General features: G+C 41.3%; 11 protein-coding genes and 1 non-coding gene across 26 annotated transcripts; 5 read left to right on the top strand and 7 right to left on the bottom strand.

Annotated features, from left to right (window-relative positions):
- Window positions 1-3,690: 3,690 nt before the first annotated feature.
- dapk3 (death-associated protein kinase 3) lies at window positions 3,691-14,903 on the bottom strand. 2 transcript variants are annotated; one of them, XM_018745761.2, is made up of 9 exons: window positions 14,725-14,903; window positions 14,024-14,117; window positions 10,287-10,647; window positions 9,867-9,996; window positions 9,446-9,494; window positions 6,309-6,335; window positions 5,724-5,876; window positions 5,564-5,609; window positions 3,691-5,445 (listed from the first exon to the last, which is right to left on the bottom strand). In XM_018745761.2, exons 2-9 carry the CDS (start codon window positions 14,083-14,085, stop codon window positions 4,915-4,917), a joined length of 1,359 nt encoding a protein of 452 aa, XP_018601277.1. In that variant the 5' UTR covers window positions 14,086-14,117; window positions 14,725-14,903; the 3' UTR covers window positions 3,691-4,914. The 2 variants fall into 2 exon arrangements, with proteins under 2 accessions (XP_018601277.1, XP_018601278.1); XM_018745762.2 differs by having other exon boundaries at window positions 14,024-14,114.
- Window positions 14,904-17,741: 2,838 nt separating this feature from the next.
- On the top strand, window positions 17,742-17,815 carry trnan-guu (transfer RNA asparagine (anticodon GUU)). The gene has a single exon. It is a non-coding gene; the product is annotated as a tRNA-Asn (tRNA).
- Window positions 17,816-43,598: 25,783 nt separating this feature from the next.
- arrdc2 (arrestin domain containing 2) lies at window positions 43,599-47,757 on the bottom strand. Its single transcript, XM_018745764.1, has 8 exons — window positions 47,365-47,757; window positions 46,859-46,928; window positions 46,571-46,718; window positions 46,378-46,480; window positions 46,029-46,285; window positions 45,737-45,899; window positions 45,480-45,634; window positions 43,599-45,014 (listed from the first exon to the last, which is right to left on the bottom strand). Exons 1-8 carry the CDS (start codon window positions 47,636-47,638, stop codon window positions 44,964-44,966), a joined length of 1,221 nt encoding a protein of 406 aa, XP_018601280.1. The 5' UTR covers window positions 47,639-47,757; the 3' UTR covers window positions 43,599-44,963.
- A 13,752-nt stretch (window positions 47,758-61,509) lies between these two features.
- uba52 (ubiquitin A-52 residue ribosomal protein fusion product 1) lies at window positions 61,510-63,266 on the top strand. The gene is made up of 5 exons (XM_018745947.1): window positions 61,510-61,581; window positions 62,048-62,159; window positions 62,275-62,361; window positions 62,474-62,576; window positions 63,105-63,266. The coding sequence occupies exons 2-5, from the start codon at window positions 62,057-62,059 to the stop codon at window positions 63,196-63,198; spliced, it is 387 nt and encodes a 128-aa protein (XP_018601463.1). The 5' UTR covers window positions 61,510-61,581; window positions 62,048-62,056; the 3' UTR covers window positions 63,199-63,266.
- Window positions 63,267-67,530: 4,264 nt separating this feature from the next.
- LOC108930503 (homer protein homolog 3-like) lies at window positions 67,531-91,984 on the bottom strand. 2 transcript variants are annotated; one of them, XM_029255194.1, is made up of 11 exons: window positions 91,685-91,984; window positions 88,019-88,068; window positions 82,018-82,174; window positions 80,733-80,864; window positions 80,536-80,643; window positions 76,899-76,907; window positions 74,384-74,520; window positions 72,259-72,415; window positions 70,108-70,218; window positions 69,288-69,368; window positions 67,531-68,061 (listed from the first exon to the last, which is right to left on the bottom strand). In XM_029255194.1, exons 2-11 carry the CDS (start codon window positions 88,039-88,041, stop codon window positions 67,876-67,878), a joined length of 1,101 nt encoding a protein of 366 aa, XP_029111027.1. In that variant the 5' UTR covers window positions 88,042-88,068; window positions 91,685-91,984; the 3' UTR covers window positions 67,531-67,875. The 2 variants fall into 2 exon arrangements, with proteins under 2 accessions (XP_029111027.1, XP_018601297.2); XM_018745781.2 differs by lacking the exon at window positions 76,899-76,907.
- Window positions 91,985-92,929: 945 nt separating this feature from the next.
- On the top strand, window positions 92,930-98,772 carry ddx49 (DEAD (Asp-Glu-Ala-Asp) box polypeptide 49). The gene is made up of 13 exons (XM_018745907.2): window positions 92,930-93,197; window positions 93,993-94,116; window positions 94,224-94,309; window positions 94,429-94,550; window positions 94,764-94,951; window positions 95,553-95,693; window positions 96,109-96,184; window positions 96,398-96,474; window positions 96,612-96,709; window positions 96,803-96,877; window positions 97,239-97,327; window positions 97,460-97,531; window positions 97,643-98,772. The coding sequence occupies exons 1-13, from the start codon at window positions 93,083-93,085 to the stop codon at window positions 97,808-97,810; spliced, it is 1,431 nt and encodes a 476-aa protein (XP_018601423.1). The 5' UTR covers window positions 92,930-93,082; the 3' UTR covers window positions 97,811-98,772.
- upf1 (UPF1 RNA helicase and ATPase) lies at window positions 97,932-114,719 on the bottom strand. 3 transcript variants are annotated; one of them, XM_018745903.2, is made up of 24 exons: window positions 114,346-114,719; window positions 112,809-112,951; window positions 112,451-112,540; window positions 112,169-112,336; window positions 111,242-111,422; window positions 109,723-109,884; window positions 109,520-109,607; window positions 109,238-109,336; window positions 108,991-109,099; window positions 108,736-108,895; window positions 108,526-108,644; window positions 108,267-108,431; window positions 107,485-107,599; window positions 107,259-107,402; window positions 106,099-106,312; window positions 105,897-106,014; window positions 105,610-105,766; window positions 105,163-105,305; window positions 103,053-103,227; window positions 102,696-102,777; window positions 102,384-102,545; window positions 101,935-102,155; window positions 101,055-101,177; window positions 97,932-100,931 (listed from the first exon to the last, which is right to left on the bottom strand). In XM_018745903.2, exons 1-23 carry the CDS (start codon window positions 114,514-114,516, stop codon window positions 101,058-101,060), a joined length of 3,306 nt encoding a protein of 1,101 aa, XP_018601419.1. In that variant the 5' UTR covers window positions 114,517-114,719; the 3' UTR covers window positions 97,932-100,931; window positions 101,055-101,057. The 3 variants fall into 3 exon arrangements, with proteins under 3 accessions (XP_018601419.1, XP_018601420.1, XP_018601422.1); XM_018745904.2 differs by having other exon boundaries at window positions 109,523-109,607; XM_018745906.2 differs by lacking the exon at window positions 114,346-114,719 and adding an exon at window positions 113,882-113,944.
- Window positions 114,720-118,740: 4,021 nt separating this feature from the next.
- Window positions 118,741-126,692, bottom strand: pgpep1 (pyroglutamyl-peptidase I). Of its 5 annotated transcripts, none has more exons than XM_018745939.2 (7): window positions 126,404-126,692; window positions 125,082-125,853; window positions 124,255-124,307; window positions 123,455-123,618; window positions 121,340-121,456; window positions 120,932-121,164; window positions 118,741-120,657 (listed from the first exon to the last, which is right to left on the bottom strand). In XM_018745939.2, the coding sequence occupies exons 4-7, from the start codon at window positions 123,476-123,478 to the stop codon at window positions 120,465-120,467; spliced, it is 567 nt and encodes a 188-aa protein (XP_018601455.1). In that variant the 5' UTR covers window positions 123,479-123,618; window positions 124,255-124,307; window positions 125,082-125,853; window positions 126,404-126,692; the 3' UTR covers window positions 118,741-120,464. The 5 variants fall into 5 exon arrangements, with proteins under 5 accessions (XP_018601455.1, XP_018601457.1, XP_018601453.1 ...); XM_018745941.2 differs by having other exon boundaries at window positions 123,574-123,618; window positions 126,404-126,687; XM_018745937.2 differs by lacking the exons at window positions 123,455-123,618; window positions 125,082-125,853.
- A 3,983-nt stretch (window positions 126,693-130,675) lies between these two features.
- lsm4 (LSM4 homolog, U6 small nuclear RNA and mRNA degradation associated) lies at window positions 130,676-133,429 on the top strand. The gene is made up of 5 exons (XM_018745843.2): window positions 130,676-130,823; window positions 131,337-131,378; window positions 131,894-131,992; window positions 132,249-132,432; window positions 132,806-133,429. The coding sequence occupies exons 1-5, from the start codon at window positions 130,821-130,823 to the stop codon at window positions 132,901-132,903; spliced, it is 426 nt and encodes a 141-aa protein (XP_018601359.1). The 5' UTR covers window positions 130,676-130,820; the 3' UTR covers window positions 132,904-133,429.
- A 14,551-nt stretch (window positions 133,430-147,980) lies between these two features.
- jund (JunD proto-oncogene, AP-1 transcription factor subunit) lies at window positions 147,981-149,676 on the top strand. Its single transcript, XM_029255126.1, has one exon. The coding sequence runs from the start codon at window positions 148,415-148,417 to the stop codon at window positions 149,330-149,332; it is 918 nt and encodes a 305-aa protein (XP_029110959.1). The 5' UTR covers window positions 147,981-148,414; the 3' UTR covers window positions 149,333-149,676.
- A 6,878-nt stretch (window positions 149,677-156,554) lies between these two features.
- On the bottom strand, window positions 156,555-171,037 carry rab3ab (RAB3A, member RAS oncogene family, b). Of its 2 annotated transcripts, XM_018745945.2 has the most exons (6): window positions 170,954-171,037; window positions 167,277-167,368; window positions 162,119-162,346; window positions 160,329-160,447; window positions 159,502-159,626; window positions 156,555-159,247 (listed from the first exon to the last, which is right to left on the bottom strand). In XM_018745945.2, exons 3-6 carry the CDS (start codon window positions 162,344-162,346, stop codon window positions 159,057-159,059), a joined length of 663 nt encoding a protein of 220 aa, XP_018601461.1. In that variant the 5' UTR covers window positions 167,277-167,368; window positions 170,954-171,037; the 3' UTR covers window positions 156,555-159,056. The 2 variants fall into 2 exon arrangements, with proteins under 2 accessions (XP_018601461.1, XP_018601460.1); XM_018745944.2 differs by lacking the exon at window positions 167,277-167,368.
- Window positions 171,038-173,753: 2,716 nt separating this feature from the next.
- pde4cb (phosphodiesterase 4C, cAMP-specific b) lies at window positions 173,754-262,390 on the bottom strand. Of its 6 annotated transcripts, none has more exons than XM_018745901.2 (16): window positions 215,469-216,436; window positions 190,543-190,734; window positions 189,383-189,424; window positions 188,673-188,709; window positions 187,790-187,863; window positions 187,016-187,065; window positions 186,054-186,166; window positions 181,262-181,355; window positions 180,218-180,390; window positions 179,637-179,735; window positions 179,273-179,437; window positions 179,062-179,161; window positions 178,278-178,432; window positions 177,775-177,897; window positions 177,250-177,432; window positions 173,755-176,915 (listed from the first exon to the last, which is right to left on the bottom strand). In XM_018745901.2, exons 1-16 carry the CDS (start codon window positions 215,594-215,596, stop codon window positions 176,412-176,414), a joined length of 2,232 nt encoding a protein of 743 aa, XP_018601417.1. In that variant the 5' UTR covers window positions 215,597-216,436; the 3' UTR covers window positions 173,755-176,411. The 6 variants fall into 6 exon arrangements, with proteins under 6 accessions (XP_018601413.1, XP_018601412.1, XP_018601417.1 ...); XM_018745900.1 differs by lacking the exons at window positions 189,383-189,424; window positions 215,469-216,436 and adding exons at window positions 226,171-226,831; window positions 227,089-227,255 and having other exon boundaries at window positions 173,756-176,915; XM_018745898.1 differs by lacking the exon at window positions 189,383-189,424 and having other exon boundaries at window positions 173,756-176,915; window positions 215,469-215,743; window positions 216,311-216,436.
- Between the last annotated feature and the right edge of the window lie 18,154 nt (window positions 262,391-280,544).

Below are 280,544 nucleotides of genomic sequence, written 5' to 3'. Positions count from 1 at the left end.
GTTTGTTTTGGGTTTTGACTTCTTTTGCTTTTGGGTTTGAGTTAGTGGTTTTTCTACAAGGGTTAAGTTAGATGGGTTTTCTTTGTTTTTTTTTAATACCCTTCTCATTCTTTTCATGTTTGTAAGGTTTGCTTGTTAGCTCTTAGTTTTGTGCACTTACATTTACATTTATTCATTTAGCAGATGCTTTTCTCCAAAGTGACATACATCTCAGCGAAAATACCATTTGTATATTACATTAGGGGAAAGAGACATGCCTGCAGATGTGTGATTCTTAAGTAAACCTAGTTTACTTTCCACTTTATGCACTGATGTTCATCGCTCGAGTAGGTGTGCAAAACTCAGGATAGACTAATCCTGATCACCTTCTTACAATTTTTTTTAAAAGGTACACAAACATTTACATACAATGCTGAAGAAGTGGCTGTCTAAAGGCTTATCTGAGGATGATCATGAAGTTACGGTGCATGAACATTTACACCATATATGAGCTTGGGAGATCATGGGCAAAGGGAATCTGGAAGAGGTGAGTTTTCAGACCCTTCTTACATGTGGACAGAGTTTCAGCAGTTCTGAGTGAGCGGAGGAGGTCATTCCACCACAACAGAGCCAGAACTGAGAATCTCCGTGCTTTACCTTTCATACATGGGACCACCAAGCAAGCAGAAGTAGACAAGCGTCTGCTTCTACTACGAGTGACTTGTATTATTTGTTCTTTCACAACATTAAATACACTCCTGTTTGTGCAAACTATTTGTCTTGCCAATTCATATCCCATAATTGTCGCAACAGTAATGTCACACACAAATTCATTTCATTTGGCTCAACTTGCCCAGTACCCCTTAGCTGTGTTGCATTGTGCCAAAATATCTAATTATTTGATCAGCATAAAATATGCTAGACTCCAATGATCCCGCTTTATACACAGTTAGTAAGATTCTGGCATTTGTGAAAACTAAGCATTTCATGTTATGTGCTTTACAGACTTGCAGGGTTCAACTTATTCTCTGAGTTTGGAGCTAAAGGTTCCAAATCTACCTCTTCAAGAAGATTTCAGAATTTTCTGGAGAAAAGCATCTGCTGAATGAATAAACGTAACAATGGTCTACAGCTGGAGTGGTCTTTCGTACACCGATGTCCAGGGTGTGTGCTGCAAATGCACTACTAGTAATGGCACTAATAATAATGCTAGTAATTGTGGTAACAATTCTGGAGTGATACTGCAGAACACTGCAGAGCTTTTTGGATTAGTTGTTTTTCAAGACAGAAAACCACCTACTTCAATCCACCCAGTGAAATAAATTGCACCATCAATTTTTTTTTTTTTTTTCCTCAAATGGCATTTCCAGTGAGAATTTCATGTGAAAAATCAAGAAATTATTCCATGTAATGTCCCTCCAAGAGAGCCAGTGGCATTCACACTAGCCACCAGACTGGGATCACCTTTGTATGGTGACACAGGGGCCTTCATCAACTGTGCAGTTGAACACTTTCAGAGTAAATATTTATGAGGCTGGTATAAAATCCACAGGTGTTTCCATTCCCATATTGTGCATGTGCTGCAGCTAACCACTTTCATGTTTTCTCATCTCATAATTTTTTATTTTTCCATTTTGCAGATATGTTGTTAAATAGTATATTAAAAAGTAAATAGTATATTTTCTTAAGGAGTATTTTAAAAAGCAAGGGTATTAAAGCATCCAAAAATAACCACATCCAAAGTCCATCTTTCATAAACGCTGTACATCTGGTTCAGTTATAAAAAAAAAAATGCTAAGTGTTCTTTCCTGTTTTTTTCTTTCTTCTGTTAACTGAATAACTGTCATAACTGCTTCATTTCACCATGGGATCAAAATGCATTGCGGAAAACCACTTCAGTTCTACTTGGATGACTTTCCTTAACATTTCCTTTCTTAAGAAGAAGTCATAAATCTCTCCAGTATTTTGTTTATTACTTTTTAAGTGTCTGAATGGCACAAAAGTTAGAAAAAGAGCTATTAGAGAAATCCATTCTAATATGTAATTGTACATTGTAATTGTGAGGAGTGTCTATAAAATATATACTATAAAATATCAAGACACCAGAAAAGACACGTTTAATTCATATATATTCATTCATTGTAATCTAACACATTTTCTTCAAATATAATTTTGATATGTTGTTTTTTAACGGCTATGCACAGTGCTTGAAGTGTAGATCATTTCACTTTTATTAACAGCAATGCATTATACTATTATAACCATATATGACAATGACTTTGACACTATTAAATTTCAAAGAACTAGCAGGGAGAAGTCAGACCAGTAAACACTGAAAATGGCACCAGGCATATTCTAGAGCATCACATATTAAGGCATACAGCCCAAATGGTGTTTTATCAAACTGGTGTAATGTATTATACTAATGCTCCTCCCCATTGGTTAACTTCAGAGATTTGAGAGCTGCTCTGTATTACACATGACAGCTGTATTTAAATATTTATGCCCAAGACGTCCTGGTGTTCTGCAGATCTGCTTAACACCAATTTATCTTGTAAGCACCAACTGTAAAGTCATTCCAAAAAAATGAGGGCATGCTGTTTGTGGACAAGTTTACTACTGATGGGGTAAGTTTAAATATCAGCTGATACATGATTATTACATTCTATTGTCTCTTAGTGGCAATAATTTTTTTTTAAACTCTTTACAGCTGTGTAAGTGGATTTGAAGAAGATGTAAAAACTATGGTTTTCAGTGAAGGGATTCACCTTGTAGTTGAGGGTAAGAGCACTCTGAACCCATGACACTAACAAAATTTTCATTAAAAATGTTTCTGATACATTTTTGAGCATTTACTAAACACAGCACTGTTTTTTTTTTCTTCTAACTACAATCATTACAATGTGCTATTACTGAAAGTGAGAACTGCTCTCCGGAATGTGTTTTGTACAGCTTTCAGATATTCTAGGCTTCTCTTTCGGGGTACGGAGCACAATATGAAGTAGCTTCTCAAATAGATAGTTCATAGGTTGCAGTTAATGTATTACATGAATGTGTCTCACTGTCTTCCAGCGGACTCCTTTAGCTCAGTTCCTACAGTGCTGGTGTTGCACCCATTGCAATTCGACAAGAGATCCTCGGGAAAGGTCACCCTGGTGTGTCTGGTGCGGGGCTTGCTTGGCGCTCCCACACACATCATTTGGAAGGTGAATGGCCAAACGCTCCCTGAGGAAGACACCTTCAGTGAAATAACTAAAGAAACTGATGGTACAAATGCTGCTATTGGACTTCTCTACCTTGCAGTCTCAGACTGGAATCCAAAGAACACTTATACCTGTACAGTTATTCAAGGCAGTAAGTTGTATGAAGGAAGTATGCAAGCCTCTGCGTGCCAAAATTTACACTAATTTTTAAAAAAGAAATAAATGCTGCCGATTATAATGTTGCTCTTTTAACGATACCCATACACTAGGACCTCTTTGAGAACTTCAAAGAAAAAAATTACATTTCCAAAACAAAAAGGGAAGTTTATGGATGTACCTTCATGCTCCCTTTATTTACATTCAGTGATTTAAGCTCACTAAATGCTCTCTATTTTCTTGAATATTACTTGCAACTAAAGCTTACAAGAAATACTAATGCATATTTCTAAGAAATACTAAATAAAAAAAAATTAAAAAAAAAACTTCCTTGTAAAATTAGTTTCTCCAGTTTATTGTATATGGAATAAATGTACATAGAGTAAGTTGCTTAAAGTTAATTAATATGCAAACTAACATATATATATATACACACACAACATTACATATATATATATATATCAACTGCATGTGGTACATTTCAGTTATACACTAATAAGGCAATGGTACTGACAGTATATCATTGATGGAATGCTTTAAGTCCCATCATAAAAGTCTACAAATTAAAACATTTAAATGACAACATGTAAACTATTTGGCACATATGATGCAAATATCACTGAATGAGAAGGAACTGTCGCATTATTGCTATAGGCAAATGCAAAATTCTTGAAAAGATTTCTGCCATGCATAGCTACATCTTGCACTCATTTCACTCTGTCCTTTGGATTTGTTAAGATGAAACTGAAGGCAGACGTGCTGTACTAACAGCTGCAGTACAATATACGAGTTCTGCCCTAATCTAACGTTAATATACAGATTAATACATAAGTGCCTATTTTTTGTAATGCTCATACTTTGGCAAGCTGATTTTTGTTTTACAAGCAATGGTCAAACAGTACATGTATGATGACAATATGGACAACAATCATATGTAAATTATATGGAGGAAAAAGATCAGTGTTTTGTAAAAATGGAAAAGTTATTTTACCCGTACTGTATACTGCTAAGAATTTGCTGTGTTGAAGTCACTGATGCCAAATAAATAAAACTATTCTTATAATTAAACACTGTACTTACACTGGGGGAAAGACACCGGACAATAAAACACTGGAATTTCTATAGATGTTTCAGGAAAGTTTGTGACAATCTGACAACACATTTAGTGTAATAAAATAAATACATTAAGCAGCAGGTGAGAAAAGCACATTCATGCAGCCAAAAAAAGTATCAAACTCAGAAGTATTATACTGTGGATACAACTGAGAGCATGGAAATGCCTCTGATGGAAAAACAGTTTATCAATAGTTTCAGCAACAATTCCATATGAGCAAATTATACAAGCTACATAGGAATAGCCTGTCAGTAACATATTAATCCACATGATGCAAATATACACAGTCTGTTTAGAGTACACTTTGAGTCATTTCCTTTATATAAAAAATTGCTGTAAGCTACTGTGATCTCATTACGGCAGTCAAATATGAGCCATACATGGGCATGGACTATGATGTCATTATGAGTAAAAGAAACAAAGATCCTCAGTATGAACTGATCTCAAAGAATAAAAGTAAATTCAGCGCATGCTAGAGCCAGATAACCCCTCTGGGGCAAATGACTGGACCAGCTCCTCAACCCAGCGCACCTCCGAGTTCACCTGCTCAGCCAGTGACTCATAGCGCTTCTCCAGACGCCCAAACTTTCGCCTGAGGGCATTGGCTGACAGCAGGGTTGCCCGAACTTCCTCTTGGCTTTGTCGACGCTGTGCCTGTGCTCGCTGTAGCTCTTGCCGGATGCGGAGAAGGTCATCCCTGATGCTCTCGTTCTCCTCCTTGTACCAGCTTTCCTTCTCCTCGTAGATGGAGAGAAGGGCAGCCACATCCTCCCGGCAGGACTTTTGATTGTGCTCAAGCTGTTGGAGGCCCTCTTCTGCAGCTGCGATCCCCTCCAACACCTGAGAGAAGCGCTCAAAGTTGATGTATGTGTTGTTTGGTGGCATGCTTGAGTGGGACTTGATGGTATACTCCTTCAGTCGGGTGGTCTTCAGCCGCCGACGGTCCGTTTTACGCTCACTCTCTTCTTGTCTCACATTTCGTCTCTTGATCACCTGTGAGTGAGTTGGAGGACATGGAAAATGTTTTCAAATTTATCTTTGCATGATACCATTCAATGCAAATGCATAACTGGTTCTAGATTTGCTGCTCTGACTATGAGATAATCCGCACCTTGATCCAAGAGTGCTCCAGACTCTCTTCAATTGTCATTCTTTTCCTGAAAAGAAACAAAAAGTACCAGGTGGAAACTGATTTACTCCATCATTTTGTCATCACACTTAATGATTTTCAGTCACTCTGAAACGCTGCAAGTGAATTAAATTATACTCACTTGGGATCCCTGACTAAGAGCCTGCGGATAAAGTCCTTGGCCAGTTCACTGGTGTTGCCAAAGAATTCCTCATCAAAGTCATAATCAACAGCTGAAATATTGGTGAGCGTCTCTTGTTTGGTTTCGCCAAGGAAAGGAGAGGCTCCACTTAGCCTAAAGAAAAGTAATAGATTAAAATACCTTCTTACTTTTACTATTCAAGGTTACTCTGAAAGCCTTGAAAAGATCAAATGTGAATCAAATTTACTTAAACAGAAAAGCATAAGAATTCTTGTAAGGAAATAAAAGTGTTATGTATTTGAATATCCTGAGCGTGCAAAATTTCTAACAACTATCATACATACATGGAGCTTCCAAACGACAGAAAGCTAAGGAAAGGCACTAAGTAACGGCATTAAGTAACCCATGTCTGGAGAGAGGTACCAGGTTCAATGCCTTTCCTTGATCTTTAAGTCTATTGCAGTAAATGTGTATATAAATATGTATATACTGTATGTCTGGAAAAACCTGTTGTAAGTGGTATGAATGAGAATATTTATTAAGGATCAGCATCAAAGTTTGCAATGGGTACAAACAGATACTTACAAGATATATGTGATGACTCCAATGCTCCTGAGGAAGAAAGGAGGACACATAACATGAATTCTGAGAGATGAAACCAAACATAATATCAATTTTATTGTGACTACCATTGAACCCAATTTAAAAACAAAATTATAATGGATAGTCTTTTAGGCCTTGGTTATACAGTATAAGTGTTTCAGATTTTAAATAAACTTTAAAATTTGACCTTTTCCAGCATTTACAACTCTAATTACTCAGTATTTTTATATATGATTACCAAGGAAAAAAAAAGTGCACACTATTGTTAACCACTTGTTAAAGTCAGGGTTGCAGTGGTCCGAACCCTATCCCAGAAGCACAGGCTAATAAAATAGTCAGGGTACACTCAAGACAGGATGCCAGTCCATCACAGGGTATTCTTTCTCTCTCACACACACTCACACTCTGAGGACAATTTAGACCCACCAATTCACCTGAAACATCTTTTGGCTATAGGAGAAAATTGGTGCACACAGAGGAAACCCACACAAACACAGGGAAAAACATTTCAATTGTGCACAGACTGGGTCAAATTCTAAAATATGCCCAAACAACCACGTCTGCTGCACCACCACAAAACACTAAGAAACATGATCAGGTCTATTACAGAACTTTTATTACACTACAAAGACCTAAGGACTGATATAAATGCACATTTTCAAATATTGATATGTTCAAAATTTAATGTCTGTGCACGCACTAGCCTATGCAGGTAGAGTAGTGGGCAGTGGAAAGTGTAGTGGTTAGAGGTGACACCTTTGGACTCGAAGGACCCAATTTCCATTCTCACCCCCTGCTGTGGAACTTTGAGCAAGGTACTTGCTCTTACTGGTACAAATGTATACGTTTACAGCACATTGTATAAATAGGGATATAATTCTTAGTAACGTAACCCTGTAAGATGCTATGGAGAAATGCATCAGCTAAATGAATAAAAGTAAAAAAATGTAACGAACACAGAATTCATGCTTGCCATGAAGAAATAAAATCTTTGTGCTGATATCATATGATTACAGATGTACGAGCTGTGGATCCTGATAGTACCTGCAAAAAACTTAACAGGACGCGTGCACATTATTACTGAATATTTACACATTTATACGTAGGGGCAGCAGGTAGTGCAGTGGTCAGAACTGCCGTCACAGTCAAAGAGTACTTACTCTGAATTGATACAGAAAGAATATCCTGTTAGTGGGTAAACCATTGAGTAACAACACTAAGTTTCTATGGAGAAAAGCTGCAGCCAAAAAAATGATGTAAATATTAATAGTGTCAACAATGACGCAAAAAATCTGAACAAATGGTAACTCCTTAAAATAGGTCTACAGTACTTTGCTGTAGGGGGGGGGGCGCGGTGGCACAGAGGATTTGACTGGATCCTGCTCTCCGGTGGGTCTGGGGTTCGAGCCCTGCTTGGGGTGCCTTGCGACAGACTGGCGTCCTGTCCTGGATGTGTCCCCTCCCATTCCAGCCTTATGCCCTGTATTGCCGGGTTAGGCTCCGACTCCCCGGTTTTAGATGACGTGTGTACTTTGCTGTAACGTCCTTTCAACTGCATCACTACAATGAGAGAATCTTATAAGCATTTTCTTTCATTATTAACTTATGCACCTGGAGTTAACAACAGTCATGACTTTAGCCATCTGTCACCCCCCCATGTCTGGTGTCATCTTTTCATGACTAAACGCTTCCTCACAAACTGATGTTTTTGTTTGATGTTATTTTTAATGGCTAGTTTAATACAGAACACAAAACTAAAGTACCTTCAGCATGTTGCTACAGCATCTGGAGGTTATTTCTGAGATGTCTTTGTTGTTAATAACCGCTGTGGTTTTCAAAGCCTCTGCCCTAATATACATTCAGCGGTGACTTTATTACATACATTTAAAAAAAAAACCAGCTCCTTCACACAGCAAATCATCTGGCTGCAACGTAGCAAACAATATATATATATATATATTGAAGTAGTAAGGGGGTGCGGTGGGTTGGACTGCAGTCCTCCTCTCCGGTGGGTCTGGAGTTCGAATCCCGCTTGGGGTGCCTTGCGACGGACTGGCATCCCGTCCTCGGTGTGTCCCCTCCCCCTCCGGCCTTATGCCCTGTGTTACCGGGTAGGCTCCGGTTCCCCGTGACCCCGTATGGGACAAGCGGTTCTGAAAATGTCTGTGTGTGTGTGTGTGTGTGTGTATATTGAAGTATGAAGGCATGGTCAAAAGGTGCCGTTTGTGGTTGATTTAGCATTAGAATGGCCAAGGCATGCGGTCTATGTGATTTTTAACATGGTATGATTGTCAGTGCGAGATGTGGTGGTGGTCCCAGTGTCTTCGAAACACTACACTCCTGGAATTTCTGTATCTTATAGTGTCTAAAGTTTACGGAGAATGTTAGGTGAAGATGAGGTTACAGTGTACATGTAATCACCTTAACTGGAAAAGTAGTCTGTCAAATTTCTGTTTCTGTAGTGACAGTGAAAGTAGAGTCAGAATGTCGCATAAACTGCATCCATCCTGCCTCATGTTAAAGATGTAGGCTAGTGGTGGTGGCAGTGTTAAGTTGTCAGGAATGTTTTCCTGGCATTTATTTGGTCTCTTAATGCCAACTGAGCATCATTTGAAAGCCACCGCTTACGTAAGCAAAGCTGCTAACCAGATGCATCTCTTCATGGCTGTAGTCAATGCCATGTCACAAAGCACGCATCATCTCAAGGTGGTTCCAGGAACATGAAAGTGGGTGTAGTCTACTTCAGTGGCTTACACAGAATCCAGATTTCAACCCAGTCGAGCATCTTTGGAGCGAGGAGCAATGGAAGGTTCAAGCACAGGTTACAGCACAAATGTGTGGCAAAAAAATCTACAAGAACTTCGTGATGCTATCAAGTCAGCACCTTGTCGAATCCATGGCTCAAAGAATTCAGGCTATTCTGAAAGCAAAAAGGATACCAGTACTGGTAGGTATACCTAATGAAGTGGCAACTCTGTACAAGTGGGGCACAGCAATGGAAAGTGGATTCTTCCGTAATCTTCATTAATATATTCAGCTGAAAATGTACTGTTGCATTCCATCTTAGTACACAAATGTCCATCTACTACACAGGCATCCATGGATCACATTTCACTTACCACATGTCTGCTTCTAGGCCAAGTGGCTCGTAGTTGACAATTTCTGGTGCTATAAAAAAGTGAAGATCAACTTCAGAATCAAAACCATTTTAAAAACCACTTTTGAAATTGTTATATATCAGTTTTCTGATCTTGCTAGTTTTTATATTATGCAGAAAGATGCTGTGCACTAACATTCTTCAAGTTGAAGATCGCTGAAAGGATTTCAGCAGTTTTCTGATTCCATCCCAGTATAAAAAAATAAAACATGTCATCACAAACAGATAACTCCTTGTACATAACTGCGAGGTCTGTAAACCATTTTTGCTTTCAGAGCAAATTAATTTGTTTTGGTTTAAATAGCTGCATAAGCCTGTTCTTAAAAACTTCCATTGCAGAGTTTGAGTTAAAACATAAATATTTAATAGTTAAATTGTCTCACCGACAAACTCAGGAGTTCCAAAGATATTCTTAAACTCATTCCCTGTTTCGATTTTATGTGCAATTCCAAAATCAATAAGCTTTATCCGGGGGTTGGAGACATTCTTATCCAGCAGCATAATGTTTTCAGGCTAGAACACAATATAAAAAGAACAGTCAACAGTTGGATAACCATGTAAAACAATACCCAACATATAAGACACTGAGTAGCAGAGAGCTGATTTTACAAAACACCAGGACTTCCTTTATACATGAAGTGAGAGCAAGAAGCAGCAGTCAGCTTTTCAAACTTGCTTAATTTCTTTCTCTACCATGGCCAACTGTGCTGTAATTCTCATAGCTTCCTACGTAAAGTCCCCTATCTTAAACAGTGCGCCTGATGAAGAGACCTTACATTGTCAAAGTCAGCTAAAAATCTCACCTTGAGGTCGAAATGGGCAATATTTTTTGAATGCAGGTAGTGGACACCATCCAGGATCTGCTTCAGAAACTGAGTAGCCTCCTCCTCAGTCAGTGACTCCTTCTCAGCAAGAAAGTCAAAGAGCTCCCCACCTGAGACCAGCTCCAGGATAAGAATGACGTCCGTCTTGTTCTCAAAGATGTCATGTAGTGTGATGATGTTCGTGTGCTGGATCTCACGCAGGATGTTAACCTCCCGCTCAATCTCCTCACAGCTCACCCCCCGTCTACTCGATGACAGTCGCCGTTTCTTGATGAACTTAGCAGCATATTCGCAGCCTGTGCTTTTCTCCACACACTTCCGGACAATGGCAAACTGCCCACTGAGTAGAAAGGACAGGTGGCAGTGGGCAAAACATATAATGGACAGACAAACATACGGGGAAAAGAAGAAACAAATGTGTCTATTAATATCATATTAACAACAGGGTAACAAATATTTAGTCCACCTGAAACTGGAAATTTCTATGTGCTCTCAGTTAAAAGTGCATGTTTTAAAATTCTGCAATACATCAAAAGTGAATATGTTGTCAGCAAAAGCATTTAAATTGAGCCTCTTATGTCTCAACATAGGATAATAATGAGTGGTATGAGTAGGCAACAGGAGCATATTAGTTAAGGACAGGCATGTATTAAAAAAAGCTGTTTAAGACTGGTGTGTCCAAAAGGCTTACCTTTAAATAAGGCTGGGAAAAAGATGAAAGCCATGAATCAGATTATAAAATCTAAATTATGTTCAAAAAAATACACAGCCAATTCTGCCCAAAAAAATGAGGAGGAATTGCATGGCCTAAACTCAGTTACTGGGGTGGAAAGGAAAATAAGAATATACTCTCCATTCCTCCAATGCACTGGTCAAACACATAAACCAGGTCCATAGAGGAGACACACAAATGTCTAATGTCAATATGAGGCTGTCTGTATGTCACAAATTAACTAAGTATAATTTGTTCAGACATCTGACAAAGAGGTACATCTCAGGAACTTAGACAGTGACTACTGTTACTTGGGAAACACGAGACAATGACTAACATTACTCATTTACATTTATCTACTCAATCATTTAGCTGACGCTCTTCTCCAAAGCGACTTATGATGTCACGTCAATGTTACTCATTAACAAATGCGTTATTCCACAGCTACGTTACGTTTCAGCTCCTGAAAAACCAAGAGCACCTTAAAAACTACCAGCTGCTTCATTCTGGTACATAGCCGCCATCTCGCTCTCTTAGCTTATTGGATTGTGAATTATCTCACACCATCTTTAAGAGATAAGTTGGACTCTATACGACTTGCTAACATAGTGCAGGAGGGAACTGAAGGCTGCCATGCATATTGATACACTCAACAGCTGAACATGAAGAGTCATACTTTTTTTGGTCATTTTAATGATTTTTAGCTCAATACTTAATAAAAGCTCACAGACTTAGGGAGGGGGAAAAAAAAAAAAAAAGTTTGGACAAAATTACATTTTTATAAAGGTTACAAAAGCCCTGTAGAGAACTTTGTGTGGCAGTCTCATTGGTCAAAGGTAAATGTAACCTCTGCAGACCTGTGATTATAGGGGTGTAACCTATTGCTAGATAGCAGAAGCAAATCCATTTAAATTTTTTACTACTTCATCATCATCATACTCTGGACATGTGATGTAAAGAATGGATATTATTCTCTTGAAAAGACAATGATGCTTGGAAAAGACATGAAAAAGAAGACCAAGGCAGCCAACAACCATATGGATGGACTCAACAACAGCAACATGGACACACACCTTTGAACTCCGAGGACAAAAGTACAAAAATCACTCCATGTGGTTGCCAACACTCAACACTGACTAAAGAGCACTTAGCAACTACAACCTCAATCAACTATAGGAAGGCACTGTTTACACTTGTTGATCTTCAGAAGATCTTCATTTCTGATTCTGTGGAAAGGGCAAATAATGAATTTATATAATTTACATAAAATCACTTAACTCTATCCTTGTAATCGCTTACTAAAGTTGCCAGTTTAAAGAGAAGCATGTGTTTAAAAAATAAACATGTCCATTTCAGTGCCTTAAACACAAATCCATTTTTCACTCTGCATTAACTTGACTTATGTAGAATACATAGCCAAGAAAATACAAAAAAAGACTAACTTTAAACATATTTGTCTACATTAAGAACCTCTTTCCACCATAGTAACAAAAGGCTAAATGCATTGTCAAGCAATGATGTCATGATTACTACCAAATGAGCAAGCTTCCATATAAAGAATGTAAATCTAGTTTTGACTTCATGCAAGTCCATGACTCACCCCTTATGCCAACACTACCCGTTAAAATGCAATTATTCTGCTTGATAGAGATTGCAGAATAAACCGTAATCTACAAAACATCACTAAGAACATTCAGATACCCAGTGTATTATTAATTCAACATTATTTTAATTAAGTTCACCATGAAAAATGTGAGGTAAAATGAGAACAACTGAAAAAACTGCTAAACAGCATGATTGTGTTGGAAACAGAAGAGGAATTCTCCATCAAAACAGAGAGAGCCTAGGGGCTGCAAGAAATTGTGCCTAAAAATGACTCGATCCAGGCCTCCCTGGGCTACTTAAACCCGGCAGAAAAACACTTAACATTTCTTTTCATAATATCCATATAGTGGAACACGAGATATGACAGCAGATGGGTTAATGGTTGAAGAACTGCATCTTTTCTTCAGGCATAATGCTGAACACCATTTTGCCTGTAAATATGAGTATTAAATCACCGTGAAGTGTTTTTAGGGCTACAGAAACAAGACACGGCAGCACATAAACTTTTCCATTCACATCTACAGATAAACTTGTCTGCAGTTTATCAGACCCAGCACACACGGTAACTAGCGTCATGTATGGCGGACATAAGTTTTCAAATAGACATTTCCTGGTTTATTTTTAATGACAATTTGCACAGATACCTGTAGTACGAAATTTGTTACATGAACAAACACAACCCATGTTTACCCATTCAGCTGATAGAGAGCAACAAAACGCACTACAACCGAATAGGGGCATGAGACTCCCTTGATTCAACTCACTTCCACGGTGTTTACAGCTCTGTCCGGTGTTCCTCAGTGTTAGTTACTAATAACTTTAATAACAGATTAACTTTGCAAACACGGGATGAATCAGCCCATAATCAGCAATCAACAGGACTTTATGCAGACATCATATTATTTTCATTTTAATGCTGCTTCGGGGGGGCGGGGGGGGGGGGGTGTAGTACCGCAGCAGGTTTGGCCAGGGCCTGCTCTGTGCTGGGTCTTGTGATGGACTGGCGTCCCATCCTGGGTGTATCCCCTCCCCCTCAGCCTTGCACCCCGCGTTGCCAAATTAGGCTCCGGCTCGCCGAGACGAGCAGTTGTAGACATTGTGTGCGCGTCGCTTCAAGTTAAACATAAGGAAAGGTATTGATGTAGTTTTAATTATGGCTGTATTTTTCTTTTGTTACAGCTATAGCTGAACTCTAAAGCCAGAACCCAACCTGCAAATAAATCAAGAGGAACCCGCTGCTTTCGTAGGTTGTGACTTACGGATACAACTGTTTCCGAAGTCACGAATAGACTTTGGTCGCTATTGTGTAGGGGTGAAGGTGTCATTTATGTGGTGTTGACTGTGTCGGTACCAATGTGCTCAATTCTCCAGGAGTAAGTGCAAGGAGGCACTTACTTACCTGCCCAGCTCTTCTCCCATGTCATAGTAGAGCTCCACATCCTCCTGCCTGAATCCCGCCATGTCGACAGAGCTCTGCGTTGGTCACTCAGCTGCTGATGGAACAAGAATGTGGTCAGTGGCCTCAGCAACACGGATCCTTCTTCAGTACAACTACTTACTTTCCAAGGAATGAGTACTTTGAGAAGGCTCAACAATATATACTTGACCCGAGTTACCCATCACACGCATACATACAAAATAAGTTTAAAATCCCGACAAGCGTCACGTACTGGGACCTAACTTGACACAGAGCGTAGTGCGGATTGATCTACCCTGCAGTGGAGCGGAGCCGCGGAGGATTCGCAGCCACGCGGTAAGAGCATCGGAAGCTCAGGAATTTGCCCACAATTTCAGACGTCGGCGGCATTCCTTCCATTCCAGTGCGCTGTACTGCATGACCGAGAGCACCGGACATATTTAGCAGGCTACCAGCACCAATCCTAGTCCCAGTCCCAGTCCAAGTACCACAACCAGTACCAGTCCACCGGGCTCGCGGTTTCTCTCTCTCTGTTAGTCACTAAGTCAGTGTTGTCCGACACAGTCTGTCCCGCTGGCAGCCGACTCACAACGGAGTGATTCTCCCCATTAGCACGCATGGCTCGTTTGCGACGCTTTCAACAACACACTTCAGATGTTTTGACTTTATAATATATAACTTACATTGCCTTCAGTCCACTCGCTACCGTTTCCCTATGAAACAAGAATCTACAAACACTTTTGTTCTGGATGAAAAACTAGGTGACGTCATTCCAGTGCGGGACCGCCCAGTCTGGAGAGGGAATGCACCACCGGCACCAGCCTCTCAGCAGCCGGCAGGAGCGTAGCAGTCCTGAGTTGGAGACGCGGAGGAACCCGGAAGTCCGGGTGAATCAGACCGCACTGCGCAGACTCCGTGAGAGGCGTACTGCCGGCATTTCGGCCATTTTAGCGCTTAAGAACTGAGAGCGGTACATCCCATCGAAACACTGGACGCCTTACTTACGCTGAATTGATGTTGTGCGACTAAGCGCGGAATGCTAGACTTCATAAATATAACACTGACGTTCGAAAGGAAAAGTGTCTTGCTAATAAGAAGTATAGCACTAGCTTGACAATGTTTAATACAAGCCTCCTTTATTTTTTCCGTCAAAAATGTGCGTTCCAGGTTCTGCTTTGGTCCTGAGGAGGACCAAACTTGCTCACTGCGTTTTATTGGTCCAAAGGACTTGAATAATAGGCAGCATTCCAAGTGTGAAATCATTTTTTTCAGTTGTACAAATTACGTTTAAAGTAGTACAGTGTTGTGTGTTTTGCGTAAAATAAAAAATAAATTTTGTAGACAGTACCACCATGACGGCTGTATTACAGCTTACTAGACTAGGAGACAGTTTTCCTTGTAAAAGCAGAGTGGTAAAGCCTCCCACCACCATGTCTTACATTCCACTCTTCCCCCAGCTGAAATCACAAGCACTGTACTTGCACTGAATCAAAAGGACTGAAGCAACATGCAAGTTTATATATATTATATATATAAAAATTAAAAAGTTAATCAAGGACTGAGCATATATTAGCCATCCAACCATTTCCATTTCTTGCCTGTCCAATTGTCACAACGGCCCAAAGCCATCACAAAAACAAAGGACGTGAGGCCAAGTACATACTAGATAGGGAGCGATTCAGCTGCAGAGTAATCACACATTCATTCTCTTCTATATACACACTAAAGGCAATTTACACTAGCTAATCCACTTCACTAGGGGGTGCAGTGACATGGTGGGCTTGGCCTGTGCCCGCTGTGTGGCGGGTCTGGGGTTTGAGTCCTGCTTGGGGTGCCTTGTGACGGACTGGTGTCCCGTCCTGGGTGTGCCCGCTGCCTCCTAGCCTTGCGCCCCATGTTACCAGGTTAGGCTCCAGTTCGCCACGACCCCGCTCGGGGCAAATAGTCTCAGACTCTGTGTGTGTGTGTGTGTGTGTGTGTGTGTGTGTGTGTGTGTGTGTGTGTGTGTGTGTGTGTGATCTACCTGAAACACATATCTTGGGACTATGTGAGGAAAAATGAGAGAACATGCAGCCTCCACACAACTGGTGCCAGGAGGTGGTAGTGCTAACTACTGTTTCATTGTGCTGCCTTTATATATTACTTATATTTAAATTAATTTAAAATAATTTCTTCCCCTCAGAAGTATATTAGAAGCGAAACAGCAACAAAAAAACAAACATAATAACCAGAAATAACCTCAGTTCTTGATGATGAACATTAAGTATAGCTTTGAGTACTTAGGGATTTAATTTGCGTTTAGCATTACATGATTTTTCATTTTTATTTACCAGGAGTACTTGTCACCAATTTATTCTAAACTTTTAGAAGGAATCATTGCACTTTGCTTAATAGTACATCAAATTTAACTAAAAGAATAGAAAGTCAATATTATTTTCATCAGGAAGCATTCAGGTAATAATGTTGAAACCTGAGCTGGCAATATTGAAAAGAGTAACAGGGATGGCTGAGTGGCTGGGATACCTCGCCTTTTTATCTATACTGCCTTTGGCTTGGATTTCAGGCACAAATGTTCCAAATGGATGGATGGATATAAAACAGGCACAGATTAAGGATTTGCACATTTTTATGCCAACTGATGGATGTGCTGAGATAATGGGCCAGAAGGAGCACTTTATCAGCGTGTTTTACACTCTCAGGTCAGCTACATGCTCCCTGTCATCATCTTGAGGAACCTGGCCCTGGGTTCACTGTTCTAAAGCATTTATCCACTGTGTTGTGTTTCGGAGTTCTTTACTTTCTTTTTATACAAACAACATGTCCTTCTCTGTGAGTCTTGACAGCACCGCATCACCACTGCTCTTCAGGAACTGTTAGTGATGCCTTAAATTGCTAGAACCATGGCATTCTCTCTCACACACACACACACACACACACATTATCAGGACCGCTTGTCCCATACAGGGTCACGGGGAACCAGAGCCAACCCGGTAACACAGGGCGTAAGGCCGGAGGGGGAGGGGACACACCCAGGTCGGGACGCCAGTCCGTCGCAAGGCACCCCAAGCAGGACTCAAACCCCAGACCCACCGGAGAGCAGGACTGTGGCCCAACCCACTGCGCTCCATGGCATTCACATAGCTGAAATTAACTTTAGAAAGATTTTATTCAGTTCCACTTGTGCAGTTGTGTTAAGCGGTTCTTAACACGGATACATTTAAAATGTTGCATGTAGTAGAAGGCAGAGTCAACAAAGTTTACAGGAAAAACAGCCCCTGGCTGCCACGCCCGTTGCTTTTTTGTCACGAGGAGAGCATCGAAAGAGCCGCCACCTGCTGGAATGTTCCGGAAGTGCAAGTTCACCCCAGAGATCGCGGACCGTTCGTCGACAACTAATAGAAAATCTGTTTTAAAGAAAGAGAAACTAATGTTGATTACTGGGAAAACTGTAACGACATACATGCTCCAATAATAAGACTAAGGACTAATATCATTTCTTTCTTAAGAATATCGTGACCATCATGAATGGGAGTAATATTCAGTCTGTAAAATTGTATAGATTTCTTCATCAGCTCTCTACCTCCATAAAAACCGCTATTCTAGTAAAAGAGACAAAATATTTCCAACGCTCTTAACAAACATTCGTTACAGAAGGGCCTCGCAGTTAAAAGAGTTGTGTGTTATCCAACAAGGCACAGGAGTCTCTGTGGCGCAATCGGTTAGCGCGTTCGGCTGTTAACCGAAAGGTTGGTGGTTCGAGCCCACCCAGGGACGACTTCCTGATTTTGTTCAGGTTGTTGCCCCCCTGCTAGTTAAGACATTTTTTTTATCCAATTTCAGCACCTGTCTTAAGAACTATACCCGGTATTTCAATGAATGAATGAATGAATGATTGAATTAATGAATGAAAATTTGGTAACCCCATAGGGATGGCTTAATTGCGGTTATCTAGACTGACGTTTCAATACTCTTTTATTATTGCTACTCGTTTAAATAATACAGCTTGTCTAAAACAACACGACTAACAGCGTCCACTGCGGAAAGACACCAAAAGACTAAACTGATTTTACCGACAAGTGAAGTAGCAGACCGAAACACTTAATTTTCCATTGACGTTAACTATGGGGAAATTTCACATCTTGGCGATTTGCAAATTCAGATTACAAGTTCGAAACAGTGATTTGCTGCTTTCTTCATCAACTCTGCATGAACCGCACAGTTTGATGGAGGCCAAATAATGTGGACTTGATTGGTGGGTTCGATAAGATCAGTCTACAGGAGGCGTGGCTGAGCCGATTATTTCTTTCCCGAGATTAATACTGCATACGTGACAGAGCACAGTGTCTGTCACATTGACCTATTGCTGTACTGTCACGTGCGAAACGACAGGCGGCGGTAAAAGGCGGCAAATCGCTCGGAAGTGCGATCCGTGCTGCCCGTCCGTGTCACTGCCCGATTGCACCACGCGGGGGCGCCGCTGTACGTGAGATGTGGAGTGTGGCAGCAGAGTTCACGTACGGGGCCGTTCCTCTCACACCCAGGAGCGCTGGGCTGAGTGCGAAAACAGAGTAGGAAAACAGAGTAGAAAAACAGAGTAGAACAGCGTGTACGTTTCTCCCTGTAACCCCGCGTCAGTCTGACCCTGACTCCGCTTCTCCTTCTGTTGTAAATTGGGCTATAGCCTCCTCTGTTACGATGACTGCTCAGACACCACTCTTTATAAATGCTTCATTATTCCTCCGTACACAGTACGTTGTTTGTCGTACGTAATTTTTCTAACTTCTAAGAGGCATATTTCATAAAACTTCATCCGTTGTAAAAAATTCCCTCAGTCTTAATTTTGCTGACGTGCAATAGCTGCTTTTGCACAAGAAAGTAGGTGTTTTGTACCTGAAGCAAAACACTCAGTTTTGTGAAGGTCTGTGCACAAAGAAAGTAGGATGCAGAAGATTGGAGCAAATAAAAACACCACACCGAGAGAGGAGTAGCCAAATATGTGTGTTTCACTCTCAAATATATGCTGAAATGGGCTCTGTCAAATATCTTCAGCTCCTTTTCACCGTGTCTGTTCAATAAATACGTAAATGTGTATACAGTGGTGTGTAAAGAGTGTAATTTTGGTGTAAGTCTCAAGGAGGGTACCTCTCTCAACACACACGTCACAAAAACATATTTGAACCGAGGCAGTTACAAAGCAGATTAAAACTGCTTCTTGTTCTAATAATTTTAAACAGTTAATATGAAATTTTGACTGTTAGTTGTCCTTTTCGTCCTGATTGCAAATGACAGATGCGACCCCTTGTCAAAAGTACTGTGTGTGACATGTTTTTCTGTGTGTGTGTGTGTGTGTGTGTGTGCGTGCGTGCATGTCAGTTGTAGGGGAGTCTGGACGCTCAGGTGGTTGTTTGGTGTGTGTGGTGTCAGTGGCATAAATCCAAGCAGAAATATAAGGCCGAAAAGGAAAATACCGGGACCATGTGCGCTCTCACATGAGATGGCCGATCAGGGACTGAGGAGCGGAACTGCTTCTCTCTCTTTCGAGGAGCAATCGACATGTGTCCTTTCATACGGTCTGCAGAGATTGTCCTCTCAGGTCCCTGACAGTCCCTGCTAAGAACCTCACTGTCCTCACAAGTATAACTGCTGTATTTCTTTAGTACATTCCACACCGACCCATAGGTCACACTAACCCTCTTTCCAAACAATTATTGCACAAAAAACTCACTTTTTTTGCACTGCCACTTTTAAATCTGTTTACGTTTCTATTTATGGTACCGACCACACCACTGCACTTTATTCCATAGTGTTTTTAGTTCAGTAGTTAGTTACAGTAAATTGTACTGCAGTAGTAATAGTGTATGTTGTATATGTTGTCCTCTATGTCACACCGTGGTGCAGGAGAACCGCTGTTTCATTCCATTCTAAATATAATGTGGAAGTAAAAATAAAATTGACTTTGAGTTTGAAGGGCCAGTGTGATTTTTAGGATTCCCTCCATATTGTCAGGAATAATGTAGAAAGTCCACGTTTCAGATATTATTACCTCGAGCAGATTTGCAAATGATGCATTTCCCTCAGCCAGACTCCTGTGACAAACAAAGTTCGTTAGCATGAAAATGCTCCAGCGAAGCAAAGAAATACAATATCAGGGAGTAAACAGCTCACACATCTCTTCTATATCTGCTCCGATTTAGGGAAGAGGTCATAATTGCTGGGGTCTGTCTCTGACTCAGCAGACCCCTTTTTGTCCTGGCTCCACCTAAGCACAAGGATAAATAGAAAGCTAAGGGGGTCTGGGAATTACATGTGGCAGTGGGGGAGGGGAACTGGCTAAACAGGGAGCTATGTTGACTATTTGCCTTGTGACACTGCAGTCTTTACAGCCACCCTCCCCCGAACCCCAGGCCTCGACCCCGCGCACCCCAGTGAACCGTCGGCCCCAGAATCAGACCTGTACTCTAAGTGGCAGAGCTGGCCTTTCCACAAATAAATCTGTTTTCCGCAGTAGCCATATTAAAGTTCAGAGCCATAATTGCCAAGCCTTTGAAAACCAACAAGAGGGGGCACCTGAGGACACAACAGGTACAGGGAAAATGGAGCAAAGTCTTGTGTGATGTTTTCATAGTCTGGGTCCAGAGGTGTTTTGCCATAGGTGCTTGTATACAGAATAGACACAACAGAAACATCGGGACATGTCGCAAAACATATTCATGCGGTTCCCTGATGGAAAACACATGCAGATTTTTGGCTGAATTGGATTTGATTTAGTTATGATTTCTTCCTACCTATGTGGTGTTTTTTCTGCTGTTATTTTATCAGCGAGACATATCTGATCTGCAGAGACCTCGTCAGACCTCCTCAGTCTTGTACTTTTTTAAATTATGCACACCCCATTAATTGCTTATGTTTTCGAGAACAGCTCCAGCAAGAAGGACCAGTGATCCCAGAGCGCTGCCGAAGCCCCGACAGCTGAGCGCTAATCGTGATTGAGGCATGTGCGCTGCTAGAGAGGGCGCAGTGTGCAGAAGAATGTAGTAAACAGATACCAATCATATCTCAATGTTAAACTCCACATAAATGGAGCCACTCAGAGAGCGAGACAAGGAGAGTGGGGTGGGGAAAAGAGTCCCTCATCCCATGTTGAAGCTGTTTTGATCGCATTTTTTTCCTTTTATCTCCAGAGTCCCTCGACTGGCATTACTCCACACCCTGTGCGTGTTCTGCCTCCCCGCGAACACTTGCGTGTCTCTTTTTAAAAGGCAAACTGCTGGAAATGTTCACTGCTGACTGATGGAATTACAGAAAGCATTCAGACTGTATGAATTAATCAGATGTAGCGTAGAAAGAAAACCCCCTCTTTCTATTGCACCATTCAGGAACTTTGGAAATCACCCCCCACTTTGGCTCCCGCACCCTCCTCTATGAGCACAGGCATGTTATTTCCCTGTTCTGACTCAGTCACACTAGCAAGCCCAAACTTGTCCTCCATATGGGCAGATTTATGCTTCAAGCGCAAAATCTGAGTCAAGCGGAAACACAGTTTAAGGTTTAATACTTGCTAAAGAGGGTCTGACCAGGTCCTGCTCTCTGGTAGGTCTGGGGTTCGAGTCCCGCTTGGGGTGCCTTGTGACAGATTGGCGTCCCATCCTGGGTGTGTCCCCTCCCCCTCGAACCTTGCGCCCTGTGTTGCCAGGTTAGGCTCCGGTTTGCCGCAACCCTGCCTGGGACACGTGGTCTCAGATGATGATGATGTGTGTGTGTGTGTGTGTGTGTGTGTGTGTGTGTGTGTGTGTGTGTGTGTGTGTAAGTGTAAATGTAATGGCTAAAGAAATGTAATCAATATACTGCGCATAAAAATACCAGCTTTACTGAACACAGGCATTTACACAAAGCTCTGTTTAAAAATCAGGAAAAAACTCCCAAAGAAGATTTAAGTAACTGACACACAGGCTTCACCAACATGAAATGCTAAGATCAACATATGGTTATATACTTGGGTCAGGGTTACATGTGTAATCAGGACATCAGTCGGTAAATATACAGTACATAAGGCATGCCAGTTTTGGGAATATGCAGGACGTAAATACACCTCTTAAGTTACTTAGTACAGTATATTACTGGATATCTTAACTGTATTGCGCACATGAAATGGTTTACTCAAGGGCATCAAGGAAGGGTTTTTGCTTATAAACATTTTACCTTGTTATTTGTATTTGTTTGTTTATTGTTTGTTTAGCTGATGCCTTTGTGCAAGGCAATATTTGTTTTGTGTCTGTTTTTCCCATTTGCACGGTGCAAGGTCACACCATTGGGTATACTGTGGATGGGATGCCAGTCTATCAGAGGGCAATCACACATATTGGCAATTTAGAGTCACAGCTTCAACTAAAACCCATGTCTTTGGACCGTGAGAGGAAACCAGAGCACCTGAAAGAAACCCATGCAAACTTGGAGAGAGCATGTAAACTCCACACAAACTGAGCCAGACTCAAACCCACTTCCAAACACACACCTCAGGTGGTGAGAGGAGTCAGGGGCGTCCTGCTACGCCACTGTGTTGCCCTGTTGTGTCATTATATGCCAATGTCTTGGCAAAACTTGTGTTAGAAATGTGAATGTGAAAGTAAAAAGTAGTCTGCAGAAAAAAACATCTGTTTTTCACCTTATCTACTGATAACATCTCTGACAAGATTCTTTGTTGCATAGGGATAACAAGGAGGTCATTCTTCTCAGTGCTCAAGGAAGACAGGGGTATGTGTAGCTCTGCGGAATTTTATTGCTAATATTCTTTGGTTCTTCAGTACCTGACAAATTATTACCCTGCTGAGTGTGAAGTGTAACTGTGAGTGCTGCAGATAAAACACAGTTATAGCTCAGTTGGGGGGCGTAGTGTATTTTAGTGCTATGTTGGGAATCCAGGTTCAAGCCCTGCCTCCTGCTGTAATGCCCTTGAGCAATGTGTGGATCCTGAATTACTTCTGTAAAAACGACCCTGGTATATAAAGGGGTAAATCATTATAAGCTGTTTTGGAGGAAAATTAACAGCTGTAGAGGCAGTCATGTAGCATTTCAATGCATTCAGAAAGCAGTTCTTAGCAGCTCTAAAAAAAGGCAGTGGAGCAAAGCTCTGGCTCTCTTCACTGAGCATTACAGGTTAAACTATTTGTGCTGATTTCGCAAAATAAAAAGTTCTGTACTGTTTATTTACCCTGATTAAACTCAGCCTTAAGTCATGCCTTGAGGTTCTTTATTGAGGCTACTGAGCCACACCCTCAGCATCCCACCTAGGACATGCTGCTTCAGCTATAATTCTCGCCTGTTTGCGTCTTCCCTCCTTTGCTCTGAGCGCCGTGGACACAAGGGCCCTGAGCCCACAGCCCTTTCGGAAGCTCCGCTGCACGGGCCCAGCGAAGCTGTTAGTCTACGTGGGCGTGGCCTTGGCCCTCCCTCCCTCTCAAGACAGAAGGTTGACTAATCCTGGCTGGAGTCCACCCGCGTATTTACATGTCTGCGAAGGGGAGCTGGGAACTGGTCTGAACCGGCGCGCACCGATTCTGCAGGCACTTCCAAGTTCCCTCTCTTACTGAGTCACCCAGCAAATGGACTGGCTGAACTTTGCGCCAAGCACACCGTCAAATCTCGTCTTCCAGAAGGGTCTGGGGTTGGAATTCCGGGAACACGAAGCCAGGGACAGACAGGTGATTCTTAAGCTTACATAAGAGATCATGGGAGATGACATGTCATGTGTTCAAACACAAAGAACATATGTTCTCCCAGAGTTTTGCGGTACAGAGTGTTAAATCCACTCAGAGGATTACAGAGTATATTTTCATATTCTTTGCCATTCAAGTCAGAAGAAGAAGACTTCCATTTGGCTGAAATCCTCACTAGAACACATTCATGACCCTTAACCTACTAAGTCAGTGATTCACACCATAACCATGAATTTACTTCATTTTCCTGTGTTGGTTTGCATAAACACAAAACTTAAACATGGTCCGTTTAGCTCTTTCATCCACAAGAGATGAGAATTATACTGTTATCTCTTTTATCGGTTATAAGGGGACTTTCATTTTCCCCTTGGGAGGCATATGTCGGCCAGTTTGGTTGCATTTGAAAACAAGAACGCTGTCAGGACATGACTGAATATAGTCTTATCTTACATCACAGTGCAGGAGTTCAGTTTCACTTCATCACACTGCCAGCTGATGTAGCTACACACTCCTTTTTGTTTGTGAAACTGTGTTTGTGGGAAAAGTTCTCTGAATTGAGGGAGGAGGTGGGATGGACTTAGGGTAAGATGCACAGCGACAGTGCTGAATTCCACACAGAGAGTACCTTTATATGGTATAGATCAGCATTACCCCAGGATCCTTTTCTTATAAACTTACTTTCTTCTGTCCGTATAGCTGACTCTTTTCTCCAAAGTGATATTTACCCAATTAATAAGGTGGGCAATTTTACTGGAGCATTTCAGGGCAAGTACCTTGCTCAAGGGTACTACAGCTGGAGGTGGGATTTGAACTTACAACCTCTAGTCTCAAAAGTAGTAGCTCCAACTATTATACTACAAGCTGCCCCATCTTCTAGAAGGGTCCAGCTTTTCTCTTAAACTTCCTGGCACTGAATTGATTCATCATCCATTTTCAAATACAGATCGGACCTTTGCTGTGATGGAGTCCTCTTCTCTTATATTAGTTTGTTGTAACATAAAACTACATGGTGTTGAGATAAATAAATAAATCAAACGGTAAGTCAGTTGCTTTTTTGCAACCCCCAGACTGGAAATTGTGTCTGCTTTTCATGTACCATATACTTATTACAGCTAGTCAAAAACACCTGGGGAGCCAGCCACAGTTGGGAAATATCCACCTCTCAAATGAACACTTAGATTTTCCATTGCCTGATCCAGCCTGACATTTATTTTTGGAAAGCCTTCCTAGTCAATTTCTCACACATAGTTCATAATGAATATGTTGATATCTAATATGTATAGCTGTTTTCTACACTGATATGTAAGCTTGTTTCTGCTTTTTACATTGATAGCAACAGATGAAGCAGTACATTTAGCATTAAAGAATATTCTTAGAACTTAATAAAGTGTTGATCATGATTTACTATATATGAGTATAGTATTTGGGGGTGCAGTGGCGCAGTGGGTTGGACCTGGTCCTGCTCTTCAGTGGGTCTAGGGTTCGAGTCCCGCTTGGGGTGCTTTGCGACGGACTGGCGTCCCGTCCTGGGTGTGTATCCCTTCCCCCTCTGGCCTTACGCCCTGTGTTACCGGGTAGGCTCCGGTTCCCCGTGACCCCGTATGGGACAAGCGGTTCTGAAAATGTGTGTGTGTGTGTGAGTATAGTATTTCACTATGTGTATTTAACATGAAAAATACAATAATATTGGGAAAGTGTAAACAAAGCCTAAATTAATTTAAATCCTACATTCATCAAAATACTTTTTAATTCAAACAGCACTGAAACTGCCTTTGGTTTCCCTTTGACAACTGCAGTATTATATTCTGTTAAAGCTGTTTACTGTACAAAACAGCAAAAATACTAAAGGGGGCAGAAATAACCAAGTTGCCATTTGTTTATTCCCTTTTTCACATCTGGCTTTTCAAAGAGAAACACCACTCCCAAACCCAAAGGCAGCTCCCCCAGCCCCTTCACTCTTTTTCCAAGAAATATTTGTGCTGAACAGCTGTATAAAGCTCCCTCTTGGGATCCTCTTTCCTCATCCCTGCAAACAAAGTTCAGACAAACAGAACAGCTTCGAGCTGAAGAAACATCCAAAGGATCTGGACCTGGTGTTTCTCTGCACAGCGCAGAAGGGCTCTTGTTCAGTGGCCTTGGCTGCTGGTTGTGTCCTTGTCTGCATGGCCTCCACCGCAGAGTATCTCTCCGGGGCGATCGAAAAGCTGCCATTGCTGCATGGAGCAGCACTGAGGGTCAAGGGAGTGAACCCTGCTGGGAGCATCTGCTGTGAAGTTCCACAAAATCTCAACATTGTGGATCCCTGTGGCAGGCTTCTGATGGATTCAGGACATCTTCCAGCCCAAGGAGCCAACAATGTGATTCTAAACAATGTAAAACCTATGCCACTCCATACACTGAGTAACACACAGAGGCCCTGTGTACCATTAAAGCTGTGCTAACCATGTGGGTGTAGAAGCTGTAGAACAGAGGTTGAACTTATGTTGGGAGAGAACTGAGCCACAATGAAATGACTTAGGTGGTAGGAAATGTGTGTATGGGGCAATCCTGCTGCTCCCACAGAACAGGGCCCCAAACATCCCAAAGCCTGGCTGCCGATGATGGCTGGCAGCTGGTCTGGCCTGGGGTATGGCATGGGGTCAGCCCACCTGTAAGGGGCAAAAGTGACGCTAGCTAACCCTGTGGTGGCACAGTGCCAGAAGAAAGCAGTCCAAACCGGTCTGAGCCTGCAGAGCACAAATGACTAACCTCCTCCTTTGCCACCCTCCCCTCCGAATGAGCACACGCTCTCACTTCCTACTTCACTCTGCACCCTTCGCTTCTAGCTGACTTTGTCCTTGTGTTTTCAGTTCTTCAGGCTGTGGTTTTAATTACGTATTTTGTTGAGAACTGGGCTTTTTATACCCTGCATGCCCATAGATTGACTACATTATTCAGAAATTGTTCATAAAAATAAACTCAAACACCTTCCTTGTTTATGTTTGGTAAAAGTGGAACTTGGAGGAGGTAGTTTTCATAGCCACTTTCCTGGTTTTTAGCAATTTTTACTTTCAATGTTCTCTTTAATTCCCTCGACTGCTGTGTTAATCCATTATGCAGAAATTAGCCTTTTTTGCTCCCTAATTCCACCAACTTTATTCTGACCATTTCAGTAGCCAAACAAGCTACTGTTACCCTAATCTTGGTGTTAGCTAAAATAAAAAATGTAAGGGCATTGTGGCTTGAGGGCTCTATTGTTACTAACATTATTGTAAGTTACTGTTATCTTTGTTGTCGTTGTACCGTGGTACTGTGCTGAGGCTTGAAGGAGCACTTGTTTTCAATCAGATGCCTGGCTGGATTGACAGCAACCCTCAGCTCCACATTGCCCTCCAGCAAAACCCACAAGAACTAAAGCAAGGGCTCAAGAGCCTTAGGGCTTCATGCAGCATGTCCACAAACAGGAGCCTGTGACTCCTATTTGTAACAAGGCCTCCAGCAGGGCCCGGCAACCTTATTATTCATTTATTTTGCAAAACTTCATGTTATTGTAATTTAAGATGATATGTAAACGTTTCTCTTTGTTTAGTGAAAATGAAAGAAAATGATACAACATGTTTGCCTAAGGGAACTTATACTGATTCATAACCAGTTAAAAGTCTGTACTTTACATTTACCATTAATTTAGCATGTTTTTCTGGGCATATATTCTGGTGGACACTGAGCACTCTACAAAATAAATAAGACACACTTTATTCATGCCGACAAGGTTCAAACGTAGTAGAGTCAGCTATATGTATATTGCTGTACATAATCCCATGTAAATTTATGATCAAAATGTAAATGAGTAATCTTTTTAAAACTACATAATGCTCATCAGAATTTGTCACAACAAAAGGCACTCCAGAGCTGTTAAATACCCCTGCCTTCCACCACAGCGACTCTCTAAAACACCTACCCTCTCACCTTTCAGTTATACCACAGCGGTTTGCTTTAAAGGGCTGCACAGCTGTGTGTTGTGCACCTACATGCTGTGCAACATGTGCATCACGTGTGAAGCCGTGCAGAGTGTTCTGTGGGCTGGCGATTCAGATGCAGCCATTCCAAGCACAGGACATCTGCTGGCCTGCTGAATGTGAGACAATTCTGGTAATGGTGCCACAGTGTTGGGAAAAACAGGACATTGTCAGGCAGTGCATGAGAAGTTCCTTTTGTAGCTGTCAGCCTCCAGAGCTGGAAGGGTAAACGTTGTTTAGGTGTTTGAGTTAAAGCTCCGCTTTCTGTCTTAGCAACAGAGGTAGAAGCTTTGACCAATAGTTCTCAGGCAGGAAGGCTGACTGACAAGCTGAACTTCCCTTCATACTCTGCACTGCACAGGGAGGACCGCTTCCTGTGTACTTGTGCTGTGCATTCATGTGACAAATAAACCACAGAGTAACAAGAGCACGTTCTTTTAGCGCTCTGCTCATGTGCCTTTGAAAATAAGAAACACAAAGCTGACAAAAGGTTCATTCTGTTTGGAATTAGGTTCATGAGACAGTAGGTATAAAGCTGTTAACCCACTTTGCCAAGTTGCCATATAAAGTCATCGGGGAGGTGTTACTGTACAGATCCTCACTCTTTGTTCCCACACGAGACTGTGGTAAGAAAGCAAAGTCATTATAAAGACAAACACAAAGTCATAAAGACAAGCACAGTCATCCTGCATGAAAGCTCTGTGTTCATAGTAAAGGGTCTGTTTAAATTCCTATTAATATATCAAATGATCTGTTTAAAATAACTTACATTCCTCCCCGAATGTATGAACACGTATCTAACATTTGTACCCTCAACATACACTTTCCAAACTTTTCTATACTTTACACAAAACAGAGCACAGTTATGTTACATTGTTTTGTGGATGACACCAGAAAAATAATTTGTGCCCACTGTAGTGCCAAGGAAATGTTCCTACACCGGGTGCTAGATCCTCTGGAAACATTGAATAAAGTGTACTCAAGATAGCATTCATCAACTGTGAGCACAGTCCTAAGTACACTTTATTCGCTGTGGATGACACACAACGTCACACCAAGTCATAAGGCTGTGGAGATACTAAGTGTTGATTGTTTTTTCAAAGTTGGCGCACAGAAATACAAGCACCTGAGATAGTCAGGGTTTCTGATATATCTGCTTGTATTGTGCAATAAGAACATTCGCAAACATTCTCTTGACATCTGCAAAGCTTAAGTTACGAAGGAGTTAAGTAAAGACAGGAACCATAGAGTTGGCAAAGAAGATGCAGAATATAGGGATCAGCTGAAAGTTCATAATTTTGTTTAGGAACATATATTGCGTTGTTTTTCTATGCAAAGAACCGTGTACGTGGATACAGAGAGAACATAACGTCCTGCAAAATATTCAAATATCAGTATGAGACAGAGGTCCTTACACCCATGATATATATTTAGCTGATCTGCAGCCATGCTCTATTTGCCTTTTAAATTATTGTGGTTTCTAGTTTAAAAGCCAGATGACATCATGACATGCTTAACAGCTACAGCACAGGTTTTGAGGAAGCAAAGAAAGTTCTTAGCGGCTTCTCATTGGCTGCTGACGGGCCTTGTTTTGCCGCATGCCGAGCCTGACAACAGAAGAGCCAATGAGGAGCAAGGGGGGCGGAGCCAATGCTACGTGCTGAAACTGCGTCTGTCCTCTGAGAAACCACAGAGCGTGGCCTGCTATCTTTAGTCACACTCAGCATGTTTTTGTGCTGTGGTTCCTGTGTCTCTTGCCAGCCCAGTGTTTTGACATAACTTACCTAGCCTTTTTGTTTAATGACAGTAATGACAGCAGAGTGTGGGAATACATACAGACAAGTAACTCTGGTAATTCCAGTGCAGCATTTCGCTTAAGCATAACTTTTCCCTTAGCTGTTACTTTCTGCTCCTTGATCATTAATTAATACTGATTTGTCAGTTTATTGTGACGCTATAAGTTGCCTGTTGCACTGCATGCTTGAAAAAGATAAACTTTTGCGCCCATACAAAAAGACAGCTGTGAGTGTGAAAAGTGCAGCCGCAAGTCTGGACCCCACCCTGCCTTCGCAAAGGTCAGCATTATCACTCCGGATCTGTCTCGGGCAAAATGCTGACCACCACACTGCAAGCTTCTGCCAGCAAGAGCACAGATATGTGCACAAACAGTGCAATCATCTGGGCAATTTAGAGAGGTAGCCTATGTCATCCTCTATGACTCAGACATGGGTCACAGAAACGACCAGCAGTCAGTCCCTTACACTCAACATGCAATTGCACGCTTACCTATGAGTGCCTTTAATATGTTTCCCACCTGGCCTCCTTCCAGAAGTGAATGCTGTTTGGCTATTACATACAATAGGAAGTGCCTAGAGTCTAGAGGTGGTTTTACAAAACCAGATGTCCTTGGAATGGCGCTGGAGTGCCTTGCTGTCTGTCAGTGCTCACAGAGAGATAGGGGCCCGACGTGGTCCTACAGAGCTGATGGCACGGAGGGAACAATGGACTCCCTTGTTGGAGAGGCATTCCTGTGCCTTCTGTACCCTTTACTGTGTCCTTCCTCCATTCAGGACCAGTCCAAGCCCTTACCCTGCATGGTCCCTTTCACTTATTGGCTAAACGGGATATCTGATCCTAGTCCATGTTGCCCTCTTCCTCTGCTCAGACCCAAGATCAAACTACTGATTAAGAATAAGGCAAACAAAACCCCTCTCTTTGTCCAGGCCTTCACATAAAAGCCATTTTTTTCCTGTCTGTGTTTCAGTGTTATGCTGAAAGTCACACTGATTTATTTCTGGATATTATCTCAGTCAAATCATGAAGGGTTACATAAATTTGCTAGGACAGTTGTTGTTCTAATGCTGTTGGACGGTCTTCTGCACTGTCTTTGTTCAGTATTGGAAAATGTTTATCACTTAGTGATTAAAGTACATCCAAAGTTACTCATGTTTTTTCACTTCTTCCAGTTGCTCATGTTGTTAAATACCATAGATATTCCAACATTGACACCTCACTCGAAATGACAACTGACAAAGTCACGGAAGAGTTGCAGTGCAGATTAACCTCAATCGCAAGCCTTCATGAAAGGACAATTGAGGGCTGTGCCCGAAAGCGGCCCAAACAATGTCGGAACAGTGTGTCATCCTGCACTGACACAGGGCCAAGGAGCCAGTAACACTCCCACACATCTCCTGATTGTTCTCCCTTCATCTCATTTGTTGCGTTCATTGCAGTGTCACTGAGGTCATCCCACCTGACTCCTCAGCCGCACCACAAAACCCCTGTGCGCTTTTGGGTATTACTCACTATACCACTAAGCTTTTGAAAACCGAGTTGCCTAGAGGCAGTGAAAATTGCAATGATGTTGCAGTGTTGAGATATTTTTCCATTCGTTTCTGAAAAAAAAAGTGCTCCAACTGTCTCATTCCCACCATTTGCTGTTATTATTTCACAGTGGCTGAAGTACTACTCAGACCAATATCATCAGTCCCAAGGTTCTCAGATCAATTTCCATTCCAGAATAAAGCTAAATAAAGCATAATAATAAATTATAGGAATGAGGTAGTGAAGCAGTCACATTTCTCAGGAATAAAATGAACAAATGCAAAGGCTGGACAGGACTCTGAATGTTTGTGGTGTGGACAGATATTTTGTACCCTAACTATCCACTTCTACACACCCACACATCTGCATCCTCCACACTTTTCCAGGTCAAGTGAGGTTGTATTCTCAGTCTTCCTCCCCCAGGCAACTGTGCTTACATGCGTGCCACCCAAATAAGGACAGACTACTGAGGACATGCGATTAACTCAACTGACAGAGGACCACACAGGCAGGATATGTTTCTGCTTGACAATGGACTGGGCTCTATTCGTGCACTGCCCTCATATACCTTCTTTCTGTACCTTGTGTCTTACAAACTCTGTGATCTGTGTGATATGTGAGGTCTTGTCATGTGGCTGACAAGGTAGAAGGAGGACCGAACTGCGGGGATCAGTCCGATGGTAAAGTCACAAGACAGGGCGTTTTGAGTACACTGCCAGTAAATGTTCATCCATCCGGGTCTGGGGTTTGAGTCCTGCTTGCGGTGTCTTGCGACGGACTGGAGTCCCGTCCTGGGTGTATCCCCTTCCCCTCCAGCCTTATGCCCTGTGTTGCCGGATTTGGCTCTGGCTCCCTGCAACCCCATATGGGCCAAGCAGTTTCAGATGATGATGTGTGTGTGTGTGTGTGTGTGTGTTCATCCATCCTGTTGAAATGTAGTATAATAATGTAATCAGCATTTGAGCAAGTTGCTGACTGGTGGCCAAATGAGGAAGTCCTCCATATCCTCACCGTGAGGCCTGAATGGCTCAGCTGAGATGGAGAAGTCACGTGCCAAGAGTTCAATGCTGTTGGCTGTCATGTGCATATCACAGAATTTCCATTTCCCTTCTAACACAAGTTGTGTCTCATGCTGGACAAACTTTTTCAGCAAGTTTTTAAAGCAGCAGGTGGGGCATATTAGAAAAAAGCACTTGTCTACCTATTCTCCTTCTCTAGTCAGATTGACACAAGAATAGCTTTGTGTACGTGGGACCGTTCACACTTGGACTCAGGAGCATTGATTTGGATGTGGTCTCCGATACAAATCACTAGATATTGACTCTAATATTTTACTGGCTTGCATTAAAAACTTTGCTCAGAACACATTACAAATTCACAAATCACAGCAGACCAGCAAAAGCATTTGCCACTTTAGACTGCTGCCAGAGCTCTCTGTGCTCCTTCATACCTCAGACAGCAGAACAATTCTCCATGTTTAAAAGTTATGCAAGGATAATTATCTGAATACAACACAGTCTCATAAATCTGCACAAAAAATATCATGGTGAAACTTTTGGGAAAATTATCTATTATTGTTACTACAGGGGGGCGTGGCCAGATGGCGCAGCGGGTTTGGCCGGGTCCTGCTCTCAGGCAGGTCTGGGGTTCGAGACCTGCTTGGGATGCCTTGCGATGGAATGGAGTCCTGTCCTGGGTGTGTCCCCTTCCCCTCCAGCCTTGTGCCCTGTGTTGGCGGGTTAGGCTCCGGTTTGCCGCGACCCCGCTTGGGACGAGCGGTTTCAACCGATGTGTTACTACAAAATTGATTTCCTTATAAAGTTTGTGGTCCACTTCTTTTAAATCCTGTTCCATCTACTGAACATTGCTTAACATATAGCCGCGTGCAGAACTGAGTGAGATTTCTGTGTGGTGCAGTGACGCATACTTGACGGCACCATAACTGGGAACTTTCAACATCATACAAGTAGCCCAGACTGTGAAAAATGTACACGGTTAAACAGAGGTCCCAGCTCAGGGAGAGTAGACAGGACAGCCTTTATAATTTACAAAGTGCTCACTCGTTCCCACAATAAAGCACCAGGCTTCCATGACCAGCAACAGCGGAGGAGCTCCCTAATCAACAAAACCTCATGTGTTTTTCTCAGCACTGACTGTGCCTCAGACTGGCCGATCCCCAGGGGTCTCATGGAAACAAAATCCTGCAGCGATGGGCCAGTTTTTTCCCCAGTGCCCCTGTTATAATCGCTGCAGCGGTATCACTTCTGCAGCTCTTGCCATCAAAATATTTAGAGCATACTGTTTTTGTTTGGGTCTGTTATAACGTTCCGGTTAATGTCAAAGGTCAGAGTAGTTACACTTTTTTCCCATGGTGCAAAGCCTGCCCATATCAATTTTCATGCATGTGAAAAGCACATAAAAAGATTAGAACTTGTCATCTGAGCTGTTTTCCTTATTGTTGAAGTATGTTGTAAGTTAGATGATGTCACAAAAACTGACATCACACACACACACACACACACACACACATTGGCTGAAGCCGCTTGTTCTGAGCGGGGTCGTGGTGAACCGGAGCCTAACCCGGCAACAGAGGGCGCAAAGCTGGAGGGGAGGGGACACAACAAGAATGGGACACCAGTCCATCACAGGGCACCCCGAGCAGGACTTGCATCCCAGACCCACGAGAGAGCAGGACCGGGTAAAACGCACTGCGCCACCACACCCCCCCAAAAAAGTGACATGATATCAATAAATATTTTAAATATTAATTTCTTCTGTGTCTTTCGGTCCACACAGACCGAAATGCAAAGCAGTTTCATTGCACTTCCTGGAGTTCTGTTCTAGTGTTCAAGGTTAAAATGCAGCAGTGTTCCAAAAAACCAGGCATTGAAGCATATGTGCTCCCTTTCTCAGAATCATTTTGTTGTAGTTATTACTTTTTTTGTTTATGTTCTTGTTTCCTCGGTTAGTGAACAGTTTTAATGTTCTGTGGTTTAACTACATCAGCATCTCTTCTAAGAAGAGGTGATACTGAGAGGAAAGTTTTATCACATTTGTCTCAATAGTTTCGTAGTTCTTTTGTGCAATAGTCACATCCCCGCCTGTGAGTAAAGCAGTGTTTTCCATTTCTACATCAGCTGAAAACAACACATTGCATTCAGCAGAATAGGAGCATGAACTTATTTTAAGCACTGCTGTTTCAGAGGAAAAGATACAAACACAATGCACATTCTTCTCTAGACGACTAAAGTCTAGAGAAACTATGACACTCGTACAGACTGTAACGTACAAAACAATTACTTAGAACACTAAATGAGCACAAGACATACTCACATCTTTACTGTAAATACTAACCCAAACGTTTTCCTAGACGTCAGCAGTACTGGCCGCAGAATGCAGTATCTCAGCACATTCGCACAGACAGAACCTGTAGCCCAGACAAGGTTTTCCAGTTTTAATTGCTTCCATGGTTAGTTGTCATCTACAGTAAACCTCGCTTTGACCATCCAGTGCAGAGGATGCTTGAGAGCCCAGGGTGAAACCAGCCAGGGGCAGCACTCTGGGCCAAGCAGCACAGCAGTCAATGACCTCAGCTGCGCAACTGCACTGGGGTAACATTTTTGAATTTACACTAGAGTGCTAAACCAAAATTGAACACAGGATTACTGTACATATAGATCACACAAACACATTGACTAAAGTCGCTTCTCCTGAGCGGGGCCACAGCAAACCGGAACCTAACTTGGTAACACAGGGTGCAAGGCTGGAGGGGGAGGGGATACACCCAGGACGGGATGCCAGTCCATCACAAGGCACCCCAAGCAAGACTCGAACCCCAGACCCACCAGAGAGGAGGAACAGGTCAAGTCCGCTGCGCCACCATGCCCCCCCGTACATATAGATTTTAAGCCTAAATCAAAATGCATTCTGGGCACTTGAACAAACAGCTAAGAGCCTGTCACCTGTACACTGGGACGAAGGAGGGGGCGATACTAATTTTAAACCAATTTTGTTTCGAATGCCCTATGACCACCGAGATGACTGCCAGTGTGTCCTTTAAACAAGTTGTAAAACATCATCTACTGTTATGGGAGCAGAGCTGACATCAAGCCGGCAATCCTACAAACAAAAGGTTTTATATTACGCATGGGAAACTTAGCCGTTTTCTACAGTAAGTCCTTAAAGGAGATTTTCTCTTTTCAGAATTTCAATATTGCACAAATTGCAGTTATTTGAAAAAAAATAGCTTTCATAGAAAGACTAACCTCATGTAACCTTCGTCTCCTCACAGTTTCTGCCTGGAGCCAAGCACCAAGAGCTTTGGGCCTCAGCCTGGGTAGAATATCTCAACTCAGCATTTACAGACTGGCTGCATTACCCCTTGTACATGACACTTACCGTACATAGATTATCTTAAATTTTCCTTTCTCAGGAAGCAAAAAAGGAGACTTGCAAAGGGCACAAAAGTGATCAGAGGAAATGTAATCCAGATTCCTGCTGTGCTGTGACACATCTGTCAACTGAGGGTTGGAAGGTCAGAACAGCATGTGCCCAGGAATAACATACTGACCAAGATCCTTCTCCCTTCCTCAGACTTAAGAGTCCATGTCTGCTGTCATGTCTGTACCCAACCTCCTGATGTTTTCTACTTTGCTTGTAACTTGTGCTGTTTCTGAGTTCATAGCACCTAAAACACATTAGCGCGAAATAATTATGCCAGTCACTTGAAGCATAGTGGGGCTTGCCATACTTCTAAGCTGTCATTAAATCAGATTTTTACCTTTCTAAATCTATTCAGCTGAACCTTAGCCTACATGTTTGGTTTTTAATGCTTTTTTCAAAGTAAACCAGTCCTGTTAGATTTTTGAAAGCTCAGCCACCATCACTATGACAGCGTCATTAGAAGTTAAGGTGAACAAAGGCATACAAGGCAGCGAAAAGCTGGTAAACACTTGTGTGGCATGACGTGATACCGTGCTATTGTCTAAAAGAACAGGAGCAAAGGTCACTTCACGATGTTTATGTCCCATTATCCATGTATTGCCGCCAATGTTCGTCCGACACGAAACACCTTTTGTTTGGCTCTTGTCAGGTTTGGCATCTGTTGAGCTGCAGACAAGCACACAGGCGCTTTGTTATGACCCGGAGATGAAGCTCTTCTCATTCTGCTGCAACACCCCAGCACCAGCCGGATGGGCTTCTTCTAGTGCCCAAGCTCCATCTTCCTCTGCTTTCCTCACCCAGAGGAAGAGGCCTGGCTCAGCGCTCCCACCCCTCACCCCATTTCATGTCAAGGCCTCTAAATTACATTGACAGTAACAACATGTCTGTTTACAGCAACCTCTTTCCTCTGTTTCTCAGTGTTTACTTACCCATACTGACTGACGTCAAAGACAACAAAAACCCCCTCTCATGGGACAGCAACCAAAGAGACAAAATATTAAAGCTAAAAAAAGAAAATGTGAATAGGACTGTTTGAATTGCAATCTTAAGGCAGCTAAGACTATGGCAACAGAGTTTCACAGCAGTGTCTCTCTTACACTCAACATGACATTTGCTCTTTCAGAAGTTGCTGTTCTCCAGAAGCAGTGTACCTCTCCGAGAACCACATGTAAAGTGCATTACATCAACAGGAGGAGAGGTCTGGATATAGTCACGTGATGGTTGAGAACAACAACTCTTCAATTTGTTTGTGTAATAAACATAACTGCGAGACTCTACCAGTGCTGTACAAGGCAGAATGTTTGACTCTCATGAATAGGTAACTATCACTTGTGGTTTTTTCTTTCTCGTTTCTTTCCTCCTGCTTGAAAATGAAATTGTCTTTTATGATACAGACCCAAGAACACTCTGTTCCTAAAGGATGTTTTTGATCTCCTCATGCAAATGAATGTGCTATAAGCACTCTAAATGTTCTTGCACAGAGAACTGGGTTAACTCATGGATTACAACTAACTCCCTGCATGATGTGGATTATTATATTATAATGTAATAATATCAATTTGGTTGACACTTGTGCAAAACAACTTAAAGTGTTAAATAATGAGCTCTGCAATGATTCACCTGTTTGGACAACATATTCTTTCTGAAGTATTCCAGAGTAAGCACCATGTTCATGGGTACTGATGCAGAAATGGGATTCAAACTAGTAGAAGCTTTCAGATTATAAGGTAACAGCTCCAGCTGCCACAGTTGGTGGTAGTGGGGGTGGGGGTGATACATCCAACAGCGAGTGCACATAACCTTTAAAAATTAAACACAGTAAACTAGGCATCAGTTATTCTGATAGCTGGATGTAATCTGAAACAGACAATGCACATATACAGTGCTGTACTGGAACAAGGAAAACAAGGAAAACACTTTATCCTCCAGAATCCCGGGGGAGGAAGTGCGCCCTCCATTGGCCAGAGCTGGAATGGCAACCGGTGTTGAGGGCAAAAGGTGCGGATTATATCACTGACGTCATGTTTTTGTTTTGACTCAGAATAAAACCAGTCGATCGCTCGGCGAATGCACGAAAAGAGCTTAAGTTAGGTTTCGCAAACAAAAAAAGCAACCACTTTGTTTCCACCGGGTTAAGAATGCTATATATAAGGGAGAATGTCACTGCAGCTATGCATGATGTGAACTAAGTTTTACTTTAAGTGTTTGCCCAAAACTTGCATTATGTGGCTTTTACACGTCTTTAAAGTAGATCAGATGGAGCATGTGTTTTGTTACATCTTACATTTTGCAGGAACAATTAGTGTTAACTGTGTGTGTGTACAGTGTGCTAATGGTGTGTTAATGTGTGGTGTGTTTATATATAAATTTGTATACATAGGAACCATATATATACTTTATTATATCTAATATACATTGTGTGTGTGTGTGTGTGTGTGAAAATGAAAAATTAATTTATCCTTAATGTGCGAAGCAAGGACAGGGCGTGCCTTGAAAACATGTCATCTGAAACCAGATTTCAAAGAATTTGTAAATACTGTCTTCAGGGTACAGTTTGTCCTTTGCATGCCACTTGTGAGATACATTAAAGCTATAGCTGTCTCCTCCGTTTACTGTTTTTTAGGAGTAGTCTGGGAAAAATAAGTTTTCCTCCACGTGACTGTGGGGTGGCCAACAGCCAACAGGACACCACTGCTGCATGTACATACTCTCTCTCTCTCTCTCTCTCTCTCTCTCTCTCTCTCTCTCTCTCTCTCTCTCTCTCTCTCTCTCTCTCTCTCTCTCACACACACACACACACACACACACACACACACACACACACACACACACACACATATATATGAGCCACAGATATCTGACCCCACATTCCCAGTCATACCATTAAAACAGCCATAGAGGTCTTTGCAGGTGAGACTTCACACAATCGCAGTAAACAACAACATACTTGCTTTTGTGCTTTTTCATAAAAACCCGTGACAACAGAGGTTTAGGTATTGATAACCCGGCCTGATCATTTACGTGATGGTGTTAGCAAACTACCTGCAGGCCCTTGTAACAAAGAGCAGTAAAATGTCGACCTCGGGAAACACAAAGATGTACAAAACAAGTTCTGCGCTGATCAAATGCAGAGTCTACGTTTGTGCTAATGTGCTAAAAATATGTGGAGAACTCCTTACTTAATGTAAGTCGGACAGTGACATCAGATATTGGTATGGGGGTGGCGGGGGGGGGGGGCACTGCTTGGGCATTCTGATGCCTCAGAAAGGGAGTCCGGCTTGTTGTTTTCCTGCACCCCAGAAATATTTTTAGTCGTGGCTTTGCAGAAGGCCAAGCCTTGCTGTTGGGCTTGTTGCTGCTGCTAAAAGAGGCTTCTTGTCTGGCTTCTTCTCTGAAGCCATACCGATTTCCCTGAACCCGTCTTGGGGCCAGAGCTGTGGCAAACTGATCCCCCTCCGGGCGAAGTCAACAAGGCGCTCTCGCGCACTCCCCTGCGCAGCCGAGATGTCATGTCCCTCCGAGTGAAACCCGAGTGGCAGGGAAGTGACAAAGTGTACTATAGCAGCGAGCTGTTAATATGGTGCAGTACTTTTCACTGGGGGGGGGTGTTGGAAGACGGGATATTTAGAAATTTACTTCCCTCTGAGAAACGTACTTTGTTTTTCTCCTTGAAACAGCGCTGCAAAAGTAATGAATGACAGGAGTAATAACCCAAGCCTGGTGACCTTGCAGTAGTGGGTCTCCTCTCAATATTAAAAGAACTATGTTGCATAAGTGGAATTAAGAAAACAGAGGATCTGTATGTGTTTTGCATAAAATAAGAGTTACCGCTCTATAAAAGAATGGTCTTGACATCAGAGCACTTAAAAACTGTGTTTTAAAAATTCTTCCGTTATTTTGGAGTCCTAAGCGTCAATTTACATTTGTTGTTGTACTTTTAAGAGTATCTCAAATTTAAATTCAGAAATACCTGAAAATATTTTACATTGTACAATACTTCTTTTCTACTACTAAGGTTGCATTTCTTTTGTAAAAAATATACAGTAAAAGGAAAATCTGATATGATTAATCTGATAAAATCATATAAAACTGTAAAGGTTATAAAAGAGATATGTGTGCATGGAAATATTTATGTCAATATAATATATGTGACATTTATGTAACATCAATATTTATACAAATAAGAGATATAGGACAAGAAATGCATGATTCTGTGTTGGAAGTAATATTTTATCCTTTATGCTCATAGAATTCCAAATACTAGTAATAATTATAGATAATAAAAAGAACATTTGACACTTCCTGTAATCTTTTCAAACTGTTCAGCAGTAGTTCTGGTCTCCATTCTGATTCTGAAAGACTTGGAAGTGCTTTCCTTGCTGAAAGAGAAATCATCACTAGTGGGACAAACATCCTTGACGTTTGCTGATATATGTCAGAACGTGCTAAAGCTGGATACACAGTCTGATACGGTTCTTGCATGCCACCTTGACCTTTTGCATGCCACCATGAATTAGCCTTGTCTTCACATGGGTCACCATCTGGGCAGACATATGCATGTAGATGGAGATCTGCTCCATGGGCTCAGACATCTCTTGTGCATTCTTGTGTGATGAACCTTTGTGCGAACTGAGGAACATTGTGCACCTTGCAAATGTGCAATGTGCAAATGCACGTAAAATTGTTCAGTACCCTGTTTAGCTGGTCATCTTAATCCTGTACGATCACCTCCAGACATCTGCTTGCTCCCTGGGACCTGTGAAGGATGGATTGTTCAATCCACACCAAACACTCTCTCTCTGATTTATATGAAGCCAGAAAAACTCCATTCAGAGTACAAGCAACAACAGTATGTTTTCTTTCTCCTCTTATCTCTTACATCCACAATAAATGAGATTGAAAATTTTCTTCCCACATTCTTATATATCAGTTTAGTAGTGGGGACAGCTGAGAAGATCATCGTGGTTTCTCTACCCCCATCACAGACATTTACATCACGTTGCATCCAGAAAGCCACCAGCTCTGCGGATGACACCACGCACCCCTCACACAAACTCTTCGCCCTCCTGCCGTCTGGCAAAAGGTACCAAACCATTCAGGCCCTCATGATCAGACTATGTAACAGTTTCTTCAGCCAAGCCACCAGACTCCTCAATACCCAGGGACTGGACTGACACCAACCCACACACACACACCCATACTCCACCAAATTTGTTGCTAATTAGTATGTTTATAGCTTTAGTATTTATTATATTGTAATATCTTCTGTTTGTTTATGTTGTTTATTGTTTTTTGTTTTGTGTAAGTAGTTTTGTGTTGTTTTTGATGTAGCACCACGGTCCTGGAGGAACATTGTTTCGTTTCACTGTATACTGTACCAGCTGTATATGGTTGAAATGACATTTCTCTTTTAACTATGTGCTTCCTTAAAAAGAAAATTATATTTCTGATCTTAAATTCATTTGAGGACTTTCACTTGTCATTTCTAGGCCAGCACTGTGCCAAAAAAACATTGCACAAGCGGGAATGTCCTGCTTAATAAGGTGGATGATGTTTCATTCGTGTTTGTACTGTTTGTACTGTGTACTATAACATTAATCCCTGGTATGTGTGTGAGACCTTCACCGTTTCTCTTTGACGGCACCAAAACTTTGTGTCAACAAGAGAACAGACAGACCTGAGAGGCTGCAAGATACAGGTTATACTTAGCAAGTGGAAGTTTCTCCTGTGTTCTTTTCTGGCTCTGCCTTTGTGGGTCACCACTTCTCAAATAAGATTTATTTAGACTCTTATTCAGGAGATTTACACTAACATCAAATTGGGAAATTACAATAGAACCCTATCGATAGAAATCAAAGGCTGTTTTATATCTTAAAACAGGGAATGGACTTTGATGGGATGTAATACTGGAATATCAGTGTTCTTTAATTTGTAAGTTACAAACTATTATATTCTAATATCTATAAACGTACATATAGATTTTAAAGGTAAATGTAACGGTTTTACGTGTTTTTTATGTTCTAGAACCAACATGAATGAATGAATCACAAGTTGCAGAGAGTCTAATGTTCTAATAGATGGACTGCTATAACAATTGCCCCAAAGACCGTAGAAATTAAAATTACGCACCCTTCCTCTGTATAATGGTAATTTTCAGAACTTGTTTGTGAAACAGTTTTAAATAAGCACTCGGATATTTTATTTTGTGTCCTTTGAAATACGCTGCTATCGTTCACCTTCATTCAGGCTCCATTTCCCAAAGTAATAAAAAAGCAGCATAATAAAGTTGTGCCAGCAACAATAGCTCTATATATAGCTCCTCACCACTAAAGACAGACACCTCCCATACTCCAGTTTTGCTCTGAGACAAGTGCAGGTGTCATTGTGGGAGTATTACTATAGGTACAGACAGGCTAGGCAAGCCTCATTGTGCTCATGTTCGCTCCGTGCAGAACTTGCCCAGCAGCAAATAACACACAGCCGGAGAGCACCTTTCCCAGAAACAGCAAACGAAAGTGGTGGAAGTCCCCTCGGAGAGCCGAGAATAAATGGAAACCCGACGAAAGAACAAGATACCAGTTTATATCTGGCCCTGTGTCAATGATTTGTGTCTGTATCCATGTACTGCGCATGTAACTGTGATATGGAAGCAGACAGTCAATGACTTTTGTGGTATCTAAGTTTCTGTCTGCCTCTGTGCTTGTGTCTATAGTAGAGAGGTCCCGATCTCAGTCTGCTGCAGTATCAATGGACTCTTCCTGTAACTGGAGCAGGGCTTTGTAAGCTTTTCATGGTCCCAGGCCCCCTTTAGAATACAGTGAAAGTTAAGGACCCCTCCTTGGAAAGTGTCCATAAATTGAGAAAATACATATTGCACTCAGTCCATTGCATTGAAACTTGATTACTTTGACTGGTAATTTGTCCTAGATGGTAATAACACAGTAATATTTAAAAGTTTTATTTGGTTAGGGTTATTTTCAAAACAAGTTTGCCATTCACAGACCCCCTGGCATCTACAGACCTGCAGGAGCCCAGGTCCATGGTTAAGAACTCATGATCTAGCCTCTCTTCTGAATGTCTGTCTCTCTGCACTGCATCTACATCTGGATTAGCATTCACCACACAGCACTTTCCAGGAAGTGTTTGGTCTTTCTTCCTTAACCTGAGGAAGATTCCCATCTATGGCCTTTTTTGTCACTTGACTAGTTGGCAAAAGTACAGTCTATTATTCTTCAGCCTTTAGAATTCACTGTTTACAGACTCAAAATCATACTAAACTATGATGTAAGAAACTCAAAATTGTGTTACCTAAGAGCAAAATGCAATGGGTTTCAAAATGCTGTGACTATATTGAATTTTTTTTACAAAAGAGCTTGAAAGGATGGACTACTAAACATACAAACCCAGCCTCAACAAATATAAGTAGCTACAAGTACTTGGCATGTTGCTTATTTCAAAGGCTTTATCACTATAGTTAAAATTACACTGCCCATCTGGAGTATTATTTAAAGCCTTTTTTAAAAAACTTTAATGTAATCACTAAAAGCCTGAACATTAATCACCAATTTCATGATAACCATAACTGTATGCATCTTTGTAAAGATGCACGCACACACACACGAAGCAAGTGTTTAAACAGCCTTCATTGCAGTGGCAGTTGGCAAATCTCTTAAGGTAAGTTTGTCACGTTGGCAGTTTTGCTTTGTGTTGCAATTCAAATCGAAACAACGCCATGGCACATTGCTGTAATCCTCTGAAAACACTGCTGCCGTTGGGTCTGAAGACATTGCCACTCAAACCACACCGAAACTGCACTTAACTATTAAGGAAGCGCACATAGTAACAACCAACCAGAGGACCACCCTGCAGCACACTGGATTTTTCATGGTGAGCTTTCCTCAGCTGCAACAACTTGCTTCAGCAGCAGTAGCCACCACCATGATATTCACAGTTTAAGTACACTACCCAACTGGTGATATTCCTGCATGAAACTTAAGTTCATTTAAGGAATACTTTAATTTTTCCAACCTATCCTGTGATAAATAAAAATGATCTTCAGCAAATAAAGCCAAATGCCAGAAATATTTTGTAATGTTTTATTAAAAAGAATTACAAAAAACTTCAGCTTTTAACAATCATATATAAAATGCATTTTTGACAACCACCATGCACATCATAATAAATGTGAATGTTTATGACTAGAAGTCTCATCTGGGTGGGAAAAGAAACTTCTTGTTTTTGGAATGTTCTTTGCCAGCACTGTTCAAAGTAGTACCTTCACATTAAAGCTTTGTGTACCATTGAGCAACACTTCTGTATTGTTTACCAATTCCCTTAAATATCAAAACATCTGGATTGAATCAAATGTACTAACCACATGGCTTAGATATTCTTGCTTTGTTTAAATAAAATTCACTTGCTTGAAACAAAACTATCCGCCTTACTCTCTAGAGATGCAATAAAAAGAGTAAACAAATTAGCATCTTTGGTACAAGCTGATTTTATCCACTGTTCTTTGCTGACAGTTGTGTTACATTTTCTGCATACATACTGCATTAGAGCTTTTAAACACACACCTACATTTGTAGTCCACCTTTTGAACCATTACCTTGTTTTTACAATATTCAGATCAGACATCATATTAACTGATTTTGCAATCACCATCTGCCAATGACATTCTTTCTCTTCCAGCACCTCCAGTCAGTGCTTTGAAACCATTTACACTAGAACAATATCTCCCACTTCACTTGTGCATTACCACTAATTAATGCAACCATATCACCAGCTTTCAACTCCCTTTCACAAACTCTAGTCATAGAACCAACATATGCTGCTAGTCTTAACATTTCTTTTCCCATTAACCTGTAATGTCCATACCAAGGAAGGAAGTATTCATACACTTATTTCATGTAAAAGGGTAGGTTGAAATTTCAGAGGTTGTACACCAAGACTGAAGAGGCTTTACAGATTGTGCATTTTGTCATTCTGGACAAGCCGCAACTCCCATTTTATGGCTGGCAAAGCACACCGACAGCTCTATCTGTAGGCAACATTGACCCCGTAAAACCAGCTCTAACTTGTCATCTGCCCTGCCCCCCAGCACATAGAGTGGTCTTCCTCATCATCCCTCAAACAAGTCAGACTCAAAACTTGTCTGCAGTTTCCAGGTTAGAACAAATACCAGCTTGGTGGACTATAATCAGAGCTGTGTCCTGGGGACAACAAAGCCAGTGGAACGTCACAAGTGTCACGCTCTTTTCTGGCCCTTAAGAGGACCTCCCTGGCATAGGCCTTGCTCTCCCCCTCTCTCTGTAGAGCTCCGGTCCTATCCATACCAGAGGACTTTCTCGGGCATTGGCTCCAGTCTTGGAAACACATCCACGAGAAAACATGTCTCTGCTCAATTTCTGACAGATAATCACATGCCGCTCAGGTGGGCCATCTTGTTCAACAAGTCATGCAGCGAGGTCTCATAGATGGCTGAGGATTCGGATCCACCTGGGAACATGAAAGACTATTTTAGAGGTGCAAGAGAAGCTGTAATATAATTTCTAAGTTAAGGCCACAAATTAAATCTTTGCTTCAGCAGTTCAGAAAGTGAAGATACAACATCTTCAAGCAGCATGTCTGGTCTTTTAAAGACACTTAGATCACACTGGCACAAAGAGCTGATTATATTATTCATTGCCCATTTGTGACTACAGCAGAGTATCTGTAAGTGTTCACGCTATATAAACTTTTTTTAAAAACTGATGCATGTACTCAATATGGAAACATAATACTTTTTGTTCAAGGGTGTATCTTGCTACAGGACACAAACACTGAGGTTTATCCTAGGACTGGATGTTTTGTTTAGAAGTTCATGTCCTTAACCACAGGGTCACCTTCTGCTTTACATCATGAAGAAAAAGTCAGTTTTTCTAGCTAAATCAGAATGTGTGACAAGCTCTGAGAGCAGCTCACCTCACTGTAAACCGGAGGTGGTCGCAAGCGAAACTCCTGAATGTAGGCAGAAAAGGGGCGGCCCAGCATCCCAGCGAAGTCCTCCTCAGCTGGAAGAGGCCTCGCGTCCTGCTCCACCACATCACCGGAAACAACGGTACTGTAATCCGGAGGAGCTGCAAATGGCAGAGAACTTTGTTTACAGACTGCCTCACCTGTCACAATACACATCGCTGCAGAATCAGAATCACATAACATGAAGCAGGTGTGACACTCACGCTCAGGCTGCTCGGGGATGGTCATGCGGAGCCACTCTAAGTTCATGCCGTACTGGCTGCTGACACTGGAGGTGCGACTGCCAAAGGGGTGGAGGGGAATGGTACCCATGACAAGGGGCAACTCCAGGCAGAGCTTGGAGGTACCAGGAACATTCACACACACCTGGAAGGAGGAGACAAAGGAATGTAGTTTAGATACTATGAAAAGGAGATCAGAACTCAAATATTTTTTCTGAAACCTGCTTGAACAGCAACACAATTTAAATTCCGAAGGAGAGCAGGAAAGACTTACCCTCAGAGCATAATCCACTTTAATGATGCGGCACTGGATGATTGAAGGTCCAACAGGAGGGATTTTGATGGCACGGCCATGCCAGGTCTCTCTGCAACGAGCTCCAACCACGTCGCCACTTAGCGTGGCCACCACCGAGCGCTTCTGCTTCATTGTTCCCCTGGCTATGAAGGTCTGGGTCTGTGTGACGTAGGCCTTGGGTACAACGGAGCGGGAGGTGGCGTTGTCAAACTCCGCAAAGACTGGGATCACCTCGCCTGCCAGCAGACAAAGGAACTGGGTCAGACAACCCTTTGGAACAAAGAGGTTGCCGAAAAAAGTGTGGCTAAAAGAAGAGAATCTTCCTTACCTGGAGTATAGCCTTTGCGGTCAATTTTGGCTGTCACCGACACTTGACCGGAGTTGCGGTACCACACACGTGCCATCTTGTCTTTGGTTCCAGCCTGGGAAGCCTAAGACAGAAAGAAGGCACAGGGATGACTTCTTCATACTTCAACGAAAGCACAAGGTTTGTAAACAAAACACCCGTCCTGCATTCTCACCAGCAAGGCTGGCGTGTTGATGTCAATGGGCTCAATGACTGTAAACTCCTTCTTGATCTTCTTCACCGGGGCCCAAGGTCGGTGGAGCTTCACCTTCACCCAGTAACGAATGCTACCATATTTGCCTTCAAAGGAGGTCACCAGTGTCCTGTTTATTGCAAAGTTAGGACAAGGCAATGTAAGAGCATGAGAACAAATGAAATAAAATAGCAAATACAAATATGATATGAACATGACCATGGCTAATTGATACTCTGAGGATCATAAAGAGAGAGAAAAATAACTCACTCTTCAGGCAGCTGGAAACTGAAAGGGTATTCATGTTTGCCTGCTTGGAGCACCGTTATGCCCCCATTATCTGAATAAAGAAAAGAGGACATTTTAACTTACATTTTGCAGATGTAATTAAACAGTGCTTGTTACTTAAGCTACGCATTGATTGTTAACGTCTACACTCTGAGGGAACAAGTTTAAGCGCTTGTAACGCAGTAGCAGAACTTGGAGAGACAGGAGGCGGACAGGCACACAGTAAGTGCTGCGGTGCCATCGCGCCCACTTTCTCTTTCAGTTCGAGCAGCTCATCGTATCGCTGCCCTCCGGACGCCAAGACACACGATTTCTCAAGTACTAGAACTAACTGCCCTGTTCTCAGACAAGGGGAATATCAATATGCGTCTCTTCCACCGCTGCGGCGCTTTTAAAAACGAAGCGAAGAGTAGTCGCTGCACGTGCGCAAAGATGCGCGCGCTCAGCAGCGGCGACGACGCGTGGAGCGAGCGCGTGCGCGTACCCACCTGCCTGCAGCAGCGCTTCTCTGTGGTTCAGGTATTCCACCTCGTCGCTGTAGTTCTGCGTGTACGCCGTACTCGAGCCCGCGCTGCGCGACTCCGTCCAGTGCACCTTGGCGAAGCCCTCGGCGTGCAGCTTCAGCGACTGCAGCCGGCACTCGGCGGACAGCTCGAGCAGCACCTTCCCGGACACCACGTCCCCGCTGCTGAACACGGGCGCCGAGTCCGCTTCGGGCGAGTCGAACACAACGTCCAGCTTCCTCACTTTGTCGAAAATCATCTTCCTCACGTACACTCACTTAGCCCTGTCTCAGTCGAGCGCGTGCTTGGACGACCCAGTTCACGTGCGAGGCTGCGCGCGCGCCACCAGTTGCGAACACAGAGTGTGTGCTGTGGCTTCCCCCACGGGGACCTTTAACAACATGCGCTGCCGAGGGGCGGGGCTCTCGCCTTCATTATGTAAAGGCCGCGGGGCACGGAGCGCTCGGCTAACAAGCCCGCCCGTGGGTGTGGAGCTGCCGCGCGGCCGGCCCACCAGCCCCAATGTGGGGGTGATGCGAGCAGGTTCGCAGGGGTCCCAAGTGCTGTTCCTTCATTTGCTCTCCTTTTCCCTTCGGCGAGCGCGTCCAGTCAGTCAACAAAACATCACTATCCTATCCCACACAGATTAAGTTGTGCGTTTCCCGCTCAAGGAGTTTCGCCTCACCGACAACCCCAACAATAAAAAGAAAACAACAAAACGCAGCTACCATTTTCGCCAAATTATATTAAGAGAACTCGTCATAAGATAAGGATGCTTTTTTTCATTTCAGGGGATATGTGAACTCTAAAATACTTGCTTTTAATTCACTAACGTCACATTCACAAGCTCGCCCTTTCGGGATTCGCGTATCTTTGTTATTTATTAAACGGTACGTTCATTTCCTTTGTGTTGCCGAAACTGAGATAAACACCGCACGGGTACAAAAAAAAAAAAGTTGTTTACTTTCTTTATTGCCTGCGATGTCGGAAACATGTTGTACCGCCTCCCTGTGGTGGAAACGTGAACTGCAGTGTAACTGGACGCACAGTTAGTGCCTGTCCGTCCTGTCCAGCGTGTACTTCCAATAGCTCAGGTGAAACAGCGCACTAACAGAACGCGCTTCTGAACAATAACGTGTTGCAGTTTAAGTTTGATTTCTTTCTCTTTGGTAACATTTTGTTTTACTATATTGGAATGTTTACATTCACGATTTTAGCAGACGCCACGTACAACTCAGTGGTTTGTGCATAATTATGTACAGTTGAGAATATTCACACTTTGCCACATTAATCATGTATATAAATTAAGCACGGTATATTACTGTGCAATATAAAAATTCTTGAAGAAATATTATTATTATTATTAAAAACTATATCGACAATAAACATGTAGCAACTGTTTTTTTAAGTTTTTATACAATGAATGAATGCTAATTGGTGAAAAGATGCAGGTAGGATAGTGGTTAGAGTTATGGCCATTAGATCAAAATGTTGCTGGCCTGAGCCTTCCCTCCAGCTATCATCCCCTTGAGCAAGGTACTTACTCTAAATTACTCCAGTAAAATGACCCAGCTGTATAAATAGGTAAATAATTGTAACCTCAACGTAAGTCACTTTGGAGAAAAGCATCAGCTAAATGAATAAATGTAGATGGCTTAAACCTAGGGGGGTGCGGTGGTGCAGTGGGTTGGACCACAGTCCTGCTTTCTGGTGGGTCTGGGGTTCAAGTCCTGCTTGGGGTTCCTTGTGATGGACTGGTGTCCTGTCCTGGGTGTGTCCCCTCCCCCTCTGGCCTTATGCCGTGTGTTACCGGGTAGGCTCTGGTTCCCCATGACCCCATATGGGACAAGCGGTTCTGAAAATGTGGGTGTGGCTTAAACCTGACAATGAAGACACACACACATTTTCTGAACCGCTTGCCCTATATGGGGTTGCAGGGAACCAGAGCCAACCTGGCAACACAGGGCATAAGGCCAGAGGGGGAGGGGATACACCCAGGACGCCAGTCTATTACAAGGCACTCTAAGCAGGACTCAAACCCTAGACCCACTAGAGAGCAGGACCTGGTCCAACCCACTGTGCCACCACACCCCATATAGACAATGAAGACACACACACACACACACACACACACACACACACACACACACACACACACACACACACACACACACACATTTTCAGAACCGCTTGCCCCTTACAGGGTCACGGGGAACCGGAGCCTACCCGGCAACACAGGGCGTAAGGCCGGAGGGGGAAGGGGACACACCCAGGACAGGACGCCAGTCCATCACAAGGCACCCCAAGCGGGACTCGAACCCCAGACCCACCGGAGAGCAGGACTGCGGTCCAACCCACTGCGCCACCGCACCCCCTACAATGAAGACATTGAAGTTAAATACATTATCCATCCATCTTCCTCCGCTTTTATCCGGGGCCGGGTCGCGGGGGCAGCAGTCCGAGCAGAGTACTCCAGACTTCCCTCTCCCCGCACACCTCCTCCAGTTCCTCTGGGGGAACCCCAAGGCGTTCCCAGGCCAGCCAGGAGACGTAGTCTCTCCAACGTGTCCTGGGTCTGCCCCGAGGCCTCCTCCCAGTGGGACAAGCCCGGAGCACCTCCCCAGGGAGGCGTCCAGGAGGCATCCGGAACAGATGCCCGAGCCACCTCAACTGGCTCCTCTCGATGCGGAGGAGCAGCGGCTCTACTCCGAGCTCCTCCCGGGTGACTGAGCTCCTCACCCTATCCCTAAGGGTGCGCCCAGCCACTCTGCGGAGGAAACTCATTTCTGCCGTTTGTATCCGCGATCTCATTCTTTCGGTCATGATCCAGAGTTCATGACCATAGGTGAGGGTAGGAACGTAGATTGACCGGTAAATTGAGAGCTTCGCCTTACGACTCAGCTCCCTCTTCACCACAACAGACCGGTACAATGACCGCATTACTGCGGACGCCGCACCGATCCGTCTGTCGACCTGCCGCTCCATTTTTCCCTCACTCGTGAACAAGACCCCAAGATACTTAAACTCCTCCACTTGAGGGAGCAACTCCCCCCTAACCCGGAGGGAGCAATCCACCTTTTTCCGACTGAGAACCATGGCCTCGGATTTGGAGGTGCTGATTCTCATCCCCGCCGCTTCGCACTCGGCTGCAAACCTCCCCAGTGCACGCTGCAAGTCTTGACTTGATGAAGCCAACAGGACCACATCGTCCGCAAAAAGCAGAGACGAGATCTCGCGGCCACCAAAACAGACACCCTCCGTTCCCTGACTGCGCCTAGAAATTCTGTCCATAAAAATAATGAACAGAATCGGTGACAAAGGGCAGCCCTGGCGGAGTCCAACATGCACCGGGAACAGGTCTGACTTACTGCCGGCAATGCGAACCAAGCTCCTACTCCGGTCATACAGGGAACGAACAGCCCGTAGCAACGAGCCCCGAAGTACCCCCCACAGGATGCCACGAGGGACACGGTCGAATGCCTTCTCCAGGTCCACAAAACACAGATGGACTGGTTGGGCAAACTCCCACGAACCCTCCAGCACCCTAGTGAGGGTATAGAGCTGGTCCAGTGTTCCACGGCCAGGGCGAAAACCGCATTGCTCCTCCTGAATCCGAGGTTCGACTATCGGTCGGATTCTCCTTTCCAGTACCCTGGCATAGACTTTCCCAGGGAGGCTAAGGAGTGTGATCCCCCTGTAGTTGGAACACAATCTCCGGTCCCCCTTCTTAAAAAGAGGGACCACCACCCCGGTCTGCCAGTCCAGAGGCACCGTTCCCGAACTCCACGCGATGCTGCAGAGGCGTGTCAGCCAAGACAGCCCCACAACATCCAGAGACTTGAGAAACTCGGGGCGGATCTCATCCACCCCCGGAGCCTTGCCACCGAGGAGTTTTTTGACTACCTCAGCAACTTCAGCCAGGGTAATGGACGAGTCCCCCTCCGAGTCCCCAGCCTCAGCTTCCTCTACGGAAGGCGTGTCGGAGGGATTGAGGAGATCCTCAAAGTACTCCTTCCACCGCCCGAGAACATCCTCAGCTGAGGTCAGCAGCGCACCACTTCCACTGTAAACAGTGTTCGTGGAACACCGCTTCCCCCCTCTGAGTCGCCGGACGGTTTGCCAGAATCTCTTTGAGGCCGACCGAAAGTCTTCCTCCATGGCCTCACCGAACTCCTCCCAAGCCCGAGTTTTTGCCGCGGCGACTGCCAGAGCCGCGCTCCGTTTGGCCCGTCGGTACCTGTCAGCTGCTTCAGGAGTCCCATGAGCCAGCCAGGCCCAATAGAACTCCTTCTTCAGCTTGACGGCATCCCTTACTTCCGGTGTCCACCACCGTGTTCGGGGATTGCCGCCGTGACAGGCACCGGAGACCTTATGGCCGCAGCTCCGAACCGCCGCACCGACAATGGCGGAGCGGAACATAGTCCATTCGGACTCAATGTCCCCCACCTCCCTCGGGACCTGGTTGAAGCTTTGTCGGAGGTGGGAGTTGAAGACCTCTCTGACAGGGGCCTCCGCCAAACGTTCCCAACAGACCCTCACTATGCGTTTGGGCCTGCCAGGTCTGTCCAGCTTTTTCCCCCGCCATCGAATCCAACTCACCACCAGGTGGTGATCAGTTGACAGCTCAGCCCCTCTCTTCACCCGAGTGTCCAAGACATATGGCCGAAGGTCAGAAGAAACGACTACAAAGTCGATCATCGACCTCCGACCTAGGGTGTCCTGGTGCCAAGTGCACTGGTGGACACCCTTATGCATGAACATGGTGTTCGTTATGGATAAACCGCGACTAGCACAGAAATCCAATAACAACTCACCGTTCGGGTTCAGATCAGGGAGGCCGTTCCTCCCAATCACGCCCCTCCAGGTATCACTGTCGCTGCCCACGTGGGCGTTAAAGTCCCCCAGTAGAACGACAGAGTCCCCAGTGGGAGCGCTTTCCAGCACGCCCCCCAGGGACTCTAAAAAGGCCGGGTACTCTACACTGCCGCTAGGCGCATAAGCACAAACGACAGTGAGAGACCGTTCCCTGACCCGAAGGCGTAGGGAGATGACCCTCTCATTCACCGGGGTAGACTCCAACACATGGCGGCTGAACTGGGGGGCTATTAATAAGCCCACACCAGCCCGCCGCCTCTCACCTTGGGCAACGCCAGAATAGTGGAGAGTCCACCCTCGATCGAGTAGAGTGGTTCCAGAACCCAAGCTGTGGGTGGAAGTGAGCCCGACTATATCTAGACGGTATCTCTCAACTTCCCGCACCAGCTCAGGCTCCTTCCCCGCCAGTGAGGTGACATTCCAAGTCCCAAAAACCAGAGTTGGCGCCCGAGGTTTGGGTCGGCCGGGCACTCGGCCCCGACCACCGCCCAAATCACAATGCACCGGTTAAATTGCTTTATTAATGTATTTAACCCCTTTTCAAACTCTTCATACTTATAACTTACTTTCCTTTGCAGTTTTCAAAGAAATCCAGTGTGAGTGTGTGCAACGCTAGGTTCAGGTGTTTCTGTGTTATATTTGACTCTGGTGAGATGGTACAGAGCTCACCTGTCCACAGGAACCACAACGCATTTTAACCACTTTTCGATCCTGTTGGCAACCTTACATAGACTATATAAGAACATATTATTGCTTAAGTTGTAAATTACTAACAATTTCTTCTTGTTCAGCATTGCTTCCTTGCAAAAAGACTTGAGGAGGCCAGCCTGCCATTACGTAAGCACCCCATGCTGACTGAAGCTGATGATAAACCGCCATGATGGATGAGACATACCTTTCTGAACTGGGAAATCAAGTGAATATACAGCAACAGTGTTATTATTAGTTTTAAACTGACTTAAAGGTCTTGTTTAATCTAGAATTCCTAGGAGGGGTAGGCAGCCACTGTCACTTGGACCCCCAGAGCTTTTTTTCTCCCTTGACTTTCATTTGAGAGTTTTTTTTGTCCCTTTCCTCCGTGGCCAGTAGGCATACTTATAGCTTTAATAATGTGTTACGTTAGTCTGTAATCAACAGTTATTTTTGTTTCTTCAGCCAGATGTATTTGTTTCTTTGCCCGTTCGCCTTTGTTCAGCGCTCTGTATCACAGTGTGAGAATAGCGCTCTATAAAAATAAATTGAATTGAATACTATTGACATTAAGTAAGCATTTCTCTCTGCTTTTCTTTTAAAGCTTCTTACTGAACGACAGTGATTCCTCATGTAAACCAAGTTATTTTTTAATCCCTTGCAGGCAAACAATTAGCATGTGACTTTATTTGCAAATCAAAGCTTTTTTGACACCCCGGTTATGGGTATGTTGAGTGAAGCAAACTGCAGGACCTGAAGTGCTAGAATCCAGTAGAGGTAAAGAATATATGGTAATTACCACCCAATTTACACTGTAAACAAACAAACAGTTATTGCCAGGAGATTTGCCATGAGGTTAAAATACTGTGTATTCACTAATAGTGAGACTGGGGCATGTGGTTCACGTTTTGCCTTGGATTTCAGCTCAGCAGCCCAAGGGAAGCGGGGGGCTCAAGAGTGTCTGTGGCTTGTGATAAAGTGATGTTGCTTGTCAGGTACAGCAGTGTGGCTCAGTATGTGTAAAAGAGAGGAATTAATGAACACAGTCAGGACTACCCTGACAAGGAAAAGTGATTTCTAAAAATAAGTGAGTGAGTGAGCCAGGACACACCTGAGAGGTAAGAACTTGAGCCAGTCACAGCCCACAGGTGTTTGTCTGCAGAAATTGGTCAAATGTACTTGTTACTCTGCGATTCCTATTCCTATTCATAACCGAAGGTGTACGTTTAGGAAGAACATATATGAAATAAAAATGTATTCTGAGGATAAAAAAATAAATCCTGTTTGTATTAATGACTTTTGTCCTTATTTAATTATGACACAAACTGTTTTTGAAAACTGTGACAAAAATCAATGATTTTACAACTGTCTTAACACTAACAAGTTTATATGTCCTACCTTACTTACAGATTCCTGGTTTTACAATTATATCCAGCCAGGAATCTAAGGTTCAGGGGTAAGAAAACTGACACGTATTACCCTCTACTGGTGAGGATATAAAACTACTAGTGATTACATTTAAATACTGGCGAGGAGTCAATACTGTGTTATCAATAGTTTTAAAACCATTTAATATTCTTTAATGGGGATATGGGTATGGATGGTTATCAGAATGGGCTTTTTTAAGTTTCGTTCATTTGATAACAATTGAGCGCTTCCAGAATGATGTCTCTTCCACTTGTGCCCTTTAGGGTTGAAAGTGTTGTGCCCATTACTGTTGTTATTGAGTCCATTCATAGTTGCTGGCTGTCCGCTTCACTTTCCTTCAGTTTTTCCATCTTATCAACAGCTTCAAATTTCTGGGGGTCACCCTCACTGCAAAACTCACATGGACTGAGCACACAGCATCAACCATCAAAAAGGCCCATCAACGCCTACACTTCCTCAGACGTTTGAGGAAAGCCAGGATGTCCACTACAGTCCTCACCACTTTCTACAGGTGTGCTGTGGAGTCCGTCCTCACAGGGTGTATTACGTCCTGGGGTGGCAGCTGCTCCATACAGGACAAGAAAGCCCTACAGAGGGTGGTCAAAACAGCTCAGGGAATCATCGGCACACAGCTACCAGCAGTCGAGGACACCTATACCACACGCTGCCTCAGAAAGATGATGCGCATCATGAAAGATCATAGTCACCCCGCACGGGCACTTTTCTCTTCTCTGGCATCTGCAAAGCGGCTCAGGTCTATTCAAACCCGCACTGCTAGGTACAGGAACAGCTTTTACCCAACTGCTCTAAGAGTATACAACACTCATCAATGTGCCACCCTTTGCAACTAGAATTGCATTGATCCCTCCAAGCACACTGGCACATCACTTGCATTATCACTTTAAGTATTCTCACTTTTAAGTATTATGGCTGTCTATTGTTATTTATTATTATTGTTATTGGCATTATTTATTGTTTTGTTTTTGTGCAGTACTATCGATTGCTTTTTTGTTCATAGTCTGTGGAGAAGCACTCAAGAATTTCATGGTACATGTACATGGTACTTGTACTTATGACAATAAACCTTGAACCTTGACTATCCAATTCTCATATAACATGTCCAAAGTGTATCAACCACAGTGTGATTATTGGTGCTTCTAATGAGACTTCTGAAATTAGATTAGATTTGAGGATAGGCACTAAAGACTAATGCCTTTATGACATTAGTGGTGCGATGGGTTCGGCCAGTGCCCGCTGTGTGGCGGGTCTGGGGTTCAAGTCCTACTTGCGGAGTCCTGCGATGGACTGGCATCCCGTCCTGGGCGTGTCCCCTCCAGCCTTGTGCCATGTGTTGCCTGGTTAGGGTCCAGCTCATTGCATCCTGCTCAGGGCAAGCGATTGTTGACGATGGATGGATGGATTTGGGGGTTTCAGCTAAAAATCCACTCACAACCCAGTGTTTGGGAAACAGTGGCTTGACAAATATGTCTTCTTTAATGTTTTGTTTTATTTTAGCTTAATGCTACATGACATTTATTGATTTAACATAGACTTTCCACCAAAGTAATGCCCAAGGATCAGTTTGTAGTATTTACCTGACACCTTTATCCAAGGCAGCATACAATGCTAGAGACACAACGCTACCCTCCTACAAACATTCACTCATCTATACAGCAGAACACTGTAACACACTAAGGGCAATTTACAGTCACCAGTTCACACGACATACACCTTTCAACTGTGTGAAAAACCCACACGGACATGGGGAAAACATGCAAACTCTGTAAACTCTACACAGGCTGAGCTTGATTCAAACACATCACAGTCCAGGGTTAAAGTCAGCTAAATGTCAAGAATGTAGCATATGTAAATACGTAAGGCTACAAGGTTAATTACAATATTAAAAGGCCAAGAGGTATAAATTGTCATTACTTCTGTTAATTCCACATAAAATATTTGCAGCAGTATTTAACACATTGACTGTTAAACACCATGAAGGTAAGTGGACAACTGCACTACAGCCCTTGAGTTAGTTGGGTGTAGAGACGCAGAGAAAGACTGTGTTCTCCAGCATTGTCGGAGTGTGTAAAGTCATGGAGATCCTCTCTGGAAGAGCAGAGGATGACCTCTGTCTGGAAAGTGTTAGTAAAATGCTCTTCTTGCAATTCCCAGAGTTGAAATAACCAAAGAAACATGTGAGACCTAAAAGAAATTTTTTGCAGTCATGGGAGTCTGAACTGAAGCATCTGTATGTGCAAGTGACCTTTCTCAAACTTTTTCTGCCTTGCTAATTGAGAGATGTATTTTCTGTATTTTTTCTGTATGCCTTCCACTGAACTGGATCACTTTCATCCTCAGACAGCTCATGTGAGGATCCCCAGTCTATGTCAGATGCAGTAGTCGAGGTCCCAGTGGTCTGATATATAATCTGGATCCTCATTTCTGATTCTGTGTCCATCAAAACCTAGAACGGCCTCCTCTTCAGCGGTTGCCAGGTCTTTGGATGTGTATTTTGCAGTCATTGCAACAATCTATATGCAAATAAAAGGAAGGTAATTGTGTGAATGATACACTAATACACACACACACATTTTCTGAACCGCTTGTCCCATACGGGGTCGCAGGGAGCCGGAGCCTAACCCGGCAACACAGGGCGTAAGGCTGGAGGGGGAGGGGACACACCCAGGACGGGACGCCAGTCCGTCGCAAGGCACCCCAAGCGGGACTTGAACCCCCGACCCACTGGAAAGCAGGACCCGGTCCAACCCACTGCGCCATCGCGCCCCCTTACGCTAATACACTAATACATATTAACAGTACCTACATGGACATATACCACATACGGTGCACATGGAAAGCCCCCACCATCACATCTGACACCACCCACCTGTCCCACAGCCTCTTTGTGATCCTGTCGTCTGGAAGGAATCAGAATCAGAATCAGAACGAGCTTTATTGCCAAGTATGTTCGCACATACAAGGAATTTGTCTTGGTGACAGGAACTACCACAGCACAGACAGAATGACAGTGACAAGACACAGATGAGAAGATAGAGTATGTGAGCAAGGGATAAAAAATATTTAAAAATATAAAGTACCCAATATACAAAAATAGTACAAAAATAGTCGCTAGATACAAATGCAAGGGAGTGTAAGAGAAATGTGATAAATAGTTATAAATATAAATAGCATTATGTATTGCACGGTTTACTCTCTAGGGGAGAGATTTAGGTGTTCATGAGGTAGATGGCCTGAGGAAAGAAACTTTTCTTATGCCTGGCTGTCCTGGTGCACAGTGCTCTGTAGCGCCGGCCAGATGGCAAGGGTTCGAAGAGGAAGTGGCCTGGATGTGAGGGGTCTAGAATGATTTTGCTCGCCCTTTTACTGACTCTGGACGAGTGCAGTTCTTGGAGACCTGGGGGGGATGTGCCGATGATTCTTCCAGCAGTCCGAACTATCCGCTGCAGTCTTCTGATGTCTGACTTCGTAGCTGAGTCGAACCAGACAGTTATAGAGGTGCAGAGGACGGACTCAATGACTGAAGAGTAGAACTGCAGCAGTAGCTCCTGTGGCAGGTTGAACTTCCTCAGCTGACGAAGGAAGTACAACCTCTGCTGGGCCTTCTTTACAATGGAGTCTATGTGGGGTTCCCACTTCAGGTCCTGTGAGATGGTGGTGCCCAGGAACCTGAATGACTCCACTGTTGCCACAGTGCTGTTCATGATGGTGAGTGGGGATAATGCTGAGGTGTTTCTCCTGAAGTCTACGATCATCTCCACTGTTTTGAGCGTGTTCAGCTCCAGGTTGTTATGACTGCACCAGACAGCCAGCTCTTGGACCTCCTGTCTATAGGCAGACTCGTCGCCATTCCGGATGAGGCCGATGAGTGTGGTGTCGTCTGCAAACTAGATACCAAAGTATCCAGACCTCCTCCTCCAGACTGTGCAACAGCTTCTTCCCTTAGGCTGTGAGCATCCTCAACAGCACAAACCCCCGGACCGTCCGCACACCAATCTCCTGACATAACTATGGATGGATCCCCCCCCCCCCCCCCAACACACATATAAAAGAAGTCTGCACTAGGTGCCCGAAGAAAGCACATGTCACATTGTACACGGCACGTGTCACTTTAAGCAAATAGCATACTCAAAACAGTTAACTTATTACTGCTCCTGTAGCTAATTAGCAGTCTGGTGTCTCTAGGCTCCAGTGTCTAATGTTTAATTGTTCTTGTTTACACTTAAATTACATGTCCCATATAGCCTTTTTGTATTACACATAAGTCATTTTATAGCATTGTGTACATTATACAGTATATTATGTATGTTGTGCCAGCATCTGGCCTGTGTATTGCATTTACATTACATTTATTTATTTAGCAGACAAGTTTCTCCAAAGCAACTTCTAATGAACTCTGTGTAGTGTTACGAGCCCACACACCTTATTCACCAAGGTGACTTACACTGCAAGATACACTTCTTACAATGGGTCACTCATCCATACATCAGTGAAACACACACTCTCTGACACTCACACACTATGGGTGAACCTTGACCGGACTGTGGGAGGAAACCAGAACACCCTGAGGAAACCCACGCAGACACGGGGTAGAACATGCAAACTCGACACAGACTGAGCAGGGATCGAACCCACATCCTCTCGCACCACCCAGGCGCTGTGAGACAGCAGCACTACTCATCTTGTCTTGTTTCTTGCACTTGCCTGTTGTATTTATCTTTTTATATGGAATGGAGGTCCAAAGAGAAACAGAATTTCCTTCTCCTGTATGCATAACTAACCAATAGGAATGACAATAAAATTGACTTTGATGCAAACTATGCATAATATGTAATCCACAGGTTTCAAATGATAAACAGTCGAATGCAGAAAATATTTGTTTAATGTCAACGAAACATTTTCAAAACAAAATATTTTCCGTACATTTTCTGAAACAAACTTGTAGTTACATGTATCATGTGCTGAAGACTGTGAATGGAAGAGTACCAGAACACCTGGGTCCAAGTCTGTGTGGTGGTACAGAATGAGATAAAGGAACTGTCTAATTAGAATATCAAAGCAAATATGGGTTATTTCCACACGCATCCACGCAGGTGGGTGGTGCTACAAAGACAGTATTTTGAAAGCAGTAAAAAGACTATGGACCATTCAGAATCAGAAGAAGCTTTATTGCCAAGTATGTTCACATATACAAAGAATTTGTCTTGGTGACAGAAACTTACACAGCACAGACAGAATGACAGCGACGACACAAATGAGAAGATAGAATATGTGAATAAAGGATAAAAAATATCTAAAAATATAAAGTACACAATATACAAAAAATAGTCACTAGACATTATATGTATGTACAAGTATGTTCTATACAAATGCAAGGGAATGTGAGTAAGACATATGATGTGATAAATAGATATAATTATAAATATAAATAGCGTTGTGTATTGCACTGGTTTACTCTCTAGGGGGGATTTAGCTGTTCATGAGGTAGATGGCCTGAGGAAAGAGACTTTTCTTGTGCCTGGCTGTCCTGTTGCTCAGTGCTCTGTAGCGCCGGCCAGATGGCAAAGGTTCGAAGAGGAAGTAGCCTGGATGTGAGGGGTCTAGAATGATTTTGCTAGTTTACTGACTGTGGATTCATGTTCTTTGAAAACATTTGCCATGTTAAGAAAACCATAAACATTGAAGGCATAAGTACATTCCAAGGATTAATTCTTCTAACGTAGAATTGTCTATGTATTTCTGCATTGCAAAACATGACATTTTGTATTTTTAATACTTTACATCATACAGGCATGTCAGCTTGACCCCACGTATGCAATCTACTGGTATAATTTCTTTTTTTTTAAATCATACTTTTGTATAAAGTGAATATGAGAAAAATGAGATTTGAAAGTTTGGAACATGGCACAAAACAAACATTTGTGGGGTCAAAACATGAGGCAACAAGAAAGTACAGCAAGCTAGGATAAAGAGAAATATTCCCAGTTCATTCGAAAAAAACCACGTTTTCCCTGTATCTATTAAAAAACATATATGTTTATCACGTTACTCTAAAATAGCAACTTAGATCAGTCCATTCAATTTAAGGTTCACATATTTCACACTACATTTAATAAATATACAGCATATTACTTAAGTGCAAAGTAACAGACCTTTAGCTGAAATCATTATGCATAAAAACTGTACCTGTCATGAACTGAATGTTCCATTGTGATTACAGTAAATTTAAAACTAATACTGTATCGTAAGAGAAAAATTAACTCTAAAATCTAAAACAGTAGCCCGCTCCTACCTCTAGGGGCAGTGCTGAGTAACGGAAGCTGTGCTGTATTCATAATTAATAACTCTTTCAGTTTGGACATTTCATCATCTGTTTTAGCACATGAGACGTAAGGGTATTTTTAGAAATAATCATTCCTCTTGATACTGAACACAAATAATTCACCTTTCTAGATCTGATTAAAATTTTGTTTTTTTTTTAAACTTTATAATCAAAATGATGGCTTGCTGGCAAGTTTCATTCTTGCTGTTGATTGCACATAACAGATTTTGGCTGAAACAATCAAGTGCCGCATTTTTGTAAAATAAATAATACACACACACACACACACACACATTTTCAGAACCGCTTGTCCCTTACGGGGTCACGGGGAACCGGAGCCTACCCGGCAACACAGGGCGTAAGGCCGGAGGGGGAAGGGGACACACCCAGGACGGGACGCCAGTCCGCCGCAAGGCACCCCAAGCGGGACTTGAACCCCAGACCCACCGGAGAGCAGGACTGCGGTCCAACCCACTGCGCCACCGCACCCCCAAAATAAATAATACTAATACAAAAAGAAAAATTACAATCAAGCAGGAGTAACAATAGTAAACAGTAAGAGTCTGTTTTTGACACTCCGAAGTGCCAAACTAGAGCAAAAAAGGGTCAGAATAACAGCAGTGTTAGGGTTAAAAGCCTAAAATGCAAATTATGAATGACAATCTATTAAAAGACAAGACGACGAAAGAACAAAAACTGACAGAGGAAAATAAATAAATAAATAAATAAATAAATAAATAAATAAATAAATAAATAAATAAAATTGGAGCAGTGGAAAAGCTCGCGCTGTCCGTGAAGCGGATATGACGTAAAATGACGCAGTTCCGACTTCGACGCTCTCTCTTCGCTACAGCTCAGCTGCTGGCAGGGTGTGTATGCCGTTGTGTCCGCGAGGTTTTGCGAAATAGACTATATAAAATGTGGATGGGGTTGAAGTGATTTTTAAAAGTTCACTGCAGTTGTGTTTTTAGTCTGTACAGGGCCTCGAGCGAGTTCCCTAGTGTAAAGATAAGATGTAAATTAACAGCTGTTCCATGCGCGTCTCAGAGGCCTGTTGTTCCGCCATTTGAGCGGGGTCTGTGTGCCATGTGGCCTGGGGACGCTCACGGGCTTATTGACTGACCAGTACATGTCACGGAAAACGAGTTAAAACAAACAGCTGGTGCTGCTCTGTTATCTGTCCCCAGGTTTTTACGCGATCACTGTGCAGAGCTGTGTACATATAAAACGTGATATTCATGTTAAGTTAAACTTAAGGCTCATTCATTGTGATTCTTTATTTGTGGTATGTTTCTGTGGGAGTGTCCGTTCAGCACATCTTATCCATTCACACAGCCTGCAAAGATGCAGATTTTTGTGAAAACTTTAACGGGGAAGACCATCACCCTTGAGGTGGAACCCAGTGACACGATTGAAAATGTGAAGGCCAAGATTCAGGATAAGGAAGGTGGGTTGTTAAGGGGCCCTCTTTAGGATAGTACTTTACAGTTTAGTTTTGTAACATTGTTCTGGTGTGCAGTCTCCCTCCACATCCCAGTGACATGAGTTTTGGTTTTTGCTAGGTATCCCTCCTGATCAGCAGCGTCTGATCTTTGCTGGGAAACAACTTGAAGATGGGCGCACCCTGTCAGACTACAATATTCAAAAAGGTAGTTTTACACTTTTGACATTCAGAGTTCATTTAAATGTTCTACATATATCTAGATGTTCAATTGAATTGTTGCCAGGTCATGCAATCAACCCTTTCTCTAACCTTTGCAGAGTCTACTCTCCACCTGGTGCTGCGTCTGCGTGGAGGCATCATTGAGCCTTCTCTGAGACAACTGGCACAGAAATACAACTGCGACAAAATGATCTGTCGCAAGTAAGAGTTTAAGCTACATTTTTCTATTTTGTGTGCATCCTTGTCAACTTGCGGGGTGTCATTTACACCTAAAATCTTTGCTTTACTGAAATGTGACCGGTGTAGGGAGTGCAGTAGATATCACAAACTTGTGCATATGGTCAGTTCAACACATTGTTACCACTCTAGTATCTTTGCGCAAAGTACTGAGCTAAGTGCGTCTTTGAAAAGTCTTTGTATTTACAGGTCAAATACTGTAAGTGGCTTTGGATAACTGCATTAGCCAAGCAAACCACCAATTTGCAATTGTGTCCATTAAATTGAGGAATGAGTTATTTCCTGAATAGAATCTGAATAGTTTGGGAATCTTGCTGTTGGTTAAAGATGAGATGTAGTGACTACTTGAAGGTTGTAGAAATTCCTGACTGTAGCAGTTTAAAGAAAATCAAATAGCTTGAATTTGCTGCAGTGAAAACACCTGCTATATGAGAACAGTATCAGTCTTAAGCAGCAGATTGCTATTGAAACTGATTGTGAGCTCTGTTGTAGATGCTACGCCCGCCTTCATCCTCGTGCTGTCAACTGCCGCAAGAAGAAGTGTGGGCACACCAATAACCTGCGTCCCAAGAAGAAGCTGAAGTAAACTTTGTTAGTTTCTGGTCCATTGGTGAATTTTTTTCAATTCATAGATTAAAAAAATTGAATTGTCTAGTCTGCTGTTTTTGTTTGAGAGCATAAATTAGTAAGTGGAGAAACTGGAAATGCAGTCAGGCTCCTTTGAACAATTTGAGTGAAGGGGGTGAGGCTTCATACCCAGCAGGTGGCAGTAGAGCTTTAGGTGAAAAATAGAAGACTCACTGACCAAGTAACAAGGGATCATATTGAACTACTACTCAGCCTGGGATGGCCTTGCATGTCTGTAATTGTTGTAATTAGATGATCTAAAATGGGTGGCAGTAGCTGGCTGAGTATCAAGTTTTGCAAACTGAGACTTGATTGGAAAAAAATGTGCATTTAAAGAACTCTTCAGTTTAAATGTTTGTAAATCTGACCAGAACTGCACAGCGGTACTGCAAGTAGCGCTGCTGTCTTGCAGCTCCTGGGTGGCGTGAGAGGATGTGGGTTTGATCCCTGCTCAGTCTGTGTGGAGTTTGCATGTTTTCCCTGTGGGTGTGGGTTTCCTCCCACAGTCCAAAGGCATGCTGCTCTGGTGTGTGTGTGAGTGTGTGTGAGTGTGTGTGAGTGTGTGTGAGTGTGTGTGAGTGTGTGTGTGTGTGAGAGAGCCACTTTGGGGGGAAAGCGTCTAAATGTGAGTTTTAAGACACTCGCAAATGAAGCATTTCATAGTGGATAAGTATAACAACAATTGATAGGACAACCTAGCTTTAAAATTATAGGGAGAATAGGCTCCAACTGACTGACCTTATATTAGGACAATTTGGGGCAAAAAAGTGAGGGAATACAATAGCTCTGCAGGTGTATTTCTACCCATTTCTGAAAAAGTATAACCTGGAAATGTTAAACATCCACTACAAAAATACTTAATGCATTTTATTTGGGGAAAGACCTGCTTGGCACAAGACATTTATATACAACTAACATTACTTTTTAGTCTACAGCTCTTTAAAAATGAAAGCAAAAATTTAATGTGGGTATTTAATGCAGACTTTGACAATTTCAAATGAATAAAAATGTTTAATGGTTTCATCTAGTTTAGCATACATTTATTTCCAAGTAAGCTGGAAAATTGTGTGCTTTGACAGTTTTAAAAATATTGTTGCACTATTTACCAAAGGTCATTCACTTCAAGGTTAAACTGTTTGAAAGCACTATTACAAATATCTTGCTATTTATATACTGACAATGGTATCAAAATACATTTCAACAAAATTCTATAGAAAAAAGAAAACATAGCTCTATTAAATGATCACCCAGCAAAATAACTCAACATCCCAGGAGAAAAGCCTTAATTTATCATTGCCATTAAAATACAATGTCAACTTGTGAATATGTAGTTATATAATGACCATGCTGTAAGTGAAAGGTATTGTAAAAACTGCATAGAGAGGGTACTTTAGCGCGCACACACCAGTCTTCGCTGACTTTGACAGTACTTAATGAAAGTTGCATAATTGACACTGACAGACCAAATTTGATTTTATGGCATTTGTCCTTAACAAAACATCAGTATATTAGACAAATATTGACAATACTGCACCATCTACACACAGGAATTCATTCCCATAGTCTCCCTTCTATTGACTTCTACTCTGCTCCCTGTGCAGAGAAGACCAACAGATGACCCTAAACTGCAACACACAGTCACAACCATCACGCTAAAGGCTTCCAAGTAGGTTAGATTAGACAAGATCATGTGAGACTGCAGAGGTTAACTTTAAATGCTCTTCTAGTAGTAGTTTGTAATATGCTGTCCTATCTTGTAAAAAGGTTGCACAACACAGACAGTTTTATTATTGGAAGTCAGAAACTTCAGTACTATGAGGATTTTTCTAACGGTTACTTAAATGCTCAAAGGAGAATGAGAATCAAAATGTTGCTTTGTAATACTTCCCGCATGGACTCTGGACAGTCCATCCTGATACACCCTTGTCTCTGAAGAACACCGGTGACAGTTCTGATGCTGAAAGCATCTGATTTACCTCCACTGGGACATGTTTGCAGACTCCACCCACACCTCTGTCCTTTTAAGATGAATACAGACAAGAGATGTGCATATTTACTGTACTCTAAGTGCTATTAAGAAACCAGATACCAGAGACGTGCTATTTCGACAGCATTCCACACTGACTTGCTGCAGATGCTTTCGATAACTATGCTGTAGGGTACGGATCACTACAGGAGAAAATGTCAAGAAAGGCATTCAGTAAAGTCGGTAAGTACTGTAAGTAGGCTAAGTCAGCTTCGCAGGTAAGTTTAATACATACAACACGTAGCATTACATTACTTTGTTTTGACCAGCAATTCCGTAATGTATTTAACAACCTAAATATCTAAATTATCTATGAATGAGAAAATTGTACAACATTTCTGTAAGGAATATGTGAGATGACAACGTATGTCCGTCGCTTTTCAGGAACCATTAAAGAAAAACTAAACTTCATCTTTGGTATGTTTCGCACACTTACCTAATTTTCTACCTCTGCTTTCAACAAATTTCATATTTAATTCCAGTTGAGCCATTTACTCATATTTTACCTAAAAGTTGAGACTTTAGAATTTCAAGTTGAGAAAGTGTGCGCCAATTTCCCTCTCACATTTGAACCCTTTTGTATTACTACATTATTGCTAATGCTACCTGTGTTAGATCATAGAAAATGTTTGGAAATTATCTCATAGCAGTGACAGGTAATTGGAGATAAATCATCAAAACCTATACCTATTCGGTATTATCAGTTCGCATGTTTAAACCTGGTGACCAGAAGTCTCCACGATGAGCACAACATACAGTGGATTTGGACTGAATGTGCACTATTGAAAAACAGTCCTTTAACAAGTGTTTTGACACATCGTACCTTTGCTTTGTATCACAGTAAACAAGGCATTCATGTCAAGGCTTGTAGCGCTCACATGTAGATCGTGACACGGTAACAAAGCCGTAAAGTGAAATTCTACCAGGAACAAACCTTTTCAATGTTTCACAGACTAAGTGTCCAGCTTTCCAGATTAAATACTGGAAAAAAAAAAAAGAGGATTCCATCCTGTTAAAGATAGAATATAATAATACTGAAGAGCAAACAATCCCAAACCTACCATATAAACAATACTATCTTTTGGTTCCTTGTAATAATGATTTATAAAGGTAAACCTTTTACAGATTCATCCTCTACAATTATGAATGTTTCTAAAAGGGAGTGTCTATCATCCACAGCTAACATGAGGTTTTACATTGCACATCTTATTGTTTATTGTAAACAAGCATGATTACCAATCTGAAACCACTAGAAATTTTAGTACCCTAAAAGCGCTTACATTACATGGGTTATCTTTAAAAACACGCTTCCAAAGCTGCAGTAAAATATTCACATTTCTTGGCATGTTTATAGTATGTACAATAATGTTTTTGAAGTCGTTTTCCCCATTTCCTCATTCTGATGAAACTCTGCTCTGATTAAAGGGGATATTAAGAGCATCTTTAAGGCTGATGTCAGGAGTATTAACCAGTATTCTAATAAGCACCACAGACTTTGGCACCCACCTTTTTCCAGTTATTAAGGATCCCCTCCCAAAAGAAAAAAGGAAAAAAAAAAAAAGAAAAGATCTTATCTGTGTGCACTAGGCCAAGTTCCTGAGCTTCCAAAACTCATTTTATTCTGTAACAATATATTTGCTTCTCATATCAGTATTTGTACTGATTAGTATTATTACTGACAAACTTAAGTAAAAGTGAAAGACTCAGGTGGCAGGGTGGAGCAATGAATAGTGGTGCCGTCTCACAGCACCTAGGTGGTGCAGGAGAACACGGGTTTGACCCCTGCTCAGTCAGTGCGGAGTTTAAATGTTCTCCGTGTTCGCGTGGGTTTCCTCCCGCAGTCTAAAGATGTATTTGAAGTGAACTGATAACTCTATAATTGCCAGTTTTTTTGTGAGTGTTGCTCTGGCATATAGAAGAGTGATTAGTATGTAGTGTACTGCAATAGGGTGTCTAGCACTGTAAGTGACTGTAGGTGAAAAGGTGTCTGCTGAACACTACAGTGTTTGCTGGAAGTCGCTGTGGAGTGTCTGCTAAAGAACAATGTTTGAAAGGTATCCGACTTTATCCCCTCCAGACAATATAGACAAATTTTATTGGTATTGTAGAGAGCATTAAGTGTACAGCTGGTAGTGTAGTGGTTAGAGTTGCTGCCTTTGGACCCAAAGGTCACAGGTTCAAATCTCCAGCTGTAATACCTTTGAGGAAGGTACTTACCCTAAATTGCTCTAGTAAAAATTACCCAGCTGTAAAAATGGGTAAATAATTTTAAGTACATTAACATTGTAAGTCAGCTAAATGAATAAATGTGTACTGTTAATCACTTAAAACACAATCCTGCAAAGCCAGAGTAATAAAAGGGAGGAAAAAAAAAAAAAACCCCTTCTGATATTTAGCAAAATGTGAAAAATATTGTTGAGTTAGGTACTGCAGCTGTTTCCATATTCAGAGAAGTTGTAAGCCAACAGATTTTTGCTCCAGGTAGCTATGTCTGAGCGAGAGGTGACTGATTTCTCCTCTTCCTTTTGCTGATGCGGTTTGTATGTTGTGCTTTTGGAAAGCTGCACTGGACCAGCCCTTTGCTTTTGCTGCTCCCTCAAGTTATGCCAGCTATTTTTCAACAAGCTTGGCCAAACTCTGACGCAGGTCATTCAGGTCAAAGATCTTGACGTCCAGGACGTCGATGACCCTCTGCACCTCGCTCTCAGTCCGGCTGCGCTCCTCCAGGGAGGCGGCGAGCGTCTGCTCTGCCTTCTCCACCTGTCGCTCCAGCTCCATGTTCCGCATCTCCACATGCTAGATGACCGGGAACAACAACAGGGAAGGACTCTCAGATTCCATTTCCACATTTGTGGCAGTCTGTAGGGACACATTTTGCAGTGGCTTTGCAGCCACACGACCCATAGCAGCATTTGTGCTCCATCATTCAGGCTTGAACAGCTTTTCAAAACCTAGACTACAGTAGCATGGCTTCACCAGTATAGAACTTTGTTCAAACACCGAGAAAAAACTAAATGTAATACTTCTGTACATGCAACTATAGACCACTGATCAGAACAGGGGAGAAAAGAAAATGCTGCTACATACAGGCTACAGAATGTAAGATTTGTTGGGACAACACTGTCCTACCCTGAAACCAAGGTGGCCACAGAGAAAACACTGCAGAACCATAACCTTTCACTAAACTTTACATTTACTGTCAAAGAAGTCTTTAATATGTTATTAATATTAGTGTGCCAGTTACACAGTGTGTGTGTTCCACTGATGTATGGATGAGTGACCCATTGTAAGTAGTGTATCTAGCAGTGTAAGTCACCTTGGTGAATGAGGTGTATGGGCTCGTAACACTATATAGAGTTCACTGGAAGTCACTTTTCTCCAAAGTGTCTGCTGAATAAATAAATGTAATATGTACAACAGTGAAAAAGAAAATGTGTATAGAACCAAACAGCAAACTATCTAAACGTGTGACTTCAGACCTTTTACCCTGGAGTGCAGACAGTTACAGGAACGGCTTTTTCTTACAGCTGTCTCTCTTGCTAACTCCGCCGAGGGATTCCGTCGGGGTCTCCTGCCGGTCCGAAGCCCGGATAAAGGAGGAGGATTGGGCATGGGGCTAGCGACTCCATCCCGTAAAAAACCCACACCGCTACAGAAACGCCAACAAGTACTCAAGACATCTCAGAGAGATGCCTGAAAAGCCCTTGTTGACGGCCTATGCCCCAAGAGGGGTAGTAGGCATAAGTAATTAAGTAAGTGTCTCTTGCTAAAAAATAAATGTGAGTAGAACAAATGGCAAAGGCCCAAAGAAAAAGCAAGATTTCATTTACCAGACCAAAAAAAAAAAAAAAAAACTGCAGAGAGGGCTCAATAACTGGTTCTTAGCAAAACCTCTGATACAGCATGAAGTTTTTCTCTTAAGAGAAAACAGCCGTTCGAAAGCTGTTTCATTACTGTATCGACTGCTCTGTTGGACTTGGGTCAGTCTGTGCTCCGGAGGCCTGAATCCACATGGATCTCACCTGTAGTCTGCGGATGGCCTCCTCCCGCTCCTTCTCCAGCTTCTGCACTCCGGATTTCTTGCTCTGCAAAATGCAGATTTCCTGGAAGACAAGCACAGTGGCTGCTTCATTGATTCATCATCATTTGCTGTTAATTTATATGTACAGTTATTCATTAAGCTGATGTTTTTTTCCAAAGTGACTTACAACATTAATCTACCTACAATTGTCCACCCATTTATACAGCTGGGTAATTTTTACCAGAGCAATTTTAGGGTAAATACCTTGCTCAGAGGTTCTACAGTAGAAGGTGTGAGATTTGAACCTACAACCTCTAGGTCCAAGGCAGTAGCTCTAACCACTACACTGCCAGCCATCCCCTGGGATTTTTTTCCAAGTGCATGACAGTTCTCTTTCCTCCCAGGAAAAGTTTAGGGGGTCTAGGAAAGCTGGACCTGGAGCCCTGTATCTACCATCACTGTGTGGGAATTTAAAAAATAAATCAGTTCCTGAACTGCACTTTACTTTTTGCCTTCATTCCTACCCAAGTGAAGCAAATGACAGAATAGTTGATACCATTTTGAATAAATCATTTTGTTCCTGTGGCACAGATGAAAACACTACACGGGCTTTTTATATTTGGTAAGGTTTGAACTCTCAGTCACTAGGTAGCTTTCTCTAGAAAAGAAGCAGGCCTACAGAAAAAAGCCCCTTGTTGTTAAAGGAGTCAGATTTTCTCAACATCACCTGTGCCGAAGATCAATCCAGTAACTTTCAAGTAACTGTCTTATTAACTGAATATTTTCTAGCATGTCCACTGGGTTTTTCGCTGTGTCCTCACCTCATCTTTCTCTCTGAGCAGGGCCTCCAGCTCTTGCAGAGACTGGGTCAGTTCTTCTTTTGTACTATCACTCGAACCCTGTTGACCTCCCTGTGCCTCCAGCTCAGCCACCTAAAGAAAAAGAAATACAGATCGCTGCGCAAAAAACAGACCAGCCCCATGTGATACGGGCGTATCAGCAAACGGCTCTAAACCGGTATAATTAAGGCCAGAGAGCAGGCTTGACAGCACACATTGATTTTAAATACACGACAAGTTCCCAGCTAAGTTTGGTGTTGCGAAAGCATTTGTTTTTCTACCTGCTAATGTAGTCACTGCCGATCGTTTAGACTCAACCACCCCAGCTCCACTGTTGCCATGAGGTCCCTGTATGTGTGCTCCTCCGACACACTTCCCCTGCCAAATCGATTGCTCTCTACAAGCCGCACTGCTGGGAACGCCTGGCAGAGACAGGAGGAGCGGAGCTCAGCTCACTGCCGGCAACAGCAACCTGTAGGTGCTCAGCAGGTCACTAAGAGGAACTGATGTAGCTGTAAGTCAAAGAGCCACGGGCAGCTGGAACCCCTCTCCTGAGCCTGGTAGAACCACATCAAGTTGTTCTTGGCAACAGAAGTCCCACATCAGCTGGCTAGTGGCTCAGGCTAGGGTCAGGGCTACAAGATCCACAGTTACATTGATCACCTCTGGATGATCCATTTTCATAAAGGCAAGCTTCCTCGTTCGTAAAACTCAGCGAGGATCATCTCACGGAAAATACACAGGAAGGAAGCAAAAAAGCAAAAGAAGAGAGCCGCTAATCTGTTGCCTCTGTGCCTGGAATACTTGTGTGAGCCTTAGACCATCTGTCCCACAGCAGACAGGAGTCTCTCCAGAGTGGACACGTCACAATATAGGACTCCATGTCACCAGATCACCGTGACACTGTGGAAACCACGAGAACTGCTGCTAGTAGGCAGGATATCCAAAAGAACACAAACCACAAGACACAGACACCTCTCCAGAGCCTGAGGGATAGGAGGACAACCTCGGGAACACTTTGTAAGACGCTGAAGACCACTGTGACGTTCAGATACAATGCTCTTCTAAAACACACATTGAGGACATAGCGCCGAAGAACACAGATGAAGCACAAAGAAGCTTACCTCATCACTCATCACATTAGGGACCATGGTTTAAAATGTTCTAAGCGCACATACTCCAGACCGTCTCTCTAAAAAAAAAAAAAAACCCTGTTCCGGGATAAGAATGCATGTGCTCCCGAAGTCGCCGTCTTCCGCAGCGCAGATCAACACACAAGACACCATGGTGATCAGGCACTTCATCGCAATGTCACTTCACCCCAATAATGCAAATAAAAAAAGAGCCAATCTAAAAAGGGTCTGAGAGTCTTCAGAGAAACTGGCTTATTTTAAACTGGGGGGGAGGGGAAAGAAAAATTTTTTTAAAAAAAAGAAAAACTAAACTATTTGTTGCCAGCTCCCTGTGGTAATTTTTCATGTCTGCTAACTAGGGCACAGGAAGTAGGATATCACTGTCCCAAAAACCCTCCATCTTTCACTCCCAGGAGACGTGAACTACTTCCAACCACCTGGTCAACACCGTCGCAAAGCGCAAGCAGATAGGAAGGAATGTCCTCAGGTCTGTTAGAAGAACACAAATCTGTGGATTCTACTTTAGGTGAGAGAGAAAGTTATTCCAATTCAAGTTGTCACCAACTCAACTAATTACTGGTGAAACACGGTTACAGAAAATTAACTATTCATACATCATTCAGACTGCGAGTCAAACAAAGTCATTTCTTATAAACCAGAGCAAAGGATAGGGTGCGGGTGGATAATTATTTTGCTGTGTAATCATAACGTGACAAATGGAGAACATACACTGACCTAAATCAGGCATGGAGGAGCTCAGCGCTGCTACGCCTCAAACGAAGGGTTGCCATGGACAAGTAATTACCATCACAGTAATTGCCTTCAGCAAAACTACATGTCAACTCCTGCATCGTCAAGAGATTGACAGGAGAGTCTCCTGGTACAAGACACTCTCCCCTCATCGTGTCAGAAAGTACTCTGTGGTATCCTCGGCAGCTGGACCCCGCAGTTTGAGACGTGGTGGAAGAACCCAATGGAGGGAGCCAGAGGTGGCTCTCACCTGATCACGTAGCCTCTCCGTCTCCACTTGATAGGCGGCCAGTTGCTTCTTCCACTGCTCCACATTGGCGCTGGCCTCCTGCAGCGCCGCCACCAGCTTGGCGTTACTGTCCTGCAGGGTGAACAGCTCCGCCTCCAAGTTCATCTCACAGATGGACCTGCAGATCAACAATGGGAGCTTGACAGGAAGTCCTGCCACCAAAGGACAATGGCTCCATATTACATGGGAAGTTCTACAACACATTTGTCCCTTGACTAATGTAGCCCTCCAGATTCTCAGAAACTGCTGGCCTGAATAATGTGATGACAATAATATGACATGGTTAAATTATCCTTTGTTAATACACCAAGTTTAAAACTTTGAGAGAGACTTTCATAGAAATTCAGCAATCAAGCAAAATTCCACTAGCACTGGTGAAGGAAAACACACTATAACATTTAATCAAGTGCTAATTCTTTGTTTTAGCCCACATATGCACAGTGACAAACTGAACTGGATGCCACCCGTGCTGAACGAAGCCACTCGACTGGCACCGAGGGTCCAGGTAACAGTTACCATTGGAACTGTGTAACCACGAGGGCGCATCACACACCCGGGTTTGGCTTCAGTTTCCACAAGTCCCCTGTCTCTCTGACTATGTTGTGACGGTCACCAAAAATCACACGTATCAATTACAGCAGTAAGTAGTGTAGAGAATAGTGTGGGGGAAGTTGTCCAGCCTTCTAGCCATTTACTGATGCATCATAGCAACCGAATTACAAAATCATCATTAGATGCAATACCACACAGCTTTTGTGGACTAGACAAAATGAGAGGTGTAACCTTTCACGTGAGGCGGCATAGAGAGAGCCCGCTCTATTGCGGTGGGCGTGGAGCAAGGGCAGGGTGACAGGCCAGTCAGCACCAATCTATAATGTGCATGTGAATCGGCGCATTGCAGAGACTGCTTGTCCGGTATGAGCCCAGGTTCGTTGGCTCACACACAGCATCACAGGGGTTCGAGGAATAACAGGTCCACATAAAACAGGTCAGAATGAAGTGCTTGACGGGGGACTAAAGACTTAACTGAAGTGCTGGAAAAAGTGGAAAGTACTGCAGTTTGTGTGATGGTATTAATAATTGAGGCAAACAGACAAAACCTGTAATAAATAATGAAGAAAAAAGGAATAAAAGTTCTATGTCTAAGGGGTAGAACTCATTTTGAGATTTTAAGGGGGAGCTCTCAGATTAGCATGAAGAAGGAAGATGGGACAAAAAAAATAGATCCTCTGCTCTGCTTCTCAGGCTGCGTTGATACAATTCCAAATGTCAATATCATACATTATTAGGGCAGCAGATAGTGCAGTGGTTAAGGACACATCCTTGCCCTTAAGGAAAGTAGTTGATCTTGAATTGAAAAAACACTGGACTGTAAAAACAGGTGATTCCCACCTCCAGCTATAGAACCCTTGAGCGAGATACTTACCCTAAATTGCTCCAGTAAAATTACCCAGCTGTATAAATGGGTAATTGTAAGTAGCTTAACACTAAGTCGCTTTGGAGAAGTGTCCGCTAAATGAATAAATGTAAAATTGGCACTTTGCTTTGTACCAATCCTTTGCTAAATAATATACTAAAGCTATACTAGAATTACACCATGTCAAGACAGAAGAACAGTAGAAATGCTGTATATCCTTTTTCTCAGTGCCTTCCATTCAATACCTTTTATTTTTACAACTTAACATAGCATAGAATGAACTTGTTTCATTACTACATACATGATCTAATTTCATATTTCACATTTCAGCTACGTGCACATCTCATTCTACGGCACTCTTGTGACAGCCAGATGAGGTCTGTATGCAGTCAGACGAGGAAAAAAGGGCTATAGTTTGCATTCGTAACGTAATTTAACATGTTACTCACAGTCCCATGCATCTAAGCCCTATTAGCAGCACTGTTGTCCAAGAAAAACAATGAAAATTGTTGGAAGTTGTCGGACAAAGCAGGCAGACCGCAGCCAAGACTGCTACAGCAGAATAACACCGCTGCATTTTAAAAGTTAAGCAACGTACAAATGTGATCAAACGGTAACAATAAACAGAAACTTGTAGTGCTGTTAAAAGCACAACGCAGGGTGCCTTACCCCTCCGAGAGCATCTTTCTCACACGCTCCTTCTCGGAGGAAAGCTCTGTGTCTGCGCTCTTGCTGCGGAACAGCTTGTCCTCCCCAGGCCCGTTGACGGAGAGCATCGGGGGCGTCTGCCGCTCTTCCGATAGGTCCTGGAGGGCACAAAGAGGGACAATGCAGAATCCAAGCCCTGAGAGCAATGCCCAGCCTTTCATGTTTCACAGGGGACAAACAGTTGCTCCCAAAGCTCTCTTATAAAGAGTACTTAAACACAAACATTGTAAAAAAATCATTTAAAGCTATATATTTTAAAAAGTATTTCCTTATAGACAAGGATGTTGAACTCGCAGCCCAAGGCTGCATGTGGCCTGTAGGAAAATTAGTAAAATGATGAATATGTACTATACCTACTATAAAATACTATACATTTATAAATTAAATGATAATTCAGTTACAGCTACACACACACACACACACACACACACACACACACACACACGAACACACACTGCACCTAAATAAATTAAAAATTGTTTTTATTTCTTAGACATTTAAGATTCAATAGGTCACTCACTATGACTTTTATGTACGTGACCGTTGAACAAGTTCACAGTAGTGATCGTAGTGCTTGGCCAAAAAGGTTATATACCCCTTATTTAAGATGATAACAAGCCAAAGTTATATGGCACCTGCCAAGCAATGCTGACCGGAGAGGAGCGCGGTTAAAACTCCTTAATGCTCGACAGACCTTACGGCCCCTGGGTGGGCTGCAGCACTCCATACTGTCTTCTGGTCACAGTTTGCCTCACATCCTTTACCTTAGCACTACTATACTAGTGTAACAGAATCACAACGGTTCCAACTGGAACTCACATTGTGAACATTCTCTTTGAACCTTGCTTTTTACACCTGAGCAGTTGAGAGAATTTCTAATGGAACAGAAAGCAGATCTTTTTTAAAAAAAAAGAAAAAAAAAAAGGGGGCATGGGGGGGAGAGAACTGTGACGGGGTACAAAGGTTGTGTAAAAGGATACCAAAATAACTTGGGCTTCTACTGATTTTTTTAAAAAGAATTTCTGGTTCACACAGAGACGTGTGTATCATTCCAGCCAGGCAAAGTTGGTTCATCCCCAGTGTGAACTGACTGCCTGAGATGCTCACATGGCAGACTGTTACATCTGAAAGCTGGGGGCAACACAGCTCCTCATCTGCCAGCTGGGTTTAGGTTTTTAGAGTGGTACAGACCTCTCTGCTCTCACAGTCCCTTTTCCATCTACCTCTGCGGACAATCAGGGGAACTGCAGACCCCACAGACTACGACCTGGCAAACACACCACTGTGGACACTGCACAGTCTCCAGCCCTTCGCTTCTGATAGAGTTAACACTATTTTTAGACTTACATGTGCAATGAACCCTTTTCATATGCATCTGCACACCACCCCGCTCAGATTGCATGCTACACCAAGCAAGAGAGCAATGAGGAGTGTGTGACCAGCAGTAAGTCATCATTAGCAATGCTCAAACAGTGATGATACACACACACATACATCTCAGACATAAATGTGTGTGTGTGTGTGTATATATATATACACACACACACACACGCACACACACGCACACACGCACACACGCACACACAAGCGGGGAATATGCTGGACAGTGAAAATGCTGCAGTAGAACAAATCAAAAATCACTGCAAAGAAAAACTGAAAGAACTCACTTCTGCCTTAATTCATTCCGGAATGCATTTAATATATTTAACAGCATTAAATAGCTGCTGTACTATAAAAAAAGATTTCATACTGTTCTTAAACCACATAAACACACAACCATTTGTGTGTGTATATATGGGAAAATGAATAAAGGTTTTCGAGGGCTATCTGTATCCTACCTCAAATACCCCACCAGTTCTGACACAGCTCTCTTTCTGCTGTGGTACGGTACTACGCAGGGGTTGTACAAGCAAAGCATTCATTTTTAAAGCGTTACATACACTCAGAAAAGCCTGTATTATTTATCTAGCTCAAACTGTGTTGTCTCTCCGCAGGGGTTTCTTACTACAGAGTTAGAAGCCAAGAACCCTACCAGCCTTCCCATCTCTAAGGATTAAGAGCTGAAAAAGCAAAAAGTGACTTTGAACTTGCAATGTACAAAATCAAAATTCAAAATAAGGTATCCTTTAAAATAAAATGGCCAGAGGAAGAAGCTAAGGAGAAAGAGATAAGTCCACCACATTCAGTGGCTTCTGAGCAGTAAACAATAAATTATAAATATTACGGATCATGCATAACTAATGAGATATTTTGTATTTCATACCTTCCCCTAACATTTTATTAAGCAGTTTTCATCTTAAAGATGACTACAGCTATAACACAACAGCAAATGCAGCACAGTGGGAATAAACCATGACTGTTTTGTCACTACTAGCAATGATTAATACTAAACAATCAATAACATGTAAAAAATTATATGGCTTTCTATATAAAAACCTAGTTATGAAAGAAAAAAAAATGCTCGAAGCTTGCTCACCTGAGAGAGCTATAGGGGAAGAAATCCCAAGTGTTGGCAGTATGGCAAAACACAGCAGCAAACAAAGGAAAAAAAAACATGCTGTCAGTGTTAAATATCATTATTCTGTTGAAAATTCTTGTATTATAAACTGCATCAGATGTGCATATTGTGGAATTAAAGTAAGAGAGAGTGCAACTATCATACTCAAGATGATGAGTTCTTAACTTATATTCATGTCAAGTTAAAGGCAAACAATGACAAAAAGTATCAATATCGATTCCAAATTAAATTAAGACCTTCACCTGAAAGCTTTCAATGATTCAAGCACTAAAGTATTAAAAACAGAACCACTCATGTATATACAGGGTATTTAATAATTTCTCAATCTACCTTAAGTCTGTTTTAATATTTTTGTAATAGCAGTTTTCAGCTGCTAACCAAAGTCACCAAGGGTTTAAGATCCAGTCAAGTTTAATATAAATAACTGTCCTAAACAAGCCGACCCATATGGACCTTCCATATGGGCGCCAAGCTGATTCAGAGAAAGAGTCAGTCACGTTTTTTTTGTAACATGATAGTAATGCTCTAATGCTCAGGAAAGGCCAAGCTGCCCCGGAGAGCAGTTCCAGAATAAGACCCATAACTATGGTGCAGCTTATTCCTCCGGGTGGCTGAGTACACAGTTAGCGACACAACGTGAGGGAGGCTTATGAAGCGGTTGCTTATAACGGTCCCTGGTGGTGGACAGTCATCCATGCAAGTGCCATACACTGCGCTCCTGCAAAAATGGAGTCACGTGGGCCTTCCCGCCATAGGTATAAGATGCAGAGATGACCCCATTTTTCATAGGGTCGACCAGCTACGTTGAACTGTTCTTCCTTCCCCAAGTATGATGAATCTGCTTCATGCATTTACAAAGCTTACACACCTGGGCATAACTCATAAGCCAAATTAACGTAAATGCAGCCTCAAAAACCTTTTGTACTAGCCCAAAATACGGGAGTACCTGCACTACTGCAATATATAGAAAATTCTAAATATGTATCTAAATGCTGACCCTTTGACTGACCAGGATCCACTCACAGCATGGAAAGTACATAAACATTGCCTTGTGTTCTTGCAGTTTTGTTAAACATCCATTGCAGAAATACTGAAACTGCATGGGACAAACGATACATTTATTTTCTAAAATGGATTAAGGCAGGTATTATATTATACAAAGTAATGAAAGAACAACATTGCATCAGTGGATATTCAACTCCTTGTTCTGTGACAAGGAGACAAAACAGAAGCTACTGAACCATGGAAAAGAAATTTGTTAACAGTTTGCTTGAATCATTTTTTGCATGGTTTCTGAAATTCAGGTGATTTAACAGTTCTATTCATGAGCTCATTTTGGTTGCAGCTAGAATTGTACTGTGGACCAAATTAAAAAATTAAAAGCAACATGTCAGATAGAAAAGGTTATTTGTTACAACTAGCAGGTTTTTTTAATTTGCCTTTACCCCTTTTTGTGAATGACTCACCAATGACACTTCATATGGCCATGTGTCAAAACAACAAGATAATACATTTACATGTATTCATTTGGCAGACGCTTTTCTCCAAAGCAACGTACATCTCAGCAAAAATACAATTTGTGCATTACAAGAAGAGAAACAGACATAGCTGCAGACATGTGATTAAGTAAAGTTTGTTTTTTCCCCCCACTATATGAACCAATGCTCACACGAGTAGCTGCACAGAACTCAGAATATCGATGAATCCTGATCACCTTCCTACAATTTTTTTTTTTTGAGATACAAACACTGACGTACTGTACATTACAGCAGTAGCTGTGTAAAAGGCTTATCTGGGGATGATCTTAAAGTTATAGTGCATGAACATTTACACTATACACAAACTACATAACGAGTACAGATGCTCCTTGACTTACGATGGTTTGACTTAACAATGGTTAGCTGGTGACAGACATTCAGTAGAAACCGTACTTTGAATTCTGAAGTTAGATTTCATTCCCGGGCGAGCGATACGCTGAGCGATACTCTCTTGTGATGCTGGGCAGCGGCAGAGATGTCACGGAGAGGTGTGTATTAGGTGTAGTAAATGCATTTTCGACTTACGATGGGTTTCACAGAACGTAACCCCATCGTAAGTTGGAGATCACGTGCATCTACATAATACATGTGCATCATTTATACCAGGGACATCAAGAACACACACACACCATAGATTTTTTTTTTTTTTTAAATTTAGGACTTCAGTAAACTGTCGAGTACCCAAATCAACATATTGTCACCCAGAATTTTAAAAATAACATACCTGAAAACATTTGACTCCTAATATCCCATATTCAGAAATCATCAGATCTTGGGGGACTCTGCACCACTTGGTACTCTCATATTTTCATAAAATATATTTTAGCTTTGAAGAAAGCAGGAATCATGCATGTGATCTAACAATGTGCAGCTGTCAACTTACAGTCGATGTAGCCGTTTCATTATTACAGTGGACGGCTGAAGAGGAAAGAAATTAAACCTCTTTTAGCCATTAATTTGCTGAATGATATGGGAAACTCAAGCAAGACAGGAAAGCAGAATTTCTTCCAAAAGCAGGTGGGCATTTCTCAGAACACCAACTGCATGCCCCTTCCATGTGATTTGTTTTATACATAAACAAGGATCTGCCTCGCTGTTGGCTCCTTTACCAGAGCTCCCTTGGCGACTATCTGAACACTCCCCTGCTGTCGCTTTCACTACATACTACTGCAGCAATTAAAAAAAAAAAAAAAAAAAACTGATAAAAGCTTGAGCACATACTAGTTTACAACTTCAATGTTTTGTGTTATAAAAGTGCAATTCAAAATAAGATTTTAATCACAAAAAAATGTCAACCTTTGAAATTCATGAATGTTAAATTTTGTACCTTTCTCTTTAATTCATCTCTAAAATACATAGGGTAATTTCAGAAGTCAAATTTGTAATTATTTTGCCAGTACTGAGAATATAACTTGTTTCATGGATGACTAAATGTTCCTACCACCACTTAAGTTTGGAAAAGTACTGCTGTGAAATTAAAAAATGGCTTTACAAAACCTGAATGGACAGGCCATTATAAGACAGAAACAGTCTAATTTCTTAGAGGATTCTGGTATCTCTGGCATGTAAATCTAAAAACTGAGGTGAAGCAGCAGTTACAACTTGCAGTAAGGAGCCATTTACACCTCGAGCAAGGACAGAGGGCACAGTGTGATCACTTGAGCAATGTCCTACATTTTGCCCTAGAACTTTTGAGATGAATGAACCACCAGCTGATCCCTGCTCTCAGCCCACCTCCCCTCCACTGCCTCATTCCCCAAGGTTTTCCTGGCTTTAAACAGTTATTTTTGCTCACACACACACACACACACACACACACACACACACACACACACCTCTCTATGTCCTGCTTCCAATTCAATAGCGTATTGAGAACTTGGGTAGGGCATGTCATAGGATCAGGGCCATAAAACATTACTCATAAGACAGGAAAACAAAAGTTGCTGTCAGAACTGAAATCATACTGCATGTCTACTAAACATGGAGAGTGAACTCTAAAAAGGCCTGCAAGGTTTCAACGTAAGTGCTGTGAGCCGATGGTTTCAGCTCGAGCTCACCTGTGGGGCTGCGATGCTAAGGCCAGGATTGCTCAGTTCAAATTTCTCCTGTGACTTCTCCCTCGCAAGACGTGCAGCCTCCTTGACCTCCTTGAAGCGTTCTGAGAACTAGATTGGACGAAATGGGAGCCCTCTGCATCGTGAGCACAAGCATAACAACTGATTTCTGGAGCGTAATGTTATGCAGCAGGTGGTACCTGGTGTAGCTGCTGCTCCGTGGCAAAGCCGAGCCCGTACACCGTATTGGCCCTGCTGTCTGCCCACTGGCCAAACTTTTGGGAGGTCTTGGTGAAGGTCATATTGGGTGTGACTGTGCTGTTGATAATGGCCTGCAGAATGGTTGTACAAAGGACCAGGGACAGAAGGGAAAAAAAAAAAAAAAAAAAAAAATAGTTTAAAAACACACAAGACGACGACACCTCTTTCCAACACCTTACTTCCAGCTTCTCCAGTGTGTCCTTAGGTAAATTAGCATAAACCCATTACGACAGTATATTTACAAAACACTGTAAGAAGCATTTAAACTACAGAAGACACAAAAGAGGTGTGTATTCTCATCTATTCCTTTGTAAAAACAGCAGCTCTGCGTCAGGCAATTACGTACACCTTTTCTTCAGTCCATCTCACTCATACAGCGAAGCTGATAAAAAGACAATGGGAGACCATTATATTACTCCAGCTGAAACTTAAAAGCTCTCCAAGAAGAGATCATGTACAAAGACACATGTTGCACCATTATGTAAGATGGTACAAAGAGAGTATGCCACACCAATTTTGTAAAAACAGGGTTGACGGAATTGAGGTAGCAGGAAATAACAAAATGTTCTCTGCAAGGCTGAGCCACTTTCTTTCTTACTGCATTTCCCAAAAGGTTACTAACCATTTCTGATTTGCCAGATCTTATACAACAATGCTTCTTCTTACAAGAGGTAGCAAACCTCATAAAAGTATAATCCCAATCCTTACAGAGAAATATACTTGTTCCAACATACATACTTTCTTCTAGGCCTAAACAAATCAGTATAAACAGTACAGGAAAACAAGATGACACAAGAAACCCAACAGGGATTTTGTTTTATAAATAACCAGGGCATATTAGGGCTTAAAACAACATCATTGCTATTAATCTAAACGAATTCCAATGCCCGGGTTTAAAGAACAGGCAGCGTTTCTCAAAACAAGGTCTGCGAAGGATCACAGCCGTTAAATATTTGCATCAGGGTCGTCACTGCTGACACTGACTGGTGAAAAGCGCAGGACAGGTGGTCATTATTATAGCACCCACTGGCTCCAGCATAATGAGCTCAGAAGCAAGGAAGCTGACTTGAGATCCTGCTCCAAAAAAAGAAGTTACAAAATGTGTTCGCTGTCCAACACAAGTCACCAAAGAGCCAGGGGACCCAGCTCTTGTCTCTACAGCAGTAACGGTAACAGTGACAACTGAAAACAGATGGATGCACATGGAGAGACCCTTTGCTACACCTTGGTGCCTCCCACACTGATGATGCGGTAGACATTCCTGCTGGCGTCGTAGAAGAAGGACACTGTGACAGCATGCTTGCTGGCAGGGATCCAGTTGCGCTTGGTTGCCGGGTCAATCTGGAAGACGTGAGCCCTGGCACTGAAAATGGGCTGCTCCCTGGGGAGAGACACAGGACAACATTTAATGCACGACGGCTGCATCTGCTGAGGCCAAAAAGCAACCTCTGAGAGACTCGAGCTCAGCTTTAATGAATAATGCGGCTTGCTGCGTGGACCGAATGGGCCCCTCAGTGTGGGATTCTTTATTCCTGTTATTGGATCATTGAGAGACTTGCAAGAGGCTTCTCTCAATCCCCAAGTGGAAGCAATCCTTGAGTATTAAATCTATTTGTATTGCTTTCCGGATATTACACTTTAATGGAGTTGTACGATAAACTAAGGGAATACACAGTACAGACAAAAGCTGCATTAAAGCAGTGAAATCAAGATATTCGACAGAAGTTAAACTTACCCTTACAAAAAATATTTGTGTGTCCTATTCTAGATTTTTCAAAGAAAAAGAAGAAATCCCATAAAACGTCTATTTATTACACATATGTTCATTTAAATCACACAGGATTTCTAGATACTAGATACCCTTTTGAGAAAACAAATCTCATACAAATCTTTAACCCAGCATGGCATCTCCCCGTGGCATCAACCCAGTTATTGAAGAGAAACTGGATCTCATTAAACCCTGGAAATACTTCACTCATTTGTCGTAGCTTTTCAAACGGCCGGAGTACATCTCAGCGTGGAGAGGAAGCCAACGCTCTCAAGAGAGTGCAGTTGAAAAATTTAAGCGCCTCAAATGGCTTTCCCCATTCAGAATAGGGTAGGAAGGAAAAGCAAGGACAGAGTATGCAGTGCATCTACAAAAACCTCATGGGGGTTTCCCATGAACTGCAAGCCTGTTTGAGGAACTAACAACCACTTTCAGATACCTGGTTGATTGCAGCAGTACCAGGACCTGCTGGTGCAAATGGAATTGAAACAACAGCAATATCGCAAAAATTTCATTTCAACCCAGTCTGACACTTATTACTTCCTGCCAGTTATATTGTTTGTGTAAGTGAAACAAAGAACTTTCCTGTTAATCCTGCTTTTTCATGTGGTTTTACAGCCCCTTTTGCTACAGCTCACTGACTTCTAGTCCAGTGAAGACAGCTGGCTCTCACTGAGATTGAACAGATTCATCTCATCACATCTCATACAGTCATTAACTCATTTAGTGCCATAATTAATCGGAAGTCTTAATTGTAACTGACAATATTTTGGTACACTTTGTTTATCGATAAAATGTCTAAGGAAAGACTGCAAGCTAACTAATCACAATGGCACTGAAATGATTGGGGTGATGTAACTAAGAACATATTCATTAGCTACTTCCCAGAGGGACAGCAACTTGTCAAAAATGTCTGCATTGATATCTGAAGTCATCTGGATTAATTACTTTGCAATTTTTATTTTAATTATATCTTATTTAATTTAAAATACCACACTGAGATAATGACCTACTCAATGAGCACTAACAGCATGCAAGATGATAAAAAAGGAAACGCGTTTCATGAACACAACGTCCTTCCCATGTCTGCTTTGATGAGAGATATGAGCCATTTGAACCCGGTCTGTCACTGACTGGAGACAACCCAAAGGAAGTTCCCTGCCAGGACAGGGAGAGATGGGGGGGGGTACAAATGTCCAGCTGGCACATTCTGCGCAGCCCTGGAGTATCAAGGCCTCTTGGGAAAGTCAGAATGTCACACATAATTAACCCCTGGTGGAGATCGCACCTTCATTCGCCTCCTCCAGCTGACAGCGTCTCCTAGTAACTCTGCAAATGTTTTTATAACATTTTAAAAGCAAATGTCAGTGCACTTCATGTACTGTAGCTCTTGCCCAAAATTTTCCTGAAAAACTGGCATCCTGTGAAAATGCTTTTATTTGTGAGGAAGGTCTTAATCAAACCAGTCAAGACTGCAGTAAGGTACATGAGGAGGAAAAAAAATGAGAATTTAAAAATACAGGAACACTGGCAAAGGTAAGGCAATATCTGGCAAGGTACTTTACCTTCTGTAAGCAACACATTTTCACAGCACCGATGTTAGAAATGGCATGCCAGGGAACTGTTAAAGCACAAAGCCTGGAATACAGACGCTTCCCTCATGTAATTAACAGCCTTTCACAAGAATGTGGATTTGCCCTGCCAATATAATTTGTACCCTAACATTTGTATAACAAGTGTCAACTCACACTTACAAAGAAAATCTCAAGAACAGAAACTTCAACTCAAAATACAACCCTCTGAGACACTGAGCACATCTCAAGGGGAGCAGCCTCCCCTCCAAGTGTGGCATGGCTTCTCCCACACATCTCAGCTGCCCGGTTGATGTGTGCCTGCTCATAAGCAAGTCAGAAATCTCGTGAATTCTTCTTTGTAATAATAATGGTCCTGCAGCAAAAAGTGCAAAAATATTTTGTAAAGCTAAAAAAGCAAAGAGAAGCCATTCTGCTTCCTTAAATTTCAGGTAATAAAATTAACTGCCTTGAAAGGTAAGATCACTATGAATGACTATCTGATTTCATTTACTGTTATCACAAGTAATACTTTACAAATAGTTCAGCAGAGGGATGTCACCTGCCTTACGAGTGATTACGGTAATTTTGAGAATGGCCTCATTGGTAGTGCTAAAACAATCCTTTTGCATAGCTCATTTAAAGCAGCTTATCATAAGGTTGAAAATACAAGATACAGATCTTTACAATAAAGCAAATAAATGTACAAATGATAAAGAACAAAATTTAACAAAATTACAGCACTGCAAAAATTACAAAAAACTAATTGCCTAAATCCATCCATAATTAATTACTACTTGAGCACTGCAACCCTGCATTGAACTGGAGCTTATCCCAGAAGGACAGGCTGTTACACACACTCAATCACTGACACATATACACAAAGAGCAATTTAGAGTCACCCCTTCACATGAAACATACACCTTTAGAGTGAGGGAGGTAACAAGAAATTAAGAGGCAAAGGTGATAGAAGCACACAAATATTTCATATGTATGTATATAAGCTATTTTGAATATGAGGCTCTTGAATTTAAAGGTGTCCAAAGTAGTTCTCTAAGATTCTGGGCTTGGTTTCGAATTCGAGTTCCTTAGTGTCTGTACAAAGAACATCTCAGATGCTTCTGCTACCAACCCAGCATCTTCCCTTGTCCACAATGCATTACATTACACTTCCATTTTCTGTTTGTGAGCTAATAATTTAAGTTCATTACACAGTTATGAATTCTTAATTGATTCTTTGACACTACCTGAGGGGAGAAAAAAATATATTTGGAAAGTCAAAGCATTATGGACATTCTGGAAGTGCTGTCCTCGGCTAACAGTCCTCAATATCCCTCTAACAATGCTGAAATACAAAATGGGCAAGGTTCATGTCACACTAAAAGAAAAAAAACTGTAAACAATACTGTACAGTCCACATTCCATGTCCACAGTCAGGGTGGAGAGCCAAATGAAACAAGGACGAGAGCTGCCTTTGTTCTTGTTTGCAATTTGCTTCGCCTGAATATCATGGGGCACATGAGGTTTTGAGGGTGTTTTGCTCAGGCCATTGTAACTACTACACTGTGACTTGCAGATGATGTGGTTCTGTTGGCCCATCACACCATAATCTCTGGGGTGCACCAGAGCAGTCTGCAGCCAAGGTCTGCACCTCTAAATCTGGGGACATGACTTTCTCCTGGAAAACAGTTCTTTCCTCATTTAGGAAAAAGCTGCCTCAGGTGAAGGAGCAGGTCATGGATTTTAGGTAGTGATCAAAGAAAAAGACCAAGATGAACATGGTAGAAATCAAGCTCTTGGCCTCGCACTCATGGACAAGATTTAGTAGAAGTAGTGCTGCTTCTCCAACCAAACAGGAGACATCTGAAGTACTTTGGGTATGCACTGAGAATACCCCCATGCACCTAGCATGGGAGATGTTCCAGATATGCCACCCCATAAGGAGATTCTGGGGCAAACCCTCAACATGCTGAGAGACTTTATGTCTCCACCAGCCTAGAAATAAACAAATGCCTCTGGGGGGAGTCAGAGCTTTTCTATAAAACGAATGACCTGTCCTACTCATCATGTTGCCACTGTTACCCTCACCAGGACAAGTGGTTTTAGAAAATGTAAATATGAGTAAATACTATACTGACAAGCAAACACACATACTATTTGACATGACAAATTTGTCAACTTAAAATAAACAATTGTCAGAAATGCAAATGTATCATCAGCATGAGCAAAATTATTCTGTTTAATAGTCCAAACAACACTGTAATTAAGATAAGAACCCAAACAAGTCCTCAATTAAATCTCTATCATGCAATACAGTTGATAACTATTTGTTATCTTCAACTCTTTAATTGCCCCTGTACGTGCATCACATTCTTGACCCACTTATGATTCACCTTACCGAGTAACTGACCCACTGAGACACAGGGATAATGGCAGGACCCCCATAAGGACAACTTTGAACTCACAGAGCCAAAAGACAAAGGCCTGTTACATGGCAACCCATTACTAGAGTACCAGGAAGGTGCCATGGACCAGAGCACCCAGAATGACTAGAAAACGTGAAACTGGATTTGGTGAAGTACTAACACACATCTGTGTGTTGTTGCTCTTCACTGAGGCTCACAACTGTGGGGTTTTCACCTCTGTGCTCACAGTCTTCTGGTGGCTTTATTTACTTACTGGAAAAGAAATCTAATCAGCTCATATGTGTGTGTAAAAAAAAAAAAAGGAATATAATGTAGCAGAACAGGAGCGCAGTGATTTAAGCACTGCAATCATCTACCGTTAAGAACTACATTAAAGCCCTGCAGCAAGGATTATTTGTCGCAGTTTGAGAAGTGACGGTGAGTGCTGTCCTGAGGCCACAGGGCCCCAGACCAGACTAGCAGTGTGTTAGTTAAGGTCCTGATTCCTGTGCTCCACAGAGTCAGACGACCTCTGTACGCATGCTTCCAACCAGTACCAAACTGATCAACGTAACACTGCACAACAAAATGCTGCAAACAGCATCTGGGAGGATGGATACCAAGGGAACCTAATTTGCAGGAGAAAGAGTGCTTACAACTATCATGTGGCAGATGAGAAGTGCTCAGCATATTAACGGGTCCCATGTTATATACCTTGGAAAAGAATTCTGAAAGTATGTCTGTCTGACTTTGGATTAAACATTGATGCTAAACAGTTCAAAGAAGAGTGGATATATACAGAAGGCCCAGATCATACAGCAAGGAGGAAAAAAGAAAAGTTTTGTTAAATAAAGCATGATGATTTCCTCCCATGTCTATATCTCTAAAAGCCATATCAAGCACAGCTCTGTAAGCAAAGACTGAGGCTTCAACAGAGACACCGACCACCACACAGAAGGGGGTCTCACAGAAAATCCTAAAACACACTGCCTTTCAGAAATCAACCTTAGAATGCTTTGGTCAAATTAGCCTGAAGCTGGGAAGGGTACAAAAAACAGCTGGCAATAGTAAATTCCTATATTTATACTTTAACAACCCATGATGAATATTTCAGTCTTTCCATATAAAAGGGATTAATCATTAATGAGTAACACATCTGAAGGCCAGCCCTGTTCCACTGTTTGAAAACTGTGCTTTTTGAAATTAATAAAAGCTGTGGTTTGGGTCTGAGAATTTAGGTATAATAAAGCAGTGTCAAGCTTTTCCCAAAAATAAATAAATAAATGTACACCCCAGTACAGCTACTGTTTTCAAATGACAACACATTTCCTGACTTTACTCTTCCTTTCCCTAAGGACCAACTATGAAAAATGTAACATCTTAATATTTAATATAAGTTCTACAAACAGAAGTCACAAACCACAGTTTTCAGAAAGACATACATACATACACCTATACAGATACACAGGTTCTGTCAGTACCTTTCTCTGTGTTGCGGATACATAATTACAGGACAGGTAAGGTTCCTTTTCTGTAAAAGAAGGAAAAAAAAGAAGAAAATGGTAGGTAACACATTAAACGCTGCCATGATGAGACTGTTAATAAGCACAAACATGAAGTAGACATACAGATTTAGTTTTTTGAAGAATGCAAATTAGCTGAAAATGCAATATCTTGTTGGGTTACTGCATACTGTTCATACTAATGACAAATACAAGGTTATCCAACATATTTATAGAGGATAACAATGACTGCTGGGTCTAGATATGGCAGGGGATGGCATGGGGTGCTGTGGACTCTGGACGGCTAACATAATGCCGACTACTGGCGGACAGTCTAGGGGCTCCAGGTGATCTACGCACAGCAAACCAAATGAGGAAAAAAAGGTGACATTTTAGTAAACAGCAGCACTGTGATAACACTTCTGTGGTTGGAGACACTAGATCAGTACAGTACACAGCAAGTATTAGCGTGACATGGGTGCACTTCTTGTGCTGGTGAGAACCATAGCACTTGCTATTGGTACGCACTGTTCAGCAAAGTGTTAAAGCAGCCAAAGGACAGGGATTTTATCATAAGCTAGCCATACAGCCATAACAAAATGGTTATGATGAAGGTTCTCTGCATCATCAGAGAATAGCCAAGTTATTCTGAGCACATTATTAGATGGGCAAAATTTCTGGCATGGCTGTGTTTTTGATATGCTGAGCGTTGAAGGACAGGCAATGAATCACATGGCCACGATCAGGTCAAGCGTTACTGCTTGTCTGTCCAAGTTATAACTCATATTTTGTACTCTGTTTTAAACAAACAACTGGGCAATGCTCTGATGTCTGTTTAGGAGAGGAAAAAACCGGAAGATATCCTTATGTCTTTATGGTAGTGTTCCATACTCAGAATATCTTCCTATGGATTCCCTGAGACACTGAACTAACAGTAGTAAGACTTTCATCACCAAAGGGGTGAAGGCATGATTTCGCATACTTCTAACTCACCTTCCCTCACTTTGTTCAGACCGCATTGCACAGATGAGCAGCTCTGACATCTCTTTCCTTTATTATTTCAAAGACAGGTCACCTTTAGCCAACAAAACCAACGTCATTCATTGGCCAATATCTAATATGGCCCATATCAGAAGTACTGAAAGAAAGGAATGACCTTGTGATTTTTGATTTTAACAAAATAACACCAGCGAATGAATAAAGAATAGCAAGGTGAACTGGAAAGGGTACTGTAATATGTCTGAAAAGCACACTTTTCAGTCTAAAATGATTTCTTCGGAAACCTGCTGAATTCAGAAAAGTAGCTGGAGTAGCTTTTGTGTCTAAGAAAGCGACACGGTAATATTCTGATAATATTCTGCTGCATTTGTAAAAGAAGATCTGCAGAAGACATTGTCAGTGTGACAAGAACACAATGTGTGCGCTGTACAGCAGTGCCTATATGAGGGAGGTGATAGATCGAAATGAGCAGATCGGAACAAATGCCTGATACGAAATGTCAGTCTCTTACCAGCAGCCATGCATGTGGAGTACAAGAAAAATGCATGCAGCACACTGGTTATAAATGGAATTTGGAACTCAAGATGTCAACCAAAAAGCATAGTAAGGAACTGTATCATGAATATGCATTCTTCATTTCTCTACATAAAGTACAAAATGTTTGTTGCCTTACATTACTTCCCCACCTGAGCAAGTGAGCAACTATTAATTTCAGTTTTAATGCTATTCATTTTTCATTATATTCTATTGCACACCTCTCATTACTTACAATGTCACATTGTCCCCCCAAATAAGTAATCCTCCTGAGTATCATTTACCCTGGCAGCAGTATCATTGTATTAAAATCATTTCCACATTCAAAGCCATCAGACAAAAACAATGAATCATTTTTTTTTTTTTTTTAAATTTTCCCAGGCTGGATATTTATGGAAAGTTAAGAATTGTAAATCAACCACATTGTTTTTTTTAATCTAATTCATGCTGAAGTAATAAGTGTGATAGGCAGCAGAATACACAGAAAATTAAAGTTTGAGCCGTCTCACATGTCTGCCAGTAAAAACCCACCTAGTGAAACAGCCTCAGGATTTTAAACCTTGAAGGTGTATCATTTTCGACAGTCAGTGTAAATAAAGCGCACTACTTCTATATATTACTGTATTATTTCTATATACACACACACACACACATTTTCAGAACCGCTTGTCCCATACGGGGTCACGGGGAACCGGAGCCTAACCCGGCAACTCAGGGCGTAAGGCTGAAGGGGGAGGGGGACGCACCCAGGACGGGACGCCAGTCCGTCGCAAGGCACCCCAAGCAGGACTCGAACCCCAGACCCACCGGAGAGCAGGACTGTGGTCCAACCCACTGCGCCACCGCATCCCCCTTTTCTCTATATATATACACACACATATAGAAATCCAGTGTTCCTGAAAACAAAGGCATATTTTCACTATAATCTATTAAAACAGTTTATCGTAAAGAGATTGCTTACAGTATACTCTGACAGTACTATAGTACTTACTGCTATTTACAGTGCTGCTTGAAAGTATGTGAAGGCTTTGTGTTCCTTAATTTTACCACAAAATGGTTATTTAATAAGAAGCAATGTTTCTCATCTGACATAACAGATATATAATGACAAATTGTCTACATGTTCCTTTACTAAAGGAATTCGTGATGTGTCGAAAAAACAAGTAGAGCAGCAGGTCAGGTGCAAAAGTAAGCGAACCCCAAGTTGCACTGGACTGGTTAAACCAAGTAGGTAAGTAGTACCATGAGTGTAAATTATAGTCATTTACTCATTTTATACGTTTTTTTTTTTTTTTTTTTACATTTAACCTTTATTAATATTTTATGTAGAAATAACGACCATTTATATATTATAGGGGTTCACATACTTTCAAGCACCAGCACTGTACTGTACTGTACATGACAGTTCCCTTGGCACTGACTATACACTTCCAAGTGACATAACGCTCTTTGCTCAACTTTGCGGAACTTAAGGGTGTCGGTTGTCCTCAAGTCCTCTGCAAGTTTTTACTAAACTGTGCGTTTTGTATGAATCAGTTCACAACCACTTTCGCTCAAAAACGGCCTGCCGCCAGTCCTAGTAGCCTAGTCCACACGGCACGGCTCCGCTGCTCCGTTTACTTCTAATTTAAATTCTAATCTAAGACGTCCGTAAACATTCGCGCTGTTTTTTTTTTTAAATTCGCTTTTTTCCCCACACTAACACCACTGCGCATTCAAAGGCAACGAGGCTTATGAGCTACACTTTGGAAAAGTTCAATGAAAACCGCTCGTTCTTTACACGCCCGACTCGAGAAGGTTCTGCGCGCTGCTCACACGTAGCCGACATCACAACGCGATGCAATCTGACTCAGCAAAGCCTTTCGAACGGCACATCAATAGGCTACCGCTCGCTTCCAGCGCTGGTATCTGTGAGTCCCCCCCCCACCTGGGGAATTCAATTGTGAAGAAGAACAAAGTGTCACTCAGATGCGGGATGCCGGAGTGTTGCTCGCTTATCCCCCCAGGAGCTCGAGCCCAACTTGCCCAGGCAGTGCTGAAGCGACGAGACACAGAGGCCCCGCTGCTCTGGACCCGCTCGCCCCCACTGGGGCTGTGGGGGCGCCAACTCACCCCATTCCGGCCGCAGTCCCGCTCCCTTCGTTCGCCACTGCGATCCGAGCACAGTTGTTTCCAGGGACAATAGATTATTACAAACTAGTACTTTACTTCTTTCCCGTTTTTCCTGGAGCTGGGCCACTGCAAAGAGGAGATTAAAAAAACCGTCGGAAATTCCGCCGTGAAGCGCTCTTCAATCAATGCCTGGGCTTGATGAGAAGGACAGAAACTGATTTTCTGTAACGAATCCTGAGCTGCGGCCCTTCACACGCGTTCTTAGTGCCCGGTTTGCGGTTTTTTCCTACAGGACACTGAGCCTGGAGCGCCGTCTTTGTCCGCAAACAGTCACAGTGCCTCCCGCGCGCCTCGTCCCTGCGGCTCGGCTCCGCTCCGCTGACCGCCCCCTTTAACCCGCTGAGTCACACGAGCGCTGCGTCCACACGGAGGACACACTCGCGGACACGAGCAGCGCGTCCACTGCGCCTTGTCGTCTCCGCAGCAAGCGCTCCGCACTTTGAGCAAAGTGCTGTTTTCCAACCCCGACAACAGCTGAGCCAAGAGCACCTTCTGTCATTCACACGTTCGGCCTATTAACGCTCTCTCACGCCACCTGCTGCTCGCAGCGTGTACTAACACACCGCCACATGTTTGCGTAAAATACCGTCTAACAGAGTACAGTACTGTACTTCACAACTTCAGGTGAAGAAGGATGGTGACGGGGAACATTCATGATGTCTCCATAAACTGGAAAAACAAAGTTGTGCCGCTGTATTGGGGTATACTGGATACTGGATTTTAAAACAAAGGCATGGATTTGTGTCAGTTTCCATTCTTCTGGTATTATATTGTTTAAAATGTGAAATTTGGAATCATGAAAATCAAACATAGATATTTATATTTGACATTTTCACCATTTCGATTACTCTCCCATCAGTTAATTGGCAATTTTGAATTTAGCCAGAAAATGTCAGTCTCAGTGAGTTAAACAACAATTCTCATTAGAAAACATATTGGACCAGAAACATTAAAATAGTAAAAAAAAAAAAACAACATATTTTGTGATGAAAGCAGCCAGTGATAAAAACAATTGAAAATGTTTGTTTGTTTGTTTGTTGTTTCACAGTCATTTTGTGACAATGCACTGCCCACTGCACCTCATCCAACACTTCCGTCCACGACAGTAAGTGCACGTGCGAGAGGGGCGGCGGGGGGAAATGACGTCACCATGACGCAAAATATAGTCGACCGCTACAGGGTAACACGAGTTTTGGAAACGTGCTGCTCTTGAGGAAGTTGATGTGCCTTTCGGAGACAGAGTCGAAATTTATATGCGTTTCCATAATCCGCTGTTGCTAATTGAATTATTTCAAAGACTTGAAAGTGTAAGGTTTGTGTTTCTGTGGGTTTTCGAAGATGTCTGATTTCTCCTCTCTGGGTTTGTCGGACTGGTTGATCGATCAGTGTAAACAAATGGGTATCAGCAAACCCACAGCCGTCCAGGAGAACTGCGTGCCGCCCATCCTACAAGGTAACTGAGAAATAATTATAGAATACGTATGTCAGCGCGGGAGCGGTTCACAGTTTATGATGATCAGCTTTAGTCATTTACCTATTTGTCCAGCAATCCAGGTAATTCTGCCAATCTGTATTGGGCTAAGTGCCTTGATCAAGCAAGTAGGAGTGGGATTCGATAGAACAAATACTTATTAGTGTAGTGTTGAGAATTGTAATCAGTCATTTAAAACGACAGTGTTGTCATTCGTTATTAAAGACAGTATGATCATGGTTGTAAAACAGCACGAAGGATGAACCTGGATTGCAGCAGTACATATCGCTGTGAAAGAATGAACTATATAAATCACTTGGGAAATGCAGCATTTTCAGGACAATCTTTTAAACATGCATATTTTAAAAATGAAAACAACATTTAGAGAAACTCGGGTAATATATTTTTTTAAGTCTGTTTCATTACAAGCCCACTGGGACATTTTATTTAACTATAAAAATACATGCTGTTAAAAATGGTTGTATACTTTAAAACGTTAATTTCTGAACCTACTTTTTTTGTAGTATATGCTAGTTGTTAAACTTTTCTAGACATTATTTTAACAGATGACACTTTCTGTTCTCACTGAATTTATCTATGCCTTGTCCAAGCATGTTTTATATTGCCTGCTGACCCTTGCAGTATGATTTATTGAAATAGTCATGATTTAGAACTGTGCAATCTATTTCTGATTTGTTATTGCGGTTGTGCTTGTCATTGTAACACTTTTTTTCACCAATATTACTAAAATGATTTTTATTGTGGTTTAATTTTCAGGCCGGGATTGTATGGGTTGTGCTAAGACAGGTAGTGGGAAGACTGCTGCTTTTGTCCTGCCAGTGTTGCAGAAATTGTCAGAAGACCCTTTTGGCATCTTCTGTTTGGTGCTCACTCCAACGAGGTTTGTTATTACCTGTCAAACTTGTACAAAATTTCTGAAATTCGGGCAAAAACTGAACATAGAATTACTAGCAACACTGGCTGCATCATTTGTTGTCTTTTTTGCAGAGAGCTGGCCTATCAGATTGCGGAACAGTTCAGGGTTCTTGGGAAACCTCTTGGCTTACGGGATTGTATAATAGTTGGAGGAATGGGTAATCTACTTGTGAAAAATAACTGAATGTGTTGCTCTAAAACAGAACAAGATAGACATTGAGTTTACATTGAAAATGAAGTAACTTAATTTTTCTGTGCATTGTACTTGTGCAAACAGACATGGTAACTCAGGCCCTTGAGTTGGCAAAGCAACCCCATGTTGTGGTGGCAACTCCCGGCAGACTGGCAGATCACATTCGTAGTTCCAATACCTTCAGCATCAAGAAAATACACTTTTTGGTAAGTTGCAACAATGATTTAAAAATATAAATACTGAGTCTTTTTTTCCACCTAGCATGATCTTGCTGTTTTCACAAACTGTGACTTTATGAACGAAGCAACATGTACTCTAGTTTGTAAGCTACTTATAAGCAACAGAAGTGTTTGCAGAAGTAATGAGTCCTTAATGATTTATTAATTGATTCATTTGTTTGTTGTTGTTGTTCTTTAAAGATCTTAGATGAAGCTGATCGCCTGCTTGAACAGGGGTGCACAGATTTTACAAAAGACCTGGAAGTGATCCTCAGTGCTGTTCCTGCCAAGCGACAAACACTGCTGTTCAGCGCCACACTTACTGACACACTGCAGGAGTTGAAAAGCATTGCCATGAACAAACCTTTCTTCTGGGAAAGCAAGTCTGAGTAAGAACCTTGGTTTGTTACACTTGCAACTGTTCAATTATCGATCTGCAAATATGACTCTTTAGAACAATGCAACTCAAATACAAGGAGAACAGAAATCATGTTCATGAAGGACATGAACATGTAACCTGACTTGAGCAAGATACTTTCCCTTTGAATTGTACCAGTAAAAGTGCCCAGATCTACAAATTACAAGTAGATAGTAAGTCACTTACTGGACAAAAGCATCAACTAATCAGTGTGGTTATAATAATAATATGTGTTGTTAATTATAAAGAAATTTTGGTCTCATTTGTCAAAACATATTAAAATTGAGCAAACTACTGAATTTTCAATTAAGGTTGCTATAAATACAATCAGTATAAGTTATTTTAATACCCTCCCTGAAAAAGATAATATTCAGCTGCATGTCTCTAATAAAGGTGATGTTGCCATGTACATGGTTGAAATAATTCAGCAAGTTCAGAACTTGCTGATTTTTATGTATATAACATTAGGATTTACTAATGTGACAGTGGTTTCAATGTCATACATCCTATTGCTCTCAAGAAAATGACAAATGCATGGGCTAGGATCAAATGTACGTCTTTTTCTCTGATAGGGTACGCACTGTAGAGGAACTGGACCAGCGATACATCCTCACTCCAGAAAAAGTAAAAGATGCATATTTGGTTCACCTTATTCAGAAGTTCCAAGATGAACATGAAGACTGGTCAATCATAATCTTCACCAATACTTGCAAGTATGGAACAGTTATTTAATTGTTTAGGAAAAATGAAGTGTTTAATGTCATTGTTGCTTGTGGTTTTGGCTCCATTGTGGAATGAACATCCCATCTCCTTCAGAACTGCTGAATCCCATTTAATATTCAGGAAGGGTCTCAAAACACATCTCTTTGGACCCACTTCTTTCCTTATCTCTTCAGAGCTCCATAAAGTTGCACAGCATTATCTGTCAAAATTATATTTCCTTTCAGTTCTAAATGCAGCTACTTGTGTAATGTGCTTCAGCAATAACAATGGTACTAGACAAACTACTTTGAGAATTGCATTTATAACTTTTCATCGGTCGGTGAATTGCAATTTTATTTTCTTTCAGTTGTATGTTGCTTTTGAAGAAAAGGGTTTACTAAATGAGTAAATGTGATTTTATTGTAGGAACTGCCAGATCCTCACAATGATGCTTCGTGAATTCAACTTCCCCACCATTTCCCTACATTCAATGATGAAACAGGTAACAGGGCAGTAAGAAAACTGTTTTGTGAGCTAGGACTCACAGTAGCCCCCATTCCTGTTGCAATTTGTTGCTTCTTGGCCTTTTGGCTTGTGTCAAAATGTAGCAGTAATGGAAGCATGTCCTGAATGACTGAGGAGAGTTCTGGTGTGTTTAGGAAGAAATAATCATTTGCTTAAAGAACTGTCAAACATGTACGTTTATGGGTTTCAGAAACAACGGTTTGCCAATCTTGCAAAATTCAAGTCAAGCGTCTTTAAGATTCTGATTGCAACAGATGTAGCTGCCAGGTAAGAAGCCTTGTGCAAGTACTTGATCCTCTGTTGGAGCTCACCAGTAAAGTTTACTCTGATAATAAGATGTATTGATTTTATTACCTTAGATAGTGAATGCATCATTGTAACACCACTCCCAATATTGTTTTCAGGGGTCTTGATATTCCAACAGTCCAGGTTGTTATAAATCACAATACACCAGGCTTGCCCAAGATATACATTCACAGAGTTGGCCGCACTGCCAGGGCAGGTACTGTATTTCCAAAAAAGATACATATATGGCTATTTTGTTGCCCAAATTTTGAGTACTATAAAACACCCTGCTGTTTTTTTTTGCTTATAGGAAGGCATGGTGTTTCGATTACCCTGGTGACACAGTATGATATTCACCTGGTGCATTCCATCGAGGAGCAGATCCGTTAGTGTCATAAGTATTGATCATATAAATGTATCTGTATAGCTATAAGTGAATAAACTTTTGCTTAGACTGGAAGTGAGTATCAAGACAACAGCATTAATTGTACATATACAAAAAACTGGCTTTAGTATTTTCACATCAGCGTAGCGCTTTGGTTGTATGAATTCATTTTAAGAAGAATTTGTCAATCCATTGTAACTTTTTTTTTTTTTTTTTAATATATATATATATATATATATATATATTAGTTCATGTTAGATAACGGTGCAAAATGTTTCCTCCACTGTCTTTAAACTCGAGCTGTTTGTTTTATGTAAAGTTTACATATCTTATTAAACGATGTACATACCCCTTTCTTTAGAAACAAAACTAAAGGAGTATCCAGCAGAAGAGAGTGAAGTTCTGAAGATTCTCACTCAAGTCAACGTGACCCGGCGCGAGTGTGAAATTGTACGATCTAAAGTAGTCATTTTGCTGTTAAGGATGTAATGTGTAGCAAAAGCACTACATTTGGTTTAAATTGCACTGGCAGTATAAATTATAGTAAACTTTGAATATTGAGTTTTTTTTTTTTCTTCTCAGAAACTGGAGTCCACAGACTTTGATGAGAAGAAGGAAATTAATAAAAGAAAACAGATGATTTTGGAAGGGAAAGTAAGTGTCATGTTGGTATTTTCTTTATTTGCTGGAGAGCATGAATGCTTTTAGATAGTGGTATGAATGAGTCAGATCCTTCTTAAGCTGTTTTTTTTTGGCTGCACTTAGGATCCTGATTTGGAACAAAAGAGGAAAGAGGAATTGGAAAAGATCAGGAATCAGAAGAAGAAGTTCAAGAACAAAATCCATGAGGCCATCCAGAGGAAGCAGAACTTTATCCTTAAAAAGAAATTGCTCAAGAAAAAACTCGAGGAGAAAAAAGACAAAATTGTCTGAAACCAAGCAATAAACAAAAACTTACATTCTATGGACTTTGTTACTGAATAACACTCCATTGCAAAATAATTCTGTACAGAAATATGAAGATAACAGAACTGACACTGGTGGTTTTTCAGAAGAAAAAAATTTTAATTTCTAAAGCTCAAACTGAAAAGACAGAAGCAACCTTTATTTTGGAAGTTCAAATTATTTTTAGACATGTGATTTGTTACAAGATTTATTGATCATTACAATGAAAGGCAGTTTCCACATCACAAAGGAAAACAGTCCCAGGTTTGTGGTTTATTTTGTAATCCCTAAAATAATCTGAACATATTCCTGATGAGGGGAGAAGGGAATCAGTAACCCTATTTATCCCTGTCTTAAAAAGCAAGGTTGCTTTTCTTGTCCTGCTCAACAGCAGAGGACCTAGAGCCCTACACATAGATGTGAAACTGTAAGCAGGGTCACTCTAGCACAGGTGTCACCAACTCCATCTACAAACATGGCCAGAACAGGGCATAATATCCCTTTCATTCCCATGTCAAGCCATGTCTCTGAACTTTACTACTGTAATTGTGGGAAAATTAAGGTGCAAAAATGAAGACAGTGAAAAGTGCTGCCATTCACCAACAAGACAAACATTAAAAAGGCATCTTCACTGGCCTAGATGAGAATTCACATAGTAATTGTGCATTATATATGAAAAAAAAAAAAAAAGACAGCTGCATGGTATTTAAACAAAATCGTGATGTGTAATTGGGAAATTGTCTTTACGATGGAAATCTCATGGCCATACCTGCGTCAGTTTTAAATGATGTAACACTGGCATGATTTAACTTTCATTATAAAGAGCCAGTGAGTGAATCAGTTTTGACAGTGATGATTCTTGGGGTGTGGGGGCTCTTGTTTCATGAGTATGTAAAAAAAAAAGGCTGATGTCTACATTCTCATAGTGCTAATTTTTTTTTTTTTTTTTTTTTTTAAAAGAAAACACAGAACCTCAACATGTAAAGAGTGGAGGGAAAATGGATAGTTATTCTGTTCTGCCAAAACTGAGTTTATTAAAGATAGCAATGAAATTGCCAAAAAGAAAGACTGCCCTGTTGTCATCTGCCTAGCAAAGCGAATTGTGATATAAAAATTGCTTGCTACTAGTGAGGACAAAATAAAATGGCACAAACAAGAAGCAAGTTGTTCCAATCAGAAGAGCATTGTAGGGCTGTTACAATACATCACACGTCACAAATGGGAAGGTGGGAAGCCACATAAATCTACAGACATCTACATCAGGAAAACCTTTGCCTAGAAACTGCAGAAAAGCCAAAATAAAACCCCAACACAAAACTAAAAGTTACTAAAGGAAAGCCCTTCGGCCAGTCATTGCTCCAGGCATCTCTTCTGCTAGAAAGAAGGCGGCCTTCATCCGACAGTAAAGAAAGCTTGAGAAAACTAAACTGGAAACTTCCTCTTGAATCCTGTGCTGTTCATCATTGTGTAACAAGATGAAATAGCTGAAAGTACAGCTGGAACTTCACTGCTGCTGGCACTCAGTTTCACCTACATTCAGAAAGATGTTAATGGCATTTTCCCCACTTCACACCTTCAAAATGCACTAGTCTTACTGCTGTAGACAGATTCTGACAGACCTTCTGTTCAGTGGTCTTGAGGTTTTAAATCCAGTATGAAATCAGGAGGTATGGGCAATTCTAAAAGTGGCAGGGGACATTTAAAAAATGTGACGTGCGTGAAATGCTAAACTCAAATTATGCACTTTACAAGCTCTCATTTTTCATAAATAAAAGGTGCACGGTTGCTAGCCTTGCACAGTAAGATATTCATAGATTTAGAGTCTCTAATTTATTCATAAGAAAGCTTCACTGGAATTTTCTTTCAGCCACTTTGTTTTCAGATTAATAGCTCCCAGCAATATGCGTTATCAACCCGTCTACTGTTACTCAAACAGCGACCTACTGTCGGAGGAGTTGGTTTTTCCACAGCCAAAGGCAGATTAATTTTCCTCCAAGTAAAAACCCCTTTCCCCCAAAACAGTAGCCAGTCTAAGCATACATAGCACTTAAAACATTGAAAATCCTTCTGTAACACAAAAGAACTTCACCACTCCTGCTATTTCATTAAAGAAATACACATATGGCTGCAATTACAAATTACACCAAGTTGGTATTCTTCAATGCTCATCTTTTCATAATGTATTTTCTTTTGTGTTCTACAATAAAGTTTATTTTAAAAAAAAAAAAAATTACTGTTACAGATCTTTCAGATCCACAGTTCAGGTCTCAACTTTTTTACTTTTAAAAATCCAGTACCAATCCACCAATGACCTTTATTCACACCACTTCAAGTAAGACCTGATGGATACACCAGTGAACATCTAACCTAGTCAAAGGCATTTTAATTCCAGATTTCTTCAGTTTAGACTTAACACAGAAACTTTGCAACTCAAAGTGGAATCAAGATTACATTGTACTCCACAGCCACAGCTCTCATCTGATGAAGTTTGGGCTTAAGAGTAGGTGCTTCATTATTACTCTTATGCCACAAAAATTTAAATCAAATGGGTTAAAATGGAAAATTTGACAACAGACCAACTTTGAGGTAAAGATTTTCCATACTGCCTGCTTGAAGCGGTTCACCACTCCATCTCCGTTTCTGGAGAAAACGGAATGCACTTGCAAGTTGCTTGAGAACTTGTCTTTTCTCCCTCTCTGCTTGAAGAGCAAGGTCCTCAAGCCAACTGGTCATTCCTTGAGCAGGAAATGGTGGAAGGATTTGTGGAGGGGATGGGCTTCTTTCTTTGGGAGCTGCCTCGTTTTTGATTCGATGCCAGACCAAGGTCCTTGTCTGCCCCGACAGCGCTACCACATGCTGCATTTCTCCTTTTCACGTCTGTCTCAGTGTGCTAGCAGTGGTCTCTCACTCTCTCCTGCTCTTCCTGACGTCTGTCCCTCTTTCTTTCCCTCTTGTGTTTGGTTGGTTTCCCTCTCCTGTTGCTTTCACACAGTGGTGCTTCAGTTGTAGCAGTGGAAAACAGGTATCCGTTTTTTGTTTTTTTATTATTACCCAGATTAAAATGCTGATGAACTAAGCTCAGCTCAAGCCTAGCTCCTTTTCCCACAACCTGGAAGAGAGAAGGGGGGGAAAAAAAAAAAAAAAGAAAAGAAAGCTAAACACATGAACTGTGATAATTATGAATTTACCAAATGTCCACATAAGGCAAGGAACACACATTGCAATTTCTTACATTCTAGTACTGTGACAGTCCAGTCACCCCACCATGTTGGTATGCACGTTCACCCTGGTAAGTAGAGTCCTGGGACAAAGCCACATCAATCTGGGACTTGAACTCATCTCCAAGATAACTGTCCTGATTTTGGGAAAAGGGGGGGGAGGGGGAAAAAAAAAAAAAAAAAAAGAAAATGCATTCTTACTAAGCATGTTAAATTTAACTTGAACTTTTGACAGGTTTTTTTAAATTAAAGCAGGCAAAATATGGGTTCTTCAGAAAAGGGTTCCTTCAGAGGCTAAAGACAGATTTCAAAATTAATATAATGACATCTCCTGTCATTATGGGTGTACAGTATTGATGCCCTTTCCAGGGCTTTAAGGTCTGTGACTTCAGTGTTACTTAGTTGATTGAAGTAATTGTTCGGAAACAAAATACCATAAAGATTTCTGCAGGTGTGAGTTATTTACCGATTGTGCCCATTTCCAATTATCTCTCTCTCTCTCTCTCACACACACACACACACAGTCTGAAACTGTTTGTCCTAAGCAGGGTCGTGGCAAGCCGGAGCCTAACCCAGCAGCACAGGGCGCAAGGTGGAGGGGCCACAGCCAGGACGGGACGCCAGTCTGTCGCAAGGGACCCCAAGTGGGACTCGAACCCCACACCCACCAGAGAGCAGGACCCGGCCAAGCCCGCCACACCACCGCACCCCCTCTTTTCCAATTAGCTGCCAATTTTTAACTTCAAAATACAGAATTTAAATTACCGCAAAAAAAAAAAAAAACCCACAAACTACAGTATTCCACAATTACTCATCTTTCATAAAGTTGTCAATTTCTCCCCATACATTTTTATAAACAACAAAAACAGAACAGTAATCTTTCAGTTTTCTTACCTGTGACAGTTCAGGCTGAGACAGGCCTGGCTGGCTCATCTGGGACGGCTGGCTCATGGAGACATATCCTTGAGTGAGGGGCCCCTGAGAGAAGGGTTGGGACACTACATCCTGGCTAGCCTGGCTGTTGGGCAAGTTTGCTTGCCCACTACCATGGTTGCCAATTCCACGATTTCGCTGGCGCCCACCACGCCCTGCCTTCCCTTTCAGAGCTCCACGGCCTGAGGTAATTGGGGAAGAATATAAATGTGTTCCTTAAATTGAGGCATCTCAATCATTAAAACAACTCTTTTTATTTAAAATACCCAGGTCCAAAAAAGGAAAGGGGGGGGAAAATCCTACACAATAGAGCACTTAAGCAACTTGCAAAAACCTGTTTTAGGATAAAAACACCAGTGGCCATGAAAGACCCTTAAAACAGAGTAAAATGCATGTACATAGCTTCTCACCTGTTGCCGGACCATTGCCTTGGCCCATGTACCCTGGAGGGGGCATTGGAGGCATGACCAGGTTAAAGGGAATAGGTATGTTCATGGCAGCCACATGGCTAGGGCCTGCACCAATCATGCCAATCTGATCATGTGTCTGAAAGTACATGTTTGACGGACGCCCTGCAAAACAAACAGATGCATGAAATGAGCATACGGTGCTGAATATTGAACGTATCGAGTTCCTGTTGCAATGAAACAATTGTACAGAGCCTCTTTAGACTTCTGCTTAAGAAACTTGGTACTAAAGCCAAGTGTCAGTACAGTCCTCACCTGTACTGCTGCGGTCATACACAGAACCAGGAATAAGGGCCTCACGAGCATCATACATGGCAGTACTCATGAAACGGGCTCCCTGGACATAAAAGCAGGAAGGATTAAAAATTCTCCAAAGCTTTCACTCTTTGGAAAATAGGACAAGACAATCAAGATTAATATACCCTTAATATACATGGAACAACATTGTGAAAGCATAAGACCATCTGGTTTGTTCAAATAATTACCCATATGCATAACTTCTCTGATCACCCAGGTGCTAAATCCCATATAGAAGCTACCAGAACTTGAAATGACTACACTCCCAAAATCCTAATGCATCAATGTATAAAAACTACTTGCTTGCGTACTCACAGGGTTGATGGTGTTGACCAGTTTCCGGGGCTTGCTGAACTGCATGAGACTTTCCCGCAGGTTGTTCAGCGGCCCCTCCACCAGCACCTTCTGTTCTTTGTAGTAATTGAGCAGGTGGTTCCACAGCGGCTGCTTGGAAAGGGCTTTTGGATTCCCCACAATGATCACTCCATACCTGAGCATACATCATTCAAATGATTAAAACTCATTTTTCTATTTGTGTGCTTTAATAGAAAATGTAATAAAAGAACCAATCACAATGTAACTTTGTATTTAATAGGTATACCCTTGTAATCATTATCTGCACAGAACACTTTTGAGAAATGAATGAAGAAAAAAAAAAAAAAAAAAAAAAAAAAAAACATGCATTAAACTTGCAAGTTATGCCTGTATACTAATGCAGAATTTTTCCAACATTCCAGAACATAAATCATACATTACTAGAAATTGTTACAGTTCAGACAATGATACTGGGCATATGAGAGAGCACAGAGAAGAATGACCTGCTTCTGCTGAAGTGCCGATCTTTTTAGGAATGGAAGTAAGTGTGCCACTGTTTTCCAGGCACACACACACACACACACACACACACACACACACACACACACACACACACACACACACACACACACACAAACGTCTACAACTGCTTGTCCCGGGACCGGGGGGGGGTAAATTGACACCCTGGATGGGACGCCAGTCCACCACAAGGTACCATAAACAGGACTCAAACCCCAGACCAGCCAAACCTGCTGCACCACCATGCCCCTCCTCCAGGTACATAGCTCATGTAAATTAAACCTGCCACTCTAAAGCTCACTGCAGTTACTACCTATTTAGCCCAGTTCCTCAAGACAAATTTGATTAACTGATGAACACGTCACACAATGCATCATCCAAGAAAACACTTCATTAGATACAAGTTGCAGAGTTTCACCAGCACAACTTCAGGTTTATACCTATTAAATATGTTTTTAGTACCTTTCCAATATAAGAGCATTTTCAGAAATAAAGAAAATTGAACAATTACAATCGAGGTTGTTATATTACACCACTTTATTGCTCTGGTGCAACAACAAACATTGTCAAGTTTTTTTTTTTTTTTTTTTTTTAAATGGTAGGGGTTCTATTAGATTTTTGCTTGACAGGTTTGGAAGTGCATTGTATTGGCTTTGGAAAAAAATTTAATATTACATTTTACATCTTCAGTTCTGGGAGTTTGTCAGTAGATACAAACAGGAGACAGCTGGTAGCATAGTGGTTAGAACTACTGCCTTTAGACACAAAGGTTGCAGGTTCAATTCCCACCTCTGGCTGTAGTAACCTTGAACAAAGTACCTACCCTGAATTGCTGCAGTAAAGTTAACCAGCTGTATAAATGGGTAAATAATTGTAAATACCTTAACACTGGAAGCCACTACAGAGAAAAGCATCAGCTAAATTAGTAAATGTCCAGATAGATGGATATTTGTGAAGTTCTGAGACAGCCACCATTCTTGTTGGAAAACATTCTTTGATACAAACATTGTATGTGGTGTCCCTGTGTTATTTATGCCCCTTTGCAGAATTAGTCCTGCGGCAAACCCTTACTTAAATGTAACACTGTAATCCTTACTGGTATTCTTACTTTAGAGAGAAAGTGACCAAAAGAGTTATCACAAAAAAAGTAGTTCTGCTATAACAAATTAAATCCGGGCCTCCCCTTTTTTGGTTTCTGACATCAGAAATATATACACATGAGTGTTTCATACCAGTAGAAGTCAAAGGAAATCACAAAATTTAAATGCTAAAATTTTAATCTGTACACCTCTCATAAGGGCAGCACAAGTACAACTTTACCAGTAGATTAAGACAAAAATGCTCATTTGTTCTTCATTAGATAAAGTATTTTATTTCAAATGTCTTAAGACTAAGCTCTGCAAATACCCTTAATCATTTATCATTACCTTGGGTAATGCCAATATCAATGTTAAAGATCTCTCTAGCCTTAAGTTGGTTCTAAAATTTGCAGGACCCCACCTTTAAGATCAGGAGTTAAATGGAAAAGAGTAAAATATTTTGATTCAGAAATAACTCAGGGAGGAAGGGAAAAAAAAGGGGAGGCGAGTACCTTGCCCTTGTAAGAGCCACATTGAGACGCCGTGGGTCATTCAGGAAACCGATTCCCTGGTGTTCATTGGCTCTGACACATGACAGAATAATAAAGTCCTTTTCTCTGCCTTGGAAGGCATCAACACTAGCAATTTCCACTTCCTGTAGTGAAAAAAGTAAAGATTTTACAACTAACAGAAGGCAACAATCACTACTGGAAACTTTTTAAAAAAAAGTTATGCAATATATTCCTACAAATACATTTTAACATTAAATTACAAGCTGAGGCAAGCGCTTGCTCATTTAATAAATCTGAATTTAATAGGATAACGGAATAATTGAAGAGCATGTTCCACCACCAAAACAAGAAAAAAAAAATTCATGAATAATCTTCACTTGTAATAAACTTTATCTAAATGTCTTGTGAATTGCAGTTCTAAATTATACAGCACAAGTTACTCTGTACCTGATAAAGCTTGGTGTGAAGGGAGCCACTGAACTGCATGTACTGCACCAGATAGGATCGTTGACCCTCATAGGGGGTGATGATGCCTATCTGATCTGGCTTTGCTCCAGCTTTCAGCAGTTTTGTGGTAATCTTCTCCACATTGGCAGCTTCAGTTCTATGCAAGAATAATATGTTCTCTCAATGTACGTACAAATAAACAAAAACTTGTTAAATTGTTAAAACTAAGTTCAACACCAATTTTATATTAAACTAAAAATCATTTCAAATTCCTCTAGGCAACATACCTATTCAGATATGAAGTCCCTGAGCTTGCAATTTCTTCCTGTCCTTGGGTAACATAGAAGAACATAGGCTTGTCTGGCTGTGGCCACTGGAAGTCAAAGCCTTTCTTGATGCGATCAGCTGTACAAAGTGCGAGAAAAATATTATACTTGCAGGCTAGCCATTGTAACTTTTCTATGCCATTTGAAGAATTCTATAACATACCAGCAGTGACACCATTTTGCAGGGAACCTTCATAGAAGATGTTGGAGGGGAAGGCGCTGAGGGCTGGGTGCATGCGGTACTGCACTTGCAGGCGAATGGGACGTATTCCCAGAACAACTAGTCGTTCAAATAGGGACTGAGAAAGGCCAGCTTTTGCTGCCTTCTTACACATCACTACTGGACCCAGCTGGCAGTGGTCTCCCACAAGGATGAGCTGAAGTAGAAGATGGAGAAAAACTGCTAGCAAATGTAAAAGTACAGAATCCAAAAACCAACAGCTAGTAGTTATTACTGAAATCAGAATGTAACATATAGCTTCCATTCACATCAGTAGATATATAGCAATGTCTAACCAAAGATGCGTATATATACACAGACATCCCTCAACTTACACGAATAAACTGTTCTTCAATCCCTTACGTAAATCAAAAGGTACGTATGTCAGATTCCACCTCCTCCTCCACCATTCAACCTAGGCTAGCTTACCCTAGGCATTTGTTGTAAAACACAGGTATAAAAAAAAGTAAATATAATCGCCTAGTAAATGTCAGACATTTTAAATATTGTACGCTTCCAGGATGGTTCTCGTTTTCCTTTAAGTGCACATTTACTACCAGGCATTATGAATAATGAAACCGGTAAAAATCACGCGAAAAAGCCCTACACCAACAAGATGAGATGTGCTCATGGCTCAAAATGCACAGAAACTGGGAAGATGCAGCTTCCTGCCTTGTCTGGCTAGGCCACCTTCTTCTTAACGTATTTCAGATGTTTTATATAAGCGCTTTCTGAAAATAGTGTATGCCAGGAATTTTTTTTTAGGGTAAATTTGGATTTATGCAAGTAGAGAGATGTCTGTATATGCAAAAAAAAATAAATAAATAAATTTGCTATTGCTCCCTTTACAAGGCATTCTGCTATTTATCTGTCCAGGAGTGCTAAAATGGAATAAATTACAAAAATGCTAAGTAAAAGAATTAAAACATTTAGGTCTAATCAAATATCTTTGGTAGAAGAGGGGGGGGGGGGGGGGGGGGGGGGGGGGGAATTCAACTAAAGCTAGTGGCCTATTACACTAACTTATCAATGAGTGATCTTCCGTATTTCAATTCCCTAAGCCTGCTGTCCTCATTAAATACAATGCCATAAGAAAAAATTACCTGCTTAGCTCCCAGCACAACAGGCACCATGCACTCAGGCTCTGTAGCTTGAGTGCTTTCGTCAATCAAGATGGACCGGAATTGCATCTTCGCCAGACGGGGATCTCCAGCTCCCACACAGGTACAGCAGATCACATCAGCATTCTGAGATTAATGGAGAACAAGTTAAGAACAGGCACTCTGGGTCATGTGAAAAATTCAAACAACTTAGGTGAACCTCTCTTACCATAAGGAGCTCTCGCTCAGCAGTGCGCTTCAATGCACGGTAGCGCTTCTCATCTGCAGACGAAAGCTCTCCTGTCTCATCTTTGAGCTGCTGCAATTTCTGAAGCTCTGGCATGCTAAATGGATTAACAATTCACATTATACAACAACAAACTAAATGCTACCCAAAAAGCAATATTTTCATTTAGCAGATTTTCCTACAAAGTAATTTACAATGGATACTAACTAGCATTTACCCTGCATCTTTCTGTCCAAGGTGACACTGCCATATACACTACATACAGTCAATCACTTATCTATACACCAGCAACGTAAGTCTCTCACACATATGTCCGATCTAGAGCCAAGTCATTTGAAACATGTCTGAACAGAGGAAACTCATGCAAACTACACAGACTGAGCAAGGATAAAACCAAAATCTTCATTACCGAGGCACTAGGAGACAACAGTGGTACTTGCTGCGCCACTGTGTTAGATCATCTTCTAGAAATACATGCATCCATTAATATACAACCTTTCTTTATTTGAAATTATCACTCGACACCCAATTTTTGATTTCCAGAACAGGAGACAAAGAAACTGGTATAACAATTTATTCAAAGTGTCCAAAAACATATCTAGAAATTGTGCTTTGTGCCACAAGCTTTTTCCTGCTGGTTTCCTGTCTCATGTATGTTCAGTCACAGTGCACGTATGACTGTCAAGCCACCTCTCTCCTCTACAGTTCATAAATCAGCTGTTCTTTTAATTCATTGACTACAGTAACAGTTCATTGGCACCCACCTGTCCATATTGCGGATCTGATTGTGCAGGGCTAGGAATGACACAGGGGAATCAATAGCTTCTCGGCTCTTGGCACAGAGCCTCACCACTTTCAGACCAGTTTGGTGGATTTTCTCAGTCAGCTGGTCCACAGCAATATTACTTGGAGCACACACCAGTACAGGCCTGACAATTTAAGCACAACTTTCATATGAATGGACGCTCTTGCACGTAGACATATTTCAGATTTATACTGCCAAGCCCTGCTGCTTGATCTTACCCATTGCCCTGTCTTGCAAGGTGGTAGACAATGGTGGCAGAAGTTACAGTTTTCCCAGTACCAGGGGGGCCTTGGATAAGGCTGAGGGGTCGTTGGAGCACAGTCTTCACAGCATACACCTGGTAAAAATTTTGACATTTGTAAAGAAATTTCAAAAATAAGTTACAACTTTAATATTCAATAAGAATGTTGTAAAATTTTGGGACTGACCTGGGAATGGTTAAGGTCAGGCAGTCCCTGGGCAGTGAAACGCTTGGGAAGCTGACACTTAATGATGACATCCTCTACTTCATGGCCCAGGAGCTTGTGATAGATATACCCTGACACAGATGTTTCATCCACAGCAAAGGTCTTCAAAGCACTTTGCATTCTGCATAAAAGCAAACATAGATGAAAGACAGCCACATTCTCATGTATCATTAAGCAAATCACAACTTTGTGACTCAAAGTGAGCAAATTTCTAACCTGTCAAAAGATGTTGACTTCCACACAAAATCAACTTGGAAATTATGCGGCACTTCCACAGGAGCTCCAACACTACTTCTCAATTCGATGGCTATCTCATCACCGTAGTCTTTAGAGTGATTAAGGAATATTCCCATCACAATATTATTTTGTACATTACCTTAAAGCTCTGAGAAAGCAAAAACACATTCAATCACAGGACAATTTAAAAATACACCAATCTGAACTGGGTATAAAATATGGATACTGTCTGGGACTTTGATGACGTGCCCAATCCCCTTCCAAAGAGGGGCAAGATCTCCTTTGTACCGTAGACAGATTTCATCTCCCTGCATCAGACGCATATCTGCATAGAACAAAAAGTATTAAGAGGGAAGTTCTAATCTGAAAAAAAGTTATGGGTTTTACAAGAATGAAGGAACTTAACACACAGTCACACACAGGGATGCAGACATGGATTGCATGGCTCTGTATGTAAATGGAATGGATCGCTTATACACGGAAGCACTTTTAAAAAATAAAGAATTACCACCTGAATCCGTCTTGGGTAGTGTGAAATAAGCAATCCGCTTTTTATTCAGCCCAAGGTCCCACCTGACCGTAATGTTATCCTGGGTCTGAAATGTTCAAGAATATGCAAGTTACGTTAGAAAAAGTTATGAAAACAAAGCTATACCTTCTATGAGGCTGGTAAGATGTTTTTTTCCCCTTTGAGGTGTAAAACCTACCTACCTGGGACTCTTTTAGCTTTTTGTCATAGTCAGCCTCCAGCTTGACAAGAGGTCCAAAAATGTTTTGGTACTGGTAGGCATCCTCATAGCGCAGCAGTACATGCTGGGGTTCCTCATCTACCCCAGGCTTCTCCAGGTCCTCTAAGGTTGCAGTGGGATTTTCCTGGGAGAAGAACACAAAGAAGAACTTCAAAAATAAAACAGGAACACAGCTGCCCCATACTTGGCATGCTAAGGTCACAGATTTTTTTTTTAAACTGAGTATCAAAACACTACACTGTATTGAGAAATATTTTCTAAATAAATAAAAAGAGCCTGGGATTTTATATGAAAAGTTACTATAGTAAAGGATATAATCAATAAGTAAAAACTTTTGATTAGTAAAGGGTCAGTAATCATTTATTGACCAAACAACTTTTGATTCCAAAATGTTCTCCTTAAAATTCCTCCTGTTTGAAACTATTGAAAACATCTAAGTTGTATTCAATGTCTTTATAGTACAATAAGGTCTTTCTACACAATTTAAAATTTACTTAGAACAAAACCAACAATACAGGCGAAGGATAAATAGTAGGAAAATCTAACCCACAGTTTCAATATAAAGTGAGCCATACATTTATTCATTTAGCTGACACTTTCCTCCAAAACAACTTACAATGTTAAGGTACTTAGTTATTTACCCATTTATACAGCTGGACAAAGTTACTGGAGCAATTTAGGGTAAGTACCTTGCTCAAAGATACTACAGCTGGAGGTGGGATTTGAACCTACAGCCTCTGGGACCAAAGGCAGCAGCTCTGACCACTAAGCTACCAGCATACAGCTTACCTACAATGTCAGGTGATAATGTTGATAAATTAGCTAAAACAAAGATACTTAATACATACTCAAAACATGACCACACACCCTAATGTTGTTGGTTCAATGTCACCTATCCCAACAATAGTTACAAAAATGCTATCTCTGCAATTTGTATACTATTGGAACGTGTGTTCCCTAGTATGGCCCAACCATTTGAAATGTCATGACAAACAAACAAACAAACAAACAAACAAACAAACAAACAAACAAACAAACAAACAAACAAACAAACAAAAACAAACAAAAACAAACAAAAACAAACAAACAAAAACAAACAAAAACAAACAAAAACAAACAAAAACAAACAAAAACAAACAAAAACAAACAAAAACAAACAAACAAACCGCTTGTTCCATATGGAAATTCAATCATTTAATAAATTTGTTTATAGCCAGGGAGCGCAGTGGCGCAGCGGGTTTGGCCAGGTCCGGCTCTCCAGCAGATCTGGGGTTCGAATCCCACTTGGGGTGCCTTGTGATGAACTGGCGTCCCATCCTGGGTGTGTCCCCTCCCCCTCCAGCTTTACACTCTGTGTTGCCGGATTAGGCTCCGGCTCGCTGCGACAAGCGGCTTCAGCAAATGTGCGTGTTTATAACCACATTATCTATAAACAAAAATATCAAAGTTGCAGCACCAAAAATTTGCTGGGCTGGCTGTACCTTCCAGAGTTCCTCCAGCTTGTTGATCTGCTGGGCAGTGATCTGTCGGGCCCTGAGCTGCTCCTGCTCAGACGGGATCTTTACCAGCCACGACAGGAAGCAGCGGTCCTGAATCAGGGGCTGCCACTGGGAGCTGTCCCAGTTGATGTCCTTCAGGCTGCTCTGACTGGCACAAGGCTGCCTATGAAGCCAAAAAGTAATATGCAGCTGATACAAGTTTCTCATTTAAACAAGTATATGTCCTTATACAAAACTATCAGATTCCTTGAGCTGCAGAAGAATAAATTCCCACTATCTCTGCAAATCAATGTAGGTGTCTTAAGAATATTTTGAAAAGAATATATTTTGGTAACAGCTAACATCAGCGGATATAAGCTGAATAATGAAAGAAATAGCATGTGCTGTAGCTAACAAATTTACTATATCTTCATAGATATTTAAGCAATACAATAATTTCATAAAATACATTTGTTTTCAGGCGCTCCATGACAACCCTGAATCACTGGGAAGAGAAAAATCATTAAAGAAAAAAAAATACTACCCACAAGACTCCACGGGTAAACCGGCCACACATAAGGGCAGTATTTAATATATATATATATTTTTTTTTTTTAAATACAAGGAAACTAGCAGCTGGTCATTTAGAAAAATACTACATGCATGTATTGCAACATGCACTTAATTTTGCACTATGCATGAACTGTAAACTTCCAGCCATAAGGAGACAGACAATCACTGTAGTACACTGTAAACGAAACTGAGCATTTTAACCCTAGTTCGGGCCTCACTTAAAGCATGGTCTTTAGAGTATTGTTCCCCAATTTAAAATTGCTTAGAATACAGAATTGCGCATGGGAAAGGTAACCCATGGAATACACATGGAAAGAATTAATTCTTCATAGGGAATTTGACTTAAGACAAAATTACCTGCAGAGGAGCACAACTACAGAGTCAGCCTTGGCTGGGATGAAACCCAGAAGGAAGACATTACGACAGCCACAATTGTAGCACTCCAGCACCGTCTCCCCCAGGGGGCCGTCTTTGTGGAGAGTCACTTCCTTGCATTTAGCACGGACCAAGTGGTTCACAATGTGGCTGCAGGCATGCAAGCATCAACAGAAGTGACAAAAGTAAACATTCAGGCATTTGATACTGTGCCAATGCTGGTGAAAGAAAAACCAAACAAGAACCATGGGCCACTGTACAGACCTCCCAGAGGTGTTGCCACGTCCATTGCAGAACCACTTTTTGCTGGTGTTACAGTAGACCACGCATGCGGGATCATGGATACCACAGTAGCTTCAAAGACAAATAAATGCAAATTCTTCAAAAATCTTAATTACATTTCCTGCAGTTTTCCAACCTGAACTAGAAGAACAAGGAGGGATCCACAAAATTGTAAACATTAATTACTTTGATAAAACTATAAAGCAAGTTTAACAAAATACATGCAACAGATTAGGTGTACAGAGGGGAGCACTAAAATCATTTAGAAACTAAATTTTCGCAATATATCAAAACAGTATACAAAGCCAAGAAATGACAAGGATGCTCGCAGACAACCAACCTGCAAGCATGGACAGGGAGGTCTTTGGTGTAATACGTGTCTTCTTCATCCTCCTCAAAGTTGAGTTCGGCCAGAAGCTGGCTCGTCTTCGCCACAGCATCATCAACGCCTCCATTCTGCAGAATGCCGTCAGGACCGTTCACCTGCACACAAAAGGAACACTTCACACTGAACACGTTCAACACCGTACATGTTACCTCAGCCCTAAAAATCATATTTAATACCAGAGCACCATTTTACCAATAAGTACCATTACCAATGGTCGCAAAAGTACCATTTCATGGTACAAGTAGTTTTAATTTATAACAGTACTTGGTATTCCTGCAAAGTGAAAAGGTCTTTAATGGCTGTTCTACAAAAACAGTACCGCTTTACAGTTTCATATTTCATCTTGAGTGTACACTAAGGGGAAAAACCAACATGTAAAGTTGAACTAGTGCGCATGGAAATGTAGATGTCAAGCTTAAACGTAATATAACTGCACAAAGCCAAAGGCGCATGGCTTCCTTTTTTTGTCGTTATTCAAACAACTGTGAAAAGTTTGAACTTGGAAATGCATGATAAGGGCAACAAGTAACGTCCCGGCTGGTACTGTTCCCCCCTGCAATTTGACGGGCTCGAATGTCAGTCACTGAACACTAAAGAAAATCATTGAGTTGAATATCTAACACAGTAAGTCGCCAAGCCGGGTTACCGGCGGGCTATTTCATTTAAAAGTCATCACAAAAGAGTACACCACTGGCTGAAGTGAAACTGCTTATTCGCCACTACAAGTAGTAGTAGTAGTAACGGCGCCAGCTCGGGGCCGCACGCGCTCGCAGGTGCGCGCGACAGCCGGGAGCCTTCGGCTTCGACAAGTCTTTCTTAGACTCCACTGTGGAGAGTTCTGCGTCCAGCAACAAATTCTCACAGTCCTCCTACCGGCACAGCAAATTAACGCAAAACCGGCGATTTTGTTATAACACCACACACATTTGGCACTGTGAGGAGACTGAACTGAAGTCATTCAGTGTGAGAGATAGCCGTTACGTTAAGAAACAAATTCGTATAGGATAACGTTCATTACTTCCCACCATCATCGCGGTCTCCTCGACCCGACGGCAGCCACCAACGCTGAAAACGTCGATCGACCACGAGTTAAGTGTCGCCGTTTGCGATTTGTTACCGCGGGAACGGAGCGCCGCGCGAGCAGCGGGAGCGCGCCTAGGCTGGCCGCGGGGGCCTGGCTGCTGCTCGTGCACGCGGCACGGTCCCTCAAACGCGGGCGGCGGGAATACAGAACACGTTAGCCACCGTGTTAAAATTAAAACAGACATGATTCTCAAACGAGAAAGTGGGATACCGCGTTTTGGTGTCGCTGAAACAGCCCCTTCCTTCGCCATCCAGCGCAACTGCTGGGCTCAGTGCGCTCCAGCTCGTGGCTAGTACAGTAGTAGTAAGTGTGCCTCAGTAGGTGTAACGCGCAGCTGCCTAGTAGTAGCTAGTAGCTACCTTGAGGCAACGTTTCCGCACTTGTGTGCCGACACCGTGCACAAACCTGGTTGTCCAGTTGACTCTGTGTCTGGCCTTGTGTCTGCGTCTGGCTCGGCAACGTGAAATCGGTGAACTCAAACTCCGATCCCTGGGTATCGGCTCCCAGTAACTCCGCTTCCTCGGTGTCCAGGAAGGTTAGAGTCTGTGAGCTCGGCCCGTACGCCTCCACGCTCATTTCTTCAGGTATCGCCGATCGAAAGACTACCTAATTGGATTTAAAAAGCGTCTTAGATCTCCAAAACTCTGATTTCCCGCTGCAAATGCTAGTTGTCCTTGTTTCTTTGCAGATTTGGACCCAAATTGTATTCGAAACGAAGCAGAAATTAAACTGGGGAAAACGCTCGACAGCTTCAACTCCCACACCAAACAGTGACGACACTCCTGTCTCCCCACAACGTGCATACGTAAAGCACAAAACGTCATGACGTCACCGCGTCCACATCCTGCTCTGTCTATATGAAAATAGACGACGACCACACTGCAGTAGCCATGTCGTGATAGGCTAAGGTTCGCGTGCTTCTGCGTTAACTTCTGCGTAAAGACGGTGATAGAGACTGCAAATTGGATTATTGAAATTACAAAGGCAGTGCACCCAATTGGTCTTACTGGGAGGCTCAGAATCAGGCGAACCAAATATAAGGGTAACTCAGTTTATATGACCCCAGTTTTTTACCATCTTCTTGTTTTATGAATAAATTCTCCCGAACCGGCCTCCTAGCGAGTGAGAGAATGACAATTAGTTGTCATTTATTATGTGTAAACTGGCCTTCATCTCGCCAAAGTTTCAGTTCTAGCCCCTCAGTGGTGACTTCCAAGAAACACATGTGTGGCCAATCCAGTATTAGAATTAGTAGTAGTATTTTGGAATTTGCTGCCACTGAAAACCCTTGGAGAAACCATCTGAACCAATGCAGCCCATAGAAGTTGCTTTGAGAACATGAGACAGTGAGCTTGTGCGTAGTTGTGGCTCTCTGTCAAATGCATTAGAGTAAGCAAACCTGCAATTATCTGTCTAGTACTCAGAAAAATATGAAAAATGCTGTAAGTAGTTGTCTCCATGTCAGCATAAGTGAAATCTCAAACACTTGGCTTTAGATGATGCAGCTTGTAACTTGGCATTGCTGGACTAATGCTGAACTTCAGACTCAACAAAAAGCTGAGGTTTTAATTCCTACAAGGGGAACTGCTGTAACATCCTGCAAGCGGCTTACTTTGTGTTGCAAAAGTATCCAGCTTAATAAACCGTACGTTTTCACTAGTTTTATAGGTGAATAAGCAAACAACAGGTCTTTATCCATCCATCCATCCATCTTCCTCCGCTTTTATCCGGGGCCGGGTCGCGGGGGCAGCAGTCCGAGCAGAGTACTCCAGACCTCCCTCTCCCCGCACACCTCCTCCAGTTCCTCTGGGGGAACCCCAAGGCGTTCCCAGGCCAGCCGGGAGACATAGTCTCTCCAACGTGTCCTGGGTCTGCCCCGAGGCCTCCTCCCAGTGGGACAAGCCCGGAACACCTCCCCAGGGAGGCGTCCAGGAGGCATCCGGAACAGATGCCCGAGCCACCTCAACTGGCTCCTCTCGATGCGGAGGAGCAGCGGCTCTACTCCGAGCTCCTCCCGGGTGACTGAGCTCCTCACCCTAAACAGGTCTTTATATTAGTTTATATTAACAAACACATTAATAAAGCAAGTCATTATGCTATGCCTTACGGTAATCTCTAACTACAACTGTCCATTATCAATAACCGTTTGTCCATTGCAGGGTCCTGGTGATCCAAAGCCTACCCTGGACACAGTGTGTGAAGTAGTGTAGATCCTGAAAGAGATGACTGTCAATCACAGGGCATTTATCAAAACTAAATTTACTATATTTATAATACTTTTAAACACAATCAGACCCAATGGTGTTCTTAACTCAAAAGTCACAATCAGTATAGGCTATATAATACACATGAGCCTCAATTTATTCATTCATCATTTTGCTAATTAGATCCTGTTCTGTAAAAACAGATAAAACTATAATTTTCTGGTCACATTATCTAAAGGATCAATAAAAGCCTAGTAATACAAAATCCTATGATTTATTTACAGGTTAAGTTTTTCAGGAGTCTTGGACAGCTATAAAATTAAGATATACTTTGTGAGAATTTTAACTATCTTAGAACTACATTAAACGTAAAAAGTACATGAGAATATGGTATCGCCACAAAGTCCTATTCAGTTGTAATTGTTGACAAAATCATCCCATAAATCCATGCAACAGTCCTCATCTTTTTATTGATCAGCAATCCTCAGAATCATTAGACACAACACGTAACTACTTTTTAAGCAAGCCAAATCATGGCAGTCCCTCACTCTGTTGTCTTTGGGTTGTTTTTACTAATTTTACTACATTTCTGGGTGGATGCAGAAATGCAGGCTTATTTCGCTCAGCAAATATCAATTTTAGAAAACAGAATTTAAAAAAATACAAATAAAAATAATGTAGAACTTGTGTCTTCATAACTTGATCTTTTGTAACATGAGACAGTATATAGGCATCCTTGTTTTATAACTGAAAAATGTAAACATCAAGGTAATAAAGTAATACATTCAAAGTCAGTTATCACATTTTTAAATAAATCTGGAGAACTAATTGCAGATGAGCCCTTTAAAATAATTCCGGAGTTACAAAAACATGGTTCCACTTAGCCCAATACGAAACATGAATGGGAAAAATTGTCTTGAGTAGAAAGTGATACTGCAAAATATAATATAGTGGAAAAAATTTAAGAATGACTTCACGTTTGAGGTAGGTGTATGTATCTTTTCATTTAAAAACTGAAAAGATAAATTCTTAAATGAGGCAGCTTCACTGAAGTACTTATTGTTAAACATTTATTCATCATAAACTAAACAGCCCTTTCTAATTTTCTAAGAAATCTTTGTTTTCAAAAGGCACTGCTCACAAAATTGAACATAACAGCCAGGTTTTCAAAGGCAGTCCATCCATAATCAAATTGTGTCGAGATAATTAAAATTTATAAACCCAGCAAATATTTCCATTTCCAATCTTCAGATTAAAAAAATATTGAAGGATAAAATCCAATTTTAGTAAAGAGGAGGAAATAAATGAGAGCCTGTAATAATTCGACTGACACAAATGAGGGACGGTCTCGCCACATTTTTTTTCTATATACCAAATTATCCTCGAGAACTTTTGAGTGAGTGCAGAGGTTGGAAGACCCTTGTCCTGGCACCTGCAGAGCTTTATTCCAGTCTCCTGTAACAAGTTCTTCACATGAAAGTAAGAAACTTATCGTTTTTTCCTCAAAACACAAAAATGTAAATGGCAACTGCCTCAGATCCACTATGACAGGCAAAACCATCCTTTTATGCATGATCATGAATTTACTTCAAATTGCTTTACCCTGAAAGTGGTACAAATGCTCAATTAATATCCATAATGAAACGTAGCGTACCCTGTGGGAGGCCAGAACAATGGTTGAAAGCCTTTCAAACAATACCATATTCTGTGTTCTAAATGCACTTTTCACAAAAAAATTAAGTATTTTCTAACCAAACCATAATTCAAACCTGAAAATCTTGAGAGTTTACATAGCACAATTTAACGAAACAAGTTTTTTTTCTTAACAGCAGAATCAACTGTCACCTCATTTTACCTGTATGATGCTATGACTTGACAGTAGCACTAGAGGGCGAAATATTAATATTATTTGACAGAAATATTTGTAATCTGCTCTGATTTTAATAAAGGAAATACACAAGTTAATATTCCTGTTGTCGTGTTAACAGCAGAAATAGAACAAGAGGTAATGTCACATTTCTTGAAGGAACTGGTGATGAACCGGATCACAATAATACTTATTTGCTGGGAGTTAACATTTTTCCAGTTTACACAGTGTGAACTGCATCACATGCCATTAACACAGAAAAGAAGTCTTTGCAACGTAATTGGACATTTCTCTTTGAGAGTTCCATTAAAACAGACAGACAACTGAAAACGGCTAAGATTATGTTGTTTAAATTTAAAGGAGGCAATTCAAGTTAAATTACACGTAAAATGAATCTAACAAAAGGGTCCGTTTCAGAATTTTTGTAAGATTTAATTATTTTTGCATGAGAGCATGTAAGTTGTAAACTTGAGTGTTCACAGTATCAGAATGGGGACCTTATACTCAATAAAATGCTGAGTTTTTGATTCTAAGAACGTGTTTTCAACCAGACAGATATTTTAAGGTAAAACAAAGAATTCAAAATATAAAGAGATTTAGAAGATCTGGAGGCCTCCCACACAGCTTGTAAATGTGTCAAAGATACAGAAATTCACAAACTATGATAAAGTATAAGCAAAGACAGGCATGTAATCATACAAGTTGTTACTGGTGTACTTAACACATGTATTTTTTTTTTTTTTTAAAAATCACCCTGATTCAAATAACCTCAATAGTAAAAGGTACAGTACAGCTTCTTATGAAGAATAACCAGCAGAGCAGTTCCTCAGATTAAACACAAGGTGGTAACTTTTCCAAAGCCTAACCATTTGAAATACACAAAAAATAGGTCTTGAAGACTAAATCTTGAAGAGGCAAGTGAACTAGATTTAAAAAGTAAGTGTTAAGGCCTGTTCCATTTTATGTGCCGTCTGTAATCTCAGAATAATACCAACTCCTGGTAAGTGATGTAAAGGAAACTTTTGTTCCTGTTTAGGACAATAAAAATTAATTCTGAGAGTCTACCTACAAAAGAGAAAAGGAAAATATGTACTACTGAGAAATGTTCAAATATTGAAACAAATCTAATACATAAATCACTCTAGAATAATTTGAGATTAATCCATATCTTCTCGTAAATTTCCAATCACATTCTTGATGTGATTTTACTATTCTACTATGATGATTAAGGGAGGCACAGCAGGTAATGCAGCTGGCTGTTTTGTAGCAGCCTTGATTTTGGCTCAGTCTGCACGGTGTTTGCATGATTTTTCTCCAAATGCTCTGGTTTCCTCCCACCATCCACAAACATGATTCAGGTATATTGATTACTCTACATTGTCTTTTGTGTGCATATGTGTCCCTCCTAGGGTATATTCTAACTGGCCTTGTGCCCTTCGCTCCCAGGATAGGCTCTGGACCACTGGGGCCTGGACAAGCAATAACTGATGAGTGATGTATGTAATACTTGTGAAATAAATCAGAAGAATATGTATCTAGGGCTTCATTCAAATCACCCTTGCACTGGGCATGCACGCATCAACACAAACCATTTATATTTCTGTGAGAAAGGTAATCTCTGTATAACCCTAACCATGCATATAAACACCACCCAAAAAACAAAATTGAGAAATCTGCTCGTGTTTGGCAAGTGCAAAAGGTTAAAAATGGACATGATACATTTTGAAAAATGAATTCACGCATCAATTGTGACATTTCCCCACTGGGGAGGAATAAAAAAAATACATTCCATGATTTGACAAACCAGTCTCAGTCATAAATTACTGATGATCACCAATATTATCATTAATTTATGGGTGAACAAATAGCTGGCAGTCAAAAATTAGTTTGATAAGTCACATTTTTCTTGTGTGTAAATTTCTAAGTTCTGCTCATAGTTACCAAACTAAAAGCACTACACACATTTGACAAATGAGGCAGTAGAGGATACACTGACACTTGAACAGGGCAATTCTAGCAATATTCCTCTGGGGATACAGTGTTGCTATGGCACATTAAGACACCATCTACCCAAGACCACAATGACAGCATACTGTAGTGCTAAGTTCCTTGTTGGACTCCATTCCGGCCCAGTTGTATAGTATCCTTATGGACATTCTCTGATCTATACAATATAAACTGTCCTGTTGTCATGGTGATAAGCACACCTGTGCCAAATCTGAGATGGAAAAGAAATCTGCAAACCCTCATCTCTTGCATCTTCCTGTCCTTCCTGATGCTCACTTGGCCTTATAATCATATGGCAAGAGAAAGGATGTTGAAAGAACAGAAGCTTGTATAGGAATAAACCAAAAAAAAGGGGGGGCTGGTTGTGTTTAAGTAAAATTCCTTGTGACAGGCCATGTGCTGGACTTGCTGGAGGCTGGACTTTGCTGTTCGTGACTAAGAATCACTTAATGTCCATGCTGACAGTGAATCTTATCCTCGGACTGGGCCAGCAGGTCCAGCATTGCCTGCACAATGGCCTGCAGGGCACGGCCCAGGTCCTCCCCACTGTAGGGCTTTCCGAGAGGGGGCACGTGCACGAAGGCTGATCGTCCCTGACTCAGGTACAGCGATGTATAGTAGGTGTAGTCACACAAGTACCTGTCAGGGGACAGCAGATAGCAATGGAGGAAGTTAAGTCCCAACTTACTAAAAACTTGCTTTCAAACTGATCACCTTAATGATTAGTCAATATTTGATATACTAATTTAAAAGTAGTGGCCAGTTATTTTTCATAATCAGTTGTATTAAAACAGTACTGCAAAACTGCCACTACCAAATATTTCACGAATGAAAACTTAGCTGCAGACCCACCCCGTAAAGGAATAGTCCAACTATTTCTTCAAAATTCCTTGCAAGGCTAAGAGGCACTCACCTGCCCGCATCTTTCGACACGGATACAGCCACTCCGAGCCCCGAGGCACTGACCCTTTTGCAGACAGAGTCCATGTCGATGACAGAATCAATGCAGTCAGGCCCCCCTTCGATGCAGCACTGAGAGTCGGGGCAGAAGCTGCAGTTGTCGAGGCCCTTGTAGCCGTAGTTGTGCCCACATTTCTCAAGGGTCACAGTGGTAGCCATTCCTGAGAGTCCCACATGGACCACAAGCTATTTCCCCATAGTGATGGAAGACAAGTTCACACTTTTAGTATTTTTCTAAAAAAGAAACCTCAACAGATATCACATTTTGTTTTTGCAAAACATTTGTGCCTTAAATTTCAGACTACCTTCATTGTTTGTAAGTAAGATTTTTTTTTTTTTTGAAAATTTTCTATTTCCTTACTTGTGGGTGGTACTGATTCCATAGCGATGGCACCAGACTCTGGACAGTCTGGTACTCGACAGGAACCTCATAGACATACAGGTCCACATCATGGCCCAGGCCCAGTTTCTTCAGTTCCTAGAAAAATAGGAGCGACAAACAGAAAATGTCAGCTTTAAATTCATTTTATCTTACAAGTTAAAAAAAAAAAAAAAAAAGGATTCGGAATATGTCTGTACTTAAATTGTTCTGTAAAGAAAAATACAGAGGCTAAGGCAGCTCATTTTAACCACAGCTAACAGAACAAAAATTATGAATGCTTGTTGCTAAAATCTTAAAAAAAGGACTTCTGCTTAGTATCTTAGACACAGAAGTAAACACACAGAAAAATGTTTTCATAACATCCATAGGGATGTTCCTCCAAGAAAGTGGATGAAGGGAGGAGCCTATATCCAAAAGCAAACCAGAGACACCCCTTAAAAACCCAACTCCAACAGACCAGCGTAGGACCATGGGTCTTGGACATGAGACCCCATAAATATTTAAATGAGGCCTGTTTGACCAAGTGCCTAGCCCTTTCACAAAGCAGCCCTTTGTTTGTGTGTAATATCCTTATCAGGTCTGTCTAGACACCCTGACAGCCGTTGCCCCCCGCCCCCCCCCCCCCACTTTCTCAGTAAGATTCCAAACCCTCCCCCATCCAACTGCACACCACATCCAACCCATCTTCACATGATTCACAAACTGTCATGTTGACTCAGATTGAATATCACAAATGAACAAGTCTTTAGTACAAAGTCACTTTTTGCTTCATTCTTAAAGTATATCATTAAACCCAAGTTGTCACTTTCTTCTGTCCTACATACCATGCTATCATTAGTCAAAGGTTTTTTTTAAAAAAAAAAAACCCCTACCAAGTGATTAAAAAATGTTTGTGAGAATAACTTACACCATTATCATTATTTATACCTTCATACACTATCCATCCTAGGTTTGATTGGATCTAACATAGCATATTTCAGTTTTTTTTTTTTTTTTTAAACCTGATTATAGACTACTCAGATAAAATGTACCCACAAACCTATGCTGATCAATTTAATTCACTAATTTCAATCAAGAACACTAATACAATGTGTTACTCTAACATCATTAATTTACTTACATTGACCAGGTCATGCCTTTTAACAGCAGTTACATTCCCTTAGACTTCCCCATGCTACAGAATAATAAACACTAGTTTGGAAAAGGCACACCAACTGGAAAAACAAAAACAGCAGCAATAGATTTTAAAAAGGTTCTGCGACAATGGAGAAAGAAGAAAAAAAAAACGTAGAGCCTTAACACTAAGTTGAAAAATTATATACCTATATATACAGGAGTGCCATCTATGCATTTCCTTGTAAGCTATGCATCTTCCCATTGCTTGTCTTCATGTCCTATATACAACTTTGGTGAAAGTGCTTCATCAGGACTCCTCTCAAACAGGTCATTTACAGTCTAGACATTCACCACTGAAGTTTACTAAAATGTAATTTTTCAACCCTCATACCAGCACCTGACACTCTGCATTGCAGCTATACAGAGCAGTTTTTATCCCCAAAACCAGTGCACACACACAGTTACAGGATCTGGCATGGCATCCAAAAGCACTCATCTGTGGGTGTTTCAAACAAACCCCAGCAACTTCAGTCCATTACACATTCCAGCTTAGTTCTGGCACATATTAGGACCAAGAGGACCTCCTGGAAAGCACATAGTTCACTGAGTTTTTGGGATAAGCATTTGAGTCATTAGCACCCGTTTCATTACTGGCAGTGATAGTGGAGGTTTCAGTGCAACCAGAGTTATGCTGTCACTGTCTTGACCTATCCATTTTTAAATCAGTATTCAAACCCTGCAAACAAGAGGAAGCTCTTCCAAGGCCTGAGGAAATCATGGATATACCCCAAAGGACACAGTAGCATGCTGCTGACCACAAGAGGGAACCATCAGTACTGTACAAAACCAGAGTGCTCATCAGCTGTTGCTTTTTAAAATTTGTTTGGAGAGACTGTGCAGTGCTGAATTTAAAGAGGTGGCTTTTTTTTTTAGGGGGGGGGGGGGGGGGGGGGAGAAAAAAAAAAAAAAGAAACTTACCCAGACATTCGAAAGACACATCATGCAATGACTACAAGTGACTCATCTGCATGTATTCCTTGATTCTCAAGTCTGAATTCAAAATCTTAATCTACAGTTTATCTTTATTATCCCTTCACCTTCCGATTGCCTTTTTGTCTGGCCAATGCTGTACCTCTTCAAACCTGATGAAGGACACATGAGTGACAGAACAAAAGGAGTTCACAAAAAGGCTCCAGTTTTGAACAATGGGACAGTGGTATAAGTGCTTTAGGACATAATACTCTACAAAACCATAAAGCAGATAAATGCAAAAGAAAAATTTGCATACCATCCTTAAAACCACCATCATGCTTGCCCTTTTCTGTGTTCAGTTTTACAATATGAACTAGTAAGCTTAACAGTAATCTTTCCAAAACTTGAAATATTCAAAAGGATAGTTCTCAAATTTCAAGAATCACATTCTTTCAACATTTCTCCCAAGTAGTGAGATGAATAATGGGTATGAAAGTGGGCAAAAAAAAAAAAGTATATGGAGCTCAGAACTCTGGCAATAAGCAGTCCATACAACCCTGACAGAGAGAGGATTGGATTTAGAGCCTAACTTCAGGCAGTGCTCCTCTCTTTATCCAGGGTGGCAAGCAAAAAGTGAAGTTCTTGTCCATGATGGCAGAAGTTTGTTTAGAGTCCTTCTCTGTACAACTTCTCCCACTACTCAAGAATCTATGTACATCATGTGTGACAATGAAGAAATGTGTTAATGTACTGAAGCAGAAAAGTGTTTTTCCCGTGTGTTCAAAAGTTGCTGTAGATGTACATACCTGCACTGCCACCCAGCTGGCATTGATAGTGTGTTCTCCAAAGGGACCAAAACCTGAAAGCAAAGAAGACTGCACATTATGTTCAACTTCATGCATCACTGCATACAAAAAGGTGACACAGGCTGCGGCCACGTCTGACCAACAGCAGATATTATGGAAAACAATGCAGTTTTGTGTGGGGTGATGGGTGAAGAAAGAAGAGTACATCACTTTCCACTCTCATATTCCTTGTGAACCAGACACGCTCTGGCACATCACATTCTTCTACATCAATGATCAACGGTGACGGAACTGAACAAGGCAATGCTGTTATATCATTCTTGAAATATAACACAATGACCTAACCATACAGCAGAAAAACTTATGCTTGATGTCCTTCCCCCAGTTCAACAGATAAGTTTAAGGTAAAGCGACCCTACCACTGTTACACTATAGTCCTCATCTTCTCCATACAGACTAGATTAACAATAAGACCAACAACCGCAATGTGAAAACCTTTCAAAACCCAATAGAATCATTAATAAAACTGAATACATTCACAGCCTGAAGTCACAGCTCAGTTTTTCATTTTTAATTCAAGTCTCCAAACCATAATCTAACTTGAATCATAAAAGTGTGAAGTCACTAATGAACGAGATTTGGATCTCAAATGTATATACACAAGGCACATTTAAGACAGTCACAGTAAGGTCTCTACCAATGAGATTTGTTGATAAATTACCATTTAGATTCAGGTATGATAAACTGACAAAATACAAGAAATCTCAGAATATCTAATGGAAAATCAGCATTGTTAAACCAGCCAACTATATCACAAGTACACTCACTTATCTCTGCTGAAATAAGACTTCGTGTGCTTCTGTTAATGTTTAAACATCTGTTTCTTTGGGGTTAACGCCTTAATATCAGAACTTCAGGTGGGGTGTAATATAAAATTAGAGAATGTGGTCCTTTGTCCCATATCCAATGGCTTGAAAGCAAGAAATACTGTAGAAGTACAGAAACTGAACTTAAGACTGCAATGATTATAATGAAGACCAACACACTAAACAATCATAACTTAAGAAAAAACACCACAAAATCTGCTGTAAAGTCATTACAAAACAGTGCAACACAAAAGCAGGAGAGTACAAACTGCAGGAAATTCTAGAATTGAGTCACTAAGTAACTTATAAGCGAGACATAAAACGTTGGGTAAAGTGCAGGTATACCACAATGTGGGGCACGCTTTCCTTTGTGCACAATCACATGAAATACCCTGTGGAGGGTGTGTGAGAAGAGCAGAATGTCTGTATAGAATGACTTGTCACTATGCCCCTAAAATTGATGGTCTATTCTTTTCTGTCTGAGGCTCAGGGGAAGGCTGCAGGGGAGAGGGCAGTCTGCAGCTGCCTGTCACACATCCTTTGTGCTGCTCCTCAGCGTTCCCAGGAAATGAGCATCTTTTATGTGTCGGCGCAGCTCAGACCAGACCAAACCAGGCCAGGCCAGGCCAGGCCCACCCGCCGGCCGTCCGGCCGTCCGGCATCCACGGGGCTTTTTGTGTCTGGAGCAGCCCGCTGCCTTCCTTCCTTGTCTCTAACACTGCCTGCCTAAGACCTGCAGAAATAGACACACACACCTCATAATGAAGACACCTAGACCTTCTCAAGGAGTAAAAACAAACAGGAGGAGGAAAGAAGCCTGGGACACGGATGTCTTCTTTGTCACTTGTCACTCACAATGGCAATGCTGCAGCGCCAACTACTTTGCTCGGTAAGAAGAACAAGAAGGCGGTGACAGAGGCAGCACCCCGCTCCCCCGTGCCTTCCGCCACCGTGTGTCTCTGTAACGGTCACGGGTCAGTGTGTGTTACAGCTAGCACGCGGTGTTCCCTGCCGGAGCGAGGAGTCCGAGCTCGAGGCAGACCAGACGCGCTTAAAGTTAAATAAATATATTCCCGTGCTTTACAACGTGTATATATTCATCATATATTAAACACAGGAGAGAAGCTGGAAGTTAACGCCCAACACCCAACTTTCTGAACAACTGCTCGCCGTGTGAGGTGCTGGCGACACGCGCCGTCCCGCGCGCCAGCTCAACTGCACTCTCTCACACTGACTGACTGACTGACTGAACAAACAGGGCCAAGACTTGTCCGCTCGCTCACCTGTCACCACCACGGTCCGCTTAGTGTTGTTGTCCATGCTCCGCTGACGGCGCCACACATATACCACCAGCGTGTGTACGTGTATATGTAGAAAATTTTGTACGAATACCGACAGGATTCTGCGTAACTTGCCGCAAATTTGCCCTGCACCCCTCTTTCCGCGAACGTCTGTCGGCGTTTCTCCGCTTTCCTGGACTTTGTTCGCCTCTGGATTTAGTTTCAATTCCCTGCCCTCTTTGCGTCTTCCTCGCGTGATCCCCCATAGGTTGCGTCTGACGTCATCGCGCAAGGCCACTGCATCAGCACTTCAGAACACGTGGGCGTGTTTCAGACGCGGGGTCGACGAACGCTGTTTTAGGACCACATTTTTATTTTAAAGGAACCTGTAGAAACAGAAGCATCGGGATTATGATTAAATAGTTAAATTGTCCTATAAAACTATAATAGGTACAGTTTATGAATTTTACTTTAAATTTTCTAGCATTTGTAACCGAGATTATTTCTGAAATTAATTCTTCTCTTTTCATTCATTCATTCATTCATTATAGTAACAGCCTGTGCGTGCAGGGTTGTGGAGATCCACACTCTATCCAGGTGCCAGGGGCCCTGTTCACCCTGGGTGGAGACATGCTGTGATAGTTTGATGTAGAAATGTTTATAACATAATGAAATTAAGTTTGCAAGGGGGCAGCAGGGCAATGTTTAGTGATTCACATTGGTTGGTTGGAGTTCGGTGTAGGTTCTCATCCAGCTCAGTTTGTGTAGAGTTTGCATATTCTCCCTGTGTCTGTGCGGCTTTCCGGCAGACATGCAGTTCCGCTGAATTACTGACTAGTAAATTGCCCGCAGTGTGGGTGAAAAGGTGAGTGAGTGTGTCGGTGTGTGTCCACCCTGTGATGGACTGGCGTTCCATCCACTGTGTACCCCTCCCAGCCTAGTGAGCAGTACGTCCAGGATAGGCTCCGGACCACCACGACCCTTACAAGAACAAACGGTTGCGAATGAAGTTGACAAGATCACCCTCAATTTGCTCTGCAAACCATTCCAGCACTGCATTCTCTTAGGCTCTGTGCAGTGTTACTTGTACCTCAACATATAAACACAATTCTCCATTCATAGTGAAATTGTTAGTAAGTCCAATCACTACACCACAATTAATAAATATTTAATATTAACACAATTATTCAATTTTGAGGTAAAAAAAAACATGACTTACTCTGTTTTAGTAAGTATAAAAATGTCATACTGTGAATGGCAAAACTCTGCTGCACTGATACAGGCAATAAATGAATTTTTTGTTTCCGTTTTTACATCTGATAATAACACTAGCAGTTTCATACACAACCAAGTATTCTGCATAACATACAGTTTAATTGATTCAAATGTGACAATTCAGACATTTCTGGGACCACATCAAGACCTGTTTCAAAAGCATTTCACAACAGTCCCGTGGCTGAGTCGCTGGACCGCAGCTAAAGAAAAATACAGTGCTCTACAGTACAGTACAGCGAATTTACTTCCTTGGCGTCTCTTCAGAATTGTGTCTTCCGTAATGCTCTACAGCCGCAACGCGTCTACCGTAGAGGTGCTTGAAATATTATGAGGGGATTTATTGTTAATATTTTACGATAGCAAGCAGTGTGTTTGTTTAAGGAACCTGTGATGAAATAATACTGGTAGCCTACTTTCAGATGGGCTGGATCTGTAATAAAATATTGTCGTCTAACCTATTCAGCAATAATATGGGGGGTGCGGTGGTGCAGCGGGTTTGGCCAGCCAGGTCCTGTCTCTGGTGGGTCTGGGGTTCGAGTCCTGCTTGCGGTGCCTTGCGATGGACTGGCGTCCCGTTCTGGGTGTGTTCCCTCCCACTTGGCCCTGTGCGCTGTGTTGCTGGGATAGGCTCTGGTTTGCTGTGACCTCACCTGGGACAAGCGGTTTCAGACAGTGTGTGTGTGTTCAGCAATATGTCCTGTACCCTCACCAGTTAAAGGTGGAAGAGTCCTGTTTGAAAAAAAGTGACTCCTGAGGACTGTGCTGGAAGAGTCAACAGGAGGTGGGCACTGAATCATAACTATAACCATTGCTAGGGCAGAACCTCAGGGGAATATTCAGCTTCCACTGGAGTTGTCTGGCTCATGTGTCCCCTCAGTGTTTATGCACAGCTCCTCTGAGTACCAGTAAAATTATTTCTGTTCCCCTCCTAGAACCTATCAAGATTGACATTTACATTAACATTTATTCATTCAGCAGATGCTTTTCTCCAAAAAGATGTACATCTCAGAGAACAATGAGTGCATTACATCAACACAAGGAGAGACTTGGATGCAGAAAAAGGAGTTTAACTGATGTAAACTGATGTTAAGCCATCGAAAATATCCGTGATGGAATTAAATTCCACCCTTACAACATGATGTTGAGCAGAAGTACCAGGTAATTCGAAGGCTGAAGAGAAAACATCTGGCATGTTGTCTGAAGTGATCATGTTCATGGCAGTGAAGTGCTGGACAGATTGGTATGAAGTCAGCTATCTTGGCAGCTGAAAGTTGGATGTTGGATGTTGATATTGATGTGTGCTGAGGGGCTCTTGCATCAACTATTGGTTTAAATTACTGTTATAGTGTGTTCATATTTGTCCCATGAGCTCATATTTTTAAAGTATGAGGCAACTTATCATGATTCAGTTTTGGAGTTAATTATTTTCAGGCTGAATTTTGAAAAGTTTTTTTAAAGGTTTTTTTTTTTAAACCTTTTTAAGAGTGTGTTTGGAAAAGAAATTATATCTATTGGAAAAGAACAGAGAATTACTGAACTTGGATTGGTTTAGATACTTTCTGAAATTTTAAGCACTGGTTTGCAGTTTCACAAAATATGGTATTTACAGTAGTTAAGGCATAAAAATGGAAAGGAGGATTCATTCTCTTAGATAATGTGTATGATGATGGGTATGCCATTGAATCAATCTCAACCACTCATGACCACTAAGAATGGTTTGCAGGGCAAGGGAAAAACAGAAGTGGTTTTGTTAGTGTCATTTTCCATGCATGTCTGGGAGGTGCAAACATGGGCAGAAACAGGCAAGCTCAACACACCTTGAAAAGGACTCGAACCCCACAGCTACCAAGCAACTCAGAAGCTGGGATTTGAACTGGCTTATCTGCTGTGCCACTGTGTTCCTGACATGATATATATGCAGTACTAAACTCTTCATGAAAACAATAGACTTTGTATAAAAGCATTACCATTTGTTAAATTCTACAGTGGAATACACACAACATAGGATTATCTCATATTTATCACAATTTTTGTACTAAATGCCCACATTTTACCTAGCATTATTAACTGATTCATTTGAAGGCCCTGTTTGATGTTATAGAAATACATTATCTTCTTGCTAATTTTTACTACTTAAATTGATATGAATGCTGATCAATATGTTCAATTTCTGAATTAGCACTATTTTGTAATTTATGTAAGTTGCAATGTTCCCATTAGGAATGATGTCAGAGCTTTCAATCATGACTAAACTAAAAGAGAAAGGTTAAATCTTAGCCCTTTGTTGGTAATCCCAGATAAAACTGATTTCTAAAATAAATCAAATGGATACAAAGATAAAATGATGGCTTTGCTAGAGTTCAGAATATGATATTATATAATTACAATTATGTTGTAAAAATCAAGTATCCATAAATCATTTGCAATATTACCTGTAATTGTTTAAAAAAATATATAAATACATCATTCTCAGCCATCATTTCACTCACCTTTTTATCTGTATCAATAAATATGCTGAAAACCTTAGATTTTAAATTTCGAAAACGTAAGTGGTGTTCCAGTGGTCTAAGGGTTATCAGGCTGATCCACATATTCTGTACTAAAAATAAGATAGGCTTCAGTACTATTGTGATACAACACAAAATGCACGTTTATTTTGTCTGTATACACTGAAATACGTTGCTCATGGCTTTTGATTTTTAGGAGAAAAAAACAAATAACTCCTGAAAAATGACTGCAGCATGGCAACTAGGAATTTGTTCTGTAAAATATCATTGTTATATCAGCAGTTTCTTCTTTACAGGCTCATTTCAGCTCTTTAACATCCATAATATGCAGCAACTAAATTCTAAGAAGTCTGTATTAATCTGTAATTTGTGTTGTTCAGTCAAAAAAAACTGTTCAATTCTTCAGATTTTCTTCCACAATACAACCGAAAAGAATCTTCGACAAAGTCGATCTGTCGTCATTTCCGATTTTGACAACCCGGAAACAGAACAGATTACAAAAAAGGATTGTGGGTAGTAAGTGTGCGATGAGGAAACGTACTCTTCAGCCACACTTAAAAGTACGGTTGAACGGGAGCAGTCAATAACAGCATTTTCCAAATTACGCGTACAGTGCCGGATTTAAATTTGTGAATAAAATGGTAAGGCGTGCAGTACATAACGTGCCGGAAGCGGCCCGCGTGTCAGCAGCTCACAAAGCCCTGCGCTGCATTGAAGTCACGGAACCGGGAAATAAACCAAACTTAGAGGCCTAAACGTATCACACCACAGCGTCCTATTTCGGTGCCGAGGTGTAGTGGACAGTTAAACTCCTCTTTTGTCTACAGAACTCATATCATTTTCCTCTGCATTGAAAATAAGCGAGTTTGTGAACTGAGACGCGGAGAGCTGTGTAACTGCGGCATATTAACTGGTCCCTCATGATAAAAGTCACATCAGAGGCCATGATATGCCTCAGTTATAATAAGTTTGTAAATACGCGAATCGAATGTTGTTTTATTTAGCTATAGCATTTCAGTATTCGTGGTTGTGTCCAGCAGTTGTGTAGCAGGCAGTGACAGGGGTCTATAAAGGGTCTGACCATGCCGTGGGCGAGTGTATCATATGTCCATCCAATGGTACTAATTAATTTTATCTCTGTGCTCATTTCACAGCTGCCGCTATCGTTGTTGAAGACAGCCCAGAACCATCCAATGGTAAGAACAGAAATGATCTTTGTGCGCAGTCCCAGGTTTATGATTACCTAGGTGCTACCAACATCTGCTGGAGTCATTCATTTATTCTGATGACTGATCCCATAGAGTTATATGAGAGGATTGCATTTTATCCTCAGACAAGCGCTTCCAGAATTAACGTTTTCACCAGTTGGTACTGTCGGATCTGTACGAAAGCAAGGCAAGTGCCTTCTTCATCAGTGCAGTGTACTTGCAACAGTTTGAAAATGTAGCTGTCTTTTTATGTTTAAATGTGTCTAGTTATTAGTGTTCATTGCAAAACATACAATTTACATTTTAATTTCAACATACTGAAACAAATGAATCTTCTAGTGGACTTCCTCTTGAAGATACTAATGTGAATGAACTTGATGAAAGAGCCTTCACATGTACTTTCCAGGAAACGTTAGAACCACCTTAAATGATATAGTTTTTAAGAATGCCATTACGATAATTTCTTAAATGGTCAGTTCAACGTACATGTTTTCTCTCCTAAGCTGGTGGAGTTGAAGAATGGGGAGACATACAACGGTCACCTAGTCAGTTGTGACAACTGGATGAATATTAACCTGCGAGAAGTCATCTGCACTTCCAGGGTAGAGTTTTCAGTATTTTTTCAACTGTAGAATCATAGTGATGGCCGTTTACTAAAAAGTATTTTTAGAAGGCTGATTATTAATATGTAATCAGCAGAAATCAAACATTTATTTCCACAAGGTGGCGTTGTTGTACCAGTTTATGCATTTGAAATCTTTGTAACTTGTCGGTAGGAAGACCCAAAACTGTGCAACTCGAAGGAAATTAGCTGTTTTAATTTTAATTGCCTTCTCTCGGGTCCTCTCCATTACACAGGATGGAGATAAGTTCTGGAGGATGCCAGAATGCTACATCCGAGGAAGCACCATCAAGTATTTGCGTATTCCAGATGAAATTATCGACATGGTAAAGGAGGAGGTGGTCTCTAAGGGCCGTGGCCGAGGAGGCATGCAGCAGAACAAGATGCAACAAAAAGGAAGAGGAGGGGGTACAGGCAGAGGTAATACTAAGGTTACACTACTCATTTAGAGTACCCTTTCACCAAGTGCTATAGCCATTGCAACATTACAGTCCATGCAAGTATGAAAGTTATTGAATTTATAGTGGATTCTGACACACAACACAAAAAGATCGATGGATTCCGAATAGCCATGTACTTACCCTTGTAAAATTCATTAAATATAAATAAAGTTGTGGTTGGTAAACAATTCTATTAGAGAATGTGCAATCTATTTAGATTAAACCCAAGTTAAAAGTTATATTGAGCAAAAGAGAGGGGGGAAAACAGGGCATGTGTTTGCCATTATGTAAGTCATTTAAGGTTTTCTGCCATTATGCTTCAATAAGGATCCTTTCCATTGTTTTGCTGACAGGTGTGTTTGGAGGACGTGGGAGAGGTATGTCTGGAGCAGGGCGTGGACAGCAGGACAAGAAGCCTGGCAAACCTCAAGGAGGCAAGAACCAGCACTAGAAACAAAGAGAGAAATGGATCTTCATTTGTTTTGAAGATGAAGTGTCCCTTATTTCTGAGATAAGCTGTGGGCCAACAGCAGTCCAGCTATGCTGGAGAAGAGGATGCAGAGTTAAGTGTTTTTGTTAACTGTTGTTATTGCTGAAACTAAGGGTGATATGTGGCACCTGACGTGCTTCCGAGAGTCATTCGTTCAGTTTTATAAGTAGTAACCGAACAGCTACACAGTGAGAGTCAGAAATAGTTTTCTTTTTTAAAACATAGACATGACTAATATGTCCAGCATGACTTCCCCTTGATTTCAAAAAGGTTTCCTTTGGTTTTTCAGTTGATAACTTACTTTCTTATTGCCTGATTCAGTGTAATATTTTTGGTTTGTTTAGCGTGCCTATATCTATGTGGATATCAGCCACCTTCCTTAAACCTAATTTCACCTGTATGACCAGAAGTTAAAAAGTGTGAAGTGAATCGTCAAATTAAATTTCCGAATATTTGTTAAGGTAATTTTCATTGTGGCAAAGTGGATTGCTTTCTATAAATGTGTTTTTTGGGAAAAAAAAAAAAAGGCTTTAATGTGTTTGTTTATAGATAAAACTGTTATTAAATCCTATTTTAGCAATCACGTTATTTATTATTAGAAAATACTAATTTCGGTGTTGTGTTCTGTAGAGCAAGTGTATGTAGAATACATTTTTGGTGATAATCAGGGCAAGAAACAGTGATACAAAATATCACATTTTTCTCAGGTCTAAAATTGCCTACCTGAAACGTGAGATCAAAAGGCATACGGGAAACATGACATACTCTTTATCAGCATTTGACTGAAGGTTAAGATCTTGTTTGTCAGGTTGGAAAATTGCTGCTAATGCAAAGTTTTTGAACAGTCAGCTGCTAAGCTGTGTGACAGCCCCTTAAATGCTTTTTCAGCAGATCGCGATGGTTCCATATATTTGAAAAGATTACATTTCCTTCACATCTACTTGTTTCTTTTTTTGCGGTAAATTGAGACATTTTATCCATGATATAGTAGTTACCAAACCTTGCAGTAGCACAGATAGAATGGAAAAATGTCAGTTCTCATATTTTACTTGGCCATTAAATTATATTGTCACTTAAGTAAGAATATAATTTTCTTGTGAGGGCTGGAGTTTTAAAGGCTGCTATTTTACTTGGGCTTGAAATTATGAAAAATTCTTTGGATTAATTTATACAGAGGAACATCAGGTTTAGTTTTACATGTATTTGTAGACCTGAACTAAAATGCAAAAAAAAAAAAAAAAAAAAAAAAATGATTTCAGTGCATTTGAAGATAGTGTCTGACTACACATTAAATTTTTTTTTTTTGTGTGTGTTTGCATCCAGGGTCACATCTTTGAATTTTTTTATTCTGAAGTGCTCCTTTTGGCTGAGGCATGAAATGAAAGGCTAAGTAGTCATTTGTTGTCTTAGATTTTATTTGCTACATTTTTACATAACAAAATTATATACAATATTCTGCCCCTGTGAAAAATTGTCCAATTCTGAATATGAACATGTGAATAATCAGAAATTACAGAAACTATTACACAGACCATTAACATAGTATGTGCTAATGGATAGTAATTACATATTTCAGAAAATGTTTTGTAACATATGTTTTAGAGGTGGCACAGGGCGCAGTGGGTGATGCTCCTGTTTTGGAGTGCCTGCACTGTTTAAATGTATGATAGAATCTGCCACAGTCTGGAGCTTGTGTGGGTTTCCTCCCACAATTCAAAACATGTTTCAGGTGAACTGGAGAATTTAAATTGCCCATGTGTGTCTGTGTGTATCTGCCTTGCAATGGACTGGCATCGTGTTGAAGGCATGCTCTAATTAGCCTTGTGCTCTGGCTTGGACAAGCAGTTAAAGTGAGTGATATTTGTTAATATTTACATTTAATTTAGCAGACTCTTTTCTCCAAAGTGATGTACATTTCATAGAAAATACAATTTGTGAATTACATTAGGAGAAAGATATAGCTGCAAATGTGACTCTTAAGTACATTTACATTTATTCATTTAGCAGATGCTTTTGTCCAAAGCGATGTACATCTCAGCAAAAGTACAGTTAGTTTCCTTCCCCATATGCACTGACATTCATCACACAAGTAGCTGCATAAAACTTTACCAGAATATTGCTGACTCCTAATCACCTTCCTGGTAGTTTTTTTTTTTTTTTTTTTTTTTTTTTTGGAGCTACCTATCAACATTTGTTACATTGCAGGAGTGGCTCTGTAAAGGATTGATCCAAACCCGATCATGAACATTTACACTTTACATGAACTTAGATCATGGACGAAGTGGGTCCAGAAGAGATGAGATTTAAGACCCTTTTTAAATGTGGACAGAGATTCAGCAGTTCTGAGTGAGAGGGGGAGATGGTTCTGGCTCGATTGTGGTGGAACAAAGAACCTTCATACATTACCTTTTATGCGTGGTACCACCAAGAGAGCAGATGTGGATGAGTGTAGCAGCTGGGGTGTACCGAATGATCAAGTCTTGTAGATAGCTGGGAGCAGTTCTACTGATGTATTTGTAGGCCAAAACCAGGGTCTTAAATTTGATCCGGGCAGCTTGCTTATAGGAAGGAAGACAAGCCAGCTGGGACATGAAGTATCTCTGTTTTGGAGAGGTTGAGTTCTAGGTGGTATTTATGTATGAATCTACAAAATTCTGAAAACCATATTGCAATATTAAGTGAAAAGAACCATACCTGTGACAGATAAAGTGACCTTTCCTATCACAGTAAAGGAGTGCTGCTTATTTTTCCTGTGAGTACTTTAGACCCTGTTATGAAACATCACCAAATATTTAAAGGTGGTGTTTATCATAGTTCAAGTGTAATACTATGTTTTTGTTTCTTTTACTCTGTAGGATAGCTTACTTCTAATTTTGATTTACAGAGCTGAATCCTGAAAAACATTAACTTCAAAACAAGTACCGAGTTGTGAGAATTTCTTGGAAAAACCTCCATGGGGTTGACTCAGTTGTTCAGCACCACATCCAACCATACACATACAGTACAATACTGTTTAAAAAACTTGTGTTGGCATGGTTCAGATGTCCACTTCTATTTTTTGTGGCACATCAGTGCTGTTTTTAACTGTATTTGAAGGGTTTAAACATTTCCAAAGGTGGCTTTTTAAACTGAGGTTCACTTGTTTGTCTCTAACTTTAAGAACGTGTATTTGAGTTGTGTGTGCTCATGTAATGCAGAAACTACAATACATGTTAGCAGGTAGCACTGTGGTTAAAGCTGCTGCTCTTGGACTTGAAGGACCTACATTTAAATTCCACCTCTGTCTGTAGTACCTTCACTGAAGTATTTACCCTAAATTGCTCCAGGAAAAATCACCCTGTTGTATAATATAAAGTTGCTTCAGAGAAAAGTGTCAGACAGATTAGCAAATGTAAATATTAAATCCCATCCCACATCACACTAAATCATATCCCATCCTTCCAAATCACAAGGACACTGGACCTGCTGATGAACTCAAGATTGGACCAAATGAACATGTGATTTTGAGCAGACACACACATAAATTGAGAGAGCATAATCCTGTATACACTGGTAAGCTGTAGTGCTTTATTGCAAAAACATTAACTTTATAACAAATACTGAGGTTTCTACTATTTTTGTATTATCTTTCCCTTCTAACTCGGTTTCTGTCATGCAGGAACTATCTGCAGCGTACATACACAAAGATTAATGGAGTGCAGAAAGGAAACTACTACATCTTGTTTTGTCTAGCGCTAGCGTGTCACAGTTGAAATTATTGCAGATACTGCGTTTTAAAAAAAGAAGTCTTTTGTCCAGAGTCTTTTCTGGCTTCAGTAGAGTGCTATCTCCCAAGCCTTGTCTCTGTACCTCATCCTCCCACGCTACATCCCTTTACAGCATCATTATAGCCCTTTCTCTTCCCCCAAATACTCCTGCGTCACACTCCATGTCAGTGTTACCATGGTGATCGATGATGCCCCTTCTATTCTGTGCTGCTGATGCAGGCACTCTGAACGTCATTACTTCCCGCGAGATAGCTGTTTGTGCTGCAGGGCACATATTTAGTATGTTTATTTTGCAATTATAGAAACACAAATAAGTGCATTACTTTAGCTTGATTTTGTTTGCTTTTATGTAGATGATTTGTGCAGCATTTCACAGTGCAAAGCACAACAGCACTATCTTGTGTCCTGCTCCGTTGAATGTATGCTTCTTCCTCCTTCATTCACAAACACAGCTTAAAGAGACAAAGAGCCTCAACGCTTCTGTGTTCAATACCATTGCACTGAAAAAAGCTGCTTTATATACAGGGTATGAACAAAATAAACACCACATGAAAAAGGAGTTTAACTGATGTAATTAAGTCACAAATGCAACTGCAAAGCTGAATTATACGTTGATTTGCCAATTAGCAGTATATGCCAGCTATAAGAGAGGTATGACAATTAGCACTTGGTGAGTTTTCAAAGGAGCGCAAGACAGCCAAGTCCCAGAGGGACCACATAGTCGGTGTCTAAACTGCAGGTTCATCGGTCACAAAAACCGTAAATGTAATCTACATTCATTCATTTAGCAGACACTTTTCTCCCAAGCGACATACATCTCACATAAAGCACAATTTGTGCATTACATTAGGAGAAAGAACATAGCTGCAGATGTGACTTAAGTACAGTTAGTTTCCTTTCTTCACCGTATGCACCGACGTTCATCACACAAGTAGCTGCATAAAACTTACCAGAATATCGCCAATTCGTAATCACTTTCCTAATAGTTTTTTTGAGATACATATAAATATTTACGTTACATTGCATGAGAGGCTTTGCAAAGGACTGATGCGAGCCTGATCATGAACAATTTTACTTTACGTGAACTTAAGAGATCATGGGCGAAGTTAGTTCAGAAGAGATGAGTTTTAAGACCCTTTTTAAATGTGGACAGAGATTCAGCAGTTCTGAGTGAGATGGGAAGGTCGTTACACCACAACGGACCTTTCATGTGTGGGACCTCCAAGTGGGCAGATGTGGAAGAGCGTAGCAGTCTGGTTGGGGTGTAGCGAATGATCAAGTCTTGTAAATAGCTGGGAGCAGTTCTACTGATGCATTTGTAGGCTATAACCAGCATCTTAAATCTGATCTGGGCAGCTATAGGAAGCCAGTGCAGAGAAACAAGTAGAGGAGATACATGGGAATACTTGACAGCAAGTCAAACAACTCGGGGAGCAGCATTGTACACTATATCAGCTGTAGAGGTTTGATGACAGTAGCAGGAAGACCAGACAGGAGAGAGTTGCAGTATTCCAGACAGGATGTCACCATGGCCTGGACAAGTAGTTGGGCAGAGTCTGTTGTGAGGTAAGGACGGATCCTGCAGATTTTATGCGGGATGTACTGCAGGTTCAAGTTGTGGCTTCGATGTGCTGAGAGAAAGATTGACTTGAGTCAATCACCACTCCCAGATTCTTAGCCGAGGAGGCAGGCAAGATGAGAGAGTTGTCCAGTTTGATTGCGAGATTGTGACAGGAAGACAGGCCAACTGGGAGATGTAGGATCTCTGTTTTGGAAAGATTGTTGTAGGTGGTGACCAGATATCCAAGCAGAAATGTCCGAGAGGCAGGCAGCAATGTGTGGGGAAATGCCTGATGCTCCAGGTGGAAAGGAGAGGAAGAGCTGGGCATCATCAGCGTAGCAATGGTATTTGAATCCATGGAAGGCGATGACAGGGCCAAGGGAGGAGGTGTAGATCGAGAAGAGCAGAGGACCCAGTACAGAGTCCTGCAGGACACCAGTTGAGAAAGGCAGAAGAGAAGAACGGGAACCTTGCCAGACCACTTGATAGGATCTGTCAGATAGGTAGGACTCAAACCATCTTAGTGCTGTTCCTTTGATCCCAAGCTGACTAAGAGAGAAAAGTAGAATCTGGTGATTGACAGTGTTGAACGCTGCAGACAAGTTGAGGGGGATGAGGACCGAGGAGAGGGAGGCCGCTCAGGCTGAGTGGAGAGCATCAGACACTGCCAGAAGTGCCGTCTCCATGGAGCAACCAACTTTGAATCCAGACTGATATCCATCAAGGAGATGGTTCCGGGTGAGGAATTCAGAAAGTTGATCACAGGCCACTCGTTCTAGAGTTTTAGACAGAAAGGAGAGGAGGGAGACTGGCTTATAGTTTTGGACCAAGTTAGGAAATTAAATTAATTAAAATTACTTCATGTTTCAAGAGGAACAGTCTCAAAAACGGTGAAGGCAAATGTCCAACATGGACAAACTGCATCAATAAAGGGAAACAGTAGCTACAAGTTGAAGCTCACCAACAGGGATACATACACATCTCACAGGAGAGCTGCTATATGTCACAAAAGTACTGCCTCAAAGGATACCACAGAATTGAATCAGCACCTCCATGACCCAGTCTCAAGAAAAATATGTCGTAAGCTTCACAAAGCTGGAATTTATAGCAGAGCTGCCTTTCAGAAACAGCCTGTATCCAAGGCCAGTGCACAAATATGCATAACCTGGTGTAAGGAGCACAAAAACTGGACCCCTGAACAATGAAAAAGTAATGTACTCTGAGGAATCATCTTTCACTCCATTTCCTCCATGTAGATGGGTTTATTTATGGAGAGAGCTGAAGGATGCCTTCAAGCCACAATATCCACTGTCAACTCTGAAACATTTAGGGGTCATGGCGAACCAGGGTGCAAGGCCGGAAGGGGAGGGGACACACCCAGGACAGGACCACCAGTCCATCACAAGGCAACCCAAGCAGGACTCGAACGCCTGACCCGCCAGAGAGCGGGACCCAGCCAAACCTACTGCACCACTGCTTCCCCCATGCTTCCTATAGTGCAAACACTGCTCCCATAAACACTGCTAAACAAATGATAGAGGTTTCATGAACACCAGGATGAAGTTGAATTCTTTCTGTGCCCTCCCCAGTTATCAGATCACCACTGAACTAAACATCACTGAACTTTCACGGTAAGTTCTACAGCACAGAGTGAAAAGCAGATTTCCTCCAACTTCATCCCACAAAAAACTGGAGGTTTATCCTGTTGAACTTAAGTGCTCGATAATACAGTTTTGGATATTTATGTTATTTTGTCCATACACTGTATATAAAAGACAATTGGTAGGAACAGATAAGAGAAACATAGAGAGTTTTATAATCTTAATGAGTAACAGTGAATTAAACCCAGATAGTTTGCAACATTTTTAATGTTTTTGTATTGACACTGTGACACAAAGTGAAACAAGATATGGAGTGTTTTAGTGTTTATGGACCATTCCAGGAAGGTAACTTTTCCTTTTCTAATTTTAAAAATGTTGGCAAACTGAACATGAACTAAACAACTGACAAGTCATGTTCTTGAAATCCTGTCCTGGGTGTGTCCCCTCCCTCTCTCTCCAGCCTTGTGTCCTGGGTTAGGCTCCGGTTTGTCGCGATCCTGCTTGGGACAAGTGGTTTTGGTCTGTGTCTGTGTCTGTGTGTGTGTGTCCTTGAAATACTCTCTGCAGCAAGGTCATTCATTAATTTGCACCCTGGAGACCTAAGTTTTCACATTTACATTAGACTGAAGAGAGATTTCAGGGGCAGAAAACAACGCATGGGAGTTGACTTTTGGCAGAGAAACTGATTAAGGGCCTATGATTGTGGTAATTAAATTATGTATAGTTTTTCTAATATTTTGCTGTTCTGAAGAGCAGTTGATTCAAACTGCCTGAGCATAAATTTTTATTATCCCTCAGGTGTACGAGAAGAAAAAAAAAACAACAACAAAAAAAAACTTCACAGTGTACATGGAGTAGAAGCCATGTTTGGAAAGGAACCGGGGTAACACTCAGCTGCTAGACTTTTGATGCACCTTTGCAACATCATGACAGAGGGCTATTTGTAATACTCCATTCAGGGAAGAACATCCAGAGTCTCAAAAATTTTAATGTGCCTTCTTATTAGTAAAATTCTAAGCACAAATACAATGCTCACCCCTACATTCACACAATGCAATGCCTATGACAGGAAAAGGAGTGGTTGAATGAGGTTTGTGGTTTTAAAGATGTACAAGTAGTACAGAAAAAGGTTATCTCTGGCCGCACAGGTGAAACCCTCCTCTTCACCAGCATGAGGGATTTCCCTTTTGACTCGGCCTGGAAACTCACCTACTTCTTGAAACTGCGTCATGGGTTCACAGCAGTACCTCCAAAAGAGAGGTGGTGATTAGTAACGACCGTTTGTTAAAAATTTTTTTTTTTTTTTAAAAGAAAAATGAGTTTCAGTGGAAATTAAAAACTGGCTGAAAAACAGCGGTCATATTTCAGGTAACAGACGTGATCTACCTGTTGTCACACAGTAAACAGCAGCCAAATATAAAATCTAAAATATCAGATTTATACAAATTATCTGCAGTTAAGTGTTCTGCACTGTCTTTTTTAATCAGTAAATAGGCCACACTATGTAGCAATGTAAGTCATAGTATCTAAATCTATCCATCCATCGACAATAAGTGCTTGTGCAATGCAGGGTCACAGAGGTCCATAGCATATCCTGAAAGCATAAGGCAAGGCAGGGTTACCCTGGACAGGACACCAGTCCTTTTCAGGGAAATCATACACACAGTAAGAGCAATGCAAAGGGATTATTTCATCATTTCATCAGACATGCCTTTGGACTGTGGGAGGAAACTGGAGCACTTGGAAAGGACCCAGATGAACACAAGGAGAACGTGCAAAACTCTACACAGACATGTTCAAACACATGTCTGAACCAAAAGATCAGGAGCTGTGAAACACCAACACTACTCACTGTGTCACTGTGCTTCCCACAGCATAAAAATCCACTACTAAATATGTTAACTGTTCAAGTTCAGTATTCAGTTATTGCAGCAATTCACAGTCTATTTCAGACACTTAGTATATATGACAAGGGGGATAGTACATCTTGGGGCAGCCACAAATGCATGTTCATACTAGTGGTATTTTACAGTAATTCTTTGCACAGCACATTTCAAGATTGTGTGATAAATCAGAATAGTTGAGAAGAAAAAAAATGCAAACACAAAGGACGTATAGGCACATACATATACACAAAGGTAGGGACAGATTCAAATCCACAGGAGTGGACTGACAAGGCAATAACACTCTCCACTGACAGGCTATACTGCCCTTATGAAAACTTACTCAGTATAAGGCTTTCAGTAAAGCTTATATTACATAGAGATAACAAAAGGAAGGCAAGTAGATAACTTTTACAACATTGCTTTTCATATGCTTGCTATAACAGCACACAGTAATTGTATATCCTCATTCGCAACACACTGAATTTATACACTGGAAGCACTTGGTGTGGAATGCAGTTATTCATCAACCATATTTCCCACATTTTCTTTTCACAAGAGTGTCAACATTACTGTACTTAGAATCACCAATGAATGCACTTTATCCAACTGCTGTGTTGAATGAGCTGTACTGGACTGACATGACTGCTGAAGGGCAGGAGATTGCAGAAGGACAAAGAGAATTTCACTAAGTTGTTAAGGTGGGAAGATTTATAGGGCAAGGGGGCGCAGTGGGCTTGGCCGGGTCCTGCTCTCTGGCACATCTAGGGTTCAAGTCCCGCTCGGGGTGCCGTGTGACGGACTGGCATCCCGTCCTGGGTGCTGGGCGCTGGGCGTGTCCCATCCTCCTCCAGCCTTACGCCCTGCGTTGTCGGGTTAGGCTCTGGATCGCCGCGACCCCGCTTGGGATAAGCAGCTTCAGCAAGTGTGTGTGTGTGTGTGTGTGTGTGTGTGTGTGTGTGTGTGTGTAATTTATAGGGCATCACAGAGCTTTGCTGGGCTTGCTTGGGTGTTGATATGGTAACAGAATTTTGAATCATTCAATCTACCAATTGACAGGTTACTAAGATATACTCTATTTTGCTTGTATTGTTAATATCTATGTTGTAATGCAGTTTTTTTTTTTTTTTTTTTAGCCTTTTGTTGCCTCCAAACTCATTATCTTCCTCTTATGTAAATATTGTCAGCAGGCATATTTATGACTATCACCACTGCTAAAACGGTATTAGCACGAATAATTTTAAACTACATGAAACTTGGAAACAATGAATAAATTGGCTTCTTAACGTTAAAGGAGAAAATCTAAATCCAGTGGTGAGAGACACATAATAAAGTAGAAAAAAAAATTCAAAGCAAGACGAAAGCAGTCCAATGCTGAGGTAAAATGAAGCAACATGTTACAGCAGAACGAGGGGAGCTCTGCATTCATTATTCTGGTTGAATCTGGCTTTTCCCGTACAGTACAGCACGCTGGTGCAGTTTAGAGAGATGAGTTTCGCGTGTCTCTCTACAATCGCCTCGCGACCAAGTGCTGCCACAGCCAGCATTTACCGCCTTCTCTGTTTTACACGCTGCTTCGCTCCCAGTTTCTGCATAGATGTACGACGGTTACTCAGAATGTATGGGTGGGCTGGCATATATGATAAGAACATGTAAAACCTTTGCTTTCCCACGAAGAACAATTTTCGAGAGTAATGAATAAACAGAAGCCGCGGCGTACATTTTGTAGACGGATAAACTGGTTCGTGTTTAAGAGTTATTCTGAAGCATACGAAGCTCTTTCGAGTGTTAACTTTCCTTTTTTTTTTTTTCCCCACTGCTCAGCATTTTAATTTTGTAAACTGCCTGGTGTCTGACGAACAGAAAAGTTATAAATTTTTATTAACAGAAGATCAAGCATTTTCACTTAATTTCAAATTATTTTACCAAATACATATATTAAAAATATTTTATATTGCCTCAAGAAAAAGTATTTTAATTATGAAAAAACGTTTAATCTTTATATGGTCATACTCCAGACCTTTCATACGTGCGAAGTATTATACGTATAAAACGCCACTTGTGTGTTTTTTTCCACATAGACATGGTCTGATCCATCTTCCCGCCCCCAGCTCTCCCTCCGCCTCTCAAAGCCGCACGGCCCTTCCCGCCGCTCTGACGTCACCGCAGACGCCATCTTTGTGGGATCAGCCCACTCGTGACGCACACTCCCACGCGCGGCCCCTGCCAAGTTCGCGTGCCAAATTCGGCAGGGGAGCGTGCTGTTACCAGGGCTGGGAAGGGAGGTTTTCAACCGCAGGTACTCCAGCAACCAACACACGTTTACATCCGTTCTTCGGAGGATCCATGAAGTATTCTGTTAAAACCGTAGTGCTTACAATCTGACAAATCTAAATGCGTCGAGAAAAATAAGTGTTTTTATACATTTTCTGGAAATTTTGCAGAAATCAGTGTTGAAAAGTGTTTTCCCATGGCCATGGTCATACTCTAATATGCAGTATAAACAACAGAAAACAAAGCAATGCAAAAGTTCAGACCAGAATTGGAGAGTTTAATTTGGTACCCGTGGCGTGACAGAATTAAAAAGAACCTATTTTAATAAAGAACTATTAGTTCCCACTTCAGGTAGCAGTGATCTAGCTGGGGGACACTTGTATTTTCTCAGATGTACGTTGCTTTGGAGACAAGCGTCTGCTAAATGAATACATGTAAATGTAGGACACAAGTATGACCCCTTGTGACCATATTCCCAGTCATTGATTTCAGGAGTTAAAGTTCAAGCATCAAATAATTTCTAAGTCAATACACACACACATTGACTGAAACTGCTTGTCCTGAGCGAGGTTGTGGCAAACTGGAGCCTAGCCTGGCAACACAGGGCACAGGCTTGGGGAGGGAGTGGACACACCCAGGACGGGATGCCAGTTGATTGCAAGGCACCCTAAGCAGCACTCGAACCCCAGACCCACCAGAGTCCAGGCACAGCCCCCCCCCCCTTAAGTCAATTACTCTTTGGATATTCTTTTTCATTCCAATAAATTGGCAGCAGACAAACTATTTACTGCAGTAGATTTGCATTTTTAAATAAATTTGAAGATAAGTCAGTAATACATATGTGGTATTTGATTAATAAATCTAATTTGGGAAAGCTCTCAATGTAACACTCCCATATATTTATTTAGCTGATGCTTTTCTCCAAAGCAACTTAAAAAAGTTAAGCTACTTACAATTATTTACCCTTTTATACATCTGGGTAATTTTACTGGAGCCATTTAGGTAAGTACCTTGCTCAAGTGTCCTACAGTTGAAGATGGGATTAAAACCTGCGACCTTCGGGTCCAGAGGCAGCAGCTCTAATCACTATGTTTGCAGATGAAGCCTTACATGAAGAAGTCAGCTGCCTTTAAAATAGTTATGTAATCACATTTTAACATACTCCTGATACAGTATACTTCTACGTGTTTCAGGTAACATCGCCTTTCTTTGTTACAGAAAAGGCTACTGATTTCAGTAGTTATGTTTGAGAACATTTTGCTTTTCTTTTGACATTGTTCCTTACACTAGAGAATACACACACACACACACACACACACACACACACACATTTTCAGAACCGCTTGTCCCATACGGGGTCACGGGGAACCGGAGCCTAACCCGGCAACTCAGAGCGTAAGGCTGGAGGGGGAGGGGACACACCCAGGACGGGACGCCAGTCCGTCGCAAGGCACCCCAAGCGGGACTTGAACCCCAGACCCACCGAAGAGTAGGACTGTGGTCCGCACTAGAGAATAAATTCTGGTAAATAATTCATTGTACTGCATTGTATGTGGATTGCAGCACTGTGTCCTGAAAGATACCCATCTGTTGTTGACCTGCATCGCGACACCCAGGTGACTGCTCAGATCAGCGGTGTACTGGGCAGACACCACTTTTTGCAGAACCCATCACAGAACCCAAGATGTCTTCCTGGAGCCCCAGCTACAAGAGCTGTCAAAGTCCATAGTATACCGCCGCAACAGATCCACTGAAGATGCAATATCACACGCACTTCACACCATTCTGTCTCACCTGGATAATAAAAACTGCTATGCAAGGCTATTATTTGTGGACTATAGCTCAGCATTTAACACTCATCTCAACCAAGCTGATCCAGAAACTACTAAGGCTGGGACTGAGTGCCACATTGTGCAATTGGATCCTGGATTTCCTCACCAACAAACCCCAGCGTGTGCGGATTGGTAGTAATACCTCCTCCCAACTGACCCTCAACACTGGCACTCCACAGGGAGGTGTCCTGAGCCCAGTGCTATATTCCTTGTTCACACATGACTGTGTGGCCAGTCACAGCTCCAACAACATCATAAAGTTTGCTGACGATACCACGATTGTAGGTCTGATCACCAACAACGATGAGACGGCCTACAAAGAGGAGATGAGGCTCCTGGGAGAGTGGTGCCAGGACAACAACCTGTCACTCAATGTCAGTAAAACTAAGGGGCTGGTAATTGACTTCAGGAAACAGGATACGGCTCATGCACCCATCTACATAGGAGGGGGCGTTGTAGAGAGGGTCAACAGCTTCAGATTCCTAGGCGTTACCCTCAATGCCAAACTCATATGGACTGAGCACACAGCATCAACCATCAAAAAGGCCCATCAACGTCTCCACTTCCTCAGGCGTCTGAAGAAAACCCGGATGTCTGCTACAGTCCTCACCACTTTCTACAGGTGTGCTGTGGAGTCTGTCCTCACAGGGTGTATTACGTCCTGGGGTGGCAGCTGCTCCATACAGGACAAGAAAGCCCTACAGAGGGTGGTCAAAACAGCTCAGGGAATCATCGGCACACAGCTACCAGCAGTCCAGGACACCTACGCCACACGCTGCCTCAGAATGATGATGCGCATCATGAAAGATCATAGTCACCCCACACTGGCACTTTTCTCTTCTCTGCCATCTGCAAAGCTGCTCAGGTTTATTCGAACCTGCACTGCTAGGTACAAGAACAGCTTTTACCCCACTGCTGTAAAAGTATACAACACTAACCAATGTGCCACCTTTAGCAACTAGAGTTGGACTGCTCCTCCCAAGCACATTACTTAAAGTGGCAGTGTAATTTACCATTCTCATTTCTCTCGTTCTGAGTTCTCTGTCATGTCAGTTGATTTTATTGTTATTACTGTTACCATTATTTATTGCTATTGCTGTTGCACTACTCACTGTTATTGTTTTGTTTGTGCAGTATTTCTGTTGTCTCTGTCTTTGTCCATAGTCTGTGGAGAAGCATTCAGTAAGAATTTCATACTTGTATGTGGTACTTGTACTTATGACAATAAACTTGAACTAAAGTAACTTATGTAGCTGTTTCATATATTCTCATGTAATCCAGTGGATAAAATGGTCAGTGAAAGGACACAGCAAAAATGATCCAGGCATCAGCCTTGACAGGTTTTCGGTAAATCTATGACTATATTGCCAACAAGTGTAAACAAGGGGAGGTGTTGTTAGGACATGCGAGTTGTCCACACCACTGGCCTCAGCTTAGGAGATCCCACTCGCTCGGTATGGGAGGTTTCGTTTTTATTCTGACTTTAAATCAGTAGCATCCACAGTGAAGCTGTCCCTTCTTACAGTGACAAACTAAGGGGACAAGTGAGTAAAGCAACTCTTAAACCGAATCATGCTGCTCATCAAGGGTGTAACACCTTGTCGGCTACCGAGGCAGCACAAATATTATGGACAGGGCTCGGTGGATTTCACACAAATGGGGCCACATCAGCCTTGACTGAACACTGGCAGGACGCGTCCCCCAGCCGAACTCCTGCTACCCATTATTACTGAGTTCATGCAGTGAAAGGGTAGTGAAAACAGCTCTCTGTTTGTTTTCCCCACTTCTCAAGATGGCTGCTGTTAGAGCTGCGTCAACGCGGGGAAAATGAGTGTAACTTGGAGTCCTGTCCCTTTCGCGTGCCTAAAAATATGGTGCGCGTCTACATAAGAGCGTGTTATACAAACATCACGTGACCCCGCGTCCCTTTCTGCTTTTCTTACATTTCTCTGTTAGCAGGCGGTCCTCCCTCTTTCCTCCCTCCCCCCCGTGACCCGGGTTTGCTATGACATCAAACCACAATGCACCGCAGTATTTGCAGTTTACCAACCTTCTCCATGGCAACAGGGGCCAGCACGGCCCCTTATTCAAATAAAACGGGAAGAAAACGTCATTTCTGTCCAATCTGGGTGCTCTGAAATGACATAATGGAATTCAGGAGGATAGAAAAGGAACAGAGCTCGTGAGCGCGCTCGTACTGGTGACTATTTTTTACTCGGTGTGTCGGTCTTTCATGGCATAGTGTACGCCTCGAGTTTGTTTGAAAAGTGTGAAGAGCGCCAGTTTTGTAAGTAAAGTGAAAAAACGGTAGGCGAAACGTTAAAAACACACACGCTAGGAGCGGGACGCGGATTTGGGGAGTCCCCTTTAATTCGAAAGAACTGAAAGCAGAAGAAATCGCGGCTAACAAGACACTTCCACGTAGACGGGGAGACCGAGCGTTTTCGAAGCACTGAAAGCGACGTGGCGCGTGCGGCGCGTGCCCGATGTGTGTGTGTTGACGGCGAGTGGGAGCCGCGAGCTCGAGCTGCCCTCACAGATGTGAGGGCTTAGAATGGAAACGCCCTTCTACCACGATGATGTGATTCGCGCGAGAGGGGACATCGCGAGCGACTACTCCGACGACACCATGATGAAGAAGGACATGAGTGTGAACCTGAGCGAGCCGAGCTCGGCCCTGAAGCCGCCCGTCCGGGGGTCGGACGCCTTGTTGAGCTCCACGGACGCGGGGCTCCTGAAACTCGCCTCTCCGGAGCTGGAGCGGCTCATCATCCAGTCGAACGGCATGGTGACCACCACGCCCACCTCGCAGTTCCTCTACCAGAAGGCTGTGAGCGACGAGCAGGAGTTCGCTGAGGGCTTCGTAAAGGCGCTGGAGGACCTGCACAAGCAGAACCAGCTCGGCGGCGGCGGCGGCGGGCACACAGGCAGCTTGGAACTGGGCAGCAACACGCCCGCGGTCACCGCGCACCCGGATCTGCCCGTCTACACCAACCTCAGCAGCTACGGCAGCGGCCCCCTGGGCACCACGGTCAACTACTCCACGGACACTGTCCCCTTCCCGCCGCCGCCGCCACCACCGTCCTCGTCGACGACTCACCACCTCGGCGGCGCGCAGCACGCGGCTCACGCGCGCCTTCAGTCGCTCAAGGACGAGCCGCAGACGGTGCCGGATGTGCAGAGCTTCGGCGAGAGCCCGCCGCTGTCGCCCATCAACATGGACACGCAGGAGCGCATCAAGGCCGAGAGGAAGAAGCTCCGCAACCGCATCGCAGCCTCCAAGTGCCGCAAGAGGAAGCTGGAGCGCATTTCGAGGCTCGAGGACAAAGTAAAGACGCTGAAGACGCAGAACACAGACTTAGCCTCCACGGCCAGCTTATTGCGGGAGCAGGTGGCGCAGCTGAAGCAGAAGGTCATGAACCACGTGAACAGCGGCTGTCAGCTGCTGCCGCACCAGGTGCAGGCCTATTAGGGCCCCTCGAGCGCCCCTTGTGGCTCCTCAAGGCCCCACAGCAGACACTATACGTTATGTACGCGACTAAATGTAAAATATGTTTACATGTATGTAACGCGGTTCCACGTCACAATTGGTTGTTCGGTCATTTTGTGTATTTGACATAAACTGAATTCGGCGATGAACCGAAAAGCAAAGTACATGTATCTGACAAGCTCGATGACTGCTGCTTCAACGGCGGTGTCTTGGGTGCGTGTAAATGTACATTATGCCTTAAATGTTTACAAGCACTTATGAACAGATGACATTTTACATATTGACCTGCAGTGTCTTATTATTTTTTTTTTACTTCAAATGTGAAGCTTAAATTCTTTTCATGAGCTTTTTTCATTTTTTATGTTGCACTGATTTTTTTTTTTTTTTCCCCCTCCCCCCAACCCCCCCCCCTCACATTCCATATTATCTACATCTTTCTATTTAGGTATTGTGTCCTTAAAGTGTTATCAAATAAATGAGAAATAACACTTTGAAAACACTCGTTTGTGTCATTGATGTCTAGGCTGTGTTTTCAGGCACATTCAACTATTTACTAATTAAACCATAACGTGTAGCTACTAAGCTTTTTTTTTTTTTTTTTTTTTTTTTTCCTTTCTGGAAAAAATTGCTCAAGTTAAGTTTTTGTCGCAATTAACAAGGGGATACATTGTACAGTTTTGGGGTCTCAAAAGTTTTAGACTACGTTTCTTATTGTGCAACCTTTACAAATTCATAAAACGCAGTTAAGGAGGGAGCTAATTCATTTGTGCCACTTCTAGCAGGGAATTTGAAAGACTTTAGTGACTAACTACAATAATAATTATTAATAGAATGTACTGAACGTAAGCATTTCAGCAGCTGCCGGCAGTACGACTTTTTTAGTGGCTTTTTACATAATCAAAAGACATGGAAATCAAAAACATGTTGAAAATGACAAGGCGCTGCATTTACATTTAGTTCTGGGAGTTTTTGTCCCTTCGGTTCGGGGTCATTACGTCTAAAACATGTCGAATCAATTGAGATCTTGGATTCAAAGAGATTCCAGAAAGTGACAAACACGATTCGCAGGTTCATGTGTTGAACTGCGACACCTAGTGGCCATATTTCATAAAGCGACTTGTATCATTTCCAACACCGTTATGTACTTTTTAATTTCCTGACATTTATGTCATTTGTTACGAAACCTAAAGGACGTTAGAAATTGCCTAACAAAAACGTCTTTCTTCATTACTTGAATAAATTTAAGCAAAATGTAATAAGCTATAAATCATTCCGTCACCTAAATGCCTCAGATAATGTATGAGCTTATGAAAAAAGTGGTGTGTTCATGAAATTTCAATAGTTTTTCCCAAAATACGGTTTATTTCTGGGTGCAAAACTTTCATTTATATAAATTAAGAATAAACATTCAGATATTGCTATTGCCAGAACATTTGTATTTTGGAAGCACTTATGTTTTTATACATTTATACTTATTACAACTTACTACATAAGTTTAATGACTCAAAAATTAATAGTGTGGGTCATTATTTATTGTATCAGCAAGCAAATATTGCTTTTCTTTAAATGCTGCATAATTTCTATGTTCATCTTCCATGATGGAAACTTGCAGTCTAAACCCAGTGGGCTTATTCATTTAGCTGATACTTTTCTCCCAAGCCACTTTAAGGTGCTTATAGTTATTACCCATCTATACAGCTGGGTAATCTTACTGGAGCCATTTAGGGTAAATACTTTGCTCAAGGGCTTTACAGCCAGAAGGGAGGCTTGAACCTGTGCCCTTTGGGTTCAAAGGCAATAACTCAAACCACCAGCTGTTTTTTTAACTAAGAAAGTCATTGGTAGCCAGTATAGATTGTTTAGTCATTTAGCTCCTGCAGTAGTTTTCTAAAATGTTACATCTGTATACTGTATTGTCCATCCATCCATCCATAACCCCTTGTCCCGAGCGGAGTCGTGGCGAACTGGAGCCGAACCCGGCAGCACAGGGTGCAAGGCCAAAGAGGGAGGGGGGACACCCAGGACGGGACGCCAGTGCGTAACAAGGCACCCCATGCAGGACTTGAACCCCAGACCCACATATACTGTATTGTGTTAGAAACATATTTACCCATTTATATAGCTGACTAATTTTTGCTGAAGTAATTCAAGGTACAAGACTTCTGGTACTTGTCTGCTATAGGATTTGTAGCCAGTGTACAATTTAGGTTGGAAAAAACAGCACAAGCAGAATTCATTCCAGTGAGAGGTTCTTCTGTGCCATAATAAGGAAGTACAGGAGAAAGGTGGAAAAAACTATCCAGTTTTAAAATTTAAAAAACATGACCACAGTGTTCAGAAGTTAAATTCCACATTAAATTACAACAGCTAACAAGGAAGTTCACAGAAGTGTTACTGTAAAGTTTTACTCAGATATTTCGTATTTGTTATCTGTTATTATATAACATTAGGGTCATTGCTAGGAATTCTGGGGTGCTTGAAGGAATATTGCTCCGCTCCCCCCTTACACAAAATAAATAAATTACTACTAGAATTTTTATTACCACAATTCACCCAGTAGTGATGGCCCTAGCTTCTCCAGGGTCTACTACACCGAAACTGCTTTACTTTTGGTAAGGAATGATCTAGTCTTGGTTTTAGTTTCTTTCCTTTCATCTGTTTTTATTCTTCTTGACTTCTCCTCAGCATTTGATAGAGGTAGCCATGTACTCAATGTAACAAGCACCACGTTAGACTGACCAAAACCCTACCCACCCTCTACAGTTCTGCCTCAGATTGTTACTTGGACCTCTTATATTCCCTCTTTGCATTCTTTCCTGTAGGTACAATCATAGTCATAGTTTCTCCAAACATCTCTAGTCACAGAATTACCAGATCTTCAACTTGCTTTCCTTCATGTTGTGCCTTTTGGATCAGATATCCGAATGTCCTACAACCATCATCTCATGACCAATCACTTAATTAAGCCCAAGCACTGGTGACCTCTCCTCCTTCGCCCACCACAGATCTTCCTATGAAAAAGCTCTTGAGAACTTTCCCTTTTCACCTTCACCTACTGTGAAGAACTGCAGTTATGCAATGTATTTACTGACCCAGTCCTGCCTACTCTCAGCTCTTCTCTCCGGATGCTCTAGGGATTGTTCACCCTCCCAATACATGAAATGACTTTCCTTTTAACATTATGTCTCCTCCTAGTCTCTTGACCATCAAATACACAATTCCCTCATATAATTGTGTTTGTACAATGAAAAACCACTTATGAAAATACAAACCATTTTTCATACAGGGGGCTTGAAATTTAATGCAACATCACTTTTCCCCTGCTAATGCTTTAATTTTATTTCCTCAATAAGAGTTTTATTCACTGCTTGTGTTTCATTTGTCAAAGCATCCACACACTATGCTTCTTTGATGCCACTAGCAACTGAAATGTTTCATTTTGGTGTAAACCAAATTTAATGTCTATAAATGCAAATTCTCTAATAAGAAACTCAACTTTATAGCATTCTCAAATGAAATCAAACAGTTTTTCTATCCTAGACCCTACTAATAAAAAAGCAATTAAAACTATTACACTCAATCATTTCATGCATTCATCTGAATTGTAACTTGTTTTTCTTTAGCTTTTTTGTATTGTTCTTTCTGTTTTTTCATTTGTACTGTTGCTTTGTGTGTTAGTTTAAAAAAAAAAAAAACTCTAAATACTTACTGCCTGCTGTCACATTGACAGTCACAACTAGTCACAGCATCGATTATGGTAACCCTAACTCACACCTAAAACAGCAGGTGCAGACTTTCAGAAATAAAGAGTATAAATCTTAAAATATTGACGCAATGATGAATACGATATAAACAGCTTTGAGAACACCAGTACCCTTACACTATCGAATTAAGTGTGTGTGTTGTGGTTCACCAACTGGAAACAGAAAGTAACACTGACAATCCAAGAATTAGTCACTTGCACAATAGATGTACCACTTTCAATATCTGGATTATAAGTGATATAATTCAATAATTTTTGTTACAAATATTGTAAAATGGATATATGGATGAGTGACCCAGTGTCAGTAGTGTATCTAGCAGTGTAAGTCACCATGGTGAATAAGGTGTATGGGCTGATAACACTACATACGAGTTCATTGGAAGTCACTTTGGAGAAAAGTGTCTGCTAAATAAAATGTAAAACAAGCCATGAAAACTTGATTTCACTTCTCTTGAGGGCTCAAGGGCCTCTTTTCAGTTTGTCTGCAGTATAAGTTTGCATCAGTTATCATAAGAGGCAGCTGATAGTGTAGTGTTTAGAGTCATTGCCTTTGGATTTGAAGGTTGCCAGTTCAGCTCTCACTTACTGTAGAGCCCTTAAGCGAAGTCCTTACCCTCATTTGCTCAAGTAAAACTATGCTGCTGTAATAAATGGGTAAATAATTGTCATTTTGAAGAAAAATGTCAGCTAAATCTGGAGTATTTAATGGCACGATGGTTATTTAGGTTAACAGTATCTAAATGTAACCAAAACTTTTGTTCTTCGATAAATTACATATTTTCTCCATTTTAAACTCCATCTTAAGACAATTTGTGTGACCTCTAGTGGAAATGCTTTCTGAATAACTGATCAACTGAGATTATGATAAAGCACAAGTGCAATTTTGAGTCTAGAGGACACACTTTTGCTGGATTAAAAGGCCACAAGTACAATCGTGTGGCTGCACCAACAGAGCAATTTCCCAAACGATTTGTGAGGTATACATTCACCTAACCTTTTCCTCCTGAATACTGCTAACATTCTGCTAATATTTGTTTGTAAATCCTACTTTTTAAAATCATATTCTATAGACCTGCTTCAGATTTTTGGTCATGCCCCATCATTGCGATCCTGTCTCTTGACAAGCAGGTACAAGCTACAGGTAATTCTTTTGGATTACAGAACTTCACTAGAATATAATGTTGGTGCAAACAACTTATTTTGATTTTAAAGGACTGCATGTTAGTTAAACATTATAGACTTTAGTTATAGGCAGCTGTGGCTACTGGACAAATGGGTTTGAGCTGCTGGTTGAGCGGACAATAAGCCAAATGAGAGTGAACCTACCGCAGGATATGCTGTCTAACAGATGGCCCCTGATTTGCTTGTGATCCCAGTATCAGAAGCCTGGGCTAAAAATAAAGGTGTTGTGTGACAAGGAGGATGGGGGTGTTAAATGATCCCTGTTGTTCACCTGTTTAAACAGGCTTAGCTATCAAAGCTGTGTGGGTTAGAGATGTTGGAGTCATGTGATGCCACTGCTATCTTTATATCCCAGCAGTTATCTGCTTGTGTGTTTGTGTGAGAAAGAGAGTGAGTGAGTGTGTGCGTGTGTGACAGACAGACAGACACTGGGACCATCTAGGGTCATCTAGTTTGTGTGCCACATGGGTATCCTTGTATGACATTTTCTGTTCATGGCTCTACTGCTATGCCAATCCTACAAAAGAATCTAATGGTGATGCACTACACTGAATGTCTGAAACCTACCTGAGTTGTATTACCTAGTTCATAGCTATAAAAGGCACTTCTTAGAGTATACTTCCAAAGACAGAATCTTTATATATATTTAAAAAAAAAAAAAAAAAAAAAATCAAAATCTTCAATGCCAGTGATTCATTTTTTTCAGTAATATCAGGTTAATAGTTAAGCAGACATTTTAACAGCATAAATTTTATTTTTGTCATTTAGGTCTTTCACAACTTTTACAGTAGATTTGGGAAATTTTTAGTCTAACATTTTTTCTAAGTTTTTTTTTTTTTTTAAATACACCATTTCCCCCTATATTTACTGTGCATAACAAACTATTTATGGTTTTTGTTCTTACATAGTATTTTCACAAAACAGTGTTAATGTAAACCAGATAAAGGTGTAGTATTTTGTTCAGATGACACATCACTGAAAACAAAATGTAAAATGATGTAAGGAAATATGTCCAAATCAAGTGAACACTTTAGATAATCTGGGGATTTTTTTTTTCTTTTTCACTAGAAAATATTCTTCACAGGAAAACATCAGTTACAGGGGATTGTCTAACACAACTCTGAAAAACAAACAAGCAAAAGAAACACTACAACAGTATGTCATAATACCATGCATTTAAGTACCTCCTTCCTTTTTTTAAGTCTCTTTTTTGGTCCAGCCTATAGAACATTGTCCGTAACACCACTTTGAAACCAACTAAGAGAACCACATCCAGGTGATGACGCAAGCTTGAGTAACAGGTAGCCTTGTACATCCATTCAGGAATAAAGATAGAAAAAAAACCTGCTTCAAAATGGCTGAGATTGCAGACTTGCAAAAATCACATAATAGTATTATCCTACCAGTAAATTTTTAATTTTGTTTATGGTATATGGTTACTAGTACATTATGATACATTGCACAAGGTGTTCTAAGTTTTGTAGAAGTGTTACATCCAGTTATATTACACAATGGACTTTAACAATTAATTCCAAATTTGAAATATTAGATGTTCACATTGTTAAGTTTTATAAAGCAGATCTTGTATACAAACTCTGCTGATTAAGCATATATATTTAACCCCTTTAACAGGCAAACATTCCCAACATCCATTACCATTTACTGAAATTATTTTGACTGAAAAACCATTCATTTTTCCATTTTTCACTTACAGCAATGAAAAGCACCAGGTAACACAGAAGGATATGTTGGTTCTAGTGTTCTAGATTTACAATGTTGTTTAAGAGCTACTGCCAACAATCTATTACTTTTAAATGGTTAGATTTGACTTTATATTGCTTCTCATGAAGGGACACAATGTATCACAAGCAGGCCTAAAACAAAGTCTTTTTTTTTTTTTTAAACCCACATTGTTAGTATTTTTTCCAAGCTTGGAGTCACAGCACAATTCACACAATAACAAACGACTAAAACCTATTTACACATCTTATATACAGAAAGGAAGACAGCATAGTGGGATGAAACAGAAAACAGACACTGGCGGCGGCATTTTGCTTAAAGGAGCAGGAATTAACTGGGAGTACAGTCACGTGTTGTCATACATCTTGGGGTGTGATCGGGAGACAGGTCTTCACAAATGCAGAAAAAATAGTCAAAGCCGCTAATATAACTACACCATTACTCAATCATACCACAGATACAAGGCTATTTCATCTGCCATGTTAATTCTCTTAAACTTTTCATCTCCTGTTGCAGAACACATTTGCTGAAGACATGGGTACAATCTTACTTTGCCCCTGAACTGAACAGCTCTAGCTGAACAAATCCTACAGAAAGACCATTGAGACGGCAACCATAGAGGACACATGTAACAAAAATAATTCTTGAACTCTCAATTCTGCTCATAAAGGTGAGCCCCAACTGCAGCTCAGAGAAGCTTCTTTAGACCACGGTCATGTTAATACAGTTCCATTACGGTATCGGTGACCTCAGCTCCAGCAGTGTGATGCATCACAAGCGTGTCATCAAAGATTCTTACAAAAACAATTTTAACAGGCAACCTAGGGAGAGGGACAGGGTTTGTTGGCAGTTAGCATTCATGACATGCACTAATACAGCCGTACAGTAACCAAGTTTTTTGAGATTACGGAAAGCCATTTGTAAACCAGCAGATTTTGGTCTAGTTCCTGTTGAAATTACGCACGGTAGTTCATGTTAAAACTATGCACGTCAGCAGCAGGGAACAACCCAGATTGGCACGTGGTCACATCACAGGCCTTTTGCCATGTCTCAGCCGATGTTCCACCTAGATTAACGTCAAGACATGCACAAATATAGAACGAATAAATAAAACAAAAGACAACAAATGGCTACAAACCAACTATTATTTAGGTCTACCAACACAACTTCTTCCCTGGGGAGTCTAAGTGTGTAGAAGCCTGGGGTGTAGAAAGAAAGAGCTAACAGTCATTGTTTATTGCTTGGATACTAATTATTAATTTGCCCAACAATCTGGTCACAGTCTTAGAATTTGGAATTGCCTAGATTGCAAGCACTGTAATGCAAAGTACCAAATGTGATACGACTTACTGAAAAACAGTGTCAGAACAGTAGATTCTCAATGCTTTAATACCATAAAAGATATTGAAGGGACTTACGTTTTTCAGTCACTGACAACACCTAGAGGCAGGATGCTCTTGTGCCAAAGCAATCTAACCAAAGCCAAAGAAGCTCACTGTCTGAGAATCCCTTGTCTTCACAAACATGCAGAACAAAGTTTCTGCAATCAAATGCTAAAATCAGAAAAAAAACTGTAGCAGTTTGTTCCTTTATTACAGGAAATAAAGGAATGCAACCAAAGAGAGCCACAGAACCTTCTACCTTTACTGACAGAATGAGCACTTGGGTCTTGAAAGTATTGACAACACTGGACTGTTAGTCAGAGGCCAATAATATGAGAGCTCTCTAGTCACAGAACACAACATAAAATACTTTAAATAAATGTATATTTATGAATGTATAACTATGTGTGCTTGCCTGAGTTCTACAAAGGTTACCTAACAGTCTTCTCGTGATTCTCAGAATAGTCCCTGTCATTCCTTTCAGTGTTGCCCAGTTCAAAGCACTCTGTTATATTTGGGAGATTAATTTTAACTAGGGTCATTTTGAGTTGCTCTATGCTTATAACAACATACAGTAATTTTCTTATGGGAAGAAAGCTAAAATGGAACAAAATAAATTGACCTCAGTAAGAAAAACAGTACTGGTAATCAAGGCAGACCTTAAATTCTGCATGTGCTCTAATAACCTGACATCTTCCCATGCCAAACTGTACTTTAATGTGTTAATGCCTCCCCTGTTCATGTCTGAAACTTTTGTAATACTCATGATTAATGTATATAAATGATGGTTTCATAATTTTTCACTGTCCTGTACAGTGTTGTTTAAACAGGCAACTGAATATCATATTCTAACTGCACAACAAACTTTAGTCAGCCACAGAATCCAGGTTTAAACGATGAGAGCATATTCACTATGTAATGGAATCTACAACATATGCTTTCCATATAGTATATTTCTTTTTAACTAATCTTAATATTTCCTGATTAATTTTCAAAAATGTATATCTATAGATATATAATGCTCTTTCTTTATATACACAATAAAACCACAAAAAGGAAATCTTTATACTACTGTTTACAGAACATAGCAGAAGCAGTTTCAAATAAGTTATAAAGGAAAAAAACGCAAAAATATATATTAAATATTGGGAGCTGAAGACAAGTCAAAATAATGGTACACTAGAATAATATATACAGAGTGTAGTACTTTAGACTAAGGGGAATTAAAGTCACACATATTCAGGTGTACAGTGTCCTCTGGGTTTTGTCTAAAACTTAAAAAACCAATGATCTCTTTCCAAATAGCTTGCCTGTTGTGTTTTTTCTAGAGAGACTTGATATGGCAATTCCAGCACCTAACAAATGCTGATACAAAGACATGGTAAACTGGATAAAAGCTAAACTACAAAAAAGGGTTTCAGGATTTTGAGCAGGCCTTGGAAAAAGAAGTTTCCTGGAGCTTTAAGACTAGCTTTCCTCCCTTCTGTTATGTGAAAGAGGGCAAAGCCAGAAGACACTGTAGGACTTTGATCATGGAAGGGAGCCTGTGTGACCCATCCTCGAGTTTCTGGTGGTGTAAGCAGTGGGGTCAGACAGTGAGGGTAGTGGGGTGCCTGAGGGTGGGGTGCACAAGAGACCTCTAGCACGCGCAGTCTTGGTGAGAGGCTGCAGGTTGCTCAGTGAGCTGTGGCCCTTGTTTGGCCCCAGTGACGGCCGGATCAGCTGCGTCCAAGCTCTCAGACATCTTCTCACATATTATATCCACCAGACGCTCAAAGGTCTGCTTCACGTTGATGTTGTCTTTGGCACTGGCCTCAAAGAACTCAAAGCCTGGCATTGACAAGATTTAAAGAATAAGGAATAAGATTATTAAAAAAATACAGCACATGTATACTGTTTCTAGTGTGGCACAAATATGAAAATGAAAATTAACATATTGAGAATGCATCAATGATTCACTTATTTCTTTAAAAAGAAACCTTATTGTAGTTCTGTGATTCAGTTAAAACTCCATAAGTATATCACAGCACCTTCTGACAGATGCTGCGACCCAATTATACAAGAAGCATTTTGATCTCACTCACCCAGGTGTTCTGACAGCTGTCTGCCCCTTTCTGATGCCACCACCCTCTCGTCCTCCATATCGCATTTATTGCCCACCAGCAGCACCTGTGCATTGTCCCAGGAGTAGGTCTTAATCTGTGTGGACCTGCAGCAGACACAATTATCCAGCAGTCAGGGAGGTTAGTGCACCTCCCCTCCCCATGTCAGCCCAACCCAATCTTATGTCCACCTGTCACTTTCATATTAGCACCTTTCATGGAGAGCAACCCTGGGATAAAAACTGTTCAAACTGCCATGTTTTGAACCAAACTCATGATTATTGCAGAATGCCCTCGTTGAGCTGGCTATTAGGACATTAAAGGCTATGTTGTACAGCACTGGATCACTACATGAAAACAAGCTCTTTGACATTCCGAGTTTTGTACTTTATAACCACATTTTTGTTGTAAAACAAAAAATTCTACTTAAAAAAAAATCCACTGCTGTGCTACTCTTCACAGATTGGCATCTTTCAGTAGAAGACTGAACAAAAATTAAAACTGAACCAGTAACTTCGTACTTAATCAAAATCACAAGATACCATGGATCTGTTTCCATAACTTATTAAATCTATGTACCTAAACATGAAAAAGTAAACTTTGAGGTTTAAAGGATCCAGAAAAATTTATAAAGTCCCTGTGGACCTGTCCTTGTTTGACTTGGCCCAGGGCTAGACAGTGCTGGTGCGAAATTATCTTTGGAAAGGTCAGTGCACCTACCAGCATTCCCAGACCAGACAGGCATCTAATTCTAGGATGAATCATCGCATATTGCACAGTGCATGCTGTTTTTCTCACTGAGCACCCACCAATCCTGCACAGCGTTGAAGGACTCCTCATTGGTGATGTCATACATGAGGATGAAGCCCATGGCTCCTCTGTAGTAGGCAGTGGTGATTGTCCTGTATCGCTCCTGACCAGCAGTATCCTGACATGAAATGGAGGGGTGGAACATAAAATCAACCCAGTTCATGCAAATTAAAGATTTCACCATCTTTGTCCACTACATCCACATACTACTAAGGTAACCATACTGAAAATGCACTTGACAAGACATCTTTCTGATGAATTACTGTGCTTCCACTGCGTATGTAGTGATTCCACTATGATTCGGCACATGAGAGTTCAGATGCTGGCATAACAGCATTTTGCTGGCTGACAGATACTGGCTAAGCTCTAATGAATGCCCAGAGATTTAGAGATCACCTCACTGACACTAAGAACAACAATCACTGAAAGCAGCCGTGCAATAACATGTATCTAGATATATCTATGGACCAGATTCTTGTTCATTGAAATACAGCACACATAGAGAAAACCAGCGATACACGTATGTTAACCTATGTACGAAGGCAGTAAAAATCAATAAAGACATGGTTACATGTAAGCTTCCAGGCCCCAGTCTTAAGGACTGTCCTAGGCTGACAGCGGGACGTGTGCTCTGCTGTGAAATGGGGGATGGGAAGGAGGTGGGACTCGATGGGGTCTGTGTACTGAGAGGCAAAGTGCAGTATGGGGGGTGGGGCAGCGTCCAATCATCCGGCTCGCTGCAGCAATTGGCTGCCTGACAGACCTACAGCTTCCTAACAAGGGCTGTGGCCTGGAAAAGTCTAGCAAGAGAGTGTGATGTCATTCCTCCTGCAAACACATGCATCTTGCCAGTCATCAGCCTCCCTGCCAGCACCACACCACCCCACTCCACTCAAGCCTGGAGGTGCTTATTTTTCTTCTTTGTAAAAATGTATATATTCTTAGTTGCATACACAAAATAACTGTGGTGAAAAACTTTGTTGGGGGGGGGGGGGGGGGGGGGGGTGTAAAAAACTGTGTGAGATTCCCTGGAAATTATTTGTAACTGTGGGACTTGTATTATGATTTTGTGAATTCAGAAAACTTGAAATGTGTGTCATCACAGCAAACCAATTCACTGCATTTGAAAATTTTCCTAAGAAGCAACCTTTAAGGAGACAGAGTGCGTGCTGTATACAGTATACTTTAAATAAAGTGCTGGACCAGCATTCCGGACCACATATTAGGATTAATTCAACATGCCCTGACAGCACAGACAGGACAGTATATTTCATAGAGCTGTTTTCCATATTGTTTTAACTACTTACTGGATGCGGAACATAATGGACTGAGTGAGAACAAAATCTTTGCACAAGCAAACAGTGAGTTTAATAATTGGATGCTAACAAAACTCTCAACAAATGGCAGCCATTGCAAAAACTTCAATACTCTAGAGACCAGGTTTTTCACTGCACAGCATACATAAGAGTATGGCAGTTATCATTTATAGAGAAAGAAAAGCCTGCAACAAATGCAAATATGCAAGATCACATAACAGGAGACACATTAAATCAGGACAGCAGAAAACTATAAAACCTGTGAAGAGTAAAAACCTGTTGTTGAGTTCTGTCGTACACACATATAAAATGCAGTCTTCTATTTCAAAGATTAAAAAAACAACCTGCTTATTGCAATATACTAATAAAACATTGCTTTCAGATGGCCCCTGGAACTCATGGTAAGCTGATTTACAAATGAACTTCAACAGTCGACATTCCAAAAACCAAGAGTCTGAAAAAATTAAACGCACCCAAATCTGTAGCTTGATCCTTTTGTCATTCCTGTAGATGGTCTTCACCTTGAAGTCGATTCCTACAGTGCTGACAAAAGCTGGTGTAAAGGAGTCATCAGCGTAGCGGAACAGAAAGCTGGTCTTGCCCACGCTGCTGTTGCCAATTATGAGGATCTTGAACATGTAGTCAAAGTTCTGGTCAGACGATTCTTTCTGTCCATAGCGGGCATCTGTAGCTGAAGCCATCTAGGGGCAGGCCAAGAAAGACACGATACTCATCGGTTTAATGTCAGTCATCATTTCAGAACACTTTTTCCAGAAAGTCCCTAGTGTCGTAATACTAAAGGCCTGAAATACCCTTCTGTGCGTCTGCATCTCTGATTTTTACACTCATGCCCTGGTATTCTCTTTATACTCTTTTACTGCACAGTAACTTACTCGTCCAACTGAAAAACCTTCGAAAGCAATCTTCCATTCTAGGTTTTGTCCCAAAGCCGCACAGACAACAAAGGATTTGCACATTTTCCATTGAATGTGTAGCAGATAACACAGAATTTTTTTTTTTTTTTTTTTAAATTTTACAAAACCTCCGGTCGAAAGTATATGAAGGGAACATTTGTAGATGTACCATGACTGAAAATCAAACATTATGTAAGAACACAAATACCTTTTTGTTCAGTCATGCAGACATCAACTTTGTTCAATATCAGTAACAGCCCATTACATGTGTCACCTCAATATCAAATGTTGATTAAAGAGAAACTCTGTACATTTCAGAAAAACTTCCTGGAAAAGTGATTTTTCATTCTCATTCAAATGTAAGCTTATAGGGTTTACTTTAAACTAATTCAAAACTGGTGTAGAATATCTAAGTAAAACTGTATGATACTATTGTCATAAATGGTTGATAGTCCTAATCACACAGTGGCATTCTAAAAACTACCCAATAAGATGATTATTTGTATAATATATTTGTACTTCCATATACAGGTGGAAAAATCTAAATTCAAAATTTGAAGTACGGTTTCCACTGGATATCTATCGCCAGCTTACCATCGTAAAGTTGAAAAAAAATCACAAGTCAAACCATCGCGAATCAGGGACCACCTGTATTAAACGTTCAAAATGAGTACAAGGAAATATAAGTTTTAACTAAGATCAATATCTGTCCAAAAAGACAATCATGTAACGTTTAAAGTAAGGGCGAGAAACCCAGAGCCCTTAAGAAACAAAACGCTAACTGTGGGATTCATGTGCTAGGGGAAACAAATGACAGTAGAAGTATATTGACAGATGAGATTTAACTCCAGCGGAGGTCTGCTGGGTATTAAAAAAAGAACAGAGCTATTGATCCAAAGTACAATTCATCAGTCAATGTTGAGGCTGGGCAACATTAATTGATGAGATGGTGCTATTTTACATCAATGACTCACGAACACATGAAGGCAGTCACTCAACATTTTATTTTCAACATTTTCCTTGTATGGTTGTTTTCTCAAAATTACACAAACATATTGAGTGTGCCCAGTGATTTATACTGCAGTTATTCAACAAAATAAATTTTTGGACCTTTGGGCTTCCTGAAAAGAGTGCTCACTACAGGACCATATCATTTACCTCTAATCAGAAAATGAACTTAAGTGCCATAGTTCTGCTCTACTCATAAAATGATTGCCGTTTATAAAGTGATGTCAATGCAAACAAAAAAACTCAGACATTTCTGATAACACGAATCACTTGTTGGGGTCTAACATTTCTTCTTCTGGTTCAAGCCATGGCGATACCTCGCCTGGATTACTGCAACTCTCCCCAGTTTGATCATCTGGCCTCTGCCAACAAACCTGTCCAGTTGACACAGGAAGCTGCTGCACGGATTGTGTTTGACCTCCCGAAGTGTCCCCATGTATCCCCTCTCCATTGACTTACTGTAGCTACTCTCATTAATTTCTGGTTATGCCCTATAAAACCAACAACAAGACTGCTACATTACTCCACCACTGCACATTTGGTGGTCCCAAACACAAGAGGTCCAAAATCAAAAGCACAAAGGATTTCAGTTCCAGATCTAGTGTAGTGGAATGACCACCATCTTTCACTCAGACTCAACCACTGAATCTCTTGCTTCATTCAAGAAAGGTCTCAGAGCACATCTTTAGGATTCACTTCTCTCGATTTCTTATGTGCTCTACAAATGTGGACTATGACATCTGTTTTAAAACTACACACAACTATTTGTATAATATTTGCTTATTTATTTGATGTTATAAGATAAACTGACTACTTTAAAAATTGTACATCTACATCAAAATCTATCCATCTGTTGGAGCATTGTACTTTATTGTTTTTTAGATGTACATCACTTTGGAGAGAAGCATCTGCTAAATGAATAAATGCAAATGTTGGACTATTTGAACAGTAAGCCACTTCATTCAGAGTTCCAGGTACAAATGAGGCCCTACCTGAAAGGTAGTGAGCTGCTCCTGACCTTCGTGGCGTGTACACGCTCATCATTTGCCTACAGTGTCAATGCAGCAAAGCTGTATTTGTGCCTAGACCTGTTTATGGTTTTCCAGAATCTCAATTTCTCAGTTGTAGCCATACACAACAAAGATTTGCTTCAAAGACAAGGGTCTGCAGGCCTGAATGTGCATCTAAATTTAGAGACAAGTGACCATTGCTGGAAACAACAGAATCCCCAACAGCCAGAATGAGCAAGGCTTCAGAAATGTAAAAACAGAATAAACAATCTTGCAGAATTAAATAATTAAATGTCAATATTCTTACAGTTATTGTAAAGGAAATAAACAATATTACTTGCATTCTGTTTTGAGCGTTAATAAAAGCTTTGTGTTTGGAATCATAAAGACTGATCTGGGCTATTGGATCTTCAGGGGCTAATCGAGGAAAGGTTCCTCAACATTCACCAGCCTTGTCATATCACGAATCTGTATCAGTAACAGTGTTAGAGACACTGAGTCCAGCTAATTCTAAACACAGCAGAACAAAGTGGAACTGGTGTAACAGTACACTTTTGTAACCTTGAAGAAAATGTCCTGAAAATGAAAATAGCCCTGCTATATCCATTGGGCTGGTTCACATTTCCAGAATTTAAAAGAACACTTTGAACATCCCGCCCTTCATATTCTAACAGTTTCTCTCCACTCTATGTCATGAACCTTGCAACTGTCATCTTAAGGATGCCTTTGACAGCAAAGTCAGTCAGTGAAATTGCGACAGGGTTCAACGTGTAATGTCTGTGTGTGAACAGCATGCAAACAGTGCTTGCAAAACAGGAACCGTGGTATCTAACCAACTCATTTGGGTGGTTTAGTGAGTCCTGACAAGAATTATGAGAATAAATCACATGCTGTCACCCAGCCTTTAAACACATCTACCAACCAACACTATGACTTTATAGTTTTATGCAGCATTAAAAAGAACGCAGTTATTTCCACTTGATTGGTCTGAAGATATTGTGAGATCTCAGTTTTTTGGCAGTTCTTGAATAAAAATATGCTTGACTCAAAGAACACTGTGTTCCCCCTGAGGAGAACCACCTCCTAGGAAAGATGTGTAACTTGATTCAGATAAGTATCAAAAGATGATTTCTTCAGCACTCAAAAATGCTTGTCAGAGACTTGAAGAAAAGCACACACTTGGAGGAGAATTGAAAGGCTTGGTTTTCTGATTTTGGAAATGGTGGTAAACTTTTAATGAACATTACTGTTGTCATTTTCACCCTTTTTACATTTCTGATTATGATCCTGCTTCAAATGTGCCATATATAGGTGGCCACAGTGTTATACCCAAGTTCTGTTCCAACTACCCCATCCTGAGATGAACATCCCCCATATCATATGAACTATAAGGATATATAGAAAGTGAATATGCACAAATACTATGTTTTATGTGCTGTTATATTTTTCCCCCCACTAATTCCATATAGGTCCATCTTAAAATATTAAAATAGTATAATAAACACAGTAGTATTACCATTATATTTTTATGCTGTACTATTATTTTCACTTTAATTTCTGCATTTATTGATTTCTGCATTTTCTTCTCAGCACCATCAGAAGAGTCACTTTTTACTGACAATGGCTAGCAAGTGAAAATGTAACCTGAAGGGAATCACAGATTAAAAGCTTTGTGAACAAAATGCAATTCTCGCTAGACATCCAAACACGGAGGCCCAAACAATAACAAATATGGGTGCCTTGCTGCATTGTGGCCAGCAGATGATGTTGTACAGCAGATGGACAGGTTGTCGTTAGATGCTATGACTTAACATTGGTACTGAAAACTAACATAAGGTTAATGGAAAAGCTGCTGTAACAGTCCAGGTAGCCTTAAATTGAATGTGTTGTAACTCCAGGATTACCTGTACCAATTTTCTCTGTGTTCTTTGGCTTAATAAGCACCTATGTTGTATGCACCTTATTGCTTTGAATCATCTCCAAATCACAAATAACTATAAATGTAAACAATTTCACTCAAAATGTCATTACTTTCAATACTATTTTCAAAAAAAAAAAAAAACAACATATACACTCATCCTTAAGTTGGTAGGGTTTATGCAATCCATGAACTCATTCTTTTAGGCAAATTCCTTTTGTAAGGGGATGAAATTACCATTATTTCTTATTGGAAAAAACAGTTGGTTCCTAGACAAAAGCTGTATCTTGTAAAATTCATTAAAATAGCAAAACAAGGGTATCTTTTATGCATGACAATGGTAAAACCAACATAACAAAATGAATTAATTGTAATTATTGTAATTCTCCCTTAGCATAAAGAAAGCTGCTATAAAAGTAAACTGAACATAATATTTTATATGTTCTATATATCTGCAGGGTAGGGGTGATCCTGAGTCTACCCTAAAAGCATAGGACCTGAAGCATGGTATGGACTGAGCCATTTACATAATTTGCTTCACACATGCTATGATGTAAAGAAACAAAGACGACAAGATCACTGCTATGTCTTTCACTCAGCAAAGCAGACAGACACTATGCAGTCAGAAATATTACACAGCATTATTGAGAAATGTTTCATGTTAGATCTTAACTTGACAACAGTAAGGCTTCATTTACACTATTACAGTATGCTAGTGTAAGGATTTTTTTTTTTTTTTTTTTTTACACACAAAGCTTTGGAATATTTTGTTAATACTTACATGTTTATTTCTGAAGTCAGTATTAGTATAAGGTGCAGCAGGTAACAATGGACAGTCTTCCACTGAAAAGATGTAGGCTCCCACTTCCTGATCTAGATACATGCGGCAAGGCAGTGGAACAGAAGTCAAAAGACAAAATAAGGGGCAAAGTTGTTGCTGCTGTTCTATATACTGAGCTTTTTCCTACTTTTGTAGGAAAAAAGGGTACTTTATTTTCAAAAGCCATCATGGCAGTTTTCCGCAAGCAATAAATACGAGAAAAAGTACATGTCACACATTGTCCTCACTAGCCCAAACATGGCAGAAGACAGAGTGAAACAAATGAAAAGGAAACTTTCTCCCAACTAAGTACAGAACTAACAGGACTCACATACAATACTGGTAAGAATGCAAGACAGTTGCTGTAATGCAGAGAGGTTGGTGTGAAATGTTCTGATACCATTAAACTCCAAAAACCTTTAAGAGTTGCAGCTTTGTTGTGCTGATATAAAGATCTTTACTCAGCTGTATGAGGGGATGTTAACTGGCCATAGTGACAAAAAGGACACATTTTCTTAAGGCAATGTACTTTCTCATGCTTCAGGTGACCTGATTTCCTAAATGAGAGAAGAGGCAGTGTTCTCTTACTTCATTAGAAATGTAATAAAGAACGCCCTCCTTCCTCGTGTTATGTGACAGTAGCTTGGAGTCGATGAACCTTCCGATTTAGTCCTCAACAGGTATGCATCAGGACTCGAAGGGACACCTGAGTATTTGTTTTTATGTTCTAGCACAAATAACCAGTCCTATCTTACACAGACCTTGTTTGTACCCTGTTAACAAAGGTATTCAGAATTATGAGACTACAGAATTACTCTAATGGGTAACATATAGGGTATCACAGACATCAACCCTTAAAAGCGCTGAGCTGCAGCATAGTGTACAGGTATCTATGTGGTTACACAAACAGACTAGACCACTATTTCGACTGGAGATACAATTTTTCCAAGACAGCTGACGGCAAACATGCTTTGCCTGACTGTGATGTATTATTACATAAGTTAATACTTAAATTGGGTTTTCAGAAGACGATATGCCATATTTCAAGCTCTCTCTAGGAATGATAAACTGATGACAGAAAACTGGAGACTGTACAGCGGAATTCGATCATCAGTGACCCATCTGTATGCTATCCCGTGAACCCAAGTCTACACCATACCACAACACTCACAGAAAAGCAAAGAAGCAGAGCTGATTAGACAGTTGAGGTTCTTTCCCCTTCACTATTCACAAATACTTATAGTTGGCAGGGAACTGTAAGGACTGAGTGGAATTGGCAGAACAACACTCCTCTCTGAGCATGTTCTAGAGCTCAATGAAGCCTCTAGACTGTAAAATGACAAATTTTATGTCCACAGTATGCATATTACAGTAGATGTAGGGCTGTGCTCACTACTTTTCAATTGGCATAGAGGTTACACTTGAAAGGGAGCTGTAAAAACAAGCAGTTATAAAGAAACTATGGGGAAAAAGCAAAAATGAAAAATGAAGGCCCTTTTATTGCCATTTTAATCCCCACCGCCACAATATTTTACAATATTTTTTAAAATTCTTTGGACCAGAACAAAATGGTTTGTGAATATTACTGTAATTCTCCCTTAAGCATAAAGGAAACTGCTACACAAGCATTATCAAAATGGCTTCTTGTAAAACACAAAAAATTCAAAATAAAACCATTTACAACTTCTACAGTCTTAACTTCTTGAAATAACTCAAATTTAAGTGTAGTTTATGATCTAAATGGATGTAATAAAACCCACTACAAATGGATAAATTCTGAGGCTAACACTGTACCTGTAAGAGTTAAGGATAATCTTACACAACTCTACCTAAATAATACATCTGATGCATTAATATTTAGGTTAATGTAATTAATACTATACATCAACAGTATTGTTTCTGTGTAACTGTATGTCAAACAAGTTAACCTTACCATGAGTGTACTGTAAATTGCATAAAATGACCCTTCATTCTTTAGAGTTCAGTGCATGTGTCACAGCAGATACACGGTTATTCAAAATTTAAAGCATAAAGCCTGGGACTCATTCATGTCACTTAAAAAGTAATCCAAGTTTGCAAGCAACTGAATTCATTTGCATCGTTACTTGTGAACAAAACAACACATTCAGTTACCCATGATGGCTGTTTTACCGTTTCCTGTGACCATCATGCCCCCCCCATGTCCTTTCAAGGGATACAGGAGAGAACATGTACGAAGGCTCGACAGATGTTCAGTCATTTTTCAAAGAAAGGATTAATCTGGAGGCTTCGTCACCATCTTCATGTGGCACATGAAGGAGGGCTTTGTTTTGGGAGATGTGCTGCAGCAGGGCTGTCTTACGGTTAGACACCGGTAGGCCATGGGGCCCTGAAGAAGGAAGGCCACAAAGCCTCTGACTGTCCTTCTAAAAGTCAGGTCTTGCTGCTCCCTACTTCCACCTCCACCCACTGCTGTGTTGCAAGTATCATTTTGCAGTGGCTTTTCTATTCATATTAATTTAATCATGGACATAAATATATGAAGATAGCTGAAAGAATTAAAAACCGAACAAGGATTAGATACTAGTGCACAAGCAATACATTCGTTTTTCCACTTTTCAGCCTCACACTGATGATTCTGCCGTTATGATCGATTTCATTCAGATCTGTCTATGAAGGCTAAGGATGTGTGCGAGTTTCAAATATTAAAAACCTCGGGGGGGATATACAGTCATCAACTGATTTCACGATAAACAGATCGCACCGAGTAAAAGGGCTAAGCAGAAACAGTTTTTTAATGACCAACACTGCAAATTCGATTTTAAGGATAGAAGAAATGACCTAATTTCTTTTAACGGCACAACGCACTTGTGCATGATCGATGCGTCCGCCGTTGCGTATGTGACGGTAAAACCATAGCGAGATCACAGGGGCTGCACAGAGAGAGAGGAGACGTGTTATTTCTCTGGGGGGATGAGACAGACGACAGTCCACTTTCCGTGTAAAATATGCGGCGTGCGACTCACTGCGTTAGAACACACACACACCTGACGTTTGTCGTTTTCAAGCACAATTTGCGGAAAATTCGCATTTGCCATTTCTGCCTACCGCACAGTACGTACTACAGGACATCTACTAGACGCCCCACATTGAACCCCGTAGGCGTAGCATGTTCACGCTTGCGGGTGCTGTTCTCACGCTGGCGGTGATGCGACCCGCCGCCGCTCTCGCGCTCTCTCCTTGCGCTCGGCCTCCGCACGCGCTTCTCTCGAGTCCTTTTTACACGCGCATCTGAGAACCATTTTGTAACCCCGAGGCTCTGGGCGAGATATGCAGGAATACACACAGAAATGAAGATGGCTTTCAGCTCGCCATCCCGGTGTGAGCTTGACAACGTCGTCGTCGTGCACCAAATTTTCATAACAAACAAAGCTGCTCAGATACGGTCCCAAGAGAAATACGTCGGCTTTTTGCAATGCCAAAAAGCATGTGTATCATGTATGTGTCAAATGAAGGTTATTCTTCTTCCCTATTATTAACTGGTTCAAATGAATCCTACGACAACGCAGCACAGAGATTCGCAGCAACCAATCCGCACATATTTCGTAATAACTGGGGGATGTAATAAAATTTTTAAAAAAAAACACAATTTTCCTTACCGTTAAAACCAATTTTGGTTGGAGCCTCTATTGCACTAATGCAGCAGTTCGTCTTGCACCTGCAGAAAAGCTCACGTCATTTGATTGACAGCGGCTAACTGAGGAAGGCGGACCCGCTGAGGAAACGCATTTTGATTGACACTTGTGAGCACGAATGAAGAGAAAGCTCTCACCGGAATATTCTGAAATATTCATGAGGCGTTAAACCCAGTGCTATGAATTATGCATTCTACATTCTACCAGCTGAGTTTCTGTATAATTTATGAGAAAACAGTTTTAAAAATTCTCACAGACGACCATTTAAATATACATATAAATGAATCTGTGTGTTAGTTTATATTACATATACACACACGTAAGGTATTTAGATGAGTGGGTGTAGTGACAGTGAATGATCAGTTATTTCGACAAAATGGAACATTCTAATGTGACTATAGTATTTTTAAAAAATGTAGATCTGCTCGAAACGGCTCTTATTTCAAAACCTAAACAAACAATGACTGTCTATAGAAGGGGGAACAAATAACCCACAGATCTACAAGATCCTCTAAGTTCCTGCACCTCAGCTGTGCTAGGCTACAATTTCTTCACATGCTGGTCGTATTGCTCTGGCCCTACAAAAATATTTAGTCAAAGTGACACTAAGTCTCCTACAAATTTGGGATAGAAACTTTGCTCATATGAGAAGTTCTTGCTAGTAGAGGGTTGCTTCCAGAGGACAGCCAGTGGCTCAGAGAGATTCTAAACCTTCACTCAAGGGTATGGCTGTGGTTCCACTTCTAGTATTCAAAAATACTATTATTTGGTCTCAGGTCAGTTATTATCTAGTTTCCTAATGAAAAAAACCTGAAGGTGTGAATACCAGTGTGAGGCAGGCATACAGAAAAAGAGACTGGTTCAGTTAGTTGGTTGTATTGTGGCACGCAGTGCCGTGGGTTTGGATGGGGCGAAGAAGGACGCGGAGGCAACATTCATAACGAACGGTTTATTTGAACACCAGCACAAAGGGAATAATGCTCTCGGTCCGAGGACCCCTTTTCCTCCAGGGCCTGCGCTTACAGCCAGCCTGCCTTAGCACTCCTAAGCTCTCCCAACACAATGGCAGACACATGCAAGCCACCATTTCCCCCCGAAGTGGCCCCAGCGGTTACACACCATTTAACATTATTTCCCATAATGCAACTATCTACATTTAAACAGTAACGCGGGTCGTTACAATATGTTGAATATATCTCAGTTGTTCAGAGTATGAACTTCTAGGAGCCTGAGAGTAATTTCAAATCTTCAGACGGTGGCACTGAAAAAGAGACATATAGCAACCGTGAGATAACATCAGCACCCGCATGATAGCTGTCCCATTTTCGGAACCAACAGAGGCCAACGGACCATGTCTCAGAGCGGTGAATGCATAACTGCCCTCATGTGGCACCACCGACTGATAGCACTGAGCACTGAGCACTGAGCACTGAGCACTGAGCACTGAGCACTGAGCACTGAGCACTGAGCACTGAGCACTGAGACACACTTCTGCAAGGTTTGAAAAACAACACGAAATAGTCTTCTCTGCTACCAGCCAAAATATTATGGGTTTATTCTGTTGTCCCTCTGAAGTTGCTCCCCAAATGAGTCCCTCCTTAAGTTCTAGAGGCTTCTGTGAAGCATGTGTTCACATGCAATTCTTATTCACTTTTACCATAAGTTTTTTGACTAATATTTGGATATGTACAGTATATAGTACTTTGATTCAGAAATACTTTAATTTTGTGGAGTAAAAATACACAACACACTATAGGCCTTAGACCATGTGAAAAGAAATTCTGTAATATGTGAACAAAAGACATCAAGAAGCATTTGTTTCAGGTAGCTTGACCATTATTGTTTACTGTATACAATACCTAACAAGTCAGGATCAGTTACTTGCTTTAACAGTTGTTGATGCATCACAATACAGGGCTACCGTTGGTGATGAGGAAGGCTGGTTGACTTGCAGTGCTCAGCGTTAGAAAAACAGACAAAGGGCCCATGGCGAGTGAAAATACAATCCATTACAGTACTCAGGGTATTTTAATAATCCAATAAGGGTTACAGTACAGGTTTTTTGGCCTCACAGATTGGGGTTCTATGAACTAAATAACAAAATAAATACTATAACACTAAGACATCTGTTTAACCATTATGTAATGCTTAATTTGTTTAAACATTACAATTGTAGTTGGTTCCAGACAAACAGCATACCTTCTGTGCTTTGCTCATTACTGTATACAGTATATATAGGCAATAAACAATTATGGCCTTTGAGTACTCTGATATCTTATTACTGGACTTTCCTTTTTAAAAAAACATATTAAAGTAATTATTTTTCCTCTAATAAAATTAGTCAGTGCTTAATGCAGTGCTGAGGCATCTGGATACATTTTGAGGATGAGAAATGACTTGCAGTCCAATTTCTCAGAATATCAGAATTTTAATTTATAGTTTAAAAAGTGTCAGGTAGTTTACAGCTGAACATTTTATACAAGTTAAATGCGAAAACATTCAGAGAAACTGTTGCACCTACTTTCTTGACTTTTGGTTTTACAGCTTTCTGTGACTCTTCTTGGATACATTTAGAAAGCATTTTAGACATTAAAGTGGATGATTTCATGCTCATATCTTTTATACCTCAGTCAGAAAAATGACATGTTGAAGCATGCTGAACTTGTAACCCTTCTTTCCTTTTATTGACAAAGAGGACAGATGTACAATCATTAGATAAAACAATGACATATCAGTAGTAAACATTGATGTTGGATTGTCAAGACAGCAGTCATACTGACCACAAAAAAACACAACAATGGAACAAAAAGAAAACATGGACAGTTTTTTTTTATTGATGAATTTATGTTTTTTCTCAAGAACCTGAATTATGGAAACTTTTGGCTTTGTAAAGGTAAGAAAAATGGAAAGAAACACTAATAACACGGAGCTGTTGCAGTGGATATATGTTCCTTTTTTCTGGAAGGTACACTTCAGTTCTTAGGCTCCAAGACATAAAGACAGGACATAAGGTCTTTTTACAGTACTTCAGACCAACAAGTGTAAAGAATAAATAGCATATGCTGCAAAACGAAAAGAAAGGAAAAGCATAAATACATGAAACAATGGTTTCCAACTGTATGGCACTGCTCCAGAGCTGAGTCAGAGACAAACAAACTGCTTGGCTAGTTTCCTGATTGTCAGAACTTATAGGCGGTATGGCACTCGGAAATGTGTGGTCTGTATCCTCCGTGGAGTCAAATTTCTCTTTGAAATTTAAGGCTCTGAAATTTAAGATGTTTGAGTGTTCATTACAGGACAGCTGATGGGATAGAATACCGCAATGCAAGTTCAATCTCAAAATACCTTCATTGCCAGCATATTCTCTTGATTGTACAAGTATATATTGTTTGTGCCAACAGATAAATCGTCTAAAATATTAAAATGAAATGAAGGCAAAAACCCTCATTCGGTATTTTTAGATACAATCAAAAAGTGTTTAAATATTTAATTTATCATACATTATTTTTGTTTTTACAAACATTATTAACCACAATTGTTTACTTTCTGTTTACAATAAACATGGTTTACCCCTTCCACCTAGATCTGACATAAACCAAAGGTGTCACTTCATTATGTTCAGTTAAATATATTCTCAAAAAGTATCCAGTATAACAGGTGTATGTGTTTGGCTTTGGTATGGGAGGGGAGGGGAAGCTCATTTTAAAAATCTGTGCTGTGAAATAAATTGTCAATAGTGTAACGATCAATGGAAATTGCCCTATGGCCACCAGAGATTACAGTGTTGTACTGTTCTCGTCTGGCACTTACAATGTCATCAGATTGGCATCTGTGGGAAGAAGAACATGAAGCCAAATAATAACAAAAAGCAAAACGAAAAGAACAACTTGGCAGAAAAGCTATCCCGTATCATAATGTACATGTCAGCTGTGTGTACATTGACTTCTGCAAAAAATACATTTTTACATTGTCTAAATCTTCACACGTTTAACTGCAAAACATTCAGCTAAGCATTCAGAAGTTTGTTATCAGAAGAACCTGGAGATTCAGTTGAAAATGCAAACCTGTACAACTTTGGTTTCATGTTCACTAAAAGCTCAGCCCCTCTCCCCACCTTTGTCTGTTTCCCAGGAAAACCGCAAGCTCTTCTCATTGCCTATGGGTAGCCAGCTGCCTTCTTTGTGGACATACAGTAGTTTGGCTCAAGCCCTTGCAAGCTCAGTTGAGTGTGTTCGCAGTTCAGGTTGTGCTGAAATGGAAGCAGCCTAAATAACACACCGACAGACACACAAAGGACAAGAACATGCATCCAAGTATAACATCTTCAGAACACAGTTAAATCATCTGGAATCAAACCAAAATCAGACAAAAAAAACGACAGTGTCACATGAAAAACAATTGTACAAAAGTGATTTTTTTTCCTAAACAAATTTCTTCAATGGAGTACCCGGAAACTAACCAAATCCAGGAAAAATATGCATCTGGAGAAATACTATGAATATCATAATATTTTAACGATAAAGTCTCCTAATGTGTGTATACAAATGCCATGTGAACACACACTTGGAGATTTTACTGCTGAAATATTGCTTTAGGGTTTTTTACAGTAAGTGATGTTCAAAGAATATACAATGGAGGGCGCCAGACACATAGAATCACTCTGTTTTCCTTTTGTTCAGTGTTCAAGAAACTTCTGTAATGCACAGTCTTATAAAAACTTGTCAGGCACACTAAAATTTAAGAGACACTATCTGGTTAAAGGGCTACCAAGAAGTCCTTGCTACATTAAAATGTTATTCTTTTCTTCATACCCTGAGGTTATCGACATGCTTTTTTCTTCTATCAGGTATATATTTGGTAAAACTGTCGTTGCATTTTACGGATCGTTCTTCAAATTATTTTTTAGATGCTAAACAAAGAACCAAAAATGTGGCAATTTAAATGAAAGTCATACACAGTTCTTTCGTGAAATCATTCCCTGTCACAATTATTTTTTCCTCTTCTTTTTCTTCTTCTACCAACGTCATGCGGTCTTTTAAAGGAAGACGTTTTTTTCAGTAGAATTCCTTGCTCTGTCAGTAGACCATAGTGTGACTGGTTTGCTGAATCTTCAGGGAGTAAACTAACAGCCAAATACAGCAGTCTAAGTCCAAAACTCTCACCATTCCCCCACGAAAAAAACTATATGGAAAAAGGGTATAAAAAGAACTGTCTGGCAAAAAAATACTATTTTTGTTCAGGAAGATTAAAAAAAAGAAAGAGGGCTTTCTTCAGAGGCATCTCCAGTGTAAGGCGACCGTTGTCTGAGGACTGGCTGGAAGCACATCCCTATTTTCTAACCTCCCCCCATTGCCACACTCCCCAGCACAACTGCCAGGCCCACACAGCACATGCCAGGAGAGGGGAACCGTTTGAGACGTTGCTACGTGTCACGTGCTAAACTGGACACTGTGTCTCCTTCCTGGTCCAGTTCTCCATCATCCGCTTCCACTGCCACTTCTGGGGACAACGTCCTGAGGCCAGGTCTTTGGCCGGTTCTGGAAGCGAGTCGTGGGCTGTGTTGCAGGGGGGGGGACGTGGGCTTGGGTTGGCTGCGGGCAAAAGTCCTGGAGGGTCCCCCCGTGTCAGCTGTGAGCTGCTGGTCCTCAGGGGGGCTGTCCACATCTGATTCTCCTTCTTCTTCCAAGGTCAGTTCAAACTGGAACTTGTCCCCTGCAGAAGCACTGCTACTAGCACTGCCTTCGATGCCCCCAGCGCTTTCCTCCTTCTCTTGGTCTTCAGGGCTGGGAGATGGGCTGTGAGGGATCATGCTCTGGTACCACTCGCGGTTGTCCTCCAGCATGTCCAGGATCTCCTGTGCATCTGGATGCACTAGGTCTGCCCATGTCTCCCACAGTGGGTGCACAATGTAGTCAATAAATCCTACCTGGTAGGTTAGAATAGACATATCTTAAAGGTCTATGCTCACGTGCTTTACTTTAGATATTTTCACAGTGTACCACTTCCTGGGGGTCTATAATGTTCTAAACTATGTATAACATTGTAACAGTGGATATAGTGTGCAAATTTCTATTATTATTATTATTATTATTAAGCTTTGACATCCTCTTTAATTAACTGGATAGGAATATCGGAGCATAAAACTCTCATCCTAGGACTTAAAACAGCTATCTGAAAAATACGCCATGCCCTTAATGGAGCTAGTCATCCTTCTGCCCATACACTGCTGTATACTGAACACTACTCTCAAATTTTCTGACCTGGGACTTCTCAATGGATGCATTGTGTTTGTCACACATGGGACTGATCTCCATTCCCTTGTCCCTTTCCCGGTCTCCCTGGGTGAAGAACTCCACCATGATGCGGTCAGTCCACTGCCGGTACAGCTCCAGTGGCTTGGTGGGATTGCTGAGGTCAGCACAGTGCACCATGTTCTGCAGAACCTGGCAAAGCACATAGTTATATCAGTGTGGACATCCTTCCACTCGCTCTCTTCAGCTGCCTGTCTGGCTGGGACTCCAGTAACCCAGTACCTGTCCCCGTGGACATGGAAACATTGCAAAGTTAAAGGTGGGGACTTACTGAAACCTGCAACCCTAGAGCTTTGAAGGAACAACTATGGCTGTTACAGCGATAGGAATATGAAATGGATGTCGCTTGGTCAACCTGCTTTGGCTCATCAGAGACCTATTAGCATGATGCATAAAATCAGACCAAAATGCCTCTTAATCCCATTTCAGTTCCATCCCAGTGTCAGTGGGTGTCCACCCAGGATGTGCCCTTACCTGAATGCGATCGGAGTAGTTGTCCAACAGCAGCACTCCCAGACTCGTCACTTTCTTTGTCTCAACCATAGTTTTCAGATCAGCCAGCAAGTTCATATGTTTGGACATGTCAGTGGCCAAGACCTGTGAACGATAACTCAGATCAGTTACCCTGTTCAACAAATGAAACTAAAGAGCAAGTCCATTTTACATATCCAGTGTCGTGTGCAGTAACACAAAAAAAAACAACCGATTCTTTCTTAACTTTAATATAATGTGGTACTTCAAAGAAAAACTTCTTTACTGAGGACTCTCTGAGGTTTTCAAAATAAAAAAAAATCCTGTTTTTTAAAAGAAATCTTCAGTATACATAAAAACCCCAAAACATACAAACATAAACAGGAACAGTGCTCCATTCTAATATATATTTATTAGTTAATGATCATGTGGAACAGAAAGACAAAAACTTGATCATTCAGCAAAGGAAAATGCACAAGAACACTCTGGAAATAATAAACTCTCACCATGTCAATGACCATCTTGCGCAGTGATTGCCTCTGCTTTTTGCTGAGGTTCTGGAAGATGTCACAGTTCTCTTCTTGCAGCAGCTTAAAGCCCACTGCCAGGTGGTGGTTCTCCAGGACAGAGGCGTCATTGTACATCAGTGCCAGCTCAGAGTCTAACAGCCCAGAAAAGGGATGCCACGATTAAAGGACACCCTCCTTTGGTGAAATATGTTTAAATTTGAACATTTTCAAATGCACGTTATCACAACATCAGGAATATAAATTTAGGACTAACATTTATGTGAAAACTTTATATATATTTGTCACATCTGACAGCAAATATATAAAAAGTGGTTTTAATTTAACAATAAAATAAACATTTAAAAATTTTAATCAACATGATTTAACTGAAGAACTCTTTATTTACTTTATGGCAATATGAAAGTTTCCTATTATGTTTATGGCTACCATCAACTACAGTGTAAAAATAGACCTAAGAAATACAGCAGCAAAAACAATTAATGCCTTAGTACAGAATTTATTAATTGATTCAGGTTCATAGTGTTAATTATCACCGGTGTGCTGGAGCACCTCTCTACACAGAATTTTGATTTGTTTATCTTGCTCATCTCTTTCATTGCAAGCCACTAAACGTCTGTTTTCCCTGAAGACAGAGATGAATAAGAGACCTTCTCATTATGTTTTTCTGTTTTTCATTTTCCTCCAATTGGATGGGGAAATGAAAGTGAACAGTGCAAGTATTCTGTCCTGCAGATGAGACAGTGTGCGAAAGGAAGCTCACTTGTGTTGATGAGGAATTGGTTGGAGACGCCTGGGTGATCCACGTCATGTATGGCACTGGCAAACAGGGCAGCCAGGATTTCAAGGTCGGTGAAGACTGCCTATGAAAAAAAAAAACACATAGAGAAACCCATGAGAGGAGACAAACAAGAAAGAATAGAAATGTAACCCAACTGTGGCTCTGGCACAAACAACAGCTGCCCCAGGCTCACCTCAAGGGCAGGGGTAGAGAGAAGGACGTGGGTGGACTGGACCACATCAGCAGCATGGATGTTGTTGTGGTAAGCCACGTCAGAATGGTAATGGTCCTCCAGTGTCATCATAAATGTGATGAATGTGTCTGTCGGGATCTTGAAAGACTTAAGCAGCTCTCTTTCCTAGGAAGGAATTGATAAACATGTAGTGTCTGCCTGTATTGGCATCATATCATCATCCTTATCATCCCTATTACCAGCCCATCACAAAACAGCGGCACCCTGTCAGTGTTATTGCAATCTTATAAATACAGCTGATAAGTGGTAATGCAGTTATTTTAATTATAGCACTAATTTGCACAATACAAGCAATAGAACATACCTGAAAAATGGCGTACATTATAACCGTCAGTGGGCGGTTCCCAGAATATTCTGATATCTTGAAGATATCTAGTCCCCATCTGTTTATATCTTCAAATTCCTGGGTAATGAAGAAACATAAGGAGAATGATAACAGCAAAGCATTTACTACTCCTAGCAGGGCTGCAAGTCTGGAGAGAGAAGAACTCACACAGCTAGTACAGGTACAAACCTGAACCCATCTCAATGGAAAAAGAAAATGACATCCATTTCTATTACAACTTAATACTGGAAATGCTCACTATGCATTTCAGTTGTACATAAATTGTTTTTCATTTCTGTGTTTTTTTTTGGATAGGTCTCAGTTACTACACACCATAATTCTAAATAAACCCAATTTGCTAATAAAGGCACAAAGTATATTGAATGTATAACTAAACATTCTTATATTACAGTCTGAAAATTAATAAATTTGGACTGAAAAGCTGGGGAATAGTTCCAGTTGTTAGCAGTTTGCGCTCAGACTAAAATGTTTTGTTACGCTGATGATAAAGTGATTTTATCTCAGGATCTTGGGGAAGATGCAGAATCAGGAGGGCTCACCTTGGCCAGCAGGGCCTCCTGGTCTGTGCTGACACCAAAGCGGGGGATGCTGGAGGGGGCCAGACTAGGGCTGTGGACCAGCTTCTTCACTCCACTGATCTGGGACATGGGACGCTTCTTCTTATCCTTGTCTTTAGGGGTAGGTGACATGATCTCCACATCATGCTGCTTTTCTGCAACAGGGACAAAAAGACCACAAGCGGCTACAGAGTCTGACAGATATAGATATAGATACTTTGCATATATCATGTATGTTTCACCAGAAGAAAAAGCAATAACTTGGCTTAGATAGTAACAAATGCCTATTGAGCAAAAGCAAACAGCAAGAATTCTCACCCAGCTTAGATATTGTCCTCTTTCTGTCCCAACAGCAAGAAATGAATTGAAAATCCAAAAAAAATCCAAAAAATGAGACTGCAAAACCATCAATGCATGTCCTCTCCCTAACAAATGTTAGCAAAGTTCATACACTCTCCATTTAAACCAGTTTTCATGATTCTCAATTCTCATATAATATTAGTTAAACACTGAGTGTTGACGCAAGAACTGTCTAATAATACTACTGTCCCCATGGCAACCACAGACAATGTGTCAAGGAATGCTGCCTCTCCTTTTAAAAGCATGGTCTGTTCCCCGCATTTCAGAAACTACCGCTTGCTCTCAGCACTCGATAACCTGCAGGACACACATGTACACACAAGTTCACAGCTTGGAGCACATATCTTGCAAACTTACAATGCATCAGATATGAAACAAAAGTTATTTTGACACTCTTAGTTTTTGTCCCATGTAATGCCAGCATCACCATTTGCTTGAACAAAGGCTAAAGCTGCCAGTCAGTCAAAAGTGTCATTGGGAAAAGCTGTCAATGAAACAATTGCTAATGACAACACTATTGATGCAGTTATTATTATAATGCCTCTATTAGCTAGTCATATAATTTCAGTATCAAGTTCAGTTAAAGGGCAAAAATGAAGACCCGCATCCACACTGCAAAAGCAGACCTACTGCTAACACTGAATTAACACTGTGTTACAAACCCACCTAAAAATGTTCTGGAGATGAACTCTGACACCTGGTTTCCAGACCGGCTGGTTTCTGACAGCTGGGTGAGCTCTCGGTTAAGCATCCTTTTAAACTGGAAGAAAAAACACAAATCACAAGCAATATATTCAGTCTCCATAATCTCATGAAATATACAAAAGTACATTTAAAGTGTTTACATAAGTAGAAAACATGCACTGCACAGCTGTAGCCCAAGAACAACAAAGGCAATGTAAGCGAAATGCCAGATTACACGGGCTCCATGTGTTACAAACACTCGAGTTATGGATATTAAAAAAGATTTATGTTTTTCCAGCTGATTTACGTTAAATTGCATTTTCTAAATTTTCAGTTGAGCAGTCAAGGTGACTTGTATTTTCAGAGGCAGCACTCAAACAGAATCGGTATGAAACTGTCTCGATTCAAGTCACTTCCTACAGTGTTTAGAGCTTGTGACAAACACTAGTAAGTGATTAATAGCATACAAGATAAGGAAAGTTGTATGTTTATGGAATTAACTGGTCAACAATCAGAATTGAATTGGAGTTTGTGAAGGGAATGTATTTTTATTTTCAGTTATTTTAGATTAGTTTTACTATTAGTTTTACTATAGCTCAAAATTAATGCAATTTTAGTATAAGTCTTGAAAGTTATGTTTTAAACAAAACTATATGGAATTTTTTTTACAGGATGTAACCAATAAATAAATCAAGGTAGGTGGGCATTACTAAACTTTTCACAGTACAGATAATAAAGAAAGGTTGCAGTGACCAGAAGCTGATGGATTCTAGACATTCTTATGGGATCGATGGGTCAGGAATCAAGACTGAATAGGAGCTTGGGAAGATGATGGATCTTTTGTTTTCAGAAATTTTGCTTTCAGTTTCACTGCTGTATGAAGCGAATGAAAGTAATAAAATAAAAGTCTTATTTATTTGTTGTAGCTTTAGCTGAGATTTTTACAGAACATAACAAGTGAATAAACTGAGGGATTGAGGATTTTATTACTTTTGACTTACTGGTAAAAGTGACCCTGGATTGAGTCACAAACAGAATTCTGGTCCCAGTTGTGCTCAAAATTGAGGAGCCAGTGTATTCAATTTCTGTAGTTTTATACGATTTTTTTTTGTTTTAAAAGACAAAGAATTTAAAAATACTACCCATAGAAGGTAGTGTTAAATAAATCTAACATTCACCTACATTAAACAGCCTAAAAAAATTATAAATTAAAAATAAACTTGTCAGATTAATAGAATACAGTTTCTCACCGAAAGGCGAGAATGTTGCAAAATGATAAACAGTGAACTTCCTTAAGTTAGTGTAACAAAATACTAGTACAAATTCAACATAACAAACTGAAGTGTTTTACACACACACACACAGTCTGAAACTGCTTGTCCCATGCAGGGTCCCAGGGAGCTGGAGCCAAACCCAGCAACACAGGGCAGAAGGCTGGAGGCGGAGGGGACACACCCAGGACGGGACGTCAATCCGTCGCAAGGCACCCCAAGCAGGACTCGAACCCCAGACCCACTGGAGAGCAGGACCCAGTCAAACCCATTTTACCACTGCACCCCCTGAAGTGTTTTAAGTAACACCTATTAAGATATCTAGATTCCATAAATTCAGATTTAAAAGGTCCACCTTCAGTCTAGGTGAATTTAATACGTATGTTTAGTACCACTGTCCCCCAGTAAAAATGGAGGCAGAACGTTATATTTGTGCGTGTCAGGCACAAGTCAGGACAACACGCAACTGCGATCAAAACCGTGTCTACGATCAGTACATTCCAGATTTTCCCATCATGCGAAAGTGTATATGTCATATTAATTTTGCAAAAATAACACTATACCAGCTGCAGCAATTACATGGCCACTGTATGTTGTATTACACAACACATTTATGCAAATGGGGATGTACATGAAAATATACACAAACGATTCTTTAAAATGGACGTATCTGTCTATTCATTACCTAACCCTTTGACCTACAAAAAAATCCATCCGCCTGTTCACCTTCGGTCTATACCTATGTGCACTCTCTGCCTCCGAGCTCATGTTCATTTAATTCCAAGGTACAACAGGAGAGTGAGGCAGAGCAGCATACAGATGAACCGAGAAGCAGAGAAGCTCCTGGTTGCTATGGAGCACTGTGTTACTCCAGGCAGCCGCACCGAGTAGCGTATGCGCTCAGATGGGAACTGTCTTGGTCTTTCATCCATGGTCAAACTTGTGGCTTCAGCATGGCAACTGTCTATGTGGAACCACTACACACACATACACACATACACACACACACACACACGTCACAAAAACACGCAAGCGTGCATGCACAAAAACATGTGAACACACACTGACGTATACTTCGACCAACATGAACCTCAGCACAAACAACATTCAACCAAACACCACTTAGGTCTGCTCAACACAAGAGCTATCTAAATGACTGTCTCGAACACTGACAACAAAGGTCATTTCAAAAGTTTTACAGAAAGTTACAAAAAGAAGCAAAGAAAACCCTGATAAAATGCCAACAAGCCAATTTGCTCAACTGTACTGCTCATGAAAACCTAGTCGAGACCATGAGCACAGCAACAGGTTCTGGTGGACAGACGCCAACCCCCAACAGGAAGCTGAGCTCGCCATGAGCCGCAGCTGGGGCGCCATCGCCAGGTTCCCTTTACCTGAAAAACCATCCATGACACTGGGAACAAATACCGCACTCCTGGCATTTCAGCATGGGGAGACCCACATGGGAGGAGCGGCGATCCCTGCGGCGGGGTCCGCGCCCCAGCGGCCTTCCTCATGCATCTCTCCAGAGCGCTCCGCAATCCACATACAGATGTGCGTGGGGCATGGGAACACTGGATGTCCTGACAGCTGCTGGCTGAAGAGGGGAGAGTGCAGGCGGAGGAACGGTGTGGCAGAGCAGACGACGGGAGGACGCATGGTTGGCCCGAGACGTCCAGTCTCCCCTTCCCAGTGTCCTTATTCATGTGTGTGCTGAGTGATTGAGAAAACGGGATTTCCAGTTCTCCACCTCCCCCCCCTTCTCTCTCCCTCCCTGTAGGTATCCCTCTTCAGCTGCTCACACGCACAAGACTCCATCCAATCAGGGGCTCTCGGCAACAGAGGCCGGATCGTTGAAGAAAGGTGATTGGCTGGCACTGACACGAGGAGGCGTGGCTATGTAAAAACTGGGTTCGAGGAGAAATTGGAGGGGTGGGAGCATGGTGAACATACATTGTGTGCACTGAACATGAACTATGATAATGAAATGGGCAATAGACTGCTTTTCTTGTTCGTTGAAGTTTTTTGAGGTTATTCACCAGGATCCCCCAAATCATAGACATGCGTGTCCATATTATTGTGTAGAAAAACATGAATTTTACATTTTAAAACGAGACATGCGTACCCCCTAGAATTTTAAAGTGGTGAGGAAAAAACTGTCTCAGCTAAAGGACAACATTGGAGTGCTGCTATATTATATTAGCATCTACAGCTAGAGTATATCACACGTATTACAATAAATACGTTGCTATGAGATCTCAATATAATCATAGTATTTTTGGTAATTTTTCTTTTTCAACATATTTTGAATCTATTTCAATGCATGTCCATTTGAAACACAATGTTGGCAAATTTTCAGTACGGTGGCTATTTTCACCTTATTTATGAGTGTTATATTTTGAATGTCAACATATCTCTGTTAACCCACCTGAATCCAGCCAGTTTATGTTAAAGAATTACTGAATATATGAAAAAAAAAGATTTTTTCCATTAAACAGAGCAAGATAAAAGACACCTGTAAGCAACTGAAGCATAACAGATGTAAGAGCAAAACTAGATTATGGGCCAAGTATCAGATGCCACTGCCTAACTCGAGTGATGTGAGCCGTTCTACAGAAAAAATAAATCTATAATCATGATATGCTACATACTGGCTGTTGTGGAGGTGCAACAGAATGCATGGCTTAAAAGACTGAATGATTCAAAAATACAATGGTTTGAGGTCTGTGTACTGGTCTTAACAGAAGGTACAGATGCTTGCCTACTTGTTTACTGACATTCCAGAATGGTGTGAACAAGATACGTGATCAAAACTGTGCACAGAGCACATGGTGCTTACATGCATGGCTTGGATTTATCCATGGAGTCACAGAAGCAGCACATGATGGCCTGCATGGGGGTTTAGGGGCTTGCTGTTCTCAAAAATGATGTCATATCTGGCTCTGGGGTCATTCATATTTCCCAGCACATGACAAGGATGGAGGGGGGTGAGAATGCAGCAAGGCATGGACTTAAACTGCTTCAATCAGAAATCAAAGTGAAAAGGAAAGACCTGGAGGCTCTGCATGGTCTCTTAATGGTAAAATGTGTAAAAAAAGAACAATGTGACAAGAGTCCAACTAATGGACAATGTGACATATCAAACTGATGAACCAAGTGGTGGACAGAATGGAAGACCACTTCCAGGAAATGCACAAACTGGGACAGTGCTAGCTCACAATGGGCTAGTGCTAGCTCAAAGCTAGGCAGAACTATAGCACCAGCTGGATCGCTCACATCCAAGGGAGAACTACTTTCCATTACATTCCATCCTCTCTTTACATAAATCTGAAAATGGTAGCAAATCAAACAACAGATATGTTAAAAATAATATGACAATCACAAATGTTTGCAACTTTAGGCCATACTTGAATCTGTAAACCTGCAGAGAATGTGTATGGTTAATTAAACAAAGCAAATCTACAGCCCAGATGGCTGTAGAAAGGAAGGAGGTGTTGAATTACCTTATTGGAGGCCATCTCGCTGACTGAGTGCCGGGTCTGTAGCGTTTCCAGCTGGTCCAGACACCAGTCCAGCTCCTCCAGAGTCTCGATGGCCAACTTCTGGTAGGCCTCCTCTGTGAGACATCGGCATGCACAAGGCTTCAGAACTATGAGACCACGACCAGAGCCTATCATCTGCACACACTGCCCCAAACATGGTACTGTGATCATCAACCGGGGTCTTGCCAGAACCACACCGCACCCCTAGCTCCACCTTTTTGCCTGCCCTCTAGCACTGTAGTGGAACATCAGCAGCACCACAGATCTACTCATCAGTCCTATTAGGTTCTTCAGTCCCCATGATTATATGAGATGTGGAATCTCTGTCAACTCCCTGACTGTAGCTTTCATATGAGAGAGAATTTCTCCCTCACATAGTGACTGAGAACCATTCAGTTCCTCTGTCTCCACTGCAGCAGGTGAGCAAAAGCTTGTTGTCTTGCACCTAACAGAGGTAGCCAGTGCTGTCAGTCCTTATCCTCTTGTTGACTTACATCGCAAGGCAAATTACTAATTTAGCTGGCTGTCCTTTCTCACTTTCATTCAGACATAGTAAGCTCAGAAGTATGACAACTGTCCATAGGTGATATTTGTGATAGAGCTGAGCCATTTTTGTTGCCATAGAAACTATTACTACAACTAGTGTCCAGCCTTTACATTCAAGCAACTGCTAAAAAAAATAAAACTTTTAACACAGAGACAGCTGAAGGAATAACATGAAGAAAACAATATGTTCTACTATTACTTGAGCTGTCAATTAATTTATTTTGAATTAACAAGAGAACACATTTCATTCCCCTTGATTAATTTACTGTTAGATCTCACTGCCAAAAATAGCACCTATACTGTATGTCACAGTTATTACAACCCTAAGTCATATGTTTCAATGTCAAATCCTTCTTCTCTTGTAATGTGTCACTGACCAGGAAGGTTTGATTTGCACATGGATGGTGGGTTGCTGCTCGAGGATCTCCTGAAGGAATGAAGACACATTAGAGAGACAAGTGAAACAATTTTTTACATAATCATGTACAGGTGCCATGTGGGTGGGTAAGCAATACATAAAAGTCCATACTGTTGTTATTGACACAAAAAGACAGACAATGAGGACACATATTCTTGAGATGCAGTCTATCCTTTCTATTTTGGATTGTTTGGGTGGGAAGGGAGTCTTTGGAGGTTGTTAGACATCGTTCTCTCTCTGTATTATAACCTCCTCTCCTCATACTCCTGCTGTGCTCATGTTAAATATATATTAGGAACAGGAACAGGAATTTTACCTTTTAGTTGACCGATAATTAGGGAGATTCTTATCTAATTTTTTGGTGGGCATGTTTTCTCCTGCGCTGCTATGGGTGCTGTGCTGTAAATGTACTCTATTGAGAATATTTTTGTGCCAACCCAAATTACCTGATATTCATTACAGGTACAAAATAGTGAGGATAGACTGTATGTGCCCCAGTATGAATCAAGGATATGAACCTTATATTTTTTATCAGAAAAACCCAATTAACTAAGGACATGAACAGAGAGTTGCTTTTTAATTTCCTTTTAAAGGTCTTCAATGTAAGTCTCAAAGATGGCTAAAATATGACACATGTATTATTGTTATAAAGCTATTTGAACACTTGAAATTATGTTACGAGGAAATGGGCTGTGTAGGATGGGGTTTAGGGAAGTTGCTGGAAACAACTTACTTGCTTGCTACACGATCCTGCAGGTGAGTTAACACTGCAAAATTGCTTCTTACTGTTCGCAAACTGGCGAGGACCTGTAAATCAGGAATGTTGTTTATGCTGTATTATGCAATCAGTTATCTTTTTACTGCTGACTAAAGAAAACTGTAAAGATTTTTCAAATGGCAACCCAAATAATTGTGCAGGAACTTGTATAAATCATAAAAATGTAACCCTGTACAAACATAGCTGAGCAGGTCTGTTTATGGAAGATTACCACTCACAACAACCATGCAGATTTTTAAAAACAACTTTATCTGCTGTCAGCACACTAAAAATCGTCCTGATTCCAAAACAGGACATTTTTTATGTCAGTGCGCACATCAATGCAACTAGTTCTGCAAGTTTATTTCTCAATCTCTTACAGTATAAATCAGAAGGATATGAAAGTACTTTAAAGTGTTACTTTTCAAGCACTATGTCAACGGTAGACTAGGTAGACTAGTCTAGACTAGTCTAGATCTGAATTGATTCTCTGGACATGTAATAACATTGGAGCTCATTACACAAAACATACATGCAAGCAACGAGGAACCAGAGTTTAAATTCCGTTCCTTTGTCCATGAGTGGTACAGTTACATTTACATTTACTTTTATTTACTTAGCAGACACTTTTCTCCAAAGCAACTTCCAATGAACTCTATGTAGTGTTATGAGCCCACACACCTTATTGACCAAGGTGACTCACACTGCTAGATACACTACTTACAATGGGTCACTCATCCATACATCAGTGGAACACACTCTTTGTGTCACTCACACACAGTTTTAAGACTAAGTGCCACTTTCCTGCACATACTTCATTAAGACGGACAGTATGTCCCAACATAGAGTGTTCACCAACCTGTGCAAATGGTGTTACAATCATGTCTTCTCCATGCCTGAATAATAAGAAAAAAAAATTAAAAAAATTACCTGACTGTATGTTACGATCATTTATAACAGATGATTTGTTCCAGACAACACCTGACCCCTAACAAGCAAAGTGTCCACATAATACATTTCCTACATAAGGAAAAGCAGAGAGTTTGGCTACAGTTCAACACTAAATAAACAATAGTATAATGTACTCTGGTGAGAACATAAGAACAATTGTCAATAATATAATGTACTGTACTGACTTCATTATCCTCTAATTAACTGTGTTCCAATCTGATGAGTATACATGACACTGACGTCTGCAAAGAGATCAACTGTATTTACACTAGAAACAAATTATTTCTCTGCTTCAGTATATACTCATTAAAAGTTGGATCAAAAATTCTTGAAAGCTTAAACAAACAGGAAAAGTATGATAAAGAAAAGGAATGAAGGAATGCATGCACACTTTGGCAGGCATGCATGTAAGCTGCAAGGTCGTGGGAGAAGAAGACCAGTCCTTGTGGCATGCACCAATGTGGAGTTCTTCTGGGGAGGAGATGGGGCTATACAGTAAGTAACGCAGTCACTGGTAAAGGGAGGAAAACCTCAGAAACCTGCACAAGGTGCTAGTGGGGACAGGAGGCTGCAGGTCCTTTTGGGACAAGGACAATACGTTTCACACACTTCTCTCACCGAGCCAGCCAGCTCACTTCCCAGTACTTCAAGCCCTCTTCCCTTTAAAAACACAAGTAAGAGTTGGTGACCTGAGACCAATTCAAAAATCTCCAACTGAGCCTTCCAGTCTGGAGAAACTGGTTTTGACGCAGACTGGACTTTTGAAAAAAAAAAAAAAAAGACATATTTTAAACAGTTTATTTAATCTACAGAAAAAGAGTTTGGCATAAAAATGTGGCTGGGATGGAAAGAGCATCTGGATGAGATAATAGTGGCTTTAAAAGTGAAGTATGACAGATTTTCCAAAGCCACGGAGTAATATGGTTTTATAAGATATGCTAATTTATCTGTAAAATTTAGAAGGCTCAGCTTTCTTGGTGAGTTGGCTAAAATGGAGCAAGCATTAAGTATTTCATCTTCAATAAAATTACATCTTTTTGAGAAAGTTCGGTGTGTGGAGTCAGTGGAAATTAAAAATGCATACATCCACATAATTTTTAATGGGCGTGATAGAATAGTTGCTCTGTAGTATGCATTAGTATCATTGCATACAACAGTCAAGAAAATAAAAAATAAAGACTACAAACTGAAATTTAAAATGAATACCTGCACATAATATTAAAACATATATAATGGGTGTGAAGGGATAGGAATAGTTAGACCGCTGGCCTGTAATATGCATGTTAGTATCACTGTGTAGAACATAAAAAATAAAGAATACAAACTGCAGAACCATGGTCTGTTGTTTTAGAGCTGTTTCCATTAAAGCAAATGTTTGTAAAAAAATGGATTTCATACTGGAGTGACTTGATCAAAATAAAAACTAACGTTAACTGGTTAATCTCAGCACGCATTTACTGTTGCCTTTTAAAAAGCTTGTTTTGACAAAATAAATCAGAATGATTTATGCTTTGTGTATGAAATGCATGTTTGTTCAAAATTCAACTTCCTGCCATAATACTAAGCCCAAGTATCTCAGATTTTTTTGCTGATGTCAATACTCCAAAGTGTTTTTGGACAACCCAACAACCAAGGACACCGGCCAACATAATTCTGAGTCCAGCTGTAAACTCCCAAATCGTAACGTACTGCACATTTGCACTTGCGTTATAAGTAACTGAAACTTCTGGAAGCAGTGCATTTAGGAGCTGGAGGGCACGTAGGGGGCTTGCACTCACAATTCACTTGCAGTGGAGGAGTTCCGGGACATGGCCTTGGGTGAGAGGTCGAAGTCGGAGTCAGAGCGGTACAGGAAGGACTCCCGCCGCTGGCTGTGTGGAAAGTTGGCCTGTAGGACAAGCCCTGAGCCTGGACTGGCCTGAGGGTCCAGGGGGCTGCGGCCTGCTGATAGCCCATTCTCAACATCAAAACTGGGAAGGAAACAGGAAAACACACCTTTAGTTTGCTCATTCCAGCCTCCAGTAAGGATGTTCGACAGTTCCTCCACCGTATGAACATGTGTAAAACACAGAATTTGACGTAAACTCAATTACAGTGTTTTTGCTCAACAAACACAGGTTTAATCACACACACACACACACACACACTGTCTGAAGCTGCTCATCTCAAGCAGGGTCGCGGCAAACCGGAGCCTAGCCCGGCAGCGCAGGGCGCATGGCTGGGGGAGAAGGGATACACACACACACACACACACACACACACACACACACACACACCCCGGGCGGGATGCCAGTCTGTCACAAGGCACCCCAAGCAGGACTTGAGCCCCAGACCCACCAGGGAGCAGGACCCGGCCAAGCCCGCTGCGCCACCGAGCCCCCCTGAGCCCCCCCAGGTTTAATCATACAGTAATAATGAATTCCCCAGAAGAGTCAACGCTTATTTGGTTTTAAGTGGAAAATGCTAGACTGTGGTGAGGGAGAATAGCAATGTTGTGGACAGAACAAGAGACTAAACAACATTTATATATTTAGCAGATGCTTTTCTCCAAAGTGACTTCCAACGAACTCTATGTAGTGTTATCAGTCCACACACCTTATTCACCAAGGTAACTTACACTGCTAGATACACTACTTACAATGGGTCACTCATCCATACATCAGTGGAACACAGTCTCTCTGTGACATTCACACCCTAGGTGGGAACCTTAACAGCATACTATCTTTGGACTGTGGGAGGAAACCCACACAGAGACCGGGAGAACATGCAAACGCCACACGGACTGAGTGGGGAATCAAACCCATGTCCTCTCGCACCACCCAGGTGCTATGAGACAGCAGCGGTACTTGCTGTACCACCAACTAAACTAAACATTCCTGCTTATGGTCTATTTGCAAATAATGTACATGTTACTTCCAAAATTGCTGACTGTTTTTTGACCTTGGCTGGGGTGCTGCTGAAGGGTCTATTATATTTACATGAAGACACCTTCCATTACCTTCATCAGACCAGTGTCACAGTGCCACCGACTTCAGTGAACTACACCATATCTATTAAATCCCAGCCTTTTTGCTTTAAGTCACAAATCAGAACTTAATTTATTTTTTAAAAACACAAGTAAGAGTTGGCGACCTGAGACGAATGAAAAAATTTCCAACTGAGCCATCCAATCTGGAGAAACTGGTTTTGACATAGACTGGACTTTTGAAAAAAATTACATATTTTAAACAGTTCAAACATGCTTGCTTGTCTTGCTTTGTCTAACCTTACTTTTATTTCTGATCAATATTATTGATTATAGCTGTTTATCGTGAGAAGACACCTGAATGTACGTCACCATCTTATTAACCTACATAACCCCCAGCAAATTCATCCACAGTAATCTCTTTTGTTTTTGGTAGAAAAACAAACACATTCACTACGAAAAAATCTTTGTGCTGGAAGAAAAAAAAAGGGTATAGCTTTAGATGTGTCTTGCCCCCCTGCAGCTGGATTCAAAACTATCTGAAGATGGTTTGGGAACAGTGCGCTGCTTGTGATATGAACACCAGCCATGAGGTCAATATGTTGTTTTAAGCAATACTGTCTAAAAATAGATCTGTCCCACTGATGCTGCAGCATGTGAGTACTCTATAAATAGCCTACTCAGGTACAGTGAAATATGTCCTTATGCACTGCTCCAGTGGCTCCACATCCTGATGCTGATTCTTACAATTGGTCTTTAGTTCCCTGATAAGATCTTAATTAATTTGTCCTCATCGGTTTATTGAATAAATCAGAATTCACACTGATTTGACTGCATCATTCAACTGATTAATATTAGAAGAATAAAGTTAGTATTCTACACATGCTGATCACTAGGTAAAACACAATTCCTTTATATTTTTTTGCATTCTACATAGCTATAATAACATTTTTACTTATCCTGAGACAGTTAGTGGTAATCTCTGACACAGCCAATTTTTTTTTTTTTTACTAATTCATGTATGAAAAGAGATCAAAGTGGTCAGTATGATCAGGTTATATAAAGACTTATTAACCATCTTGTTATGCAGACTTTGGTATTTCCTTGAATTTGCCAAATGAAATTAATTTTGAATACTGAAACAATTGTATGAGAAACCTTGTGTTTTCCCATTTAAGATAGTTTACCACAAAATTTGCTCAAAATTTCATTTCAACAACAAAATTACCCCTTGGTGAAAGGACGAAATACCGCATGGAAAATATGTGCCAAAAACAGCTCTGCAGAAAGGAAACAAAAAGGAGTAATTTGCTTAATTTATGATTCAATGTTGCTGCTTTGTTGTGTTTTAATTTAAAACCAGACATTTTGTGAAAATACATACTTGATCACTAACATTGATACAGTATTAACTGTGAGAAGTTGTGTGTGGATTCCTTGGAAATGGCTCTGTAGATTAGGGCAAGCAGATATTGGTGTAAGTGCTACACCTCCAAAGGTTGATCTGAGTGGCTTACATGGAGAAAGGTGTAACTGAGAGCCTAGCTGACCAGCCACATACTGTAACAAAGGATGGCAACTGGTTAAGATGAGGCCTTACACTGAGGTGGGTCATCATGGCTGTGCATAGCCAGATGGCTGGAGTGATTACGGTGGAAAAGAAGCTGGGTCATATGATTAAAATCGGGGAAAGTTTTGTACAGGAAACCACATGCAGTTCATGATTACGTGAGCTAGTGAAAAAGTCTATGATAATATGAAATGTGTGAGACATAGCTTTACCAGAAAATATCATATTTTCACAGCATTTCTCAGTATTTTTTCATCACACACACTGTCTTTGATACTGCCAGGTGTCAGATGTTTTGACTACACAGCAAAAAACCTATTTAGTGATGGATGGCACTGTTAATAACATTAGGACAATCCGATGAAAAGCTTTTCAGCTGCCTTCTAGAGAGACTGATGAAATACAGCTATGAAGAAAGTTGGTTTCTGTCCAGAGAAAGCATATGAAAACTCAAAATCCCCAGAAAATACAACTGTTTCCCTATGAAAAAATGAATCCAAAGGAATCCTACTGTGACCAGATGGGGAGTTAGCAAGGCTTTTGCTGTTCAAGACACACTATATAACTGGCTGGTGTATATATATGTGTGCTACACACCTTACTGGACTGAACAGAAGGGTGTGGTGTGGTTGGAGCAGCTGCTTTTGACTCTATAAGTTGCAGGTTCAATCCCCCCCTCTGGCTGTAGTGCCCTTGAATGTGGTACTTGCCCTATGAATTTCTGTAGTAACTTGGCCCAGTTATGCGCATAGTTGTTGCCTTGTGATGGACTGGTGTCCTGTCCTGGATATGCCACCCCCTTCAGCTTTCTACCCAATGTTTTTAGAATAGGCTCTGGCTTGCCATGACCCTGCTCTGGACAAGCGGTTCTTGAAATTGGATGGCCGGACTGACTAGATGGTGTGGTGTCACTTTAGCCCATTGAAAGTAATGCTTGTGTTCTAACTTATTTCAAAACTGTGTTATTTATACTATATAATACTGTTACAGTGTTTGAACTGCAGACTGGAAAATGCATACGAGTATAATTCACTTATTTAACTTCACATATTTAACTTGAATATTTTTACATTTCCCCAACAGACTGTGCACTGACAACTTTTTTTACTTATTTAATTTAAAAATGGCAGCTCAAAAGGTTCATAAAGAAGAGGTATTAAATGCAGAAGGAACATGTCTCTGACTTTCATAAATCTGCTGAAGCAACATCTGCTACAGTCTGCTGATCTCAACTCTCGGCCAAAATGAGACAGTGATGTTCGAAGCTGTAGTCAATTAACAAAAACGTCATTGACGATAACACTGAAAAATAGCGCGGCAGTATTACGGAGAATTACAGTAAAATACTGTTGTGTTAGAAGATTCTGCAATGGAGCATCTCTATTTTTAGGGGGTGCGGTGGCGCTTTGGGTTTGGCCAGGTCCTGCTCTCTGGCGGGTCTGGGGTTCGAGTCCTACTGGGGGTGCCTTGTGATGGACTGGCGTCTTGTCCTAGGTGTGCCCCCTCCCCCTCCAGCCTTGCGCCCTGTGTTGCCAGGTTAGGCTCTGGTTCATTGCAATCCCGCTTGGGACAAGCAGTTTCAGAAAATGTGTGTGCGTGGGTCTCCATTTTTAGCTTCAGTGGAACTATTTTGGTTCTTCGGCATGCACTGAACCTGACTGTTCTGTAATCTGTAGAGTACAATCCAGTTATCTGACAAAATATGCACTATGGGAGAGCATGGGGTGGAGAAAAGCATAAGGGGGGAAAGGTTGGGAGGGAGGGGGAGACAGAGAGGGATGGTTATGGGTATTCATATGACAAAAGTACTAATTATCTGACCTTATCTGCACACAAAGCAGATAGATAGAGAGGACGAGCACATGATGAGGTAGAGACAGATAAGTAGGAGCTTGAGTGTTAAAAAAAGGCACACTCAGGGTTTCCACCGTCACGTTCTCTTTTTTTGCTTTCTTTCATTTAATTTGAATGGTGTCGTTCCCTTGGCAGTTTCTTCACGTTATGTATGCAGGGCTCTCTCTGCCACGTGGCTGTGCAGTCATCTGCTAAATATAGTTTCTCTTGGCGAAGGAGCCGAGGCACAGTGGCTATTAATAGCCTTTCAGGTAGAGTGAATATTCTGCACTGCGAGCTTGACGGCTTTTCTCCATTCATAAATACTGAGCCGCAGAGCTACCTGAAGCCATTGCATTGTTACTTTTGTTCTTTTGAGGGACAATACTTCTCTAGAATTTCCTTTATTTAAGTTTCATGGGTTTTCTATAGTTTCTTCATTTCTTTGAGTATTAATTTCTATTTCTTTTTTTTTTCCAGAAAAAACTCCTATAAATCTTGGTTTCTATTCTGGATCCATGTCTTTTACAGAAATAACATTTTCAAACCTATATTGAATGGTATAAAAAACTGTTATATCTTAGTCTGTACACTGTGTATGTATGTCATGGCAGCTTCGATTAAAAAATACTTTTAGGCTAAAAACTGATGAATACATATTTTAGTTGCATTCACAGAGAGCGGAATAAATATGCAGTAAATAAACATGCCCTTTCATCTCAAAGTGGTATTTTAAGGTCTAAACACATTGCCCCCAGGCATTCATGGAACTGGGGATACTTGGCTTGATGCTACAGTAACATCGTCACAGCTTGACTAAAATAGATATAGAAGAATGCTCATTTCACACAGAAAATCCTTTGGCTGACAAAGAAAACTGACTGCTATCCTGACATTAGTGACCTTAACATGATGGGTGTTATTAGGGCGTTAGGCTGTGGTGGATGATAAGGGAATAAATGTAATAAGGCTGGGTACCATGCACATGGACTCCTCATTATTCAAGCAAGCCAGTGTAGAACTCCTGTGAGTACCATGGCTAATAGACCCATTCCTCACATCAGGGGATAAATTTGTTCTATAAAATCAGCTCGTTAGGCAAAGTTCCATTGTGAGGTGGTCGAATTACAATTATTTCGACCCCGCTCAGCACAAGTGGTGTTGACAGTGGAATAGAACGGAAAAAGCAATCCATTCTTAACGAGAAAATATCACTTAAAATCAATTACCAATGGAGGAAGGTAGTGTCTTCTAATTCTAATGTCTCTTTTTATTATTATTTTTTTAAAATCTTATTTATATCTTATTGCATTTTAAATGGTCCCTGGACAGCTTGTGTTTAAACAGTGTGGTTCTAACTTAAAAAGATGCCCCACCAGTTGAGTGTTCTCTTCCTCGTTTTGAATTAAGACAAATTCCTATGAAAAGGCTTATTTTCTGCAGCTGGTGTGGAGTATAGCATGTCTTATATGGTTTTCAAATACTCTCTTTTACTAATTTTAAACTGAGTTGTTGGTCTCAAGGACGCATTACAGCAACCATCCGAGGTGATTATGGTGTTTGCAAACTAAAGAACGGTATTGCAAATACACTCATCAAACTTTTATATTAGTATGCAAGCTTATCTGAAAACCAGCAACTGTCTTACATTGGGACTGTATTGTTCTTTTTTCCACTGGCTAAAATAGCACAGGAGTAAACACAACTGGTATTCTTTTTCCACCCACTGGGGAAGACAAATGACCATCTAACTGGCAAAATACCATTATATGGAATTAGCAACCTATTGGTTTTGAAAAGGTATATATATTCATAAACTGCTGTAATGGTTTTCTGTTGTATAAGACCCTGTTATAAGAGAGCTGAGGGTATTTTGGGTTTCCCAGACACCTGACAAGTTGTTACATCCCAGGGAAAGGGAAGATTGAGGATAAAGAGGAGGCTGAAGTTTGCAAAGTTGTGGCGGAACCTCTTACTGCATTGGCCAGCACTTTCTCAGCACGGAGCCACGATCCTCTGTCATTAAGTAGATATTCACTACCACTAGTAAAGACAACCTGCAGCATTTGTAATCAATTGGTCAAATAAACTGCTCATATAAGGTACGGAATGACGGGTTAGGGTTGTACTTTATTCCCACTCCTCTTAATTTTAGGAGAGTTTCCCTCTACTGGTCTGACACAGAACAGCAACCACAAAGGACACCATCAAAGCCACTTGAAGATCTTAAAAGGATGTTCATAAAAGCTAAAAATCATATAATGACAAGTGATATGTGGTGCCAGCTGTAAAGTGTTCTGTGGTCTGTATAATTTCCTTATGTTTCCACATTTGCCAAAAAATAAAAAACAAAAAAAAAACACTAAAATTTCATATGTCCCTTTAAAATGGAAATTACATTACAACACTACAACCATTTCCATGGGTATTGGTTTGGATTAAGGATGTGTTAAGAGCAACATGTTATTTGTTAAATGCAAATGAAACTTTGTTCAATTTTAATACTAGAGGTGATATATGTCTAGACGATTATGTGTTAAGCAAGTGTGTATGACTTCTGTCATTAAAGTGTTTCTTGTTAAAGATCCTGCATTACAAACATTGTTAAATTACATTTATCTTAGAGCATATAAAATGCTCAATTTGTAAAACTGCTCATGGAAAAGCTCTATATACTTTTCTTCAAAAGACCAGTCTGGATCAATGTCTTGAATAGTCAATGGATCTCTGGCTTCTTAAAATATGATCAACAAGAGATGTATAAACTGAAGTTTCTCTGAATATTCCAAAAAAGACACAAATACAATTACTACATCCTCATAAAGCTCTGTAAATAAATGTAATACAGATGTTTTCAAAATATGTTCCTAAGACTGTAACTGGCCAACAGCAGTACTGTTGTGTTATAAAGGTTCAGCGTTTAATTTAGTATTTTGAGCACATTCTTTTACAAAAGCGATTCTCAACACAAGGCAACGTGGAAAAATGGACAGTGAAGGTACAAAAAAGCTGATTTGAGTGAATTCACAGTTTAATGGAGGTCAGGGTTACTGTTTTAATCTGCCCTCTTTTACCTTGACTTACATTATTAGAACTGAAAGGCAGTTTGTAACTTAAAATTATTCATGAGTCCATCCATTATGTCACACAATTTGGGTTTTCCCTGCTCCTGTACAAACTAACAACGTTCACTTGAAGTACATTGGTTTCTTATATTCATTCCTCATTGTTCCCAGGGTAGTTGCTGCTGTGTAGAACAAGTCCAAAAGAGACAGAAAACTGGGATTCTTGTGAAAGACACTCTTAATTACCATTAACTTAAATGGGAAAAAGACAGACTGTGTTTCACCAAACATGCAAAAACATTTTTATGCAAACATGCAAAATTCTTGCTTTAGCTTTTCAACTTGGATAAAATTGAAAACTAAGTCCACAATATCAGAACTAGTCTACACACCTTGAAATCCAGATGTAAGACCTATATTTGTAAAATAACATATATTTATATTTTGTCACTGTTATTTTCTATTTTTATATTTCTATATTTCTATTATTCATGTGGGGGGTGCGGTGGTGCAGTGGGTTGGACCAGGTCCTGCTCTCTGGTGGGTCTGGGATTCAAGTCCTGCTTGGGGTGCCTTGCGACAGACTGGTGTCCTGTCCTGGGTGTGTCCCCTCCCCTCCAGCCTTACGCCCTGTGTTGCCAGGTTAGGCTCTGGCTCTCTGCGACCCTGAATGGGACAAGTGGTTCAGCAAGTGTGTGTGTGTGTGTGTGTGTGTGTGTGTGTGTGTGTGTGTGTATTATTCATGTTATCTTCTATTTTTTGTCATTTTATTCTGTTGTTCTTGGGTAGTACTGTGGTGGAGCAGGTGCCTTGCAGCTCCTGGGCTGTGAGTTTAGATGTGCATTTGAATCCAGCAGTGTCTGAAGTTTCCATGTCTTCCTTGTGTACATGGGGGTTTCCTTCAAGTACTCTGGTTCCCCCCTGACAGTCCAAAGATATCTTTTAGGCGATCCGGTGATTCTAAATTGCTCAATGTGTATGTGTGAGTGAATGAGTGTAGGTGATTGTACTGCGAAGGGCTGCAGTCCCACCCAAGATATACTCTGCCTCATGCCCTATGCTCCTTGGATAGGCGCTATATTGCCACGACCCTGCATTAAACAAGAGTTTGAAATGACAAAAGTAGGGACTCTGCTTATCTCTTTTTAAATGCTGTTTTTTGTTTTATTGAGTTGTTCCTTCACCATTCCTTCAGAATGAAGTACTGTCACAAAAAAAAACAAGTAAAACATATAAAATAAAATATTCAAGTAAAAGTACTCATCCAAAAACTACCAAAAAAGGGTTCTTAATGTTTTGAACAACTAGCAATGTTCTAAACAGCTTCAAAATACAATTTCAATCACTGAAAACATATTTATACATTGTTTCAGCAAAGTAAATTTACTGTAGCAATAAAGATGAAGCCAATTAGACTAAACAAATAAATACAAAAGAAGTAAAAGAACAAATGTTAGATATTAAGTATTTGCCTACTAAGTATTATTCTCAACCATTATTTAGCTGATGCTGAGTATACTGTAAGCTACTTAGTTATTACCCATTTAAAGAAATGGCTCATTTTTACTGTTGTAAATCAGGAGAAGTAAATTGATCAAGGCTACTACAGGGGGAGTGGGGACTGAAACTTGTGTATTTGCATTTCAAGGCAATGGCTCCAACCACCTCACTACTAACTGCCAAAAATGAGCAGTTATATCATTCATTTGCCATTTAGCTGACACTTTCATCCAAAGTGATTTACAACTGTTTAATCATTTATACTGCAGGGTTTATTCTGCAGCTATCCAAGCAAAGACACTGCATAAAGTGAACAGAACAGTGGCAGGAACAGGATTCAAGCCACTTATACTTTCAGGTCATACATATCATAATGCTTACCATTACATGTACTACCTGTCCCATAACAGGAAAACCCAGGGCAGAGCAACAAGCTGCCGTTACCCTTTAGGAGCCTAGTGGAGGAGATTACAGTAATGTGGGCAAGGGAACTGCTGCAATGCAGAGACTGGAGCGACCCAAGCATTGCTGGAGCAGGCAACAAGGTAAGAACTGGAAGGAAGTGGTCTGCACTGGCAGCAGCGGGACAGGCAGAGTCCCGGCTGCAGCACATGCCGGTCGTGGGCACTATGGCTCCTGGAAGAGCAAGTCTGGGAAGAGTTCCAACACAGCAACATGACAAGGAGCAGGGGAAGGAGAGGCACAAGCTCATACAGAAGGAAATGCAGTGGAGGAAGAACTGATTAGATAGTGGCAAACACTGGCTTGGATACAAGCTATATAGGAAATTGAGTGCAGCAAACAGTGTTGTCTAAGTTAGCTATATAAGTGACGTTCCATTGACTGCAAACAGAGTTCGTCACCTTGTCAATGAATAGTTAGCAACCTAGCTAAACAACAGGAGAAGAGCAAGAACTTACTGTATCATGGTTTTTCGAGTGGATGTGGAGTTCTGTGCACTGACATTGACATCCTTTGGCAGACAAAAATGTCAAAGTACATGTGAATTATCGGTGGATGTGCTGCATACCTTTCAGAATTTGTTTAGCTATGTAGCCAGTACAGGGGGTCCCGTACTTATGAACTTTCAAGTAACAAACTCTTCAGCTGTTCTGGACTTTTTTGAGAAGTATTTCTAATTATTTTGTATAAACAGAGCTAGTATGCAATGAAAATTGCACTTCAAAGCTGCCCCTGACTTGCAAACTGATAGAAATTGCAAAAAGGGTGCGCAGCCATAAGTCTGCCAGTAACCTGGTCTTTATTGTGCTTTCTTATTTGCAATGGGACACAAATAACAAACAGGGGATTCAGAATGCACAGGTATGTGCATAAGGCCGCTTGCCAGCCTGATGTCCCCGAGCTGCTCAGTAGGAGAGAGACAGAGTCTGCTGCTCTCTTCCTATCCAAAATGTGGAGCTGTCATGCTTGCTGACATTTACTCTATATTTACTTGTTTAGCAGACACTTTTCTCCAAAGCAATGTAAAACTCGAGTAAACAAAAGTGCATTTCACCAACAGAGTCCCATCATGGGTCCCCTGGCCTGCTTCATGTCACATTTGACTAAAACTTCTTGAGTAATGAACTGACTCTTGGTCTTTGTTAAGTTCATGAGCACCGGACCCACTGTATGTTTTTAGGTGAAGGTGGGTGCACATGACATGGTAGTGCAGTGGGTTTAGCCAGTTCCTGTTGTGTGGCAGATCTGGGGGTTCAAGCTGTGCTTGCGGTACTTTCTGATGGACTGGTGTCCCAGTCTTAGATGTATTTCCTTCCCTTCTGGCCTTGTGCCCTGTGTTGCTGGGTAAGGCTCTGGCTCATTGGGAGAAGTGGTTGGTTGGATGTCTATAAACAAAATTCTAGATACAAGGGTCTGTAGTGACGGGTTGCAAAGAGAATCAGGAGAGAAGCAGAAAAAACTACCCAGCTCTACTATGAAATAAGGAACATGTATTCAGAAGTTACATAAAATATTGGATTATAAAACATTCACAGAGTTACATCAACTTTATGCTTTTCTCCAAAGCAACTGACAATATTAAAATTATTTACCCATTCATACAGCTGGGTAATTTTACTGGGGCAATTTAGGGCAAATATCTTGCTCAAGAACACTAGATCCAGAAGTGGGAATTGAACCTGCAACCTTTGGGTCCAAAAGACCACTACACTATCATACCCCACCGAAAGTGACCCCTACGCTGTCAGAATTAGAACTACAACAATTATTATCACACATAATCACATCATCTATCAGGGGTGCAGTCTTTTTTATAAAGGAAAATAGAAAATTCATCAGAATGAAATAAACCTATTAAAATGACAACTTCTGTGTACTATTGTTCCTGACCATCACCGTCTTGTTTACACAGCATGTGCATTTAAAACATTAAGTGGAATATAATTACTATGTTGGTACCTGTGAAGTAGTGCAGTGGGTTTAGTCAGATCCTGTGCTCTGTTGGGTCTGGGGTTCTTTGCAATGGAGTGCCATCCTGTCTTGGGTCTGTCCTCTCCCTCACCAGCCCTGTCCCCTGCAGTGCCCAGTTAGGCTATGGCTCACTGCAACCCCATGTGGGACAAACGGTTCCACACAGTGTGTGTATTAAAAAAAAAAAATTACAAACTTTATGTAACTCAGTTCTAAAACGATATGTTTAATCATAATTCTCCAGTAGCAGTAATAAGCAAATCAAAATACACACACACACACATTTTCAGAACCGCTTGTCCCTTACGGGGTCACGGGGAACCGGAGCCTACCCGGCAACACAGGGCGCAAGGCCAGAGGGGGAAGGGGACACACCCAGGACGGGACGCCAGTCCGCCGCAAGGCACCCCAAGCGGGACTTGAACCCCAGACCCACTGGAGAGCAGGACTGCGGTCCAACCCACTGCGCCACCGCACCCCCCAAATCAAAATACTTCAGACAAATATATTAACAGTATTTAAAAAATAAAAATTCAGGACTTTCACGGTTCTTTTTACAACCCTTTGGATCCAAAGCCAGTAACTCTAAGTACTATACAACAGCTGTTCAACGCCCCACAAATGAAACTCTTCTAAAATTCAACCATCACATAATGGACAAAACTTACTAAACTTATTTAAACACAGATGTTATTTAGTTAGGGGGGTGCGGTGGTGCAGTGGGTTGGACTGGGTCCTACTCTCTGGTAGGTCTGGGGTTTGAGTCCTGCTTGGGGTGCCTTGTGGCGGACTGGCGTCCCGTCCTGGGTGTGTCCCCTCCCTCTCCAGCCTTACGCCCTGAGTTGCCGGGTAGGCTCCGGTTCCCCGTGACCCCGTCTGGGACAAGTGGTTCAGAAAGTGTGTGTGTGTGTTATTTAGTTATAATGTTACTTCTCCTGAACGTTGAACTAGATTGTCAGTTAAGGTGGGAAAAAACTCAGCAATAACCTCTGGTCAAGAATAAACAATGTCAAAACATTAATCACTACTGACCAAAACAGCTCAAACTACAACGGTGTTACTATAAGACAGCTGAGATGCAGACCACATGTACTTGATGTCATGAAGGCTCATATTTTGAACTGAAATTCTCATGAGGGATTTTTACAAGTGCTAATTTTAAGGTAAAAATTACAGGTGCTCATAATTGTAAAGTCTCATAACAGAAGCATTCGTTATGTGAAGGAAGACAGCATCCACTTCACCTGAAATTTAAAAAAGAAAACAAAGGAAAAATACATGCACACAATCTGAAGCTGCTTGTCCCAAGCAGGGTCACAGTGAGCTGGAGCCCAACCCAGCAACACAGGGTACAGGGCTGGAGAGGGAGGGGACACACCCAGGACAGGATACCAGTCCATCATAAGGCACCTCAAGCAGGACTCAAACCCCAGACCCACCAGAGAGCAGACACAGGCCAAACCCACTGCACCACCATGTCCTCCCAAAGGAAAAATAATAATGATTAGTATTATTTTGTCTGAAAAATGTTAAATATATGAAACCTCCTGCATTAGGACTACTTCCAGTCTGGCAGTCACAAAACCTTGAAACAGGGCAATGTTACAAAATAATTGTAAATGAGGGCAGAGATGCATCCTGCACAGTAACCTGCATGGACACTGTAGCAGCACAGTGTCACAGTGAGTAGCGCTGCTGTCTCACAGCACCTGGATGGTGCAAGAGGACATGGGTTTAGTCCCCACTCAGTCTGTATGGAGTTTACATGTTCTCCCCGTGTCTGTGTGGGTTTCCTCCCACAGTTCAAAGATGTGCTGTTCAGGTGGATTGGTGACTCTAGATTACCCATACTGTGTATGTGAGTGACAGACAGAAAGTGCGTTTCACTGGTGTATAGCTGAGTAACTCATTGTAAGTAGTATATCTTGAAGTGTAAGTCAACTTGGGTAAGTGACTTGTGGGCTGGTAACACTACACAGAGGTACTGGAAGTTGCTCTGTAGAAAAGCATCTCCTAAATGAATAGATATAACCCATATGATTCATGTGGAGCTTGTCTGAAAGCTCAAAATTCTCTCTTTTAGCAGCTTGTGAAAGAACTCAATCGCAAAAAAACACTGTTTTGATGCAACTTCCCGTCTACCAGGAAGAGAGGAGGTGTAAGCAGTCACCTGCAGCGGAGAAAACCAGACCTGCAAATCAAATCGTTCCCCACCTTGTTATACATCTCCTGCGGGTGTTGTGTAATGGGTCTGCTGGTTCAGTCTTGCTGAATATTGCGTGCAATCAGAGGTCGGAATGAAGCAATAACCTCTGTTCACAGGGATGACATCATCACTACCCCTGACAGTAAACATAGTGAGCTGTGATAAAACTTGGACCACAAGCTCTCCTTCTGATGTTGCTAGGTTATATATACACACATTGCAAATATATATTTACACACACACACACACACACACACACACACACACACACATTTTCAGAACCGCTTGTCCCATACGGGGTCGCGGGGAACCGGAGCCTACCCGGTAACACAGGGCGTAGGGCCGGAGGGGGAGGGGACACACCCAGGACAGGACGCCAGTCCGTCGCAAGGCACCCCAAGCAGGACTCGAACCCCAGACCCACCGGAGAGCAGGACTGCAGTCCAACACACTGTGCCACCGCACCCCCATATATATTTACCTTTAGTTGAATTTTTTTCTCCAAAACAACTTTTAATATTACAATTACTCACCCATTTACACAAGTGGGTGGGTTCACTGGAGCAATCTAGGGAAGGTACCATACCAAAGCATACTACAACCAGAGGTGGGGACTGAACCTGCAAGCCCATAGAGCTAAAGGCAGCAGCGCTAACCACAACATTACCACTGGTCCCATAGGAGCTACACTCTGAACTTGAGACATTACTCCTCACTTCTAATCTACACAAACTTCAGCAGTGTTTATTTTCATATGCTAACTCCACACAGAAGGGTGGGGGGGTGCGGTAGGCTTGGCCAGGTCTTGCTCTCTGGCAGGTCGAGGGTTCGAGACCTGGTTGGGGTGCCTTAAGTTGGACTGGTGTCTCGTCCTGGGTGTGTCCTCTCCACCCTGTGTTGCCGAGTTATGCTCCGGCTCACCCGCTTGGGACAAGTGGCTTCAGCCAGTGTGTGTGTAATTCCACATGGTTTTCATAATTTTTTAAATAAACTTAAAAATTAGGACTGAAACATTTGAACACATGTTAGCATACAAAGGAGGGCTGCTTTTCATAGATTTGTCAACTATTTCCTTATTCAAAGATCCCTAATTTGCTTATTGGAGAAACTTTAGGGGTGTACATATGACACAAAAAGCACCTCCTCATTAAGAAACAGAAAAGCAAACAGCATCTCACAACCACAGATCCCAATCTCTGAGTTGACCGCAGTTGGTCATGTCACAGCAGCTGAACCTGAGGCTAAATGGAAACCACAGTGGACTTCCTCTTGCGAAGCAGAACTCATTGTCTTAAACATCACTGGAGAACGAACAGCCTTTTCCTACACAGGCAACAGCAAAATAAGCAGGCACTCATTTTCTATGTGTTATTCTCTGGAGATTAATCTACACAAGGACCCAGTTTGTTCTTTGACTACACATTGTAAGAAGGTCCTGGAGAGGAATTCTTTTGTGCACCTGGCTTCCTTGCATATTCCCTTAGCAAAAGGCTTCTCAAAGAGAAAACAGAGGTTTTTTCTCAGCAGAATCCTTAACCATGTCAAATAGAGGCACATCTGTTACCTGCTCAACAATTCTAAAATTTGCTACAGATACAATGGAAACTGTATTCTGCACTTGGACTTGGACTGTAAATTTGAATATACAAATACCCTGTACTGTAAATATAATAATAATAATAATAATAATAATAATAATAATAATACTGCACTGTGGGCAGTGAGGATATGTCACATTTCTTGAACTATGGGTTTAGACATCAGATTGAATCCAACTACTGTGTGAAGTTTACCTATTCCTTCAAGTGGATTTCCTCCCAGAGGTCAAAGACATGGTTCACGTGGACTGATGACACTAAATTGCCCTTAGTGTCTTTATGTATAAGTGTGTATGATTGCCCTTTGATGGACTGGCATCCCCTCCACAGCGTACCTTGCCTTGCTCTCTATGTTTCTGGGAAAGGCTCCATGGCAGCATAATCCTGAATCAGACAAACAGTTATTAATAAGAGACTTCCCGTCTGGACTACTGCAACTCTCTCCCGTGTAGCCTTCCTGCTAATGCCATCAAACCCCTGCAGCTTCTACAGAATGCTACTGCACAAGTTCTGTTTGATTTGCCAAAGCGTTCCCATGTATCTCCTCTACTCATTTCTCTGCACTGGCTTCCTATAGCTGCCCAAATCAAATTCAAAACCCTGGTTACTGTGTACAAATGCACCAGTAGAACTGCTTCCAACTATTTACAAGACTTAAACCCCAGCTAGGCCCCTTTGCTCGTCTACTTCTGCTCGCCTGGTGGTCCTGCGCACGAAAGGTAAAGCTCGGAGGTTCTCGGTTCTGGGTCCGTTGTGGTGGAATGACCTTCCCCTGTCAGTCAGAACTGCAGAAACTCTTGTCTACTTTCAAGAAAGGTCTGAAAACTCACCTTTTCCAGATCCACTTAGCCCATGATCTCTCCAGCTCATTTACTGTGTAACTGTTCACGCATCGTAACTCCATAAGTATCCCCAGATACAACCTTTATTCAGCCACTACTCTGGCATTGTACTTGCTTATTTGTGTATCTTACAATATTTTTAAAAAAAATTGTTGGAAGGTATTGGGATTTGTCTATCCTGTGTTTTATGCACCTTCTCAATCAATGAACCTTGGTGCAGCAAGTGGTAGGTAACAAACTACATTTGCTTGAGACTTTCATGTCTGCAGCTATGTCTCCTTCTCTTAATGTAATGCATAAATTGCACTTTTTGCTGAGATGTACGTCGCTTTGGACAAAAGCGTCTGCTAAATGAATAAATGTAAATGTAATAATGATGATTATTACTATTATTTTTACTATTATCATTATTAATGCTCACTTTGATTATGCCTTTTTCCAAAGCTGTTAACAGAGTCCAAAGTTGCTGATTGTCCATAAAAAGAATCATAGCAAACATGAAGAAGAGCTTATGATACATTTATTGAGAACTGTTTGGTGTGCTGCACATGCAGGCTGGAAAGAAACACAAAGTGGACAGAGCAACAGTCATGCCATGAGATGTATTTTTGAGAAGTTCTTTTGTGATAGCTCCTGTTTCCCTACCTGGGCTTTTGTCTGCAGCATCTGACTGCTATGAACCAAATACACAAACAATCGACCAGACAAGGATATATGTATGCATGGTTACATCAAGAGAAGACTTCACCTTTAAGGTCTATGTATTTTGTGTTTTCCATAATCACACACTGTAAGGCAGGACTGTGCTTCAAGCAGAGAAGCACTGAATTGCTACATCTCAGCTGAACCATATTCATGGGAGGTTCACACCATCCACATGCCATCTGAAGCCGCTTGTCCCATGCAGGGTTGCGGGGAGCTGGAGAGGACATACCCAGGATGGGACGCCAGTCCATCACAAGGCACCCGAAGCAGGACTTGAACCCCAGACCCACCAGAGAGCAGGACCTGGTCCAACCCACTGCACTCCCCCCTTGTGGGAAGTTGTTTTTTTTTTAAAATTTTTTATTTTATCACCCCAAACCAACCTTCACTTTGCTTTACATTTTCTGATATTTATGGAGAAAACACTACTTTGGGAAGAGGCCTCAGATGTTAACTATCAATCCCAGAAATGTAATGACAGTGATTTATTGTGTCATTTCTCAGACCACACTATCAGAGCTAGGACATAGTGGTCAGAGTAAATGGTCAAATGTAATGTTTTAGTGTAAAAAAGACAGTGCAGCTGCTGTGCAACTGCTGTAGGTTACAGCTAAAACTGAAATGAATCATTATTTGGAAAAAACTAATTTATTCAAATATTATATCATTTTAGTACCTAGAAATGATTTTTTCTCGGAATCAGCCATCCCAATTTTTTGCCTCCTTTATTTCTGCTTCAGGGTGGTTATAAAATAAACATCAACTTATGTCTTAAGTATTCATCCTATAAATGTATATCATATTCATATATCATATGTATAAAGGATTGCTCATATGTATCCTGATTAACAACAGGATTTTAAGTTTGTACACAGGGGTGGCAAAATGAAAGAAGTCTCTGCGATTAGTAAATTCTAAATTCTTTAATGGCCCAAAAGGCTTGATTGGAGCATTGTTCAGACTAGGCCTAATGCAAATGAAAAAAGGCTATTCTGTGATCCATGGGGGTGCGGTGGCGCAGTGGGTTGGACCACAGTCCTGCTCTCCGGTGGGTCTGGGGTTTGAGTCCCGCTTGGGGTGCCTTGCGATGGACTGGCGTCCTGTCCTGGGTGTGTCCCCTCCGGCCTTACGCCCTGTGTTACCGGGTAGGCTCCGGTTCCCCGCAACCCCGTATGGGACAAGTGGTTCTGAAAATGTGTGTGTGTGTGTGTATTCTGTGATCCAACAAAATCTACTTGAAACCCAGAATTTTCTTCTGCCAAAACATCAGCAGAAAATCTTTGCAGACACATTTTGCACAATATCTCAAGTTCACCTGTTGGTCAACTCTGTCTGTAATTTCATGTCCAGAAATGTATATTCAATCAATGATCTTGAAATAAACATTATAAAAATTTGAAAGTGGCCAGATTCTCAAGGTTTTTTGTATCATTTGGAAGTGCACATACCCTTCTGAGTTTTTATGACAGGCTGGAAATGTCAGTATTTCGCTGTTCATTTATACTTCTCAGGAATTTACTATTTTTGTCATATTGATTTTACAACGGGGGGGTGCGGTGGAGCAGTGGGTTGGACCGGGTCCTGCTCTCCGGTGGGTCTGGGGTTCGAGTCCCACTTGGGGTGCCTTGCGACGGACTGGTGTCCCGTCCTGGGTGTGTCCCCTCCCCCTCCAGCCTTATGCCCTGAGTTGCTGGGTTAGGCTCCGGTTCCCCGCGACCCTGTATGGGACAAGCGGTTCTGAAAATGTGTGTGTGTGTGATTTTACAACACTGTATACTGCACAGTAACACAAACCAATAATTCTCTTTCAAAATCATTGCATGATTGAAAAAAAAATACAATTTACCACACTTCTGCCATAACTCAATGTGTTGTCAGTCTTTGATAAAGTCTATATATATTTTTCGTTTGCCATCTGGGGTGTGAATACAGTGGCTAAATCAACATTGTCCAGCTTGCCAGCCTCTTTTGGCAGAGACAGGTCATAAATGTCTTGGTAGCTCCAAATTTCAAGCCAGCAGGACATCTGTATCTTACCTGTTGTGGTCTAAACTGATTGTACTACATCATCAGAAGCACAAAATCCCAAAGATTGCAAGAGATTGTCAGTAGCACTACACTAAGACCAAAATAATTTCTGCAAACTGGCAATTTATCTATTTACCTGACAATAGTAAGTAAATGAACTTGCTTTCCCCTGTTATAGCAAAACACCACATGTGAAAGAATGCTCAATACTCAATACATAATACTCATCATTTAATTCAGGGCAAGGTTAACTTAATTACCTAAGACTTTTTGCAAATGTCCTGCAAAATTCCTGCAAATGTAGACTGTCAACAGCAGCCTGTAGAAAATTTGTGAGTCAACATCAAGTACACCAGAAAGACGGTGCTATTCTGTACAAGACTGCCAAGAGCCAGACATCAACATTATCACCACATTCTCAATGGAACATTGGCTGCCAGGGATTACAAAAGGCATTTTTCACCTGAATCTTATGGATACCAAAATAAATCTCGGAAAAAAAAAAAAAATCATAATTCTACTCTCTACAGTTCCAAATGTTTTGACGTGCCAGTCTGAAGGTCAGTGAATCTACTGAGATGCAGGGCACATTCCCAGGCCCATTATTCCTTCCAGCACTTACATGAGAGGCAATTCCTTTCTCCCTTCCTCTGTCCAAGGATATGAAATCATTCTACCAGCAGCATGCCCACAGTTGAACAGTGATGTGAACTGTACAATCAGTTCTACCAGGCCTCAAAACTGCCAAGCTCGTTTGTATGAAATGGACAATGTGCTCTCAAGATTTGTGGCACTGCCAAATGCTACCACATGGAGCTGTCAGAGGGAGAACCTATAGCATGGGTCAGTTGTGCAATGGCTAATACCTCACCATTGCAAGTGTTTTCTTACATCAGCCCACAGATACATACACACACACACACACACACACACACACTGGCTGAAGCCACTTGTCCCAAGCAGGCTTGCGGCGAGCCACAGCCTAGCCCAGTAACACAAGGCGCAAGGCTGTGGGAGAGGGAACACACCCAGGATGAGACATCAGTCCATTGCAAGGCACCCCAAGCGGGACTCAAACCCCAGACCCATCAGAGAACAGGACCCAGCCAAGCCTGCTGTGCCACCGTGTACCCTCGCCCACAGATGTTGAAGTGCATTTCCTGCAAAATATACGTCTGATTTCATCAGTGGATAAAACAAATAAATGTAATCGACATGGCAAAAAAGTGACAGCTCAGCACTGCTCTCTTCTTTGTGCAATAAAATCACATAAAGAAGCCTGACATTAATGTCCTACTGCACACCTTCGTACCTTTCACAGGTGTCAGTTAAGAATTCATGTGTGTTAATACTTTCTTCTAAGAGTGAATCCTGGTCATGAATGCCACTGCACTTTTACATGTTGGGTAGGGTTAGAGTTCACCCTCAGTCTCTCCTCCAGGCTAATTGTATAAGTTAGTGGACCAGTAAATGACTGATATCTAAAGCCATGGCAAATACACTAGTGACAGATACACTGCGGTGAGGCAGGGGGAGAGGAAGAGCAGCACTTTACACTATATACAGCTCACCAAAACAGGGTACAATAAGGAGTAAAAGAATACTTCAGTTTGAAGAGGTGAAAGTCTGCCAAAATGGCATAAATGATTGCCCAGGAAACTATATCCGTGTTCTTATTGTTTTAGTAGTTTTAGCAGTGTTATAGCTCATTGCCCCCCACAAGAGGACTGGTGGCAGCGGAAATGACTGTTGGTGTGCAATGGAAAGAAGACAGTGAAATCTGAGGCAGGTGGGAGCAATATGTGCCTTCATATTGATAATGGAAAAATTAAAATGTACAAGAGGATGTCTGAAATCCTCATGCTGCAACTCCAGTGGTGGACCTGGGAGCTTCTGTGGCACATGGCATTTGGCTGAAATCAAGCATGCCTTTTAGAATATCCACACCGAGCTACTGCAGGAGGCAGCCGGTGTTCCCGGTTTGTCCGATGAGGGCTCAGCTCATGTCTAGATATTCCCTGTTATAAGCGTACGGTGCTGGCTCATAGAGCTTGAGTGCAGTTTACAGCTGTGCTCTTATAAGGTGTGAATACGACATGGTGGCCGAGCATAACCTTCTCACTGATGAAGAGGGACACAAGAGATACTTACAATTGTTTCCCCAAAAGCAATTCGCCGGGCATGTCATGGGTTGTGCAATCGAGGTTGTTTAATGAATCTGACAGACTACAGAGAAGAACATGGAGTACTGCTGCGGTAATATGACACGAACAAGGGGACAAAGCAAAGCAGGCCCACACCTGGCAGCAGCCGCATGGCCTCGACCGCCCCCCCCCCCCCCGAGGATGGCCCGACGCAGGAGCACACGCAGCCTACCCACGGAGCCTGATTATGGGGACAGCAGGGGAGTGTTTTATTTAGACGCGGCATCGATTGCCACGGAGTGTCCTGCATTGTGCAATGAAGCAGGGAATTAGGCTGGGAAGCAGCTGAGCACAGAGGCTCAATGCACTGACCACAGGTTGGCGGCCAGGCCTCTGTCTCTGCAAAACAACAGGGGACAGGAGGCAGCTCAGAAGGGCTTCGGTGCAGAGCCGGAGTGCCGGACGTCTTGAGTACATTTCAATAAGCAAGTGACTAAGCGATTAAGAGAAGCGATGAGACAGGTAATGCCACTTTGAAAGAAAATGAAGCCTTTACGACCTAAAGAAGAGTAGAAAGCAGAACTGAGATTGCTACTTTTACCCAGTGACCAATAAGATTTGGGATTTTAAAGGATCTTTGCGATCTTGCCTGTCATGTTAAAAGACATGAGAACATTAATATTCAAGTTAGACTTTTTTTTTTAAATTATAATGCATGTAAATTTATTGGTGACAAAAGGCTTATTTAGTTAATTGAAAAGCATAGGCAGAATCCTCTGTTCACCTGTTGAACTGCTGGACATGTCTCAAATCTTCATACACCTCACAACGGAGGATAATAAACTGAGCAACAGATGGATGCTGCTTCATCAGTGCAAAGCCATGCAGGAATAATACTTCAAGGTGGATGTGAATGTCCGGATCATTTTTACCAGTTAAGTTTACAGTAAGGTAAATGTCATTGTCAATGTGAACACAGTCTACATGCTTTATACCAATCCCGTTCATGTTAAAATGTGAATTTTATGTCATGGCACCATCTGAATGCAATTTTTTTACAGAATGGTTTCATGTTAAATGCCATCCCTTCAGTACTGCATAACATATATGCAGTTCATTGACCAAAAGAGGTTATTTTAAAAGATTGACTTTTTTAAGAGACTCTCTGGAACGGATGCAGAAGAACAAATAAATACTACATGGACTAATTTGTGTCATTACCAATTGCCAACCACTAGTAACCTTACTCTGCTATTACTCTAACTGGCAGATTGACTGGTGTTTTTGTGCTGGATGATGAAATAGAGATCGTTCATATAGATTTTAATAATTTAGCAATTATTAGTTATAACAAAATTTGGAATTGTGAGACCAACTAATCTTTGTGACACCCTGTCCAGACATCTTCAGATATATCACGTAGCTACGTAGATGTATCACGTAGATATATCGCAGTGTTTGTTCTTCCCCTGTATGAGACTGGCCAGTTCATTTGGATGAAACCCAATTAATCAGACTCCATCCCTCTCTAACTACCTCATTATGGCAGAGGTCAAGAGGACATTTGGCAAGATATTCTCAATTCAATTCCAACAGCTGAGGCTAACATTAACTGTATTCTGTTATTGTTTTCATTTTTGGATCATGTTAATCAAGTGACCCCTCCTCAACTGTTAAACTTAATAAAACAAAACACTAAACAAATACCGAAAAGAAGATTTTTAAAATAGTAGCCATACTCTTAACATATGAGTTGCTTTAGAAAAATATACTCAACCTACTGTAGCATTCAAAGAGAACTGACAAGTCAAAGGATTGCTTGTGTTTCTGGCTTGGACTAATGGCTCACTCTAGAGTCTATGGGCCATAATTGGCCCTCCTTGCTGAGAAATTCCACTGGAGACATGTTACAAGGACATGTGGAACATATCATCATTAATATCCATAACTGTGTTCATACTGCCCCCACCCCTGATCATTAAAACCCTGTGTTTCGAGGTGTTGTTTTATTGAACAGTAGATTACCATGTATGGCTGTCTTCCAACCCCTTTTCTGTAGCATCAACAAAGGACAAACAACCGGAGACAAATGACGTGTCTAAGACAGAGAAGCATGGCAAGTTGCTGAGTGTACGCTCACAGTTTTAGTGATCTGTACTAAATATTGTGTCAAATCTGTTCAGAACGGCTCCTTTGGAACTTGAATGATTTATTTTTTCTCCTTGCTGAGATTTTAAACTCCAGCACTGTCAAGGATCCGAAAAGATCAGATTGATCATGAAACCATGAAACCATAAGACCATGAAACTCCCTGTTCTGCCCCAGAAGACCACAGTTTGAGTCCCTTAGAGACATTATTAACCTGACTAATTTGCTCACCGCTTCCATGCTGGCTAATGAAATCCTGTTTACCTAGTGCCTCTTTAAAACTCTATTTTAAAAGCCTTTGATGAAATAAAGAGCAAAATAATTAAAAATTCTGAAAAAAATCCACATTTAAATCAGCAAAGTTCAGAAGAAAGGCACAACAGGCATATTGTTTAAAAAAATGAACAGAACTGTAATACTTCATCACTATTTCAGATAAACCAATTGAAAAACAGTCTAATGGCAGCTGCTTTTCTGCCCAGTGGTCAGTTACAGACGTACTGATAGTTGTTTCCTAAGCAAAATCTACTGTTGAATTCTTTCAACCGCAGAAGCAGCAAGCCTCCTTTCATAATTTAATAAGCAGATGATAATATCAGTGACACAAGTTTAATGATGTCATCTGGTATATAGAGCACATAAATGACACCCTAGGCAGCTGTGCGCAGTGGAAGGCGTAGCTCAGGGAAGCATGCTCCCAGCTGGGAGGAGGGTGCCTCGCTGCTCTCTGTTTGGACTCCCTGGCTACAGTATCACACCGGAGCATGATTTCCTGTCCTTCATGAAGCTGCTGCATCATCTCTCTGTTAGAATTTTATTTTATTAGTGTGCCCTGCAGAATGTCCTCACATAATGACCATGTTCCAATACTTGCGTGTTTTCTTCGCTCATGTTTAAAGTAGCAGAGATGTTGAGAGTAAGCTGGGTATGGGGCTGTTGGGGAAAAAGACAAAGCAGCTATAACTGAGGAGAACAGGACAGAATGTGTTCTCTTACACGAGTTTGTGGAGTGCACAAAATAAATACAAAAAAATGTTATGTTTCCATTCTTTTGATATGGAGACATCCTATATTTTAGCCAGAAGAACAATTGCTCTTGTACAGCAATTTTGTTTTTATTACAATATCTAATGTAGTTCCTTTGAACTGCATCTGATCTACTCTTGCAAGTGTCCTCTTGGGACAAAGTGTAACGTCCCCTTCCATCTATTGTCATCTGTTTTGAGTTTATTGTTGGCATTGTGAGTTGACTATGCATTGCAACCTGAAGGACGTAGACTGGAAAGAGTTCTACAAAAAAGCTTATAGTGAAAGTGGACAAGGTGAACTTCACCTGTGCAGCAAAGCATTGAGTTTGCTATTAACTGAATTCTGAGGAAGACATCAACATTTCACCTCTACTGGATTCTTGATGTACAGTTGCCTGAAGCCACACACTTAGCCACCTAGGATGGCAAAACACACCAAGAGCAGGAGTGTACAGAGCTCAGAGTAGTTCTGAGGTGCCCCCAAGAAACCACGAGCGGTGCTGAATTGAGAACCTCTCCAATTCCTCTATGAATGGGCATTCCAACTCAAGACAGAGTACAAAAAACGAAGTAAAAAAGTACATACTGCTAACTGGACTTTCCATGAATGGGTATATTAATACAGAAAGTATATATTACCGCCTGCGCTTTTGGATGATGTCGATGGGCCGGTTGACAGCATAAGGCGAGCCGCAGATATTTCCATGCCGCACCTTGAAAGCCCGGTCAGCAGGGGGAAAAAACATACAGTTTGTTGGCAAACTCATGTTTTGGCCGTTCCTTCCTCCCGCCGTCCCGTCGCGCTCCCTTGTCTCCTTCCTTTCTTCTTGATCGGCCGTGGGGACACTAACGTGCGTCGGTCCTCTTCCTTTTACATGACCCTGGTTTCCTGAAGCTCAGCCCCGTTCCCATCGCTGCTCCAAACAAAAATTATGTTTGAAAGACAAAAGAAAACAGGCAAAAAAAAAAAAAAAACTGACCCCAGAAAATACGAAATTAAAATGTACAACTTTAGTGATAGTTTTATCAATTTATCATGCTCTGGTAAGGCGTCTTCTTATTTGTGGTTTGTCACTCTTCTCTAAATTTCTCCTCTTGCAAACCCGCTTTTCTTCTCAAACAGTGACACTTTTCGTCAAAATGATATGTCTTCAACCGGCTCTGATGCTAAAGTTTTTCCATGGGGTGCTTCTCATCCAAATCATGCTCTGTGAGCTCACAAGCTGAAGTCGAAAATTTAACGCTAACAGCTGAAAAGAAATGTGTCACAATTTCTCCTGGAGAAAGAGAATGAGTGGAACAGGCACACTATCTGGGTTTCCATCTCTCCATTCCAAAGTGACCGGCTCTCATGGTCTTTTTGCAGTTATTCATGGTTTCGTTTTTTTCTGCAGTTTTCTTTTTCTCTCTCTCACACACACACACACACACACACGCACACACACACACGCACACTCGCTCCTGTGCGCTCTTTCACTTACTCGCCTTCCTCTCCACCTCTCAAGAGCTTAGCCCCCCACCTGACCCCAACTCCTTCTGACAGCTGAAGTCATGTACAGTAAGAGAGGAGCCTCTCCGCTGTGCTCCCAGACACACTGGCCAAGCGCTCTGTGTGTGCGTGTGTAAGCAAGTGCCAGTTGGACTGTGAGGTCAAAACTCAGAAAGGGGGCGGCGTCAGAGGCAGCGTGACTGCAGCCCTCCCACAGCGTCGCTGCAATTAACTCTTTACGGCAATCCTGCAGTGCACACACACACACACACACACACACACACACACACACACACACACACACACACACACACACACGCCCAAGCACACACTGTGTAATTACGACCACGTGAGGGACAGTTTCAGTTAAATCCCTTGAAGGGAAACATTTAAAAGCATACGTTGTACTTGAGATTAATATTCTTTTTCAAGTTTTCACGTGTCCTGCCAAATACAGACCTTCCCTAAGCAATGAGAAATGTTGTGCTTCACACGTTAAACAAATGAGGTTTGTCACATTTCCAAGAGCCATTCATGGTTGATTGCTCTTAGGAAGAAATGATACCAGTCTCCTTTCATACCTCTTTTGACATGGTTCACATCCAATTCATACCACACACACACACACACACACACACATACACACACACTGACTGAAGCCATTTATCCCAAGCGGGGTCGCGGTGAACCAGAGCCTAACCCGGCAACACAGGGCGTAGGGCTGGAGGGGGAGGGGACACACCCAGGATGGGACACCAGTCTGTTGCAAGGCACCCCAGGACTCAAACCCCAGACCCACCACGGAGCAGGCACAGGCCAAACCTGCTGCAGCACTGTGCCTCCTCAATTCATACCACTCTGTTTTAAAGTAATCAAGCTGTATAGACATTGAGGAAGAATCAATAAGAAAAATGGCACATGTACAAAAGCGATTGTTAACAAAAATGAGTAGCCGAGATGGCGCGCCTGTGATGCTGCCCTAAAGAATATCAGTTTCCTACATGTAAAACAAAGCTATGAACTAAATATGTGGAATATATCAGCATCTTCAAACCATGGGTATGGATTGAGAGATAAAAAATAATAAAGAGTAGCAGACTAACTATACAGTCATGAGCTAAGACGCGTTCTGATGAAATCAGGAGGCCTTTATAAATATTTAGTCAACGTGAGAGCAGATCCCTTCCACATGTGCCAGAGGGTCTGGTGGAGACAGGGGAAGAGGGAATTATTTTCACAGGGCCTGTGACGTAGGAACCGCTGAAGGGGGTGTGATTAGGAGTGTTTCCTGGAAACCGGTTTGTACAAATCACAGGAAAGACTGTCCCCCACACATCTGAGTTTATATAAAGTAGATGTTTAGAACCTGCCGCCTCTGTACACCAAAGTTCAGAGGTTAAATTACTGTGAAGAAATTCGCTCTAAGCAGCGGTCTTGTCACCAGTTCTACACTACCTAGTCCAGGCACCTATATGAGATGAGCATGTGCTACCGGCAATCTAGAATGAGACTTTATACTCCTTTTGACTTCACAGTGCTCTGTGAGTTCAAGTGAAACAGTCAGTTCCAATACTCCCGTTTAAAGCAATGAGAGCTGAAACCTGGATGCTGAATAAAATGAAGGAAAGTATAAGAAACTCTTGCACACACACACACACACACACACACACCAAACAGTACGCTTGTTTCGTTTTTCCCCACACAGGTTTAACTCAGTCCAGGTGCCATCTTCCCATGGACAGCACACTATGTTTAGTGTTTCCGATGACTCTCCACACTGCAGCCACACCATCTACCGTAGAGCTCAGCTTGCAGGTGAGTCCTAGACACAAACACTTCGGGAAACATTTGCTGAACCGCCTCATAGAAATTCAAACGCTACATTACAGATGTCTTAAGTGTGCTGAAGTTTCCCCGCATGTAGTTGCATATGTTCAGTTGACTTGACAGCTGAGCCATATCAGTTGGCAAATTTTGACAGTCAGGAAGCAAGAGAGCCGCCAAGCCAGTGCGTCTTCACATCCAAGAGCACAGGCTTGAGCAAAGGTATGTACTACACAAATTGTAGTTGTCAGCAGAACCATTCACTCCTCTGTTTAATAACTTTGTCTAGTGTCAGTTGTCTTATTTCCTAACTCCTGTTGGGCTTTTGGCAGTTTTGCTCTCTTTTTTTGACATTCAGTGTCAGGACAAACCCAAACCCACTCAATTCAATATGGTGACCTTGAAACTTCTCACCAAAGTTCTTCCTAGCTGTTGACTGGATATTAAACTCGATAGGTCAACAACTAGCACATTTTTTGCTCTCAAACTGAATTCTGTGAAATCTGTAACACCACAACTGCATGTGAAACATTCATCCATATTTTACACATGTTTTTAGCAGTTCTGCCATTGTTTACCACACCTGTTAAAATATGTTTGAGGGACGTCTTGTGTTGAGTTGGAGGAAATAAAACTTAAAAGACACAGTACACTACCTAAACTAGTATATTGGGGAGCTGGTAGCGTAGTGGTTAGAGCTGATGCCTTTTGACCCAAAGGTCAGGTTTGAATTCCACCTCCATCTGTAGTACCCTTGAACAAGGTACTTACCCTAATTTGCTCCAGTAAAATTACCCAGCTGTATAAGGAGCTAAATAATTGTAGGTAGACCAACATTGTAAGTTGATTTTGGAGCGTCAGCTAAATGAATAAATGTAAAGTACAGCTGGGTAACAGGCAGCAGTAAGATAAAATAACTTTGCAAGACTATTAATAGTTAGCAATTGTAAATTTTATACTAAGCCATAGAAAAAAAAGATAATTTTTTGCTAAGTTTAGCTTTGATCTGATAGAAGCTTCCCTTCTGTTCTTAAATATGTAAGCAGATGAGATTAATTTCATAGAAAGTGGGAGTATAATATACCGCAGACAAATAGAATAAAAGTAATCAAATTGGGAAAACAGATAAAACACAGATAAAGGTAGGAAAACAGTTGTGCCGGAATTCGTATTTCTGAGTTCGGAGATAAAGAGCTAAACGGAAGAAAGCTTCGCCCAATGTGCTGCCTGACACTAATTGCAGACAGTAAGTGCTGCCTTGGACTTTTTAACAGAGTGGAGAAGCAAACAGTTGGTGAACAAGCTTTAGATGATCCTATGGCTTCTACATCTACATCAGTTTAGAGCAGTCAGCGAAGTGCCGCTTCTCCGTCCCTCCACCGTCACGTAATACTTCCAGCTCAGAGCTGATGAATAGCTGTTGTCTGCATTTAAAGTAAATAAAATACAACAAAGTGTTTTTAAAATCTGTTTTTCACTCTTGTGATTACACTTCTATTTCTTATTGCTAGGCTTGTTTCAGGTATTAGTGACTTTCACGTGATGTATGTGGAAAAAATGCGATGCCAAAGCCTCACAAAATCACTCCAGTGTAACTCTGGGCATGATTCTTCATTGAGCGTTCTTGTTTACAACATGTCATAAATACATCTGCTAGGGGACTCAAAATTCCCATATGTGCATGAGCCACCCCATTTCAAGTGAGGAAAGGGCTTGGAGGGGAATAGTCAGTCCAATGAACCGCTCTGTTCCCATCCAAAAAGCTCTGTAGTTTCAATCCTCTCATGAAACTGTCTGGGTGCCTGAAATTCACATTATATTTATTCATTAATCAGATACTTTTCTCCAAAGTGACATCTAAGCCAGCGTAATCTATGCATTATACCAACAAACAGAGATACAGACAGACATGTGATTGTTGAAGTACAGTCACATATTCCAATATCACAATTTTTGCCGTTGCACACTGAACCAGGAGCTCCAAACACAGTCGCATACTCCACATTATATTTAATTTACAAACTTTTTGAGTAACAAACCAACCCTCAGTCCCAATTAAGCCCAAACGTAATGGACCAACTGTATAGTAGGAAGGTATACATTAACTTCTTTTATTACCCAGCAATGTGACCTATCTGTTATTTTTATCAGGGTCTAATTGGCTTATTAATGAAATAATTGAAAAAGACAAATATTATAAAACCTATCACTGATTACTGCTAACTAGCTATTAATGCCTAATAGAGTGAGCGAAAGATTTATTTACTCAGAGAAAAAATTATCTACTGACAGAATAAAGATGAGGGTGGTGAGGTCCACGTCACAATGTGATTATTAAGAATGCACTGCTTACATTATATCATTTTCAGTTGTTAAAAATGAATTCTTAGAAAAAGTAGTGTGACTGCTCTTTGCTGGCCTAGCTCTCAGCTTTGCCGGCAGCCAGCTAAGTTGAGCCTCACTCTGCATCCAGTGCTCCTTATATAGTCAGCTAATTTGTCATGGAATCTTTTCTGTTGCATAAGAAATTGCTGTTAATCTTGAGAATTAAAACATAAAATATGGCTTATATTTTTGAGGACATCCAGTGGAGAAAGAGCTTCACACAGTTAAATTCCAGAACTGCAGAAACTCTGTCTACATTCAAGAAGGGTCTGAAAACTCACCTTTTCCGGACTCACTTTGCCCAAGCTCATGTATGGTGTAAATGTTCATGCACCATAACGTCATGATCTTCCCCAGATAAGCCTCTACACAGCCCCTACTCCAGCATTGTATGTGAATGTTTGTGTACCTTATTAATAAAAACTAAAAAAAAAAATTTGGTAGGAGGTTATCAGGATGCTGGATCATCTATCCTGCGTTTTATGCATCTACTATAGCGATGGACATTGGTGCGTCAAGTGGAAAGAAACAAACTAGGTTTACTAAAAAATCACGTCTGTAACTATGTCGCTTTCTTCTAATGTAATGCACAAACTGTATTTTTGTTGAGATGTACGTCGCTTTGGAGAAAAGCGTCTGCTAAATGAATAAATGTAAATGTAAATGGCAGAATGGTGATGCAGTGAGTATAGCTGCAGTTTCCCAGTGCCTGGGTTGTGCAAGAGAACGTGGGTTCGATCCCTGCTCAGTCTGTGTGGAGTTTGCATGTTCTCCCCATGTCTGTGTGGGTTTCCTCCCACAGTCCAAAAACATGCTGTTCAGGTTCACCCATAGTGTGTGAGTGACAGAGAGAGAGTGTGTGTGTGTTGCACTGATATATGGATGAGTGACCCATTGTAAGTAGTGTATCTAGCAGTGTAAGTCACCTTGGTCAATAAGGTGTGTGGGCTGATAACACTACACAGAGCTCATTGGAAGTCACCTTGGACAAAAGCATCTGCTAAACAAATAAATGTGAATGTTAAACACATGGAGCTGAACTATGAAAAATCCAGCTCAATTTCATACCAGATGCATTTGGAAGCCCCTATGTCTTCTGGAACTACAACATTACCCAAGACTTTCTATATTACTGCAGTATAATGCAATTCCAGGAGCAGTGTTTATACCACAGAGCTGCAGAGGACTCCCAATCTGTTGACGAATCCCATGCTAAAGCCTGGTTTGTTCCTCTCTGTCCAGTATAAGACGTAAGAAAGATTGTGAAGAAGCTGAAATTGTAGGACGTTGCTACACTCAAATGGAGCAATACTAAGAAACTCAACTAAATTTAATAACAGGACTTTCATCCAAAGACCGATTGCTGCTAAAAATACACGTTTCCAAAACAAGTTCAACAGTAAAAGGTTGTCAGTAGTCCAGCTGAACACTTAGAGCAATTTTATTGAGTTTCTATAAAATTTCAGACATTTTAACATCATTGCTTCATAAAGATCCTGTGTTTGACAGAACACCAGAAAGTGGCCAGGAAACACACTGACTTGTCTAAAATGGACAGGACAGTGCCGCTGGAAAGACTTGCTCTACAACTAAGTGTCTAAGTCAGTAATTAACCCGGAATTATGTATTTGGAATAAACAAAAACGTACTTTAACATACCGGGATTATGTGTTCAGATCTTAAGGAAACATGGTGGGAATGAGACTGATGAAACTCTGTGCCAGTCCTCCTGACTAACAGTGATGTTGGCAGGCAAGTCCTGTTAAGTTTGAATGGACTGAGAAACCTCCCTTCCCTCCCTGCGGGTCGCCGCTGTCTTTGGAGCACATGATGTTGCAGTCCAAGTGGAACCACCCCATCGTGCGCCTTGGAGTGACCATTCTGCCAACGCCTACCAGCTAGTGACTAACGTATTGACCAAAGAACCTGGCACTCGTGGATCACAGACACTTGAATTGTTCGAACTCGCACATGGAAAAGAGGAGCGATTTCAGCTGGTGAGCACCTGATGCACCTTACCGTGTACAGAAAGGATTAATATGTGTCCTGATTTACATGCCAATAGATGTGCTGTGTATGTATACATCAGATATGAGTGTGTTATTCTGTCTGATAACAGCCCCCCCCCACCCAACACAAATCTATAGCTAGGGCATGGCACCCCCTTGTGGAAATCTGTGATGCTGCAGTCATACCTCTTAATTGAGAAAGGCCTATTGAGCCAAAGTGAGGCAGCTTATATGTATGATACCATAAAATGTTCAAAAATACAATTTTTTTTTTTACTGGTTTATATTTATGAGGCACAAAATTAAATTTGTCATCCCTTGTTTTGTCACCCTACTACTCTGTCTCTTATACAACCATCTGTGGGAAATCATTTATGACAAAACAAGACATCCAAACAGTCCTGGAAGATAAAGACCAGAAGGAGAAGGGCTGAATCTCTCCCAGGTTTGGGGGAATATACTTTCTTCTGCACATCATATTTCTTCCAGTGTAGTATTATAAATACATATTTATGCCTCCTACCACCCATGTGTTGCGCAGCATGAGCCCATGACTGTAAGCCTAGTGAGTAACTGCACAGGAATTGGCAATAATATTTAGCCAGAAGGTGTCAGTTACTATAGGACAATTTTGTACAAAGGCACTCAAATAAACAAAGAATGACAATGCGAACTATAAAAACGACAGTTGTAGAGCAGAACAGAAGCAAGGACAGGGCTGAAACAGCCTGAGTCCTCCTATTGAATGGATTTGTCAAAAGCGATGGGCTGTGAGTGATTGGAAAATTCAGTCATGCTGAAAACTAAGAGCGACGCATCGACGCAAAACACAGCTCCGGCCTCCACATCGGGGACTGTTTATTTTGGGACATTGTCACTCCACCATCGTTACCTCAACTGCCATTCCTGTTTTTGTTTTTTTTTTTCCCTCCTCAGTGCACTGTCATTGACAGATGTCCAGGATCTGGTTTCTTTAGCTATGTTGTTCAGCTCCTGCAAAATGTTACACCCACGGTGTAAGGCCACACATACATTTATAAATCTAGCTGATGCTTTTCTCCAAAGCAATTTACAAAATTAAGCTACTTTGCAAATTCACAGAGCTGGGTAATTTTACTAGAACAATTCAGGGCAAGTTCATTGCACAAGGGTACCACAGCCACAGGGGTGATTCAAACCTGCAACATCTAGGTTCAACCACTACACTACACAGCTCTCCCTGAGACCTGTTAAATTATCATGATCTAGTGAATGTCGAAAGGGGCAGATTTCCTCATTATTGTGGACTTGTGCTGAAGTTATAAAACACCAAGCAGTCAGCTACAGAGAAAGAGAGAGGAGTCCCCAGAGTGCACCATAAATATGAGAATCACTGTGGGAAGAAGCTGAAAGAAAACATAAACATTTTTGGGACTATGGTTTGGGCTCAAATTCAACCAAATTTTGACTTATCATGTGATTCTGGGTGAAGTTAAAAGAAATAAGTACCAAGGGTCACATTTCAGGCTACTAATATTGTTATAATTAACCCTAACCCTAGATCACACAATGAGACATTATTTACGTACAATCTTTTAGAGTAATTCCGACACTTTTTTTCAAAACTTCTATTATACAAAAAATAACTTCTTAGTTTGGTCTGTTCTGAAATTCAGACAATGTCATCTTCCATGTTCCAAAGTTTGTCTCTAAGATGCTGCTGGCAGGGACAACATCACAACATCACAATTGGAATAACAGTAAAATGTACTGCTTTTAAAAGTTCTCTAAAAAACAGATGCTGCACTTGAAATAACACCCTTTTGAGTTTAGCTATATGTAACATGTAGCATTATTTCGTTCACCTTTTATCAAAGTTAATTTCAACATCTTAAAACTGTATCGGTGGGTATTTATTCAAGTCTCTACTTGAGTTTAAAACTGAAATTCCACACCTGCAACCAGTGTTCATTAGCTGTGTCACTGCCTTTCTTGCCTGGATGTATTTCAGTATTCTTAAGGTAATCTAATGGTATGAAAAGCAACGTGCATTTAACAACACATTTGTTCTCTACTATACTGTCAGACTTCTGCTACGCTACTCAAAAAAATACAGGTACATTACAATATTTACCACTTTCATTCCCTTAATTGTTTTAAATGATTGTTTTTGAATCCATTTCAGTTAAGCTACACAAAAACTGAGCAGAGGGCTTTATAAAGCAATCCTTTATTCTTGTAGTACCAGAATAGCTCACCCCCATGAAACCACAGCTGGGCAAAACATTTAATTTTAATAGCCCCCGGTCCAGTTTTTATGCTGTGATGGAAGGTGGGTACTGGGCATTTTGAGAAGATAATTAGTTAGTGTGCGACTAAAGAGCTGTACTTTCCACTTGCGGAGGCTTTGCTTTGATGACTCACACTTTGATGTTAAGAATGACATAAGCACATCTGGAAGAGATCGGACGAAGCCTGGAGGCACACTGCTCAAACTCGACTGGAGGAAACGGCGTAACGTATGAGGTACAAGCCATGTTGTGCTTGACGCTATTATGGCATTAAATGCTGCCTTCCTCTCACGTTTCCGGTATGTCCCACAGTGTGAATTCATGTCAGCTTATTTGGTAAAGCGTGTAAAAAGAGGTTTTGTGTCAAACGACTTATATCAGAATCTTTCTCAAACATCTTGACTTGGGAAGAATTTGCAATGAAGTAGCACTCGAGCGACCGCAAGTGGATGCACACTTAATTCAGTGCAAAGACACTTCATCACTCAGGGCTGCCCAGACTTCATAGCATGGTGTGACTGGGGGACCAAAAGTACGAGCATAGTGCTCAGTGGAGTTACACACAAGTACAGTGGAGGACAGATTAAGCTTCTTGCACAAGAGGGAAGCACATCTCCCAGTCTTGCACCTGTGCTACGTACACTACTGCATCCCTCCTTCATTCCTCCTCACTCCCACAGCAGCCAATGAGACCCATTTCCTCTCTCCTCCACTTCACCTATGGAGAGAATGCTACCCTGAAGTTACCCGTGATGGATTTGCTCACAGTCCTAACCTTCCTGCTCCATCTCGGGCATCGGGAGGCTGGCTGGGCCATTTATTTCCCCTTTCTCTGCCCTTGGGGAAATTGCCTTCCAAAAGTCACATATATGTAAGGCACACTTACATTTGACTAACAAAATTACCATCGTTATCAATAACCTTGGTTTCTCTTTAGGAACGAACAGAGTGAGATGTTCCTGGACTACCGCGTGTCGTTTTGTCTCATGGCCAGAGAAAGCCATGGAAGATGCATGAGAATATCATCTGAATACACCCGTCAAAACATTGGGCTCAGAGAAAAGACATAATAATCGCAGGCAGCTTGTCACAGCGTGCAAAGTTTCGCAATCTCCAGGCAACACAGTTTGAAGAAGCATACAACACATGGACCTTTACTAGCTCAAAAATTGCCACCTGTTATTTCTGTGGGCAATAACATTTTCTCTGGATGTTTAGCACTGAACCAGAGTGAAGATAAGGAACAGCTGTATGAATGAAATTCATTTAACGACACATACTGTAACTGAGTGGTTTTTACATAGGAGTAGCAACAAGCAAGGCAGTATGTCTCTAAATGCCAAAGAAAAAAATGGACTACATACCCAATGCAAGAGTGCCTCCGTGCTGAGCTGTAGTTGAACTGCGTTGTTTTCCTGGGGAAGCGCACGTCTTTATTCATCATACTTGCAGTTAACGTCTACAACCCCAGCTGTCACTAAAAACAAAACATTGGAAGCAACATGGGAGTATGCACCAGTTTGATCCGTACGACCTCCCTGCCTCTAGCCCACATGCTGTCCAGGGGGGATGGGGTGCGGGGAACGGGGGTGCTCAGTCCCAGTGTCAGTCAACACCTCGTGGTCTTGGCCAAAGCCATGGGTAGACAGGTTCCTATCAGTGTAGCAGACACCTTGTTGAAAGCCAAGTGCTTGAGCGGAAAATAGAGGAGCCGGACACTAGCGCTGGAGTGGCATTCCATAAGAGAGTGGCATAGTCAGACGTGTCGCTGCGCTGCTTCCACCCAAATCCTGTGTCCCCAGCCTACTTCTTTCCAACCGCAGTTAAATTAATGTTGTGTGCTGGCCAACAGAAAGATCCTTGCTACAGGGTGGAGAGACCAGTTGGTTCCTCGTTGGACTCTGGCTGGTTCCTGGAGAGAAGAGTCCATGCAGTTTAGGACTCCTCAGGGAGCTGGGGTGAAGTTAATCTTGAGATTTATCGGCATACATCAGCAGATCCTCCTCTGCCAGTCCTAACTGCACACTGATCGACATGGAGACACGTACGCTTTTATTTGACTCATTCCAAAACAGGAAATTCCATATTCCAGCTTCTATTTTTAAACAAATAAATACTGTAGCATACTGTAGCTAATCCCACCAAATAAAGTTCTTTCGGTATTTTCACCTTTTCAAAGCAAGTGAACCCCTCTTATTTACTACAGAAACGTATTATAAAAATGAGAAGGAAATGAGAGGTAAAGAAGTGAATGAGAAGTGAGCAGGGCAATATAATCTCACAAGGTCCTTCCTGAAGTGCGGTCATCCAAACGTGTCCGTATCTCTTCTCCTCTCCTGGACATCCTGCATTAGGACGCAAGAATGTCCCAGCAGAGAGCAGAGTTACCCGGAGCCCCTGAGTCAAGTTGCCTGTCCCCACTAGCAGGAGCCGCACTGCTGAGGCCCCCGATGAGGGGACGTAAGTTGTTTTGCAGAACTATCTCTCTCCGGCTCCTCTCTCTAGCTGGTTCCGGTTCCCGATACTGTCTCGGTCTGTTTGGACTTGTCCGGTACGCTCCCGGCTGACGCGCGCTTGCACCCTGTCTCTGCACTCAGCTTGCCCACACTAGCTTGGCCTGACACATGGAATCGGCACGCTTCCATGCATCGCTCAGACTTGTTCGCCCTGCAGCAAAATAATGACAATGTGTGTTGTTTACTTTAATAGATAATGGGAAGGTGGGGGTGACAGTTTGAATGTGGGGGTGGGGTGGCGGGAGGTGATGTGAATGGGGCAAAAGCACAAAGTATTTAACACTTTCTTAGCGAGAGTAAAGTTTCTTTTATGAGCTATTTATGGGGTGCCCATGTTCAACAATATTCTTGCACTCATTGTTTGTTTGCAGCCACCCCAAGTATGTTCATTTTCAGTGTACCCTCACACACCGGTATCTCCAAAGTGAAGCAGCGCAGCTTCAGTCCTGAAGCCTACTTCAATATTTAAACAGTATAAATACTGCATTCGGAGGAACGGAGTGGAAATATCAAATGACAGCACTGAAGTTCAGAAAGGCTGAGCCTGACCATTCTCAAACTTTTACAGCTGGATCATAAAACCAGCTATAAAAAGAAAAAGCCACAAATTGCACTGGCAAAAATAAGTCTCCTGGGCCCTGCATGCAATCTAGCCCTCGGGCAAGGTGTATCCTTGTATCCTTGTCAGTTCTTCTTTTGTTCAGCATCTTTGGAGTATTTGGGCAAAAGTTACTTTTGATGGATGCTAAGGTTTGCTAAACCCTCTCACTTATGTCTCCCCAAGATGTTACCTACACAGATGCTGGTATTGAGTAGAAGCAGCTTTTCCACTGTCTCACATACAGTGAAGGCTGAGCACTGTCTTACCTCCGTAAAACGGCCTTAATCCTTTGTAACTTATTTAGACACTGCATCTTAGCAGTCCAGCCCAAAAGAATTGTGTTACAGTCCCTCCTGGAGCGAGACAAACCCAGCTTGTTCATATGTTGAAGAGAGACACACACGCACGCACACACACACGCTGGCTTGAAGCCACTTGTCCAAAGTGGGGTCACGGTAAGCCGGAGCCTAACCCGATGACACAGGGTACATGGCTGGAGTGGGAGGAGATGTACCCAGGACGGGACGCTAGTCCATCACAAGGCACCCCAAGCGGGACTCGAATCCCAGACCCGCTGGAGAGCAGGACCAAGCCAAGCCCGCTGTGCTACCGCACTCCCCCCTTGACAAGAGACAAAAATGTTAATTTCTTGACCAGTGTATCTGAAAGAGGTATGCGCTCTTTGCGTTGTGGAGGATGACAAAAAGGAAATATTGTGTCAATAAGTTTAATTCATTTATCATATTCTGCAGATTTTAATAAAAATAGAATTTTTTTTAAACTTGCCTGGTCCCTCTGTTATGCCCATTCTGTAAGTCAGAAATGCTACTCCCTCTCGTGGTCCTCTGCTGAACTACACGGTGTTCATACTGCACAAGCTGAGCATTTTTTCACCACAGGAACATTATTCACTGACTGCACAACAACGAGGTAGAGATACATCCCATGGGTTGCAGGACCTGTCAGCAGGACTGACTTTCATACACACCCACTAATCCATGCATTAACTCAGATGAAACTGTGAAACTATGCAGACTAAGTGCCTTTGTGTGTGTTATGCAGCTGCCCGCTAAGGTCAAACGTAAAACGACACTGGACTGAGGACCAGCCACAGATACTGCTCTCTTGGAGTCTATTCAAAGGCACCCTGAAACATGATAGTCCACGTAACATCTCGGCAACAACCGAAGCATACGGCACACTGGACCGTACAGTTTTATAAGAACTTTTTTATTATTCACTGGTAAATATAAAACAATCTGCTTCAAGTGGCTGCAGTCCATGGGACCGTTTGCCACTCGCACTTTGGTTCAATTGTCTCACCCTTCAAAAAAATCATAAAGGAAGCCATTCTGATTTTCCTGCAAGGACAGCAGTTCTGAATAAAGGGACAGACTGAGCACAGCAGAGATGCTTTTAGCAGAGAGATGGATGTCAGTACACTGTAAGTCACACACGCCACCCCAATGACCTCAAACACTGTGCTGCTAACATGGTTGGGTCATTTCAGATATTGCTGGTATGTTTGTTTTTCTTACTCATCTGACAAATTTCCATATCCATCATGTCTACTGTATATTAAAAATATTTAAGAGAATAATTCAAAATCTAGTATTTGCTGAGAACAAATACTTGCACAATCCTATTCTCAAAAAAAAGACAGTAACTGCAGACACTCTGGGCCTCCTGCATAGCAAAGCCTTTTGAGATTCTATTCATCTGTCTAAATTAAAGACTTTCACTGTAAAAAGTACTCCGCATCGCTGATCATGGTTAATTTTTCCACAATTATTTAATTCATTTTACTACTCAGTAAATGCATGATTTGTTTTATTATGTTCTTGTATACATTTTGAGTTCCTGCCAACACTTAATTTATTTCAATCCTTTAATCTCATATTAAGTTGACTATGAAACCAAACAGCTGCAGCACCATACAAAGTAAGGAACGTCGATCTTACTGTATGGTCACAAGGAAACAAAAAGTGTAGAAATAGCACAGCATTGTTAGCAATAAATGCCAAGGAGAAGACAAAGCTATACAAGATACGTGATTATTTAGAGGTCAGATTACCTTGAAAAAAAAAGCATGTAACTTGAGATGCTCAAATGTAAAAAGGCTGAGCTGCAAACCCTACAGCAGGATTCTCCCAGCTGAGCAATTACGATAATAACAAAGTTATGTATAATAAGCCAATCGTCAGCACAAGTTAAAAAGTATTTCTGCAAATGTAGCTTTGAAACAGCTATGTATTTCTTTGAAATGTATTACATTATTATACACCAAATAACAATTCTGTGCAGTAGGCACAAGTCTAAAGAAATAAGTATTAATATTCATATGGCAGGAGCTCCATTTCAGGGTAACTTGCAGCCTTGGCTTTTTCATTTTTAGCTAAATATTTACTAAATGAATCAATGGAATTTTACCCTGTTCAAGGGTATAATGGCCTTGAGCAAGAAAAAGACAGTACAAACAGAGAACAAATTTATACCTTTTCTCTTTGGACAAAAAACACAGGTGATATTAGTAAGCAGCTGCTGTCCACTAAAACACAAGTTCGGTCAGCTTTTTATACCACTCTTCTACTGGCCACTAATAAATAGGCTGTCATGTCCTTTCTAATAATGTGTCTGGTTTTATATTCACAGCAACCATTTTCCAAGTAAATCATTCACACACACACACACACACACACACACACACACACACACACACACACACACAGAGTCTTGAACTGCTTGTCCCGAGCAGGGTTGCGGCAAGCCGGAGCCCAAGCTGGAGCCCAACCCGGCAACACAGGGCGCAAGGCTGGAGGGGAAGGGGACACCAGTCCGTCGCAATAAACCGTTCAAGTAAGTAATTTTTTTGATGGAAGACATTTAGGAAGTGGACAAAAAGTACAAAGTTGAAAGTAAATCTACATAAAAACTCAGAAGAAGGACGTTTACTGCACCCTGTCACATGGAAAAGAGAACACAAGGAAGGCTGGACCCAAGTGCAGGATTGTATATTTGGAACTGAGGAGTCAGGTGAGTTCTCGTTGTCGGGGACGGGTGAAGAGTCGATCAATCAGCGGTCAGAGTGGGAGCGAAGATCCGTAGATGAAGCCATAGACCAAAAACCAGGGATGAAGGCAACTGGGCCATAGGCGCAAAGGGGACAATTGTCTCCATGAGATTTCGCTGAAGAGGGTCTTTTAAAGCCGAGTGCTCTGATTGTCACCAGGTGCTGTTGATTGCGTTGCGGCTGTAGACGTGACACACCCTTTACAAACACGAAAACCCAGGAAACAACATTCTGAACTCTGTTTTTATGAATATTTTCTATCACAGGAAAAAAGCAGAAATACTTTAGTCCTTTAGAAAGCAGAAAAGCATAAAAGCAGAAATACTTTAATATTTTTGTATACTTTAGAAATATGATGATGATGATACTCAATGTACGATATACACGATCAGCCACAACATTAAATCTACTGAAAGGTCAAGTGAATAACATTGATTATCTTGTTACAATGGCACTTGTCAAGGGGTGGGATATATTAGGCAGCAAGTAAACTGTCAGTTCTTAAATTTGATGTGTTGGAAGTAGGAAAAATGGGCAAGCGTAAGGATCTGAGCAACTTTGACAAGGGCCAAATTGTGGTGGCTAAACGACTAGGTCAGAGCATCTCCAAAACGGCAGGGCTTGTGGGGTGTTCCTGGAATGCAGTGGTTAGTACCTACCAAAAGTGGTCCCAAGAAGGACAACCGGTGAACTGGCGACAGAGTCATGGGCGCCCAAGGCTCACTGATGTGTGTGGGGAAGCGAAGGCTACCCGTCTGGTCCAATCCCACAAAAGAGCTACTGTAGTACAAATTGCTGAAAACCTTAATACTGGCCAAGTGCATCGAAGCTTGCTGCATATGGGACTGTGTAGCCGCAAACCAGTCAGAGTGTCCATGCTGACCCCTGTCCACCACCGAAAGAGCCTATAATGGGCACGTGAGTGTCAGAATTGGACCATGGAGCAATGGAAGAAAGTGGCCCGGTCTCTTGACTCACATTTTCTTTTAGATAATCTGGACAGCTGGGTGCATATGCATCCTTTACCTGGGGAAGAGATGGCAGTAGGATCCACCATGGGAAGAAGGCAAGCCAGCAGAGGCAGTGTGATGTTCTGGCCAGTGTTCTGCTGGGAAACTTTGGGTCCTGGCATTCATGTGGATGTTACTTTGGCACGTACCACCTACCTAAAGATTGTTGCAGACCACATACACCCCTTCACGGCAACGATATACTCTGATGGCAGTGGCCTCTTTCAGAGGAATAATGAGCCCTGCCACACTGCAAAAATTGTTGAAAATTTCAAGGTGTTGATTTGACATCCAAATTCTCCAGATGTCAAGCCGATAGAGCATCTGTAGGATGTACTCGGAAAACAAGTCCGATCCATGGAGGCCCCACCTCGCTACAGGACTTACCCACACGAACAACGGCCTTTTCTCCCTGCTGCGGTCAGGGAAGCGTTTTCGCTCCCTGAAGGCCAACACAGAGAGAATGAGGAGGAGCTTCTTCCTGCAGGCCATTTGGGCTTTTACCCAGGATAACACCATGGAGTAGAGACTGGACTGTATTCAAAAGAAGCACTAGCTGAGCCGAATATTGCACCGCTTTTTTTTCGCACAACACTGCACACATTGCACTTTTTTCTTATTTAACCTTTAATATTGGACTTTAAATTCATTCCATTCATATACTTGAATCTGTACCATATTGCATTTTTCTCCTCAAATACATTCTATTTTGCTGTATATTTCTAATACATTTTAATTATATTTCTGTTATTCCACATTTTTAGATCACTATATTTTTATTTTACTATTTTTTATATTACTTAATTTATTTTATCTTATTTCATAATTATATATTCTTCATATTTCTGTAGTATGTTTCTAATTTCTACTTTATTTGTATTGCCTTATTTTTATTATCTCTACTATTAGTCTGTATTACGGACAGTCAGAAAAGCATTTCACTGCACGACTACGTACGGTTGTGTGTGACAAATAAAATTTGAATTTGAATAATAAAGGATCTGCTGCTAACATCTTAGTGCCAGATACCACAGGACACCTTCAGAGGTCTTCTAGAGTCCATGCCTTGACAGGTCAGAGCTGTTTTGGTGGTACGAGGGGGACTTACACAATGTGAAGCAGGTGGTTTTAATGTTGTGGTTGATCGGTGTAAGTTTGTAAGCTGCTCTATGATAATAGGTGAATACAGGCCATGTGGCTGCTTTGAATATTCTGATACAATACATAGAGCGTGACAGGTTATGACAGCATTAGACCAAGAGCTGAGAGCAACACTGAAAGAGTAGCCAGTCCTTACAAAATGCCTGCATACATGAGGAAGGCAACTCACCGAAACATGTCTTTACTGTATGATTTAAAGCACGTTTTCACAGAGCTTTCTCTAAGCTTGATTGCGCTCGCTCGTCTTTTTTCTAACTTGTAAGCAAAGGCAACACAGAAAGGAGCCCAGCTCTCTGCACACATAGTTGGCAGTCATTAAATAAATCAGCAATGTTTAAAATAAAGATAGCAAGAAAGACATGACAAATTTCCTCATTTTCTACATCACCATCCCCTTCTGTAATTCCATACTGTTCCCCCCAATCTCAAAAAAATGAGACAAAAAAAGACACAACAGCTACAACCAGGAACTTCCACGACCCTTTTATCCTTTCCTCTCATGTTTAGATTTTCTTGCATAATGTGACAGTTGATTTAAACTGTATTTAGCAACCATGTATATTGCCTTTGTATTCTCACAAATACATCTATGCTAACACTTATTTTTATGCATGATCTCCTTCCTCCTCCTCTTCATCTTTTTTTGTTTTGTGTCTTTCTTCTGAGTAAAAAGTTTCACAGTGCCTCTTACCAGACCTCTGTGAGGTGATCCATGGATCCAGTCTTGACCTTAACTAAAACATGCCCTGGTAAATCTTTCCACAATTAATATCCCTGCAGAGAATCAAAATCTCCTGTCGGAGTGTAATAACACTTTAAAGAAGTATGCTGGTCCAAGAGTCTCACTGTTTACAGAGAACAGATCCCTTACTTTGTCTACAGAATCCCTTGCTGTACAAATGTGAGGATAACAAAATGAAATATAGTTTATGAAAGCACTGTATATCAAGTATAGCACCATGGGACTAACAAGTTAGAGTAAGGACACTCGTATTGTCTTCTTGGTATAACACAAACACAAAAAAGCACATAAAGCACAATGACACATTTCGACCTCAGATACAAACGGATGACATTTGCATCCGTCTTTAACAGTATTTTCAGTGCTTAACATAAATACTGACAACTTTCATAAATTACAGAAGTTACAGTAACAAAACCAGCCAAAGATGGAGTCCCGTAAAGCAGCAATGAGACTGACAGTAAAACATTTAATTTCTAGAAAGTGTAATGATATCTAGATTGACTAGCTCGCTGGAGTCCTAGGGAAAACAACAGCATTTTAAATGAATGAATGAAAGCCGCCTACACTTATTTTCTGCCTCTTTGAGTTGGCATTCAAGAGCTGTGGAATGTGGCCATGTTTGTCACACAGACTTGGCTCCATACTTTGCACAGTTATTAAAATGTCTGTTTCTCGTGCAAGAAAAATTGATTCTCTCACAACCTGGAATGTCCGCCCTGTCATTAATAACTGAAAAAGCAGGAGGAGCAGGAAGAAAATGTATTAGCTGATGCAAGCACTCATGAATATCTTGAATAAACACAAAAGAGGTTAAAGGGGAGGAATACATGAACCAAGTAAAAGTATTCAGATACATCTCTATAGGACTTCAGTAACCCAAATGCTTCTGCCTGCTCCACAGCCAACATGGCCTTCACGATGTGTGCTGTGCATCACAGTGCTGCTCATCTGGACAGACCATCAGATGAGAGCAGGTTTGTTTTGGCACACTGTGTTCCCCTTGAGGGGCAGAGATGATGGTGGGGATGACATTGAATTTATGCGCCTGGGAGGGCGATGGTAAGAGAAGGTTAACGCCTTGCCAAAAAGACGTCAAACAATTAGTTTCTGTGCTTAAAAAGCCCTCAGTCTGTAAATTTAAAGAAGGTTTTTTAAATTTAAAAGAAGAACCTACCTCACAACAGTGTATGGACATGACTTGAAGCTGGCATGATGCTCAAGGCATGAACACCTCATGAGCAAGCAGATAAGGCTGTTTTCTCTCAAACGGAACAAAGAAACCCATTCACAGAGGCATACAAAACCTCACTAAAAACACAAGTTTACAGAGAAAGTACAGATCTTCTAAACTTTGAGTTACCTTGAGAGGAGTCATAGCTCTCTTTTTTGCATGTACCAAGATAAGTCCTCGTGACACTGCATTGCACGATGCAGAAGAACATAAACGGCAGACCAGCAATGTGATGCTTTTAAACAAAGCCTTACTGTTTCCTGAAAAACTTTTTGAAATAAGATGAGTTTCACAATAACTGCTCATTATCTTAATTTAAATTAAATATACAGTACCAGAAGGTTTAGTCTACAATAGATTTTGCATAAATAAAAACACACCATGAGAGTCTGACAGATCTTTACACTACAAGTCTGCTGGCCATGAGTCTACCTGGGTGTGTGTGCCAAGGTGAACCGCCGTTGTAGAGCAATGCTTCGATTCATCATCAGTTTTCGGAAGAGCAGCGGGGAGTTGCGAGGTGAGTTCCGAGGTGACATCTTAGGGGACCCACCAGGAGAGCCTCCGGAAGACCGGGGCTTCAGCTTGATGGAGTTTGCCCTGGGGGCAGAGCTCTCGTCCTCTGAGCCCACAGAGGACTGTTCACTCATGGTTCTGGAGTCCCTCTGTCCTGTCTGCTTACCGATGCGTATCTCTCACTCCCTCCGCGAGACAGGCCGACTAAATGTCCAGGAACCTCTAAATCTATGTTGAGTCCCAGGCAAAGCCAAAGTTCATCCCTGGAAGTGCAAATGCCACTGTTACAAGGGCTCCAAAGAGAAATCCATGAATCTTCCCTTCTCACCCTCTTGTGGCTTTAGGAAAAAGGTAACCACAGTGGGAATGCTGCAGTTCTGCTGATATAAACAGTAATACAGCACAATCCCTCCCCCTCCTGGAGTGGCTTTGTTTACATAAGTATAAAACCCTTCCCTATCCCAGTCTAAATATGGTAAGATGACTTATGGTGAGTTTGCACCAATGAAGGAAAGCTCCCACCCCCCTCAGATTGCAGAGAAACCAACTGTGGACTTCATTTATAAGCAAATTTTCTCCATGTGCACTATTTAACTACAGGCCAGGTCAGTCATTCTTTTACTCTGTACTTCAGTATATACTCGCATTGTCTCACTCTAGTATTCCACATTTCATTCAAGGGATCCCTATTTGACATTTTCTCCCCAAAGTTCAGTTTTGGCTGGAAAAAAAAAAACATAAAACTTCACAATAAAAAGAAGAGGAGATCATAGGAACGTCCCTAATATCTTTTCTTTGGTATTCTCTTCAGTGGATTTTATGATTAGACAAACAAAAACATCTTACAGTCTTGGGACACATAGATAAGAAGTCCTGAAAAAAAGTACCCCATCATCCCAGAAGGACCAGCCCCTTGGAATCCAGCCTGAGAACATAAGCCAGCTGCTGTACTGCATGTATCCTGGTCTTCTATTCTTATCTTAAAGCGACCTCCCACAGTACAGCACAAGCAATGACATGATGCAGACACCCTACTGATACAGTATCATAACAGTGAAAATGAGACGGATGTCACTTTTGATATGCAACACCACTATTTAGCAGTAATTCACATTTTGTCCCAATCATATGAAGTCCAAGTGTAATGTAATAAAATTGTCAGAGGCTTGACAGTATCTCTCAAGAGGAACATGTATAACTTCCAGCTTTATACAAAACTGTGCATTTTTCCTATACATATTACTAGATGGAAGTATAATAAATAAAACTGAGCATTAATCCCTCACCAGGAACACTGCGGAAGTAGTAGCTAATAATAAATAACTATACATGCAAACAGTTTTAACTAGTGCTGCTTCTGCAGTGGTACAGAAGCACTGATCGCTGAACACAGTATATCCGATTAAACAACAATATACAAATGATATACACTACAGAAACAGAATGTTTAGGAATTATCTAATGAAAACAGATTTTGTTTTTCTTTACATTTATTCATTTAGCAGGCACTTCTCTCCAAAGTGACTTCCAGTGAACTCTATATAGTGTTACGAGCCCACACACCTCATTCATCAAGGTGACTTACACTGCTAGATACACTACTTACAGTGGGTCACTCATCCATACATCAGTGGAACACAATCTCTTTACCACTCACACACACTAGGGGTGAACCTGAACAGCATGTCTTTGGACTCGGGGAGAAAACCCACACAGACACACGGAGAACATGCAAACTCCATGCAGACTGAGTGGGGGATGGATCCCATGTTCTCTCGCATCACCCAGGTGCTTTGAGACAGCAGCAGTACACACTGTGCCACCCCAGACTTCAAACCTAAAGTCTACTACTTTGTTCTGCTAGGTGTTATTAATGAAAGTTAAAGTTTTTTCAATTAATATATCCATCTGAAAATATATCTACTTTTTTTTCTTGGACGAATATCTTGAGAATCACAGTATACTGGGAGACAATCAACATTATATTGTTGCGTGACTTATCAAAATGCTAAGAACAGTGATGTTTTCAGTTGCTGTCTTCATGTCATTAGCCTGTTTCCCCAGCAGAATTTTCCCCCAGATGTTTCAAATTTAGAACGGAAGTAATATCCAACCTTCCCAATTAAACAAAAAAGACAAACATTTTAACGTTATCAAACGGTTAATAACTGAGTTCACCGTGTATTAGGACAGGCGCTTTAAATTTAAATCATAAATTTTGTTTACATGAATTGTAATGTTTGCAGATGTGAATGTTTATTTGCTTATTTTTATGGGAATGTTCAAAAAGATTGTGTTGGGTAACAGAATGTCTGCTTTCTCAACGCATGAACTGCCTTTAGGCATAAACATCAGCTTTAGTGATGAAATTTAAACTTGTTTTGGTAAGAACAGTGAACAGAAGTGCAAAGCATAATACTGCACATTTTAATGCCGTCTTCACTACAAAGATATTTAACTACAAAAGTACATTAATTTCACATTATTGTTTCACAACTGGTGCAGTGGCGCAGTGGGTTGGACCACAGTCGTGCTCTCCGGTGGGTCTAGGGTTCGAGTCCCGCTTGGGGTGCCTTGCGACGGACTGGCGTCCTGTCCTGGGTGTGTCCCCTCCCCCTCCGGCCTTACGCCCTGTGTTACCGGGTTGGCTCCGGTTCCCCGTGACCCCGTATGGGACGAGCGGTTCTGAAAATGTGTGTGTGTGTGTGTTTCACAACTTTACAGATGAACCACTGCTACTGTTTGGGAGTTTAATGTTGCATAATGACCCTGTTTGTTTATAATAACTGTCTTGCTTTTATGCTCTCTTTCATACAGTCAGGTGAATAAAATAACTGATGTTATGTATTTAGGAAAAGATTCCGTTTCTCATTACATTACATAAGTACAACAAACACAATATCTGATTGTTTTATTGTCACTGGTCTATGAAGTATGTCAATTTGCACATGCTTTCCAATAAGCTGAGAGACTGGCTAAACATGGAGATGAAATAAGGACAAGAAGTAACTATTTCCATTTGCAAATTTCTGCCCAGAAGTGCGATATCATCACAAATTGAGAGAAAATAACATAACGTTTACAACGAAATTCTTAACAATAAGGAAGATGTTTTTCATGCATCTTAAAGCATTTCCATGTCTGCAAATTCACTACATTACTCACCACACTAAACGCTATTACTAAACGCTTTGCAGCACTTACAAGCTTATTCCTAACTGGTACTGTAGGAGTGTAATAAGTGGTGTATAAACTAACACACACCACCATAGCTGTTATGTCACAGATCATTTTTGCAATAGTTACATGACTTTGCTAGTATACACATCAACTGCCTTTTCAAATGACGATAATGTCATGTTCAGCACATTAAACACCTATCACTAATTGATAAACTGTGAAATTTATAAAAATGCTTTTCCTGCAGAGAGCATTACAAAGTGCGTTATGTTGTACTTGTAGATAAGATAATGCAGTGGTGAGGAAAGCTATTATTGCAGTAAATTTATTTAGCTCCATCCATACTGTACATTTTCCCACTTTTCGAAAGGGAATAAGTAGATTGTTTGAAGAGAGGGACCTAAACCCTAGAACCACCAGAGAGCGGGACCCGGCCAAGCCTGCCGTTCCAAGCGGTTGTTAACGATGGATGGTCACTAAACTTCATAGGACACTTATTAATTAAGAGCATTATTTTTGGAAGCATTCTCACTGTACAGCTTTTTCCCCAAGTGCCTAAAACTTTTGCACAGTACTGTAAATGGACATATACAGTACATGGTGTGATTTTCTTGTCTACCTGAATCCAGATTCAAATGAATATTTGCTAATCATAGGAATTGTTACTATACTGGTAAGTTTATTTGTTATACTTTATGGGGTAAATGCCAGTGAGCTGAATTCCACTCATGACAACCACTGACACAGCTTTCATGGTAAGGGGTGGAATGGAAGTGGTTTACCATTGCCTTCTTCTGCATATGTCTTTGGGTTGCAAACACACGGAGAGCATGCAAACTCAGCACAGCCTGAGATGGATCCGAACCTATGCCCAAATGTGCAGTTCAGGCACTGTGCTTCCTGTTGTGCCATAGTGCTGGTAGTGTGCAACGCTTATACTTGATCTGTGATGTTCTTCTACCGAATCCACTAAAATCACAAAAGTACTCCAGAGAAGACACTGTTGACAGCAATGTTAATCAAGTTATGCTTCAGAAAAATGAAATATACCAAAGAGACTTGAAACTTCACACAAACTGGTGCAAAAAGACTTTGACTCTAAAGAACCTAAAAACTGACTCAGAGATAAAATGGCTTTTTGACCAGTCAGGTGTCACAACACAGATGACGGCCTCTGTTACAGTGGACTGCTTAAATTCAACTTGTCTGTTAGCAGCCAGAGTATAAAGGTTATGACTAAATATAGTGGTAATTTCAAACTATAAGAAAATACAATGAAACACTATGTGGGCTGAGGTGTTCTTATATATACCATTTTTATACTGCATGTCTAAGTAGCTCTTTTCTCCAAAGGGAGACAAGATAAGGAAAATGAATAATAGAGAAAGCTTCAGAAAGTTAAAGCTTTGAAAATCTGGCAATGTGCTCTAAGTTTTCTCCCACTGTGGATGTACAATACTCTGTTTTACTTTTTTCATTTTAACCATTTTTCTTCCTTTGCAGTGTTTATAATTAGCATGCCTTCCCCTTGTATTATATCAACTTGAGTTACAACTATTTGAAACTAACCTCATTAAAACAGGAAGAATAACCTGTTGTATTATTAGTATTACGATTATAATTTCAGTTATCATATTCCTTTCTCCAGGACAATATATAACTGCAACGAAAGAAGAAAATAACTATATCATATGAGGAGGACAAATGTTCAGTGCTGATTCTCCTATGCAGAAGAGAATTTCAGTGCTACAGGGCATTTAAACTAACAGCAACCGGATGAGGTATTTCTGAATTCCATGCATTCCATGTGGGTGTTTGCAGTGTTGAATACACAGTGCTGCATAGTAGATATTGTCCTATGCAACATAAGTCACATATATAGACTTTATAGAACATTACATAACCTTCCTCTCTGAGAAGATGTGGGTACTGTATTACTCAACTGACTGATAGCATGCTTTCACAGTAAATAACATATTCCAAGTGTGATCAGGTACATTTTGCATGGATTTTTAAGGCAATAGAACATTGGGGGAAGGTGTACTTTGAATAATCCCTTCATAAACCACAGTTATTTCTAAAACATTATTTTCCAGGTAACAGAAAGGATAGAAAAGATGCATAAATAATGAAATACATATGAGATACATGCATGCATGAAAATACTCACACACACACACACACACACACACACACAAAATAGTTCAGCAGTTTTGAACTTAAAGTGAAAAACAGATGAATGTTGTATACTATTAAACCAAATTCTGAGTACTTGTATTTCACTTACATTAAAGCCAACATATAAAGCAATATGTTAGTGATCATAGGTTTGGGTTATTATCTTCCATGAGAGGGTGCAGTCTAAGTACAGCACAAAACCTTTAAAAGCTACCTGATCTACCTGTTTTAACCTTTGTTCTGTGCACTAGATGTTGGGGAATTTGTGTTACTGATGAGTATCTTCTTTATTAGCCCAGTGTTTCTTTCCAGGTTAAAAATTAATGGTAAGAGTTGTAATTAACAGACAATGAGAGTGTACATTTCCTGCTGTAACCACTGAATTGAATCAACCGCTTCACACATTTATGCATCCTTGCCACAAGTACAAGAAGGGATTCTTTAATCTGAGTACATTTTAATATATCACTGTGATGATATTGTACACTGTCGAAGTGCTCTTCTTGATATATGCAAAGTTATTTTTTAAAATGCACAAACCACACTCAAACACAAGGCATTCTTTACGGCATAAGGCATACTTTGAGGACACACTGGGACCTACAGCTCTGATCCCTGTTTGAATCGTGTCTTTGTTATTCACTAACTTGGTCTAGGAATGGAAAAACCATGCCTGAGGAAGGAACTAACTGGACTGAATATTTCTGCTGTTGACTACAATATGGCATATTTTGTTTTGTTACGGTGCCATGTGTCACTGGTTGCCCATGATGGTGGTTGCTCTGGTCATGCATTTGGGATGTCATTCTTTGGTGCAGCACCATGTCATGCGGATTGTGGAAGTAAGGCAGTTGTTTCAGAAACATGAATCCCAGCAGCACTTGTGGAACAGCTGCAGACAGCAAGGCTGACACAACACTTGAGATGAGGGTGGAGGGTTACACATTTGGCAGGAAAGAATATGAACACATCTGCATATAGTCAGGCGCAAACTAAACAGTTTTTATTCAAACAGCACATGTTAAAATATTACTTCACTGCAAACAACAATTATGTTTAAAATTTCAAAATTAATTCTAAATTTAAATGACAGTTTCTTCATACTCAAACATTTTTTGTGTCTTAATTTACTGCCTGCACGCCTTCTAGAGCCATCTAAGATGCCTGTGGGTTGATGGTCCCCTGCAGTGGAAATTTCCACCAATCAGCACAAGTTCTTTCACCCGGTGCCGAGAGACTCATGTGAAAAGGTGCCTTTGGCAGACAATACTGTGATTCTTACGCTTCCAGATACACTCAGTTGGACACTGTGGAGAGCTGAATGTAAAAAAGCACTGAGATGTGGGACTAAAACAAGTGGAAAACCATAACAAATAACTCCTAATAGCAAACTGACCTGTTCTCTTATTTTTGGTGCAAAATCTTTTTTCATCATTATGATTGCCTTCTGCTCAGAATTGTAGACAAAGACTGCTTTCTCAAAGCTATTTATCCTTATGTCTAAAAGGCAAATGAAGGCATAAAAGTAACCTTTCTTTTTACCTAAGAGGTCTATGAATACTGTTGTAGCATTGCAAATAATAGTCAGGCTGAAGAGCATGGGAGCATCCAGAGGAAAACACACGATGACTGAAAGCACATTGAACACACCCTTGTCTCTATATGCCTGTCCTCTATGGTTGAACCTGATGTGCTGGATGCTGTAGCAAGGCAGAGGATGACATTACACTGCCACAGATCACCCTTTCTACAACTGCATCTAATCTTGATTCATATAACACTTTCATGAAAGGCTCTTAAAACACTTCCAAAGGTGGGTGCAGTGGGTGGGTCATTTCACACCAATTTCTGGAACCAATAATGACTAATAGCACACACAGTGGGTTAAAAGAAACTTAAACTTCGGTCAGAAAAACCCATATTGACCTCTAGAACTCCTCCCTCCAGCAACGTCTAGAAGGGGTCCGTATTTCAGATCACTTTGTCATAAAAAAGACAAACTATTGACTAAAATAGACAAATTAAGACTTGTGCTCAACATGTAACTAAAGGATTCTGGAAAGTCTGCACTAATGTAAGAATGAATAATGCTGACATTTTTGACCAAGATGACTTACAATGCACCTAGACACGTAGGTTTTGCAACCCAGGGACAATGGACTGAAACACGCATGTGTCTAGGTGTGTCGGACCTTTTAACATCTTTCAGCATTGACACCCTTGCCCTGGTGACCAGATCAGGGTTTAACAGACCCCAGCCTGCATCCAGGTAGCTCTACTTTGAATCCACAGGTCATCTTTCTTGATACACAGATAGCTAGATGCTCTCTTTAAAGCCTCAGTAACACTTTCAATGGTCTTCTTTCTCTGACTGCCTGTGAGACCCAGCATACTATAAGCTCTTTCCTGCAAATCCCCCACAGCCTGCTCTGATGGGCACGTACCTTGTCCTCCGGTCTCTTGAACAGCACTGCTCCACTTGTTCACAATACCTCATCCATCTTTATCTCATTTGCCTCATCCATAGATTCTTCCCAAGTTATCTGCCCAAAATGGATTCTGAAAAATCTCTGCTTCTTAAGAATATGACCTATAAAATAATGTCTTAAATGACCACACTAAGCCAAAGCACCTGGAACTTGGGTCATCATTACTAGCAGACGGACTCATGATCTGACCAAAGAAATGCACAGATCCTGTCTGGGAAACTAGCAAAACCCCAGGAGCAGACATTCCTGATTTTATACACAGGACAAAAACCTGGGTTACATTAATTGCGAAACAACACAAAATGTCCCTCCCCATAATCAATTTGCATACAGCAAAAATAAAACAAATAACATATGCTTTTAATGGATGTTTTAAAAGTGTTCTTTTGAAAAAGGTAACTAAAAAAACTCAAAAGCTAGAGAAAGTGTCTGTGGTCAATTGGAAGACAGAGATCCTTAAAACATTAGAGAAAAATCTGCAGTGTTCTTCCTACACTGAAGGTCCTTGCAGCAAAACAGGATACCTTCAAGACTACCACTAATGAATACATGGAGCCCACACTCTTAAAAACACTTGGGTCTAATGCTGTATGGGGTCAGCCAGCACAGTCGCTCAAAATGGAATACAAGCCCCTGTCTGGGCTCAGGGTCCTCCTTGAATCACAATCATGTCCCTGGCTTCTATTTCCTTACATTATAGAACTCCCTGCACTCTGCAGGGAAAAAACTGTCATTCAAAAGACAAGCTTTGATGGAATCAATAGCAGGAGGTCAGGAGAAAGACCTTAACGTGGGCTTACATGGTGCAGTGGTACATTTCTCAAGTAAATTTCTTGGGCTTTTAATACATATACATTCCCCCTTTAAACACAGTTTCTACACAAACAGTATTAAAGCTTGACTTTCAGGCAAACATCTAACAGCATGTGATCATTGTGTAGTAGTACTCTTAAACACTTTTTAGTCCTGATTCAGCCAAGTCAAGTGCCACATGACCATCGTGAAATGCCATGTTTTCTCAGGCTTTTCCAAATCCTCACTCTCACAGTTTTGGAGCATCCTCAATAAGGTACTGGCTGCTTCCTTGAGGGATTCAAAAGCTATTTTTCTTAAATTGTTAAGAAAAGCGACTAAAATTCATGTTGACACATTAGAACCTGTTATAAGATACATCCTGCAGATGCGCTGGGACACATCGTCAGTGATGTGACCTGGAGTCATCAGGTGTTTCAGGTCTTTCAACATCAGACACCCTCGCCCAGGTGACCCAGCCAACCCAGTCGGGGTTGATCAAGCCCCAACTTGCATCCCAGCAGCAACTGACCACGGAGCCATTCCGTTAATCCAGAGCCACCTAGTGGCTCTCTCTGCTGTTTTGGTAGCTGATCTGATGGCCTCCCCTGTGATGCCCAGTAGCGCTAGAGCTTTGCACAATGAGCAGCCTGCAAATCCCCAACAACCCACCTCAATGGGCATGCAGTGTGTCCGCCAGCCTTGCCTCCATTGTTCCAGAAGCTCCTGGTACTTTGCATATTTCTACTCGTTGGATTACTCCAGGCATTCTTCCCAGGGCACTGTGAGCTCCAGCATGACCAATTACTTGGTAATCTCAGAAAAGATGATCACGTCCGGGTGGAAAGATGTGAATACAATGTTTTCTGGAACCTCAACTGCTTGCCCAAGTCCACTCTCACCTGCCAGTCGGTAGCTGTGATTAGTAGGCTTGTCTTCCCTCTATGCTGTGAGTGGGCTTTATGGCCAGCCTTGACAAAAAAGACAGTATTCCATGCAGGGTGGTGATGCTTGGTGGCGCTGATGGCTGTGGCAACATGTTCTGCAACTGCCTTTAGTACATGGTCATGATGCCAACGGTAGCAACCTTCTCCAAGATCTTTCAGGCAACTGCTCAGAAGGTGTTCCAGGGATCATCTTCTGGTGCAAAGAGGGCAGGAGAGCGATTCGCTCTTCCCCCCAGACATGAAGTTTAGCTGGACTTGGTAAGGTGTCATATACAGCTTGAAACAGTGAACTGACCCAGTGGGAGTCAGCCTGTCAGGTGTATGACCAAGTGACTTTCTGTTGTAATGCACTCTCCCACTTTGTCCATGCTCCTCGCTGCTTGAGCCCCACCATTCTGCCGGCTCTTACTTCCTCCACACCTGCCCGTACTTCCTCCTGAATAAAATGGTGCCTATCTTTGCCTCGGGCTCTGCACACATGGGTCTTTGGGAAGAAGCCTAAGCCTGCTCTCCCTGTTGCCACGGTGCCATTCCATGTCAGGCGCGACTCTACTACCTCCAGTTCTTTCTCTGCCATCCACCTCCAGCTTGTTTGTACCTTAATGCCCGCTGCAGCCACCTAGGAGTCTGTGGAGTCTCTGTGTTGGAGTGCTTCTCTTGAACGTGCCACTATGAACTCTTCCTGAAGGCCTCGAGAATAGAGTTACAAGATGTTACTTCTCCCGTACAGGGCCCTGCCACTGAGACTCTGAGGCAAGCCAAGCTATCTGCGGAGGTACAGTAGCTGCTGATCTTCCTTTCCAGAAATTCAGCTATTGATAGGGAGATTCTGTATATTAACAGAGGCCACAAGAGTCTAGGTGAAATGGCATGTTGATAAATCCAGGCCTTGAACCTACCAGGCAAACCTGACTTGTCTACCTTGGTAAGCCAGGCCTCAAGGTCTCCAGGGGTTCTCTGGATAGCAGCGGTGTCTCTGAGGCTACTGTCAAAAACCTTTACACGCAATTCTACAGTTTGTCTCATGCCACTATCTAAGCAAGGGGAGCACAGCAGTCTTGGCCCGGTCCTGCTCTCTGGTGGGTGTGGGGTCTGAGTCCTGCTTGGGGTGCCTTGTGACAGACTGGTGTCCCGTCCTCGATGTGTTCCCTCTCCCTGCAGCCTTACGCCCTGTGTTGCTGGGTTAGGCTTCAGCTTGCTGTGATCCCGCTTGGGACAAGCAGCTTCAGCCAATGTGTGTGTGTGCACTATCTAAGCCAGCATCAGTTTGCACTAGTTAGCAACATAGAGTTTTTTTATTTTTAACAGATATCAAATTCCACATTTACTGACCACATATAAGATCAAAGGAGAAGTGAGTCCAAAAGAGATGTGTTTTGAGACTCTTCTTGAATGTTGAGATAAATACAGGGACATTCAGCAGTTCTTACTGAGAAAGTGAGATCATCCCATCATATTGGAGACAGAACTGAAAACCTTAGTGATTTTGATTTTGGACATTTTGTGAATGGGCAAAAAAGCAGGAAGAAGTGGAAGAGTTTGTGTACTGTGCGTTAGAGGACCGTCGCTGCAGTTTCGCTGTGATTCTGGTAAGTTTATTTGTTGCTACGTTATATCCCAATGCACATTCTTCCTCTGTAGTTGTGCGGATAGATAGAAGCAATCAGTTGAGTGTTTGTGCAATGTCACATGGAACAGAGGACGTGGGGACGGATGGACCAAAGTGCAGGATTGTTTGGCAGGAAATGAGGGGTCAGGCGAGTTCTCGTTGTCGGGGAAGGGCAAAGAGTCGGTCGATTGGCGGTCAGAGTGGGAACGAGGATCCATGGACGTAGTCAGGGGACAAGGCGAACAGTCAGAAGCCAGGGAACAAAGAACCGGGGATAGGAATGAAGGAGATCGGGACATGAGTGCAAAGGGGAACCGTTGTCTCAGTGATGCTGGTGATTGTGGTGCAGGCGTGGACACTGGGGTATCCCCCACCCTACGAATGGCTCCAGCCGCCTTACGACACCTAGAAGGGGATCGAGCCCTGGGACGGGTTTGCCGGCCGATCCGGATGATCCCAATGGAAGTTGACAATGAGAGATGGATCGAGTATATCACATGCCGGCACCCAGCTTCATTCTTCCCGGACGTACCCTTGCCAGTCCACAGGGTAGTACAGGCCCCCACGTCGGCGCTTCAAGTAAAGGAGGGCATGGATGGCGTAGGCTGGCATCCTATCCACCTCCACCGGAGGGGGTGTTGGGTCTCCTCGGGTGGTGTGGAGCAGGCAAGTACTGTAGGACTCAAGCAGGGAGACATGAAAAGTGGGGCAGATGCGTAGGTGAGGCGGTAACTGTAACAAGTTAGTGACTGGGGTGATTTGTCGAAGGATCTTGTAGGGAGTAATGAACCGGGGGCTGAGTTTCTTGGAGGGCAGCTTGAGATGGATGTCTCTGGTGGACAGCCACACCTGTTGCCCAGATTGGAAGAGCAGGGTGAGGCGGTGCCGGTCGGCCTGTTGTTTATATCAACAAACGCTGTGGCGAAGATAATCCCATACCACCCGCCAAGCTGCCTCATTTTTCCAGACCAGGAGTCCACAGCAGGGATCTCAGAGGAACTGGGGTGCCAAGGGAACAGGGGAGGACGCACACCAGACAACACAGCCAGACCCGCAGCTCACCTCCGATGGATTCAAATACCACAGCTACGCTGATGATACCCAGCTCTTCCTCTCCTTTCCTCCTGGAGCATCAGACATCTCCATGAGCATCGCTGCCTACCTGTTGGACATCTCTGCATGGATGTCTGATGACCACCTACAACTCAATCTCTCCAAAACGTAGATCCTACACCCCCCCAGCTGGCCTGTCTTCCTGTCACAATCTCTTGAACAAACTGGATAACTCACCCATTTTGCCTACCTCCTCGGTTAAGAGTCTGGGAGTGATGATTGACTCAAGTCTACCTTTCTCTCAGCACATCGAAGCCACAAACAGGACCTGCAGACACATTCTGCACAACATCCACAGGATCCATCCTTACCTCAGAACAGACTCTGCCCAACTACATGTCCAGGCCATGGTGACATCCCATCTGGACTACTGCAACTCACTGCTGTCTGGCCTTCCTGCTACTGTCATTAAACCTCTACAGCTGAAACAGAACATTGCTGCCCAAGTTACGTTTGACTTACCGAAGCGCTCCCATGTGTCTCCTCTACTCGTTTCTTTGCATTGGCTTCATATATCTGCCCGGGTCAGTGCCATTCCTTTGATACCAAACTTTCCAAGACAGGAGAGTGGAATCTGGTTGTTAACTGTAAAATGCTGCAAACAGGTTGAGGTGAATCTGCAACAATGAAAAGGAGGCCACTGTAGCCAACTGGAGAACATCTGATATTGCAAGGAAGGTAGTTCCGCTTGAATGCCTGACTTTAAATCCAGACTGACAACCATCAAGGAGCTCATTCTGTTTTTTCCTACCAATACATAGTAATCAGATTATATCAACAATGTGTCATACAAACTACAGCCATATTTAGCCAAAAGAGCACTGGTTTAATATCAGTCCATTCTTCTAGGTTTTAAACACTTGTATTTAAGATAAAGTCCCAATCTTCCACATCCACTGAGATGCATTTTTCATAGACTTATAATTGGTGAAACTGCAGATTTAAAATTTTTTACTTAGTCTAGTTTTGATCCTTGTATATATCAGAATACCAAGGAAGTGTGTATTGTATTAAAATGTGCAAAACTATGCCACTGAACAATAAATAATAAAGAGGTAGCAACACACTATAATGATACTCTGAAAATTAGATAACAAGCACTGAACCTTTAAGTTACAGAGGAAAAAAAAGTTAATTTGCACAGAATGCAGATGAAAGTTTTTTATTCCTGTTTTGTACTAAGTGTAAGAAATAACAGCTATAAAAGTGTAGAGTAAACCAAACAAATGTCAGAGTTTCACTAGGGTGTCATAAGGGAGCATAAATTGTGAGCTTACAGAATAGTGGTGGCTGCTGTATGCAAGATTTGATATAGGGCAGAAAATCTTTTTCAGTTTCCGGTTAATATTATTTGATTGAGTGAATCCAACAAACTGTAAGGTATGTAAAATTATACATTAGTTTCGATGATCATAAAAGATGGTCTCTCACACACACACACACACACACAGAAACCGCTTATCCCAAATGGGGTTGCAGCAAGCCGGAGCCTAACCCGGCAACACAGGGCGTAAGGCTGGAGGGGGAGGGGACACACCCAGGATGGGACGCCGGTCCATCACAGGGCACCCCAAGCAGGACTCAAACCACAGACCTGCCAGAGAGTGGGACTCGGCCAAACCCGCTGTGCCACCACACCCCCACCATAAAAGATGCTTGAAATAAGCAAAAATTATATATGAGGTTTTGTATTTCATCTGTGCATTGTAAAATTAAAAAAGAGGTTTCATTGTTTCATTGTATGTCCAAGTCAGATTATTAATATTAATATTTTAACAATGAAATATCTCAACAAGCTCTGTTTCTGATGTACACTTTTCCTAGAGTTTCTTCTGTATTGAATTTTCAAGATTTTGACAGAACTGCAAAACTGTTATAGACAGATCACGATGCACTAAGGTCTTTTTCAAGTGACATCAAAACCAGCAAATTCACAGCATTTAAAGCACAGACTAAATTTCATTTCAAGAGAACAGGAAAATCCTGTTGTCTGAAACACAGTCAGTTACCATTTTCTGCAGAGCGTGACATCACCTTTCACACTCTCATTCATCTGTTATCAACTGTCAGAGTAGTGGCGCAGATGTGGGCCCTGATGTTAGCGAGAAAAAGGAGGTACGTTGTGCTGCTGCCTGTAATGAAAGCAGCATGTTGCTAAAGAGCATCGCTGTGCCTGGGATCAGACAACAGGCAGCTTCAAAGCGGTTCCGATCTGAAAAAGCAACGAGATTGACAGCGGGTGGTGGCCAGGAAGTTCTGTTCCTCATCCAGCTTTGCTTGCATTGTAGGGTGGGAACAGATTAGTGTTAACCAAAGGATTGGTTGGGGATGTATTCTACAGTAAAAATCCTGGAATCTTCTGTAGTACTGAAAAGTTTTAGCTCTTATTCTGAACATTCCAGAAATGTACACTGTTCTTCAAAACCTTCGATAATCAAAAGATAAGTAAATACAGTACATGTAGTTGAACAATACAGGGCCAGTTACAGATTTTCCACTTTCATTTTCAATTGTTTTTCAAAAATACTTCTTCCATTTCTTCTCTGGCAGTAGAAAGGCTATTTCATCCTGTCAAATAAGTGAGAACACCTTTTCAAAAAAAGTTCTGTGATGTTCTTAAGTCTGTTTATCAAGCAAACTTTTCGTCAAATGACAGCACAAAAATTCAATTCATTCAGTGAATTAGGCATTAGCAGTGCACCACTTGAAATAGTGCTAATCTTTCAGCTAATAAATCAAAATAAAGTCAGTAGCTGTTATATTTATCAAAAACAGGGATATCTTTAAACAAAGATTAGTTTTTATTATATGGCATAAAAACATATCTTTCATATATTGCTAGTTGGCCAACATTTGTATATACTGTAAAATATATATAGAAAATATACGCATATATATATGTACGTATATACTATATATTGTTTTGTACGTATATATTTGTATATACTGTAAAATCACAATAGTCAGTTTTTTTAAACAATGCAACTGAAGATTGTTTGACCAAAAACTGATCACATGCCATAGTTTCAGAACTTTTACTAAAATTTCTAATCCAGTTATGAGTAGTATATTAAGAGAGTACTTCTGATTTGCACTGCAGGTTGTTATGTCCCTGATTCCCCCTACTTTTTGAGGCACCCTGACAATCTCTCCTGTGCTCCTTTTTTCAGTCTTCCTGGGAACTTTGACAAAAACATAAGCTGCCCTTGTGATATCTGGGGTCATTGCTATGGTGATGTCTTAGACGCATGTGAGACGAGAACTTGATCCCTTTGGGACTATAACTTGCACAGCGGCTCATCAGATGCATCTGCTCCTGGAGAAATATTATGGCTTCCCATTGGCAGAATCTGGATCAATTAGCAACCTGAGCCCCTGAGCCTTTCTTTTTGGAGGCACTGATGCTTTTGCAGAAGAAATTGCTGCCTAGATGATCAGATCACACTAACTCCCATGTGGAAATGGTACATGTTAGTTCCTCTGAATGTGGACAATATTGCAGCTTCTTCAGTCAGATTACTTCTCATAGCGTAGGAAGGGACTTATACGTCCAAATCACTTAACAGCTTTGTCAGTGTACAGACTCAATGTCAGTTTTTGTAGGTAAAGAGGCAGCAGGAGAGTTATCATACAGAAAAGCTACCTTCTGAAATTATCAACCATCCCCATGACACCAGCAGTGTATGGCTTATATGGCTTTTTTCCCCACAGGGTACCTGGTTTAGCTGTATGTGAACACCATCTGGAAAGGTCACCAACAAGCCATCCCAGATTCCCTTGTTTGTAAAGGACTTGCTTGTGACTGTAAGCTCAGTTCAAATGATACATTACTTTACAGGAAGGATAAATCGGTGGATAACTGTATCCATATCCACTATTACCTTATTAAATTACTGACCTAGTACTAAGAAAAAAGAAAAAAACCATTATAAACAATTTTCTGCCCTTTTATGTTATCAATAACCAACACGCTAATAATGAGTTTTAGGGTGTATACACACACTGGCTGAAGCTACACATCCCGAGCAGGGTTGTGATGAGCCGGAGCCTAACCTGGCAACACAGGGGGTAGGGGGCACACTCAGGACAGGACGCCAGTCTGTCACAAGGCACCCCAAAGGGGACTTGAACCCCAGACCCGCCAGAGAGCAGGACCCGGCCAAGCCTGCTGTCCCACCACACCCCATTAGGGTGTATAATGGAGAGAAATCTACATGCAAAGTTCTTAAAAGATATAATTTATCAGTTTCCACAAAGATTAAAAATCAAGCTGTAAATATGATGGTCTGTTCATTACAATACAATTCGAGTACTGCATAGTGTTTTCCAGAGTGCTTATGACTGTCCACAGAGTGCAGATGGCAAAGTGTTCATATCCATCATCTTCTTTAGTTCAAATCTGACACTCTGTCTGTACTAAAAGTAATATTGAGCATAAAATTAAAAAATAAGATAATGCATATGTAGATACATAAACCAGCACAAAATAAGGCTCAAAAAAAGCTTACGAATTTTGTTTCTCATGTGCAAAACATATACTTCTACATAGCTAGTCATTAAGACAACTTGAAAGGTCATCTTATTTATCTTTTTCAGTGATCAATGCTGTATACTAAATTTAAAAGTATTTTTGTCCTCTGTAATGCTCTGTGTAAGAACTGAAAAACCTGTTCAGCACTTTCACTGTTGGAAGATTAATAAGCTTGTCAAAGAAGAAACAAAATATTTCAACACTATGCTACTATATTGTCATAGTAATATATTTAAAAAAATAACAAATAATTCTGGTCAATAACTGACAAAATGCACATTCTTAAAAATGACATTTTCTCATTCATATTTAATGAGATACTGTAATATTTCAGCAGTATCACACCCATTCAGCTGACTGGTGCCTTGTCCTCTTGGATGTTCTTTAGCGCATTTACAAAACACATCCTGAGGTTTTGTGAAAGCCCTGTGTAGGTACATCGACCAAATGAGACCACAGCTTCTGCCCAACACAGTGAATCAATATCTGCAGAGATAGGCAAACACAGCAAGAAAGACTGGATTCTGATGTGAAAAGACAAAAAGACTATGTTTTGTGAGTTAATGCATGTTCAAACAAACAGAAGTGACAACTGCTTTTTTGAAACAGTAATATTGTGTCATAATGTGCATTGTTTTTTGACTCTTGGCATGTACATGTTTTACTAGAAGTCCTTAAGATCTAGACCTAGAGGAAGTAAATAAAAAAACAACACTGAATCAAGAACACACACGTTCTTGAAATCCCTCTTCAAGGAATGTTGTTTTCCTGGCCTCTGTTCTTTTTCCACTTCAATATGAACAGACGAAAACAAATTCAAATGTTTTCAATGCAAGCAGACTTTGAGTAAATAACTGTTCCTGAATGATGATTACAAATTGCATTTATTAAATAAAAATTACATTTCCATAGCTTTTCCCCTAATTTTTTTCCATTTTCTGTATCATACTGAGCTGTCCTTTTGGCCTCATTCAGCAGATGATAAGTTAAGCAGTCAAAGCACCCATACTGACTAAACCACTTTGGAACCTAAACTGCATTTCTCTAAGTACTGTCTGCAGATACATACTGTGACTGCAGACAATTTAGAATGATATTCAGGCCTCTTAAGAAACACAATGTACTTTGCAAGTATCGTCGCAGTTCTCAGAGCGAAGAAAGTGTGGTTAACAACTGAACAACCACAAACACAGTAGCACTGCTGACAGTGAAGCCAGACCACAGCCAGGGTCCTATAGAACAAGTAAAACAGTGTACAGTTTTTTTAGATATTACACATACTTAGGGCCATGTGTCTAGCATTATAAGTCCCCTTGGACCTTCTGAAGAAAAATTCATCACAAGGACAAATTAACAGATCACACAAATCAAACCTTATGTTATATTAGAGACTAATTCAAAACTTTTAAATATTCATTTACTTCTACACAATTACATGTCTGCTTCGTACCATACAGACTGTATTTATATGCCATACATAAAACGAATACACCAATGGATGTCTCTGGTTTTTAAAAAATTCATAAAAGATAATAAATGCTGTGTCTTACTACATCCTAGTGCTGAATATATTTGTTACTTTCAAGTTTAGGTGGCTGAATTAATTAATAGACTTCTGAATGTGTTCAAGGCCAACAAAATGCATCAGCTTGCACCTCAGTCAGCTGTTGTGGGAAAAAAAAACTGTCGTTGCTGGGTTTCAGCATAGCCTGACAAGAGATACAACTGCAAATAATAATAATCACTGCTCGTATTTAACAATGACATTTATCTTCAAAAAGTGGCAGCTAGTTGTGCTCAAAGGACCCAGGGTAGAGACCAGAGTATTGGTCCAGTAACAGCTACCCAGCTATATGAATAGGTAAATAATTGTAAGTAGTTGTGGAGAAAAGAATCATCTAAAAAATATATGTAAATCTTATTTTTTACCTGAATTTGGCTACTTTACTCTCCTGCAATACAAGACATTTCTTTAGCAGAAATCAAGATACTGCTGGTAACTAACACCAGGTACACTATCTGATAATAATGGTACTCCAGAGAAGTGGAGGTCATTTAAATTGCATAATGCAACCTGTTATGTGATTAGATATTATTTTAGCTTAATTGCCATCAGTCTGCAATATTATCTCTCCCCTTTCATTCTGCTATTTCAGTCTTGGGGGATGCGGTGGTGCAGTGGGTTAGCCCAGGTCCTGCTTTCTGGTGGGTCTGGGGTTCAAGTCCTGCTTGGGGTGCCTTGTGATGGACTGGCGTCCTGTCCTGGGTGTGTCCCCTCCCCCTCCAACCTTATGCCCTGTATTGGCGGGTCAGGCTCTGGCTCCCCCGACCTCGTATGGGACAAGCGGTTTCAGACAATGTGTGTGTATTTCAGTCTTTATTTACAGCATCTGTGACGAACAGGGGGGCGCAGTGGCGCAGTGGGTTGGACCGGATCCTGCTCTCCAGTGGGTCTGGGGTTCGAGTCCCGCTTGGGGTGCCTTGCAATGGACTGGCGTCCCGTCCTGGGTGTGTCCCCTCCCCCTCCGGCCTTACGCCCTGAGTTGCCGGGTAGGCTCCGGTTCCCCGCAACCCTGTATGGGACAAGTGGTTCTGAAAATGTGTGTGTGTGTGTGTGTGTGTGTGTGTGTGACGAACAGTATGCTCACATGAGTACAGTCATTCATTGACCTGAACACCCTACGGACCATGTGTGTTTTCTACAGATTCACGCAGACTTCCTCTTCTTGTCTCCACTGGTCCAAATGACTGTACACCTTCAGGCTCTCATGCTTGCAAGGTTATGATGAGTGGCTGACAGCGATAAGACTGAGAATAACTTGTTCACTGCAGGGGCCTATCACTTAAAAGTGTAACACAAAAAAAGTTGGGAAAAACAAAAACCCCAAATCACACAAATTTACTGATGTTTAACACTGTTAAAGGGGTTCCAAAGTAAACTGGTGTGTAACAGTCCTTTTCTGGCACTTGGGTCATTTAGTTAAGACTATGGTTCAGATATGGACCCTTCCACTAGAGGACTGAGCTCAGCTGGCTGTGTTAATAGCACCTGACAGGAATGTATAACCAGACCCTTTCAATGAGAGCTGCCTTGCTTCTCTATTCTAAAGTTACACCCCAGCTCAGTGCATTGACAACTGCAATGTAACACATTAGCTAACAGGTAAGGGTGTCAATTCTACTTCCAGCCATGTACAGGAGAATCCCTAAGAGATTTAGGTAATGAGCAAATTTGTGAGAAATGGTGGGTGGGGTTTATAGTTATTGTTTACGATTACTGTTATTTACTGGGTCTCCTACAGTAAGTTGACATGTACAATGTGCTACAGCTAGTCTGAAAGCTGAAAGAACTGTACTGGTCAGCAAATCAGAAACTTGACCAGTACCACTACAGGTGGTACTGTTAAAAGAGTTGAAATGTGCGCTTGTCTCCATGACTGAAAACCAAATAAAAGACGATCAAGTCTAACTGGACAAAAGAAGGAACATGATAGATAGGGGAGTAAAGGGGGTTTCCTTTCGGAATAAAAATGCCTATACAGTCTTCCACCACCTAATAAAGATCATTTGTTCCCTTTTGAAAAATTTAGTAAATTGAATTTTCATAAATAAAAGGCATAATTACCATTAGCTTTCACTGTAAAAATGGTTACACTTTCATGAGCCCTAATACTGACATCCAGGTATATTTAGGTATGACCAAAATCCTATTAAATAGGCACAATTACTTCAACAGTTAATATTAGTTATCATAACACAACATAAGCAGGCAGTTCCCCTTCATTAATTCCCAAAAACTCTCGAGTAGACTGTATGGCTGTCTACCTGCGCTTATTCAGCTCTTTCATGGCTATGATGTGCTGTACACGTAAACACTCACAAAACATAAATACATTTCATACTCTGCATTTATGCATTAACCTTTAATGCAATAAAAGAAGAGTAACGCCAAAAACAAAAAAACAATGCAAATGAATTCAAAATCATAAAACAAGTTGCCAACATTAGGATAGTGAATACTTGTCACGACCACACCCGTACCTCAACCAGAAACTCCTGGCCTTAATTCAAGCACCTGGCTCTAAAAAACACCACTTAACCACTTCCCAGTTGCGGAATCTCACTTGAAACATCTGTCCTCTCTGTGCTCTCAAACCTACCTTGCTTTGCTTATCCCAAATCCTGCTCCTCATCATCCCCTACTCCTCCTCCACGTCTCCTTGGTTACGACCACTTGCCTTCTCCCTCAACCATGACATTGGACCCTCGCCTCTGTCCAGTTCACTGATCAACTGACCATACACCCATTCCCCGATCACGGGAACAAGCCTAGTCCTTTGGTATTAAATAAACAATCCTGCACTTGGGTCCAGCCTCCGCCATGTCCTCTGTTCGCCATGACAATACTGGGGTCATGACTACCACTGTGTATCAGGTGAAACTAGCAAACAAGCAAGATAACAGAGAGTGAGAACTTAACAGCACTAGGAGGTATGTAAAATCCAAAAACAGTGATGACAAATGCAAAGAAATTCCTTTTAAGCAGAAGGAGAGATATTAAATGAAACATCTGAATCTGAATTCTTGTTACCCAAATGGGCATATCGTGAGATATGACTGTATTTTTTTCAGCTGTCCCAGTTAGTTGCCTCATCTAATAGACTTAATTCCCAAAAATAAATATACAAAATACAGTACAATGTTGCATTTTGTTAGATATGCTGGAATAAAGATTATGGAAAACTTTCCTTTGTGCAATTCAACAGAGCATCATCACAATAAAAACTGAAAGATAACGAGACGAATAACGTGGGCATTTTTGGCCTTTGGAGAATACAATGCATACAGGCTTGTTAACATTAAGCACCCTCTATCCTGTTTTGTAAATTCACTTATAGCCCCTGGCAAATTAAGGACTTCTCAATTTTCTTTCTAAAATATTAGAAACAGTGCATAAAATGCAGCCTCTCTTCAGTAATGTGTTGATGCCAGAGGGTAACAAATGACTCCACTACTCTGAGAGACAAGCTGCATCCAGTCCTCCATCTTAAAAATCATTATATCTGTGCTGGTTTGCATTTCGATTGCACTGCCACTTCATAGAAGAAATACGACCAAACAAAGTGAGACGCAGCTGTAATCCATAAAGACAGACTACCAGCAATAAGTGCCAGCCTCCTACAGCAAAATATATGATTATGGTAAAAAGAAGTGGTTTGCTGCTAAACTGCACAGATGGCCCTTTATATCTCACTGTCATTTTCAAACACTGGAAAAATTCTGGATTCCTTTTACATTTGAAATAAATGGACACAAAGGGATTGTTAAGTTTGCCCCATAAAGAAAATTCATCAAGCCAACCTTCACTATAAACAATCCACAAAAAATTTATAGTTTCAGCAGTGGAAAGTACTGTGCTATGGTTTTAATGTGTGTGTAAAACAGCACCAACTGAATGAATAGTGATTAAAAACAAAGAGAAAAGGGGCGTTAAGGTATATGCCAGTGATATGACTTCTAGTGCCAGATCTAAGAGGCAAAGAACAGCAATTTCTTTACACAAGTACCTCTTTTCATAGAGGTTATTACCATGACAGGCAGTGAAACTGGCAATGTTCAAAAAAGAGGAAGTCAGTGAGATGCCAAAGGATTATGGGATACTGACTGAATAGCTTCAAATGATGAATCAAACAAAAATAGGTTGGTTAATTTACCCAACATGATGAAGCATTTTCTTGTCCTTGAACACATCCATTCCTGCACACTGTTTTCAAAGGAAACTCCCAGCAGCAGTCAATAAAGAGAAGTGAAAAGATGGACGGCTTCATACGTTATTCAAACTGTAAAAACCAACAGTCAGACAACACAACACAGTATTGTATTTTCTTGGTTTAGCCAAAAACTGTTATTGTAACTGTCACAGTAATATATATTCAGTAATAAATGGAAATGTTCTCTCCTTCTGTTGGTGCAATGCATTTTCGTATCATTCTCAGAGATGTATGTCACTACGGAAAGAACCGCCTGCAAAATGAAGAAATTGAATTGTCAATGTAATGACTGTAACCAAACAACTTAAACAGCTCATTAAATTAAACATATGTTCCGAAAGGGATTTAATACATGATCACTGAATCTGATTACATATTTTACTGTATAAAAGAGAAGCAAAACATAAAACACACTAACTTCAACTGCTTAAATGCTCAGCGTGACATAAATGTAAAATTAAATGTATCAATGATATAAATGAAGGTTATTGTTAAGATAGAGCTTAATATTTATGCTTGGATTAAACAGGCACAAGCTGCCAGACATCTGTTAAATGTACTCTCTTGTTCACATAGTCACACAGGTGAAATGTGACTTGAAAATTAAAATAACTTACAACATTTGACTGAGCCCTCCAGTGAATCAGACTGGTAACAAACATAAGCCATTGCTTAACGTAAGTAGAGCAAAGTCAAAACAATAGTTTGTATGAAAATGTTCACGCTGAAAGTGACACTATAACAGGAAGACAGTGATTGCATATCCACTGAGAGAAAACTGAAAACACATTGCTATGATTATTCCTAAGTGCTGAATTTAACAGTAAGACCGCAATTCCACAGTGACATAACAAGAATCAACTGCCTGTTTCCTCCAGATGTTGCAGATTAGTCCCAGTGTGGAACCTTGATTATCCATTTAAGTTAAGTATATAAATGCAGTCTGTTTGTTCAGTGACCAGCCTTCTCCATTTTCAGACTGTGAAAAACAGGGTGAGTTATTGTCCCCAGGTGTGAAAGTGGCGACTGAGGTCACGTTGGTGTGTGTCTTTGTAACAAACTGTCCAATTTGTCCTTGGGACCCTACAGGGTGCATCCTACACAACTTTTTGCCTCATGTAGGTGAGTACTCAGAACTTATGCAGCAAGTTATAATAAAGCAATGTGTGACACAGAAGAATAAAACAAAATAAAAATTTGCCAATAATTTCAAAGTAATAGCAACCAGGCCAGAGCTCAACATATGGCATTCTGTATTTGAAAACAACATTTTACAAAATTTTAATTTATTAATTTCCTTTTATAAATCCTCAGAGTAAATTCAATGTGCAAATTTTTATTAGAAAAGTGGTGTAAAGTTGATTTGACATTCTGTTCCCTGTTGTCCATCAGCTTCTGTTTAGCTGCAATCTATCTGTGTTTTGTCCTGATAGACAGATGGGTTCCATAGCAACACCACAGCTAATCCTTGCTATTTCAATGTAAAACTGTGGCCAACACATGCAAACCCTTTGGGCAACACTGCGGCACTCAGGCTCTGAGACATATGGGTCTTTCTTCCCACAAGCGGCAGTGATGACCCCCATGCAGAGTACCAGCTTGTGAACGCTGAGAGATGGTTCCTATCCAGCCTGCACGCCTGGGCAGCTACCCTCTGAGTCGGACCTAATCGCAGTACGGTGCTACCTAACAACAGCCTTCGCCCCAATGTGCAGAAGCCCATATAGCCAGATGTCACCTCTTGATTTGAACGAGAGAAAAAAAATACCAGTGTTAGAATAACACCAAGGAGCTTTGAGTTTCCAGTGGGGGACTGTGTTTTCTATATTTTTAGTTATGTTAATGGGAGAGCTGTGTTTTTACATTTTTATTCAGGTCTCCCTTACAATTTAGACTAAGAGGAGTCAAGTTCATCTCTCTACCTTGCAAATATGTATGCCAGTGAGTCACCCAGTGTGGAAAATAAATGTCATGGGACAACAGAAATCATTTATAAATAAATAAATAAAGTCAGCATTGACTCACATCTCTGTTCCTATCCTCAGTTCCATAATTTTCATCCATTCATATCCCAGTGCCAAAAAAACAAACAACATTTTCACAACCTCTTTGTCACATCTATGCATATTTAAAATCTAACGCGGGATACCATTCAATTATTATAAGGGGCACAAAACAAAACGTACAAGAAGTTTAAAAAAATGTATTAAGTATATAGGTTTTAATATTCTGTTAAAAGAGGAGTTGATTTACAGAAGTAGGATTACGGCTATACAGCATGCTTGAAAAGCAAACTGAGAAAATAATGTTGTAGTTCAGAAAAATTTGACCTACATACTGAGTGTCGGTCATCTCAGCTAGATCCTCGTAACGACAAAAGAGCTATTCAACAATTATAATTCCATAGTTTATTAGACCAAACTGTTGGCCAAAATGTTCATCTGTCTTATGGAAGAAGTCTAGTTATATACCCAGAATCAACTTGATACTTCTTAAACAAAATTTCTATTTGTAGGAAAAACATTGTTCTGGTCTAGTTTTTGTCCTAGTACTTTTTTGGTACAAAAAAAGAACAAACTATGGAAGATGAGCTCTTCAATGGGGTCTTTTTCCTTTCTTGTTTTACAGATTCATATTCACAGATGTCTGCAGAGATTCCTGCTTCCCCTCTTCTGAGGAACGTATGCTTGTAAGGGTGACAAGAGAGCGCGAGAGCAAAGTGTACACAAACCATTCACGTTCCTGAATGGAGGAGCTTTCCTGTATTCAGTGTGTCTACACAAACAGCAGGTTGTCTCATTTCTGGAAGCATGTCAGTCTGCTGTGGGCATTTAAGCAACCTTTCTTTTAACAACTCTCAAAGCTTTAGTATGTCTAAGATTGAGAATACAAATCTCCCCAAGAAGAAACATCAATTCTGTTTGAGCAAACCTGCCTTGCTTACTTCAGATGATCCCCAGGGATGAAGTACAAAGCCAGTACAACTTAAGAGGATGGTAGAGAAAAATAGGTGAAACATGTAAAGGTGTGTACTGCAAACTCCGTGTGTGTCTCTGGGACTTACACACAACCACATCTGAGGTACCTCACCACAGAAACACAATATCAAAGCGTGGGGCTTAAGTTACAATAAAATTTGATAAAACGGTTAATATAATTACATTTATTTATTTAGCAGATGCTTTTCTCCAAACCGACTTCTAATGAACTCTATATAGTATTATCAGCCCACACACACCTTATTCACCGACGAGGTGACTTACACTACTGGATACATTACTTACGATGGGTCACTCATCCATACATCAGTGGAACACACTCTCTCTGTCACTCACACACTATGGTGGAACCTGAGCAGCATGTCTTTGGACTGGGAGGAAACCGGAGCACCCGGAGGAAACCCACACAGATGGGAGAACATACAAACTCCACACAGACTGAGCGGATCGAACCCACGTCCTCTCACCACTCAGGCACTGTGACACAGCAGCGTGTATAATAATATGAAATACTTGCGAGAAAGGACCGGAATAACATGTCATGAAGAAGTGCGAGCGCTTGGCTCGGAGTCGGAGCCGTTCGTTTCCAGAGCTCCTTAGAAAAGATGTGTGTGCTCCAGCAGCAGTGTGTGGGGTGTAGGACAAAACAGAGGCAGAAGAAACGCATTACCGCGGCTTGGGGAAGGAGGACGGCCAGGACATGCGCGGCTTTTTGAGCCCCGGCCGGTGCTTCTCGGTGGTCCGGCCGCGGGACAGGTAGCGCTCCGTGTCCGAGTGGAAGCGCTGCTTGATGCGGATGTGCGTCCTCGGCTGCCGCCACAGGTGCTTGGGCGGTTTGGCCAAACCGGCTCCCTCTCGGCTAAGAGCGGCCAGCTCCATCCCCGCGCAAGCCGCACTTTCCTCCGAAGTCAGCGGCTTTCCCGTTTCCCGGTCGGAGGCACACAGACACGAGCACACACACACACTCGAACTGCGAGGGAAACCTGACGAGACGAGCGAAGGCGCCAATTTACACGACCGCGCCTCTGCTTTTGTCGCGCTACGAGCTGTCCGCGTGATAAGCGGTGCTGAACGGACAGTCGGCTGCTTGCAAAGTTACCGAGCGCCTCACCGAGGAGAGTTTTTCACTCACTCACTCACGTGCGCGCGCGCAGCTCCTCCAGTAAATGCGAGAAAACCGAGAACTATGACATGAAATCAATAAACTTAAAAAATGCCATTCTCATCACGTGCCATTCTTTGAGTAGCCTATCCTTGAACTCTTCGCTGCACAAGTAGTTTGCTCACACAACTATTTCCGCTTCTTTCTGACTAACAGCTGATGATTAATATTTGTCATTTAAAATAGCTTTTAGTCGTGACGATAGCTTCTTCTTCACCAAGTGCTCAGACAGGCACTGTGTTCCGTGTGTGAGTGAGGATTTTTAAAGAGTTCGGGTGGCGTCACTGAGAAAACCCCGAATCATTATTACAACCCATTTCGGATGTATGACTTCAGCTGAAAGTGCATCACCTTCTCCGGTTTATTTACAATGTACTTGTCTGGTCACGATGTTAATAAAGACCCCCCAAGAGTCCAGTGTAACCAGCGTGCAGCACCGATGCGACACCACGACTGCTTCCCCCCCGCTCTTAATCATTAATGGTGGCCAAGTAAAAAAGGTCTCCGTCCTGTGACCTGTGTGGAGATTCCGCCATTTCATTACTTCAACGAAAGTATTAATAATACATACACTTCATTGATTCGTTTAAAATTTTATGTCTGTCCGCCTCATAGTTTCTTAGGCTACAAAGAAATGCCATTCTTGTTCTGTCAGTTTAATTAGTAGAAACCACCCACGATTTTCAAACCTAGACTGGTTGCACCCTTCTGAGATTATATATATATAAACACATATATATATATATTTCATATATATATATGAAATCCCAGCTTGTGTAAGCATCTAAGGCAAAATGAAGGAGACATGTTTTGATGGAAGGAGGGAATGGAAAGAATCATGGTGCTCCTAGTAGTTATACAGCATTGACATTTTTTTCCAGAAACTGTCCCAAGAAGCTTTGCACGCACTGCAATTATATACCATTGCAGCAAAAGAAGTATGAAATAAGCCTAAATTTGACTATTGCCTGATTCATGTAGGTCAGCGTGGCCTTTCAATCTGTCCGCAGACATGTCAGGTTGTTAAGGGAACACAGCCTCGACCTTCATCTCAGCGATCTGCAATTCTCTCCTATCATCAGTCCCTCTCTTCTTAATGGAACTGACAGACAGTACATATTCATTTTAAATTTCTGTCTCGGAAAGGAGAAGGAGTGGGTTACTAAGTACCCAGCTTCCCTCAGTGCACTCCGACTTCACCCCCGCGTCTCAAGAAAGTCGGTCCATGGCCTTCAACTCGCACGTCAACATTGTGCATTAGCCAGGCGGCTGCCACATCCGGAGTCACAGATGGCCGGAATATATGGATACACAAACAAACATCCTGTGAAGGATTGCTGTTCTAGCAGCCATCAGCCGAAAAAGAAAATAACAGCAGCATTTAAATGTGGACTTACATTACTCTTCCTGAATACAGCCTGTTTTGCTGTGTGAATGACAAATGTTATAATGATACAGATACATCAAATAGCCAGTTTGGAGAGGGGGACTGATTTAATAAAGCCAGGATCTCTAAGTTTACTCCTTGAGGGCAAGGCAGCCAAGCTATCTAAGCTAAAAGATTAACTAGTTTTCAGACCAGCATCTTCCACAGATGCTTCATTATATATTGTTTTTGAATCTGTGACTTCATCTGGTAACCATATGTATTCAAATAGAACTGTAGCAGTATTTTGGGATTAATTAACAATTTTTGACAGCATCATAAAAAATAACCAAAACAAACTAGAGCGCCACAATGGACAGAGAAAATCAGTAAATATAATTGTAAGAAATTTAATTTGTTTTCTTATTTATGAAATTTGTTGAAACAGCACCCACACCTCCTTTATTCTAAAGAAAAGATGTAAAACTCCATCATGTAAATAAACTTAGGAAGAACCCAGAGAAAAAAGCGCCAAGTTATAATTCCTCTTAAAATATGAGTCGTATCATACAGAACTGAATAACATAAGGAAGTTTTTGAAATACAAACAAAATGCTGAAGATTCACTGCCGAAAAGCAAATGAACCCATTCCTCACATAACAAGATTAATTTGTTTTGTAAAATCATGCTGTAAGGCACATCCCTTTTGTAACGGGGTGAAATTACCACTGAATATCAATTAAATAAGCTGAAAATGTCACCTAAAATAAATTAAAATAGCAAAATCAAAAGTAATTTTATACATGATAATACCAAGATACACACACACACACACACACAGTCTGAAACCACTTCTCCTGAGCAGGGTCGTGGCAAGCCGAAGCCTAACCTGGCAACACAAGGTGCAGGGCTGGAGGGGAGGGGACACACCCCGGACGGGACGCCAGTCTGTCGCAGGCCACACCAAGCAGGACTCAAAGCCCAGACCCACCAGAGAGCAGGTCTGGGCCAAACCCACTGCCCCTCAATGTCCCCAACACCAAGATATTTGTAACAAAATTATTCTTTTTCGCTTGTTATTCTTTTTAGCTTGTTTAATTTTATATTTTAATTGATTGATTCCTGGTCAGTAATCACTTGACCCAGTGCTTGGTTGCAGTGGTTTGGATTCTCTCCAAAAAGCATAAGATATAAGGCGGGTGCCTCACCAACATTTATGGTATAAAGTTCATAAGCTCGCCACCTAAGCGTATTAGAGAGAAGATGAGTATAGTTCCATCTTGAAAAAATGTGAAAAAAGGCTATTGTTTTACCTTCCTTCTGATGGAGGATCGGTAATAGTCTCAAAGCTCTTAGCCCCCAGCCTAGCCAACTTGGAGAGGGCATCATAGTCAAGCACCTTCCGAGCATCCTGGGTGGAATGTCGGCGAGAGAGATGTGGTAGGTATATGGATCCGGAAAACCTTCTCCTGACCACATAACCATGAGCAGAAATGGGGACAGACTTGGGCATGCAATGGCCCAGAGAGTCCTGTTGTCTCTGCAAAACAATTACAAAGTAATGGTAAACATTTCTATTCTAGCGATTATAAAATACTTTCACACATTTATACTTTGTCCCAAAGCACTGAATCATTAAAATCACAAATATAGGGAATTAACTTGAGACTGTTAATAACATTTAATCAGATTTCAAGTTTAAACTGACAGAGTTGTTACAGAAATTGATAATGTGAAAATAATAGGTTATGTAACATTTGGAGTTGTAAACTTTGAAAAACTAATACAATAAAAAATGTTGCTAGATAACTGTATAATTGGTCCCCTACTTATAAACTGAACTGGGATTGAGACTTGTGACATGGTGTGGGCCAGGGGCTTGTCATCAGTTCAATACACAGGTAGTCATGGTACGAGTGCTTGCAAAATGGTGGTATTGGACATCAAGAACTGCATGTCTGCATCCGTATCTCTCAGTCTCTTGGTGAAATGTACTTTTGTTTGTTGTAAGCTGCTTTTGAGAAAAGTACCTGCTAAATAAATAAACGTAGATAGAAACGTGAGCAATGCGGACAGCTCTGTGATGGGCGACAACAGTGAGGACTATCTCTCTCCTACTGAGCAGACTGCAGACAGCAAGGAAGAAGACAGCCCCTCCCTTTAGTGGACCTGGATGTCTCATGCATGTGCCTGGGCTTTTGGAGTTCCCTTGCAGGAGAATTTTGGACACAGTGTAAATAAGAAAGCCTAATAAAGAATCTTGATGCAGAGCTAGACCAGGGGGTTGGTGCTCATCTGCTGCTCCTCAATCACTACTGTTACCCCACATATTGCACAAAATTTACTAATACCAAATACAAGCATAATAATAAGTAAAATCATAAGATTCTTAAAAAACAGTGTAAGCTGTATGTTATTTATCTTCACATGCTGACAACACCTGTTAACTAACTTGAAGCAGGAGATATTAACTCGGAGGTGCAGGATGGTGGAGAGGTAGCACTTCACTGATGGCTCAGAACTGGTACATGTATAAAGCACAGGATCATCTAAAGGTTGTTTACCCTTTGTTTGCTTTTTTCCACCATCTATGTCCAGGGGTGTCAAACATACGGCCTGGCGCAGCTTTTTTGTCCTGCCTGCATGATGACTGGGTGAGACATTTGGGAACTACCCACACACACACACAGACGCTGTCCGAAACTGCTTGTCCCGAGCGAGGTCGCAGCGAGCCGGAGCCTAACCCGGCAACAGAGGGTACAAGTCTGGGGGAGGGGGGGGGCACACCCAGGATGGGACGCCAGTCCGTCACAAGGCACTCCAAGTGAGACTCGAACCCCAGACCCGCCAGAGAGCAGGACCCGGCCAAACCAGCTGCATTTGGGTAGTACCAAACACTGTAATTATGTGCTATGTGAACTAGCACTAATGATTGAAAACAATTACTTAATCTGCCTATGCAAAATTGCAGGCTGTTACGTAGCCATAGTGTGAAATGCCGCACAATAGTTTACCCACCAGATCGGTATTGTGCAAGATCGTGCCTCAACTGCACTGTCGGCAGCAGTGCTATTAACGATGGCGTCAGGAGACGGGATTCCAGGGGCATGTGCTTTATTGGGTCTCGGCATATCTTGGTAGTAAATATTAACATCCGGAGCTCCAGAACACACAGAACTGTACATAGGTCAGTTACGACAACACAATTCTCCCCGATGGTTACTAAGTCACCACACGTTTACATTGATTTATTTTAAACTAGCGCACATTTACATTTAGCCGGCACTTTCCTTTGTGACTTACATCATTAAACTACTTAGAGTATGATTTACCCATCATACACCCAGGTCATTTTCTATTAGTCTATTAATAACTAACTTAACAGTTAAACTCATTCAGGGTAAGTACCTTGTTCAAGGGTACTACAGCAGGAGGAAGGATTCAAACCAGCAGCATCTGAGTCCAAAAGCAGTGGCTTTTACCACCATGCTACCTGTGGCCAAATCTACAAACCCACCATTAAAAACGTGCATACCAGCCACCATGTATTGGCACTCAGGTTTAACAGTGCTTGTGCAAAGTTTAATGCTATATACTGTCATTGTTGTAATATGCACTCATTGTTCATTGCATGTTTAAGTTTATAGTTATGACAAATGGTAATGTAGAAACCTTTGAGGGAATTTTGTTTTTGTTGATGACCTCTGCACAGTTCTGGATGTTTGCTTGGGGTGTGCACGCCTTTGTCAAGTTTTGCTGCTGAGGCATGTTAAGGTGCAATAAAGTGCATGTTTCTACAGTTTTGTCCCTGGACCTCGATGTTTGCAACACTGACCGTGTGGTCAAAGCGGAATGTTACGAGATTGTTCTCAGCTCAATGGCACTCATTTCAATGCTCTTCTAAAACTCGCCACTGTTCAGTTGCTCACTCCAAACTTTGTCACAGTTGTTCCAGCTAAGCGGTGTCGGACATCAGGAACCAAGTAGCAATACACTGTCACTAAAATGGAGATATGTCATGGTGCAATAGTGGTCCTTCTTTTGAATTATATTTCATCATTTCAAAATGGTTAAGTTTTCAGTTACAGTAGTACAGTGGAGTTAAACATGCAGGCCAACAATGAGACAATACTGAATCAATATACAAAATATTGATTATTGAATCAGTATACTGCACTATAGGAGTATAGGTGGATGTAGCCTTAATAACTTATGATGACTATAAATAGTGCTCTCCCACTCTGCTAGTCATATCCTCTGTTGTTACACAAATACAACGTAGAAAAGCAGCCCATGGCAGGTGCCATGATCCTATAAGGCCTGCAATGAAATGAAATGCATCTGACACACCCCCCTTCCACACGCTACTGGAAATTGTAAGGCAGAGCTTAAGGCATATTCATGATTGCTATCTGTCTGACTCCTCAGACCTTCTTAAATACTTCTCCAAAAAGTTTGTATCGGCTAGAAGTTTGTTACTTGGAGACCAACTGCATTTTTTTGTTTTCCATACTTTAATATATTTTCAGCTGTAGTTCCTGAGTTAAGGCCACCAGAGGGAGAACTAAAGAGACAATGGCATACCATGTCAATCAGAGAAACTGTATATATAGTGTATATATTTATTTACTTATCTGTGTGTCCATTCATAAAACCATTCTTCAGTCCTTTTAGCAGGGCGTATGGCTTAGCACCCAAGTAATATGATAACATTTTTTAAATCCAGGTGCAACACTGTTTCCTCTTGAATTTTTCATATTCTGTCCATGCAGACCAAAGGCCAAATAAAGTGAATCCTATGAGACAGCAGTTGATTGCAACAGACGGTGCAACCTGAATGCATGCTTCAGCTTTTCTAAACATAAACTCAGGTGGCACAATGAGTAGTGCTGCTGTCTTACAGGGCCCAGGTGGTATGAGAGAATGTGGATTCAATTCCCCCCTCAGTTTGTGTGGAAGTTGCATCTCCTCCACATGGGTTTCCTACTGGTGCTCTGGTTTCCTCCCACAGTCAAAAGACATGCTGCTCAGGTTCACCTGTAGTGTGTGTGAGGGGAAAAAGAGTGTGTGTTCCCCTGATGTATAGATGAGTGACCCAGTGTAAGTTACCTTGGTGAATAAGGCATGTGGACTGGTAACACTAAATAGAGTACATTGGAAGTTGCTTTTGACAAAAGCATCTGCTAAATAAACAAATGTAAACTTATTAGACTGCAAGTTAAACATTTTCTGAGGTAGCCAGGTTTTGTCCTCATTAGTCCATAATATGTGTTATACACACTGGCCTTAGATACAATGAATTTCTAAACAGTAGTCCTACTACACTGCTTTGTAATGCCCTCAGTGCATTGTTTTATTCATAACACTGGGTCACAGAGCTGTTAATTTATTTTTGTGGTAAAAATCAAGTTAAGTATCCGTATTTCTATCACTGCAAGATATTCAACACTGTTCTTCAAAAATAAATGCACCTGCAATGTGGATACAATTTGGACACTTTTTCTTTTTCTTACCTCCAGTCTGCTTATGCTGCTTCAGAAAATCACGCATTAAAATGTTTAATGTCAGATATCATTTATAACTAATACATACTGAGAGCTACTATTCTACATAAAAGGACATTTGTATAGCTGTCGCTGTAACTGAGATTATATCAAAATTCTTGCTCATGTGCCAATGACAATATTGTGTCTACTTTCATAAATAGAGAATTTATGTTGTAAAAGCAATAAAAGGTTTTCCCATAGCACCCAGCAAGTTCCTTAAAAGGTGGGAATTATTTTTTTAGGTTGTTTGAATCTTTGAAAAACACAGGAAGTTATAACTGGCACTTCTGTGTATTAGTTAAACACCTGTTTGGAACAAGATGTATCAGTCAATGTGGAAAGTGCGAAATTCACGCACCACAACACAGGACGTCTGACACCTCTAAGCAGAAGCCAAAAGCTCTTAGTTATCAAATGTATAAAAGCTGGCACTAACTTCCACATCCCCTTTTCCTTAGCGACCCATTTATTTCTATTTATATAATGAATAACTGACTATATGAGTATGGATTTTTCTCCTTGCTCTCCAACTGAAAAACTCTGACTATCTTCAACCCCACTCCGGTTGAAAAGTGTGGCTTTCTGGATCTCGACAGCACAAGCAGTGGATGACAAGAAACCAAGCTCTGAGGTGCAGCACATTTAAAAGGAGCTGAATTTACTAGTATAGCTACTCAAGAGCCAACACCGCAGCTCTTTCTACATTGAACCCACAGCAAATGTTTGGAGTATCAAATTTATGTACTGTGGATAAACTCAACTTTGTACAACTGTGCAAGCAGAACTTCCATAGATGGTCAAGCAGAAAGTGGTTAGTCAAAACACCCGCACTCCAGTTTCCATTTACCACCCTGCTGTTCTTTGTTAATGTGATACTCAGACAGCAGTGTCTCAGTTACTTTGCAGACTGTCCCGCTGTCTGTAATAAGTTGTGACTGAATGAAACCATAGGCAGACTGAAAAGTTGAGACCTCATCAAGATTATCGTTTTGTTAGAGTGTTCTTTGCTGTATAATATTTCATTAATTAATGAGCATTAATTTTCAGAGACTCCTTAAGCTTTGCTGGAAACCTAACATTTTCTTTTAAAAAATGAAGATGTGTAATAATGAATTTCAGAATTCTACTGCAAGGCTCTGAATTGCACTTACTCATTTTACAGTCTCCCAGTGATAGATTGCTTTGAGTCACCTTAGGTAAAACCTCTGCAGAGTTGTTCACCACATTACAAAAGACACAGCTCTGAACTGATTTCACTTTTAGCCTGTGACTTTTCTGTTTTATAAAATTATACAAAATAGTGAATGTATGGGGAAGGGGTGCGGTGGCGCAGTGGGTTGGACCACAGTCCTGCTCTTCGGTGGGTCTGGGGTTCAAGTCCCGCTTGGGGTGCCTTGCGACGGACTGGCGTCCCGTCCTGGGTGTGTCCCCTCCCCCTCCAGCCTTACGCTCTGAGTTGCCGGGTTAGGCTCCGGTTCCCCGTGACCCCGTATGGGACAAGCGGTTCTGAAAATGTGTGTGTGTGTGTGTAGTGAATGTATGGTGAAAACACAGAGTTGCAGGGTATGTTTTCACTGATGTGACGTGTTGGTCCTACTGTGTTATAAAGCCTGCAGTGCCATTTGTGTTTGCTTTCTCCACGTTGATGCACAGGCCAATATGCTGAAAAGGGCTGAAACTGGAAAAAGTGTACATTTTTTGATGCTTAGGTGTTGAGTTCAAATAGACAGATCCACAAACAAAGACGTAAAATCAGTGCTTCATGAAATAGACAGTATTCAGACACTGGGTTGGACAATAAAGAACTGAGCTGTTTTGTCACAAACTAGTACCAAAATAATAGAAGATTTTGACTTTCTACAGCCAAGTGTTTTCCACACTTATGAAAGTTACTGCATTGCAGGGTTGCTACAGAACTGTAGCTGCCTTTTGCAGACCATACCACACATGAGCCAACCATCAAGTGTTGTGTACTATTCTGTGAACACACAGATGCAGGTAGCTGAGTGGCTGGAACAAGTATACAATAATAATTTGACCTGGGTGACTAGTACCGATTATTAGTCTGGCTGGAACCAATGTAATTTTTCCCTGACACTGTATTAGTGATTAACTGATTTACAGTTGAAGTTGATATTGTCCATAAACAAAATCCTATCTACAGTCACAGTTCTGCCTTTTCTGTTGCATACTAAATGACTGTCTATATCTGTATCTTTCACATATGTATAACTATTTGCATGTATGGGGGTGCGGTGGCGCAGTGGGCTTGGCTGGGTCCCACTCTCTGGAGGGGGGCTCTGGGGTTCGAGTCGTGCTTGGGGTGCCTTGTGACAGACTGGTGTCCCGTCCTGGATGTGTGCCCTCCCTCTCCAGCCTTACGCCCTGTGTTGATGGGTAAGGCTCCAGTTTGCCGTGACCCTGCTTGGGACAAGCGGTTTCAGACAAGGTGTGCACCTATGGATGTGGGCAACTAAGAAATTAATAACACAGTATGGAGGTTATGAGTGAGCAGTTAAAATTTTAAGGTAACTAGTCTGTAAAGGGTCCTTTCCAGTGCACATGTGCCTACAGCTCTGACCTAATTTCATTTCCAGATGTCATAATTCATAATTACAGCAAAGGCATTTTACCTAACTACCACATGAGTGCTTCCTACAGACCTTCGGTGCACATGTGTGTTTCGGGGGGCTAGAGGTATGAGATGTGGTAGTTGTTGTAAAGGATGCAGTTCTACTGCATAGCATTGCGTGACTTGCAGTGCTGACTGGGGTGTGAGTCAGAGGCACTAAAGCCAAGAGACTTCTGCTTTGTGGAATCCATGAGGGGAATCCAATAATGAACTTGGAAAGTACAGTAAAAAACCTCAACATAAAACAAGCAAAGCATTCACATAAATTGACAGCGAGTAAATTAACTATATGTTGAACTGTTAAAGTTTTTCAGGGTACTGAGCACATTATCCCCCATCTTCATTTTCAGCTGTTTCCAATGCCTTTAGGTTAGACAGAAAGTAAAGGACAATATATCCAAGTTTCTGACTCTCTGCCAGTTTATTTCCTTATTCTCACATTGAAAATCATATGATGCCATCCAGGGAATGGCAAAAGGAGCAAAGGCAATCTGCACTACCGGCAAAAAGGAGGTTTCAGGCACATGACAGACCAGTACAATCAGCTGTACATCAGATGAGTAAAATAACCCGGAGGATTCAATCCTCGTTCAGCAGAACCATGAACATTTCTTGCCATGCTCTGGGACCTCAAGTGACAAACTGCAAAAGATGCAGATCAGATTTACGCATGAGGAACCTGGATTTTATAAAAGTGTGTTGAAAGCCTTAGTTGCTCAATCATTGCATTTATTTCATATTATGACATACTGATATAAAAGAAAATCCCATGGGTGAACATTATGTTCTGTTATTCTCTTGAGAGACGATTTTGTTTGACCAGGCTGACAATTATAATGAGATAAGTGCTGAAGGCAAGATGTGTTATAAGTCTTTCAGGATTATAGTTTAATTTGATTTCATGCCAGGAAGATACGAAAGTCAGTGAGGAGGATGTTCCCTGTTCTCAAGGCCGTCTCTAAGTGGCACAGCAGAAAAAGAGTCAAAACCACCTGAGATGCTCTAGACATTATTACCGCAGAACAGTGGGTATGTAAAGGAAGCACACTAACAAAAATACACACAAAGAGCTCGCTCATCCGAATGGCAATTTAATTAAAATTCAAGGCTGCTACAGAGAGAGGTGAGGTATACTGATTGAATGGATGAGAAAAAGAGGTCACAGCTAGGTGATTGAGTGAAGGGCCTAGAATTCCAAGTGGTGAGTATCTTGTGCTCTGAAAGAAAAAACAACCCATTTACACTCATTTAAACTCACAGAACACAAGGTAAGCAGCAGCCAAGGCCAGCGTTGGCAAGTACTTCAAAATACACAGAGGATGTCATGATACTGTGGCCAATGTTCCACTAGACAATAAATGTATTGTAAAACTGTCTTATGTAGCAGCACAAATAAAAGGCTAAAACATTGTTAAACAAGGCCTTGCTGATGCCTAAGGACATCCATCATCCCCCTTTTGTGGCTGATCTGGAAATATTTAAAACCAATGCAGTGCACAGACCCAGTAAAAAAAAAAAAAAACTGAAACTGATATAATGGTAATAAATATCAGGGCCTGAAAACAGCGATAAACGAGAGGACAGTCTCCTAAGTCTGGAATCTGTGTTTTCTAATTTAACTGACTAAATATTTGACATGAGTGAATTACATCATTGTCTTTATATAAAGGGTTAGGGGTTTTTTCCCCACGTCATACAGTGTGAAAATAGAAAAAACTTTGAGAACATCGAGAACATTTGAGTTCTCTATAAACACTGGAAGGTCTATAAGGGAAAATAAGAAGGATGCAGTATATTGGGTGCTGAATTTCATGAAAGCTGGAAATGGTTACTCATCTATGTAAAAATGAATAGCTATAAATGACTCATCAAAGTGAAGTATAACAGTGACCGTTTCCCAGTGGTGGGAATATCTAAAATATCACTGTCTGAGCCTTCAGTCTCTTGATGTACAGTTTTCAATATATAACAAGTGTTTCATGTCAGAAATGAAATTAACCTTTACTAGTGAAATAAAATCTAATATAGCGCACCAACACGACTAACAATCCCTTCACTGTTGCTACAATACTTTCAACAAAAAAATTAAAAGCAAACATCAACAGGATTTTATTCTTGGATAATATGTTGTTAGTATCAAAAGCAAGAAATACAATCAATTTTTCAACCTCCTATAATAACATTAACGATTAAGAACAGGTTGTATATCACAGAGCTTTCAAATTTGGATGAACAACTTGCAGTTGCTCTTCATCTCATACAGAACAGTAACACGGCAAGCACATAATCACTCATCTCCAAAAACAGAAGTCCTTCACCTCCCAGCTGGCCTGTCTACCTGTTGAGAGTTCTCTATCAAACTGGATAACTCATTCATTTTGCCTCTTCCTCAGATAATAGCCTGGGAGTACTGACTAACTCAAGTTCATCTTTCCTCAACATAGCGAAGCCACAACCTGGACCTGCAAATACATCCTGTATAACGTTTGCAGGATCCACCTCTATCTCACAATAGACTCTACACAATTCCTGGGTCAGACCATGGAGATATCCTGCCTGGACTACTGCAGCTCTCTCCTGTCTAGTCTTCCAGTCTCTGCCATCCAATCTCTCCAGCTGATACAGAATGCTGCTGCACAAGTCGTGTTTGATCTGCCAAAGTGCTCCAGACTGCTGTGCTTGGTGAACCCACACACAAAAGGTCAAAAATCAAAAGCACAAAGGTTTTTGGTTTGGGCTCCAATATGTTGGAATGACCTCCCCCTCTCACTGACAGCTGCTGAATTTCTCTCTACGTCGAATAAGGGTCTCAAAACTCATTTCTTTAGGACTCACTTTTTCCCTCTCACTCTCACAAGTGTTTGATAAATGTGTCAATGTTTGTTTAATATTTTTTTAATAAGAAATTGTTGAATAATGGATCCCGTCCTGGGTGTGTCCCCTCCCTCCTCCGGCCTTACGCCCTGTGTTGCCGGGTAGGCTCCGGTTCCCCGTGACCCCGTAAGGGACAAGCGGTTCTGAAAATGTGTGTGTGTGTGTGTGTGAATAATGGATAAGCCTTTGTAGCTACACTGCAGCTACATGTGTGATGTATACTGGCTCATATGGTGGTATGTGACAAATTGACTGTACTCCAGAATCACATGTCTGCATCCTAATCTCTCCTTCTGTTGAGGGAATGCACTCATTGAATTTTTCTCTGAGATGTATGTCACTTTGGAGCAAAGAATCTACAAAATGAATAAATGTAAATGTATGTAAATGTTATCGCTTAGGGTCACATAAAAAGTTATGGACCAAGCGAACCAGCAGCAATAACAGAACAAACTATACAAACAAGTTTGCCTGGAAAATATCCATACATAGTGCATATGCCAAGAGCAAATCAACACAAATGGGCATTTCTTACTTTAAAATTATGGCCTGTGATTATGTAGGTGAACAGTCTTTCAGAGCTTGGCATTTTCCTCGAAATTTATAGTGATAGTACCCAACCAGAAGCCTGGCCTGCCTATTAAATGCCACCAGTTATGAGCTCCTCTGTTTCGCCTTTGGCTGTAAGCACTCTTGAGATTGCAGACCCCAGTCATTTCATCTCAAAATGGTTATTTTCTTTACAGACACAGCAAAATAAGAAAGTATGTCCCAGCAGAGTGCAACAGTGGTGTCCGTGCCATTCCTTCACACAGTTTTATAATACCAACCACAGGTTTTTCAGTGCCAAAGTTAACAAAAAATAAGGGAAAAGTCTTGGCCTTTTTGTAACATTGTATTTGTAGAACTGTTGAAGTTCTTGGGAAGAATAAACAGAGGAAAAAGTTGGGTTATACAATACTGTGCGAAAGTTTTAGGCACTTAGGGAAAAAAGCTGTCAAGTGAGAATACTTCCAAAAATAATGCTCTTAATTAATAAGCGTCCGACAAAGCTTAGTAACCATCCATCGTCAACAACCACTTGTCCCAAGAATCGGGGCGGGCTTGGCCGGGTCCCGCTCTCTTAAACATTACACAATAGCTTGAATATAGGATTAATGACCAACTCTCTGCTTGCTTCGGGGGGATGGTGGTGCAGCGGGTTTGGCCGGGTCCTGCCCTCGGGTGGGTATGGAGTTCAAATCCTGCTTGGGGTGCCTTGTGACGGACTGGCATCCCATCCTGGGTGTGTTCCCTCCCCTTTAGCCTTGCTCCCTGTGTTGCCAGGTTAGGCTCTGGCTCACCGCAACCCCACTTGGGACAAGCGGTTTCAGACACTGTGTGTGATAGTCTGTCACAGGACATAAAGCAAATATGTGACGAAGCTGTGTACTGTACACAGGGTTGCCATTTAATGGGGACTGTATTTGTTTCTCAGAGAACACTTTTATTCAATGATATGTGCAGCCAGAAGTGTTAGCTAGTTATAAGGTTAAGCTTCTCGCTCAATATTACTGTTACAAAACCCGTTTTAGCACCTTGAACCAACAAGTTAGCACAGTGTGTTCCATGCCGTTTGATGTCCTTGTTAATGTGTACTGTCAATTTCCTTTTGCTTCGATATACAGACACCCCTCAACTTATGCAAATAAACTGTTCTTCAACCCCTTACGTAAGTCAAAAGTTACGTATGTCAGATTTTCCCTCCTCTCCCACAATTCAACAAAGGCTAGCTTATCCTAGGCATTTGTTGCAAACTCGGGTATAAAAAAATATAATTCTCTAGTTTTTTCTAGGCATTGTGAATAATGAAATGGGTAAAAAACATGAGAAAAAAGTCCTACCCTAACGAGATGAGATGCGCTCATGGCTCAAAACACGCAGGAACTGAGAAGACGCAGATTCCTGCCTTGTCTGGCTACGCCGCCTTGTTCTTAACGTATTTCAGATGTTTTGTGTAATCACTATGCAAAAATAATGTATATGCAGAGAATTTTTTACATTAATCCGGATTTACGTAAGACAAAGTTACATAAGAAGAAGGGTCTCTATACAGCGATAATGAATGAATGAATGAATGAATGAATGAATATTGTTAGTTTCTGGGTACCTAAGTCTTCTTCAGTAAATAAAATCTTCAAGTGCCAAGGGGTACTATATCTCCTAAGGAATTAACGTGGTCTGGCATTTATACATTTTAAAACTATAACATAAAAATTGCATGGGACAGTAATAGAAACCATTAACTTTGGAAAAGTTCTAACTTTTAAGAAATTGCTGTCATGCAGCAGCTTTTATAGTAGGTATGTGTGCACAAAAAAAGAAAAAATATAGCATAGCTTGAGTTACAAATTCTATACTGGAGCCAAAGATATGCAAACGCTAAAACGCAGAAAGACAAACCCACAAAACGAACCAAACACAATGGCTCGTGCTCTGGGCATCAGCATGGCAACCGCATTAAATGTCAAAGCCTGAATAACGGACTTCATCTGCTGCTGGATGAAAATCATCAATCACCACGCTTCCAGTGGAAAGCTTATCAGTGATTAATAGGAGCTTATGATTGCAATTCATGCTCAGAAAAACACTCGATCTTAATTAAATCACATTAAATTTTGATTTTTACCCTCTCTGCCAGCTCCCATCTCTCTATAGAGCTCTATCAAAATTCCCCATGAGGGCAATTGCTACGTAACACATGCGGTACCTTAATAAAGAACACGACTTTTATGTAAAAGATGTCTAATTGAAGTACAAAATGTTATGTACTACAATATCTCTTAATTGCTGAGGTGCTGAGAAAGAGTTACGCTTTGATTTTGGTGTACACTTTTACAATGTATATTTTCAGATGTGGCCTGTGCAGTCAGAGCTTTAGTGATGTAAGGTCTGTCTCATGAAGCACAAAGCACAAAGGTACAGTGTGAATAGCAACTCTGTCTATTTCAGGGTACTTTGTCATACAAAGACACAACTTAAACTGGCATTCTTTTGATATTGCAACTGCAGAACTGGGATTATAGTCAGAGTTATGTATTTCCCCATTAAAGTAATATTGTTTTAAAAAAGGTGGAGTAAATGCAATTTTCTAATAAAAAAATTCAAGAAGTAACACTTCTGTACACAAGGTACCCTTCTGCAGCACACATTTACATGTATACATATTTATTTAACAGACACTGTTGTCCAAAGCGACTTCCAATGAACTCTATGTTGTGTTATCAGCCCACACACCTTATTCACCAAGGTGACTTACACTGCTAGATGCACTACTTACACTGGATCACTCATCCATACATCAGTGCAACACACACTCTCTGTCACTCACACACTATGGGAGAACCTGAACAGCATGTCAACATTATTTCTTACTGTTATAATACACACAAATACTGCTCTCTATTTACTGAATTTCTGTAATCCTGGGACCTTGTTTTGTACAGGCCCCTAGCTTAACATTTACATTTACATTTATTCATTTAGCAGACGCTTTTGTCCAAAGCGACGTACATTTTAGCAAAAGTACAATTTATGCATTACATTGGGAGAAGGAGACATACCTGCAGACATGAAAGTCTCAAGCAAACCGAGTTTGTTCCCTACCACTTGCTACACCGAGGTTCATCGTTCAAGTAGGTGCATAAGACACAGACAAATCCCGATACCCACACCAATTTTTTTTTTTTTTATTAAATATTATAGGATACACAAATGAGCAGAAAAGATGTATTTTTAATAAATTTTGTAAACTTCTGAGATAATTCAACCACTAGGAAAAAAATGTATCATTCTGATAACTCAATGAATTAAATAATTTAATTTTCTAAGCAGCCCAACAACCAGCACAGAAGGAGAAGGGTCTGAGCATCTCCAGTAAACCTTAACACTTCAATTTTAGCTATCAACAAAAGTAACTCAGATAGTAAGGAAAAATATCAAAGACATGGACCTTAAGTACAGGGTCTTGGTGATTTGGAGCCCATCCCAGATACATAAGATGCTGGGCCAGACAGGGTACACCACAGACTGGATGTCAGTCCATCATAAGACATCAATTAACAAAAATGTGTCAGAATCAGGCATAGACCAACCTTTCTTCAAGACTTCCACAGTTATTTAATTAAATTATTATAGTATTATTCAGTTCATTAATTCTCTTTTTTGTGCCTGTGTGATGACTGAATACCTCAACAGACAGTAACTTGTCTTGTACCCTTTCACTTAAATTACTACAGGAGAACTCACTGTCAATGGGCAAATAGAAAGACTCATGATTCAAAGATTCAGCTTCACCCACTTAATCTGTGTCACGCCCCCGGGAACAAGCGGAGCGGCAACACCTGCACTCAATTATCAGGACACGAATAAAAGGAGCTCCATGTCCACGTGTCAAGTGCCCTTGAGATTTTGCAGTCTCAGTGGCTTCTTCTTATGGGTGTTGTGTGTTCTTGCATTCCTGGTTTTTGTCCCTTGACTACTGACTTTGGAATGTCTGTGTTGTGACATTCACGCCTGGAAAGACCTTTCCCTGTCCCTAACCTCGATTGTGTCCTGTCCTATGAACCTTGGTAAAAGATTAAAATCAACCTGCAATTGAGTCCACTACTTTCCTCTCTCCAGCCTGTCTGTCCTCAGCATGACAATCTGCCTTTATGCTGAATATCATTTGTATATAAATACACCATGCGATGTCTGGGAATTATTATTGGATGTGAAAAGTTGGCTACGTGTGATAATTAAAATCAGTGGAAAGATTAAATCTTGCTTGGCTAACAAAAGCAGACATTTTTTTATCATTCCTTCATATGAGGTAAGTTAATGCCATAAGAGGTATAGCTTGTTAATTTTTTTTTTTTTTTTTAATGAATAAGGTTTGCTCTACCCCTGCCCCAAAGGGGTGCGGTCTTCAAGTCACATGTAAACAAAGTCCAGATAATGGAACAGATAAGTGTTTATGGCAGTGCAACTTACAAGTCACCTTTCACAGAGACAGATGGAAGAAAGAAAACTGCTTTTACGCAAAAGCCCTTTTAGAGTGACATAAATACCATTACCTCGCATGAATGCAAGCTAAGTGGCAACATTAACTATTTGAAAACATAAAATGACAAAATTCCTTATTACCTCTGTTGACGGGGAAGACATTGGAAGAATTTTCACTTTTGATCTTGCTGGGATCCAGCTGAAAGAAGGAGACATCACAAACATTAAATCTCTCCTTATTGCTTTTCCATATTTGCTTTTTTTTACAGTGTTAACATCATTCGCAACAGACAAACTAAAATGTGAACATATTTCGCACTTCAGATCTACCTGATTGTACTGGGAGCAAAGCAGATTTATGCATCCATTTTCTCACAACTGCATTCAAGACACATACGGAGGTAAAACAGAGACACCAAAAGGTCTAAGTTCTCATTCCATCAATTCCTTACATGTTCTTGCAAGTACAAAGTGTTAAGTGTGTTGAGATATTTTTGTGCTGACTTAGAGGTTTCATTTCATAAGGAAAAGACATTAAAATGGAGCACCTGAGACATATGACATTAAAGACAAAACGAGAGGGTAAACAATGTATTGGACTGTGTGCTGCAAATGGAGATATTCCGTCACTGAAAAACAGGTCAGCTGACATGTCCTGACAGGGATCACCTAA

The sequence above is a fragment of the Scleropages formosus genome, chromosome 9, assembly GCF_900964775.1.
Source record: "Scleropages formosus chromosome 9, fSclFor1.1, whole genome shotgun sequence".
NCBI lineage: Eukaryota > Metazoa > Chordata > Actinopteri > Osteoglossiformes > Osteoglossidae > Scleropages > Scleropages formosus.
The sequence above is the reverse complement of the archived record's forward strand: the minus strand, read 5'-3'. Positions and strand labels throughout refer to the sequence as shown.

What these genes read in the sequence shown, in the direction of transcription:
- dapk3 (XM_018745761.2), bottom strand. Translation starts at nt 14,085, where the DNA reads ATGGCGGGATTCAGGCAGGAGGATGTGGAGCTCTACTATGACATGGGA. An exon ending in GGAGTCATCACATATATCTT is followed by an intron (nt 5,877 to 6,308) that starts GTAAGTATCTGT and finishes ACTTTTCTTTAG; the next exon opens with GCTAAGTGGAGCCTCTCCTT. An exon ending in CTCTTAGTCAGGGATCCCAA is followed by an intron (nt 5,610 to 5,723) that starts GTGAGTATAATT and finishes GTTTCTTTTCAG; the next exon opens with GAAAAGAATGACAATTGAAG.
- ddx49 (XM_018745907.2), top strand. Translation starts at nt 93,083, where the DNA reads ATGTCTGATTTCTCCTCTCTGGGTTTGTCGGACTGGTTGATCGATCAG. An exon ending in CGTGCCGCCCATCCTACAAG is followed by an intron (nt 93,198 to 93,992) that starts GTAACTGAGAAA and finishes TTTAATTTTCAG; the next exon opens with GCCGGGATTGTATGGGTTGT. An exon ending in TATAATAGTTGGAGGAATGG is followed by an intron (nt 94,310 to 94,428) that starts GTAATCTACTTG and finishes TTGTGCAAACAG; the next exon opens with ACATGGTAACTCAGGCCCTT.
- uba52 (XM_018745947.1), top strand. Translation starts at nt 62,057, where the DNA reads ATGCAGATTTTTGTGAAAACTTTAACGGGGAAGACCATCACCCTTGAG. An exon ending in CAAGATTCAGGATAAGGAAG is followed by an intron (nt 62,160 to 62,274) that starts GTGGGTTGTTAA and finishes GGTTTTTGCTAG; the next exon opens with GTATCCCTCCTGATCAGCAG. An exon ending in AGACTACAATATTCAAAAAG is followed by an intron (nt 62,362 to 62,473) that starts GTAGTTTTACAC and finishes TAACCTTTGCAG; the next exon opens with AGTCTACTCTCCACCTGGTG.
- arrdc2 (XM_018745764.1), bottom strand. Translation starts at nt 47,638, where the DNA reads ATGATTTTCGACAAAGTGAGGAAGCTGGACGTTGTGTTCGACTCGCCC. An exon ending in CCGCAAAGGCTATACTCCAG is followed by an intron (nt 46,286 to 46,377) that starts GTAAGGAAGATT and finishes GTCTGCTGGCAG; the next exon opens with GCGAGGTGATCCCAGTCTTT. An exon ending in CACCTCCGGTTTACAGTGAG is followed by an intron (nt 45,015 to 45,479) that starts GTGAGCTGCTCT and finishes TCATGTTCCCAG; the next exon opens with GTGGATCCGAATCCTCAGCC.
- lsm4 (XM_018745843.2), top strand. An exon ending in CAGCCCAGAACCATCCAATG is followed by an intron (nt 131,379 to 131,893) that starts GTAAGAACAGAA and finishes TTCTCTCCTAAG; the next exon opens with CTGGTGGAGTTGAAGAATGG. An exon ending in AGGAGGGGGTACAGGCAGAG is followed by an intron (nt 132,433 to 132,805) that starts GTAATACTAAGG and finishes TTTTGCTGACAG; the next exon opens with GTGTGTTTGGAGGACGTGGG.
- LOC108930503 (XM_029255194.1), bottom strand. Translation starts at nt 88,041, where the DNA reads ATGTATCCGCAACACAGAGAAAG. An exon ending in CGGAGCAGCAGCTACACCAG is followed by an intron (nt 80,644 to 80,732) that starts GTACCACCTGCT and finishes CGTCCAATCTAG; the next exon opens with TTCTCAGAACGCTTCAAGGA. An exon ending in AGAAAGATGCTCTCGGAGGG is followed by an intron (nt 72,416 to 74,383) that starts GTAAGGCACCCT and finishes GTTGATCTGCAG; the next exon opens with GTCCATCTGTGAGATGAACT.
- rab3ab (XM_018745945.2), bottom strand. Translation starts at nt 162,346, where the DNA reads ATGGCTTCAGCTACAGATGCCCGCTATGGACAGAAAGAATCGTCTGAC. An exon ending in GGATCAAGCTACAGATTTGG is followed by an intron (nt 160,448 to 162,118) that starts GTGCGTTTAATT and finishes ATTTCATGTCAG; the next exon opens with GATACTGCTGGTCAGGAGCG. An exon ending in TTCAACGCTGTGCAGGATTG is followed by an intron (nt 159,627 to 160,328) that starts GTGGGTGCTCAG and finishes TGTCTGCTGCAG; the next exon opens with GTCCACACAGATTAAGACCT.
- jund (XM_029255126.1), top strand. Translation starts at nt 148,415, where the DNA reads ATGGAAACGCCCTTCTACCACGATGATGTGATTCGCGCGAGAGGGGAC.
- pgpep1 (XM_018745936.2), bottom strand. Translation starts at nt 124,461, where the DNA reads ATGTACTCTTCTTTCTTCACCCATCACCCCACACAAAACTGCATTGTT. An exon ending in CCAGCTGGGTGGCAGTGCAG is followed by an intron (nt 121,457 to 124,254) that starts GTATGTACATCT and finishes CTATTTTTCTAG; the next exon opens with GAACTGAAGAAACTGGGCCT. An exon ending in GGAATCAGTACCACCCACAA is followed by an intron (nt 121,165 to 121,339) that starts GTAAGGAAATAG and finishes ATGGGGAAATAG; the next exon opens with CTTGTGGTCCATGTGGGACT.
- upf1 (XM_018745903.2), bottom strand. Translation starts at nt 114,516, where the DNA reads ATGAGCGTGGAGGCGTACGGGCCGAGCTCACAGACTCTAACCTTCCTG. An exon ending in AAAAGCTAAAAGAGTCCCAG is followed by an intron (nt 109,608 to 109,722) that starts GTAGGTAGGTTT and finishes TGAACATTTCAG; the next exon opens with ACCCAGGATAACATTACGGT. An exon ending in GCAAAATGGTGTCACTGCTG is followed by an intron (nt 106,015 to 106,098) that starts GTATGTTATAGA and finishes CACTTTGTACAG; the next exon opens with CTGATCGCATCAAGAAAGGC.
- pde4cb (XM_018745896.1), bottom strand. Translation starts at nt 235,790, where the DNA reads ATGAGTGAACAGTCCTCTGTGGGCTCAGAGGACGAGAGCTCTGCCCCC. An exon ending in TTGTAACACCATTTGCACAG is followed by an intron (nt 187,864 to 188,672) that starts GTTGGTGAACAC and finishes CCTGATTTACAG; the next exon opens with GTCCTCGCCAGTTTGCGAAC. An exon ending in ACTACTCCGATCGCATTCAG is followed by an intron (nt 177,433 to 177,774) that starts GTAAGGGCACAT and finishes GTGCTTTGCCAG; the next exon opens with GTTCTGCAGAACATGGTGCA.